Source organism: Hyperolius riggenbachi, chromosome 3, assembly GCF_040937935.1.
Source record: "Hyperolius riggenbachi isolate aHypRig1 chromosome 3, aHypRig1.pri, whole genome shotgun sequence".
Lineage (NCBI taxonomy): Eukaryota > Metazoa > Chordata > Amphibia > Anura > Hyperoliidae > Hyperolius > Hyperolius riggenbachi.
This window is the reverse complement of record NC_090648.1, coordinates 255,915,861-256,204,218: the sequence shown is the minus strand read 5'-3', so window position 1 is coordinate 256,204,218 and position 288,358 is coordinate 255,915,861. Positions and strand designations below refer to the sequence as shown.

Below are 288,358 nucleotides of genomic sequence, written 5' to 3'. Positions count from 1 at the left end.
AAATGTGATCTGCGCTTAGTACCCTTACGTGTTACACACTACAATAAACATAATTAAACTGTTCAATAATGCTGAATAATTTCCCTCCTGTCATTAAATTTGTATTTGATCTCTATGCTACATCTACATACAAAATGTGTTTTGAATGAATTATTTCTAACCTCAGCGCTGAAGGACTGCGTGTTCCATGTCTCCTGGCCCTCTGTGAAGCCATTTCAGGGTGTAACTAACAGATGTGAGAGAGGCCATGCTGCCCACCATATGACAACACTGTTTAGCCATGCATGCTTAATGTTTTCTTCTAGTAAGCTTTGAACAACTGCTTCTCAAAATGTTGTAGAAATCACAGGACATTTTTGGCAGTGACTGTTGTTCCTGGGAGATTAATAATTTAATTATGGGGATGTGATTCGCTAGACAACTGAAAACAGGTGCTCTTGGCTTGCAGAGAGTTATACTTTGATTTTGTTCACATGTTAACTCTTGCTATAAGTACTGTTATCTTATCTTTGTTCCCTGTACAGGCCATGTTTTTGTGATAAGTATTTTATTAATCAGTAGAGAAAATCTGGAAAGGAAAAAGGAATTGATTTTAAGGGAACATTTTGGCAGAAAGAAAATAAAACTACATGAAGTTTGTTAAAGGATTTTTTAGCCAATTGGCACTGCCCAGTCTGACATCACACTTGTCAGGGAAGTGCTCGTTGGCAAATAATTCTGGCTAATTATATAGGAATTCCACAAGTTTCATCATAGCAATTCTGACTGCCTGGAGGACTTTACATCAGTACTACTGACATTGAAGTAATAGAATATTTTGAGAGGATTTCAGTAGGGTCATGAGGAGAAACTGAAAGGAAAAGGTGCTACACTTTGATCCTGGGACAATATTATACATTTGAGAGGGATCTGTTTGCACAACTTTTATTAAGCACTGTAGTCTTCTTTCTTTTCTGGTGGTTTACCTCTCTTAATGAATTTCACAAATGTGACAACTATGACTATACTTTACATTTTATACATATCAGTTCACTCAAAGTAATTTCCAGGCACAGGTCAGCTATGTAGATGCCTATGGTGCAGGGGAGGACTGGGACCTTTTGGCCTGGGGGGAAAACACAAACTAGAGGCCCGTTTTCATGGCAGCCTCAGCCTAAATGACGTCACACATGCTCCCTATTTGCTATTTGCCGGTAGTCACATGTGGTGCCAATGCAGAAATACAGCAAGGATGCTTGTAGGACAGCATGACAGGTAAAGAATAACTGCACAGGCATCAGGTCACATAATACATTTGGAGGGATGACAGCCAGGGGTTTCCGTTATGTCTGTCTTTTGTGATTATCACACGCCGTTAGCACTGCACACCCAATCAACCACATCGGCCTGAGATTTCCCAGCATCTCAGATTCAACCAATTTTCGCCTGAAATCAGTCAAATTGTCAATTGGGCATGCATGTGGCGGCACCGATTTTCATCTAATTCGATAATAATTAATAAAACAGTTTGTTAATCCCCCAGTCGACAAATGTATGCCACCTTAATTCCCCACCAAGGCTCACCCCCCACACACACAATTATGTCCAAAGCGGAACTGTCCCTTCAAAAGAGGGACAGTTGGGAGCTATGATTGTGAGAGGCCAGACAATTTTTTTTACCCACGGACCCTGCAGGTAAGACTCTGCTCTGCATCATGCTGTATATATTTACCACTGCTTGCCGCCGTATAATTGCTCTGTAATTGTGCTTTTTTCCCCCTCAGCCAGCTAGCCTAGTTGTTCACATTCCCTTATAAAAAAAAAAACTGAATGCATCAGGCCCTGCACCAGCCCTAAATCATTAAATGAGAGGCAGCCTGGGGGGAAATCTCCCCCCGTCCCCCCTGGCTAGTCCTCCCCTGCTATGGTGCAAACCGCTGTAGAAAATGCTAGCAAAACAGTCTTATTGCTTATAAGGCATGGGCTTTTTCAGATCCTTGCAGCTCAATCTCTGCTTACACAACCATTAAGGCTGCTTTCACAGTAAGACGTTACAGGCGCACGTTAGTGCAGCCTGTAACGCTCCCCAACGCACAGCAATGTAACTGCAATGGGCTGTTCACAGTGCCCACGTTGCGTTACACTGTAACGCTGCACGGAAATCTAAAGTGCAGCATGCTACAGCGTTAGAGCGGCTTTGCCGCTTTAGCCTGCTTGCACAGGCGCAGTGATTAGCCACATGGCTAATTAATATTCACTGCACTGTGCTGACGTCACTGGCGGGACCACGTGATGCAGAGTGTTCCGCTCACGTGGTCTCCACCAGCGCATGCGTACTATAGTACGCATTATGGACACATCAAAGAGCCGCTTAACGAGGCTCTTTGCTAACGTCCTCTGCCACCACCACCATGCATTGCGTTAGGTGCACGTTATGCGACCTTAACGTAGCACCTAACGCAACATCTTAGTGTGAAAGAAACCTAAAGGCATAGGCCTCGATTCATAAACGATTACCGCATGCGTTATCGCCAAAGCGGTAAATTACCGCATGATATTGCAACAGGATCTGGATAGGATGGCTATATGGGCACATACATGGCAGATGAAATTCAGAATCAGAATCAGAATCTTTATTCTCGCCAAGCACGACTGGGTCGTGCCCGGAATTGGGCTTGGCACGTACAGGGGACTGATACAGATACAATACAGATACAGGATGGAACATGCAGGAACCAAAAAACAAAAACAGATGCAGGGGAACACAATAAAGCATTATTTACAAATTAAAAATCAGAAATCACAAATACACCCAAAGAACAGGCAGAAAGTACGCTGGAGCTAGATCACTGTCCATGTGCAGTGTACCTCAGTTCAGCGTGCTATAGTGTGGCTTGAATTTGTAGGGTGGGAGTGGGGGTGGGCAAATTCATGAGAGAGAGTTCAGAAGGCTGACAGCAGAGGGAGAGAAACTGTTCTTATGTTTCGAGGTCTTGGTGAGGATGGACCGGAACCGGGGTCTTCGGCTCGAGGGAAGCTGACTAAAAAAGCGGTGGCCTGGGTGCGAGGGGTCGTTGGTGATCTTTAATGCTCTGGTGTTCAGCCTGGAGTGGTAGAGGAGGTCCAGAGTAGGAAGGGCTTTCCCGATGATCCTCTCTGCTGATCTGATGATCCTCTGCAGTTTGAGCCTGTCGCTGGCGGAGGAGCCGGCATACCAGACCAGGATGGAAGAGCATAGGACAGATTCAATTGTAGCAGAGTAGAAGTTAGACAGAAGTTTTGGGGCCATACCAAACTTTTTTAGTTGGCAAAGAAAGAAAAGTCTCTGTTGGGCTTTCCTCTGTGTGGAAGCAGTGTTGGCTTTCCACCTCAGGTCATTGGAGATGGTTGTGCCCAGAAGGCGGACGCAGGGAACTCTTTCCACTTCCTTGCCGTCAATGCGCATTGGAGGTAGGGTGGGAGCACGCCTCCTGAAGTCAATGATCATCTCCACAGTTTTCGCTGTGTTAAGGACCAATCCGTTCACTCTGCACCAGTGGCAGATACTGTCGACCTGGTGGCGGTACGCCTCCTCATCGTTATTGGTGATGAGACCGACGATGGTTGTGTCGTCTGCAAATTTGATTACTTTTACAGAGTCTGACGAGGATCTGCAGTTGTTCGTGTACAGAGAGAACAGAAATGGCGACAGGACACAGCCTTGTGGGGCTCCTGTATTGGTGGTTCTAGGTAGTGAGGAGATAGTTCCTACCCTGATGACCTGAGATCTGTTGGTGAGGAAGTCCGTGATCCACCGGCGTAGGGACGGGTGGACACCTAGCGTGACGAGATTGTCTTGTAGTATTTTGGGGCTGATGGTATTGAATGCTGAGCTGAAGTCCAATAGGAGGATCCTGGCGTAGGAGTCTGGTCTATCCAGGTGATCATAGACGAGCTCCAAGCAGAGGTTGATGGCATTATCGGTGGACCTGTTAGCTCTGTACGCGAACTGGTGTGGGTCCAGCAGTCCCTCTGTGGCGTACTTGAGGAGGGGGAGCACCATGCTTTCAAAAGCTTTCATAATCACGGACGTGAGTGCCACCGGTCTGAAGTTGTTGAGGTCGATGATTCCCTGCTTTTTGGGGACAGGGATAATGGTGGACCTCTTGAAGCATGCTAGGACTTTGCCTTCCTGGAGGGACCTCGTGAAGATGGAAGAGAGTGTCGGAGTGAGCTGACGGGCGCAGGTTTTCAGGCAAGCTGATGAAACTCCGTCCGGACCTGAGGCTTTCCTCGCGTTTAGCCTTAGCAAGTGTTTCAGTACATCAGCCTCCCTCACTGATGGTGGGGGTGAGTCTGGGCCCATGGAGTCAGTGGCCGGCGGCTGTACGGGTGGCTGTGGGAGACCTGCAGGAGCTGGCTGGTTCTCGAATCTGCAATAGAAGTCGCTGAGACTCTCGGCGAGCTCAGTGCTGGGTGTAGCATGCTGTGGGGGGGGGCTTATAGTTGGTGGCAGCCTTAAGCCCTTTCCACACAGCTCGTGCGTCATTTGAGGAGAGGTTCTGTTTCAGCTTTTCCGCGTAGCACTTCTTTGCGGACCTCAGTTCCCTGTTTAGGTGCATTCAATGTTGACAAATGTAAAGTCATGCATTTTGGACGTACTAATGGTCTAGCACCATACAAAATAAATGGGATACAGTTGGGGGCATCAAACTTGCAGAAGGACTTAGGAGTACTTATTGACAACAAGTTAAATAATCGTACTCAATGCCAAGCAGCTGCAGCTAAAGCTAACAAAATTTTGGGATGCATTAAAAGGGAAATAAAAACTCGAGATGCTAGCATAATATTGCCCCTGTTTAACTCTCTAGTAAGGCCACATCTGGAATATGGAATTCAGTTCTGGGCACCACATTACAAAAAAGATATTGCAGTTTTAGAGCAGGTGCAGAGACGAGCAACAAAATTGGTACGTGGGATGGAAGGTCTAACTTATCAAGAAAGGTTGGATAAACTGGGTTTATTTAGTCTAGAGAAAAGATGCCTTAGAGGGGATCTAATTAACATGTATAAATACATCAGAGGGCAATATAATAGCTTGGCGGATGAGCTTTTTGTCCCTAGGCCTTCTCAAAGGACTAGAGGACATGATCTGCACATGGAGGAAAAACGTTTTAGCCATTTATTTAGGAAAGGGTTCTTTACAGTAAGAGTGATTAAGATGTGGAATGCATTGCCACAGGAAGTCGTTATGGCAAACTCTATACCTGCATTTAAAGGGGGCTTAGATGCTTTCCTTGCGTTGAAAGACATCCATGGCTACAATTACTAGATAATGCCTAATGATGTTGATCTAGGGATTTTATCTGATTGCCATCTGGAGTCGGGAAGGAATATTTCCCTTTTGGGGCTAATTGGACCATGCCTTGTAAGGGTTTTTTCACCTTCCTCTGTATCAACAGGGATATGTGAGGGAGCAGGCTTGTGTTGTACTTTATACTGGTTGAACTCGATGGACGTATGTCTTTTTTCAACCAAAATAACTATGTAACTATGTAACTATGTTGTTGATAGTGGATTCATAACATTTTATGCCTGTTTTTATCCATTTTTTACTGCATGCGGTAAAAGTGCGGTAATTATGCGGTAATGAAAACGTTGTTTGTGTCGGTAAACTGAATGAAGTGAATTCATGAAAAAAAAAGGGGAGTAAGGAAGCGATAAATAACGTGTTGTTATCACCAACAAAGACCTGGCGAGTGTGTTCTACTCGGTAGCATTTTAGGTGACAAATGGAGCCCTTTCAACTTAATGCTATGGAATTTTTAAGGATATAGAGGAGAAAGGGTGGTTGTAATAACACCCAGATTTTTAGAAATCATACCGAGTTAGATAATTTATAAGAATAATTATATATATATATATATATATATATATATATATATATATATATATATATAGATAGATAGATAGATAGATAGATAGATACAGTGGCTTGCAAAAGTATTCGGCCCCCTTGAAGTGTTCCACATTTTGTCACATTACTGCCACAAACATGAATCAATTTTATTGGAATTCCACATTAAAGAGCAATACAATGTGGTGTACACGTGAGAAGTGGAGCGAAAATCATACATGATTCCAAACATTTTTTACAAATCAATAACTGCAAAGTGGGGTGTGCGTAATTATTCAGCCCCCTTTGGTCTGAGTGCAGTCAGTTGCCCATAGACATTGCCTGATGAGTGCTAATGACTAAATAGAGTGCGCCTGTGTGTAATCTAATGTCAGTACAAATACAGCTGCTCTGTGATGACCTCAGAGGTTGTCTAAGAGAATATTGGGAGCAACAACACCATGAAGTCCAAAGAACACATCAGACAGGTCAGGGATAAAGTTATTGAGACATTTAAAGCAGGCTTAGGCTACAAAAAGATTTCCAAAGCCTTGAACATCCCACGGAGCACTGTTCAAACGATCATTCAGAAATGGAAGGTGTATGGCACAACTGTAAACCTACCAAGACAAGGCCGTCCACCTAAACTCACACGCCTAACAAAGAGATTGCTGATCAGAAATGCAGTCAAAAGGCCCATGGTGACTCTAGACGAACTGCAGAGATCTACAGCTCAGGTGGGGGAATCTGTCCATAGGACAACTATTAGTCGTGCACTGCACAAAATTGGCCTTTATGGAAGAGTGGCAAGAAGAAAGCCATTGTTAACAGAAAAGCATAAGAAGTCCAGTTTGCAGTTTGCCACAAGCCATGTGGGGGACACAGCAAACATGTAGAAGAAGGTGCTCTGGAAAGATGAGACCAAAACTGAACTTTTTGGCCAAAATGCAAAACGCTATGTGTGGCGGAAAACTAACACTGCACATCACTCTGAACACACCATCCCCACTGTCAAATATGGTGGTGGCAGCATCATGCTCTGGGGGTGCTTCTCTTCAGCAGGGACCGAGCTGGTCAGAGTTGACGGGAAGATGGATGGAGCCAAATACTGGGCAATCTTGGAAGAAAACCTGTTGGAGTCTGCAAAAGACTTGAGACTGGGGCGGAGGTTCACCTTCCAGCAGGACAATGACCCTAAACATAAAGCCAGGGCAACAATGGAATGGTTTAAAACGAAACATATCTATGTGTTAGAATGGCCCAGTCAAAGTCCAGATCTAAATCCAATCGAAAATCTGTGGCAAGATCTGAAAACTGCTGTTCACAAACGCTGTCCATCTAATCTGACTGAGCTGGAGCTGTTTTGCAAAGAAGAATGGGCAAGGATTTCAGTCTCTATTATTATTATTATTATTATTTATTGTATTTATAAAGCGCCAACATATTACGCAGCTCTAGATGTGCAAAGCTGGTAGAGACATACCCTAAAAGACTGGCAGCTGTAATTGCAGCAAAAGGTGGTTCTACAAAGTATTGGCTGAATAATTACGCACACCGCACTTTGCAGTTATTTATTTGTAAAAAAATGTTTGGAATCATGTATGATTTTCGTTCCACTTCTCACGTGTACAGTACACCACTTTGTATTGGTCTTTCACATGGAATTCCAATAAAATTGATTCATGTTTGTGACAGTAATGTGACAAAATGTGGAAAACGTCAAGGGGGCCGAATACTTTTGCAAGCCACTGTATATATATATATATATATATATATATATATATATATATATATATATATATATATATACATATAAATTATACATATACATATATATATGTATATATATATATATCTATATATCTATATATATATATGTATATATATATATATAGTGTAAAATATAATAATAATTGATGATTTATAAAAAATAAGTCACGTGTGTCTAAAACTGCCCACTTCTACCCAGCATGCACCTTGTCATTAGGAAGTCAGCGGCAAACTACCGCACTCAGCAAATTATACCGACAGCTTTCTGTACCACACCGCAGACTTACCAACTGCTATCGCAATCACCTCGCACTCTGAATTTTTTTTTATGAATGAACTGCAAAGACCCTCATTTACCGCTAGCGGTAATTTCCCGCCCTTCTCTGAACTACCGCACTCACTTTTATGAATCAAGGCCATAGTGAGCTTGTTTTCTTTTACTTAAAGAGACTCTGAAGCCTCTTTAAAAATCAGTTTTCACCTTTTATTTAGTTTAAAGATCATTGCCAGACCTAAAACGCTGCTATCCCGTGGCCGAACGAGGGTTTTATCACCCTCAAATCCTAGGGCAAAAATCCACGACTTTCAAAGTCGTGGATTGTGCTGCCCAGGGAGGCAGAGCTTAGCGCTGTAGCTCTGCTTCCATTCACATCAATCCACCGCAGATCTCCACCTCTCTCCTGCCCCTCTCAGTGAAAGAATACTGAGAGGGGCGGGGGAAAGGCAGCGATCAGCGGGGATTGATGCGAGGAGAGGCAGAGCTACTGCAGAAAGCTCTGCCTCTACCGGAAAATTCTGCCCGGTTTTTGCCCCGGGTATTTGGGGGTGATAAAACCCTCATTTGGCTGTGGGAATGTGGCGTTTTAGGTCTGGTAATGATCCTTAAACTAAATAAGAGGTAAAAACTGATTTTTAAAATGGCATCAGACTCTCTTTAAGGCCCATGCAGAGCTGGGACAAGGTCCTCCAGCTCCCAAGGCTGAGACACCAAAGTGCGCCCCTCCATCCCTCCCACCCCAGCTGTCACACACTGATTGCTATTAGACTAAGAGGGCCACAGGACCCACAACGTCCCCTACACCTTAATATCTAGTTATCTGGCTTGCAGTCACTGCTATGTATCCTCTTTTTTTATTTATTTCTGCTTCAAACACAATTAGGAATGACAGTTGAATGAATTGTGCGCCCCCCTCCTACACTGCGCCCTGAGGCTGGAGCCTCTCCAGCCTATGCCTCGGCCCGGCCCTGTACCCATGGCATGACTTTTCTCGTTTTTTGCAACAGACATTTTTTCCTCGATATGGCCCAACAGCTTTTAGCGAAAATTTGTTTAACTTATTCTCTTATCACAGAAACATAGTTTAACAATGTTTCATGAATCACGCCACCCGTGGCAACTGTTGGTTTTCGAACGACCGCCATGTATGAATTAAATTGTGGATGATCATTATGATCCTTACTGACTTTTGTTGGTTTTGCCACAATCGTGTAAATGATTATTTACACAATTGTTCATTTACGGTGGCGCGAACAAAGATTGCAGATTCGGCCACATGGATGGGATGATCCATCTGGCCATAATCTGCGCGTGGGTACTTAGCTTAGCCTCCCTGGCGGTCTATCAGAAACCGCCAGGGGGCAGCGCAATACTATTTAAAAAAATTTTTTAAATCATGTAGCGAGCCTAGGGCTCGCTACATGATAGCCGCTGTACAGCGGCATCCCCCCGCCCGCTTCGATCACCTCCGGCGATCTTTGATCAGGAAATCCCGTTCAAAGAACGGGATTTCCTGAAGGCCTTGCCATGGCGACGGGGCGGGATGACGTCACCAATGTCATGGACGTCGTGACGTCTAAGGGAGTCTCGATCCACCCCTCAGCGCTGCCTGGCACTGATTGGCCAGGCAGCGCACGGGGTCTGGGGGGGGGGGGGGGGGCGACACGGCGTGGCGAACAGCGGCGATCGAGCGCGGAGCGGCGGCGATCAGAATGCACACGCAGCTAGCAAAGTGATAGCTGCGTGTTGCAAAAAAAAAGTGAGTAAATCGGCCCAGCAGGGCCTGAGAAATCCTCCTGTGTGACATTGCCCGAGCTTAGCTCGGGCTTACCGCCAGGAAGGTTAAGAGACTTAGCTTCAGCATTGAAGATATATGGCTAGATATTGGGGGGTGTATGCACTAAACTGCATTAATCAGAATTACATGCATAAAAGTCTTACGTGAAATGCATTATGCTTTACTCACAGCGCATAATGTATTGCATTCTGCTCTACTCATTGCATAGTACGACTTTACACACATAATTCTGATTAACGCAGTGTAGTGCACACACCCCTTAGTGCGAAATCTACACTCTACACGTAGTTGTGCGCAGTTGTGTCTGCTTTTCAGAAACACATTAGTGTTACAGATGCTGAAAAGCGGACACAACTGCGTACAACTGCGTTCAACTGCATTAGTGGACTCAGGCCCTAAGAGAAAGGGAGCAGTGCTGTTACTGGGTTGAGGAATAAAGCACCACAAAATCAATTTATGTGACTAGGAACAAGTATTTTCAGCAATCAGAGAAGGAACCTCCCCCCAACCTTTCCAAATGCTGATGTCCACAGTCCCACTTTCTCTAAGATGTAGAATGTGTGGACCTACTTGCTTTACCCAGTTACTTACTGTGAAGTACCCAAATGCACACAAGACCAATGCACACCAATTCTTAAACTTTTGAATGCGGTTGATACAATTTATTAGCAACTACCTAATTTTCATTCTCCGCCCTTTTATGGAAACATACATTTCCACATTGCATCATGGGGCTGAAGCCCTACGTTTTCATATGGCACATATTCATGTTATGTGTCATTTGGCAAGAAGACTTCAAAATAAATTCAAACATAACATATGAGCCTACAGAGGCTGCATCTGGTCCGAAGAAGAATCTCTGTTTGCTATCATTTTGGAACAGTATAATCCCCTTACAGAGAAATCCTAGGTAGCAATATATTCATAGCAGTATTCAGAAACGCGCCATAAGTTGAAGACTCTCCAAAGGGTAAGCAAATGATTTTATGTTTGGAACTAAGATTTTTTTTTCACTTAGGATGTATAATTAGTACATTCCAAATACTACATCATGAAACGGTTATTTTAAACTCTTGTGCGTGCTTTTTAATTGAGTTTTTGACATATTATATCATGAAGCCGTATGCATTTCATTTTCCACAAGTGAGGTGCATTGGAAGTAATGGTGCAGCTGTGTTAAATAAATCGCAGGCCTGCAATCTCCAAAGACAGGGCTGGGTCTGACCTCATAGGTATGTCAGATTATCAATATCCTTCAGTCATTTGCTCAGCTTATATAGAACTGCCATTGTATAAACATGTGTATTTTGAAAGATATATCAAATAGCAGAGCATCACCTGCAAGTCAGCTTACAGTGACTAAGATTACAGAGCTTTTTTTAGGGTTCTTGAGAAACTCCATATGAAGCTATCACTGTAAATTATTACAGTAATATGGTATTCTGTAAATAATTCCAGGAACAGACAATAAGGTAAAAAGTACATAACCAGCTGTGAAAGAATAAAGTAGTAAAGTTAAAAACGGTTATGTAGATATTGAAATATCTTTAATGCAATGTACCAAAGAAAATAAATGATTATATTTTAAAGTTTTGGAAACTATGGCAAAGACTTACAACTGTTGCCAAGCTTTTGTTTGTTCCTTTATTAGGGGCATAACCCTAGTTACTGCTTAACCCCCCCCTATTTCTGGACACTATAACACTTGGCAAAGGGAATTCCAAAGTTTTTGGCTGTTACCTAAATTGCCTAAAGATGTGGATAATCTCGAATGGAATCATTTATGGGATGAAGGGTGGGATTTCCTTTGCTTTGAGAACCTATCCTCTGGTTTCCTACTATGTCACTGGAGTAGAAAATGAAGACAAATCTGCGCACCAATGACAGGATTTTGGCAGAACCTCCTGGCTGAAGGAGAGGGTTTTTGTTGCTACTCACTCTCCCTTCTACTTGAGTTAGAGATGTGGCATGGGCTCAGTGTTCCAACTGCAGCACCTCCTGTATAGGAGATGAAAAGTGTAGACCACTAAGTTCAGGGGAGATCATGTGTTTGCTGATTTTTTTGTGAAAGTAAAGGTAAATTCCCACATTTAAATATCGTTCAGCCTCACTTTTACTTTTTGATGGTAAGGGAGTAGATGAATATGGGTGCAAGTGGGCTTTGCCACAAAAGAAAAGGGCCAATTAATACCTAAATATTGATATAAATGAACCTAGGCTAGGTGCGGTAGCCACTTTCGTAGGCGGAGTTTACAGGGTTTTTGAGTGTGATTAAGTGCAGCATTTTACTTCTATTTAAACATGTCAATGTCTGTTAACCACAGGAGCCATACACACATCCCTCCCCTGCCCAAGTAACTGCACTTTACCTCCTCCTGAAGAATCGTATTGCGTGCTTTCAATTACCCATCCTCCTCTGCTACACTTACCTGCTCTAACTTGCCTCTGTCCTGGTCTTCTGCTTGAAGACTTAAGGGACCCATCAAGAAATTGATTTGGTAAGGTTATATGATTAAGATTCTATGTATTAGAAGGGTAAACTGTATAATTAAAGGGAACCTGAACTGGGTAAAATGATTTTAAATAAACACATGAGGTAACTTCAAATGAACATTACATCATTACCTTGACATCAGTTCCTCTCAGAAGCTCACCATTTTCTTCTTACAGTGATCCCTTCCAGTTCTGACAACATTTTGTCAGAACTGAAATATATCAGTTGCTGTCAGTTATATATCAGTTGCTGTCAATTATAGCTGAGAGGACAACAGATGTGCCAGGTAATGTCCATGTTTCCCTATGGCTCAAGTAGGCGATGTTACAGTATAAAAGTGTACAGTTCCGGAAGCTGTTATAAGGTAATATCCATTTTCAAAATGGAGGATAGAGAATCCCACCGGTCACAGAGGACAAACAGGACGCAGGAGAGGAGAAAGAGATTGAGTAGACTGCGCAGGAGGTAAGTATGACCTGTGTATGGTTATTTTGAATTTTGAATTTTCAGTTCAGGTTCTCTTTAAAGCACACCTGAAACAAGTATGTGGCAATTCCATTCAAATTTCAGTTATAAACATCTGATCTGCATGCTTGTTAAGGGTCTATGGCTAAAAATATTAGAGGCAGAGGGTCAGTAGGACAGTCAAGCAATGTGCATTGTTTAAAAAAGAATAAATATGTCAGCCCCCTTTTCCCTCTAACTCTCTAGATTGTAAACCTTTGGGCAGGGTCCTCCTCCTTTTGTGTCCTACCTGATCATGCACCTCCATTACTTTGCACCCATGCTATGCATTTGAGTGAACCTAACTTGCCTAATCTCCATGCTCCCATCCAAAGACTGACTAAGCATTACCTTGTACTCATACTGTGCTGCGTGATCTGGTTTTTTTGTATTCCTGTATTGTCATATTGCTGTATGTCACCCCTAAATATTGTCTGTAACCTAAACTAATGTTCAGCGCTGCATAATATGTTGGCGCTTTATAAATACAATAAATAAATAAATAAACTTCAGGTGTCCTGTAATGGGCATCTTTAGGAGCAGGGCAGACACAACAATGAAAGTGGGCATCTGTAAAGGAGGATGGATTGGACATAGCACTAGAGGTAACAGATTCATTGCATGAGAGTAAGGAAAGGAGCATATAGAAAAAGGAGAGGGAAGAGAGCACATTTCTTTTGCAATTTACAAACTGAATTAAAGGTATTGCACTATAGAGGCGATCTCTTCTCTCTCTTTTTTCTGATGCAGACATTTGTCAAATACCACCGCTGAGAGAGCTGCACTGGATGCTACCTTTCTTCCTTTCATTGTCTCACGCTGGCATTGGAGAACTGATGCACTTTGGACATCATATCCTTTGGTCCTGGTTGTAACACACAACACGCATATATTTGTCTAAGGAGCATATAGAGTCAGATCTTGTGATGGGGATGGGGGGAGGGATGGATGGCTTCACATACTGTGGGACTAAGGGAGGGTGGAGATGTAGCTGCATTAGTTATAGAGGAGGGGAGGAATGGACGAATAACAACTGATTCACTTCTGAGAGAAGTGGTACTGTAAGTTATTAACCCTTCAAGTTTATACCAGTATCTTCTTCCTAAGTTCCTAGCTGTTCTTATGCTGTGTTTAATCTTTTAGAGCAGAGAATAACTTTTTAATTTAATGCCACTTTAATAAAATTCAGTTCTTTCAGTATAGACAGAAGGCATCCTAATGCCGCCGGGCGGAACGCTCAAACTCACTCTTATCAAGCGAACGATAGTCTGTACACACGCCCGATTTAGCGGGCAAACGACGGGACGTTCAAACGACCCGTCGTTCGCGGAAATCCGACGTGTGTATGGGCCTTAAAGATAGTGTTAAGGAATCTGTTTGACTTCAGGTTTCTTTCTTAAATTTTCAACAGAGGAATAAAAACGGTACATGTACTCGTTCAATATTGCTACTTGGCTGGCTGCCTTGCCCATTCTCTACCCTTAAAGGGCAACTGAAGCAAGAGAGATATGGAGGCTGCCATATTTATTTCCTTTTAAGCAATACCAGTTGCCTGGCTATCCTGCTAATCCTCTACCTCTAACGCTTTTAGCCATAAACCCTGAACAAGCATGCAGCAGATCAGGTGTTTCTGACATTATTATCAGATCTGAAAGATTAGCTTCATGCTTGTTTTTGGCATTATTCACACATTATTGCATCCTAACAGACCAGCAGCACTGCCAGGCAACTGGCATTGTATAAAATGAAATAAATATGTCTGCCTCCATATATTTATCACTTCAGTTGTCCTTTAATGCTTTCTGATTCAGTAACCCAAAATCAGTACACTAAACAGGGAATTTGACTTCAGAAATTACTGAAACAAAATGGCCATTAAACTTTTTTTTTTTTGTAAAGGAAGATGGTTGTCTCCATATGCTGATTACCTAAGGACCAGTGGCATAGCTAAGGAGTTCTGCCCCCCCCCCCCCCCAGCACTCTATACATAACCATTGATACGGCCCACCAAAAGCTGCCAAGGACAATGAAGGCGTGTACACAAGCTGTATTGTTACAAACAACGGGTCCATCAAGAAACAGTCTTATCAGTCTGCCGACAGCATGTACTCATGTACTACTGTCGGCAGAACGACCACCCCGCGGGAGGGTCTGACGGACCTGTCGTTTGTAACAATACAGTGTGTGTATGCGCCTTTACAGTGTCAGAGGTGCAAGAAGGGGATGGGGAAAAGTTTATTAATAATTATTACCATTCAAAGCATCTATAGAAGTGATTCTTACAAGCACAGGATCAATAAAAAGCTAATACGGCTGTTGAGGGAGGGCACTACGGGGCCCCTCTGGCCCAAGGGCCCCGATGCGGTCGCAAACTCTGCAACCCCTATTGCTACACCACTGCTAAGGACCCATTTAATACAGCACAGTATTTCTCTAATCTAATGCATAATTGTAATTTGAATGCAATACAGAACTAGCATATTGGCATACAGGATATTGTGAAAAACTATTTAGCTGGAAACCACCAATAGCACTAAATGTGTTATCAGGGATTCTTGCAGAAAAGGCAGTCATTTTATCCAGGCATTCTCAGTCAGTGCCCATAATCTGCCTGAGAACTCCATTTATCATTCACATCATGGCAGGTCAGTTTCTGTAACATAAACATCCACTTTTTAAAAGTGTTGTTTACAATGCTCTTAAAGCTACTTTCAAATGCCTGAACTGATGTACTCAAGGAGAAATGATTAAAGAAAAAAATACCTTCCCTACAAATTTCAGCTGCAATAAAAATAAAGTTCATTATCCTTGTAGGTGGGCCAAATGGGCAGCTTGTTAGCTTCTCCATGACTAATGAGGTCAACTGCGACCAGCTAATAGTTTTAGGGCTTTAACCGCAATCTACAAGTACTGCCTGTTACAGCCTTGTAAGCTTGATTGTTATGCAGATGTTTGCCAAGTGTGAAATACTTCAAAAATCCCCAGGAATATTGTTTTCCAAGTAAAAAAAAAAATAGAGGTGGCTGCTCTTAACTACAGTACATATCCCAATTTATTAGCGTTTAATATCCAGATAAATTACATTGTTCCATTTTCATAAAGACATTAAAATAAGGCAGTCATCACTCCATTGGATGCTTGACACACCCATCATTGACATCTGGTCAGTCAAGGACTCTTTTCCACAGTATCCAGCCATCAAGACTCTGCACAAAAAAAGTGTTAGGCTGGTGTTTAGGCTGGTGTACTATTGACCCTTCCACTGCAGTGAGAGTCTCCTGAATGCAGAGTCTAAGTGACCACGGGTCTTCACCAGAGCACCCCAGGAGGGGGTGATGGGCCGTAAACCCCTAATGGGCTACGGACTACTTTAGCTGCCTAGTGCCCACCAGGTTGCACTCAGGAAAGACCCTCGCAGTGGTTAGGAGAACAGGGGACACCTCAGTGTGGAGGTAGATCTTGGTTGAAGGCTGGAGGATAAAGGTTCCGGGTATAGAGGAGGTAACTGAGATCAAGGCCGGAGCAGGCCGTGGAATCACACAGTGAATTGTCCGAGGTCAGGGCAGGCAGCAGGGTTCAGCACGGTAGACAATCCGAGGTCAGGGCAGGCAGCAGGGTTCTGCACGGTAGACAATCCGAGGTCAGGGCAGGCAGCAGGGTTCAGCACGGTAGACAATCCGAGGTCAGGGCAGGCAGCAATCAAGCAGTATCCAAGACAATCCGGGTCGGGGCAGGCAGCGAGCAGGGAGGTCCAGAAACAAGCCGAGGTCAAAACGAGGAGAGCAGATCAGGGGAGGTCAGAGGCAAGCCGGGTCAAATACCAGAAGACAAGGTAAGTAGAAGTTAGCAGCACAGGCTACAGTACACACAAGCTGACAAGACAATCAGCGCAGAGTGCTGGAGGCAGGGACCTTAAATACTGGAGCCGGGCCGGCCCCTCGTTCAAATTGCGCGCCACGCATGCGTACCCGCGGTCGCATGAAACCGCGCACGCGCACACCATCTCTGGCGCACGCGTACACCGTCCCACGCGACGCGGAAGCACTTCCGCATACGCCCCCGGCGGCAGACTCCAATCCACCGCCAGTGGCGCACGCGCACGCGTACCTACAACTCCCAGAAGGCCGACCCGGAAGCATGGTCCCGCCATGGAGCACGGAAGCCCGCGCGTCCGTCCACCAGCCACTCTGTCCGCCAACTGGATCCACAGCAAGTGGTAAGCCCGCCAAATGACCCTGACAGTGCCCCCCCCTTAATGGCAGTCTCCGAATGACCTCAGGTTCTGGCTTTTCAGGGAAGTTTCTGTGAAAAATTCTGTTCAACCTGGGAGAATGGACATTCTGAACCGGTTCCCAAGAATTATCCTCCACTCCAAACCCCTTCCATTTGACCAGATACTGCAAGACCCCCGACCGCCTTCTGGAATCCAAGATCCTTTCTACTTCGAATTCTTCTGAACCGTCTACCAGAATGGGTTGTGGAGGCTTGACAGCTATCCTCCCAGACGAATCTGGAACAAATCTTTTTAGACATGACACATGAAAAACTGGATGGATCTTCAAGGAATCAGGTAAGGTAAGTCTGAAGGCCACAGCATTTATCTTTTTCTCAACAGGGAAAGGGCCAATAAATTTAGGACCCAACTTTTAAGATGGACAACGTAATTTGAGGTTAGTTGTTGCCAGCCAAACCATGTCTCCAGGCACAAATTCTGGACTCTTTCTTCTTCTCTTGTCTGCCTGGACTTTCATTGCTTGTTGACTCTGCTGCAGAAGTTCTTGAACTATCTCAAAGTTCTTTTTTATTTTGGACAACCGCTCCTGTACTTCAGGGACTGACGACTCCTCCCCAATTCCCGGAATACAAGTAGGATGAAATCCATAATTAATAAAGAATGGTGTTTGACCAGTGGATGAGTGTACCGTATTGTTGAATGAGAATTCCGCCATGGGTAATAGTGAAGTCCAATCATCCTGAGCCACAGAAGAAAAACATCGAAGATACTGTTCTAAGACTTGGTTCACTCTTTCTGTCTGCCCATTGGATTCCGGATGATAACCGGATGATAATGATACTTGAATTCCTAATAATAAACATAGTTCTTTCCAAAATTTTGAGGTAAACTGTATGCCCCTATCAGAGACGATATCAGAAGGCAATCCTTGCAACTTGACCACTTCTTGCAAAAAGATCTGAGCTGTAAGAGCTGCAGAAGGTATCTTCTTTAGGGGAACAAAGTGTGCCATTTTAGAAAATCTATCCACTATTACCAGGATTGCCGTAAATCCTTGAGAAGGGGGAAGGTCGACAATGAAGTCAAAAGAAATCATATCCCAAGGGCGGGAGGGTATAGGGAGCGGTGATAATAGTCCCCAGGGCCGGACTCTTGGTGTCTTGGATCTGGCACAAATCACACAGGACTCCACAAACTGTTTACAATCCCTGGACATCCCTGGCCACCAGAATCTTCTTTGAAGTAGATGGAGTGTCTTTTTGAAGCCAAAATGTCCGGCTAACTTATAATCATGATTCCATTGCAGAACTGAAGTCCGTATGTCTTTGGGTACAAAGATCTGATCTTCCTTATACAAAATTCCATCCTTGTAGGTAAGTTTATCCTTCATCTCGGAAGATACAGTAGTAGATGCTTGTTGAATCTGACTCATCAGTTCTGGTAAAAGTAGGAGGAAATTATGTGTTGATAAAATGGTATCCGCTATTTCGGGAGTAGTTTCCTCTGAACAGTCAGAAAACATCCTGGATAAGGCGTCAGGTTTAACATTTTTCGAGCCGGGACGGTATGTGACATGAAAATCGAATCGTGAAAAGAACAGAGCCCATCTTGCCTGCCTAGGCCTGAGTCGTCTAGCAGTTCGGATTTACTCCAGATTCTTGTGATCCGTAAAAATCAGGACTGGGTGCTGTGCCCCTTCTAATAAATATCTCCACTCCTCTAATGCCGATTTGATGGATAATAATTCTTTGTCCCCGATATCATAGTTCCTTTCTGCAGTATTAAGTTTCCTAGAGAAAAAAGCTATAGGATGCAATAGTGATTTGAGTCCAAATCTCTGAGAGAGAATAGCTCCAATGGCATTATCAGAGGCATCCACTTCTACCACAAATGGTAATGAAGGATCTGCATGTCGTAGGACCGGGGCAGAAGTAAATAACTGTTTTAAGGTATCAAAGGCGTGTTGGGCCTCTTGGTTCCATTGAAATCGCTGATGCTGTTTGGTTAACATTGTAATGGGCAGAACTACTGAAGAAAATTTTTTAATGAATTTTCGGTAGAAATTAGCAAAACCTAGGAATCTTTGCACACCTTTTTTATCAGTGGGAGCTGGCCAATCAAGTATTGCCGAGACTTTCTTCTGGTCCATTGAGACCCCTTGAGAAGAAATCTGTAACCCCAAGAATTGCATTTCTTCTTTATGAAACTCACATTTCTCCGGTTTTGCATAAAGTCCATGAGTCCTCAATCTGCCCAATATTTTCCTAACATGCCCTTGATGTTCTTCAAGAGAGGATGAGAAGACGAGGATGTCATCCAAATAAACGACCATAAATATGTCAAGGAAGTCCCGGAAAATGTCATTGACAAAATGCTGAAATGTGGCAGGTGCATTGCATATCCCGAATGGCATAACCAGGTATTCAAAATGGCCAAACCGGGAACGGAAAGCCGTCTTCCATTCATCCCCTTCCCGTATACGTACTAGATTATAGGCCCCTCTTAGGTCAAGTTTAGAGAAGATCGTGGCCGATCGGAGTCTCTGGAATAATTCAGTAATCAGAGGTAATGGATACCGGTTTATAATTGTAACTTTATTTAATTCTCGATAATCCACACACGGCCTTAATGATCCATCCTTCTTCTCAACAAAGAAGATACCTGCCCCTGCGGGAGATGTAGATGGTCTGATGAATCCTTTCTTGAGATTTTCGTCAATATAATCTTTAGGGAAAACTAATTCGGCTTCTGACAAGGAATAAAGATGACCAAATGGGATCTCCGCTCCTGGCCGAAGTTCAATGGGACAGTCATAAATCCTGTGAGGAGGTAATCTATCAGCACCCTTCTTATCAAAGACGTCCATGAATTCATGATAAACGGCCGGAATTAATTCTTGCTTTTGGGAATCCAGGCATAAGAGTTGTCCACAGGAGGGAAGACATGATGCTTTACAATAATCCGACTCGAAGGATACTGTTTGGGTATTCCAATCGATGTTAGGGTTGTGAACCTGAAGCCATGGCATGCCCAAGATGATAGGGAAGAGAGGAGAATTGATCAAATTAAAGCTGAGATACTCTTGGTGTTGGTTATTGATTGTGACCAGGAGAGGAACAGTTTCTTGTGTGATGAGCCCTGAATTGATTGGAGACCCATCGGCCAATTGGATAGAGAGAGGTTGTTCTTTAGAGCGAAGAGGAAGGCTTAATTTATTTGCAAGAGTCATGTCCAGGAAGCAAGAACATGCACCAGAATCTAGGATGGCTCTAATCTCGCTGGTTCCTCCTGAGCCCTGAAGAGATAAAAACAATGGTACATGAGAGGAGGTATGAATATCCGGACTTCCATGTTCCATTTCCATCTGTATATTCTTACCGGTTGGTCTTATTGGACAATTCTGACGAAAGTGCCCAGGAGCTCCACAGTACAGACAGAGTCGGGATGAAATCCGTCGTTGCCGTTCCTCAGTAGAAAGAGATGGTCTAGCGAGACCCAACTGCATAGGTTCTACCTCATCTCCAGAAGTAGCACTTGCCCCAGTTGACACTGAAGATGGTTGAGTAGTGGTAGGAAAAGACCATGCGGAAGAAGAAGCTCCTGCCCTTTCCAATCTTCTTTCTCGTAATCTCCTGTCTATTTGAATAACCAGATCAATAAGTTCCTTAAGTGTAGCAGGCACCCTGACTCGAGCTATTTCATCCTTTAGTTGATCAGACAGCCCTTTCCAAAACTGAAAACGAAGGGCGGCATCGTTCCATTGTGTGTCACCTTGCCATCGTCTGAAGTCTGAAACATACTCCTCTACCGGGCGTCTACCCTGACGTAGAGATTGAAGTGCGACTTCAGCGGAAGCGGCTCGCCCTGGGTCATCATATAATTCGGCTAGCGCCTCAAAAAGACCGGTGACTGATTGAACTGCCTCATGACCTTGCTCCCTCATTCTTAAAGCCCATGCCTGCGGTTCTCCTTGCAGAAGGGAAATGATTGCCCCAACTTGTGCGGCTTCGGTAGCATAAGTCCTGGGCTGCAATGAAAAATGTAGCTGGCAGGCACTCTTGAAAAGTCTGAACTTGCTTCTTTCCCCAGAGAAGCGGTCTGGTAGCGGCAACCTGGGTTCGGGGGTTGGGGTAGTGATGGTAACCGGAACTGGTGCTTGTGCTGGAGGTCCGGTAAGGGTCTGGACCTGAGTTTGGAGTTGTTGATAACTCTGTTCGATCTTTTGCACCGAAATCGTTAGATTAGCAATCTGTTGACACAGTTGATCGATGGGGGACATCCCTCCGGAGGCGTCCATTTTTGGCTGATCGTTCTGTTAGGCTGGTGTTTAGGCTGGTGTACTATTGACCCTTCCACTGCAATGAGAGTCTCCTGAATGCAGAGTCTAAGTGACCACGGGTCTTCACCAGAGCACCCCAGGAGGGGGTGATGGGCCGTAAACCCCTAATGGGCTACGGACTACTTTAGCTGCCTAGTGCCCACCAGGTTGCACTCAGGAAAGACCCTCGCAGTGGTTAGGAGAACAGGGGACACCTCAGTGTGGAGGTAGATCTTGGTTGAAGGCTGGAGGATAAAGGTTCCGGGTATAGAGGAGGTAACTGAGATCAAGGCCGGAGCAGGCCGTGGAATCACACAGTGAATTGTCCGAGGTCAGGGCAGGCAGCAGGGTTCAGCACGGTAGACAATCCGAGGTCAGGGCAGGCAGCAGGGTTCTGCACGGTAGACAATCCGAGGTCAGGGCAGGCAGCAGGGTTCAGCACGGTAGACAATCCGAGGTCAGGGCAGGCAGCAATCAAGCAGTATCCAAGACAATCCGGGTCGGGGCAGGCAGCAAGCAGGGAGGTCCAGAAACAAGCCGAGGTCAAAACGGGGAGAGCAGATCAGGGGAGGTCAGAGGCAAGCCGGGTCAAATACCAGAAGACAAGGTAAGTAGAAGTTAGCAGCACAGGCTACAGTACACACAAGCTGACAAGACGATCAGCGCAGAGTGCTGGAGGCAGGGACCTTAAATACTGGAGCCGGGCCGGCCCCTCGTTCAAATTGCGCGCCACGCATGCGTACCCGCGGTCGCATGAAACCGCGCACACCATCTCTGGCGCACGCGTACACCGTCCCACGCGACGCGGAAGCACTTCCGCATACGCCCCCGGCGGCAGACTCCAATCCACCGCCAGTGGCGCACGCGCACGCGTACCTACAACTCCCAGAAGGCCGACCCGGAAGCATGGTCCCGCCATGGAGCACGGAAGCCCGCGCGTCCGTCCACCAGCCACTCTGTCCGCCAACTGGATCCACAGCAAGTGGTAAGCCCGCCAAATGACCCTGACAAAAAGCTTTCACTGACATGCATTTTGTGGTAGGCACAGCAGAACAGGAGGGCGAGTACTGTACATAATTCATAGACCTGCTGGAAGAACTGCTAGGCCAAATGTGACTGTTGATTCAACCAAAGGAAGTTACTCTACAAGGTCTCTACAAACGTGCTGAAGTCCTTGAATTATGTGGTGGTATGCAATGGCATTATTACAGAGTTACCACTGCAACGTGTGTAGTTATAAAAATGTGTTGTTGTACTCTAAATAACAGTATGTCGCTGACTTACAGATGCTAAAGAGTACCTAAAGTGATATGTCACACGATGAGATAAACTGAAAAACGTGTGTATGTTAAATCCCAGTCCTACTAGACTGTGTTTCTTTCTATGTCACTGTAAAGTCTTGTACACATGGGATTAAAAAATTGTTAAAAATTAATGATAAATGACTCATATTTCAGATGTTGTTTGAAAATCCAAAGCACAAATGACGGTTTAAGGGAACAAGAAATGAACGATCCACGATGGTGCTTGGGCATTTTGAATGGCCAACATGACAAATCAGTTCAGCAGATAATTGTTCATAGTCAGGTGTGTGTTTAGAGCTGGGCACTATGTGCCAGCAAAGTCTATGGCCCTCTCCCCTACATCCTGCATCATTTAACAATCTGGTTGGTTAACAATCATTATTGCTTGCAGTCCTCTGATCGTGGAACGCATTCATCAGTCATTTCACACAGTTTTATTTTGTGATGTATGTAGCTTAAGGATTAAGAATCCAGGGCTCTTTATCTACAACTGGAATTGTAGCGGAACTCTCTCTGATAATTAATTAGAGCAGATAAAGTTATGTGATGTTAAGAAACATTTCTGAGTGCAGCAAACAGATAAAAAAAAATGTTTAGTAGTTCGTGATTTGTCTGCTTGGATGCTGGTTAAACATTTAAAAAAAAGTGGTCATTCTCCTAAGACAGTAAAAACCTGTATACTGTACCTAAAGTAAAAAGTAAAATTAGTGTATGGGATTACGAGAAAATCCTGTTTAGGATTTGGACTGTAGACAATTGTTTAATTCATAGGTTTATTTTCTCTTCAGGTTTGCTTTGAATAACGGAATAAATTGAGCTATTATTGATATAATTTGACGGAGAGGAGACTACTAGTAGTAATGTTTAGAATCTTGTCATAGTGTGATAATGCTCCTGTACTAAGCTGCATTGAAGTACTACACAATGTGGATATAAATGTTATTATATCATATTATGTATTTTATTATTACTTTCATAGACTATGTTGCGTACGTTGCACAATTAGCGCAACCTGCATTTCCTAGGTAACATGAGTATTGCTAGGGTAATGCGTGTTATGGTACTTGCATACCGTGTGTTACCCTGGCAATTCAACTTTACCTACGCAGGTTATGCTAATTGCACAACACACTACGTAGCCTATGTAAATAATGCTAAAATTGTTGGCAACTGTAATGATGTGTAGTGAATATATTGCTCCTGGACCTCCCAGATGTGCAGGTCACTGTTAACCACACGACCAGTCGCCCTACCTCTCAAGCCCGCTGTCTGGGTGTCACCCTGGACTCCGCACTCTCCTTCACTCCCCACATTCAAAACCTCACAAAGTCCTGCAACTTCCACCTTCATAACATCTGTAAGATTCACCCTTTCCTGACCTCTGCCACCACCAAACTCCTCATCCATGCCCTCATAATTTCCCACCTCGACTACTGCAATGCCCTTCTGTCTGGTCTCCCTATGACCCGAATAGCCCCACTGCAGTCCATCATGAATGCGGCAGCCAGAATTATCCACTTCTCCCATCGCTCCACCAGGGCGGCTCCCCTCCGTGCATCCCTCCACTGGCTTCCTATCCAGTCCAGAATCAGATTCAATATATTGTGCCTGACCTACAAATCCATCCACAAAACCTGTCAAATCTACATTTCTGATCTTACTCAGAGATACACACCAAGCCGCTCACTCCGCTCCTCCAATGAACTTCGCCTAACCGTCCCCCGCATCACCCAGTCCATTGTACGCCTCCAGGACTTCTCAAGAGCCGCTCCAACACTATGGAACTCCCTACCTCCACCCATTAGGGCAGCCCCCTCCTTCAACACCTTCAAGAAGGCCCTCAAAACTCACCTTTTCACTCTGGCCTACCACCCCTCACAATTGCTCTAAACCCACAGCTGAACTCTGGTCCCCTACCTCTCGTGTCCCTACCTCTCCCTCTAGATTGTAAGCTTTCGGGCAGGGTCCTCCTCCTTTTGTGTCCTATCTGATCATGCACCTCCATTACTGTAAACCCATGCTTTGCATTTGAGTGAACCTAACTTGCCTAATCTCCATGCTCCCATCCAAAGACTGACTAAGCATTACCTTGTACTCATACTGTGCTGCATGATCTGGTCTTTCTTGTATTCCTGTATTGTCATATTGCTGTATGTCACCCCTAAATATTGTCTGTAACCTAAATTAATGTCCAGCGCTGCGTAATATGTTGGCGCTTTATAAATACAATAAATAATAATAATAATAATTATTATTATTATAGAAGTCCCAGAGATGTGTCATGAGAAAGAGATGAGTAAGTTTTCAGAATAAAAACTATAACTATTTCAGGGAATGTAATGTATATATGGCGTCTCAACCCATGTAGCATCCATTATCTTATGTGCATAGGTTAGAATTTTAGCAATTGTTAGAGCACTTGCCAATTCACTATGGAAGATTCCCTGTGCCTGATTTAGCATTGTAGTAAACTGACTTAGTATAAAGACACAGTTGAATCCCTCACATCACAAACATCCTCCTTCCGAGGTGCCCTTATTTATAGCTGTACAGTGCAAACACAGCTGATGAAATATAGCTGTTTGATTCAGAACCTTGGAGCATTAACAACGGAAAGATGTCTGATCCCATCACATGCTGGTACGAAACAATGTTTGTTTGCATTGGGGAACTCTGTCAAGTTCTCACAGCACAAGGTGTAAATACCATCACACAGGTAATTACACCAGGAATGTTGCCATGTCTAATTTAAATGTCTATGTCTTCACTTCTGTGTATAAAATGAGGCATACAACTTGGAGAGTTGTGGCAATATTCATTATATGAGTCTAACATTTCCTCATTATGAAGTGCGTAAGAAGATTGAACATGCAATTGGAAAAATTAATTCCGTAGAATTCTGCTTAGCTATCATGCTGAAGTTCAGTCTCTCCTGCTCATACCAGTCACTGACCCATAATAAGTATATATATATGTGTGTGTGTGTGTGTGTGTGTGTGTGTGTGTGTGTGTGTGTGTGTGTGTGTATATATATATATATATATGTGTGTGTGTGTGTGTGTGTGTGTGTGTGTATATGTATATATATATATATATATATATATATATATATATATATATATATATATATATATATATATATATATATATATATATATATCATGTTTTCTAGACTTCCCTCCCCACTCCATTGAATGTCTGCTCACCACATGAACCAATAAGAATCCTTTCTGGTTTGAAAATGTATTCCTATTGGTCTGTTTCAATCCTGTGGGAGCCTGATGCTTTTTCCAGGGCTCTTTTCTGTACACCACCACTTCTCCACTGCAGTGGATCTGAGCATTGGCAGCAGCTGCAGCGGAACCGAAGGCAGAAGATAAAGAAAAACAAGGTGACAGAAGAGTCCGAAATGTATGCGGAAAACAGCCTAGAGAGAAAGGAAACTGTCCATTCCCATAGGCTTTCTAGGCACAGCCTAGAGAGAAAGGAAACTGTCCATTCCCATAGGCTTTCTAGGCACAGCCTAGAGAGAAAGGAAACTGTCCATTCCCATAGGCTTTCATTGACTCTGTTGGCATCTGCGGCATTTGCAGTGTCTCGAAAAATCTTGCAGTTTGGAACTTTGTCTTTCGATTCACAGAATGGATCTGTTCAAAATATCACGTTTGAATGGATCCTATACCTAACATAGGATCTGTTGAGAAGCCCTGCATTCTGTGAAGTGGATAAACTTTGCCAATTTTCACAGCAAGTGTGAATTGTCCCTTAGTCTGGTTTTAGTCAATGAAGAAACATACCGCCATTCACAAACAAACAAACAAACAAAAAATCAAACAAACACCTCCTAATGGCAAAATGCCAGATTAATGTGTTAGTTTGATTAACTTTTTGCATGTCTACCTGCTTGACAGTGCAGTTTGACATCCATGTGACTGTTTCCTTTACTGTAAACATGGTTTATGGACTTACAAGAATGTTAAAAGTTTAGTTAGCTCCGTATAACAGTAGCAATATTACCTTAGTTTAACTTAAGATAAATTCAGCAAGCAGCAGAATGAATGGAACACTCTTCTTATCAGGCCTACTATTACATACAATAAATACACACCTGTTTATATTTCTCTCACTCTCTGGAGATCCTTCAGTATTGCTAAAACAGAAAGGAAGGATTACAGGATGTGTTTCTGATCCAGCACCTAGCTAGTAAAATGTATTAAATGGCTAGAAGACAGACATTACTCATATTTATTTTTCAGACATATTTAATACTTTAGCCATATATATTTAAGTTAACTTGAACAGATAAAACTCATAAAAAGCCTTCTATCGCAGGCGCATATTAAGTATGGATCAAAAAGACAAAATAGGGTGCATAAAGAAAGTCCATTACTGATATGGGAACACCAAAATACTTAAATTATCATGAAGATCTATAGGAAGGTAATTTGTAACTTTTGTCATTAAACTAAAAAGGCAACTGTCATATATATGCAATAGTATAAAACTGGCTGTGCCATATGTATAAAACAGAAACAGATAGCTTTCAGTACAAATCTTCTACCTAGGCTATACTGGGATACCTTACCACGTAGTCATTTTATTGCCATGCATTGTGCTGCTTTTATGTGACTATTGAGGTTTCCTTTTTAAAACACTTTTTCCAATTCTCTGAACATTAAAGTGAGCACAGTTGGAAAAACAGATATGTAGAGGAATTTGAGAATGATGCTTAACAGCAAATAAGACAACAATACTCAATACCAAGCAGCAGCTGCTAAAGCAAGTAAAGTATTGGATTGCATAAAATGTATATTTGAAGGTGTAATTCAAGAACAGCATTGCTTTAAAAGCAAGCTGCATGATTGACTGTTTTGTGTACTGACAAGTATATTGTGGCCATTAAAGCCAAGCTTATAGAAGAGAGCTAAAAGCTTAGCTATGTTCAGAACTTGTGTAGCCTTCCAAAAGAGAAGTTAAAAAATGACATTGCCAAGCAAAGCTCTGCAACCAGCTTGTGACACTTTTCCAATTCCAGATGGTTAGCTAGCACCACAGAGGACCTATTTTCTGTTCTGTCTGGTCCCCACCCCATTGTTCATTGTCACTCTAACATTTTTCTATCATTTATAGAGGCTTAGTTTAGGAAGAACAAATATGACACTAATGCAATGGGGGAAATTATAATCTCATCCCCGGCTAAATATTGATATGTGCTTACGTACCATAAAATACAAATGTTCATTTATTTTATTTTCACAATATTAATCAAAAAACTGACTGAATACTTAGAAGGAATCAGTTAGCACAGTTTCCTGAGAAAATAAACTGTACTCACTCATGTCCAAGGAGGGGATCGCTATAGAGAGAGTAACTTACCTGGATGACCTGAATTACCTTGCTGTGGTGCTCCACACTGTGCATCATCATCCCAACACTTCCTCCTTCACAGCCGGAACTTCCGTTGTGAAACAGGAAGTGTCAGGAGGATGGAGAATAGTGTGGAGTGCCGTGGCAAAAGGACATCATTCAGGTAAATTAACTCACTCGGTGGTGCACCCCCTCCCTCCTTGGATATGGACACGTAGAGTTTCGCTTCTCACAAAACTGTACTTGCCCATTCTTAATACTTAGAACACTTTTATTACCTTTATATGTAGAAGTAGAGAGGTAGACAAAGCCTTTGACTGACTGCTTCCACATCTCTAAATAATACTGCCAATAAATATACAGATCATTTAAGGACTAGAGTATTACCCTTTTGCAGTGGCGTAGCAATGTGGATAGCCGCCATAGCGTTGCTACGGGGCCCCGCGGCAGCGCTACGTCACAGGGGGCCCGCAGCTGCCCGAGAGGACTTTTTTTTTGGTTTTGTTTATTTTTTTTGTTTCGCCGGGCCCCCCTCCCTCACCTCAGTGCCCCCCCCCCTCACCTCAGTGCCCCCCCCCCTACTTTTATCAGCGGCGGGAGGTGAGTCATATACAGAAGGCTCCGGCGGGGGTAAGCAGCCACTAGAGGTTCAGCTGCTTCCGGGCTACGGTGTCCCCACTGTATTGCTGCTCGCACCACTTCTTGGTCTATTGCGAGCAGCAATACAGTGGGGACACCGTAGCCCGGAGGCAGCTGAACCTCTCGTGGCTGATTACTCCGACGGAGCCTTCTGTATATGACGCACCTCCCGCCGCTGATAAAAGGAGGAAGGACCCCAGGTGAGGCAGCTACCTCCCCTCCCGCACGGCTACCTAACTGCCCACCCTCCCACCCGGCTGCTACCTAACTGCCCACCCTCCCACCCGGCTACCTAACTGCCCACCACCTAACTGCCCACCCGGCTACCTAACTGAGGGCTACCTAACTGCCCACCCACCCACCCGGCTACCTAACTGCCCACCCACCCACCCGGCTACCTAACTGCCCACCCTCCCACCCGGCTACCTAACTGCCCACCCCGCTACCTAACTGCCCACTACCTAACTGCCCACCCGGATACCTAACTGAGGGCTACCTAACTGCCCACCCACCCTGCTACCTAACTGCCCACCCACCCTGCTACCTAACTGCCCACCTGGCTACCTAACTGCCCACCCTCCCACCTGGCTACCTAACTGCCCACCCGGCTACCTAACTGCCCACCCAGCTACCTAGCTGCCCACCCGGCTACCTAACTGCCCACTACCTAACTATCCACCCTCCCACCAGGCTACCTAACTGCTCACCCTCCCACCTGGCTACCTAACTGCCCACCCTGCCACCTAACTGCCTACCCTGCCACCCAGCTACCTAACTGCCCACCCGGCTACCTAACTGCCCACCTGGCTACCTAACTGCCCACCCTCCCACCTGGATATCTAACTGCCCACCCGGCTACCTAACTGCCCACCCAGCTACCTAGCTGCCCACCTGGCTACCTATCTGCCTACCCTGCCACCCAGCTACCTAACTGCCCACCCAGCTGTCTAACTGCCTACCCTGCCACCCAGCTACCTATCTGCCTACCCTGCCACCCAGCTACCTAACTGCCCACCCGGCTACCTAACTGCCCACCCTGCCACCTGGCTACCTAACTTCCCACCGGCTACCTAACTGCCCACCTTTCTACCTAACTTCCCACCCGGCTACCTAACTGCCCACCTTTCTACCTAACTTCCCACCCGGCTACCTAACTGCCCACCCGTCTACCTATCTGCCTACCCTCCCACTCGTCTACCTATCTCCCTACCCTCCCACCCAGCTACCTAACTGCCTACCCAGTGCATTGCCTGCACCGCAAATAGTGTGCCAGCCTGCCCAACCACCCTCCCTCCAGGTAATTAATGTTAGCCCACTATAGACCTAACTACATATACTGCATTTTGTGGGGAAATCTGGCGACAATCTGATTGCATTTTGTGGGGAAATCTGGCGACAATCTGATTGCAATTTGTGGGGAAATCTGCCAACAATCTGGTTGCATTTTGTGGGGAAATCTGCCGCCAATCTGGTTGCATATTGTGTGGAAATCTGCCGACAATCTGGTTGCATATTGTGTGGAAATCTGCCGACAATCTGGTTGCATATTGTGTGGAAATCTGCCGACAATCTGGTTGCATATTGTGTGGAAATCTGCCGACAATCTGGTTGCATATTGTGTGGAAATCTGCCGACAATTTGGTTGCATATTGTAGGGAAATCTGCCGACAATCTAGTTGCATATTGTAGGGAAATCTGCCGACAATCTGGTTGCATATTGTGTGGAAATCTGCCGACAATCTGGTTGCATATTGTGTGGAAATCTGCCGACAATCTGGTTGCATATTGTGTAGAAATCTGCCGACAATCTGGTTGCATATTGTGTGGAAATCTGCCGACAATCTGGTTGCATATTGTAGGGAAATATGCCGACAATCTGGTTGCATATTGTAGGGAAATCTGCCGACAATCTGGTTGCATTTTGTGGGGAAATTAGATTGCCCCACAAAATGTTTGGGTGGGAGGTCCGAGGTCTGTGGGGTTGGAAGGTCGAGGGGGGGGGGGGGCCCATAATTTTTTTTTTGCTATGGGGCCCAGTCATTTCTAGCTACGCCCCTGCCCTTTTGTTACGATTAATCCTACAGCTTAATATAATGTGTAATTGTCCATAGGTCAGTAGCATCAGTGTTTCTGAAGACAATACAGTAAGTTTACATTCTAAAATGTATTGTTCAAACAATGGAATATTTCGTTTTGTTTGCAACTTCCATCTATTCAGGGGATGAGCTATGTTTTGTTTATTGTAAATGTAATTCTCAGTAACTAAAACCTGTATCACGTTCCTGCACAGTGACCATGTATTTATTCTTTATGTATTACCATGTGTGCTGTAGCTGGTTTAATGCAAATAATGTAAACTAATCAGTAACATAATTGCTACTGATTAACTTGACTAAAGTGATTTATTTATCTAGAATTCAGGTACCCATAGCTGGTTCACATGGGACAGAAGTCAGTGGCCCTAACATATTATAAACACAATTGAAACTGTTCACTTACAAGAGAAGAAAAATACCTTCGAGTAACTAAAATAAACTCAATGTAAAGGTGGATCTTGTTGCTAAATGAGTTGAAATCAAGGGCAAGGCTTGACTACATGTTAAGCTTCACAGGAATAGTTGAATATTTTGGCAAATTACAGAGAAGGATATTGATGATGATAACGATTCTCATGTTTAAAGTTCAACTTTTACAGCTACAGTTTACCCCAATAATTCTAAAAGAAAAATGCATGTTTGAATTATTTTAGCAAAAAACATTTTACACTTGTAATTGAATGAAATTATGAACCTAAGTTTAGTCATTTTAGGGAATAATTTGAGGATGTAGGACTTACATTTTCATGTATGCTTTTATGCATTCATTTTGCATTGTATTGTGTGTAGGTAAGAACTTTATGTAGATAAGAACCTACATAGAGCATGGTGGCGTAGTGTTTAGCACACTCACCTTGCAGTGTTGGTTCCACAATTGAAATCCCAGCCAGGGCTCTATCTGCAGAGTTTGTATGTACTCCCCGTCTCTGTGTGGTTTTCCTCCACGCACTTTGGTCTCCTTCCACATCCCAAAAACGTACAGATAAGTTAATTGACTTCCCCTTAAAGATTTGGTCCTAGACTACGATACATACACTACACAATACATACATAGACATTAGATTGTGAGCCCCTCTGAGGGACAGTTAAGAGACAAAATGATATACTCTGAACAGCCAGGGTTGCTTGGATAGCCCTGATCCCAAGTATGAGTGCATCACGAGCATGACTCCACCCACTTCCAAAATGACTCATGATCACGATCATGAGTAGAAAGGGATATCCGACTCGAGTGTGGTTTCGAGTCGAATAACCACATGTAATCACTAATCACGAGCCGGTATTTGTGATTAAAAACCCGTCAACTTTAACAGGTAATAGCAAAGCCCCCTTACATGCTAGAAACACCAAATTTGCAAGATATGTTAAGAAGAACAGTGGGAAGAAGGGGAAACTTTTTCAAAAAGACCTTATAGTTTTTGAGAAAATCGATTTTAAAGTTTCAAAGATAAAGAGTATACATTTAAGTGCGGTAAATGACAGTTGGTGTAGCAAAACACACCGACTTTAGTGGTTAATAGCAAAGCCCCCTTACATGCTAGAAACACCATGAAAATGACAGTTAATGTAGCAAACCTAACGGTAGTGTATATATACATGTGTAAGAAGATAGAGCAATGAGTTTCCTAACGGGGTTTCCGGGGGGAGTTGGGTAATGAGTGTGATTACGAGTGCATTCGTGATCGACATTCGTGATCGAGAGCAGATCATTAGTGATGATTACAAACTCGTGATTGCAAAAAAACGCTTGTGATAACGAGCTACTCAAGATCACAAGCTCGTGATGAGCACCACTGTGTACAGCGCTGTGGAATATGTCAGCGCTATATAAATACTAAATAATAATAACCTTCCTTGTCTTGAGTATGCCACTTTAAAACCAGCAACACCTATTACAGGTAGAGGGTAGGTGGAAGGGTTACATGTATTTAAATGTTTGTATCAATGTCACTTTAGCTATGACTAGGGACAAGGTAGGTTCAAAAACAGTTCAGCCTCTGCTGCTTTGTACCATTGCTGTAATTTTAATGGATGAGCAATAAAGGACTGGATTTTTATCCATAAGGAAGGAGTGCTGAAACTTGCTTGGTGAAATGTTGCATAAAGTGGCGCTCTTTCTCTAGCACCCTTTACCTTCTACAAAGCGCATCCATATGCAGTGAGGAACATCCATGTATGGTGAGGTAGAGCTGTCTCTTTCCTGAACTATAAACCTAGCATTGTGTGCAAAGTTTGATAGCATTAGCAATAGTAAAACGGTACAAGTAAGTGATGAGGCACCCAGAATTTATTTAAAATGGCAAACTACTTGTGCAAACACATACTGTCATGATCGCTGCTGCAGCAGGTATTGCTGGAAATAGTAGTGCTGCAGCTCAGGCAGTTCTGATCTCTTTCCATGCAAGCTGCATAGCTTTGTCTGTCTTTCCCTGCTGTCAGCTTGTGACTGATTATCATTCACCTGTGTGGGAATCTGCATGTCTGCTCCCATTGGATGACCTCAGTATAAAGATCTGCTTCCTGCAGGACTCCTCGGGTTTTCATAGCTTCAGTTTAAGCCTGTCTTGCTGTCGCTTCAGCCCCCGATCGTGTTTCTTGTTCTAAAGATACTTTGCTGGTTTTGCATCATATATTGGTTCATTGCCCATATATATGCATACCAGCACGTTTATTATTTTCCTTGTATTCGTGTTACGTTGATACATCAGTGACGCTGATATATACGTACACGAACTGTTTATATCCTGTGTTCAGTTAGTCAGTTCCAGCACGTTTTGGTGGTTGCGCCTATCGTGATCACCCGTGCTGAGCTAGTTATCCTGTTCCTGGTCCTGTTTGTGGATTGCGTTCATCTCTGCGAGGAGATAACAAATCCTTCTGAATCCTGTCCTGTTACCGTTTGTGGATTGCGTTCATCTCTGCGAAGAGATAGCAAATCCTTCTGAGTCCTGTTCCCTGTATCGTTCCAGTCCTAAGTCAGTGTTCCTGCTTATGTCATATATCTCATATATCGGTTCATTGCCGATATATACATATGTTAGTCAGACGTTACAAATAGTTTCATTGATAGCTGTAATTGTAATACGCTAGGAAATCATACTTATTGTATATTTATCTGTGTTACGTTCATCTATCTTGATCCTGCTAATTCCTGACTATCCTGTCCGGTCTTTGTGAGGCACGCCATCGCTGCAAACGCATTGGCTGCCTCATTCCAGTCTGTCTTGTTGTGGACGCTTGCTGTCACTAAGTAGTGGCTAGTTAAGCAAGCGTTCATTCTGTCTACCTGTCCTGATCTCCTCAGTTCTGGTTTATGCGCTCAGCGCTACTTTGCGCTGAGACGTTATAGCGAAAGTATTGTTTGTGGCTGTCGGATCTGCACTGGCTCTGTGCGCCACAATCTCCTATTGGAGTCAGTCCTCCCCTCCACTATACTAGGGATAGCCTGTTTCCTTGTGCTAGTGTGTGTACCTCCTTCACGTCAGCTCATGCGTTGCATGCTGACTGTGGAGAATACACCACCAAGCCTTACACATACAAGATCTGCTCACTATTCAAAAAGTAATTGAAAGGATGTCTGTTTTAATTGTTTTAAATATCTTTTTTTTTTTTTTAAACAGCTATAATCTCCAATAAAAAGCACATGTTACAATTGCCTGTGGTGTGGAGAGGCATACAGATATTTGTTTTTTTACTAATAAAATATGAGTAAATCAAGTCATCAGATGGCTATTTTCATTACTATGCAGTGGTTCTTTCTTTAAAGAGGTGTCTTTTATTTCTGGATTTTGTCTTCCAGTCATTGCGTCATCATAAATGATAGTTTGTTTAACCAGCAGCTATAATAGACAGCATCTATTACTTCTGACACTTGTTCCTATTTGAAAGGAAACCTCTGTTTGCGCCCACCTACAAATAATAAACGTATGTGTTCATAAAAGAAATGTTTGGCTGCTTGATGCTGATAAAGTATAACTGCTCTAACGCAAGTTCTTTATAGTGTCAGACTTGTGTTTATACCAAAGGAAGCTGACTTACGTGATATCTTTCATCATCTCATATGTATATATACACATACAATAATGTTTGCATTACCTGCTAACTGAACACTGCTACATTTTATTATACATACAAGTTTGTTAAAAAGGGTCCCTTTGCCTGCACTAGTGGATTTGCACCCATTTGTCTGGTGTCTCAATGTAAGTAAACGGAAGGCACTGGGCTACTTAAGTTGATTTCAGTAGAAAACCAAAATCTTTAAAACATATCCAGATGTTACAGCCTCCCCTTTCAAGAATCGGCTTCTCATCCAGCAACTGATGTAGTGCACTGAGTCACCAAGAGTTTCAATGTGAACCTGAACTCTGGACCTAAATGTGTTTATTAAATAAAACCTGCATGGTTTCCTCTGAGTCAGGATTTTATTTACCTATCATTACTTTGAGTCTGTGATGCCTCCCTCATATGGTATCCTCACTTCCTGTCCTGTCCTACACTGCCCTTGCCTTTTAATATAAAAAGTCTTATCCAACACTGAGCACTAGAAAATAACTGTTTAGAGACAGAAAAAACTGTGCCAGATGCAGTTAATGTCATTTTCCTTGTCTGTGTCAATGGGGGCTTACAGCCTGCTGCTACCTGAAGAGACAATGGCCCATATGCAATTCACTTTTTCTCCCGAGTTTTCCCCTAGGAGATCATTTTTCATCTTCTCTTTAAAATAACTTTTCAGCACTCTGCAATTAAAAAAAGTATCAAAAAATGACTATCAAAAATCATTTTGAGTATTTTCTTGCTGGTGGTTGACAAGGTTTGAAAATATCACCTAGGAGAAAACCCAGGAGAAAAAGTGAATTTCGTATGGGCCAATAAGTTTTGTGGCTCTGGTTACATGACAGTGTGCAGTGTACTACTGCGTAGGTAAAAGTAATTTATGGCTCATTTTACTCTGGAAAAAATGTACTTCTTATTTGTATATGTTTGCACATATTTTAAATTTTTACAATTTTTCACCATAGTGCCCCTTTAACTATGGTCCCCAGGGCACCTCTACTGGTTCATGCACTCCTGACTTCATCCTCCCAGGGGTGCCTCTACTCCATGACACAGGGTAGGGGGTGTCTGGCAGGCTAGGTTAATGCTGCCCAGGGGGCCCATTTTTACTAGAGCCAGCCCTAGATGGACTAATAGACTAATACAAACCCAGCAAGAGGTTCACAGCTGTCAGATTATAATACCCACTGTAAGTGACAGCTACACAGGAAGTAATACATTTATGGTGCATTCACTCTGGGACAAGTGTATCAATCTATACACCTCCATTTAAAATTTTCCAGTTTTCATCATAGTGCCCTTTTAACAACAAAATACTCATGCAGTAAATGTATATAATTTCAACCTTTCTTTATCATCAATAATCTGTTTTAAATTAGACAAAAATTGCAATGTTGAATGCATCTAAATTAAACCGTCTGACTTGCTAGAAATTACACAGTGTAAAGGCACTTTGCCTGGTCTAAGAATGTGACCTTTGTGTTTTTACAGAATTTCAAAGGTTAATATGCATATTACAAGTCCATCTTAAGGTTTATTTTTTTCCCCCATACCTTGTTTTTATGACAAGTATATTGCAGTTTCCAGCAATAGTTGTGTTTGTTAACACAGTGGGCGACTCAAATGCTAAACCAAAAATCCAGAAGCTGTGTGGTCTCTGCCAATTTAGTTTGTAATTGAAAGTAGAGTAGGTATTTTTCTAATTTATTTGATAAATGAGAAATAATAGACTGTACTGCTTAACAAAACAAACTAAGGTCAAACCAATAGTAATTGAGGATTATGGATGATGAAACTAAAATGTTTTAAATCCTATGTATTTGTAGAAAGCAACCTGACATGGCATTTTCAAAGGCAAATCAGTGTAACTACTGCAACTATGTGTTTTTTTTCACTATACACTAGAGAAAAGACGCCTTAGAGGGGATCTAATTAACATGTAGAAATACATCAGAGGGCAATATAATAGCTTGGCAGATAAGCTTTTTGTCCCTAGACCTCCTCAAAGGACTAGAGGACATGATCTGCGCATGGAGGAAAAACGTTTTAGCCATTTATTTAGGAAAGGGTTCTTTACAGTAAGAGTGATTAGGATGTGGAATGCATTGCCACAGGAAGTCGATTATGGCAAACTCTATACCTGCATTTAAAGGGGGCTTAGATGCTTTCCTTGCGTTGAAAGACATCCATGGCTACAATTACTAGGTAATGCCTAATGATGTTGATCCAGGGATTTTATCTGATTGCCATCTGGAGTCAGGAAGGAATTTTTTCCCCTTTTGGGGCTAATTGGACCATGCCTTGTAAGGGTTTTTCGCCTTCCTCTGGATCAACAGGGATATGTGAGGGAGCAGGCTGGTGTTGTACATTGTTCTTTGGTTGAACTCGATGGACGTATGTCTTTTTTCAACCCAAATAACTATGTAACTATGTAACAAACATCTACATTTACCAGTAGGCTACAACTAATACATAATGTACAACAGGGGTCCCCAAACTTTTTCAGCCTGGAGACCGGTATCCAGACCAAACTTTCCTCTGGGGCCCAGGGGGGCGGGGGTTACAGGCAGGGCCGGGCCGAGGCAGAGGCTGGGCAGGCTCCAGCCTCGGGGCGGAAAGCTGCAAGGGCGCAGGGAGGGGGGCCGGCATCTGTCCCAATCATCGGACCCCCTCCTGTGACTTTCCTCCAGTTTGTGTGTCACTGTCGCCCCTCCCCTCCCCCCCCCGCACGTCCCCCCTCCTCTCTGCAGCATCACGGAGTAAAGCGGGGAGGAATAAAGGCAGCGCACGTACACTCTCCTCCTACTTATGGTTCCAGGTGATGGGAGTTCTGGTCTATCTTCTCTGCACTACCGCCGCTCTGTAATTCCTGCTTATCAGTTTGGGCTGTAGCGCCCGATCTGATAAGCAGGAATTACAGAGCAGCGGTAGTGCAGAGAAGATAGACCAGAACTCCCATTGCCTGGAACCATAAGTAGGAGGAGAGTGTATGCGCGCTGCTTTATTCCTCCCCGCTTCACTCCGTGATGCTGCTGCGGGGAGGAAGAGGGACGTGCGACAGAGAGGGGCAAGCAGGGCCACCATGTAATCCTGCGGCGGGGGGGGGGGGAATGAAGGGGATAAGAGCAGGGCCGCTCCGTAATGCTGAGGAGGGGAGGATGTGTGGCGGTGGGCGAGCTGAGCTGCACTCTAATGCGGGGGACCTAGGGAAGGGATTTACTATCATACTTGGGATGCTATGTGGCTATTATACTGGGGTGGGTGGGAGGGGGTATGCTAACTGGGGTGGGTGGGAGAGGGGATGCTATGTGGCTATCATACTGGGGTGGGTGGGGGGATGCTATGTGGCTATCATACTGGGGTGTGTGGGGGGATGCTATGTGGCTATCATATTGGGGTGGGTGGGAGGGGGGAAGCAATGTCTGACAACCATTCTAGGGTGGGTGGGATGGATTATGCATCTACTTAGTATAGGTGGATGGGAGGGGGGAGCACATGTGGCTGGTGGGAGGGAGGCTATAGCACAAGTGGCTACCATTATGGGGAGGGAGGGGTTAACACATCTGGATACCGTACTTGGGAGGGTTACTGTAAGATCTTTGGCTGCTATACTAGTGGGTAGAAGGGAGGGGTGGACATCTGGCTACCGTATTGGAGGGGATGGGGCTTCCTAATTAGAGATGAGCGTAATGACCTAATTACGATTTTGCGAAATTTCGCGTAATTAGTGTAATTACGATTATGGCCGTAAGTACATAATCGTAATGAAGAAGGATTTCGCGAAATTTCGCGTAAGCGTAATTTTCGCGTAATTTTCGCATTACAGTCGTATCATGCCGTAATTTCGCATTAAACGCTACCGTAATTTCGCGTTAAACTTAAACCGTAACGCTCCGTATAATATAAAAAAGCCGCCGACTTTAAGGGTTAATAGCAAAGCCCCCTTAAATGCTAAGAGCCTCAAATTTGGAGAATATATTTAGGAGATCAGAAGGAATAAGAGGAAAAAATTTTTTTTCAAAAAGACCTTATAGTTTTTGAGAAAATCGATGTTAAAGTTTCAAAGGAAAAATGTAAACATTTAAAAACCCGCCGACTTTAACGGTTAATAGCAAAGCCTGCTTAAAGTTTAGGAACACCAAATTCCTAGGGTATATTAAGGGGATCAGTGGGAATAAGAGGAAAAAATTTTTTTTCAAAAAGACCTTATAGTTTTTGAGAAAATCGATTTTTAAGTTTCAAGGGCGAAAATGTCTTTTAAATGCGGAAAATGTCCGTTTTTTTTTGCACAGGTAACAATAGTGTATTATTTTCATAGATTCCCCCAAGTGGGAAGAGTTTTACTTACTTCGTTCTGAGTGTGGGAAATATAAAAAAAAAAACGACGTGGGGTCCCCCCTCCCAGACCTCTTTAACCCCTTGTCCCCCATGCAGGCTGGGATAGCCAGAATGTGGAGCACCGGCCGCGTGGGGCTCCGCACCCTGACTATACCAGCCCGCATGGTCCATGGATTTGGGGGTCTCGGAAGGGGAGGGGCAGCCAAGCTTTCCCCTCCCCCTCCGAGCCCTTGTCCAATCCAAGGACAAGGGGCTCTTCTCCACCTCCGATGGGCGGTGGAGGTGGAGGCCGCGATTTCCTGGGGGGGGAGGTTCATGGTGGAATCTGGGAGTCCCCTTTAAAAAGGGGTCCCCCAGATGCCCACCCCCCCTCCCAGGAGAAATGAGTATAGAGGTACTTGTACCCCATACCCATTTCCTTTAAGAGTTAAAGTAAATAAACACACAGACACTTAGAAAAAGTATTTTAATTGAACAAAAAACATAACCACGAAAAAAGTCCTTTAATATTCTTAATTAACCATTAATACTTACCTGTCCCTTTAAATAAATGATCCCTCGCAATATCCTCGGAAATGTTCTATCAGTTACAATGTAACAAAGTTATTACAATGTAACAACTTTGTTACATTGTAACTACGCCGCACCCGACGCCACTCGCCGCTCAGCCGCCGCATACGCGTCCGTGCAGGACGCTAAGTCCCCGCAGCTCCCGCTGTCCACCCCGCCCACATCTGTCACCCACATGTCACCCACATGTGGGTGACATGTGGGTGACATGTGGGAGAGGCGGGGAGGGCAGCGGAGCCAGCGGGGACTTAGCGTCCTGCACGGACCCGACAGAGCTCTGAGCTATATAGCTCAGAGCTCTGAGAAGCATCTTTGTATTTGGGCTCCAAGGAGCCCCATTGGTCCTTAGCAGACCAATGGGGTTCCTTCAAATCAGAAGGAACCCCATTGGTCTGCTAAGGACCAATGGGGCTCCTTGGAGCCCAAATACAAAGATGCTTAGAGAGCTCTGAGCTATATAGCTCAGAGCTCTGTCGGGTCCTGCAGCGCAGACGCGGTGGCGGCGGCGGCGGTGAGTGACGTCGTAGTTACAATGTAACAAAGTTGTTACATTGCAATAACTTTGTTACATTGTAACTGATAGAACATTTCCGAGGATATTGCGTGGGATCATTTATTTAAAGGGACAGGTAAGTATTAATGGTTAATTAAGAATATTAAAGGACTTTTTTCGTGGTTATGTTTTTTGTTCAATTAAAATACTTTTTCTATGTGTTTGTGTGTTTATTTACTTTTAACTCTTAAAGGAAATGGGTAAGGGGTACAAGTACCTCTATACTCATTTCTCCTGGGAGGGGGGGTGGGCATCTGGGGGACCCCTTTTTAAAGGGGACTCCCAGATTCCACCATGAACCCCCCACCCAGGAAATCGCGGCCTCCACCTCCACCGCCCATCGGAGGTGGAGAAGAGCCCCTTGTCCTTGGATTGGACAAGGGCTCGGAGGGGGAGGGGAAAGCTTGGCTGCCCCTCCCCTTCCGAGACCCCCCAATCCATGGACCATGCGGGCTGGTATAGTCAGGGTGCGGAGCCCCACGCGGCCGGTGCTCCGCATTCTGGCTATCCCAGCCTGCATGGGGGACAAGGGGTTAAAGAGGTCTGGGAGGGGGGACCCCACGTCGTTTTTTTTTTATATTTCCCACACTCAGAACGAAGTAAGTAAAACTCTTCCCACTTGGGGGAATCTATGAAAATAATACACTATTGTTACCTGTGCAAAAAAAACTGACATTTTCCGCATTTAAAAGACATTTTTGCCCTTGAAACTTAAAAATCGATTTTCTCAAAAACTATAAGGTCTTTTTGAAAAAAAAATTTTTCCTCTTATTCCCACTGATCCCCTTAATATACCCTAGGAATTTGGTGTTCCTAAACTTTAAGCAGGCTTTGCTATTAACCGTTAAAGTCGGCGGGTTTTTAAATGTATACATTTTTACTTTGAAACTTTAACATCGATTTTCTCAAAAACTATAAGGTCTTTTTGAAAAAAAAAAATTTCCTCTTATTCCTCCTGATCTCCTTAATATATTCTCCAAATTTGAGGCTCTTAGCATTTAAGGGGGCTTTGCTATTAACCCTTAAAGTCGGCGGCTTTTTTATATTATACGGAGCGTTACGGTTTAACGCGAAATTACGGTAGCGTTTAATGCGAAATTACGGCATGAACGAAACGCGAAATTTCGCGTTGAAAATTACGCTTACGGTATTTTCAATTACGATTTTAATGGCAATTTCGCTACGCTAATTTCGCATCGTAATCGCAAATTTCGCATGCGTAATTATAGTAATGCGAAATTACGAAAATTTCAGCTCAACTCTATTCCTAATACTGTAGGGGGAACATCTGGCTATTGTACCGGTGGGGGAGCTAATACTCGGCTAATACCGGTGGGGAGCTAATACGTTTCCTACCTATACTGGGGTGTGTATATTTCTTTGGGGGGGGGGCACACTTTGAAATCTCAGACTCTAGTGCTTGAAAACCTTGTCCCAGCCCTGGTTACAGGGGGTGGGGTTAGTGGCGGAATCCCCCCAATTTTTAGTGGCAGGAGCCCCCCTCAGATTTGGAGTGTATAGGTAAGTAGGTAGGGTATCTAGGTATGGTTGCCCCCAGTATAGGTAGCTAATATAGTTGCCCTAGTGTAGTTACCCCAGTATAGTTACCCGTGTAGCTAGTATAGTTAGCCCAGTATAGATAGTATAGTTAGCCCAGTGTAGCTAGTAGAGTTAGCCCAGTGTAGCTAGTATAGTTAGCCCATAGTTAGCCCAGTGTAGCTAGTATAGTCATCCCAGTGTAGCTAGTATAGTTAGCCTGTGTAGCTGGTATAGTTAGCCCAGAGTAGCTGGTATAGTTAGCCCAGAGTAGCTAGTATAGTTAGCCCAGTTTAGCTAGTATAGTCAGCCCAGTGTAGCTAGTATAGTTAGCCCAGTGTAGCTAATATAGTTAGCCCAGTGTAGCTAGTATAGTTAGCCCAGTGTAGCTAGTATAGTTAGCCCTGTGTAGCTGGTATAGTTAGCGCCCAGAGTAGCTAGTATAGTTAGCCCAGTTTAGCTAGTATAGTCAGCCCAGTGTAGCTAGTATAGTTAGCCCAGTGTAGCTAGTATAGTTAGCCCGTAGTTAGTCCAGTGTAGCTAGTATTGCTAGCCCTGTGTAGCTGGTACATTTATGTGCTTACACTGATGTGCTTATACTGTGGTTTTTGTGATTTTGGTTCACACTTGGTGGAGTGATTTATGTATGCAGAGTCACGCTATGTTTTTTTTTTTTCTTTATTTAAAATTGCACGTGTACAGTTGGAGCTTGAGGGGATTGAACCCTGAAGAAAGGAGGATAGAATTGTGAGCGCAAGACCTCTGGATTGGAAAATTGGGACACTTTATGCTTGGTGATTAGGACTGCGATCCAATTTATTTATATTAATAACTGTCATTTATTTTTTTATGTTTTTTGTGGCTGTTATTTTTTGGTTTACCCATAAGATACCTGTGAGGGTCTTGGGTGTAGTTAGCTTGTACTACACTAAATAGCTTTGTAGAACACTATAGTGTGCATTATTCACTTGGATTTATATAGCTGGTATATTTAGCCCAGTGTAGCTAGTATAGTTAGCCCAGAGTAGCTAGTATAGTTAGCCCAGTTTAGCTAGTATAGTCAGCCCAGTGTAGCTAGTATAGTCAGCTCAGTGTAGCTAGTATAGTCAGCCCAATGTAGCTAGTATAGTTAACCCATAGTTAGCCCAGTGTAGCTAGTATAGTCAGCCCAGTGTAGCTAGTATAGTCAGCTCAGTGTAGCTAGTATAGTCAGCCCAGTGTAGCTAGTATAGTTAGCCCATAGTTAGTCCAGTGTAGCTAGTATAGTCAGCCCAGTGTAGCTAGTATAGTTAGCTCATAGTCAGCCCAGTGTGGCTAGTATAGTTAGCCCAGTGTGGCTAGTATAGTTAGCCCAGTGTAGCCCGGATAGGTGCGCTGAGTGCCCCCTCCCTTCTTCTTCCTTCCTCCTTAGCAGCCGGGACGCGCTGTTGTTATAGAAGATAGAGCATGAAGGATAGGGGTCACCAAGGAATATAAAAGTGCAAGCGGCCGGCAGCTCATATGATAACAGGAGCGGGGGGAAGGGGGGCTAGAGGCCAGAGCCCGGCGGAAAACTGCCCACGGACCGGCAGTGGGCCGAGGCCCGGTGGTTGGGGACCATCCCACAACATTACATATTTATTTGGCGTTATTGTTACTAGTGTGTTTTGTTATAATGTTGTACATCATTATAACAAAGCACACTAGTAACAATAACAGCAAATAAATATGTACTGTTGTGGAATGGGGTATAACCACAAGTACCATTAAATAAATAATCTATAATAAGCGGTGCTGATTGGATGACGGGTACACTTGTTGCAGGGTATTATGTGTATGGTGAAAGGACATGCATGCAGCAGGATGGCACCTGGCATTCAGTGAGATGCTGCACACATTCCTGTCCCACGCAGCATAGCGTGCGCCATCAGCTAATAATTAATAATCCACATCTATGCTGTATATAGGCCTACAATGTATGTGTATTTCTGTATTTCAATTTTACTGTGAAATATAGTTTTTTGTTATCTCAGTGTTTTATGCAAACTACAGTGTTCATAGGTATCTTTCCAAAAACATCATACAAGTTGGAGAAAAGCCATCGGGTTATTCCTGATATACTGGAAGGTGAAGCACACACTGCACAACAATTCAACACCTCACCCCAAATGCATTGCTGCTTTGTAGAGCTATAACTGAACCTTTCACTGCCTTTTCATTTATAACTTGCCAAATAGAAGTAGACTAGTGATGCTCGTAATCTGCTGATTATGATTACATAACATTTTGTGTAAAAGTTTGCAGTTATAGCCATACATAATTACCATTTGGAAATTCAATTTATTTTGCTTAATTCATTCTTAAGTTTGCGTAGTAACACAACATTTTGCATAATTTCTTGGCAACTTTAATGATTAATAGCAAAGCCCCCACACATGCTATCATCACTAAAATTGCTACTATGTTTAGGGGAATAGTGGGAATAAATCTAAAAAAGAATTAAAAAAAAAAAACTTGAGGTTTTTGAGGAAATTTATTTTAAAAATTCAGAGACAAATGTTCTTTTAAACTCAGCAAAATGTCATTTTTACCGAGTTTAAAAAACATTTTTCATTGTAATATTTGAGAAAATCGATTTTAAAAAATTCAAAGGTCTGTTTGAAAACCTTTTTCCCACTATTTCCCTAGTTATACAAATCCCAGTCCTTCCCTGTCTTTAGTCCATCACCATTTCCTGTTGAAGTTATTTAACCTGCTAGTTTGAATACCCCTTCAGCACCACTTGGGCAGCCGCTTAGGCAATCCTTACAACGCAAGTTACCGAACTTCTTCTCCCGAAAGATAAGCGCATCGGTGCTCCACACACGTGAGTCTGGGCTCAGTCATTGCAATTCTTGGAGGATTAATATGTATCTGATAATTGTTTTATGAATCTATGAAGCAATGCGTACTGTAGTTATTTTTCAGTAAACATGCAAATGCAAAAAAAAAAAAAGAGAGAGAGAGAGCGCGATAAGGAAGTATCTTATACCCAACAACATTTATGGCTGGGCTGTTAATGGTTCATTTACTTTAACAGATGTCATTCTGCACTGGATGTTTCCAATTTGTTGAGCTGTAGTTCTATGCATTTCAGGAATTTGGCAGGTTTAGTTAAATTAAATTACCCATTCTTAAACACAGGGTTATGTATACCACAGAATAATGTTCCTTACTCTGTTTTTTTTGTGTGTGTTCCTATTATTTTTTACTTGTCATTTTTTTCTGTCACTCAATCTGCAACTTAAAGCTGGAATGTACCATGAGAGGAATGTAACAAACTGGTTAAGTGGATTGAGTGATTTCCTTAGTGTAGAGAACAGTTAGTGCATGCTGGTGTAATTGCAGTTTGCATTTGACATGCTCTCATGAGAATTATGCATGTCATTGCTTCCAGGCGGTTGAAAGGAGAAATTATATTACTTCTTGTCTTGTTCATGTCTATTTCTTTGGATTTTAATGACTATTTGATTTCAATTTTATTGCCACAAATCCCTAGGCAGCACAGCTGGGTTTCATTAGACTACTGTTTTTCTCTAACCTTAGTTATAATGATTGCTACTTTCTCCATTTTATGTTCATCTTAGCAGGTCACATACAGTGATGAGAAAAACATTTGCCGATTAATGTAATCACCAACAGCCCAGAAAAGTGATTAATTGTGATCCAATCAAGGCATCTGATTGCTTAACCAGCTGTCAGATGCTGCTGACTTTCATTGGGTCAATTTGTTTCTCTTCCTTAGTTGGACACTGGAAATTTTCATGTTTGAAGAATTATACTACCCACGATTTACTGTATATATTTCCAATTATTACAGTGCTGAAATATTATGCAAGAATTACAATGTGTATTATCCAATTGAATCTTCTCATTGTCTTCCAAAGAGATTAAGATCACAGTCCAGCTTTCCCTTATGCTAGGAACACACAATGAGTTTTTTCGGTCAATTTTCCATTCAAATTGATTTTCAATTCGTTTTTCCGTTTGATTTCTCGATCGATTCTCTTATCTTTTCTTATTCATTTCCTTTCACTTCTATGAGAAATCGACCAGAAAAATTATTGTAAATAATATTGGACATAACACAAAATTGTATGGTGTGTTTCTAGCATTAGATTGTCCTTAGTCTGTGGTAGGAAAATAATCAAGTTACCAGAATCATCTAGGTTGAAAGAAAGACAGGTGCCCCATCAAGCTCAATCACAGTTGTAAATACCTTTCAATTTAAGGAAAATATAGAATTTCTCATATTTAATTCTTGTGTCACTGGCAACATCTTAACCACTCTTACCATAAATAAAATCCTTCCACACAGATTATAAATTCTTCTTTCCTCCATGCGTAGCCATTTTCCTCTTGACCTTGTACAGATGTATGAATTTGCCAAGCTTTTTTATTGCTCTCGTAAGTATTCTTGTTAATCATGTCAGCACTAAGTCATCTCTTCACAAACTAAATAATTCCAGTTTGTGAATCTTTTCTTGGTAAGTTAGACTTTCTATCCCTTTGGTTAATGTAGTTGAATGTCTTTGTACTTGGTTTAAAACTTCAATATCCCTCCTGTATTGTGGTGCCCATAATTATACCCCAAATACCAGGTCTAACCTCACAAGTAATTTATACAGAGGGAGTAGTAGACTAGCATCTCATGTTTTTATTTCTCATTCTACGCATCCCAGAAATGTATTTCATTTAACTGCTGACGTTAAATACAGTTGTTTATTAAAGTGGACCCAAATTAAAAATACAAGATTTCAGAAATAAAATCTATTTTCTAAATTATAATAATAAATAGCAGCCTTTTTTTCAGCTGCATGATGACGAATATAAAATATTTTACATTTATTGGAGGAACCCTTCCCTTCCTTTCAAATTGCCGGGATTTTTCCAGGAAACTGGTGGAGTAGATGGTGTCCGGCAATGGAGGAATTGCTAATGGCTGCCCCCAGTATAATCCTAGCTATGAAAAGAGAAGGGTGAAAAGCATGCACTGAAATGATCATAGGTACGAAGGAGTGTTTATTTATCTTTGTATGTGTCAGAGTGGTGCAACTAAATATTTTTAATTAAAAAAATGTTTGGTTTGGGTCCGCTTTAACTTATTTTCAACCAGTCTTCCCAAGTCTTTCTCCAAGTATAATATCCTTAGTTGTATACATTTTCGTTTACATGGTGCTTCGCCATTAGCTTGGATATGGACATTAGATTTAATCTGCCATTTGCTTGCTCATATAGCCATGTTGTCAAGACCCTTATGTAGTGTGTTACTGTGCTGCTGAGTGTTAATAACTGTATATCATTCTATATAATCTATGAAGATGGAGGCATCATTTTCCATTCCATTCACTAGGTTATTGATAAGTAAATTGAAGTCTTTTAGCGATTTCCACACCCAAATACACATATTTTCAAATTTTGTCTGGTACCTGCATCGTCATTGTCAAAAGTATGCTACATCCATTGTTTTCCCAATATCTAGATTTGCATTCACCACTTCATAATGCTAAACATGTTGGTCAGATAAGAGCTATCTTTCATAAACCCTTGCTGATTATGTGAAATGGGATTATGCTTTTGGGTTATGGTAAGAAAGCAGAACACCCAGAGAAAACCCATGAAGACATGGAAACATAGAAACATAGAACATACAAATCTGATTCAGGCCAGAAACCCACTAGGAGCGATTTTCTGAGCACTTTGCGATTTGAAAGCTCTTGCTAATGTAATGCTATGGGTGTGATCCCACTTGAGCGATGTGATTTTATAAAAATCCCTCATAGCATTGCATTAGCAAGAGCTTTTTCAAATCACTAGCAAGTAGAAATCACTCCTAGTGGGTTTCTGGCCTCACAGCTGAGGAAAGCAGAGATGGACTTGTCTATAGGAAAAATAGCTTATCAGTATGCTACTCCATGCTTGCCTAGTTTGCAGTTTGGGAAGGGGATTTACTCTACTTGTGTTCTATTCAGTGGCGGACATACGGCCGTGCAGGCCGTGCCGCCGCACAAGGGCCCCTGAAGTTCCGCTGCTTCAGGGGCCCATTAAGTATTGCAGGTTTTTTTTATTTAATTTTTTTTTTTTTTTTTATGTTTTATTTTTTTAACCTGGGGGGCCCAACTCCTGTCCTCCCCCCTCACCTCGCCCCCCCCCCCTCATGCGGCGGGAGAGCGGAAAATACAGGAAGTCTCCGGCCGGGGCGGCAGCTGCCGCTTGGTCTCCAACTTGGAGACATATCGGAAACTAAGCAGCAGCTGCCTCTAGCGTCTGCTGCAGCCCCGGCCGGAGACTTCCTGTATTTTCTGCTCTCCCGCCGGCCGCCGCGCATACCGGGAGGGGGGCCCCGAGGTGAGTGAGGGAGGATAGGAGTCGGGCCCCCCACCCCGATAGCTACCCACCCGGCTACCTTACCCACCCACCCGGCTACCTACCCCGCTACCTAACCATCCACCCGGCTACCTAACCACCCTGCCGGCTACCTACCCACCCACCCGGCTACCTAGCTACCCACCCGGCTACCTAACCACCCGGCTACCTAACCACCCTGCCGGCTATCTACCTGGCTACCTACCCACCCGGCTACCTAGCTACCCACCCGGCTACCTAACCACCCTGCCGGCTATCTACCTGGCTACCTACCCACCCGGCTACCTAGCTACCCACCCGGCTACCTAACCACCCTGACGGCTACCTACCTACCTGGCTACCTACCCACCCACCCGGCTACCTACACACCCACCCGGCTACCTACCCACCCACCCGGCTACCTTACCCACCCGGCTACCTACCCCGCTACCTAACCACCCACCCGGCTACCTACCGATAACCGCATCGGTGCTCCACACACGTGAGTCTGGGCTCAGTCATTGCAATTCTTGGAGGATTAATATGTATCTGATAATTGTTTTATGAATCTATGAAGCAATGCGTACTGTAGTTATTTTTCAGTAAACATGCAAATGCAAAAAAAAAAAAAGAGAGAGAGAGAGCGCGATAAGGAAGTATCTTATACCCAACAACATTTATGGCTGGGCTGTTAATGGTTCATTTACTTTAACAGATGTCATTCTGCACTGGATGTTTCCAATTTGTTGAGCTGTAGTTCTATGCATTTCAGGAATTTGGCAGGTTTAGTTAAATTAAATTACCCATTCTTAAACACAGGGTTATGTATACCACGGAATAATGTTCCTTACTCTGTTTTTTTTGTGTGTGTTCCTATTATTTTTTACTTGTCATTTTTTTCTGTCACTCAATCTGCAACTTAAAGCTGGAATGTACCATGAGAGGAATGTAACAAACTGGTTAAGTGGATTGAGTGATTTCCTTAGTGTAGAGAACAGTTAGTGCATGCTGGTGTAATTGCAGTTTGCATTTGACATGCTCTCATGAGAATTATGCATGTCATTGCTTCCAGGCGGTTGAAAGGAGAAATTATATTACTTCTTGTCTTGTTCATGTCTATTTCTTTGGATTTTAATGACTATTTGATTTCAATTTTATTGCCACAAATCCCTAGGCAGCACAGCTGGGTTTCATTAGACTACTGTTTTTCTCTAACCTTAGTTATAATGATTGCTACTTTCTCCATTTTATGTTCATCTTAGCAGGTCACATACAGTGATGAGAAAAACATTTGCCGATTAATGTAATCACCAACAGCCCAGAAAAGTGATTAATTGTGATCCAATCAAGGCATCTGATTGCTTAACCAGCTGTCAGATGCTGCTGACTTTCATTGGGTCAATTTGTTTCTCTTCCTTAGTTGGACACTGGAAATTTTCATGTTTGAAGAATTATACTACCCACGATTTACTGTATATATTTCCAATTATTACAGTGCTGAAATATTATGCAAGAATTACAATGTGTATTATCCAATTGAATCTTCTCATTGTCTTCCAAAGAGATTAAGATCACAGTCCAGCTTTCCCTTATGCTAGGAACACACAATGAGTTTTTTCGGTCAATTTTCCATTCAAATTGATTTTCAATTCGTTTTTCCGTTTGATTTCTCGATCGATTCTCTTATCTTTTCTTATTCATTTCCTTTCACTTCTATGAGAAATCGACCAGAAAAATTATTGTAAATAATATTGGACATAACACAAAATTGTATGGTGTGTTTCTAGCATTAGATTGTCCTTAGTCTGTGGTAGGAAAATAATCAAGTTACCAGAATCATCTAGGTTGAAAGAAAGACAGGTGCCCCATCAAGCTCAATCACAGTTGTAAATACCTTTCAATTTAAGGAAAATATAGAATTTCTCATATTTAATTCTTGTGTCACTGGCAACATCTTAACCACTCTTACCATAAATAAAATCCTTCCACACAGATTATAAATTCTTCTTTCCTCCATGCGTAGCCATTTTCCTCTTGACCTTGTACAGATGTATGAATTTGCCAAGCTTTTTTATTGCTCTCGTAAGTATTCTTGTTAATCATGTCAGCACTAAGTCATCTCTTCACAAACTAAATAATTCCAGTTTGTGAATCTTTTCTTGGTAAGTTAGACTTTCTATCCCTTTGGTTAATGTAGTTGAATGTCTTTGTACTTGGTTTAAAACTTCAATATCCCTCCTGTATTGTGGTGCCCATAATTATACCCCAAATACCAGGTCTAACCTCACAAGTAATTTATACAGAGGGAGTAGTAGACTAGCATCTCATGTTTTTATTTCTCATTCTACGCATCCCAGAAATGTATTTCATTTAACTGCTGACGTTAAATACAGTTGTTTATTAAAGTGGACCCAAATTAAAAATACAAGATTTCAGAAATAAAATCTATTTTCTAAATTATAATAATAAATAGCAGCCTTTTTTTCAGCTGCATGATGACGAATATAAAATATTTTACATTTATTGGAGGAACCCTTCCCTTCCTTTCAAATTGCCGGGATTTTTCCAGGAAACTGGTGGAGTAGATGGTGTCCGGCAATGGAGGAATTGCTAATGGCTGCCCCCAGTATAATCCTAGCTATGAAAAGAGAAGGGTGAAAAGCATGCACTGAAATGATCATAGGTACGAAGGAGTGTTTATTTATCTTTGTATGTGTCAGAGTGGTGCAACTAAATATTTTTAATTAAAAAAATGTTTGGTTTGGGTCCGCTTTAACTTATTTTCAACCAGTCTTCCCAAGTCTTTCTCCAAGTATAATATCCTTAGTTGTATACATTTTCGTTTACATGGTGCTTCGCCATTAGCTTGGATATGGACATTAGATTTAATCTGCCATTTGCTTGCTCATATAGCCATGTTGTCAAGACCCTTATGTAGTGTGTTACTGTGCTGCTGAGTGTTAATAACTGTATATCATTCTATATAATCTATGAAGATGGAGGCATCATTTTCCATTCCATTCACTAGGTTATTGATAAGTAAATTGAAGTCTTTTAGCGATTTCCACACCCAAATACACATATTTTCAAATTTTGTCTGGTACCTGCATCGTCATTGTCAAAAGTATGCTACATCCATTGTTTTCCCAATATCTAGATTTGCATTCACCACTTCATAATGCTAAACATGTTGGTCAGATAAGAGCTATCTTTCATAAACCCTTGCTGATTATGTGAAATGGGATTATGCTTTTGGGTTATGGTAAGAAAGCAGAACACCCAGAGAAAACCCATGAAGACATGGAAACATAGAAACATAGAACATACAAATCTGATTCAGGCCAGAAACCCACTAGGAGCGATTTTCTGAGCACTTTGCGATTTGAAAGCTCTTGCTAATGTAATGCTATGGGTGTGATCCCACTTGAGCGATGTGATTTTATAAAAATCCCTCATAGCATTGCATTAGCAAGAGCTTTTTCAAATCACTAGCAAGTAGAAATCACTCCTAGTGGGTTTCTGGCCTCACAGCTGAGGAAAGCAGAGATGGACTTGTCTATAGGAAAAATAGCTTATCAGTATGCTACTCCATGCTTGCCTAGTTTGCAGTTTGGGAAGGGGATTTACTCTACTTGTGTTCTATTCAGTGGCGGACATACGGCCGTGCAGGCCGTGCCGCCGCACAAGGGCCCCTGAAGTTCCGCTGCTTCAGGGGCCCATTAAGTATTGCAGGTTTTTTTTATTTAATTTTTTTTTTTTTTTTTATGTTTTATTTTTTTAACCTGGGGGGCCCAACTCCTGTCCTCCCCCCTCACCTCGCCCCCCCCCCCTCATGCGGCGGGAGAGCGGAAAATACAGGAAGTCTCCGGCCGGGGCGGCAGCTGCCGCTTGGTCTCCAACTTGGAGACATATCGGAAACTAAGCAGCAGCTGCCTCTAGCGTCTGCTGCAGCCCCGGCCGGAGACTTCCTGTATTTTCTGCTCTCCCGCCGGCCGCCGCGCATACCGGGAGGGGGGCCCCGAGGTGAGTGAGGGAGGATAGGAGTCGGGCCCCCCACCCCGATAGCTACCCACCCGGCTACCTTACCCACCCACCCGGCTACCTACCCCGCTACCTAACCATCCACCCGGCTACCTAACCACCCTGCCGGCTACCTACCCACCCACCCGGCTACCTAGCTACCCACCCGGCTACCTAACCACCCGGCTACCTAACCACCCTGCCGGCTATCTACCTGGCTACCTACCCACCCGGCTACCTAGCTACCCACCCGGCTACCTAACCACCCTGCCGGCTATCTACCTGGCTACCTACCCACCCGGCTACCTAGCTACCCACCCGGCTACCTAACCACCCTGACGGCTACCTACCTACCTGGCTACCTACCCACCCACCCGGCTACCTACACACCCACCCGGCTACCTACCCACCCACCCGGCTACCTTACCCACCCGGCTACCTACCCCGCTACCTAACCACCCACCCGGCTACCTACCCCGCTACCTAACCACCCACCCGGCTACCTACCCGGCTACCTACCCACCCACCCGGCTACCTACACACCCACCCGGCTACCTACCCACCCACCCGGCTACCTTACCCACCCACCCGGCTACCTACCCCGCTACCCACCCGGCTACCTACCCCGCTACCTAACCACCCACCCGGCTACCTACCCGGCTACCTAACCACCCTGCCGGCTACCTACCCACCCACCCGACTACCTAGCTACCCACCCGGCTACCTAACCACCATGCCGGCTACCTACCTGGCTACCTACCCACCCGGCTACCTAGCTACCCACCCGGCTACCTACCCGGCTACCTACCCACCCACCCGGCTACCTACCTACCCACCCGGCTACCTAACCACCCACCCGGCTACCTACCCGGCTACCTACCCACCCACCCGGCTACCTACACACCCACCCGGCTACCTACCCACCCACCCGGCTACCTTACCCACCCACCCGGCTACCTACCCCGCTACCCACCCGGCTACCTACCCCGCTACCTAACCACCCACCCGGCTACCTACCCGGCTACCTAACCACCCTGCCGGCTACCTACCCACCCACCCGACTACCTAGCTACCCACCCGGCTACCTAACCACCATGCCGGCTACCTACCTGGCTACCTACCCACCCGGCTACCTAGCTACCCACCCGGCTACCTAACCACCCTGCCGGCTACCTACCTACCCGGCTACCTACCCACCCACCCGGCTACCTACCCACCCACCCGGCTACCTAACCACCCACCCGGCTACCTAACCACCCGGATACCTACCTACCCACCCGGCTGCCTACCCACCCGGCTACCTAGCTACCCACCCGGCTACCTACCCACCCGGATACCTACACACCCACCCGGCTACCTACCCGGCTACCTACCCACCCACCCGGCTACCTACCCACCCGGATACCTAACCACCCACCCGGCTACCTACCCGGCTACCTACACACCCACCCGGCTACCTACCTACCCACCAGGCTACCTACCTACCTACCCACCCGGCTACCTACCAACCCACCAGGCTACCTACCTAAAGACCCACCAGGCTACCTACCCACCCACCCAGCTACCTAACCACCCACCTACCCACCCACCAGGCTACCTACCCACCCGCCTACCCAGCCACCCACCAGGCTACCCACCTGGCTACCCAGCCACCCACCAGGCTACTTACCCACCCGGCTAAGGGCTACCTACCTACCCACCCGGCTGCCTACCTACCCACCAGGCTACCTATCCACCCAACCACCCATGGGAGCTGCGCGCCGGATGGAGGCTGGGACAGGAGGTCTGCTGCTGCAGGTGAGTAAATTTTTTTTTTTATTATTTATTTTAGCAGGTGTATGTTCTGGGCAGGTCTGCCACATGATTGCGTGTATGTTCTGGGCAGGTCTGCCACATGATTGCGTGTATGTTCTGGGCAGGTCTGCCACATGATTGCATGTATGTTCTGGGCAAATTTGCTACATGATTGCATGTGTTTTCTGGGCATATCTGCCGACATGATTGCACGTATTTTCTGGGCATATCTGCCGACATGATTGCAGGTATTTTCTGGGCATATCTGCCGACATGATTGCAGGTATTTTCTGGGCATATCTGCCGACATGATTGCAGGTATTTTCTGGGCATATCTGCCGACATGATTGCAGGTATTTTCTGGGCATATCTGCCGACATGATTGCACGTATTTTCTGGGCATATCTGCCGACATCATTGCACGTATTTTCTGGGCATATCTGCCGACATCATTGCACGTATTTTCTGGGCATATCTGCCGACATCATTGCACGTATTTTCTGGGCATATCTGCCGACATCATTGCACGTATTTTCTGGGCATATCTGCCGACATCATTGCACGTATTTTCTGGGCAAATCTGCCGACATGATTGAATGTATTTTCTGGGCAAATCTGCTCACATTATGTGTATTTTCTTGAGAAAACCTGCACAATTATGTGAATTTTCTGGGGAAAGGGTCACCAAAACTTGGGCCCACTGTCTTTGCGTTGCACTTTTCAAGGGAACCTGAGGTGAGAATAATATTGAGGCTGCCATATTTCTCTCCTTTTAAGCAATACCAGTTGCCTGGTTGCCGTTCTGGTCCTCTGCCTCTTATTCTTTCAACCATAGACCCTGAACAAGCATGCAGCAGGTCAGGGGTTTCTGACAATATTGTCAGAACTGAGAAGATTAAGCTGCATGCTTGTTGCTGGTGTAATTCAGTTTATTACTGCAGCCAAATAGATCAGCAGGGCCGCCAGGCAACTAGTATTGTTTAAAAGGAAATAAATATGGCAGCCTCCATATCACTCTCACCCCGGGATCACTTTAAATTACAGTTAGCTCCGCCCTTATCCGGTCATTGCCACGCCCATTTAGCGCCGCAGGTTCTATCCACGTCCATTTTTTGCCGCGGCGCGCGAAGCGCGCCGCAGGTTATAGCCGCACCCATTTTTGCCGCGGCAGGTCAGGGGGGCCCACAATTGATATTTTGCACAGGGGCCCACTGCTGCCTGTGTCCGCCACTGGTTCTATTGGAAAAGTAGAAAGTTGAGGGCACAGAACTGGTTTTGCTGACTGCAGCATTGGATTCAAAGGCCTGGATATGAAACATTCCTTTTTGTGGCAGGTAAGACCTTTGTTTATGTGCTGTTTTTCAGGTACATATTTAGCTGTTTGTCTTTATGAACTGTTGATAGACATATTTTGAAAATTTTAGGCAATACAAACTGACATGTTTGACAGAATAACCATGTGAAGCAGTGGAATGTAGAAACAAACGGAAAAGAAAAGTATTCCACTATAACAGGTCAAGAGTGCAGGCTACGCAGACAGGCTGGACAACTACATAGTTCAGACTAAGCATTAAGGATCATTTCACAGTGTGCAGGTTGCATTGAAGGACATTGAAGCATACAGTTAGTGGTGCTCACAATGGGTCAATTACGATTACGCTAAATTTTGCGTAATTTTTCGCAATAATGCATTGCGTAAATTGTGATTACATTATGTACAGCATACTACGTTTCTGAATCATAATTATGCCTGTAATTATGCCATGGCGCGTAATTCGCGTTCAATGCAGAAAAGTATTTGCATTTAGTTGCCAGTGTACTACATATGTGCAACTATCAGGCAAATATTAAATTCGAAAAATGCGTTTGTATGTGAAAAAAATAGCGTTCATCAGCCAGTATACTGCACACGTGCGGCTATTATTTAAATATTCAATGCGAAAAAAATCTGTTCATATGCGTAAAAACAGTTGAGTCCGAAATTACATGTAAATTATGCTAATATGCGTAATTAAAGTTAGCTTTTACTTTACATGCATAATTTTTTAAGCTTAATCTGCAAATTTCGCATTACAATGCGTAATTGTGACTTACAATGTGTTATTCCGCATAGGTGTAATTTCTGCCCACCACTACATACAGTACAATGAAGGTATGCGATGGAACCCTCTGCGCTGTGCCACACCATGCTTAATCCAAAATTTTCATCGGAATATCAATGCAATTGTGCGGCAGTTTTACCATTACTAACACTGGGGTAGCACCACAAATTAACCCTTTTAGTGCCAGGGGTGTTACCACGCTAATGTATTTCTATGGTAATGTGGGTTTGGTATAGCAAAGTGCGTGTTCGCCTATGGCACTAAAGAGTTGACATTTGATGCTCCCCTGGTGTTAGCAATGGTAAAATTGCCATGTTTTCCCTGTGCACCGCAACTTCATTGCACTATATTAGGACCATAGTGTAAAAGGGGCTTAAGACCTGGCTGCTGGACTAACACTATGGTCTGGCCCCATTAAACTAGGCTAAGAAAAGGCTCATATTGCTGACTCTTATGCTGGGTACACACATTAAGATTTCCCGCTCGATCGAACGGATCGATTCAATTATTTCAAACATGCTCGATTGGATTTCGATCGTTTTTTTCATGTTAAGTATGCAAAATCAAAATCCAATCGAGCATGTTTGAAATAATCGAATCGAGCCGCGAATCGAGTGGGAAATCTCATCGTGTGTACCCAGCATTAGTCTAAGCAGATACACTAGAGAAGCAGAATCCAAACAGATAAATGCCCTGTTCTCTAATGAAATACCCAAGTTGTTCTCCTAACTGCACTGCAATAACACAATAAAATCATAGCCACCAATGACAAAAAAACAAACAGTACTGGAAAAACACATGATAGAAGGAGATCACACACAACATTAATGGAAAGTGGCTGCAAGAGCTAAATGAAGATCACATCCATCTACCAGAAGAGGAATCAATTACCAGCATGGCAAACCAACCATTATCCAGGCTGGAAAACCCAAGGACAGTGCTGATCATGAAAGGAGACAGCATCATCCAGCTACCAATTATTAACCTGCCTCGGCACGAAATGGGAAACTACCAACTATTATCCTGCCTTAGCACAAAATGGGAAGTTCTATGAGGCAATATAGTAGCCACTAGTGTTGGGCGAACACCTAGATGTTCGGGTTCGCGAACGTTCGCCGAACATCGCCGCAATGTTCGGGTGTTCGCGCCGAACTCCGAACATAATGGAAGTCAATGGGGACCCGAACTTTCGTGGTTTGTAAAGCTTTCTTACATGCTACATACCCCAAATTTGCAGGGTATATGCACCTTGGGAGTGGGTACAAGAGGGAAAAAAATATTTGAAAAAGAGCTTATAGTTTTTGAGAAAATTAATTGTAAAGTTTTAAAGGCAAAACTGTCTTTTAAATGTGGAAAATGTCATGTTTCTTTGCACAGGTAACATGCTTTTTGTCGCCATGCAGTCATAAATGTAATACAGAGAAGAGGTTCCAGGAATAGGGACCGGTAACACTAACCCAGCACCAGCAGCAGCACACGTGATGGAACAGGAGGAGGAGGCGCAGGAGGAGAAGGCCACGCTTTTTGAGACACAACAACCCAGGCCTTGCATGAGGACAAGAAGCGTGCGGATAGCATGCTTTGTACCGCCATGCAGTCATAAATGTAATAAAGATAAGTGGTTCAATAAACAGGGACCACGCGGCAACGCTAACCCAGCAGCAGCAGACGTAATGGAACAGGAGGAGGCGCAGGAGGAGAAGGCCACGCTTTCAGGCGCAACTCAGGCCTTGCATGAGGACAAAAAAATGCGTGCGCAAAGCAATGCAATGAGTAGTTTTCAGGACACAATGGGCTATTCGGAGGAGCTATTCCCACCCCCACAATCTTCTACCTCTGAAAGGTCAATGGAACAGCCACAAATGTTGTGCCCGGATTCACAACCTTTTTCTGTGGAAAATGCACCTCGCACTGAAATGCAAGGCGAGGCCGAGGATGAACATGACGTCAACAACTCAACATGACGCAAAATGGGGGCGGAACAGAAAGCTGCTTTCAATGTTTTGAAGGCCTTAATTGCCTCCGGTGGTAAGTTAGATGCATCATTCATCACACCCAAATCCCAGAGCAATGTGTGCAGGAATTTGAATCGCAGGAGGTGTACCGAGATCATCTGGACAAGTGACCAAGTGACCAAGTGACAAGTGACCAAGTGACAAGTGACAAAGTGAAAAGTGACCAGTGACAAAGTGACAAAGTGACAAGTGACAAAGTGACAAAGTGACAAAGTGACCAGTGACAAAGTGACAAAGTGACAAGTGACAAAGTGACAAAGTGACAAAGTGACCAGTGACAAAGTGACAAAGTGACAAAATGACAAAGTGGCAAGTGACAAAGTGACAAAGTGACAAAGTGACAAGTGACAAAGTGACAAAGTGACCAGTGACAAAGTGACAAGTGAGAGGTTGTTCTGGGGAGCTCTACTCCACTGCACACAGTCACATATGAGGAGAGGTCTCGTCGGGACTGCTGACCCTCCTCAGCTTGCTCAAAGCCTTGAGGGTTCCTGAAGATCCTCTGCTTGGAGTTTGCCGGGGTTCAGCTTGGTGTCGGGGTCGGCGGCGTCCTCCTCACTCCAACGTGGCAGATCTTCTGTTGAAGGAAAAAAAAAAAACATTTTTAAAAGTCCAGTACCGCTTCTGAAGGACTCACCAAGAGATGCAGGAGCGCTTCAATCTAGCGCACCATCGCTCGCTGGGTGATGTCCCTCCCTACGCACTGGAATTCTACGCTGCACATGCTAGCACGCTTTTGCGCAGTGCTGAGGCGCATTCCAGCAGCTAGCTAGTAGCTACCAAGCTTCTGTGGATCTGATTGGGCCACCATGTTGGATCTCTGCCAAGTCCTCCAAAATTTTGAGCAATCCACGTTGCTTGTGACTGAGCAGTGACAACTCTACAGTCAGCATTACAATACCACTGCTGTGTTTACAGAAGAAATCAATGTTGAAGATGGAAACCGCTGGCATGATGCAAGTGGGGGAATCTGAAGATGAAAACGATCAGCGTGATGATACCAACATCAGGCAACCTGCCTCAGGAAACGCTGGTCCCAGCTATGACAAAGAACAGGACGAGGAACAGCTGGAGTTGGAGCAGGAATTGGATGCCCCCACTGCTGAGGGACAGAGCGGTGCACGTTGGACTTCCACAATTTATCGGGAATGGACAGCAGAAGAGGAAGAAAGTGATGCTGGTGACGAATATGGTGCATCACAACAATCACAACGCTCACAAGAACATGAAGACAGAGGAGTCTGGCAGGATTCTCTGGCACACATGGCTCAATTCATGCTAGACTGCATTGAACGCGGCCCGTGCATTATTCACTATTCATTATTATTCATTATTCTGGACAACACCAATTACTGGGTTTATACCCAGTTTATACAAACACAATGTTAAAAAACTGATTGAAGAAAGTGTCAGACAGGTCAAAAATGGAACAATTCCAGCAGGCCCTTGAGGATGGAGACTTTAGAGAGGAGATTGACATCCTTCTCCTTCTCTAGCCAGTTGTACGCCGACAGACTGACTTCAGCAAACCCAGGAGGACCAGGAGGGCAGCAAAGAACACAAGCTGCTGCTAGTGCCCAAAAGGGAATGGTATTGGCAGTGTCCTTGGAGTGGGAACATTTTCTGACACCCATGCAGCAGCCCACAGAACAGCAATCGGGCAGTTCCACGTCCTCCAACACCAATCGCCTGGAGAAGATGGTCAAGGTCTACATGTCAGATGGCGTAGCTGTGTTGAACAATCCATCTGCAGACAGACGGTGAGTGTGACAGCACAGAAGGACCATGGCAACTCACTCATAGTACCACAGTTTGATAGTGCTGCCCAAAAAATTATATTGATCCGTGGACCCGGGCAGTACTGGGAAGTGGGAACGCAGATTTTAGTACCTAAACACACGATACAACATGTTTTCCGGGGTCGGACTCTGAGGCACATACAGATGGTCCCGATCATCATCCTCTTCATACAACTCTTCTTCTGAGTCTGACCCACCCACCACCTCTGCCACCCCAACATCCCCAGACACAGACCCCTCATCGTCCTCAACATTAACTTGGGATGCTGGCCTGAGCCAGACCTTCTCCTCCACATCAGGCCCCATCATCTCCTCAATGGCAGCCCTCATTAATCGCTCTGTCGACGGACCGATGGACACAACGTTCTCCTCCGGGGAGGGCTGCTGCTGACCACTGGCTGCTGGGGTGGATGTTATAGCTTGCGTGGGGCGTTGGCTGTTGCTGTTGTTGGGAGTGCTGCTCACAGCGGAGGTCTCTGAGGAACTCATGGTGAGCTCATATAGTGGTTGGCGGTGAGTGGAGTATTACTGATCCCAGCAATATACACACTGACTGGCAGAGTACGCAATGCTATATAGTGTGGCTGAGCAGTGTACACAGAGTGGCAGTAAACACAATGCTATATAGTATGGCTGAGCGGTGTACACAGAGTGGCAGTACACACAATGCTATATAGTCTGGCTGAGCCGTGTACACAGAGTGGCAGTACACACAATGCTATATAGTCTGGCTGAGCGGTGTACACAGAGTGGCAGTACACACAATGCTATATAGTCTGGCTGAGCGGTGTACACAGAGTGGCAGTAAACAATGCTATATAGTGTGGCTGAGCCGTGTACACAGAGTGGCAGTAAACAATGCTATATAGTCTGGCTGAGCGGTGTACACAGAGTGGCAGTACACACAATGCTATATAGTCTGGCTGAGCGGTGTACACAGAGTGCCAGTAAACAATGCTATATAGTCTGGCTGAGCGAGGTACACAGAGTGGCAGTAAACAATGCTATATAGCGTGGCTGAGCGAGGTACACAGTGGCAGTACACACAATGCTATATAGTCTGGCTGAGCGGTGTACACAGAGTGGCAGTAAACAATGCTATATATAGTGTGGCTGAGCGAGGTACACAGTGGCAGTAAACAATGCTATATATAGTGTGGCTGAGCGAGCGGTGTACTACTGTTCCCAGCAGCGACACACAATGACTGGGGGGGACCCTGGCTAGCGTGGCTGGAGAGCGAACTACCCTGCCTGCCTACCCAAAGCTAAACCCACAGAGAAATGGCGGAGATATGACGTGGTTCGGGTATTTATTTACCCGAACCACGTGACCGTTCGGCCAATCAGAGCGCGTTTGGGTCCGAACCACGTGACCCGTTCGGCCAATCACAGCGCTAGCCGAACTTTCGCAGAACGTTCGGCCATGCGCTCTTAGTTCGGCCATGCGGCCGAACGGTTTGGCCGAGCACCATCAGGTGTTCGGCCGAACTCGAACATCACCCGAACAGGGTGATGTTCTGCAGAACCCGAACAGTGGCGAACACTGTTCGCCCAACACTAGTAGCCACCAAGCTGCAGAACTGTATAGTCCAGAGTCTCAAAACACCAGTTGCTCATAGATACTGCAGTTGTCTAACTCTGGGGGTCTAGAAATGTAAACCTGAACACAGTCTACACCGGAAATGACCTAGTACAACACACATGGACCTCTGAAAGCACAAAAAAGTAAAGAACTGTGGCATGTTGGAAGACAACTTAAAATAGCAAGCACAATTGACCAATAAGTGTGGTATATACCAGGGTAATACAATGTCTCCTTTGTTCATATGCATAGTCTTTAACCCCACCAGACAGAGGGGATATGTATACAAGTTCAGAAGTGGAACTATGATCCACTATCTCCTTTACATGGATTTAATCAAGCTGTATGCTAAGACTTAACACAACCTGATATGGAGTCTAACACTTAGAGACTGTACACCAGGCAGAAAGAGAGTGGATACAGTCCGATAAGCATAAGAGACACTGTACTGGACAAAACCCAGAGCATTTAAAAGTTGATTAGTAAGAAGGCACCCATCATAGATGAGTTTCTGAAAGACTTAAAAAGCAAAAAATGAAGAAGAACCAAGTGAAGAAAGTGCTATGGGAAGAAAAGACCCTGCATGAGATGTAGACTCATCAGCTATATGTTCCTGCTGCAATTGCAAAATCTTACCATTGGTTTTAAGTGATTAACTGAAAGACAGCACTAAGGCACTAATAGTGGCAGCACATGAATAGGTACAAAGTACCAGATTCATAGAAGCAGGGATCTACATTGCTAGAGTTACACAAAAAGAGAATGCTCATGGAAAGGATAATACATTGTTGGAGCTAGTCTACTTTAGGGGACCCACCGCAAATCCCCATAGACACTTTCACCTGGGCTGCAAAACGGAACAAATGTCTTCCGTTTGCTTGTTTAAACCTCCACAAGCCTTATATCCCTGGGTAGCTAAGCATGTCCTCTAACGAATTTTGCGGTTTCGGTCAAAAAAAAGTTTGAACTGACTGTACAGGAGCCGCCGAACGGCCGCAATTTCGGGTCCGTCAGCCATCTTTGTTCTGCTCTGCAGGTCGTTTCTTCCTCCTCATTGGAGGGAATTGTTGGGTGGGGGCGTGCCAGCTTCTGTCGGCAGCTAACGAACCCTCCAATGAGGAGAAAGAAAGGACCTGCACAGCAGAAGGAAGATGGCCGACGGAACCGAGATTAAGGCCGTTCGGCGGCTCCTACACAGCCCATTTCAACTTTTTTTTGACCGAAAACCTCACACTTCGTTACAGGATATGCTTACCTATCCGTGGGTATAAGGCTTGTGGGGGTTTAAACAAGGTGAAAGCGGACATTTGTTCAGTTTCTGCAGACCAGCTGAAAGTGTCTATGGGGATTTGCGGTGGGTCCCCTAAAGTAGACTAGCTCCACATTGTTTTAGGGTTTAGGCTTAGGGAATAGAGTAAACTTATTCCTACCACACATGTGCCTTTTCTGACCATTATGCAGCTACAGTATTTCAGGTCTTGATGCTGACAGTCTGGACTCATGTGTCATGTACTTAAATAATGAGTGTATGTAGCTTAACCCTGTATTTGCCAGTTATTTTGCCAGTTATTATAACTACTTTTTTGACAGGTTCACGTTATATAAAGTCTTCAGAACTGTCATTTGATGATACCCACTTACAAAAACACACTCAGTGGCGTAGCAATAGGGGGTGCAGAGGTAGCAACCGCATCAGGGCCCTTGGGCCAGAGGGGCCCCGTGGGGCCCACCCTCAACCACAATATTAGCTCTTTATTGGTTCTATGCTGATAATAATCACTTCTATCGATACTTTGATTAGTGGTGATTCTTAGCAAACTGTTCTCCACCCTCCTCTTGAACCTCTGACACTGTGGTTGTCCTTGGCAGGTTTTGGTGTGCCGTATCAATTGTTATGTTTACAGTGCTTGGGGGGGCCCCATTGTAAAACTTGCATTGGGGCCCATAGCTCTTTAGCTACGCCACTGAACACACTCACTACATTTCAAACTTATTAGACTATTCCACTACTTTAAACATTTCACAAACGACGTTTGTTTCACTTTCTATCCATGTCAATTTTAACTTTTTCACCAGTCAATGAACACTCAAATATACACTATATAATATTACATTTAGCTGTTTTCAAGACCTCTTTCTGGTACATGGTGGCTACACAGTTACATTTTTTGAAGGATTATAAGCCATTCTGGAATGGAATGTTGATGCAATTATAAGGGTTTGTCCTGGATAGCTGCCTTTTAAAATCTATGGAGTACTAAGCCAAAGAAATATCGGCTGGTTTGTTTTTCTGTGGCTTGAAGGCACAAACTTAAGCTTTCAGCCTAAAGACATTTGTGTGCTTTCTGACAATACTACTTTGTACCTTGTGCCAGTAGAAACACATATCTTGACTTCCACCTGCTTATCTTCTTTTTCTTGTGAGATTCTCTAGCTTGGTTTCAGATACATTGTGCATACACTGTGAATGGCTAAACAATAGGGTGTAAATCTGTTAGCAATAAAGTAGCTCAGGGCTGTCAGTAGGTTCAGAGAGCCTGGGCACACACCCTAATGCTGGATCCACACGGTGCGTTCCCGCGCTCGATTTGCCGCTCGATTCCCGTCGATTCGTTTATTTCCAATATGTCCGATTTGCATTTTGATGGATTGTTAGGTCGATTTGGCATACTTTACATGCGAATCGACCTAACAATCCATCGAAATGCAAATTGGACATGTTGGAAATAAACGAATCGAGTGGGAAATCGAGTGCGGGAACGCACCGTGTGTATCCAGCATAAGTCTCCACTTCAATACTCTTGGTCCAGAGTCAGACCTGCAAATTCTTCCACAAGGCCTTAGTGATGTTTGCCAAAATAGCATCATTATGGCAGATTGCCATTATATCATATTGGTATGCTTTATCACTGGAGCACAACTGGTAGCAGAAAGAGCAACCTTTCAGCAAAAGAATGAAGCCAAACCACAACTCCACACAAATGACTCAGTACCCCCCTTGGCAGGAGCGTAATAAATTATAGTAAATGGCTTTCTACATAATTTACCAAAACAAAAAATCTTCTTGGAGGAAACTCAGGAAAAAAATGTATTGAACCAGGGCCTATTGTTCAATAGGCTGTTATGGTAATTTAGCTAAAAACACATGCTTATTGCTATTGCACCTTATAACAGAATACAATTTTTAAATGACAAATGTAGATTTTAGGACATGTACATAATACATTTTTTGTGTGGCCCACTGACACTTGCATATACAGCCCAGTCAGTCGCAGCTGGCCCTTGGTAATTGCTATACTGTGCCAGGCCCAGCACATTCAGTGCCTACCTTTTCACTGCACCTGTGCGTGACAGCTGCACATTTGTAATACCAGTCAGTGCATACCTGTTCATGTTTATTGCACCTGCGTGACAGCAGCACGCAGTGTTATATACCGGTCACTGCCTACCTGTTCAGTGTACCTGTGTGTGTGACAGCTACACATTGTATTAATACCAGTCACTGCATACCTGTTCATGTTCACTGCACCTGCGTGACAGCAGCACGCAGTGTTATATACCAGTCACTTCATACCTGTTCAGTGTACCTGTGTGTGTGACAGCTGCACATTGTATTGATACCAGTCACTGCATACCTGTTCATGTTCACTGAGCCTCCAGAGAAGCAGCAGGGCTGCGAGCACGTAGGGCTGTCCCCCTCTCCTCCCGACCACCACTGTTAAAGTATTTCCTCCTTCTACACTATTTCATGCTTTTCGCCTGTCATTGCACTTTACATGCATTTATTTGGCTTTTTTGCACATTGTCAGCCCTTATTGTACTTAGGGATTTTTTGCACATTTGAATTTATTTATGGTGTATCTTTGGATACATCTTTTGCACAATTTTGCACATATTTATTATTTGCACACATTATGTATTTTTTGCACTTTTGTATATTTTTACATTTTTGTAACTTTTGTATCTCATCAGTATGTGTGTTCAGTAGAGACTTTTTGCACTATCAGCACCAGCACTTTATAATAGAGGAAGTCCTTTTACCCCACTTATTGCAACGTTGTTACCCAGTGGTCCACAGGTGATTGTTTACTTACAATGATGGGGGATTTTAACTGTATTTGTTTTTATATATTTTTTAAAAGGGATATGTCCCTAATAAATTGATGATAATTTGGAGACGATTTTGGATTCATTATTTATTTGATGTAATTATTTTAGGGTTTGGTTACCCTCCACCATTCAGAGGCAGTCTTTTCTTGTATGTGTATTGTATTGATACCAGTCACTGCATACCTGTTTATGTTCACTGCACCTGCGTGACAGCAGCACGCAGTGTTATATACCAGTCACTGCATAACTGTTCACTGCACCTGTGTGTGTAACAGCTGCACATTTGTAATACCAGTCCATGTTCACTGCACCTGCGTGACAGCAGCACGCAGTGTTATATACCAGTCACTGCATAACTGTTCACTGCACCTGTGTGTGTAACAGCTGCACATTTGTAATACCAGTCCATGTTCACTGCACCTGCGTGACAGCAGCATGCAGTGTTATATACCAGTCACTGCATAACTGTTCACTGCACCTGTGTGTGTAACAGCTGCACATTTGTAATACCAGTCCATGTTCATTGCACCTGCGTGACAGCAGCATGCAGTGTTATGTATCAGTCACTGCATACCTGTTCAGGGTACCTGTGTGTGTGACAGCTGCACATTGTATTGATACCAGTCACTGCATACCTGTTCATGTTCACTGCACCTGCGTGCCAGCACGCAGTGTTATATACCAGGCACTTCTTAACTGTTCACTGCACCTGTGTGTGTGACAGCTGCACATTGTATTGATACCAATCACTGCATACCTGTTCACTGCACCTGCGTGACAGCACACAGTTTTATATATCAGTCACTGCATAACTGTTCACTGCACCTGTGTGTGTTACAGCTGCACATTGTATTGATACCAGTCACTGCATACCTGTTCATGTTCACTGCACCTGTGTGTGTGACAGCTGCACATTTGTAATACTAGTATGTGCATACCTGTTCACTGCACCTGTGTGTGTGACAGCTGCACATTTGTAATACTAGTACGTGCATACCTGTTCACTGCACCTGTGTGTGTGACAGCTGCACATTTGTAATACTAGCACGTGCATACCTGTTCACTGCACCTGTGTGACCGCACCCTGTTTTATATACCAGTCCGTGGATACCTGTTAACAGCACCTGTGTGACAGCTGCACATTGTATTGTAATACCAATCACTGCATACCTTTCACTGCACCTGTGTGACTGCACTTTTTATTAGTCAAGTCAGTGCATACCTTTCACTTCATCCCCCCCAATATGGACAAAAAACAGGCAGAGGCAGAGCAAGAGGCAGACCACCCGACAGGTCTGTTCGAGGTCATGCTGATGTGCTTTCGTGCAGCCCTGGACCAAAGTACAGTGCTCAGAAGAAGGCACGTGCCATCAACTCCCAAGATTGTTAGGACGTAGTTGACTATTTATCACTAGAGATGGCCCGAACCTTTTAAGTTCACAAACAGGGTTCGCGAACCTTCGCCAAACATTCGATTTGCGCAAACTTTTGCGAACCGCAATAGACCTCAATGGGGAGGCATACTTTAAAAACTAGAAACATTTATTTATGCTGGCCACAAAAGTTATGGAAAAGATTTTTCAAGGGGTTTAACACCTGGAGAGGGGACTGGCGGAGTGGGATGGACGCCAAAAGTCCGGGGGAAAAATCTGGATTTGACGCAAAGCAGCGTTTTAAGGGCAGAAAATACATTGAATGCTAAATTGCAGGCCTACTACTGCTGCACACTGACATACCAAACTCACTGTGTAACGCACTGCAAACAGCTGTTTGTGTTGTGACGGCCGTGCTGGACTGGTGCACACCATGGCCAGAGTGCAGGCCATGGCGGTTTTCAAGCCCATATGGTCACCGGGCTGTGGTAGCTCAATGACAGAACAACAGTGACTGTCCAGCTGATCAAATTTGGTTTGTCCACAATGAAGCAACAACCTTATTATCTTGGGTGTGCCTCCCCCCCCCCCCGCCACACACATATAGCCGTCTGTCATTGCTTCATTGTGATACGCAAGCCCCTTCACCACGGCAAGATAATGATCATGAAGGGGAATGGGCACATGTACATGCCTTTTGTTTTGTTGTTGCAGCTGCAGTGCTGCCAGAAAAATTAGGCAGGCATGTACACGCACCAGAAAAATTAGTATAGCGGCCGCTGCTAGCAGTGGCCTTAAAAATTCAGCAATCCTCCTGGAGTCCTGGACCCTGTTGGTGGTGGCAGAGAAGGCAGTCAAGTGGCCTGCGGGCAGAGGTGCTGTGTGGGGAGCGACAGCCTGGGGCAGGCAGTCACACGGCGTGCAGGCAGAGATGCTGTGTGTGGGAACTGACTTAGTCTTCGGGCGGGCAGTAGCCCTCCGGGATCCATGCCTCATTCATTTTGATAAAGGTGAAGTAATGAACACTTTTGTGACTTAGGCGACTTCTCTTCCAACTTCTAAGGGCTCGATTCACAAAGCGGTGCTAACCCAGTTAGAGACTTTAGGCGTGATAACCATTGCACCATGCTGGTGAAAAGCCAGTTTAGGCGTGATAAGTTTAGGTGTGATAAGTTTAGGTGTGATAAGTTTAGGCATGCTAAGTTTAGATAAGTTTAGATCGCTTGCAAAGTCCCGCACGCAAAGCAGCGCCATTAAACTTTATACAAAGTGCACCAGTCTTTGCTAGCGTAAAACTTTTGATCAGCTGTGCACTGCGGTGCTAACGCAGTTGGCGCTTAAACTTAGCATGCCTAAACTTATCACACCTAAACTTATCATGCCTAAACTTATCACACCTAAACTTATCACACCTAAACTTATCATGCCTAAACTGAGTTTAGGCATGATAAAGGGCTTTTCACCAGCGTGCTAACTGTTAGCACCGCTTTGTGAATCAAGCCCAAAGTGACAATGCCTCCAGCTGGGCTGAAGGTCCTTTCTGACAGGACGCTTGAGGCAGGGCAAGACAGAAGTTGGATGGCAAATTGGGACAGGTCTTGCCACAGGTCAAGCCTGCGCACCCAGTAGTCCAAGGGTTAATCGCTACTTACAGTGTCTACATCCACACTTAAGGCCAGGTAGTCAGCTACCTGCCAGTCGAAGCGTTGGTGGAGGGTGGATCTGGAAGGGTTAAGGTGAGGCTTTGGACTAAAGAATGTCTGCATGTCCGACATCACCATGAGATCGCTGGAGCATCCTGTCCTTGCCTACGTGGACATGGGAGGAGGATTACTGGCAGTGGTACCTTTATTTCCTTGTGCTGTGACATCACCCTTAAACGCATTATAAAGCATAGTTGCCAGCTTGTTCTGCATGTGCTGCATCCCTTCTGCCTTCTGGTGAGTTGGTAACATGTCCGCCACTTTGTGCCTATACCGAGGGTCTAGTAGCGTGGCCACCCAGTACAGCTCATTTCTGTTGAGTTTTTTTTATACGGGGGTCCCTCAACAGGCTGGACAGCATGAAAGACGCCATCTGCACAAAGTTGGATCCAGGTGTACTATCCATCTCCTCTTGCTTTTCCTCAGTGATGTCAGGTAAGTCCTCCTCCTCCCCCCAGCCACGAACAATACCACAGGAACGTCAAGCAGCACAAGCCCCCTGTGATGCCTGCTGCGGTTGTTCTCCTGCTGCCGCCTCCTTCTCCTCCTCCAAAGAAACACCTTCCTCATCATCCAAGTCTGACTCCTCTTCCCCACACGACTTTTCCTCCTCCTCCCCCCTCTGTGCTGCCGCAGGTGTTGAGGAAATACCTGGTTCTGAGGAAAATTGCTCCCACAACTGTTCCTCCCGTAACTGTTCCTGTTCACGCTCCTCCACAGCTTGATCCACCACTCTACGCACGGCACACTCCAGTAAGTAAGCGTACGGGATCAAGTTGCTGATGGTGCATTCACTGTGACTCACCAGGTTGATCACCTCCTCAAACGGCCGCATGAGCCTGCATGCATTTCACATCAGTGTCCAGTTGTTGGGCCAGAACATCCCCATCTCCACAGATTGTGTCCTTTTACTGTAATTGTACAGGTATTGGGTGACGGCTTTCTCCTGTTCTAGCAGACGAGAGAACATGACCAGGGTCGAATTCCAGTGAGTCAGGCTATCACATATCAAGCGTCTCACCGTCAAGTTGTTTCTCTGCTGAATGTCCGCAAAGCGTGCCATGGCCGTGTAAGACCGCCTGAAATGCCCACACAACTTCCTGGCCTGCTTCAGGACGTCCTCTAAGCCTGTGTACTTTGACACAAATCTTTGAATGACTAGATTCAGCATATGTGCCATGCAGGGTACATGTGTCAGCTTTCCCAAATTCAAAGCGGAAATAAGATTGCTGCCGTTGTCACACACCACGTTGCCGATCTCCAGCCGGTGCGGGGTCAGCCACTGATCCACCTGTTTGTTAAGAGCAGCCAAAAGAGGTGGCCCAGTGTGATTCTCCGCTTTGAGGCAAGACTTGTCTAAGATGGCGTGACACCGCCGTACCTGGCATGCAGCATAGGCCCTGGGGAGATGGGGCTGTGTAGCTGGAGAGGAGATCACAGCACCAGTAGAGTTGAAGTGCCACTTAGCCAAGGAGGAGATTGATAGGGAAGAGGATGTGGCAGGAGGAGTAGGAGGAGAAGGAGAGGAGGTGGGCAGGAGGCCTGCCAGCAAGCTGTGGAGGTGTCACAACTTGGTCCGCTGCACAAACACGTACTCCCTGCTTGCCATCGGTCACCAGGTTGACCCAATAGGCTTTGTAAGTAATGTACCTGCCCTGACCGTGCGTGGCAGACCAGGCATCCGTGGTCAGGTGGACCCTTGACCCAACGCTGTGTGCCAGAGATGACACCACTTGCCTCTCAACTTCACGGTACAGTTTGGGTATCACCTTTTTAGATAAATAATTGCGGCCTGGTATCTTCCACTGCGGTGTCCCAATGGCCACAAATTTACGGAAGGCCTCAGAGTCCACCAGCTGGTATGGTAACAGCTGGCGAGCTAACAGTTCCGCCAAGCCAGCTGTCAGACGCCGGGCAAGGGGGTGACTGGCAGAAATTGGTTTCTTCCGCTCAAAGATTTCCTTCACTGACACCTGACTGCTGTGGGCAGAGGAGCAGGAACCACTCAAGGGCAGAGATGGAGTGGAGGAGGGTGGCTGTGAAGGTGCAAGGGAGAAAGCGGCTGAAGATGCTGCACCTGAAGGAGGAAGAGGAGAAGGAGGGTGGCTTTGCTTTTGTGTGCTGCTTTTGCTCAGGTGCTCTTCCCATTGAAGTTTGTGCCTTTTCTGCAGGTGCCTTAGTAAAGGCAGTTGTCCCTATGTGGGTGTTGGCCTTTTCATGGCTCAATTTTTGGTGGCAGAGAGTACAGATGGCATTGCTCTCCTCTGAGGCAGACACAAACAAAAATGTCCTCACTGCTGAGCCCTATGGTGGCATCAGCAGCTGACGTTGAAGGGCATGTTGGCTGGCTGTCCACAGGTGGTGATACATGCCGCCGGACACTGCCACAAGCTGTTTCTAACAACGAGCTCCCCCTGCTTCTTTCAGCAACTCGTCTCCTCCTACTCTCTGACTCCCCCTCTGAACTGTCCCCCTGGTCATCATGTCTATTAGGATCCCACGTGACATCCATGTTGCACCTTCACAGCCACCCTCCTCCCCTCACCTCTGACCTTGAGCAGTGCCTGCTCCTCTGCCCACAGCAGCAGCCAGGTGTCCGTGAAGGAAATCTTTGAGTGGAAGAAGCCAATGTCTGCCAGTCACCCCCTTGCACGGCGTCTGACAACTGGCTTGGCAGAACTGTTAGCTCGCCAGTTGTTACCATACCAGCTGGTGGACTCTGAGGCCTTCCGAAAATTTGTGGTGATTGAGACACCGCATTGGAAGATACCAGGCTTCAATTATTTCTCAAAAAAGGCGATACCCAAACTGTACCGTGAAATTTAAAGGCAAGTGGTGTCATCTCTGGCACACAGCGTTGGGTCAAGGGTCCACCTGACCACGGATGTCTGGTCTGCCAAGCACGGTCAGGGCAGGTACATTACTTACACAGCCCATTGGGTCAACCTGGTGACCGCTGGGAAGCAGGGAGTACGTGTCTGTGCAGCGGACCTAGTTTTGACACCTCCACGGCTTGCAGGCAGGCCTGCTGCCACCTCCTCTCCTTATCCTCCTACTCCCCCTGCTACATCCTCTTCACTGTCGTTCTCCTCCTTGGCTGAGTGGCAGTGCTGCTCTACTGGTGCTGCGATATCCTTTCCAGCTACACAGCCCCAGCTCCCCAGGGCCTATGCTACATGCCTGGTACGACGGTGTCAGGCTATCTTAGACATGTCTTGCCTCAAAGTCGAGAGTGACACTGGAGCAGCTCTCCTGGCTGCTCTTAACAAACAGGTGGATCAGTGGCTGACCAACTGGAGATCTGCAACGTGGTGTGTGACAACGGCAGCAATTTCATTTTGGCTTTGAATTTGGGAAAGTTGACACATGTAGCCAGCATGGCACATTTGCTGAATTGAATAATTCAGATATTTGTGTGTAAGTACCCAGGCTTACAGGATGTCCTGAAGCAGTCCAGGAAGCTGTGTGGGCATTTCAGGCGGTCCTACACGGCCATGGCATGCTTGGCCAATTTTCAACGGAGAAACAACTTGCCGGTGAGGCGCTTGATTTGCAATAGCCTGGCTCGCTGGAATTCAACGCTCCTGATGTTTAACCACCTGCTACAACAGGAGAAAGCCGTCAACCAGTATCTGTACAACTACAGTAAAAGGACATGCTCTGGGGAGATGGGGTTGTTCTGGCCGAAGTACTGGACACTCATGCGAAATGTCTGCAGGCTCATGCAGCCGTTTAAGGAGGTGACAAACATGGTTAGTCGCAGGGAAAGCGCCATCAGTGACTTGATCCCATATGCTTTCTTCCTGCAGCGTGCCGTGCGTAGAGTGGTGGATCAAGCTGTGGAGAAGCGTGAACAAGAACAGGAACAGGAGGAAGAGTTGTGGGATCAATTACCAACAGAACCAGATGTTTCCTCAACACCTGCTGCAGCACAGAGGAGGGAGGGAGGAGGAAGAGTCATGTGGGGAAGAGGAGTCAGATGAGGAAGATGTTTTTTTGAGGAGGAGGAGGTGGAAGAACAACCACAGCAGGCGTCGCAGGGGGCTTGTGCTACTCAACTTTCCCGTGGTATTGTTCGTGGCTGGGGGGAGGAGGAGAACTTAACTGACATCACTGAGGAAGTGCAAGAGAAGATGGATAGTACGTCTGCATCCAAATTTGTGCAAATGGCGGCTTTCATGCTGTCCAGCCTGTTGAGGGACCCCCTGTATAAAAAAAACTCAAGGGGAATGTCCTGTACTGGGTGGCAACACTACTAGACCCTTGGTATAAGCACAAAGTGGTGGAGATGTAAACCAACTCACCAGAAGGTAGAAAGGATGCAGCACATGCACCACAAGCTGGCAAGTATGCTTTACAGTGCGTTTAAGGGTGATGTCACAGCACAACGGAATAAAGGTGTCACTGCCAGTAATCCTTCTCCCATGTCCATGCAGGCAAGGACAGGATGCTCTAGCGATCTCATGGTGATGTCGGACATGCGGACATTCTTTAGTCCAACGCCTCGCCCTAGCCCTTCCGGATCCACCCTCCACCAATGCCTCGACTGGCAGGTAGCCGACTACCTGGCCTTAACTGCGGATGTAGACACCATGAGCAGCGATGAACCCTTGGACTACCGGGTGCGCAGGCTTGACCTGTGGCCAGAGCTGTCACAATTTGCCATCCAACTTCTGGCTTGCCCTGTCTCGAGCGTCCTGTCAGAAAGGACCTTCAGTGCAGCTGTAGGCATTGTCACTGAGAAGAGAAGTCGCCTAGATCAGGGGTCCCCAACCTTTTTGAGCCCGGGGCCCACTATCCCGACCAAAATTTTCCCCGGGGCCCCCCTGGGGGGGGGGGGTTGAGTGGGCGTGGCTAGTGTCGGCGGCAGCAGCCCCCCCCCTTTTTTCCCAGATTCTACAGTATAGCAAGTACAGTTTCCACAGTATAGCAAGTCCAGTTACCACAGTATAGCAAGTACAGTTACCCCAGTATAGCAAGTACAGTTACCACAGTATAGCCAGTATAGTTACCCCAGTATAGCAAGTACAGTTACCACAGTATAGCAAGTACAGTTAGCCTAGTATAGCACGTACAGTTAGCCTAGTATAGCAAGTACAGTTACCACAGTATAGCAAGTACAGTTATCCCAGTATAGCAAGTACAGTTACCACACTAAACCAAGTACAGTTAGCCTAGTATAGCAAGTACAGTTACCCCAGTATAGCCAGTAGTTACCCCAGTATAGCAAGTACAGTTAGCCTAGTATAGCAAGTATAGCTACCCCAGTATAGCCAGTAGTTACCCCAGTATAGCAAGTACAGTTAGCCTAGTATAGCACGTATAGCTACCCCAGTATAGCAAGTACAGTTACCACAGTATAGCAAGTACAGTTAGCCTAGTATAGCAAGTATAGTTACCCCAGTATAGCAAGTACAGTTACCACACTATAGCAAGTACAGTTAGCCCAGTATAGCAAGTATAGTTAGCCCAGTATAGCCAGTAGTTACCCCAGTATAGCCAGTAGTTAGCCCAGTATAGCAAGTATAGTTAGCCCAGAATAGCAAGTATAGTTAGCCCAGTATAGCAAGTATAGTTAGCCCAGAATAGCAAGTATAGTTAGCCCAGTATAGCAGGTATAGTTAGCCCAGTATAGCAGGTATAGTTAGCCCAGTATAGCAGGTATAGTTAGCCCAGTATAGCAGGTATAGTTAGCCCAGTATAGCAGGTATAGTTAGCCCAGAATAGCAGGTATAGTTAGCCCAGTATAGCAGGTATAGTTAGCCCAGAATAGCAAGTATAGTTAGCCCAGAATAGCAAGTATAGTTAGCCCAGTATAGCAAGTATAGTTAGCCCAGAATAGCAAGTATAGTTAGCCCAGTATAGCAGGTATAGTTAGCCCAGTATAGCAGGTATAGTTAGCCCAGTATAGCAGGTATAGTTAGCCCAGAATAGCAGGTATAGTTAGCCCAGTATAGCAGGTATAGTTAGCCCAGAATAGCAAGTATAGTTAGCCCAGAATAGCAAGTATAGTTAGCCCAGTATAGCAAGTATAGTTAGCCCAGAATAGCAAGTATAGTTAGCCCAGTATAGCAGGTATAGTTAGCCCAGTATAGCAGGTATAGTTAGCCCAGTATAGCAGGTATAGTTAGCCCAGTATAGCAGGTATAGTTAGCCCAGTATAGCAGGTATAGTTAGCCCAGAATAGCAAGTATAGTTAGCCCAGAATAGCAAGCATAGTTAGCCCAGTATCGCTGCCCCAGTGTCGCCAGTACAGTTAGCCCAGTGTAGCCTCTCCTCTCTTCCCCCCGCGCGGCCGCCGCTCCTGTTACCTTACGAGCGGGCAGTCGCTTCCTTATGTTCCCCATAGCTCCTCTCCTCTTGCGGCACCTCGTATTACAGCAGCGCTTCCCGCGCGGCTGCTGTAGGAAGGGTAGGAAATAGGGCAGCGGCTTCCTGTAGCGGCGATCGCCGTTACCATGGGAACACTGCCCCGCCTCCTTCCCTCCTTACAGCAGTCGCACAGCAAGCGCTGCTGTAATACGAGATGCGAGAGGGGCCATGGGGAATATAAGGAAGAAAGCGGCCGCCGCTCATAAGGTATCAGGAACGGCGGCCGCTGGGGGGAGAGGGAGAAAGGCCAGATCCGCCGCGGCCCCCCAGAAATCTGCCAACGGACCCCCAGGGGGCCGCGGCCCCCAGGTTGGGGACCTCTGGCCTAGATCAAAAAAGTGTTCAGTACCTCACCTTTATCAAAATTAATGAGGCATGGATCCCGGGGGGCTACTGCCTGCCCGAAGACTAAGTCAGTCCCCGCACACAGCATCTCTGCCTGCACGCCGTGTGACTGCCTGCCCCAAGACTAAGTCGGTCCCCAGTCCCCAAACAGCATCTCTGCCTGAAGGCCACTTGACTGCCTTCTCCGCCACCACCAACAGGCCCCTTCACTGCGGCAAGGTAATGATCATGAAGGGGAATTGGCACATGTACATGCCTTTTGTTTTGTTGTTGCAACTGCAGTGCAGTCAGAAAAATTAGGCAGGCATGTACATGCTCCAGAGAAATTATTATAGCGGCTGCAGCGGCCTTAATAATTCAGGAATCTGCCTCGAGTCCTGGACCCTGTTGGTGGTGATGGAGAAGGCAGTCAAGCGGCCTGCGGGCAGAGATGCTGTGTGGGGAGCGACTTAGTCTTGGGGCAGGCAGTCACACGGCGTGCAGGCAGAGATGCTGTGTGTGGGGACTGACTTAGTCTTTGCAGACCAGGCATCCGTGGTCAGATGGACCCTTGACCTAACGCTGTGTGCCAGAGATGTCACCACTTGCCTTTTAACACCACGGTATAGTTTAGGGTTCACCTTTTTTGAGAAAAAATTGCAGCCTGATATCTTCCACTGTGGTGTGTGGCTTTGCTTTTGTGTGCTGCTTTTCCTCAAGAGGTCATCCCATTGCAATTTGTGCTTTTTAATCATGTGCCTTCATAAGATAGTTGTCCCTACGCGGGTCTTGGTCTTTCCACGGCTCAATTTTCGGTGGCAGAGACTACAGATGGCATTGCTCTCATCTGAGGCAGACACACACAAAAATTTCCACACCGCTGAGCCCTGGGGTGATGGCACTTTTAAGGTGGCGGCCGACTAAGTGTTAAGTGGGGTGCCAGAATCAGAGCAGGAGAAGGAAGAAATGTTACGCTTCCGTGCGGCAGCTGAGAAAGATGAGGTGTTCTGTATTAAATAGTCAACTACGTCCTGACAATATTGGGGGTTGATGGCATGGGCATTCTTCTGAACACTGTACTTTGGTCGAGGGCCGCACGAAATCACGACAGCGCGATCTCGAACGGACCTGCCAGGTGGGCTGCCTCTGGCTCTGCCTTTTGTTTTGTTCATATTGGGGGGATGAAGTGAAAGGTATGCACTGACTTGACTAATACAATGTACGGTTACACAGGTGCAGTGAACAGGTATGCAGTGACTGCTGGTACCACAATGTGCGGTTGCACAGGTGCAGTGAACAGGTTGCAGTGACTGGTATTACAAATATGCAGCTGCCTGTCACACACACACACACACACACGTCCCGTGAACAGGTGCAATGACTGGTGGTATTAACAATGAGTGCGCTTACGTAGGTAGGTGGACTAAACAGTGAACAGGTGCAGTAATTGGGATTACAAATGTGCAGCTGCCTGTCACACACACACAGGTAGTCACTGAATGTGCTGGGCCTGGCAGTGGCACAGTAGGAATTACACCAAAGGCCAGCTGCGACTAACTGACAGGGCTGTATATAATGCAAGTGGGCCATACAAAAAAAAATAGATCACAAGAACAAGATTAGCTCTCAAAAGAGCTGTTGAGGGGTGCTTTTTTAGCAATAAGAATCAGCAAGGAGCAAGCTAACAAGCCTACAAGAGCCTAACTAAGCTTTCACTATGAGAGTCTGCAGCAGCTCTTCCTTTTATAATTACTGCAGGCACACGAGTGAGTCCAATGCCTGACGCTGCCTGCCTTTTATAAGGGGGGGAGTGGCTCCAGTAGGGAGTGTAGCCTGATTGGCTACAATGTGCCTGCTGACTGTGATGTAGAGGGCTAATGATGCACTATGGGGGGCGAATCGAACTTCCGGAAAAGTTTGCGGTTCTCTGAGAATGCGAACCACGGAAGTTTGCCAGGAACTGTTCACCGGCGAACAGTTCGGGCCATCTCTACTTACACAAAACTTGAGCCCTCCTTGGAGAAAAGAAGAGAGAGCTTTCTTGACAAATTGACCTATATCTACATCTTTACTTTTTTATTGACCACCTTAACAGAAATATTGCTTAAAAGATTTATGTCTATGTATTCCTGCATTTCTGAAGTCATAGTAAACATGTGTCTTCCTAAATATGGCCTGGACATATGTATGTCATAAAACAGGTTTCAGCTCTGCTAAATCTGGACACTGCATGATCCATTCACACTGAACTAACAGCCAAGAATTAATGGAAATCTGCACAGAATGCCCATTGGTTTCACTGGATTTTCAAGTCTAGTTGTTATCAGACAAAATGCTCTCAACTGCTACATTTTCATTGAAAAAAGTACTCAGGGTCTAATGCACCCAATGATAGGACATTTTAAAGTTTATGGGGACCTTTTGCTTTTGAGTAAGGATGAGCTAACACAGTTTCGTAAGATGCGAATTGCACCTGCTCACATCTGCAAAGGGGGCCGCGGCAGTAAGATTTAGCTTACTCAGATACCTGGCTCTTGCTGTGACACTCCACACTGCTTTCCATCATTCTTATACTTCATGTTTCCCAGTGGAAGTTCTGGCTGTGAAACAGGAAGTATTTGGGAGGATGGAGCATAGTATGGAGGCAAGAGCCAAACATCTGGGTAACTTAACCACTTTACCCCCGCCCATACGGATTTCTCCGTCCCTTTTTCCATCCTTTAACCCCCAGGGACGGAGAAATCTGTACTTTGCGCACTCCCGCCGCTGTCCGCGCTCCCGCTCGTAAACACGCCGCCGCCCGCTCGCCCGGAGATCAATGAACGGGAAAATCCATTCCCGTTCGTTGATCTAAGCCCCACAATAATCCGCTGCTCTCCTATGGGCAGCGCGATCATTGTGAGAAAAAACTCACGTGTCCAGCCTCCTTATACTTCCTCCAAGCTTCCGGAAGGACGCTTGGAGGTCGCATTAAAACAAAAAGTTACTGTGGCCATCTTGTGGCCAAATAGTAAACTACACCCTACACATTTTTCACATACAAATAAATGATTTTTACACAAAAAATTAACTCATTACCTCCCACACTCCCCATTTTTTTTGTAATTAAAAAAAAATTCAAAAATTTACAATTAAAAAAAAATACATAAATAGTTACCTTAGGGACTGAACTTTTTAAATATTTATGTCAAGAGGGTATAACACTGTTACTTTATAAACTATGGGCTTGTAATTAGGGATGGACGCAAAACTGAAAAAAATGCACCTTTACTTCCAAATAAAATATTGGCGCCAAACATTGTGATAGGGACATAATTTAAATGGTTTTATAACTGGGACAAAAGGGCAAATACATTTCATGGGTTTTAATTACAGTAGCATGCATTATTTAAAAACTATAATGGCCGAAAACTGAAAAATAATTATTTTTTTCCCCACATTTTTCCTATTTTCCCATTAAAACACATTTAGAAAAAAATAATTCTTGGCATAATGTCCCACCTAAAGAAAGCCTAATTGGTGGTGGAAAAAACAAGATATAGTTCATTTCATTGCGATAAGTAATGATAACGTTATAGACGAATGAATGGAAGGAGCGCTGAAAGGTGAAAATTGCTCTGGTGCTCAGGGGGTAAAACCCCTCAGTGGTGAAGTGGTTAAAAGACCACTATGGCAAAAAGTAAGCAGTTAAAATCTGACTGAACCAACATGAACCAACAGGTTTTGGACCAGTCCTCTGACACTGTAGATGTATTTTAGGGTCTCAATGTACAAGTTGCTCTGAGGCCCATAGCTACACCACTGATATAAGGCAACCCACATTGCTAAGATGTTGATTATTTTTCCTATGCATATGCGAAGCTACCTACAAAACTTGTTTTGAAGCACAGATTCAGAATGTGAATCCAGATATGGGATTGATTCCACAAGCACCCCACAGCATTCCACAGAGCTGCACCTGACAGAACTAAAGATGTCTCCATCAGAATGTAAATCAGGGAGATTTTACAATGGGATAACACTGGATTAACGAGAACCCGAGGTGGGGTTCTCACAATGCAATCCACATACAGAGGCTGGGTGTGCCTATACAGCCCAGCCTCTGTTGCTATTTCAATTCCCCCTAACTTCCCCCTGCGCTCTGAAATCACCTTTAAATCAAAGCCGCACTGTGCAAGCTGTGTTAACTTTTGTATGTTAGTCTCGCTGCTCCCCCCGCCTCCTGCATAGCTCCGGTCCCCGCCAGCATCCCGTCCCTCCAATCAGCAGCGAGGGAAGGGACATGGGCGGGGACCGGAGCTCTGCAGGAGGCAGGGGGAGAGGCAGACTGACATACAGAAGTAAACACAGCCCGCTGCTGACACGCTGCGTGTCGGCAGCGCGGCTGTAATTTATGGCTGGTTACAGAGAGCAGGGGGAAGTTAGGGGGGATTGAAATAGCAACAGAGGCTGGGCTGTATAGGCAGACCCAGCCTCTGTTTGTGGATTGCATTGTGAGAACCCCGCCTCGGGTTCTCTTTAATAATTTATAAATTAATATTGTAAAAAAAAATATGCAATTTTGTTCACTAGGCTATTTTCATGACAGTTCCTCTTTAAATAAAAGCTGTATTTTACAAATGTTTGTTTCAGTAGGTAATGCTTGTTTCAGTAGGTAATGCCCCCAAGCAACATAGCAGCAATAAGGTATATTTAATGTAAAATAGTAAAACATCTCACATATGTTCATTTCACAAGAGTGTCTTCTAGCAGTGACACTGGGGGATTCTTAGTAATAATTGGCAGCAGATTGAAGCTGCAAGGCTGTTTACAAGAACCACACCCAGCAGTGCTCTGCAAGTATGCGGACAATGTCCAACATTTAAGCATCTGATCATTATCACAATAAATGTCATAAAACCAGGAATAATATATTTTCTTTGTTACATTATCTCCTAATAAACAAATTTGCATTTATTTTGTATTTTATTGTCATCCCTCTGTTGCAGCCAATACACAAATGACTAATCTTTGAAATGCAGGCTCTTGGGGACTGGAATCTGTAGTGTTATGCATATGAGGTAAACCCAAACAACAATATCTACTTGTCCTCCCGCCTAGGAATTTGAAGGTGGAAATAATCAAAAATTCAGAGGTTAACCACTTCAGCCTACAGTCAGAGTCGAAAATCGTATGCATCCGAGCAACGTTCACCTCCCATTCATTCGCCAATAACTTTATTGCTACTTATCACAATTAATTGATCTATATCTTGTTTTTTCCGCCACTAATTAGGCTTTCTTTGGGTAGTACATTTTGCTAAGAATTATTTTTTTCTAAATACATTTTAACAGTAAGATTAAGAAAGAAATGAAAAAAAAATCATTATTTCTCAGTTTTTGGCCATTATAGTTTGAAATTAATATACGCTACCGTAATTAAAACGCATGTATTTTATTTGCCCATCTGTCCTGGTTATTACACCATTTAAATGATGTCCCTATCACAATTTATGGCGCCGATATTTTATTTAGAAATAAAGGTGCTTTTTTTCAATTTGCGTCCATCACTACTTATTAGCTTATAATTTAAAATAATATAATAACATACTCTCTTGACATGCATATTTAAAAAGTTCAGACCCTTGGGTAACTATTTATGTTGTTTTTGTTTTGTTTTTTTATTGTATTTTTTTTTCTTCTTAATAAAAAATGTATGTGGGTAATTTTTGGTGTGGGAGGGAAACAGCTAATTTTAAATGTAAAATAAAATAATTGTTTATTGAAAAATGTATGTGGGTGCAGTTTACTATTTGGCCACAAGATGGCCACAGTCAAAAAAGTCCTGGATGCGAACGATCTCGCATCCAGGAACTAAAAGAAGACGGAGAAGTTTCCTGGGGGCAGAAATACCACGCTCTCTCAATAGAAAGCGTCGTTTTTTCTGCGGGGAAGTTGGATCGGTGAATGGGAATTATATTCCCATTCACTGATCGGGGGGCTAGCGGCGGGCGGCGCGATCGCGCGCACCATGCGGAGGCAGGAGCAGAGCCTATCTGGATGAGTAAGTTCGTCCAGATAGGCCGAGGTGGCTGAACTACTCTATGGTAGGACAGACACATGAGCTAAGGTAAAAGCAGTTAGGCCCAGTGCACACCAAAACTGCTAGCGGTTTTGGTGTGCACTGGGCCTAACTGCTTTCCCCTAGATCGTCAAAACGCTAGCGGTTTTTGGAGCTGATTTCAGAGCAATTCTAGGCATGTTTAGAGACTTTTCTAAACATGCCTAGAGTTTTTGGGAGCTTTTTGTATAGCAGATTAATAATATTGTTACAGTAAAACCTGTTACTGAACAGCTTCTGTAACAAAAACGCCTGGAAAACCGCTCTGATCTAGTGTTTTCCAGAGCGGTTTGCATTTTTCCTATACATTACATTGAGGCAGAAATGCTTCTGCAAACCGCCAACGTGCAGCAGGAGGCACGTTTGCGGTTTGCTAAAAACCTCAAACCGTTGGTGTGCACCATCCCATTGAAATACATTAGCCAAGCGTTTTCACAGGCGGATGCGGCTGGCGGATCGCTCCTAAAACCGCTCGGTGTGCACTGGGCCTAAGACAGATTTCAGGCAAGTGAGTCATGGTCTGACAACCACCAGTTTTGTCTGTACCATAATTGCTGCCAGTAGTGTAGCTAAGGAGCTATGGGCCCCGGTGCGAGTTTCACATGGGGCCTCCCCAAGAACTCTATACATAACAATTGATACGACGCACCAAAACCTGCCAAGGACAACCACAGTGTCAGAGGTGCAAGAAGAGGATGGTGAACAGCTTGTTAATGATTATTATCATTCAAAGAATTTATAGAAGTGATCATTACAAGCACAGGACCAATAAAGAGCTAATACTGCAGTTGAGGGATGGCCCTACGGGGCCCCTCTTGCCTAAGGGCCCGGGAGCAGTCAAGACCTCTGAAATCCTTAATGCTATACCACTGATTTAGGCTGGTTTCACAGTGGGACGATAAAAGTCCCACGTTACAGCAGCCAGTAACGCAGCCTAACTCACAGCAAGGATAAATCAATGTGCTGCTCACAGTGCCCACGTTGTGTTACATAGTAACGCAGCACGTTTAAACAAAGTGCTGCATGCTGTACGTTATCCTGGGCTAAGCAGCGTTACACTGTTTGCACATGCTCAGTAATGTAGGAGGAGGAGGTCTCCCCTCCTCCTCCTCGGCCAGCCACATGGCTAATTAATATTCACTGCACTGTGGAGACTCGTGGTGGGACTGTAGTGTTGTCCGGATCATGAACGAATCGTTCATTTGATCTGGATCTTTTTTGTGAGTCGAATCATCCGGATCATCACAATTAAAGATTCGGTTCACAGTGGAGGTCTGTCTGGATGAAACAGGAACATACAGAATGTACAGTGCAGGGAAAGTCCTGTCCTGCTAATCATTTCACCCAGTCTGCTTCCCTAGTAAAATGATTCAAATGATTCGGTTCAAAGATCCAGATCTTTTCAATGATCCGATTCAAATGATTCGAATCCTTAAAAAGATCCGGACTTCCTATCACTAACCTGGAGCGGCTGCTTTGAGAGCTGCATAACGCAGCTCAATCTAACATCCAACTTCAACACCAACATGCGTTGCGTTAGGGGCACGTTATGCGACCATAACGTCCCCTAAAACGCAACGTCTTAGTGGGAAAGTAGCCTTAAGCTAGTGGATGCACTGCCTATCATATTGGTCTTCTCTTGTATGCACATACTGTATATGCATGTCAGGAGCACCAGATAGACGCGCTTAGTTACGGTGCAATTTGGTTTCATTAAACTGGAACGTGAAGGTGTTTTGGGGGCAAGCATACAGTTCATCTTGTGTTTTTGCAAATGGCATAAAAGTGAATGCAGCAACAATAAAGACAACACAAATTGGACAACTTCAGTTTCAGTAGTTTTGCTTACTGTGATTGTGACTCTGAATTCTATTGTTTCAGTAGTTTTGCTTACTATGATTGTGACTCTGAATTCTATTGTTTCAGTAGTTTTGCTTACTATGATTGTGACTCTGAATTCTATTGTTTCAGTAGTTTTGCTTACTATGATTGTGACTCTGAATTCTATTGTATAAACACTAGAATGTCCCAAAAAGGCTTAGGCCAGTGATGAATCAAGGAGAAATGTACATTTATTGTCAGTCAACACTGTATAACCACTCACAGCAATATCACTTCTTTAGGTAGAACTCAACTCATTGGCCTCAATTCTTAAAGGCCATTCATTAAAAAAAAATGAACGGGAAAATACCACATTTGACATTTTTCATTTTTTTCCCCCCAATTCACAAAACGTTTGCCGATTGCTGCACTCGTTCGTAAAATGTATGAATGAAGTCCATCTTTTCCAAAACTAAAGGGTGGGGTTGCAGTTCTTACACTACTGATGCTGTCCGAATTCTCGTTGTTCATTTATGCAGGAAAAGCTGCCTTATGAACCATATTTTTCAGAACATACGAAGCACCAAACCATAGGACCATAAGAAACACTGGACCTAGATTTCCTTCTCTGTACCTCTGTGTACTCCTTTGCTCCTATGTGTCCTCCTCTGTTCCCCTGTGTCCGCCTCCTGTCTGTTCCTCCTTTGTCCCTTTGTGTCCTCCTCATGTATCCTCCTCTGTCCCTATGTGTCCTCCTCCTGTGTCCCAAAACATGGAGAGCCGGAGGCTGGAAGCTTCCGACATGGCTGCTTCTGCAGCTAAGCAGTTTCTTTTAAGCTTAGCAGGCTGAGGGCGACATCAGACCTTTGTGCAAATAATTAATATCTGGTCAGATTAGTTCAGTAGTCATTTCTAGTGATGCAGAAAATTCTAACGTACAAATATAGGGGGAGTAGACTATGCTCATCATCAATCAATTAGTTGCCAGATTATTAACTAATATTTACTGGGTTTGATTTGCTGGATTTTTTTCTGCAGTTTTGTAGGTTCTCAGATTCTGAGAAATCACTTGCTCAGCAGCACTCAATAATTTCAGTTTTGCATTCTGTGGAGAAAGGGTTATAGCCTGCTGTTTTTATTGCTGTCTGCATTCTTGCTTGGGAGAAACTGCTTCACATTCTTTCCTGACAGGAAGTGTAATAAATCTGTCCAACATGTGAAAAAGATTGTGGTGCATGGGAAGGTTAGAATCCTTGTATGGTTTTCATTGCATTCCCTCATGGCTTGTCTCTGAAGCCAACAAGTGCTGGCGATACCTGGTGCAGGAAGTGAAGGAGACTGTACCCAATGAGGACACAGACAGTAGTAACAACATGATTTTTTTTAAATTAGCCTCATCGTAGCCAAGTCATACAAAATATTTTTGGTTGGGGTTAGGATTTAATTTTGTATGTAACATTATGTATTTTTGATTGGGACATTTAAAATGATTAGCTCTAATAGGCTGAGTTCACACATACACTGTGTACAGTTCTTCTCCAGTCCCGTCCTGTCAGTTTTCATCAGTTTGCATCAGTTTAGTATCAGTTTTCATCAGTTTTAATGGCCAGAAAAAGAACTGATACAAAACTGATGCAAACTGATGAAAACTGACAGCACAGGACTAGAATGGACATGTAGACATTGTATGTGTGAACCCAGCCATATATTAAAATGTTTTATTTCTGAAAAGGATATGGGAGGCCTCTCTCATAAAAGGCCAGATCATTAAAAAATACCTTTAATCCTTAAACTAGTGTTGCTCGGATACCTCATTATCCTATTCGAGTTTGGTCGAATTTGGATAGTAAACTATCCGAATTCACTCGAAGTCGGATATCCGATGTAATCGAATATCCGATTCGACCTCGGATATCCGACGTCACTATCCGAGTCTGTATTCGAGTAAAATATTCGAGCTGGCCTTAAATAGCTTGTAAAACTTGTATAGGAGGTCAATGATGCATGAAACCACCTTTTTTATGAAGAAAAACATCAAGTGATTATGTGGTGATGTAGTAGTTATAAAAAAGGTCTCAAAAAAAGTAAATTAACTTCATGAAAAGTGTTTGCATGAGAAGGTGTGTCCAAAATGGTTGTTGGAAGTCTTCATTTACGTCGTCTTCATCTTCTTCTTCTATATCTTCTTCTTCTTCTATATCTTCTTCTTCTTCATCTTCTTCTATATCTTCTTCTTCTATATCTTCTTCTTCTTCTTCTATATCTTCTTCTATATCTTCTTCTTCTGTATCTTCTTCTTCTTCTATATCTTCTTCTTCTATATCTTCTTCTATATCTTCTGTTTCTATATTTTCTTCTTCTATATCTTCTTCTTCTTCTTCTATATCTTCTTCTTCTTCTATATCTTCTTCTTCTTCTTCTTCTTCTTCTATATCTTCTTCATCTTCTTCTATATCTTCTTCTTCTTCTTCATCTTCTCTTATATCTTCTTCTTCTTCTTCTTCTATATCTTCTTCTTCTATATCTTCTTCTTCTATATCTTCTTCTTCTTCTATATCTTCTTCATCTTCATCTTCTTCTTCTTCTTCTTCTTCCTCTTCTTCTTCTTCCTCTTCTTCTCTATCATTATATTATGTGTCTTGGTTTTCCTTTCTGTTGTAATTTTTTTTTTTTACTTCATTTTTGGAAATATTTTATTGTAATAACACCATAGTTATATTTGTGTTGATGGCATAATAGGTAGGTAGTGGCACATTGCAAGCCACAGCGCCTTTTTCTGTGTACCCTGGTGGTGGTAAAACACAGACATCAGCAGGAGGAGGAAGTAGTAGTTGCAGGCTTGCAGCTATTTGTAGTGTGTGGTAATAGTCGGTCGGTACTCGGTAGGAGAGTGGGTGGGCAGGTGGCAGTAGAAAATAGTTCTTCTTCTGTTCTCCCTGGCTGTGGTAGCAGCACACAGACAGCAGAAGCTCAATGCAGCTACAGGAGGAGGAGTAATGTGTGTCAGGCAGTGTGATGTGACTGACATAATAGGCCCTGGTACCTAGCGGTGGTACCAGGGCCATAAATGAACATCATGAGGTTCCAGACAGCGGTCGTGAAGCCCACATTGTGTCCAATACACAATTGGGACAGCACAGTTTTCAACCCGGACACCTCTAAAATAATTACAATTTTTTTTTTAATTCAAAATAATGCAGCTATTGTTGAGCGTAATAGCTGGTAGCGCTTGGGCAGCAGCACCTTGTAATGTTTTCCCTGGCAGTGGAAAGGAGACACATACATAGTAGGCCCTGGGTCCTAGCGGTGGTCCCAGGGCCGTAAATGAACAGCATGAGGTTCCAGACAGCGGTCGTGAAGCCCACATTGTGTCCAATACACAATTGGGACAGCACAGTTTTCAACCCGGACACCTTTAAAATAATTACAATTTTTTTTTAAATTAATGCAGCTATTTTTGAGCGTAATAGCTGGTGGCGCTTGGGCAGCAGCACCTTGTAATGTGTTCCCTGGCAGTGGAGAGGAGACACAGACAGCAGGAGGAAATATAACAGCAGGCAGCGTGAGGAGGATAAGTGTGTGTGGCAGACTGGCATTTGGCAGCAGGCAGGAGGGCAGGCAGCGAGACATAGTAGGCCCTGGGTCCTAGCGGTGGTCCCAGGGCCGTAAATGAACAGCATGAGGTTCCAGACAGCGGTCGTGAAGACCACATTGTGTCCAATACACAATTGGGACAGCACAGTTTTCAACCCGGACACCTCTAAAATAATTACAATTTTTTCTTTTATTCAAAATAATGCAGCTATTGTTGAGCGTAATAGCTGGTGGCGCTTGGGCAGCAGCACCTTGTAATGTTTTCCCTGGCAGTGGAGAGGAGACACAGACAGCAGGAGGAAATATAACAGCAGGCAGCGTGAGGAGGATAAGTGTGTGTGGCAGACTGGCATTTGGCAGCAGGCAGGAGGGCATGCAGCGCAACATAGTAGGCCCTGGGTCCTAGCGGTGGTCCCAGGGCCGTAAATGAACAGCATGAGGTTCCAGACAGCGGTCGTGAAGCCCACATTGTGTCCAATACACAATTGGGACAGCACAGTTTTCAACCCGGACACCTCTAAAATAATTACAATTTTTTTTTTTTTCAAATTAATGCAGCTATTTTTGAGCGTAATAGCTGGTGGCGCTTGGGCAGCAGCACCTTGTAATGTGTTCCCTGGCAGTGGAAACACACAGACAGCAGGATGAAATATAACAGCAGCAGCAGCAGCAGCAGCAGGTGTATGTGTGTGTGGCAGTCGTCACTTCATGTACCCCTCTCGCCGACAACAGGGGCCATGAATTCACCTTCCACTCAAGCCTGGTTCATTTTGAGAAACGTCAGTCTGTCCACAGACTTGTGAGACAGACGAGATCGCTTCTCAGTGACGACTCCACCGGCTGCACTGAAGCAACGCTCTGACAGTACGCTGGAAGGGGGGCAGGAGAGCACTTCCAGGGCGTACTGCGCAAGCTCGCTCCAGATCGGCAGGTGCTTGACCCAATACTCCATGAGATCAACAGGGGCCACGCTGTCAAGCCCGCTGAAGGACCCCATGTAGTCAGCCACCATGCGGGTCAAGCGCTGCCTGTGACTGGAGAAGGATGCTGCTGCAGGCACCTCCTCTCTAGTCCTTGGCAGCTCTACACTCATGTAGAGCTCTTGGGTCAGAGACAGCAGGTCTGTGGTGCGCGAGCGCTTGCTGCTGGTGGATGTCGGCACCTGCTGCTGCCTCTGTGCTGGCTGGACAGTGGGGGTGGATGGCTCAGGGAAGGCTTCCTGCAAGCGCTCAACAAGGGACAGCTGCAAATCCCTCATTTGTTGCGCACGGTCTCCACCTGCAGGCAGGAACTGGCTGAGCTTCCCCTTCAGACATGGGTCCAGCATCATGCAGATCCAGATGTCCTCCCTCTGCCTTATCTGGATCACCCTTGGGTCCTTGCGCAGGCACCTCAGCATGTGTGCTGCCATTGGGAACAGTCTGGCCATGTCTGTTGGCACATCATCGGCAGCCCCAGAGCCAACATTTCTGTCCTCCTCTGCCTCCTCCACCTCATCCTCTCTCCACCCCCGCACCAGTCCAGCTGCGCTCTGCTGCTCCCCCTCATCAGCAGCAAGGTCAGGGACCTCCACCAACTCCGAGCCCTCCACCTCAGAGGTGGCCTGTGAAGCTGCCTGCAGCTCCTGCTGGTCCAAGGCTGCCGCTCCCTCTTCCACCAGTGCATACAGGGCCCTGTCCAGCACACACACCAAGGGGACCCACTCGCACACCATTGCATGGTCCCTGCTCACCATGTTGGTGGCCTGCAGGAAGGGTGCCAGGACTGAGCACACCTGCTGCATGAGCCCCCAGTCCTCCGTGGAGATGATGGACGGGAGGTTGGTGGCGGCACGCCCAGTTGCAGTGAGGGAGGCAACTGTTGCTCGTGCAACGTACTGGCTGACAGCCTGCCTTTGTTTACCCAGACGCTCCAACATCGCCAGGGTGGAGTTCCAGCGAGTTGGAACATCGAGCATGAGCCGGTGCTGTGGCAGGTGCAGCTCCTTCTGCACCTCTTCCAGGCTCGCCACGGCTGCAGGCGAGTGCCGGAAGTGACGTACAACCTTCCTTGCCGCCTCAAGGAGTCGGTCCATCCCCTGGTAGGTCCGCAGGAACTTTTGGACTACCAGGTTCAGGACGTGCGCCAGGCAGGGGATTTGGGTCAGGTCTCCCCTGCTGATGGCAGCGACCAGGTTTGCCCCATTGTCGGACACCACCTCTCCGACTCTGAGGCCTCTGGGGGTCAGCCAATTCCTCTCCTGCTCTCGGAGTTTGGCCAGGACGTGGTTCGCCGTCAGTTTGGTCTTCCCCAGGCTGACCAATTCCAGCAGCGCTTAGCAGTGGCGGGGCTTCACGCTGCTGCTGAGGCAGGGGGTTTGGGCTGGTGTGGCGGAGGATGGAAGCGGATCAGAGGAACCTGCTGCTGTTCCGCTGACCCTGCATGGTGGCACCACCAACTGCGTTGTTGGTGCTGCTGCTGCTCTGGCAGTGCCGGCCGATGCTGCTCCCCCCTCCTCACCCCCTTCCACCAAGCTGACCCAATGCGCGGTGAAGGACAGATAGCGGCCTGTCCCAAACCGGCTGCTCCACGAGTCCATGGTGATGTGGACCCGTTGACCCACCGCGTGCTCCAGCCCTCTCCCGACATTGGCCATCACAGAGCGGTAAAGTGCAGGGATGGCCGAGCGTGCGAAAAAATGTCAGCTGGGGATTGGCCAATCGGGGGCTGCACACATCAGGAGCGCACGCATGTCGCTCCTCTCCTGCACAAGGGAATAAGGCAGGAGTTGGGAGCACATGGCCCATGCCAGCAAGCCGTTCAGCTGATGCACGCGATGGCTGCTGGGAGGCAGAACCCTGACCACCCCCTGGAAGGTGTTGCTGAGCAGGGTCTGGCGAGGTCTTTTGCTGGCACGGGAAGCAGTGGAGGGAGCAGAGGAGGCCACTGAGGACTGGCTGCCAGAACAGGCCTCAGTGTCGGTGGCAGGAGTTGCAGAGGGAGGAGGAGCAGTGCGTTGCTGACGCACTCCTGCTGCCGACGGCTTCGCAGTGGTGGCGGATCTGCCACTGCCGCTGCCAGCTTCCTTCAACTTCACAAACTCCTCATGCTCGTGAAAGTGTTTCCCTGCAAGGTGGTTGACCAGAGAGGTGGTGCCAAACGCAGAGGGCTCCTTCCCTCTGCTGAGCTGCTTGCGGCACTGGTTGCAGGTAGAGTTGGGCCGAACCTCCGATTTTAGGTTCGCGAACCGGGTTCGCGAACTTTCGCGGAACGTTCGGTTCGCGTTAAAGTTCGCGAACCGCAATAGACTTCAATGGGGATGCGAACTTTGAAAAAAAAAATAATTATGCTGGCCACAAAAGTGATGGAAAAGATGTTTCAAGGGGTCTAACACCTGGAGGGGGGCATGGCGGAGTGGGATACACGCCAAAAGTCCCCGGGAAAAATCTGGATTTGACGCAAAGCAGCGTTTTAAGGGCAGAAATCACATTGAATGCTAAATGACAGGCCTAAAGTGCTTTAAAACATCTTGCATGTGTATACATCAATCAGGTAGTGTAATTAAGGTACTGCTTCACACTGACACACCAAACTCACCGTGTAACGCACCGCAAACAGCTGTTTGTACTAGTGACGGCCGTGCTGGACTGGTGCGCACCATGGCGAGAGTGCAGGTTTTGGTGGCTTTACAGCCCATATGGTCGGCCTGGCTGATGTAGCTGAATGACAGAACAGTGACTGTCCAGCTGATCAAATTTGGTCTGACCACAATGAAGCAACGACCTTATTATCTTTTGTGTGCCCCCCGAGACACTCATCTAGGCGCCGGTCATTGCTTCATTGTGATACGCAAGCCCCTTCACCACGGCAAGGTAATGATCACGAAGGGGAATGGGCGCATGTACATGCCTTTTCTTTTGTTGTTGCAGCTGCCCTCAGTGCAGCCAGAAAAATTAGGCAGTCATGTACACGCACCATAAAAATTATTACAGCGGCCGCTGCTAGCAGCGGCCTAAAAAATTCAGCAATCCGCCTGGAGTCCCGGACCCTGTTGGTGGTGGCGGAGAAGGTAGTGAAGCGGCCTGCAGGCAGACATGCTGTGTGGAGGGACTGGGAGCGACTTAGTCTTTTTGGGGCAGGCCAGGCAGCCAGTCACACGGCGTGCAGGCAGAGATGCTGTGTGTGCGGGGACTGACTTAGTCTTGGGGCGGGCAGCAGCCCTCCGGGATCCATGCCTCATTCATTTTGATAAAGGTGAGGTACTTAACACTTTTGTGACTTAGGCGACTTCTCTTCTCTGTGACAATGCCTCCAGCTGCGCTGAAGGTCCTTTCTGAGAGGACGCTTGCGGCAGGGCAGGAGAGAAGTTGGATGGCAAATTGGGACAGCTCTGGCCACAGGTCAAGCCTGCGCACCCAGTAGTTCAAGGGTTCCTCATCGCTGTTCACAGCAGTGTCTACATCCACACTTAAGGCCAGGTAGTCGGCTACCTGCCGGTCGAGGCGTTGGTGGAGGGTGGATCCGGAAGGGCTACGGCGAGGCGTTGGACTAAAGAACGTCCGCATGTCCGACATCACCATGAGATCGCTGGAGCGTCCTGTCTTTGACTGCGTGGACACGGGAGGAGGATTAGTGGCAGTGGTACCTTGCTGGCGTTGTGCTGTCACATCACCCTTAAAGGCATTGTAAAGCATAGTTGACAGCTGGTTCTGCATGTGCTGCATCCTTTCCACCTTCCGGTGAGTTGGTAACAGGTCCGCCACTTTGTGCCTGTACCGAGGGTCTAGTAGTGTGGCCACCCAGTACAGCTCATTCCCCTTGAGGTTTTTTATACGGGGGTCCCTCAACAGGCAGGACAGCATAAAAGACGACATCTGCACAAAGTCGGATCCAGTACCCTCCATCTCCTCTTGCTCTTCCTCAGTGACGTCAGGTAAGTCAACCTCCTCCCCCCAGCCGCGAACAATACCACGGGAAGGTTGAGCAGCACAAGCCCCCTGCGACGCCTGCTGCGGTTGTTCTCCTGCCGCTGTCCCCTCCTCCTCCTCCTCCCCCAAAGAAACACCTTGCTCATCATCCTCTGAGTCTGACTCGTCTTCTGCACACGACCTCTCTTCTTCCTCCTCCTCCCCCCTCTGTGCTGCCGCAGGTGTTGAGGAAACAGCTGGGTCTGATGAAAATTGGTCCCATGCCTGTTCCTGCCGTAACGGTTCCTGGTCACGCTCATTCACAGCTTCATCCGCCACTCTACGCACAGCACGCTCCAAGAAGTACGCGTAGGGAATTAAGTCGCTGATGGTGCCCTCACTGCGGCTCACCAGGTTGGTCACCTCCTCAAACGGCCGCATGAGCCTGCATGCATTTTTCATCAGTGTCCAGTTGTCGGGCCAGAACATCCCCATCTTCCCAGACTGTTTCGTTCTACTCCAGTTGTAGAGGTACTGGGTGACGGCTTTCTTCTGTTCTAGCAGGCGGGAGAACATGAGCAGGGTCGAGTTCCAGCGAGTGGGGCTATCGCAAATGAGGCGTCTCACCGGCATGTTGTTTTTACGCTGAATTTCTGCAAATCGTGCCATGGCTGTGTAAGAGCGCCTCAAATGCCCACAGAACTTCCTGGCCTGCTTCAGGACATCCGCTAAGCCAGGGTACTTTGCCACAAATCTTTGAACCACTAGATTCATGACATGTGCCATGCAGGGTATGTGTGTCAGCTTCCCCATATGCAAAGCGGCAAGCAGATTGCTGCCATTGTCGCACACCACGTTGCCTATCTCCAGGTGGTGCGGGGTCAGCCACTCATCCACCTGTTTCTTAAGAGCAGCCAGGAGAGCTGCTCCAGTGTGACTCTCCGCTTTGAGACAAGCCATGTCTAAGATGGCGTGACACCGTCGTACCTGGCATGCAGCATAGGCCCTGCGGAGCTGGGGCTGTGTAGCTGGAGAGGAGAACTGCCACTCAGCCAAGGAGGAGGAGGAGGACAGCGAAGAGCATGTAGCAGGAGGAGAGGAGGTGGCAGGAGGCCTGCCTGCAAGCCGTGGAGGTGTCACAATTTGGTCCGCCGCTTTCTGCTTGCCATCGTTCACCACCAGGTTCACCCAATGGGCTGTGTAGGTAATGTAGCAGCCCTGCCCGTGCTTGGCAGACCAGCCATCCGTGGTCAGGTGTACCCTTGACCCAACGCTCTTCGCAAGAGATGACACCACTTGCCTCTCAACTTCACGGTGCAGTTGGGGTATGGCCTTTCTCGAAAAATAAGTGCGGCCTGGCATCTTCCACTGCGGTGTTCCGATGGCCACAAATTTACGGAAGGCCTCAGAGTCCACCAGCCGGTATGGTAACAGCTGGCGAGCAAACAGTTCCGCCACGCCAGCTGTCAGACGCCGGGCAAGGGGGTGACTGGCCAAAAGTGGCTTCTTCCGCTCAAACATTTCCTTCACAGACACCTGACTGCTGCTGTGGGCAGAGGAGCAGGAACCGCTCAAGGGCAGAGGCGGAGTGGAGGAGGGTGCCTGTGAAGGTGCAAGGGAGAAAGCGGCAGAAGCAGATGATGCACCTGAAGGAGGAAGAGGAGAAGGAGGGTGACTTTTCTTTTGTGTGCTGCTGCTGCTTTTGCTCAGGTGGCCATCCCATTGCTGTTTGTGCCTTTTCTCCAGGTGCCTTCGTAAGGCACTTGTCCCTACGTGAGTGTTGGCCTTTCCACAGCTCAATTTTTGTTGGCAGAGCGAACAGATGGCTTTGGTCCGATCTGAGGCACACACATTAAAAAATTTCCACACCGCTGAGCCACCCTGTGATGTGGGCACTATGGGGACCTCAGCAGCTGATGCTGAAGGGCAAGTTGGCTGGCTGTACATAGGTGGCGATACATGGTGCCGGACTCTGCCACCAGCTGTTTCTGACGAAGAGCTGCCCCAGCTTCTTTCAGCAACTTCTCTCCTCCTACTACTCTCTGACTCCCCCTCTGAACTGTCCCCCTCTTCATCTCCTCTATTGGGAACATACAGAGGATCCCTATTACCGTCATCATCGTAGTCATCCTGCCCAGCTTCGCTTGCCTCAGACAAATCCAAACTTGCACCATCAGTAGGTCCTTCATCCTCCTGACACGTTACATCCATAGTGTTGCCGCGTAACTCAGACATATTAGCTGGTGAAAATTCATCTGGCTGTAACAACAATGGCTGTGCATCAGTGATTTCAACACTAAATAATTCTTGCGAAGTGTCAAATGCAGCGGAAGTGGTGCTAGTAGTAGCGCTGGTGGCTGAGCAAGATGAGGTGTTCTGTGTCGCTAAATACTCAACCACGTCCTGACAATCTTGGGAGGTGATGGGACGTGCCTTCTTCCGAGCACTGTACTGTGGGCCAGGTCCACACGAAATTACATTTACACGACCTCGCGCAGACCTGCCGGGTGGCCTTCCTCTGCCTCTGCCACTACCTCTTCCTCTTCCTCTACCTGTTTTGTCCATATCGGGTATGCACGGAGTGGTATATCACACTGCGTGCACTCACGTAGGTAGGTGGGTTCACTTAACTGCACAGGTATGCGCACTGATGCGGTGGGTTCACTGAACAGTACAGGTATACAGTGGCAGGTTCACTGAACACAACAGGTATGCAGTGGCGGGTTCACTGAACAGGTATACAGTGGCGGGTCCACTGAACAGAACAGGTATACAGTGGCGGGTTCACAGAACAGGTATGCAGTGGCAGGATCACTGAACACAATAGGTATGCAGTGGCGTGTTCACTAAACAGGTATACAGTGGCGGGTCCACTGAACAGAACAGGTATACAGTGGCGGGTCCACTGAACAGAACAGGTATACAGTGGCGGGTTCACAGAACAGGTATACAGTGGCGGGTCCACTGAACAGAACAGGTATACAGTGGCGGGTTCACAGAACAGGTATGCAGTGGCAGGATCACTGAACACAATAGGTATGCAGTGGCGTGTTCACTAAACAGGTATACAGTGGCGGGTCCACTGAACAGAACAGGTATACAGTGGCGGGTTCACTGAACAGGTATACAGTGGCGGGTCCACTGAACAGAACAGGTATACAGTGGCGGGTTCACAGAACAGGTATGCAGTGGCAGGTTCACTGAACACAACAGGTATGCAGTGGCGGGTTCACTGAACAGGTATACAGTGGCGGGTCCACTGAACAGAACAGGTATACAGTGGCGGGTCCACTGAACAGAACAGGTATACAGTGGCGGGTCAACTGAACAGAACAGGTATACAGTGGCGGGTTCACAGAACAGGTATGCAGTGGCAGGTTCACTGAACACAACAGGTATGCAGTGGCGGGTTCACTGAACAGGTATGCAGTGGCAGGTTCACTGAACACAACAGGTATGCAGTGGCGGGTTCACTGAACAGGTATACAGTGGCGGGTCCACTGAACAGAACAGGTATACAGTGGCGGGTCCACAGAACAGGTATGCAGTGGCAGGTTCACTGAACACAACAGGTATGCAGTGGCGGGTTCACTGAACAGGTATACAGTGGCGGGTCCACTGAACAGAACAGGTATACAGTGGCGGGTCCACTGAACAGAACAGGTATACAGTGGCGGGTCCACTGAACAGAACAGGTATACAGTGGCGGGTTCACAGAACAGGTATACAGTGGCGGGTCCACTGAACAGAACAGGTATACAGTGGCGGGTTCACAGAACAGGTATGCAGTGGCAGGATCACTGAACACAATAGGTATGCAGTGGCGTGTTCACTAAACAGGTATACAGTGGCGGGTCCACTGAACAGAACAGGTATACAGTGGCGGGTCCACTGAACAGAACAGGTATACAGTGGCGGGTCCACTGAACAGAACAGGTATACAGTGGCGGGTTCACAGAACAGGTATGCAGTGGCAGGATCACTGAACACAATAGGTATGCAGTGGCGTGTTCACTAAACAGGTATACAGTGGCGGGTCCACTGAACAGAACAGGTATACAGTGGCGGGTTCACAGAACAGGTATACAGTGGCGGGTGCACTGAACAGAACAGGTATACAGTGGCGGGTTCACAGAACAGGTATGCAGTGGCAGGATCACTGAACAGGTATGCAGTGGCAGGATCACTGAACAGGTATGGAGTGGCAGGATCACAGTACAGGTATGCAGTGGGCTGAGGGCTCACTGAACAGAACAGGTATGCAGTGGCAGGATCACTGAACAGGTATGGAGTGGCAGGATCACAGTACAGGTATGCAGTGGGCTGAGGGCTCACTGAACAGAACAGGTATGCAGTGGCAGGATCACTGAACAGGTATGCAGTGGCAGGATCACAGTACAGGTATGCAGTGGACTGAGGGCTCACTGAACAGAACAGGTATGCAGCCAGGAAGAAGTTAAGCCTAACTAATCTTTCCCTATATGAGAGACTGCAGCAGCTCGCCCTACTCTCACTAATGCAGGCACACGAGTGGCCGTAATGGCCGCCGCTGCCTGCCTTATATAAGGGGGGGTGGGGCTCCAGGGGCTAGTGTAGCCTAATTGGCTACACTGGGCCTGCTGACTGTGATGTAGAGGGTCAAAGTTGACCCTCAGTGCATTATGGGGCGAACCGAACTTCTTCCGCAAAAGGTACCCGCACGCGAACCACCTACGTTCGCGCGAACCACGTTCGCCGGCGAATCGTTCGGCCCAACTCTAGTTGCAGGTGGCATACTTGCACTCCAAATATGGAAGGGTGAAAAAATTCCATATTGGGGAGGTGAAGTTCCCCCTTCGGCTGGAAGGTGCTGCTGCCGCTGGTCTCCCTGTGGTGGTTGGGGGGGGGGGGGTTCTTGGTGCGGCTGGTGGTGGCACTGGCAGAACTCGTTTCCTGATCAGCACGCTGTGTGGCCTGCATACCACGCCCACTTGTGTTCCTGCCCATGCCTGCGATGCTGATCCTTCTAGCAAGGCCCGCAGACGCATCCTCCTCCTCCTCCTCAGAGCTGATGACATCCCCACTCCCAGGACCTGGTGGCAACCAGTCTTTGTCCTTCACAATGTCATCATCATCCTACCCCTCCACAAACATGTCCTGCTGGGATCCCCCAAACTCCCCTTCTGCATGCATGGGCGGATGGACAGTCACCACTGTCTGACTGTCCAAAGCATCATCCCCCAAAGTGCCCATCAGCATTCCTTCCTCTGCCAATTCTTCCGCAACAGCACTCCATACCTTCTCTGTGCCTGGGGTCCATAAGAAGGTGCTGAGTGACAGGGTGCTGGTGTCGCCCGCTGGGGCTGGAGAACTGCACTCCTCCTCCTGCTCCCCAGGCAGTGCTGGGCGGCTGCTGCTGCTCTTGCGAACAGGAGTGGTGGCGGGGGTGGAGGACTCTGTTCCAGAGCTAATGGTGGCCTGCTCATCCACCATCAGTTCCACCACAGCGTCTGCGTCCTTCTCCTCAATAGGACGGCTACGACCTGGCGATGGGAGGAACATCTGTGCCACACGCTGCTGCTGCTGCTGCTGCTGCTGTGTCTCTGCAGCATGACTCCCAGCTGTTGGGCGGCCAAGGCGTCCACGGCCAGTGGCTAATGGCGGAATAGCCACTGGTGCAGACGCAGAACTGCGCATGGTGGTGGTGGCGCGGCTGCCACGCCCACGACCTCCTCTCTTGGCGATGCCCTTGCTGCCCTTGCTGCCCCTGCCCAGACCGCGGCTGCCAGTGCCAGACATTGTATATTTTTAATATTATACAAATGAAAAAAAAACTTATGTATGTAAAGGCGGGTGGGACAAGTGGGGTACTTTAATGGGGTGGGACTGGTGGTGGTGGGTGTGTGAGGTGACGGACAGGTGTACTCTACAGCAGAGATCGGTGTAGCGCTAACGAGAGAGTGCGCACTGCGCACACAAAGACCCTAGCTGATGCTGACTGACGGTGTCAGACTACAGTACAATTCAGCTAAGACACAATAGAAGTAGTATATATATAAACAATAGGAGGACGGGTGTAGCACTAACTGGAGGGTGCTGACGGCGCAGATGTGCACTGCGCATACAAAGACCCTAGCTGACGCTGACTGACGGTGTCAGACTACAGTACAATTCAGCTAAGACACAATAGAAGTAGTATATATATAAACAATAGGAGGACGGGTGTAGCACTAACTGGAGGGTGCTGACAGCACAGATGTGCACTGCGCACACAAAGACCCTAGCTGACGCTGACTGACGGTGTCAGACTACAGTACAATTCAGCTAAGACACAATAGAAGTAGTATATATATATATATATATAAACAATAGGAGGACGGGTGTAGCACTAACTGGAGGGTGCGTGCGCACGCACACTAAGACGCTAACTGACGGTCCCTAAACACAGACTAGAGTACAGTGAGTGAGTACACACAGTACTACTAGTACTAACTAAACAATAGAAGAATCGAGCTAAATAGTACAACAGTAGGGTTGCCAGGTGTCCGGTTTTAGACCGGACAGTCCGGTTTTTGGCCGCTGTGTCCGGTGCAAAAAGGCATGCTAAACCGGACAATTAAGATGTCCGGTTTAATGCCTTTTCCGGCGGCTGTCAGTATTGACAGCCGCCTGTAGCAGGAGGAGAGCAGCGCAGTGGAGGGAAAGCGGTGGGCAGCGGCGGAGAAGGGGGCCATCTCCCCCCCTTCTCTCACCTTAGATGCTTTCCGTCCCTCGCTGTCTCCTCCGATCTGTGTGTGGCTGACTGGCGGTGGCGCTTGGCAGCGGGCGGGACTTACCTTCCGTGTCGCTCCATGCGCCGGCCGGAAGTTCTGGTGCCGCAGCCGCTGCTCTGGTCTGCATCAGACCAGAGTAGTGGCAACTCATCCCGCGCGGCGCCTGCGACGAGACCAGTCACCAGACGGAGGAGACACGGAAGGTAAGTTCCGCCCCTCTGCCAGCCACCGCACACACTGATCGGAGGAGACAGCGAGGGAGGGAGAGGACCCTAAGGTGAGCGAAGGGGGGGAGATGGCCCCCTTCTTCACCGCTCTCCCTCTTCTCTGCGCTGACTGCTTCCCTCCTGGGGGGGGGGGGGGGGGGGACACACCTGCCTACATATACTGGGCCCATATACACCCTGGCTACATATACTGGGCCCATATACACCCTGGCTACATATACTGGGCCCATATACACCCTGGCTACATATACTGGGCCCATATACACCCTGGCTACATATACTGGGCCCATATACACCCTGGCTACATATACTGGGCCCATATACACCCTGGCTACATATACTGGGCCCATATACACCCTGGCTACATATACTGGGCCCATATACACCCTGGCTACATATACTGGGCCCATATACACCCTGGCTAAATATACTGGGCCCATATACACCCTGGCTACATATACTGGGCCCATATACACCCTGGCTACATATACTGGGCCCATATACACCCTGGCTACATATACTGAGCCCATATACCGCTGGCTATATATACTGGGGACATATTCCCCTGCCTACATATACTGGGGACATATACCTCTGGCTACATATACTGGGCACATATATCCCTGGCTACATATACTGGGGACAACTGGCTGTTTGTCATTATGTGCAGTTACTGGTGAAAAGCTGTCTCTTATTATGTGCATTTACTGGTGAAAAGCTGTCTCTTATGTGCATTTACTGGTGAAAAGCTGTCTCTTATGTGCATTTACTGGTGAAAAGCTGTCTCTTATGTGCATTTACTGGTGAAAAGCTGTCTCTTATGTGCATTTAGTGGTGAAAAGATGTCTCTTATGTGCATTTAGTGGTGAAAAGATGTCTCTTATGTGCATTTAGTGGTGAAAAGATGTCTCTTATGTGCATTTAGTGGTGAAAAGATGTCTCTTATGTGCATTTAGTGGTGAAAAGCTGTCTCTTATGTGCATTTACTGGTGAAAAGCTGTCTCTTATTATGTGCATTTACTGGTGAAAAGCGGTCTCTTATGTGCATTTACTGGTGAAAAGTGGTCTCTTATGTGCATGTACTGGTGAGGACAGTTAGTGACATGGCTATGTACTTTGTAATGTGCTGCAGAAGATGTCAGTGCGATATAAATACTGTAAAAAACATTTTTTAAAAAGCCCATTGCTTAGCCCCACTCTACATAAAAGTGCGCTTCTGACTCCGCCCCTAACTCCACCCCCTGTCCGGTTTTCTCCATCAGCCGACCTGGCAACCCTATACAACAGGTGTGACTAGATTACTGAGAGGCAGATACAGCCGGACAGGTATAGCAGTAAAGTTGGGCCTTGCTAACTACAAAATAGTACAATATTCTATCTAACACAGAAGTAGTAGTACAGGAGTAGAGTAGGACAGGTGAGAGCACAGGTAACTAGAGACTAGAGCACAGAGCAGGGCAGGCACAGGGCCTAGCTGCTGGCTGCAGGCCTGCAGCAGCAGCACCAGTGACAGTCTCCCTCCCTAGTCCCTAATCACACTAACTAAACTGCCTAAAATACAATCTATCTACAGTAGAAAGCAATACAGTTGAAGATCAAGTGTTGGAGTGTAAAAACGCTAGGTTTAGAGCAATGGAAATGCACTTGCACACAGACAAAAAGCACTGGAGCAGTTCTCTCAGTACAATCAGTCAGTAAGTCGCAAGCAGGACGATTGAGGCAAGATGGCGTCCGCTATTTATAGAGGGGGGCTTGGCCAGGCTCCCCCTCTGTGATTGGCTGCAGTCAGAGGGCTGGGAGCCCTCTGATTCGCTTGTGAGGACTCGAGGTGACGTCTGTCGTGACGCTATCCGAGCTGGTGACGCTATCCGAGCTCGGATAGCTAGGATATCTCCGGATAGCTGCTTGCTATCTGAGTGCGCTCGGACAGCACAGCCCGGATAGCTAATACTATTCGAGTTCGGTATTCGAGCTCGAATAGTGAAAAAGAGCTAGGATTATCCGAGTACCTCGGATATCCTAGCTCTGATGAGCACCACTGCCTTAAACATGCATTTGTGGAATACTGTATTTCATTTTATTTATTTTTTTCCACACAAAAATATGAACCTTCATCTCTTCATGTGCTTGTACAAAATATACTTTATTATTGGCATACAAAAATCCCAGCATGATGTCATGCTAAACCCTGGCCTCTAAAACCATTAAAACCAACACTGGTCATAGTATGGAGCAATAATTTCAATTCTATTTCCCACTGTCAAAGTGACGGTTATTATCCAATAATGATCGGTCAGCTCACGCCTATGCAAATCATATTGGTCCACCGATCACTATCTGACATCTGTGGGCCCACCACCGGCGCCCACCACGAGGCCTCCACTCACACACTATTAGATGGCCATAGTACACAGTAAAAAAAAGTGTACCTGCGCTGGAAGTGATTGGGAAATGACTGATTTGATTTTGAGCGGATCTCCTCATCAACTTGCACGGATTTCTGTCAAAAAAAGCTATCTGGCAGATTATGATCCGACTAAATCTTCACCAACTTGATTAATTGCAGCATTGCTTCATGATAGAATGTCCGCTATTATGTTGCCCGCAAAACACTCACAGTCAATTTTTCTAACTGCCAGCAGCGCAGTATTACAATACATAGCCTACCTGTGTGCACCAGAGTGGAGTGGCATTCCCCTCTACACTTACGGTACCGGCATCCACCGCTTGTTTTCACTGGGGAGCTCCGCTCAGGGCGCATGTAGCAGTGTACGCCCAACATTCCTCGTCACCCCGCAGCTTGAATCCGGTGCACCGCAGTATTCTTTCCGGGGGAGTCAGTGGGAGATTGCACATGATTCCGGTTTCGTGAGCGCTTACATACTTCATACCAGGGCCCTCCCGCTGACACGTTTCGCCCCACCCACGGGGCTTTTTCAAAGCATAATGGGTTGGGGCATTCAGATCTTCGCTTCCCTTTATCTGGTTACCACTCCCCACCTTTACTTAACCTCTGCATAGCTGGCAATAGTGTTCATCATGTCATATAGAGTTATACAGGATACTGAAAGTCCTTTCCATAGACCTTCCTCAATCATCATACATCAGATAGATCTTTCCAAATTACACACAGAGCAACTTAGCGGCAAGCCTAAATCTTAATCTAAGAAATAGACCATATTGATATCAGAATTCAATCCTTGGGGGATTTTTGTTCCCAATCGATAAATCCAGCTCGTTTAAATTTTATATAGTTCCTTCTCAATATCGCCACCCCTCTTGGTTATTTTCTGTTTTGTGATGCTTCTCAAAATGCAGACACAGAGGAATGTCTTTTTCCGCTTTTTTGATATTTTTCACGTGTTCCCCAATCTTGTTCCCAATCTTCTTTTTGTTTTACCAATATAGAATAGGTTGCATGGACATGTAATACAGTACACAATTCTCTCAGAATTGCAGTTAATTTTATCTATAATTTAATATATCTTAGTTCCCTTTGCATTGGTAAAAGTTTTGGTTCTTTCAACCAGGTCACCAACACAACAATTACCACAGCCGAACAATCCAAATTTTGGGGGGAATTGACCCAACCATGTCTCCTTCTGTACACTATTAAACTCTGACCTCACTAATATATTCTTTAGTTTTTGTGCTCTTCTTGCTGTCATGTAAGGCCTTTCTCCTATTATCCTGGCAATCCTCTTATCAAGCATCAGCACATTCCAATGTTTTTGTAACACATTTTGTAGGCCATACCAATGTGCTCCATACATGGTTACAAATCTAATTGGATCTGTTTTCCCCTCCCCCAACATCTTTTTCTTTGGTGAACGTCCACTGCGGACCTCATCTCTCCCCTTCTCTCGCATCCTCTGAAATTCCTGTTGCACCAATTCCTCTGGGTAACCCCTTTGTACCAATCGTTCACTCAGTTCCTGACCCTCTCTTTCAAAATCACTATCTAGTGTACAATTTCTCCTATGTCGATGAAACTGCCCTCTCGGTACAGCTCTCTTCTGAGAAATCAAATGGTGGGTACCATAATGTAAAAAAGTGTTACCTGCCGTTGGTCTTCGATATGTCATTGTCACTAACCTTTCATCTTCTTTAAGTATTCTCAAATCTAAAAAAGTGAATTCACTCTCACCTCAAAGGTAAATTTTAAATTTCTCTCATTGTTTCCTAATTCCAATATAAACTGACACAATTGGTCCCTGGTCCCCCGCCAGACCAGGAGCATGTCATCTATGAACCACAGCCATAAGTGCATAAGTCCTGCCGCTCCCACAGCCTGAGATGTAAACAGGCATAGGCTGGAGCACAGGACGTCCCCATCGACATGCCCCTGGTCTGGCGGAAGAACCGACCATCGAACAGATTTTTTTACTTTTAAGAAAGCCGGTTTTGTAAAACAAATTGTATATAGATTTGTGTATACCCATCTATGATATATAGTTATTAACTACTTGCCGACTGCTCCACGCCAATTGGCGTGAGCAGTGCGGCAGCCCCAGGAACGCTCCACGATTGGCGTGAACGGCCGTCTATGGGGCTAGCAGGAGATCGCGTGCACGCTGAGCGGGCATCTCCTGCTAAGGGGCGGAGCTCCACCCCGCCTTTAGTCTCCGAGCAGCAATCGTCGCTCTGGAGACTGTTAGACTTTGTACATCGCTGCGATCTGCAGCAGCGCTGTACTGGGGACAGCCGTGTGACACGGCTGTCCCCCTGGGACACAGGGAAGCAATCTGCTGTGATCGACTGAAGCCTATCACAGCCGATCGCAGTGATTGGTTTGCCAGGGGAGGGAGGGAGGGATAGAAGAGAAATAAAAAAAATAGTAAATTTTATTACAAATTTCATAAAATAAATATTTACAAATAAAAAAACAAAAACCTGGGGGGCGATCAGACCCCACCAACAGAAAGCTCTGTTGGTGGGGAGAAAAGGGGGGGGGATTCACTGGTGTGCTGAGTTGTTCAGCCCTGCAGCTTGGCCTTAAAGCAGCAGTGGCCATTTTAGCAATAAATGTCCAGGGGGGGGTTAACACCGCAGTCCTCAAGTGGTTAAACCTTCAAATTAATTAATAAGTTGTAGAACTTTTTTATGTTTGTTAAATTTTACCTTTAAATGGCAATACCTAATAAAAATATTCATTTTCAATCAGAAGAAGGCATTTATTATAAAAATAAATATAGCTATAACAGCTGCAAAATTAATTGATTGCAGATTTTTCTTGCTCATTATGTTTATTTTTGTTAATTTGTGCCTTTAAAATGTCATCATTAATAGGATATTCAGACCTGCAAAATACTCCTTTTTAGTTGCAGGAAGCTATATTTATGGTTTCTAAACAATACACTTATGAGTGAAGATAAAATAACTACATTTCAGATGACCCTGATTGCAATATGGAAGGACAACTATCTGGAAAAATCATTTTACCTTAAAATAATGAGACTGATTCTTCATGGAAAATTGAAATGGATATTGAAGCTTGTTATTAACATCTGTTTTTCTTAACTTCTTTCATACTGAAGATTGTTAGCCTTACTATCAGTGAACCATCTCGGATTTTTCAATACTACACAAATATTGACTGAAGATGCCAAAATATTCGGAATGCTGCAACCTGTATCTTGGATTTACAGCAACTCTGCATTTGCCGTCACGCCATAATGCACAACAATCACTGGGTGTTATTCAGCATGAGGAATCTGAATAGCAAGTGTTAACAATCTGGAAAACTAGATATTTAACATGGAGCTTGAAAACAGATGTGCTGACTGTGACTGCTTCACTGAATAAAGTTTTGATAATTTGCACGTTATGGATCAGTTTATTTATTTTACTATTCTTGGCTACTTAAACATGATTGCTTCAACTCCCAGTTGATCAAATATGCTCTCTGAGAGGAGGTACTAAAAAGGTGCTATTGTATAACTTATGAACAAAATGCTGGCAGGGCAACTATGGTTCTAAGGGTTTACATGGGAAGATTGTAATGCGCTTAAAGGGAACCTAAACTAAGAAGGATATGGATGTTTGCTTTTAAAATAATACCAGTTGCCTGACTCTCCTGCTGATCCTTTAATACTTTTTAGTCACAGTCCCTCAACAAGCATGCAGATCAGGTTCTCTGACTGAAGTCAGACTGGATCAGCTGCATAAAATATAAAAAAAATTTTTGGAAAAAAACCGAGAGCTCAATATGGTGTAGTATGTTAAAGACAATTGGTAAGTGGTTTAGTGAGAGAATTTATACTCACAAACATGGATCAGCTGCATGCTTGTTTCAGGTGTGTGAATCACCCACTACTGCAGCCAAAGAGATCAGCAGGACTGCAAAGCAACTGGTATTGTTTAAAAGGAAACTTCCATATCCCTCTCAGTTAAGGTTCCCTTTAAGTTCTTTAGGGCCTTAAAAGGGCACTAAGTACCCGTAACTATTTTTTTTCCAACAAACCTCCCAATAGGAGAGGTTCCTAACACAGTATACCATTGGAGGGCTGGGGGTTAGGGGGACTGCCATTAATAACCTACAGAGATTCATCATGTGAGGGTTGCCATCACCAGCTGCAACTGGCCCGCACTTCAAAGAATCTGCCTGTGAGCTCCAGGCTGCAACACATTGCGGAAGAAGCATGCCGCAATCCCAGCATGCATTGTGGCATGCATCTTCCAGAATGCATTGCAGCTAGGAGTAAGCTCATAGGTACATTCTTTGAAGTGTGGCCTGCTGTGTCCGGTGATGGTGACCCTCACAGGGATGAGAGGCTACATGAGCAGCCCCCCGTAGGTAAGCCACAGCACTCCCCCTAATCACTGGCCCCCCAATGGCATACTGTATTCTGGGTCCTGGTGATCAGTGTACTTTAACACCTCTTTAACATCCTGTTTATTTTAGATTTTTTGCTTTTTTCCCTACTCTTCAAATTCAAAAACATTTCGCAACCATGAGAAAAGTCTTGAGATCATTTTGCACATAATCATGAGCATATTTTAATAAACATGACCAAATGCATGCATATATTATCATACTGAAAAGTAAAAAATAATAATAATATAATAATAATCCAAACATTTATATAGCGCTTTTCTCCTGGCGGACTCAAAGCGCTCAAGAGCTGCAGCCACTGGGACGCGCTCAAGAGGCCACCCTGCAGTGTTAGGTAGTGTCTTGCCTTGAACTCCTTACTGAATAGGTACTGACCCTAGCCAGGATTCAAACCCTGGTCTCCCATGTAGAAGGCAGAGCCCTTACACTATCCAGCCACTCAAATTGTGCTTAGTGCCATTTTAAGGCCCTAAAGAACTTAAAGGGAACCTTAACTGAGAGGGATATGGAAGTTTCCTTTTAAACAATACCAGTCGCCTGCCAGTCCTGCTGATCTCTTTGGCTGCAGTAGTGGCTGAATCACACACCTGAAACAAGCATGCAGCTAATCCAGTCTGACTTCAGTCAGAGCACCTGATCTGCATGCTTGTTGAGGGACTGTGACGAAAAGTATTAAAGACACAGGATCAGCAGGAGAGTCAGGCAACTGGTATTATTTTAAAAGGAAAAATCCATATCCTTCTCAGTTTAGGTTCCCTTTAAGTGCATTACAATCTTCCCATGTAAACCCTTAGAACCATAGTTGCCCTGCCAGCATTTTGTTCATCAGTTATACAATAGCACCTTTTTTGGGGATTAATAAGAGGTATAGGAATTTTATTGCATTGGACACACAGATTAAATGTAATATGCATGTAGCAGTCAGATGAGATGAGGCAAACTTGTTGAGAAAGATGAGGAGAATGAAGGGAAAAGAATAGCATACGAAGCATGTAAACTCAGCAGCCATTTGGTCAATGTTGGAATCTGGTTAATTCCAAGTTGCACTTATAATTGACACTCAGTCACATGTAGCCTTGGTTACAAGCCAGTTTCTATGTCCATATGCTCAGCATTGAAACGGTTGCTTGTGCTTCCCTGGCCTACTCTCAGTAATACTGGCCAATCTGTCCTCAGTAATACTTAGGAAAATACGTTTAATTCTGAAAAGTTAAAGCTAGACATGCAGGCCAGAGCATATGGCGTTTTTTTACCTGCTTTTGCGTTTAAGTAATTCAGACACAGTAGTGGAAATAAAATATTTTAAACATGTCTGGAAGCCCTTGAAATTAATTGGCTAAGAAACAGATGGAATAGGGTTTCCTCCCAAGTATGCTTCTTCCCACAGCATTCACTGCTCTTTCAACTGATATATTAATTCCTTCCTCTTTATTCTGCCAGTGTCGAGTCAGCTGCACTGTGCAGACAGTATGATAAAAGACCCATCCTAATGATACTCAGATTTTTTTACACAGATGCTTAGAATTAAATAAGTTGCACAGACGTTGAATTGATCCTAAATACAGCATCAGCACAATGTGCTTTCTATATATTCAGTTATTTAAGGATAAGATGATTATGCGCATATAGAGATCTACAGGAAGGCTTTTTACTCACTTTCCAGAATAAGATATGGGTTAGAAAAAACGACAAAGTCCCTTCTTCTTTCTCCATTGTTTCTTGAATGGTGCAAAATAATTTCCCCATCAGGGCCGGATTTGTACTTTCCAGTGCCCTAGGCCTGCTGTCACCAAGCCCCCACCCATTCTCCCCACCACCACCACCACCACCACAACCACCCAAAAACATTCTGTCCAACACTGACCAGCGATCACTGGTTTGAATGGTCTCATTTCAGTTGTGCTGCTCTGCCCCCCATTCAACAAATAATTCCTGTAAATTGCGCTTCTGCCCGAATGTGCACAGCAGCCGATAGTGGTCTGGGGATGCATACTTGAGAAATGACACTGATGTATGACGGGTACTTGTCAAGAATGCATAACACTGTACCGGCTTTGGTTGCTGTGCACATCTGGGCAGGACAGGAAATTACAGGGAGCGAGAGTGACCAGAGCATGCGCTGCATCTTTGTCCTCTGTGCGACTGGCTGCAGTCAGAGCCACAAACAGGTGGCAGGGCAGTGCAATGGAGAGAAGCCCATACAAAACAAAGAACAGGTAAGTAGCAAACATCCTGTCAGGACCCACTTTGGATGTTCTGATGTAATTACAGTGGACCTGAACTCAAAACTTACTCTCTGTTCTAAAAGATATGCAACAACATAACCTTTAAAGAAAAACATTTCGTAGTTACAGCTGATATAAATCCTGCAATAAATCTGCAGTGTGTCTACTTCCTGCTTTCATGGAAGCAGACATATCGTTAACATCCTGTGCTTTCAAATGAGCTTAGATGTTGTGGCAGTCAGGTGACACAGTGTAGAGATCAAATTACAACTTGTGATTAGACACAGATGAGGGGGAATTAGACAGGCTCTCTAAATACATGCAGGGTACATTTCTCTGTTTTCTTTCTGTCCTGTGCAAGAGTTCAGCTCCACTTTAAAGCATCTGAATGACATTTATATGACAAAATATATTTATATTTGCTGAAAAATCTATGTATCTCTTTTTAATGCTGAATGTACATATGGTGGTGTGCTCTAACATATTGACAGTATACAGGAACAAAGTCTGAAGAAGGCTTATTAGCAAAAAGATTACACTTTTTCTTTTAAGCCAATAAATGGTATCATCCTGATTCAAAACGTTCTGCTTTCGCTGATGGCTTAGATGGTACAATGCTCTACTGCTGCAGGAAAGCAGAAGGATGCAAAACCATACACTCTAGCCTAGAGCTAGTAACAGCTCAGGTGACAGTGAAAGTGTAGCAATGAAAGGAAAGCAAACAGCATTTTTATTTCTGTAGTTCTCATAGATGGCAGGAGCTGAAGGACAGAAAGTGAGTCGGGAAAGAGTTAACTGAGACCACTGCTGGCTAGGAAGAAAAAAACAAAAGAGAAACAGGCATAAATTAGGGTTAGATAAGAGTGTCATTATCTGCTTCTGGGGTCAGTGTCACAGCTGTGAAAGAGAAAGTGAAGAAACTAGCAGAGCTCACTGATGTTTGTGAATTCCTGCATTAAAACTCAGCAGAACTTAGTTCTATCTGCTTTGTAATGTAAATCCCGTCAGGTGGCAGTTATGATTGATCCTGATTGTTATAACACATCAAGAAGTGCGAGAGAGAGAAGCAAGGATTGGAGAACTCTGGAATTCAGCTATTAGTGCAGAGCAGAGCGCTGGCTGGCTGCACTGCGGGACCAGAAGAGATGATTTACTTTGACATATAACCTCTTCTCTCTCCAAGTCCTGCCGCCCTTCTGATCTTATCTGATTTAACGCCCTAGGCCATGGCCTCTACGGCCTTCCCAGAAATCCAGCCCTGTTCCCTATAAAGTCTATTAATGCTAAAGTAACTCTTCAGGGTGGTTTGTGGAAAGCCTGACAACCTACAAGGTCACAGCTGTAGATTGATTGGGAAACCACAAGTCTCAGCTGAAGTCTCAGCCTGTTAATGCTTCAATGCCACAGCCTGGTGCAAATCTGATGTAAGAGCTATAAAAATCCCTGATCTGCTACTTCTATGTTCAGCTTGCTGCTGATGAGTGGAAAACAAAACCTTTTCTGGTGATACATTTGTTGAAGACAAAATCTGCTCCCATATAACGTGTACAGGGATTTAGCCAGTAGAAACAACAGCAGAATAATAGTGAATTATATAAAAAATATGTTTAATATTGCTTAAAAAAGTCAGGTCAGGTTGTTGGTTGGGATGTCTGGCTTGGAGATCAAATATCCCTGAATCATAGGACTGAATTACAAATTTGGGTACTTATGCGATAGCCGGGTGCATCCGGCAGATGGCGCTGTTGTTGCTAATTCCAATCATAATTACTTCACATAACAAAACTGTGAATGTAAACGGCGCAGGTGGCGCTAATTGCATTCCTAGTTAAGGTAACAATGTGTATATTAAAAAAGTGAGATAATTAAATGACAAATAAGCCGGTGGCAATGTAACAGCTCAAGCCGCCGGCTTCGTGTCTCGCTCTCCTCCCCCCTTGCCCTCTCTCGTATAGAACACTGGCAGCCCTGGGGGGGGGTAAGGGGACTCGAGTCCCCCCAGAGTCGTACGTCGCAATAAAACAAGCAGGATTCCCTGCCGTGACGAACGACTCGTGTCCCCCCAGGGCTCTATACGAGAGAGGGCAAGGGGGGAGTAGAGCGAGACACGAAGCCGGCGGCTTGATCTGTTATATTCCCGCCGGCTTGTCATTTAATTATCTCACTTTTTTAATACACATATTGTTACCTTAACTAGGAATGCAATTAGCGCCACCTGCGCCGTTTACATTCAATGTTTTGTTACGTGAAGTAATTATGATTGGAATTAGCAACAACAGCGCCACCTGCCGGATGCGCCCGGCTAACGGATAAGTACCCAAATTTGTGTATTTAGTCGTCTGCTTAGCATGCAACATTAACATAAAAATGTTATTTCGTTTTTATTTTGTGTGCGGTAGACAATACACAGTACAATGAGGGTGCACAAGATACGCAGTCTAACACCAGCTCAGCTTGTAAATTGTGCATTGAAGTGAAAGATACACATAAAACACTTGAGTACTGTAACACGCTGGTTAGAATCAGGCAATATGCGCATATAGGGCTTGATTTACTAAGAGGTGCTAACCTACTTAGCACGTCTAAAGTCTTAAGGCGCGCTAACCAGGGTGCTAAGTAGGTTAGCACCGGATTTCTCAATCAGATCGCGCGCAAAGTTTTGCGCGCAAAGTTTTACGTGCGCAAAGTTCTATGCGCGCACTAAGTCCCATAGGCTTTAATGGGCACTTCGCGCGGAGCGCCCTGCGCTCTGTGCAGTGCGCGCGCAAAACCTTGCGCGCGGTACTTTGCGCACGATCACTACTTCTCACATTTCAACTGAGTTTAGACGTGCTAAGGGCCAGTGCTAAAGTTAGCACCGTTTTGTAAATCAAGCCCATAGTATGCCTGGAAACTTGGATGCCGACATGTAAACCGAGGTTATGGTGGTGCAAACTGGACAATTTGGTCACTGAACTCCAGGTATTAATGATTAATAGACAATGGACTACATGTATGACGGAGGCCATCAGGCTGTGGCATTTAGCACAATGAAAGATGAAAGGCTGGTTTGCATGTTGAGTCTAAGCTTTGTGGGGGCTATTTTCACATCACATAATCTAATATGATCCGTATCAGAGTTACTGAAGCATATTATTACATTTATTAAACCTGCTCCTTTCATTTTTTTTTTTGTTAAATAAAAAACATTGCTCCTTGAGTTATTATTTTCTTTACCTTTCCTAAAAAGTAGAAGCTGTGGTTATATAAAATATATTGTTTAGGGATATTGTGGCTGGGTGATGTGTAGTAGAGTAGCCCTGTAGCTAGGCAGTGTGTAGGTTAATTGTAACTTAGCCAGAGAGCTGCTCTCCTATACACTGCTCAGGTGGTGAGTGACTGGGCATGCTGGGTAGGAGAAGGAGAGTCTCAGACAGCACAAGAGATAGGGGGACACTTGCAGTGCAGTTCAGTGGGTGAACCTGTTTACGCATAGCAATTTGCAAACAATAGCAAAGGTTTAGCACATGCAGTTGGGGAGTGTGAATTGCCTCCTGCATGTACATCTGAGAGGGCACCGGCAACCCACTAGCCATTAAATGTGCATGTTCAGTTACCCCACTGTGTGTCTACCACTAACATATGGCTACAAATAGTGTCTTTGTTACATTATATAGTAATGGTATTGCATTTTGGCACTTGTTCCCCAGAAGATTGGCATCTAGACTTTAAAGCAAGTACCTAGTTTAGCCAACCATGTGGAAGACACCTAAAGATGAAAAGTTGTTATTTGTTACTGTGCACTGGGGATTGCCATGCTTATTAAGCCAGCTACTGTACACATATAATGCCATTTAGCTGAAATCCTTTTTTGTCTTTTACTCAAACAACTTTTGAAATAAATAAGCCTCCATAATGTAATCAGACTTGGTTACTCAGTGTTGGTTTTGGATTTGGGCATTGATTGGCACACCACATCCTTTTATACTTCAGTTTCTTGTATGAGGTCATGCCATATCTGTACTATCTTCCATGTAATTGGACACCTTCCTCCCTGAAAACGGTGAGAGAATTAACTTATCATCTGCTAGTATTGGCAGACTTCTGAATTCTTTTACAATCCCTATAATGTGTTCCAGTAGCATCCTGTGGTTTATATAATTAATGTGACTTTTTGTGATAAAAGAACAATGACAACTGGAATGCATGCATGTATTCATCTCAAAGGAACCAGCTTTACAGACTTGTCTAGAGAGACCACACACTATTTGCAACATACAAATATTTACTGTTTATTGTGTAGCCCTCTGGCTCCATAGGTGATATAATATTTAACTATAGTCATAGTAAATGACTACAGTTCATAGTATTAGAATATGTTACATGGCCACGAGGTAGTGTTATATAGCAAGTGTAGTACAGGTACTTGCAGCTAGGTCTAGAAGCCTATTGGTGTTACTTGGAACACCTATCGGTTGGAGTTACTTGAGATTTAACAGGAACGTTTTACTTGGAAAGTTTAACTGGAGCTATAGGCTTCAATTCATCAAGCATTACCGCATTCGGTAATGCTAAAAACAGCTGACTTAAGGGAGCACTTTAGAAAATGTTAATTCATCAAAGCTGTTACCGAATGAGAAGCTGAAATGACACAGCAATGAGATAAATTACCGACATGTGCTCAACAAATGTTAATTCATCAAGGTTCCCACATTCGATAACACATTCGGTGTTTATCTCAAGCTCTCCCCTGTCGTTACAGGCTTCGAAAGCCTTCTGTGTGAATGTTTTCATGATTAGCAGGAGCAGGCAGCCAATAGAAACAGCCCCTGTTCTCCTGCAAGTGCCGCTGATAGGTCACACAGGCTTCTCCACACAAGCTTTCAGACCCCCCAAGCAGTGAGCAGAGAGAACGGGTCAAAATATATCCCCAGATTCCCTTCGGTGGTGTAACCCTTTCAGGCCCTGTTTGATAATGCAAAGATGCTGGTGGTGAAATCACCAAGCATGGCATTTGTAATGTCTCCAGGAAGTTCATCTACGTTGTGGCAAATAAATAAAATGTTAAGAAAGACTGATGGACAGATTCAGAGCTGCAAAGGCAGTATAAATAACAGTAACTATAACACCTTTACATCTAAAGGGATGTCTAGATGCCTTCTATTGTTATCAGCTTGTAACAACACAGAGACATTCCAAGCTGCTGTGAACCACTCTGCTGTTATCGAACAGCCTTTGATGAATTGAAGCCTAGTAGTTCGGTAACTTAACGAACCTCTACCGCACATGGGAAAATATTGATGAATTAGCACAGTGAAGTGTAAAATACCGAATGCGGTATTTTAAGGACTGGGGTTTTGTTATCGAACACCCTTTGATGAATTGAAGCCTAAGTATCCTAACAAACTAGCACTGCACGTGATGCACTTCCATTAAGTGTGAAAATGCAAATATAATATTTTTTAATTGCAGCGTATGATCTTCTTTACGAGTACTTATTGTTAGAAAACAAGATGGCAGGTCCAGCTGTACTATCAGACAGGCAGTAACGAACAAGACTAAACTGTTATCTAAACAGAGCACTGTTCATAGAAAAAAAAAAACAAAAAAAAAAAACATGCAAATCTCAAATCTGCCATTGATCTCTAGTAAATTCAATATGAAATGAAATTCAGATGATAACTTGGGAGATTTATTATTGATTTGCACTGGCTCCACTGGGACAGCAAAGTAAAGAACAGCTTTGGATTTGTGTGAAAATAATATCTGACCTAAACATCTAATGTTGATTGAACATCAGTGATGTACATGGGAAAAACATAGTGGGTCTATCAAGACTTGCATTTGCAGCAATCCAAAATCCCTCAAATCTGGCTGCCTTAATGGTGTTTTTGGTGTTCTTGTACAAATTATCTAATCGTAGATATGGGCCTTCAGAAAAAAAAGCCTATGATTGTCCATTTTTTTCCAGCTGTACAAATGGTTAACCAGGGAAGTCCACAACTTAGAGTGCAGGCAGAAGGCCATTGGAGTGGTCTTCCTAAAAAATAGGCACCCTGGACTGTGATTACCGACAGAACATCCATGGAGAGGTCTTAAAAATATTTTGGCTTTAGGCCTGCTGAGCAATATTTACATTGTTTTTGGGCGTATTGGAAGTTACCACCCTCTCATCCTTCGTAAGAAAAAGAAGAACTAGAATTTGTTTTATCTGGCAATGAAATTGCAGGGCAGCTAAGCACCATCAATTCATCCCTCAGAATTATTACAGAGAAGTTGTAGTAAGAGGAATTAAGAAGCATTAGTGATAGCAGCCAGAGCATAACTACCCCAAGAGCAGAGTGAGCAGTCTTAACTAGGTAAATAAATGCTTTGTATTTTTATTTACTTTGTATTTTTATTTACAAAGGTGCACAAGAATATTACAGCTAATTGCTGGATGTTAGACATTACTTTTATATGCATATTATTTCACACAGTTTAAAGTGTACCCCAGGCGACATGTGACATGATGAGATAAATATGTGTATGTACAGTACAAAACATATCAATAACCAGGCTGCTTTACTTGTTTTATTTTGCTGCTTGAAAGAGTTAATTTGTAGGCATGGAAGTGGCAGCTTCTGTCTTGTGGATACTTTGTTAGGAATATAGTAAACATCCTTTGTAAGCAAATTACAGCCATATAAGTTTTCCTGGCAGAATACAACTTCTGAGGGCAGGAGAGAGAGAAAATGTATGAACTATTTACTAGGGATGGGACGAATCCACAATTTCACATTTGCACATAAGAATTGTGCGATCCGTGGTATAGTTGCCCGCAGTATAGGTACCCAGGTATAGGTGCCCGCAGTATAGGTAGCTAGGTAAAGGTGCCTTCAGTATAGCTAGCAAGGTATAGAGGCCTTCACTATAGGTTGCAAGGTATAGGGGCCTTCAGTATAGGTAGCAGGGTATAGTGGCCTTCAACCACAAAACACGAAGGGAAATCTTGCGCTTCTGGGCACCGCGAGTGTAGGGGCAAACAGATAGATGGTGATGGTTTCACACAGAGGGCAGCTCCTTCATGCCCGGCTGGAAGGCATTCTTGGATAAAAACAGAAAAACGGAAAAAAGGAGGAGCGCTCCATAGTGTAAAAGAGATTTATTAAGTTAAAATGCGCATAAAACAATTGCACTTACTAGAAAGTAGATGCATAAAAGCATATCAAGTGAGGGCGAAGCCCTATTCCTGGAACCCTGGGAGGCCACCTTCTACGTACTCCGTGGCCTGCGGAGATCGTGGTCTGGATGGTAAAGACAGGAGGTGGCTGACCCTGGGGAGTGATGCGTGCTGGTGGCCTCCCAGGGTTCCAGGAATAGGGCTTCGCCCTCACTTGATATGCTTTTATGCATCTACTTTCTAGTAAGTGCAATTGTTTTATGCGCATTTTAACTTAATAAATCTGTTTTACACTATGGAGCGCTCCTCCTTTTTTCCGTTTTTCTATAGTGGCCTTCAGTATAGGCAGCAGGGTATAGGGGCTTCAGTATAGGTAGCAGGGTATAGGGGGCTTCAGTATAGGTAGCAGGGTATAGGGGCCTTAAGTATAGGTAGCAGGGCATAGGGGGCTTCAGTATAGGCATCAGGGTATAGGGGGCTTCAGTATAGGCATCAGGGTATAGGGGGCTTCAGTATAGGTAGCAGGGTATAGGGGCCTTCAGTATAGGCAGCAGGGTATAGGGGCCTTCAGTATAGGCAGCAGGGTATAGGGGCCTTCAGTATAGGCAGCAGGGTATAGGGGCCTTCAGTATAGGCAGCAGGGTATAGGGGCCTTCAGTATAGGCAGCAGAGTATAGGGGGCTTCAGTATAGGTAGCAGGGTATAGGGGCCTTAAGTATAGGTAGCAGGGTATAGGGGGCTTCAGTATAGGTAGCAGGTTATGGGGGGCTTTCGTATAGGTAGCTGGGTAAGGGGGCTTCAGTATAGGTAGCAGGCTATGGGGGTGCTTCAGTATAGGTAGAAGGCTATGGCGGTGCTTCAGTATAGGTAGCAGGCTATGGGGGGGCTTCAGTATAGGTAGCTGGGTAAATGGGCTTCAGTATAGGTAGCAGGTTATGGGGGTGCTTCAGTATAGGTAGCAGGCTATGGGGGTGCTTCAGTATAGGTAGCAGGCTAAGGGGGGCTTCAGTATAGGTAACTGGGTAAGGGGGCTTCAGTATAGATAGCAGGCTATGGGGGTGCTTCAGTATTGGTAGCAGGCTATGGGGGTGCTTCAGTGTAGGTAGCGAGCTATGGGGGCTTCAGTATAGGTAGCTGGGTAAGGGGGCTTCAGTATAGGTAGCAGGCTATGAGGGGCTGCTGTATAGGTAGCTGGGTAAGGGGGCTTCAATAAAGGTAGCTAGCTATGGGGTGCTTCAGTATAGGTAGCAGGCTATGGGGGGCTTCAGTATAGGTAGCAGGCTATGGGGGTGCTTCAGTATAGGTAGCAGGCTATGGGGGTGCTTTAGTATAGGTAGCAGGCTATGAGGGGCTGCAGTATAGGTAGCTGAGAAAGGGGGCTTAAGTAAAGGTAGCACATAACCTCCTCCCTCCTCCCTCCCCCCGCAGCCTCCTCCACTCGCCCCCCTGCATAAATAAGGAGAAGCAGCCTCTCACCTCCAGCGTGGAGTGCAGTGCGGCAGACTTCTCCTTCACTTCCTTGTTCCCCTAGTGGCCACCGGACCAGCTCTTACTGATGACGCATAGTAAGAGCTGGTCACTAGGGGGAATAAGGAAGACTGCAGGAGGTCTGCCGCTCCGGGTTCCACGCTGGAGGTGAGAGGCTGTTTCTCCTTATTTATGCAGGGGGCGAGCGGAGGAGGCTGCGGGGAGCAGGGGAGGACAATTGCGAGAAGGTGAAGCGGCAGTTGTGTGGCGATGCAGCGTCGGGATTCGGCGGATTCGGCGGGCGGTAAATGGTGTCGGGATTTGAATCCACGAATCTTGAATATTTCCTAATATTCCAGGGGACTTGAGGATTCGTCGGATTCGTCGTCCCATCCCTGCTATTTACCTTTTTCTAACTCTGGGACACTTAATTGGCTGCCGCTGATTAGAGACAGTAAAACATTCAACCTACTTTGTAAATGTTTAAATATAAAGGAATACCCTGGGATACTTAAAAAAAAAAGTAATTTTAGGAGTAAGAGGATAAATATAATTTTTTTTATCTAATCAGTTTACTTTCACCTTGGGTTCACTTTACAGCCTTAGGTCAGTGTTCCCCAACCCTGTCCTCAAGGCCCACCAACAGTGCATGTTTTGTGGAAATCCACACAGGTAGATAATCAGCTCTGCGGAGACACTAATTACCCCACCTGTGACTGTTTGTGGTTTTCTGCAAAACATGTACTGTTGGTGGGCCTTGAGAATAGGTTTGGGGAACTCTGCCTTAGGCAGATGGTACTGGGTTGAGGTTTCTCCACCGTAATTTGGCCCAAGTTTTCTGTCAAGGCAGATCTGTAGGATATGGATGTCTCCTCTCATAACACAGAATCTATCAACCACCAGGATACAAAGGCCTCAATTCACTAAGATCATGCTGGGGATAATAAGGCAAGAGAAAACTTACCTCCACACAGTGAGAGAGTTATCTTATCTCTTCATTCCTTAAGTTACCTCCTCTGTAGTTAATTTACCTCCTCTGTAGTTAAGTTACCTCCTCTGCAGTTATTTTCACGCGCAGTTAATTAACAGCCTGTCTTTAACTCTGGAGTTATTTTAAGGATTGGAGAGTTAACTTAAAGACAGAAGAGTTAACTTTAGGCTTGCCTGAGGTAAAATGTTTCCTGAATACTACATGCCTTATCACCATGGTAACAACTCTAGAAGAGTTATTACAGACAGGAGATAAGCTTAGTGAATTGAGGCCAAAGTGCTGACGCTGTTATGAAAAAATTTTCAACTTGTTTTTGTTAAACTGCTATAGCAATCATTTAATATATCAATGTATATAGCAATGTATATAGCAACATCTAGGGTCACTTTAACATGTTGACATTTTTGATGTTCTGGTTAATTTAAGTGTTTTGTGATTTTTTTTTACATACTGTAGGTGGAGGTAATCATAGAAATTAGGGTGTGTACTTGGTCAACCACACAAAGATGGAGCTTGTAAGTGGTTGGAAGTGGTGTAGTGTTTATGCTTTTGAGGACCTGCCAACTATCAGACTGTCAGGAAAGAGCTAAGTAAATTGTTAACCCTTACCGCTTCGCTTTAAAAATAGCATAACCAATCAATTCCCACCTGCAGTGTAAATCATTAATCCTTTCAACCCTACACTGAAAGTCACCTAATGCTTCAATCTCCAGAAGCGTAATCTATGTCTGTTATGGTCATACAGGTTGGAAACAGTATGAGTACTTCTCCCATAGCACTGTCATTTCAATACATACATGTACATGCTAAAAAGTACATAAATCCACAGCGCTTGGTGCTCAGAGCAGCATCTGTAGTCTCACCACGGTGCTCAAGAAATAATAGTTCACAGTGACGATCACCAAAACAAGTCAACAGGTCACTTTTCCATCCAGTAAAATAAGCATATTTATTTGCATTTAAAACATCACATATACAAGGACTTACTTTCAGGGTCCTTTTCACAGGGACCCTAAGTAGATAAAAGCCTGTACTGTACCACAATACACATATATCCAAAACGATCTCAGATAGATGTCAGATAGATTGCCCAGTCTTGCGACGTCATCTAGTAACAAGCGCTCAAGGGAGCTCAGTCTGGGGAGGAGGAGTTTTTCCCGAAGGAGGAGGCATTACCAGCTAGAGATTTTGGAGGCAAGGGAGCGGAGAGCGGAGTGAAGTTTTCACAGGCTGAGGGGTGGAGATGCAGAGCAGCTTACCTGTGTGTAATGATGACAAGCAGAATATGGCTGCTCTCATTATCACAGCAAGAAGAAATAATCATTTACTGTTGAAGCTGTTAGCAGCTAGATTTACTGTGTAAAACATCTACACTTTACATAAGATATATAGACAGTTACTTGTTATAGTTAGTTTTTCATCTCGGATCTGCTTTAAACCCTTACTAAATAAGGTCTGATGCTGGGAATACACGGCTTCTGAGCCATTTAGATAGCTTGATAGATAATTTCCGACATGTCCGATCTCCTGCCATATCGGTTCGCCGCTCGATTTTGCATTGAGGACAATGCAAAAAGATAAGAAAAATGAGCTAGATAAGAGAAGATAAGAGAATTGCCTGCGGAATCGAGCGGGGAATTGATCGAGAGGGAGAATTGAGCGTTGTATGCCCAGCATGATGTCACTCACTAGCTCATGATGTTGTACACTTCCACCAGAGAATAGTAGTGATAACATTATAGTGAGATTGTAGAGTATGCTGCATCTGTGCATCTAGAAACCAGCCAACAATAAACTTCACAACACCTTGCAAAGTTAATATCATTAATATGCCACTACAATAAAAATTAACGTGGAACGCATTATTTTAATACTTTAACTGTAGCGAAAAATGTTTGACACACTTTACCTCCCACCAGCTATCCCACCACACACACTTTCATTTGATCTTTAATGCTGTCCACAAGACCAGAAAGGAGACCACTCCTAACAAGCCTTCCGTGATGGCCAGATGTTCTGCTGTGAGAAGGACCTGCTTCATCATTTGCAGGCAGCACATATTTCACATTCTCCATATATTCCTATAGACAATATCCATAAAGTCAATAAGCATGCATTCCACAGTGAGAAGCCAGGAAGGTCAGCTCACAGCGGTCTGCTATCAGCTAGAATGTGGGCTGGGATGTGTTTGGGCAACATACTGCACCTTCCTAAAACATAAAATGAGTAAAGAAGCCATGTTTGCATCACTTTTTTGGTTAATGTTTTTTTCTAGTGCCAGAGTGAATTTATCCAGCATGTGCCAATATAAAAAGTGATCATGTGGCCACAAAACTCCACACAACTCCACCTTGCAGTTTTCACAGTTACAACCTTAGTATGATACAGGGCTGAGGCATTTTTTAAACAGAGTTCCTGGCTGCAGTGGGTTGTAGTGCTTTGTATCTGTGTTCACCTCCCATTCATTTGCCTATAACTTTATCACTACTTATCACAATAAACTGATCTATATCTTGTTTTTTCTGCCACCAATTAGGCTTTCTTTGGGTGGTACATTTTGCTAAGAGCTACTTTACTGTAAATGCATTTTAACAGGAAGAATAAGAAAAAAACCAGAAAAAACTCATTATTTCTCAGTTTTCGGCCATTATAGTTTTAAAATAATACATGCCTCCATAATTAAAACCCACATATTGTATTTGCCTAATAGTCCTGGTTATTACACCATTTAAATTATGTCTCTAGCACAATGTATGGCGACAATAGTTTATTTGGAAATAAAAGTGCATGTTTTTCCGTTTTGCATCCATCACTATTTGAATGCTTATAATTAAAAAAAATATATATATATATAGAAATATTTCATCTTTACATGGATATTTAAAAAGTTCAGACCCTTAGGTAAATATTTATGTTTTTATTGTAATGTCTTTTTGATTTTTTTTATTAAACATTTTATTTGGGTATTTTTGGGAGGGTGGGATGTAAATAGTAATTTTTTTATGTAAATATGTGTTTATTTTTATTTTTTTTTACATGTAGATCTAGTTTTACTTTTTGCCAACAAGATGGCAACCTTGAGTTTGTTTACATGACGTCACTCTAAGTGTAACATGTACACTTAGAGGGACGTAGGAGACTGAAAGAGCGAGGCTTCTGAGAGAAGTCGTCGCTTTTTCTGCCAGGGAAAGGGATCAATGATCGGGCATCATGTCCCGATTCACTGATTCCCTGGATAATGAACCACGGGCCGGGAGCGCGCGTGCATGCACGCGATCAGCCTTGGGAGCGCACAGGAGTGGACATGCGGCCTTTTGGACGTATATTATACGTGCAAAAGGCCAAAGTAGTTAAGGATTTTGCTGTAGCCTAAGTAGTCTTTTAATGGTAAAAAATTATGAACTCAGAAAGAGGGTGCTGAAAGAGGGAAAAAAGGAGGGAGCGCACTGTGCATGCTCAGACTGGCCGTGACTGGCGAAGTTACGGGACCCAGTACCAAGGAGGGAGAAAACTGAGGATGGGGAGTGATCCATGCAGATGGAGCTGGAGGAAGCCCCAGGTATGTATGAATCTTTTATGTTAGTTCATCTCTGGTACACTTTAAGCAGCACTGGCCCCTATCCATTTATAGTCTCATTTTCATTCACAGCCATTGCTTCTGTATGCAGCAACCCTTCTGCTATGACTGGTCACCACCTTGGATGGCAGCTTGCCCAAGATTCAGGCCTTTGTGGCCTTTTCAGAAATCTGCCCTGATTAGCCCAGAGAACATGCCCCGTCTTTCTACTCTACTCTTCCACTAATCATCAATATGATCCTCCAATCACAGCGGTCCTTTTATATAAATTTACAGTGGCCCATCTGTAAATATGTACAATGGCATTTCTATAAAAACATGCAGTGGCTCTTCTATAAAGATAAAGAAAAACATACCCTACCTTGTCATTATTGATACACTTATGCTAGATACACACCATACAATGTTCGGGCAAATTTACCTGCCAGATCGATTATTTTCAACATGTCTGATCTGAATTTTTATAGATTTTTAGATTTTCTGATCGTTTTCCGATCAATTTTCTGATTAATTTCCGTTCACTACTATAGAAATCGATCGGAAAATCGAAAAATCGATCGAAATTCAGATTCGGATAGATTCGGATATGTTGGAAATAATCGATCTGGCAGGTAAATCTGCTGGGAAATTGTATGGTGTGTACCTAGCATAACAGTGTATACACTTAAGGTAGCCATACACTGGTCGATTTGCCATTAGATCGACCAGCTGACCGATCCCTATCTGATCGAATCTGATCAGAGAGGGATCGTATGGCTGCCTTTACTGCAAACAGATTGTGAATCGATTTGAGCCTGAAACCGATCACAATCTGTTGAGCTGCTCCTGCCGCCTGTGCCCCCCCCCCCCCCCCGTATACATTACCTGAAGCTGGCTCCCGGGCGTCTTCTCCACGCTGCACCGCACCGCTCTGTTCCGGCTCCATCCCGGCGCTTCCTGTGTCACTCCGTGACCAGGAAGTTCAAATAGAGTGCCCTCTATTTGAACTTCCTGGTCACTGCAGTGACACAGGAAGCGCCGGGATGGAGCCGGAACAGAGCGGTGCAGCACGGAGAAGACGCCCGGGAGCCAGCGTCAGGTAATGTATACCTGATCGGATCGGCCGCCGCTAGAGACGTGCACCCTACCCGCGGGCGATCGAGGGTAATTTCCCGCACGGCGCGATCGACGGACCGATCCGATTTCGGGAGGAAATCGGATCGGCGGGTGCGTTTAGCGCGAACGATTGGCAGCAGATTCGATCCCAGGATCGAATCTGCTGTCGAAACAGCCGCGAATTGGGCCAGTGTATGGCCACCTTTACTTTCTAGGTTATGCTTGCAACACTATATAAGTCTCACGATTTGTGTAGTGTAAAATACAATAACTGTCATATACTGCCAGTGTATAAAAATATGGTAAGAGGCGCTCCATACAAGATGATCACAATAACTTTGCTGCTCAGCAACCACCTCTGCTGCTGTGACTAGGGTAGATCCTCTTCACCTTCACATAAACTGTCATGCAATGACACAGCACAAGGGATTATGTTGTCATAAGCATAAATGGAATCCCATCCACCTCCAGAGATTGCACCTTCAGTCTGCAATCTCAGGGGATACCTGATGACGGCGAAAGGTCGAAACTAGTTGGGACGAGAGCGGGCTGGACACCACTGATCGCTTTCTGTTTAAAAGTACCACAAGGGTGGGAAGCAAAGTTTCCGGAGCGGGTCCTATAGAGGCATAGAACCCTCCTTATGTGAGTGATCTGTTTCTGTACCTGATGTGCCTTGCTTGAATAAAAGTTGACTTTATATCCACTGAGAGAAACCCCTCTCTGCTTCTCTGTTTGGGTGCATTAAGCTGCACTATAGGAACGCAGACTGAAGGTGCAATCTCTGGAGGTGGATGGGATTCCATTTATGCTTATGGCAACATAATCCCTGGCGCTGTGTCGTTGCATGACATATACTGCCAGTTTGCTAGATGACCATTGACTAGATGACAATGGTCATTGCAGGAGTGGAATACTCAGTCACACACAACAACACATTCTCTCTCTCTCTCGCTCTCTCATTCTCTCTCTCTCTCTCTCTATCTGTGAAATAGACGCTATCTTTTCTAATTCTGAAATTTTTCTTCAAATGTTCTGGAAAATCCTTCGAAGTAACTACATGGGCAGAGAGTTGAGAATTAATTGAGAATTCATTTCTGTCACCCCAGTGCACAAAAAAAGTGTTTTTGTTTTTTTTTGCCATGCCTGTAAGGAAGTGGTATTTTAATGCAGGTTTTAAAAATCACTGTCACCAAATACCTCAAAATGTAAAAAGTAATTATTAACCACTTTACCCCCGCGCGTACGTATTTCTCCGCCCCTTTTTCCATCCTTTAAAAACCAGGGACGGAGAAACACGTACTTTCCGCGTTCCCGACGCTGCCCGCGCTCCCGCTCGTAAACACGCCGCCCGCCGCTAGTAAACACGCCGCCGCCCGCTCGCCCAGAGATCAATGAATGGGAAAATCCATTCCCGTTCGTTGATCTAAGCCCCGCAATGATCAGCTGCTCTCCTATGGGCAGCGCGATCATTGTGAGAAAAAACTCACGTGTCTAGCCTCCTTATTCTTCCTCCAAGCTTCCGGAAGGAAGCTTGGAGGTCGCATTAAAACAAAAAGTTACTGTGGCCATCTTGTGGCCAAATAGTAAACTACACCCTACACATTTTTCACATACAAATAAATGACTTTTACACATAAAATTAACTCATTACCTCCCACACTCCCCATTATTTTTTTTTTTGTAATTAAAAAAAAATTAAAAAATTTACAATTAAAAAAAATACATAAATAGTTACCTTAGGGACTGAACTTTTAAAATATTTATGTCAAGAGGGTATAACACTGTTACTTTATAAACTATGGGCTTGTAATTAGGGATGGACGCAAAACTGAAAAAAATGCACCTTTATTTCCAAATAAAATATTGGCGCCAAACATTGTGATAGGGACATAATTTAAATGGATTTATAACCGGGACAAAAGGGCAAATACGTTTCATGGGTTTTAATTACAGTAGCATGCATTATTTAAAAACTATAATGGCCGAAAACTGAAAAATAATTATTTTTTTCCCCACATTTTTCCTATTTTCCCATTAAAACACATTTAGAAAAAAATAATTCTTGGCATAATGTCCCACCTAAAGAAAGCCTAATTGGTGGCGAAAAAAACAAGATATAGTTCATTTCATTGCGATAAGTAATAATAAAGTTATAGACGAATGAATGGAAGGAGCGCTGAAAGGTGAAAATTGCTCTGGTGCTCAGGGGGTAAAACCCCTCAGTGGTGAAGTGGTTAATAAAGTAAAATTAGGTGCATGTGTGTAGTAAGCAGAAATGTCAATATCATTTATGTTTTTATGTGGTCAGTATTATGAGACATAAACAAATTATATACAACATTTTTTTAAATGTTTTGTCTTTTTGTTATTTTATTTTTTATTGTATACAACTATTATACATACAATAATCTTCAAAGTACAAAACACAATACACACAAATCACTTTGTTAAATATGCTGTCATTGCATGATAGGGTTTTTTTGGAGATATTTTTGTGATGCTATGCTGCACTCTAGTGTTATATTCTGTAACTGCAAAGTTTGCTTTGTTTATACTTATGTACAAACAAATACGAATGTAAGTCAAATTTTTTTAACTATCCAGCGTGCATCCTAGGGAGCCCCATTTTTACTTAACCACTTGAGGACCCACCCTTTACCCCCCCTTAAGGACCAGCGCTAGTTTGATTGATCTGTGCTGGGTGGGCTCTGCAGCCCCCAGCACAGATCAGGGTGCAGGCAGGGAGATCAGATTGCCCCCCTTTTTTCCCCCCTATGGGGATGATGTGCTGGGGGGGTCTGATCTCTGCTGCCTGCGAGTGGCTGGCGGGGGGGGCACCTCAAAGCCCCCCTCCGCGGCGAAATGCTCCCCCTCCCTCTCCTACCTGGCCCCCTTTGGTAAGCCGGGCTGCACAGGACGCTATCCGTCCTGTGCAGCCAGTGACAGGCTGTCTCCTGTCACATGGCGGCGATCCCCGGCCGCTGATTGGCCGGGGATCGCCGATCTGCCTTACGGCGCTGCTGCGCAGCAGCGCCGTACAAATGTAAACAAAGCGGATTATTTCCGCTTGTGTTTACATCTAGCCTGCGAGCCGCCATCGGCGGCCCGCAGGCTATTCACGGAGCCCCCCGCCGTGATTTGACAGGAAGCAGCCGCTCGTACGAGCGGCTGCTTCCTGATTAATTAGGCTGCAGCTGGCGACGCAGTACTGCGTCGCTGGTCCTGCAGCTGCCACTTTGCCGACGCACGTTATGAGTGTGCGGTCGGCAAGTGGTTAAAGGTCAAAATTTGATTCATTTTTTTTCTCATACAATTATATAAATATTATAGCAGGATTACATTAAAGGAATACTATCGATGTATGCATTTATTTTTAAATGCTGTATGTTGTAGCACACATTAGGGCAAGTACTAGGAGCAATTTGATTCCTCACACAGCTGTTCCTCTCAGCTGTAAAATCCTCCGTCAGTTTTGGCGTCAGTGTTGGATACAAAATGTATCTAATACTGAGCTCCCAGAGGGCTAGACCATATCTCTGCACAGGGGAGTTGCTATCAACTCCTCAGTTTATAGTTTAATTATCACCTTGCTGAAATAATCTTATTGATATGGTGGTAAGGGGTTAAAGATTCTAGCAATGTGTGTTTATTATCTTTGCTTCTCTTGACTGATAAAGATACTAATAATGCTAATTGTAGACAGTGGTCTGCCCCTCTCAGCAGCTTGTAAAGTGGATGCAGCCTGGAGTGAATCACCTCAAGCAGGCAGCCAGTCTGAGTGTAAACACAGACTCATGGTATAGCTAGTTATATTCCAGGAATATTCCAGCTCATTTAGTTACCTGTTACCACCTCAGATCAGCATATTTCTCCTCATGTCTGCTGCATGCTGTGAGTGACACAGTGAAATATATTTGTGAGCTGTGTGACAGAGTAACCAAGCGGCTCAGGTTGACCCAAACTACTATGAGCTGTGTGAGAAATGAATTTTTAAGCAGGGATAGAGGGAGAGAGACCTGGGTGAATAAATAAAGTGCCCCTAGCACTAGTGGTAATGTGTACACTAATATAGAGTATTAAAAAAAAAAGTCGTTTCAATCGATAGTATTCCTTTAAGCAAAGTTAATAGTATAACTTTGTCATGCATTTAAAAATAGATAGTATTAAAAAGCATTGGGGAATATTGTTTTCAAGTTTAATAATGGGATGTAATGTTTCTTACTGATTGTTTTCATTTTGATTAAAATCAAATTATGGCGGCAGTTTGTTAATGCTTTCCCCTTCAAGGTGTACAGACATATTTCAGGGAAAAGGGAAAACTTGGTCAGAGGTAAAAGTACAGAGTGTCCCCCTGAATTGTTCCATTTAAGATAATTAATCCTGGGTTTGACAGGGAGGGTTGCAGTAATTAATCGGTTTACAATATAAACAGGCAACTGAAATTCTGCCTCTGCTCCTTGCCAGTTATTATTTAAAGGATAACTGAACTCAAACATATAAACATTAACTATGATTTTCTGGGGCCGTGCTTAGCTAAAAACAGGTTAATTTCTGTTCATATTGGGAGCACATTGCCTGTGTGTCTGTTGAGTCCCCTTTCCTGACCAGAGGCCTCCTATTGTCGCAGATTGTATTGTTCAGAGGGTTTCTCCCATGCAGCTTTGTTCATGTTTTAGTATAAAAGTGAGGGGTAGGGATCATGATGTTTCCTACAACATAGGTGAGGATAGTAAATGTTTGCCATCTAATAGTAGACAGGTTATGATAGTTCCTAGGCTAGGTTTGAAATGTTCTAAATCCCTCTAAAACAATAGAGCAAGATTATGAAACTGATTTTGTTGAGCAGGGAGGGAACCAGAAATAAATTGCCAACAAATCATTTTAACGGTCCGATTTGATTACCAATAGTTTTTCTGACCGATTTTCCAATCACTTCTATACAAAAATCTGAAAAATAATTGGAAATCGGATCGGATCTGTCAGAAATAATCGATTTGAGCCATCTATCTGATGGTGTGTATCAGGAATAAGTCATCAGCTGTTAATTATTTCATATTCAGTTATTACTAAAAAGGGGATTAAACCATAATTAGTCCTGCAATCAGTTGAGGAAGTCAAGGGAAAATATCTTGGCAGGCGCTGCTATATACAGGGTCAGTTGCTTCACTCTCAGGGCCTGGGTCTCCCCTTTCCCAAACTCAAGGTCAGGAAATAAATATAAAAAAGAGAGAAGGGGAGAGAGTGGCACTCAGACTCAGACGTATAAAGTTTCTAAACTTTCTTTTATTATATAGTAACCTTATATTATCAATTATGTTATCAATCATAAAATTGTTTCAAGGTATGTGTTTACTGTTCCAATGATATCTACATGAGCTATATAAAACATGTAGACCATCTCCATCCATTCATACAAATAGAAGCACTCTGATTTGCCCCTAAAGAATTCAAATAAAAAAATTGTGAATAAAAAGCTGTATCCACATGTGCATGTAAGGAACCCTGTAACTTGTATAAAAAGATTCCAAGGTATGGACAAGTACTTTTAACCTCTCCTATCCAGTCTTCTCTATAACCATGCTCCTATGTTATATACATCTTATGTCCTAAATTGCCTTAACTACTTAACCTCTTGACGACCAGCTAATGCCGATTGGCGTAAACTGGTCGTCTTTCCATGTCAGTTCACGGAGGGTGTCTCCGTGAACAGCCGGAGAGCCGCCGATCGCGGCTCACCGGCAAAATGTAAACACGCGAGGAAGAAATCCCCGCTGTTTACATCATACGGCGCTGCTGCGCTGCAGCGCCGTAGGGCAGATCGGCGATCCCCGGCCTCTGATTGGCCGGGGATCGCCGGCATATGATAGGCTGAAGCCTATCCTACAATGCGCAGGACGGATATCTGTCCTGCGCAGCTCAGAGGGGAAGGGAGAGGGAGGGAGAGGGACGGAGTGCTGAGAACGCTGCGGAGGGGGGCTTTGAAGAGCCCCCCCCGCAAAGCGCAGCAAGCCGGCGGCGATCAGACCCCCCCAGGAGGACATCCCCCTAGTGGGGAAAAAAGGGGGTAAGTCTGATCGCCCTGTCTCTATCCCGATCTGTGCTGCGGGCTGGAGAGCCCACGCAACACAGATCATAGGAAAAGCCACTGGTCGTCAAGTGGTTAAAGACCGCCCCACGCCCCATGCCAACGGGCATGGTCGCGGTGGCAGCCCGAGGACTGCCTAACGCCAATTGGCGTCAAGTCCTGGGGCTGCATTTTGCAGTAGATCGCGCGCAGGCTGTGTGCGCATCTCCTGCTTGGGGGTGGAGCTCCGCCCCCTCTTCAGTCTCCGAGTGGAAATTGCCGCTCGGGAGACTTAGATGGCATGATCGCCGTCAGAGGCGGCCTTAGAGTATGCAGGGCCTGGGGCGAGAGTCATATGCGGGGCCTAGAGACATATGCTGTGGATACGCACACAGACACGCTGTGGAAACACACGCACACACTGTGGAAACACACACTCTGTATAGGTTAAATAGGTAGGTGCCCTGCAGTATAGTTTAGAAAGGTAGGTGCCTGCAGTATAGGTTAGATAGGTAAGTGCCCCGCAATAAAGATTAGATAGGTGCCTGCAGTACAGATTAGATAGGTAGGTGCTCTGCAGTATAGATTAGATAGGTGCCTGCAGTATAGATTAGATAGGTACCTGCAGTACAGATTAGATAGGTAGGTGCTCTGCAGTATAGATTAGATAGGTGCCTGCAGTATAGATTAGATAGTGCCTGCAGTATTGATTAGATAGGTGCCTGCAGTATAGATTAGATAGGTAGGTAGGTGCTCTGCAGTATAGATTAGATAGGTGCCTGAAGTATAGATGATAGGTGTCCCGCAGTATAGATGATAGGTGCCTGCAGTATAGATGATAGGTGCCCCGCAGTATAGATGATAGGTGCCCCGCAGTATAGATGATCGGTGCCCCGCAGTATAGATGATAGGTGCCCCACAGTATAGATGATGGGTGCCCCGCGGTATAGATGATGGGTGGCCTGCAGTATAGATGATGGGTGCCTCGCAGTATAGATTAGATGGGTGCCCCGCAGTATAGATTAGATTGGCAAGTGGCTGCAGGGGTGGGGAGAGCAGGCATTGAAGTTAAAACTCACATTTCTTCTGCCGATCATCGCATCTTCCATCTCCTTCCTGTCCCGGCATCTGTGTATTGGTAACAGCGCCCCCCTGTGGTGACATGCGTTCACGTCATCACAGGGGGCACTGTTACCAATACGTCAGATGCTGGGAGAGGAGGAGATGGAAGCTGCGATGATCAGCAGAAGAAATGTGGGTTTTAACTATGCCTGCTCTCCCCACCGCCGCTGAGAGTGTGGGGCCTCTTCAGGCGCGAGGCCTGGGGTGATTGCCCCACTTGCCACCCCCAAAGGCCGGCTCTGATCGCCATCTATTTACATGTACAGCGCTGCGATCGGCAACAGCGCTGTACTGTGGACAGCTGTGTGACACGGCTGTCCCCTCCTGAGACTGGGGAGTGTAATGATCTGCTCTGCTGTCTGCACAGGCAGGCAGCTTTTTGACCATTTTTCAGGTCTGTATGCTGCAGGTCCCTGGAAAGGAGACCTGTTTTCACTCTGCAAGTTTCAGACTTGCTGTTCTGGTGAGGGATTTGCATTCACTTATCTGGTTATTGATAGCTCTGCCTCTCTTGAAGGCTTGCAGTTTAAATGCCATTTCCTCCCAGAATTCCCTGCTGGTCATAAAGGTTTGGTTCTGCTGGACATACCTTCAGTTTCAGCCCCTCTGCTAATTGTTTGCTAAATATTGTCTTAGAGTAGTTTATCCTTGGGAGTGCACTTAGCATTCCTTCTGGTGCAGTCAGGTTGTTTATTATCTGTATTGCCTAGTTCTGTCTTGTCTTATCTGTTGCGATTGCACTTTCTCCAACGGCGGCTGATAGTGAATCGCTCTGTCTGTTTGGATTGCATTCGCCCTATCGGTGGATCCTTCTGTACTCTGTCTTGGAGGGTAAGCCAGAGCAGCGGTTGCTACTGGTTGCTCCATCTATCTTTCTGTTTGGATCGCATTCGCCCTAGCGGTAGAGGCGGAGGATCCTTCTGTACTCTGTCTTGGAGTGTAAGCCAGAGCAGCGGTTGCTACTGGTTGCTCCATCTGTCTGTCTGTCTGGATCGCATTTGCCCTAGCGGTAGAAGCAGTGGATCCTTCTGACCTATGTTCCTGCAGTGCGGGCCAGAGCTTTTGTCTGGTGTGAACGCTTGCTGTTGTCTGGTGTTAGGCAACCGATTAGCAAAGCGTTCTCGCCATCTGTTTGTCTTTTTGTTCTGTGTTCAATAGTTAGTTAGGGTTAGTACGCTTTGTCGCTGTTGCGCTTAACGCGCGGTGACCGTGCCTTGATCGCGCTTTGTCGCTATTGCGCTTAACGTTTGGTGACCGCGTTTAGCTAGTCTTGTCAGTTCCTTCATGTTGGATTGCAGTTTGCTAATTGGTTCTGTCTTTATTCATTCTATGATCTGTCTTTACTCAGTCTTGTATCTCTGTTAGCAATCGCCATTCTTGCGATTGCTTTCTCACTTTGGTCTTCGCTTGCTGTATGTCAACCGTCGCCGGGTGGCGACTAGATTGGTGGGCATACATACATTCTGTCTCTGTGCTCACTCTCTCTCGAGTGGCTATCTTGCCCTGTATTGCTTCACTTCGTGCAATCTCCATCTGCCATCTGTGGTGGTACAGAGACCGTGTTCCTCTGTACTCCACAGCTCCATCTGCCGGTTGGAATTCCTCTCTACAGGTGCATTTGCACCAAAGCTGGGTTCCCTTCCAAGCGCTTGTGGAGGGTTTCCGCAGTGTCAGCGTACATGTTTTGCGCTGACCACGGAGATAATTCCACAACTATTACAGGGAGTGATCGGCTGTCATAGGCTGAAGCCTATGACAGCTGATCACCCTGATTGGCTGGTGGGAGGAGGGAGGTAGCAGGGGAATATAAATTAAAAAAAGCAAAATTTATTAAAAAAGTAAATACAATAAATATTTATAATAAAATAAAATAAACAACTGTGGAGCGATCAGACCCCACCAACAGAGAGCTCTGTTGGTGGGGAGAAAGGGGGGGGGGAAAACACTTGTGTGCTGTGTTGCGCGGCCCTGCAGCTTGGCCTTAAAGCTGCAGTGGCCAATTAACAATAAAAAGGCCTGGTCTTTTGGGGGGTTTAACACTGCGATCCTCAAGTGGTTAAAGTGGAGTTAGATAAAATATCTATGTAAATATGATACAAGGACTTTTCTGCTTGTATACCTTGCTGCAATCAGACCTTATACTAAAGTGCACTTCGTTATAGGTTAGCCACACTCACGTGTACCATAATTTTTCTCCAAGTTCTTGTGTCATCCACTGTACTTCGCATGTGAGCACCGGCCAGCTGCTCTAACATACTGGAGCTGGCGACTTACAGGTCACGCCAGGCCAGGTTGTGATGTCACTTGCTTCTGGAGTCCCGATACTCTTCCTGCGTTCCACCGTTTGCTGTCCAACATCAGACTCTGTATATTGCCAGTTCCTATTTGGCACTCCAGGTGGTTAGCAAGCACATTAAACCTTGTATGCACAAGCAGGATTCATTTGGGTAGCCCTCCAGATTAAAATGTTTTGCATGGTTACGACCCTGCTTCCTGCTCTCCACTGCATAGACATTTTATGCTGATGCATGAAAACTTTTGAATAAAGCTGCATTTGAGGACCTTGCCTGGACTGTGTTTGCCTTTTAGATCAGATCAGTATATAGTTGTGATTTGAGATGTGTTACAAGGGAAAGGTTTATGTGATCATAAAAGCCTTTTCAGTTTTGATTTAAACGTCTCCAGGGTTGGAGCTGTCTTGAGTTGGTGTGACAAGGCATTCCAAAAGGAATGGTAAGGATTACAGAAGGCTCTGGCTCCAAAGGTTTTGAGTTGGACACTGGTGGTAGTCAAGTTATTAGATCCTGTTGATCTGAGATTGTGGGAGGTGTGATGCAGTTGCAACAAGACCTTTATGTATCCGAGGTGAAGATCGTGTAGAGATTTGAATTTTAGAATTAATCTGAGTTTATTAAAACTGATCTGCTATAAGAGGAAAAGCTTTGCAGTGCTCAGTGCTCACATATTGTGACATATCCAACCTTGGTGAGGATTGCTAAAAAGGAGTGAATTTACAGTTGTGCCATTGCAGTTATTTGCATACAGTTCAATCAACATTTTTGTTTTAACATCTGGAACATTGTACAGTATATTTAAATATCACTGCAAGCACCTATACATGAAAATGACTGCATAGAAAAACAGCTAATTCATGAGCTCTGGTCTGGATAACTTCGGGCTACAGTTGCAGACGCTTGCTGCCTCATAACAGAAGATTTTAGTAAATCCATGTCAGGTCTTCAGGACCATTTATGCTCTCCAGTGTTCATAGACTCGTTAGTAAATATAATCACAAAAGTGGTCCAAGAGAAGAAAAAACAATGTCATGAACGTTGACTGCTAAATCCACTTGGTTTCTCCTGTATAGCTATTAAACAGGAAGTGTTTTCCAGAAACTAGGCAAAACAGAAATCATAGTTAAGTTCCATACATATAAAGTTTTCATTTAATAAGCTATGCTACACATATAATGCTACATTAATAAAACTGATAACCAAAAGGAAATAATAGTTTTATTAAACCAGAAATAAGTGTGTGCTTCGATACATTTTTTTTGGAGCACACATAGTTCGCAGTTGTTCGCAAGGACGCTTGCTTTATCAGGCAAATTGTGGTGCTCTCTTTCCATTGCTTGTGTTGCATTGTGATGCTGCAGCATTTGTGGTGTGATTGCCATTCAGTGCAATTGAACGGGACTTTTTAATTGCACCAAAATTGGATATAAAAAAAACAGAGCAAGTGCAGAGGGAAACGATTGAGTTCTCCCCTCTGCATTTCTGATTGGCAGTGTAATAGTCGCCTTAAGCAGCTCACAATGCCCCTATTGCTATGTGTATCTGGAAGCCTGCGCTCTCCCTGATGATTTTCAGGGCAACATCTAATGCCAGCACTGTTACTTTACTACCGCAATAAGGCCATTAACAGAAGAAGCCATAATAAAAACTAACATAGATTCACTTTTTTGGTGGCATTAGCCAAATTTATGCCATAACAGACTATCCAGAAATACTGGCAAGGCCCATGTGGTGTTGCTCTGGGCATTGCTGACTGGCCAATAGCTCTGAATAATAAGACATGGATTTTTCAGGCCATACCAAAGTATGTATATAGAGCTACAATAACTACTGTGAAGTTTCATGAGATGACACCAGCAAGGGGAGAGACTGTACTCCATATATCTTCATCTCTGCATGGGCAGTATTGTGTACTGGTAAACATCCTATAGCATTACATAATACATGTCAGAAAGGTAAGTGCCAGGCAGCTTCTGGTTCTAAAAAAAAACCAGGGTGCATTCATGCATTTCTAGTCCTTATTGTCAACATGTAATGCTTAAAGTTAATTCAAAGCCAAAAGTACTGGTATTAACGCAAAAACAAAAATATGAAGACTGCTTTATTGTTCACTTATAAACATCTTCTTCATAAAGGTGGCTTTAAAGGAAGTCTGAAGGGATATGTAAAAAAAAAGATATCTAGCTAAGGAGAGGGGAGGTTCTGGGTCCTTTAAAGCCTTCCTGGTCCTCTCCTGGTCCCTGTGTTTTCCTTACAGGCTCCCCTGTTAGCAGTCTCTGACCCATGGGTCGGAGACTGCTCTCTTCCACTTCAAGTGGGCTTCGGAAGTCTTCAGGAGCACTCGGGCACCTGAAGACGGGCCACTCCGTACTGTGCACCTGAGAACGCCCACTCTCGAGCACTTGTGCGTGTGTAGTACAAAGTCGCCTGTCTTCGGGAGCACTTAGGCTCCTGAAGACTTCCAAATTCTCCCGCAATAGGAGATTTGAACGGTGGAGCCTGCGGGGAACGAGCAGATGAGGAGAGGAACGACTAGACTCTATAGGTCCCAGATCCTTCCCTCTCCTTAAGGGAGTATCTTTTTTTTTTTTTTTTTTAAATATTGCTTTAGATTCACTTTAACACTTTTAATAACATGGGACAAAAATGTAAGCAGATATTTTTTCCTAGAAGCAACAGGAACATGTAATTATATTATCAATAAATGCCCTAGTGCGTTACCATAGCTCTGACCTTGTCACCACTCAGTTGTCAAACTAATTCCAGAAACATGTACATGATGCATATTCTTTATATTCCTGCCTGCATACCAGTGCTGGGCCGAAATTACGCATGAGCGTAATTACGCATCGTAATTCAATGTAAATTTACGCGTAAGCGTTACGCGTAACTTACGGTCTTATGCGTAATTATTTACGCGTAAGACCGTAAGTGGTATCGTAATTACACTGTCTACCGTAATTGCTAGGCATGCGTAATTTTACGAACACTTACGCGTAATTTTACGCGTAATTACTAACGTAAAATCTCCCATTTTCTATGAGTAGCCAATCAGTCAACATCCTAAGCAACCAATAGTATCTTCTCCCGCCCTTCAGTATAAGCGTACGTTTTGACGCATACGAATGATATGTACGCAATAACTGTCACATTGACGGCTATTGCGTACATATCGTCCGCATGCGTAAAAAAATACGCATTAATGGGTATTACGGCACTACGCGTAACATTGTAGTGTAAGCGCCTTCATTACGGTATCCTTACGCGTAATTGCGTAAGTTTACGCGTAATTACAGTGATGTACCGTAGATAATTTCCTACGCTGTAACCGTAATTGCGTAATGCGTAATAGCGTAAAATTACGCGTAATGATCCGTAAGCGTAGATTTTTCCATTACGACCAGCACTGCTGCATACAACATATAAGAGCCAGGAGATTCTGACTGTGGTTTACCTACATTGAAGGTCAGCTTACTGCACAACATGTGGACATTTCTTATCAGAAAACCTTTGACAAAGAGTGGGTTGTTATGCTCTGAATCTCAATTATGAAATTCCTTGTGTAGTTGTTCTTGCATGGCATAGCTGGTTTTCCTGTAAATTAATCATATTTGCTTTTTTTGCCAGCTTTAGTGAATTTCTGTCATCACATTTCATATTTGGCATTTTTTGTGTATTTCATTCCAAGCAAGGAGAAAGGGCACAATAGCAACACAACACAGGTTACACACTCTGCAATTATGAAAAACATGCGCATAAAACGCTGGCTGATTTTTTTCAGTGATGACATTTTATCATTGCCAGATCAAGAGTGGGGCTTCCAATTATTACAAATACCCATTCAATGGCAATTCTTGTAATTGAAAGAAAAACCTACAACCTTTTGCTTTTTGTAGCTAATGTTAGCAGTATAAATTTGGATTTAAAGAAAAAAACAAAAACATGATCTATTAATCAATTTCAAACATGGATACAGATTTATACTACACGTTTAGTATTTATATTTATATATTCACATACATAATAATTATAATACTAAGTATAAATATGTTATTTAAATCATATTATTTGTTTCTGGTAGCAGGAAAAAAGGGCGCCGGCTGAGAGTGGACAAAAAGGGTGCCGTCATAGACTTTAATGCAATTATCGTTAATACGGCTAAAAAAGCAGAAAAAAAGGCGCCTCGATAATTATTGTTAACAGCACTAGAACATTACAGTCTTTAAAGTAGTTATCGTTTTAGAAGCTTGCAACATTATAATTTTTGACATATTATTTTGTTTATATGTACAGATTTTACGTTATCAAAGATATCATCGTTTCTATGTGTAAAAGGGTGTTTCTGCAGAGTGGTTAGGGTTAGGCAACACCAGGGGGAATGGTTGGGGTTAGGCACCACCCGATCGGCTGTTAATTTTAGGCAACACCAGGGGGGTGGTTAGGCACCACCAGGGGGTGGTTAGGCACCACCGGGGGGATTAGGGTTAGGCACCACCGGGGGGGGGGGGGTAATTAGGGTAATTAGGGTTAGGAGCCACAAGGGGAGTGGTTAGTTTTAGACATCACCAGGGGAAGGTTCTGTGTGAGAGTAGAGTTGTGTTAAGCTGTGTTGTTAAATTACATAATGATTTTTAACGTTAATATATTTTCGTTATTATTTCCCATCTGTTTTAACAACGGTATTTATCATTAACAAAGTATGACAACGATGTTTATCGTTATCAGATTTCGTTATCCACCCTCGCCATTTTGTTATTAAGCCAAGCCCTTTTTTCACGGCGCCCTTTTTTCATGCACACTTTTTTCTGGTTAAACTTGATGGATGTATGTCTTTTTTCAACCTAAATAACTTGGAACCTGTGTATATTTGTTTACTGTATTCTCATACTGTATTTTTGGCTTAGGAAGTCAAATCATAAAACCAGTACATTCTTCTTTTTTTTTTCTTATCGCAAACAATCAGCAGCGACATTGCGCCATGTCCCAACAAAAAACTTAGCTTCATCAGCACGCTCTCAATGCTAGGACATATTTGCATCATAGTTTGCTTATTCAATAACTTTATTTCTTTCCTCTAATTGCTTATACTATGCTTAAAAGAGAAAAAAAAAGAAAAAGAAAGCCACATCAGTCAACAACACATATCATGCATACCTCATACATACATTCATACCCTCTCACCTAATCCCATTCAACCTCCCGACCCACTACCCCTCTCATAAGCTCCACCCCCCCATCTTTCACTCATTCAAAGACGCTAACTGGAAATCTCTTCCCATAACTGTTTCAGATCGATCCACTTAGCAGATGCATACATCATATTTTATTTTTCCTTCCAACATCCTATCATTTAGAAAGATCATAATCTCCGCTCGCCAGTCACTAAAATAGCACGGCTCGGGATCCTTCCACTTCAGAGTAATACGTTTTCTAGCCAAACTTACACCAATATCCAGTCCACTAATGACCATAATCGAGGACATCCTCCCGTCCTATCTGAGGTTTGAATACCAAAGATTGTAGTGAGAGAACCCAAGCCAACCCCTAGATTTAATCGTCATTTCTCATAAAACCAGTACATTCAATTACAGATATTAGGACATTCTCAGCTGGGGTTTTCCTTTTATTTTGCCTAAACTACAGTTATACCATCACAGGCATGCAATTATTGTTTGCACAGAAGAATACCTCAGTTGTATGGATCTCAAAATATCAGTCTCAAGTGTATTTCTTTATAGTTTTCTTACCTGGGTCAACTGCTCGGCCATCAAACACAGCTGGAGCCTTTGCAAAGTATAAAAAAAAGGTTTTCAAATTTTTACACTCACTTCCAGTTGAAATCACAGCCTTTATATACAAAAAGCCTGACTACCTCCTCCGCAACATCAAGCGTCCTCTTGTTTATCAGCAGAACAAGTGCCCTATTTTGTTTAACACAATTGCCTGGGGCAGTTGTTTATTTTGCCTTATATGGACTTGCCTGCTATATTTATACCTACAATGTTACCTATCTATTTTGTGTACCATTGTTGAATGCTGTAATGTGCATGATCTGTGACATTGTTTAATGCTGTGCAATATGTTAATGCCTTATAAAGTTTAAAGGGATACTGTAGGGGGTCGGGGGAAAATGAGTTGAAGTTACCCAGGGCTTCTAATGGTCCCCCGCAGACATCCTGTGCCTGCACAGCCACTCACCGATGCTCTGGCCCCGCCTCCAGTTGACTTCTGGAATTTCAGACTTTAAAGTCTGAAAACCACTGCGACTGCGATGCAGTGTCCTTGCTTCCCGTGATGTCACCAGGAGCGCACGGTGCAGGCACAGACCATACTGCAATGCAGGCGCAGTGGTTTTCATACTTTAAAGTCTGAAATTCCAGAAGTTTTCCTTCGACCCCCCTACAATATCCCTTTAATAATAATTGTTAATATGGCCCTTCCTGTAGCCTGCACAATAGGGTTGATCGAATCTGTCCAAAATATGCTCTCAGGCCTAGTTCACAGTGGTCAGTTGTGTTGCAGAATAATTCTGCATGTCAACTCACTGTCCATACAATTCTGTGTGGCTGGATGGAAAAAGGGGCGGAGAAATCCGTACGCGCGGGGGTAAAGTGGTTGAATTCAATTTTCTCAAAAACTACAGTGTCTCTTTTGAAGATAAAAAAATAAATAAATATATATCGACATCTACTTTTGCCCTGGTGTACATAGCAAATTTGGTGATGAACGATGGGGGGGCTTTGCAATTAACCATAAATCCAGCTTCACTGCAAATCTGACTTTGTGACTTTCACCTACTTATCCCTACTTGCACACCTCATACTGCCAGCTAAAGCTCAGCACAAGAGATGGCGTATGCATGTAATTCATACATGCTTTACCTGCTACACAAATGTTCCTCAGCAATCTAGAGCAGCTTGCTTTCACCCAGTCAGTCTGAAACACTCCTCATTAGTCACATAGGTCTAGAGGGGGGGGGGGCTCTATTTGTGAATGTCATGCCTGTCGGCTGGCAGACTAATATCCTATCATGGCTATGAGCATCTAGTAAGGAATTGCAACTTCAGACTGAATGAGGAGTGAACTGGCACCTGTGCATCATTGAGAATATGATATGAGGAGCTATGAAATGGTACAGCAGATATTTTCTTTTTTCTGTTTAGCAAAAACTGCAGATATTTTGCAAAACATTTCTATGTACATTCAAAATAAATGTCTGTTTAACTACTTCACTACCAGCGGTCTCTAGCCCCTTAATGACTAGATACCACTGGTACCAAAAAACAGGGCTCGCATTGTCATGCTGCACAGAATCGCTGCTACCGCTGATCACCCGTCACTTCAGGCCACCCACTCTACCATCTCTATGATAGCAGAGCTCTGTAAGCCAGTCAGGTGCTGATTTCCTTGGCTCCTGAGCTTGTGATCAATGTGAGCCATTGAAATCGACTCCAGACTGGCTAACAGAGCCCTGCCATAATAGAGACTGCATGGCGAGTGAACAGAAATAAGCGCCACAAACAGGACGTAGAATTCAACTAGCACGGTCTGGTTAATGCATATATAAAATATGCATGACTGCTGTGAATCATTTTTTAATTCAGGTTGCTATACATAGACTTTAAACTTACAGAAGGGTATCCTGGCAAAAGGCTTGGATTTTCATTGCCCTTTTTGTCGTTGGTTACTGGATTTTGTTTTCTGAAAGCAGTAAAAGAACATGTACAGTATGGCATGTATTAAGACATTTATACTTGGGATATCTAGACATTAAAAATACATGTTTCCCTGTAATGCACTTTTAAAAGCATCCATGTAAAATATTTCAATAAATTAGTTTCAGAGGAGAAAAGTGAGTGTGAAATGCCCTCTTGTGGCTGCCTCTGGTAAAGGTACTGCTAATTTGCAAGAAGTAGTTTTTTTTCATTTTCAAGAATCAGTTCATACAGAAAGTGTGAGATTATATTTTCCCTGTGCACTTAAGATCTTATTTAACCTGTTATCATTTTCACAGGATTCATATATATTTGTAAAAGACAGAGTTAATTAATCTATTTTAGTCCAGGCTGAAATCTGGACCATATGGTCTTAGGGACCAAATTGGTATGTTCTCCAATTATGCCATAACTCAGTGGATATCTGACATATGATATAAAAAACAGCATTTTACATTCCTCCTCCTTATGTCTCCTACCTGTTCACTCACCTCCATTACCGCACGCCCATCCCATGTATCTGAGTGAACTCTTGAGTAAACTCGACTTGCCTAATCTCCATGCTTCCATCCAGTGACTGACTAAGCATTACCTTGTACTCATACTGTGCTGCCTGATCAGGTTTTAATCACTACAGAGAGAATTGAATGTGTGCATTAAACACCAAGTGAACACCTGACAAAACTGATCTGGTTTTAAAGCAGTATAAAACCCTAACATGATATTCAATAAAAACATGTTTTCCTACTTTTTAGATGCCATACGGTTATCATATTTGCTTTTGTGCATAAGTATTATTATTCATTTAGAAATTATATGTTCCCAAAGTACACTTTTTTTGCTCTGAAAGCTGACTTTGCATTTTATTTATAACTGCTTTATTCATCAGCACAAATGCTTTCTGATGCTTTCTGATTGTCTCACTGTCTTCAGGAGAGTTTGCAGTGTCAGCGAAGCCTTTGTTTACATTTCTCACTTGATATAATTAAACACAAGATAACATTATCTCTAGTTCAGATTCATCCAGAGTTCCATGCAGGGGAGCTTCTAAGGCCTATGTTTAACCCGTTGAATGCTGTTCTAGTAAAATAAAATGCTGGTTGTATGTAATATGCTGTAAATAATCTATTAGAGCAAAGAAGAAATGCTGGGTTTCATTCCGCTTTAATATATTCATGTATTGTCTTATTGCTGTATGTCACCCCTAAATATTGTCTGTAACCTTAACTAATGTCCAGCGCTAGAGTTCCATGTGAACTTTAGTGGTTCGCGTTCGCGTCCCGCAGGCGAACTTTTGCGGAAGTTCGGTTCGCCCCATAATGCACCATGAAGGTCAACTTTGACCCTCTACATCACAGTCAGCAGGCCCAGTGTAGCCAATTAGGCTACACTAGCCCCTGGAGCCACTCCCCCCCTAATAAAAGGCAGGCAGTGGCGGCCATTACGCTCACTCGTGTGCCTGCGTTAGTGAGAGTAGGGCGAGCTGCTGCAGACTGTCTCTCATAGGGAAAGATTAGTTAGGCTTAGCTTGTTCCTGGCTGCATACCTGTTCTGTTCAGTGAGCCCACCATACCTGTTCTGTTCAGTGAGCCCACTGGATACCTGCATACCTGTTCAGTGAACCTGCCACTGCATACCTGTTCTGTGAACCCACCACTGCACACCTGTACTGTGAACCCACCACTGCATACCTGTTCAGTGAACCCACCAGTGCATACCTGTTCAGTGAACCCACCACTGCATACCTGTTCAGGGAACCTGCCACTGCATACCTGTTCTGTGAACCCACCACTGCATACCTGTTGTGTTCAGTGAACCCGCCACTGTATACCTGTTCAGTGAACCTGCCACTGCATACCTGTTCAGTGAACCTGCCACTGCATACCTGTTCTGTGAACCCGCCACTGCATACCTGTTCTGTGAACCCGCCACTGCATACCTGTTCAGTGAACCCACCACTGCATACCTGTTCAGTGAACCCACCACTGCATACCTGTTCAGTGAACCTGCCACTGCATACCTGTTCTGGGAACCCACCACTGCATACCTGTTGTGTTCAGTGAACCCGCCACTGTATACCTGTTCAGTGAACCTGCCACTGCATACCTGTTCAGTGAACCCGCCACTGCATACCTGTTGTGTTCAGTGAACCCGCCACTGTATACCTGTTCAGTGAACCTGCCACTGCATACCTGTTCTGTGAACCCGCCACTGTATACCTGTTCTGTTCAGTGGACCCACCACTGTATACCTGTTCTGTTCAGTGAACCTGCCACTGCATACATGTTCTCGCCATGGTGCGCACCAGTCCAGCACGGCCGTCACTACACAAACAGCTGTTTGCGGTGCGTTACACGGTGAGTTTGGTGTGTCAGTGTGAAGCAGTACCTTAATTACACTACCTGATTGATGTATACACATGCAAGATGTTTTAAAGCACTTTAGGCCTGTCATTTAGCATTCAATGTGATTTCTGCCCTTAAAACGCTGCTTTGCGTCAAATCCAGATTTTTCCCGGGGACTTTAGGCATGTATCCTCCACCTGGGGGTCCAGGTGTTAGACCCCTTGAAACATCTTTTCCATCACTTTTGTGGCCAGCATAATTTTTTTTTTCAAAGTTCGCATCCCCATTGAAGTCTATTGCGGTTCGCGAACTTTTACGCGAACCAAAACTTACGTGGAAGTTCGCGAACCCGGTTCGCGAACCTAAAATCGGAGGTTCGGCCCCACTCTATCCAGCGCTGCGTGATATGTTGGCGCTTTATAAATACAATAAATAAATACATAATAATTGTCCATCCTCCCTTATTGAATTCATATTTGTACACTTTTAGACATGTTTAGCAGTACGTAGCGATTTTACTATTGCATGCCTATACTTGTCATCATTTTTCTTTTTTTAGTACTTAGCTTGCTAGCTCCTGAAATTCTTCTGCACAATATAGCAGATCCTTATATTTCATATACCTCCTCTCTTTGGTCAAAAAGGGGAACTTCAATACATTTACAAAAAGGATGATGGACTGGAAGTTATTTTCTGAACTCATCTGTAGGCATATCAAAAACCACCTATTCTAAAACAGCTGATAGTCCGAAGAACCTTGAATATGCCAGCACAGAGTGGAACATCTCCCTACCTAAAGAAGAAGGCAGGAGAACTATGCACACATCTACTCCTACTAGATATCAATACCAGACAGGTTCAGCAGGGAGTACGTTACTAAATGAGGGCGGGCTTATGGATATGACTCTGCTGCCGCACTCTGCGGCAAACTTGTGAGGATTTACCCCCCACCCCCACCCAATTTGGAATGATCGCACAGCACCGACAATTTGCTTTGCTTTATTTATTGTTCTCACATGACATGCTGCAGCTCAACACAATAGCACACTGGTTGGCTGTGAGTATGTGAGTTTCATTCTTTTCCTACTCTGTCTACATGCTGTTAGTGTAAACACAGTACAAAAATGCTGTCTCTGTAATCTCTGCCGCCTGATGCAAATGTTTCACCTTGTCTCATGAGAGAACCGGCCCTGCCCATGGCGGGCTCTCCTGCCATAAGATCAGTCAGTCAGTAAGCTGTCCCCTGTACAGCGCTGCACTAGATCACACCATTGTACAACCGAAACAAACATTTGAGTGCGCTGCTGCTTTAAATGAGCGCAGCATGCATGCTAGTATGTGCCTGTACTCATTACCCCCCTCCCCCTAGCTACACTAATTATGACCCCCCTCCACGGGGTCTGTCCACCCCCCCCACTCCCTGCCCGATCCGCCCGCATTTACCCTTCCCCCTAATGCAACAATTGGGTATCAGGGACTATATTCTGTGAGTTTCTATTTGCTGTCCTCATTCAAGCAGCGCAGTCTGCCTCACTATGCCTAATAGATGATGTGTTCAAGCCAGGAACCAATCCATCTGGCACATACAGACTGACAGCTGTACTGTGTAGAGGGGAATGGAATTCCCCTCTGCACAGGGGGAATTCTTACTCACCAATACTTCCCTGTGCCTGCGATTGGCATGGGAAGGATGGCACCGAATACAGGGAACACCTGGTTATCTGTTGGGGAGTGGCCAATAAAGCGGCACATCTGGTTATATACAGAGTGGAAATGGGTTAATAAAAGGGCACATCTGGCTATATATGGATTGGGGCTAATTAAGTGGCACATCTGGCTATGTATACTGGTGGGGGGGGGGGAGCTAATAGAGGGACACATCTGGCTATCCATATTATGAACCTATAAGGAGGTACATATGGCTAGCTATACGGGGGGGGGGGGATAAAGGGGCACATTTAGCTTTCCCTACTGGTGGGGTTAATACTGGGGCACATCTGGCTGTCTATACTGGGTGGGGCTAATACTATGGCACATCTGGCCATCTATACCTGGCTGGGGGGGGGGGGTGCACCTTTTTTATGGGACCCATTGGATGGGGAGACATTTATTTTAGAATACAATATTATCACCATATCTTCTGGACAGGAAATGTATTGAAGCTTTGTGATAAACAGGAGAATTGGAGTTTTTATCTACAGTAACACCCTCCGTTTAGACTTCAATGGTTAAAAAAGTATTTTTTCTATTTTTTTTCTCCCAATGCATTAAAAAAATAGTACTCATGGAAAAATACTGCCCAATGAAAGGACTGAAATAAAAATGTAATTTTCAAAATTGACTTTTGATTATTGATTATTAATACAGTATAGAAGAAAAAGTACATGTTAAAGAAAAAAATACCTGTATTTCAAAATGAAACATCTTTGTCATACAGTGTACCAGCAACATAATTTAGGTGTCAAAATAAAGAGGATAAATAGATCAATAAAATATAAAGTCTTTTTCTACAGTGGCACTGTTTATATTTTCCCTTTAAAATGCATAAGAAATAAAATCATTCCTGAGGAAAAATATCACCCAGAGAAAGTCTAGTTTTTACTGAAAAAAATGTATTTATTACTAAGGTTTCATAAGTAGGTAAAAAGTTATTGCTGGTTAAGTAGGGGCATAGCTAGAAAAATAAAACTGCTCTAGTTCTCAAGGGGAAAACAGGCCTAGGTGCAAAGTGGTTAAATAACATAGTAGAAATCTATTAGTAATGTATCCTAACTTCAATCAGATGTATGGCTGAGTTCACCACAAACACACCAAAGTCATAATTTCATTGAAATTGAAACTCAGCAATTCTGTCCTTCTCTAGTCAAAGGTTCTACCAGTGCTGTAAAGTGAAAGTCTAAGATGGGAGTTGAACTCATTGGGGCATTGCAAATCTAAGGTAATATCTGGGCATATTTTACAAAAGGCAATGGAAAACAGGAAACCCACTACTTTGAGGCCTTGCAATGCTATGGATGAACTGAAAAATGAAGGTATAATCCAGGAACACTGCACATTTTGGAGATACCTTGATGAATGATGATAGCAGAAAGTTGAGATACTTAGTAAAGGCAAGTGTAATGGGGTAGATCCAGAAATTTACCTAGTATGGGGCCCAGAAAATCTTAATGGCAGACCTGAGGTGACTACATAATAATTGAAATGAACCCATGAATTACCTTTCTCCGTTAGGAATGTTGTCAGTCACGCCTGGAGGGTTGCTTTTCTTATAACCTTGGCACAAAGGGAAGAACTTTGCGTATTTTGGAATGCTATGAAAAGAAATTCCAGTGAGAAATAACTTCCTTAAATAAGGCAATTATTGTTCACAATGATATTAAGTAATCCTTACTCTTTCAGGAGTCCCCATGCCAATGCATACAGACACAAGAGGAACAAGGCTGCAGTGATTGTCATAGCAACAGTAAACCAAGTATCAGGATGCCAGAAATAGGAAGCTTGGACGAGCACAGCAGTTGTTACCTGCAAATAAAGGTTTAAAGGATTCCTTCTAACAGCAGTATATTACCTTAATACATTGATGGTTATAGATGGCAAAGATACACGAGATGTAGTTATGTGATAAACAGCTCTTGGTATCTTTTTACTGAGTAAGAAGTTTTGAATCTGGATGATAGAATGTATGCTTGCAGTTTGGCAATATGACCACAAGAAGGTGCTACTGCAGCATACATTTACAACTAGAAGGTAGAAAAGTACTAAAGATGTAAAAGAAAAAGTTGTTTTAGTCTGCCGATATCTCATAGCTGACATTTTCCACAGCACTTTACAGAGTACATTTCATAAGTCATGCCACTATCTGACATAGTATGTGGCCCCTTAAAGGGACACTTAAGCCAGAAAAAAAAGAGTTTTACTCACCTGGGGCTTCTACCAGTGATGCTCGGATACCCCTTTTCAAAATCCGGATCCGATTCGGATCCGGATACCCCGATATCCGATCCAGGTCAAAATGTTCAGATCCGAATGCAAATCGGATATCTGACCACAGTATCCGGGCTATCCGGGCAAATTCGGATATCCGGATAGAAAAGCCGGAAGTGGCCTTTAAATTGCTTTAAAACGTTTTTAGGGTATATGAGGCATGTAGCAAAAAAAAAAAATAGCTGTAAATTAACATCAGGCCTAGGTTCCAGACAGCAGTCGTGCAGCCCACATTGTGTCCAAAGTCCAACCGCACAACTGGGACATGACAGTTTTCACCCCAGACACCTCTAAAAAATTACGCAGCAATTGTGTTTTGGGTTAAATATAGGTGGTATCAGTGGCCTGTGGCACCCTGGCGGTGGGAGCTGCACAGGCAGCAGGAGCAGGGCAATGCAGCAGCAGCAGTAGGTGTAATGTGTGCCAGGAGCATGCCGGATGTGGCACGTGCCAACTTCCAAGTGCCAGTCAGACAGCAGAGGAGAAGACACTAGTGCACACTAACTGTCACACTGGCACTGCTCACAGCACAGCAGTTCTGTAGAAAGCTAACACAGTAGTACTTCTACTCTAACAACTACTAGCACTGACTGCAGTACTACAGTACTAACTAAACAATAGAAGAATCTAGCTAAACAATAGAACAGGTGTGACTAGATTACAGAGAGCAGATACAGGACAGGTACAGCAGTAAAGCTGGGCCTGCTAACTACAAAATAGTACAATAATCTATCTAACACAGAAGTAGTACAGTGAGAGCACAGGTAACTAGAGACTAGAGCACAGAGCAGGGCAGGCTGCCTTGCCTAGGCACAGGGCCTAGCTGCTGCAGCTGCAGCAGCACCAGTGACAGTCTCCCTCCCTAGTCCCTAATCACACAAACTAAACTGCCTAAAATACAATCTATCTACAATACAAAGCAATACAGGTGAATATCAAATGTTGGAGTGTAAAAACGCTAGGTGTATTGAACAATACATGCACTTGCACAGACAAAAAGCACTGGAGCAATCTCTCAGTACAGTCAGTCAGTAAGTCGCAAGCAGGACGAGTGAGGCAACATGGCGCCCGCTATTTATAGAGGGGGGCTTGGCCAGGCTCCCCCTCTGTGATTGGCTGCAGTCAGAGGGCTGGGAGCCCTCTGATTCACTTCTGAGGACTCAAGGTGACGTCTGACGTGACGCTATCCGAGCGGATGAAGCTATCCGAGCTCGGATAGCTAGGATATCTCCGGATAGCACAGCCCAGATAGCTAATACTAATAGTGAAAAAAGAGCTAGGATATCCGAGTATTTCGGATATCCGAGCTCGGATGAGCATCACTACTACCAGCCAGCCAGAGGATTAGTGAGTGGCTGCGAGGGCACAGGACTGCTGCAGGGGGCTGGTAGAAGCCCCAGGTGAGTAAAACTCATTTTTTTTCTGGCTTAATAGGGTCAGTTTATTTTGGCAGAATAAGTACAGTGAAGTCAAGATACAACAGGGGAAGGCTGTGCCCTTATGAGCTTACAATCTTACTCTGTGTTTCGCAACACTAGTATAGCATGTACCTCTTGATAAATGCAGTTATTAATAAAGTAGCCCCTTCTGTGCATAACATATTCTTAACTACACCTTGATGCACACATATTTGTTAGGAGCACTCCATAATTATACATAAAAGCTTTTTAAACATTCCTTGACACTTTTATTGAACTCAAAATACTTGTTCAGGTTAGTTAGTACATGTTTTGTCATTTTTTTTAACCCCAAAACTTTAATGAATTAACTACGACAAGTTCAAGTACCCCCTGATGTCTGCTAAAGAACCCCCTGGAGTGTGCGTTTCATTTGTGAAGAACCTAGGATATAGGTGATAGGTATCAAAAGGCTACTTATCCTGCCTAGAAGACTGCAATGTATAGGATAGTTTGTAGCCTAGATTATAGCTAGTGAGCCGTAATCAAACCTTTATTATTAATATATTACTTTATTCATGTAGATTATACAATTTTTTAGCTCCTTCTTTGCTTTATGTTATATCTGTAAAAATACATTTTCTAAAAAGAAAAAAAGTCTTCAAAAAGTACAGAGATGCCTACCTGTGCAGTTGTAGCTTTCTGAGTGGTGGTCGGGACTGTAGTAGTCCATGGCACCACATATATTATAACAGTTGCTGTGGTAGATAGCTGTAGCGCTCTGTTTCCACCCAGCTCATCAGTGACTTCAATCAGCAACTGAAACACTGTGGGATCCTGAATGCCTTCAAAAACATTATACTGAAAGTTCTGCGTAGTTATTATAGAAGGAGGACCTGTGTCACTTCTCTGAAGAATGAATCTGTTGGCTTTATTTTCTGAAGATTGAAACAGTATTAATTTAAAACAATCCAGATAGCAAACAGTGTTTAATAAAAATTATATCACAAATACAAATGGTCCCCCTACACATATATGTGCTTACATCGGTTTTCACATTCACTGTGCCCTAATCCAATGCACTACAACATTCTAATGATGCTAAAACAGCCATTCTCAGTCTTTTTACCCCGGAGGAACTCATTCAAATCATTTTCAGATCTCAAGGAACCTGTGGACTAACAGAGGAAGAGGGGATTTGTTATTATTGTAAAAATCCCCAATTCATGTTTCTCCTTTACAGGATATCCATTTTGCCCCTTCCATTATTGCACTGCCCATTATAGTTGCTTAGTGTTTGGGTTTCCTCTTCTTCCGCTGTACACACATCCCTAGTTCTGGCATCCCACATGGGACATTTTATTAATCGCCGATGTAGGGTGTCATAACAGTCACAAGGTGAAGAACAAGTAGGGCAGATAGAATTTAGAAGGACAGAAAATTAGTGAAGAGGACATTGAGAAGTTAAGGACGTCATTTTTAAACTTTCTCAACCTGCCAGATAAGGCAACACAATTCGAAGAGGAGAAAAGTCCTCCAGGAACCCTGGGATTCCAGGGAACCCTGGTTTAGAAAGTCTGTGCTAAAATGATCATGCTGCGAGTAAAGTAGGGTCTGAGATAAGCCTAGACGTAAGGGACCTCAAGACAGGGTCTTCTTGAGCCAAAGACCAGTAGGACTAAAATTAGGCAGATAAGGGTACATAAAGCCACACTGATCAATAACCCTTCAAAAGAAGCTGCTCCACTCACTCACCTAACTCACCTCAGATGAATTATAGAGACTTACTGAGTTTTATCATTAGTAAAATAACTCACAGCAATAGTCAGAAAACCTTTCTTCTGTAGCAGTGGAGAAACTGTGTAACAAGTGAATTTTGCAGAATATGCATGAAAGCTGCAAATTACAATGCAGTGTACAATAATTGTACAATACCAAAATATTTGTAAAGAGTGTTTCTCCCGTAGGACTCAAAGCGCATAGATAAATCTCAGATCAATACATAGCTGCAGGGTGGATGACTGTGTTACAGAGGTGTTCATAGATGCCAGACTAAACAGTTGGCTTATCAGTTTGGACTTAAATGCTTCCAGGGATGAAGATGTCCTGACTGGGTGTGGCAAATAGTTCCAAAGTGTAGGGGCAGCATGACAGAAGTCTCTGGCTCCAAAGCTTTTGAAATTGCAGATATTAACCTAAATCTCCCCACTGTCAGTATCAGCACACCTGTTGCAGATAGATAAAACAATAGTTCCAGGGGTAGCAGGAAAAAAGGGCGCCGGCGGCTAGTGGACAAAAAGGGCGCCGCCATAGACTCTAATACAATTATTGTTAATACGGTGAAAAAAGAAACAAAAAGGGCGCCCGATAAATATTGTTAAAAACATTAGAGCATTACTGTAAGTATGTTATTATTTTAGAAGCTTGCAACGTTATAGTTTTTGTCATATTATTTAGTTTTTACGTTATCAAAGATATTATCGTTTCTATGTGTAAAAGGGTGTTTCTGCAGAGGGAGTGGTCTGGGTTAGGCACCACCAGGGGGAATAGTTAGGCATCACCCGGGGGGCTGTTAGTTTTAGACAACACCGGGGGTGGCTACAGTTAAGCACCACCAGGGGGGTGGTTAGAGTTAGGCACCACTGGGGGGGTTCAGGTTAGGCACCCCTGGAGGGTGGTTAGGGTTAGGCACCACCAGGGGAGTGGTGGTTAGGGTAAGGTGCCACAAGAGGAGTGGTTAGTTTTAGGCACCACCAGTGGAGGGTTCTGTGTGAGAGTAGGGTTGGGTTAAGCTGTATTGTTGAATTACGTAATGATTTTTAACGTTAATATCTTTTCGTTATTAACTCCCGTCTGTTTTTAAAACAGTTTTTAGCGGTAACTGAGTTTGACAACGATATTTATTGTTATTAAGATTTTGTTATCCATGGCGCCATTTCATTATCCAGCCTGGCCCTTCTTTCCTGGTGCCCTTTTTTCATGCACAAGTTCCAGTTCATCAGTTTGCTACAATTCACTATAAAGACTGACTGTCAGCAATTGTGCTGCATATGATGTTTTATCTTATACAGTAAATGCAATACAAAAGGCAATATAGTAATCTACTATTACACCTGTTACCTTTAACACATTAAACTTTTTATATAACAAGGTTCTGTTGCAAAGTCTATTAAGTTCTGATCCTGTTTTTGTCAGCTTCACATAACCCACAACTTGCTTGTAGCAGGTGTGTGACTTAGATGCGTTTTAAAACTAAAAGGTCAGCATTACAGCTGGGTAACCAATAACTTTGAACAAAATAATGGTGGATGCCACATATTCCTGTTATCTCTTTATAGTAATAATTAATGCTAGGCAGGGGCATAGCTAGAAATCATGTGGCCCCATAGCAAATTTTGGCTGGGTCCCCCTCCCCAAAAAATCATAAGTCACCCTTGGGCCCCTCCCCACACAAGTTCTAGGTAGCCAGAGGTGAGGTCTCCCCCTTAGTTTTAGGTAGTCCCCAGTATTGGTAGCCATAGGTACCCGCCAGTTTTAGGTAGGGTAGCCCCCCCCCCCCCCCCCGTATAGGTAGCTGGAGGTACCCCCATTGTTCAGTCTCACACATGTGCTCATCAAACGGCATTTGAAACATCCAACAAACAACAGATTTTGTCATATCAGACAACAATGGGGGGAAAAAGTTTAACCAAACGATGTAGAACGACCGATATTGGGCATTTTGCTGTATCCATCCAGTGATCAACTCAGATGACTATTGGACAGATATCTGTAACATCTGCAAACTTGGCAGCTGCGGATACGTATGCTATACCAGCAGCCGCCTTTGTTCCCTGTTCACAGGCCTCATCCATTCCAGCAGCGTCTAGAACAACGGGAACGGCATTGTCTCTAGCTCATAGGGTTTCTGTATTGCGCGGGCGCGCGCGGAGACAGGACCTTTATGCAGGAAGAAGGCGCGTCAGCTGACCTGCCTGTCGGCTGACGTCAGGAATGACTCGCGCCGCTTGGATTGGCTGATTGCTAAGGGGCGTGGCGCTGGGCTCTCCTCGGCTTCTTAAGCCTTCACAGATCATTGGCAACTCGTCTGCTGTTGCGAATACACTCGTGTTAGTGCTCAGACCTAGTGAGGTTCCTGTTGATTATAGATGTATATGCAGTGTTTGCGATATACATCTATCTATAGTTAGTTATTGTTACATTGTATTCTGATAACCTGTGTATGATTCTGGCTACGCTCTGACCTTGCTATTGCTAAACGATTCTGTACCTCTGCCTTTCTGACTTAGTTGCTGAACCTCTGCCTGATATTCACTACTGTCTTGCCTGCCGATTTTGTATTATCTCTGCCTGTCTGTTACCGAACCTTGCCTGTCTGACCTCTCTACTCACCAGTGGGCCCTAGCCACTGGTGAGGTGCTTTTTCTGATGGTGCCCACCAGCTCCTCTGGTGAGGTTTAGTTAAATCTATTCAGTTACTGTTTCTGTTAGTACCCACCAGCTTCTCTGGTGAGGTCCCATTAAACTAATCAGTTACTGTTGCACCAAGCACTACACACCTTGTATTCTGCTTGCTATACTGGTATTATTGGTGATACTGCAGATCACCACATAATCAGGTATAGAGTCTACATTATTGGTGATTCTGCAGATCACTTATAATCAGATGTTTGAGTTGCAGCACCCAATCGTTACAATATCATGCAGTTGGCTGTCGCGTTTGTACAATGTTGTTTAAACAAAATTTAAATGAGTTGGTAATTTACCGAAAACATTGTTGGAAAGACTTTGGTTGCCGGTAAAGTCGTTATCGCATTGTTAGTTGTTTGATTTGGTTGACTTTTGTAGAGCATGTGTACAGCTTTAGGTAGCCCCTCAGTTTGGGAAGTCAGAGCAGCCCCAGTAATATTTACCTGTATTTACAAAAAATACTATGCTGTGTATGCAGACATTGAGGAATCTATATACAGAAAAGATATATAGCTGTACAGGCAGCTATTATGGCTTATTTCCATTTGCTGACAGGTCCGTTTCCAAATTGGCCATGGCACCCATGCTTCTGCGAAGCTATGCTATTGTCGTGCCATGTCCAGCTATAGGGAATCGGATGAATGAAATGGAAAACTCCTGCATGCAGTCCAGAATCACATGCCAGTGCATACTATTGCTGGAATAGGTAGTGTTTCTCCGCTATGCAGGGAAATGCTGCATATTCTGCTCAAGCGAAAAGAAGCCCTTAGGGCCTCTTTCCATTTGTGCAGAATCTGTATTTTTTTCCTTCATATGATTAGAGTAGGAAAACACTGCATATATCATGAATTGCTGTTCAAATCGCATGCTGATGCGATTCAGACAGCATGCTGAAATTTGCAGCAGCACACACCCCAATCCCTATAGCCATGAATGGCATGGTTAGAGGGATTTGGGTGTGTAGATGTATCAGTGCAATACTTGCGTGCGTCTCGCAAGACACACACCAGCATAGTGGAAACCAACACGAAAGCTGCTTCAGATGAAAGTTAAGTATGAAAATAAGCAGCAGGCTGGTGAGAATAGTCCCAACACACCTACCTCCTGCTTCAAGAGGTAGCAAGGGATGCTGGGGCAATGCTATATATGATATTAAATATAATACCCTAGAGATGCTCCTGATATACAGCCCAGTAAGTTTGCGACAGTAGTGCTACACACACACACACACACACACACACACACGCACGCACGCACGCACGCACGCACGCACGCACGCACGCACGCACACACACACACACACACACACACACATGTAATCTGATCTGGTCACTGGTCAGGTCTAACTTCAGGAATGCAAATAGATGTAAGAAGAGTAAAGGGGAATGTGACAGAGACAGTTATTGCTGATTACCACATGGGAAGGGAGACCAACACGATCACTCCAGATCAGGGATCTAAAGCAGATTTTCCTTGGCTAACACAATCAGATGTAAGCCCACGTTTCCTTTCCTCCATTATGCACAACTTGCAGCTGGCTGCTAAATTCCCATAGAAATGTATAGCTTGTCCTCACCATCTGCTGTCATGTTCCTCTCACTCCTCCGTTCACCATGTGCAGCACAACAACAGTAGCAGCTACTGCTCCTCCCCTCCTCACTGGCTGGAACTACAACTATTAATTGTCGGGCCAGCCAAGGAGGTATTCATGTGCCAGAAAATTGTCCCCTTCTCACCTGCCTGCTGCTGCTTCAGTGACTAATGAGGGGGACAGGGGGCGATGGAGGATGGAATACTTGCCCCAAAGCAGGGGTGCAGGGGTTATAAGGCCTTCAGGATGGGCCCTCCAGTGGGGCTGAGCCCCATATCAACGGCTCTAGCTGCTATGGTGATTCCTATGCCACTGATACTAGGCACTAGTAGTTTTAGTATTTCATATCTAACTTTGTCAGAGACAGTCAAAAGTTTAAGTTTAAAAGGTAGAATACAAGATAAGATTATAGGATTCCAAGACAGGCCTATTTAGGAATAGAGATGGCCCAAACAGTTTGCCGGTGAGCAGTATTCTGCGAACATTGGCTGTTCGCATTCGCGGCAAACAGTGAACATTTGCAGTGGCGTAGCTAAGGAGCTGTGGGCCCCGATGCAAGTTTTACAATGGGGCCCCCCAAGCACTCTATACATAACAATTTATACGGCGCACCAAAATCTGCCAATGGCAACTACAGTGTCAGAGGTGCAAGAAGGGGATGGGGAACAGTTTGTTAATGATTACCACTATTCATAGTATCTACAGAAGTCATTATTATGAGCATAGGACCAACAGAGAGCTAATTCTGTAGTTAAGGGAGGGCCCTTAGGGGCCCCTCTGGCCCAAGGGCCCCGATGCGGTCGCTACCTCTGCACCCCCTATTGCTACGCCCCTGAACATTTGGCGTGTTCGATTCACCCCCACATCATCATTGAGCTAAACTTTGACCCCTTACCTCACAGTCATCAGACACAAGGCAGCCAATCAGCTAGCACTCCTTCCTGGACCCCCCACCTCCCTATAAAAAAGCAGTTGCTGTATCCATGTTGGATTCATTCTCTGCTGGCTGCTGACTGCTAGTGAGAGCAGGGTCAGACTTAGGCCTCGTTCAGACTTTACGCGCTGGTGTGCGCATTTTGGCAGCGCGTATAGTGTGCGACACGCAAGAACGGTAGAAGGGCATAGATAGCCCTTCTACCGCTACCATCATATGCGCTGCGTGGCAGCGCGATTGCACTATCGCGTACTGCACGCATTTTTGTGAATCGCAGCGCAGATCCCATTCATTGTAATGAATGGGATCTGCAGCACAGCGCATAGGAGCGCAGATGGCGTGCGATTGGACGCGTTGCGTTCCGATCGCACAGCCATCTGCGCTAAATGATGTGAATGAGGCCTTACTGCAGATAGGTAGGGAAAGCATTAGCTAGACCTGTGTTCTTGTTCCTTACTTGCTGTGAAAGCACCCCAAACAGGCCTTTTGAGGGCGAGCACATCAGTCTCCTGTGTTTTTTTTTGTGTGTGGGACACTCCACAGCCCACTGACGCCCAGAGCTGTATGCACACTACTGCTGCTGCCTCATTAAGTTGCAGGCACAGAACCACTCCAGTGCATTATTATTTCACTGTATTCTGATAGTACTATTGTATCTCTCTGTGTGAGACACTCCAGAGCCCATTGACACCCAGAGCTGTGCATAATGTGATTTCTGCCCTTTAGGGATTAAAACCCGACTTTGCGTCAACTCCGTAATTTTTGGTAAGACTTTTTGGCATGGATCCCCCTCCAGCATGCCCCTGTCCAGGCGTTATACCCTTTCAAACAACTTTTCTATAACTTTTGGGGCCAGAAACAGTCTTTGTGGGTTTTAAAATTTGCCTGCCCATTGAAGTCTATGGCGGTTCGCCAGATTTGCCTGTTCGCGAACATTTGCGGAAGTTTGCGTTCGCCGTTTGAGAAAGTAAAATTCTATGTTCGCAACATCTCTATTTAGGGACAAGGGATATATATATATTATATCACTAGTTTATTTTCACTTCAGGTTTACTTTAAGCAGAGCTAAAACTAAAATGGTTTACAATATTCAAAGATATGCCAAAGAAAACAGAAACATTGTTCCTGTGTTATTGAAAGGCAATACCTGACACTATTGCATAGTTTAATTGTTCATCTGGTGAGTCCTTATCTGAACATTGGAGCTTTAGTATAGCTGTTTTCCTTGTAGAATAAATAATTCTCTCATAATATGCAGGTGAGCAAACTGGAGCCTCATCATTCACATTCTGAAAAAAAACAAAAACAAATAGATCAGTTTTCAGAATAAACATTTCAGAATAAAACTAAATTGCATTCGTTTTTCTAGCTTATCCCAGAAGAAACTGTCATGTAAACATAAAAACCACTCTACGGACAACTGATACAACATAAGCTATGTAAATATCACTAATTGCAATGAACACTGTAGATGTCACTAAGGATGGGCATGTTTGCAATGGTAATAATCATTTTCTGCAATACAGTCTGTCTGCATGGCTTGCATAATTCATGCTCGGCATATTAACACTATTAAGTAAATACTTATTTTTCTGCCTAACCTCTCCCTGACCACAAGACTCTTTTCCCTTTTTTATTTTTAGTCTGTGATTGCCTGACATTGAACACAGGGTCAGGATCCAATGAAATTAGCTCCTGGTCAGTGCACAAAACTCAGCTGTCATTAGACAGCTGAATTTTGTGGTAGTTTCTGCAAGCAATTAAATGGGAGCCGGTGTTGTTAAATCTATACTGTCACGCAGTGTACAGATGAATAAAAGTGATTTGCTAAAAAAAAAAATCAAATTATTATTATTTTCGTTGTTTTTACTTCATCTGGCACAATTCACTGCTGTGGGGTACCACAAGGTTCAGTGCTAGGTCCAATCCTTTTCAATTATTTTTAAATAATAATTTAATGGATGGAATAAAGAGAAATGTAGCCATCTTTTCAAAGTCATGCTGAATTATCAACATTAAGCAGGATAGTAACATATTATAAGATGATCTCAAAAGCTTCACCATATGGGCAGACATATGACAGATAAAATTTAATGGGGAAAAAGAAGCACCAAACACCGCTCACTCAGACTGGAACAGTGCTGGAACCAGGAAGGCCAAATCCAGAAGTCTGTAGCAAAAGGAAGGGGGTCCGCACATGTCCTAAGATAAATCCTTTATTATAAACGTATCCAAAATCAAAACACCAAATCACGTATCAGCAGCTGACATGTTTCAGACCTACTGGTCCTTAATCATAGCTTAATGATTAAGGACCAGTAGGTCTGAAACATGTCAGCTGCTGATGCGTGATTTGGTGTTTTGATTTTGGATACGTTTATAATAAAGGATTTATCTTAGGACATGTGCGGACCCCCTTCCTTTTGCTACAGATTCAATTTAATGTTGATAAATGTAAGATCATGCACCTTTGGACGTGAAAATGGTAGAGCACCATGTAGCAAACGTGGCAAATAGATGGAGACATCAGACTTATGGTGCCTGTACATGGTACAATTTTATCTTGATTACATAATTTGTTTAATTATTCTATTAGATCGAATATGAAGATTTTTCCAACATGTCCAATCAGATTTTTATTGAAAAAACAGGATAATCAATTATTTTTCTTAATCGAAAAACAATTATTTTAAACTTTAATTCGATTCAATCATTTTGGTGTAATAAAAGGGAAAATTTAACGTTTTTATTGTACCGTGTATGGGTGCCATTAGAGAAAGACTTGGGCTACTGATTGCTAACAAGTTAAGCAAACTATATTTCATTGATGCTAAGCAACAGCAGCTAAAAGCAAATACAATTCTAGAATGCATAAAATGGGAAATAAAATCAGGAGATGCTAGTAAACTATTCCCTCTGTATAAATCATTTGTGAAGCCAAATCTAGGGAGTGTGGGATACAGTTTATACAATACAATAATAATTCAATACAATAACATTTCTAAAGCCTTTTTTCCCCATAGGACTCAAAGCACATATATATTTCTCAGATCCAAGCTGTGCACAAAGTCTCACAACAGATGAGATTTGATTCCTGAAGCGTAAATCTCTATCAAAGTCTGATATATATCGTAAGTATCCTTCAAGTTCTGGATCAGACGATGATGTGCTGAGTCGTAACAAGGTGGGAAGGCACATGTCATGCAGCCACATGAACACCCACTCATCACGGTCATGAACCAGAAGGCACCACACTATAGAAAGAACGTTGATATTCTTGAACAGGTACAAAGACGGGCAACTAAATTAATCAGAGTCTCACCAAGAAATATTGAAGAAACTGTGCTTATTTAGCTTGAAAAAAATATGGCTGAGAAGTGACCTATTTATTATGCATAAATACATTAGAGGGGAATACAAAAGCTACCCTAGGTCCCCACGAAAAGGGGACATGATCTGCATATGAAGGAAACATTTGTTTACCATGTATTTATAATGAAGTTCTTTACAGTAAGTGTGGTTAAGATCTGGAATATCTAACCACAGGGAGTACTTATGGCAAATTCCATATCTGCATTTATAAAGAGGTTTGCTTTCCTTGCAGTGAAGGACATGCATTGCTAAAATTACCAGGCAATTACCAGCAGTGTTGATACAGGGATTTGTTACACCTTTCTCAACTAGGATATGTGATGGTGCAGGACAGAGTGCGTCCATCTTCATGGATGGATGCCTTTTTATCAACCAAACTATGTAACTAAGGAAAGACTGGCTTGTGCCCATGCATCCCCCATGTGGGTGATGATGGGGTTAAAAGATAGGGTGCACAGCGCGTTACTTCTCCGGGGCACTGTAAATTTAAATACTGCGGTGTCCCGCCAGTGAACTTTCCCAGGAGCATACAAACTACACGAGCGCTCTATTATTTAAGTGTAATGACGTCAAAGTGCACTGGCTCGCCCTACGCCGTTTCGTCCAATAGGACTCATCAAGGGCCCCTTTCACCCTTACTAGCTGGATGACAGCCTAAGCGCTAGATTCACCTGGTGTATGAGATGGCAACTATCCGGTGAGCCCCTGTCTGATTGATTGAGGATTCTGATGTTATGGTCACTGTGTGCTGCTGACTTTTTATCAATTACAGTTACAGTATTACGCTATGGTAGCTTTGTGCTTTCTTTTCAGATATTGATCACTATGGAGTGCACACTGGTATCTGTATAGACTGTATTTTACCCTGGAACCTTATCTACGTGCGAACCCACTATCAGTTGCGGATACCGGACTCTTTATGCGGTTGGCGCAGTATACCTGAATGTCTGAAACACACACACTACTTTTAACAAACGCATGCAAAATACATGCAGTTTGAATTGACAAAAAGTAGCTAAAAATGCAATTGCAAGTGGAAAAGGGCCCTAATGCACAAATTATTATGAATAGCCATACAACATGTCAGGCTTCAAAATTACCTGTCTTCTCATATGCCTCCTCCCTCAGAGCTATATAGTTGTCAGTATAATTACCATTCCACTGTCATTATCTAGCACAGCTGAATCCATGATATGTAAGAGTTGGAGAGCAGCTGGTTGTTCTTCTGACAGGGAGATAGAAAGCAAGATGGGCCAGCCTCCTCCCACAACCCCTTACACTGGAGCCATGCCCCTCAGTGAAAATTAAGAGTGTGTCGTTTGTGCACTGCTGCAGGAGAGGATAGCACTTTATAGAGTAAGTCATTTATAATTGTAACTCTCTCATGTGACAGAACAGCTGAAACTTTCCGAAAGTGGTACTTAAACCAAAGTTTGAACATCATTCCAATCAGTAGCGGATAACCCTCTCCCACGAGAAACCCTTCCACAGTGTGATACAATAGCCATGATAGCCATGACCAGTGGCATAACTAAGGAGCTTGGGGCCCCAGTTTGAATTTTACATGGGGTCCCAAACACTCTATTGAGACGGAGTCCCAAATTCTACCAAGGACAGCTGCAGTGTCAGATAGATGTAAGCCAAGTAAGGAAATGCTAATGAACACCTCTATATGTGCATTGCACTAACATAGCACCAATGATAAGCTAATGAGATAGATTAAGGAAGGCCCTAAGGGTGGTTGCATCCTCTGCATCCCCTATTGCTACGCCACTGGTCATGACAGTGATCCTTGTTGCATTGTGGGAAATAACGGCTGTTTCCAACTGCCAAGCATTCTTCCGTATCTCTCTGTGCATATACAGTATGTATCTATAAAAAAACAGCCTTTTAGCCTACCACATTGATAGTGGGTGTGGTTATAAATAATGACAGTTGGTGCTGTATTGTTTTTTATTTCCTTTCAGTAGTAAAGATGAGGACTGACCCACAATGAGCCCGCTAAAAAAACATGACCAAATTTGTGAGTACTTACAGTAATATTAATTTTAACCACTGCAGTTGTCTTTCGCTGCTTCAGAGGATCTGGCTGCACATCATTGTTTAGGTCAGCTGCTTGCACAGCTACGGTGTAACTTGACTTTTCTTCATAGTCCAGTTCACCACACACTTTGATGATTCCTATGAAATGTTATTTATTTTTGTATTAGCCAGTACATTTAAGAAGCATTAAAGTGAAACATCTTAATGGCCTATGGCTTACGTTAGACGTATGATCCCCCCACCCCCACAGGTGTCCTGTTAGCACTGCTCTTATACTGGCAGGTGCTGTTGACACTCAGAGATTTAACTGCTTTATTTCCTATTTAGCTTTCTCTTTACTGATAAACACATTGGCACATAAAGTGTACATTTGCCCCGATATCACTGTGTTTGACGTCCTGCTTCTGTTATTGTGCACATCTCTACATAATTATGGGGCATATTAGATTCCTATGACTATGCTTTTTAAAATCTATTGATTCTATTTTTGCTGCTGCCACTTTCTGTAGTAGGCTTGAATTGGTGTCATCTAATTGGACTAAAGGAAAGATGATGTTTAAGGTATTTGTGTCCGCTTGATGAAAAGTCATTAGAAGCATCCTGTAAAAGATTCCATGCAAAGTTTAAATCGATTCTCAGCACCAGCAGCCAACTGAGAAAAAAAGGACCATGAGGCATGTATGCTCCATCAGCAGGTGCAGTACGGTGGCATAAAGGTTAGCACTCTCACCTTGCAGCGCTGGTCCCCCCTTTCAAATACCAGCCAGGGCAATAACTGCATGGAGTTTGTATGTTTCCCTGTGTGTGCGTTGGGTTTCCTCTGGGCACTCGGGTTACCTCCCATATCCCAAATAAATACAGATAAGTTAATTGGCTTCCAACTAAAATTGGCCCTCGACTACAATACATACACTACATGATGCATACATGGACATATGACTATGGTAGGGACTAGATTGTGAGCCCCTCTGAGAGACAATTAAGTGGCAAGACACAACCCACAATGACCTATGTAATGATGCTTTATAGAGTTTTGTGCAATAGTTACTGTATGTTTCCCTAAATATAAGAAAACTAACACTTAAGCTGTAGCTCAATATTGTTTAACACAAAGTGATCCTTTATGTATTTTACCTGTATTTGGCTCTATGTAGAATTTTGGTGGGTTACCATAATCACCGCCAGCAAAACTGAACTTAATGTTGTTAAATGGCCAGTCCACGTCTGTAACTCTGGCTGTCCCAACTATTGTATCTTGTGGACTGTTTTCAGGCACTCGGAACACATTTTCTGATGGATCAGATGGATTAAATTCATTAACACGTGTGACTCTTACAATAGCAGTGACGGTGCCTAGGATTGAGAAAATGTAAAAAAAAACATTGCTTTACCCATACTGGTAATGACAAAAATTAATTGACATTAGAAATAATAAAACCCCATTGCAGCATTATTCAGACTTAAGCCACTATTCATCTTTTCCTTAGTGAATCATGACTTCATACTGTAGCAAAGGGCATTTTTAGAATTCCTTTGAAAGATGTTTAAAGGTCAGTTCACACTAGACATGTACCTTGCATTGCATCTTAACACAATGCACATGTCTTTTTCATTGCCCAGCAGACACATGTCATTCATTTGATGAATGGCAACGAACACACTGACCAGGAAAAGATGTGCAGCAGTAACACAATGGACTGAAATGCAAAGGAGATATCAGGGGCGTAGGAATAGACCCTGCAGCCCCTGCAGTTGCAGGGGGGCCCCTAGCAAGTCAGGGGCCCGGAGGAGGAAAGGCTGTCACCACCGGCGTACCTACCGGGGATGCGACTCTCTCAGCCGCAGGGGGGCCCGGCCGCCCGGGGCTGCTCTGGGGCCCGCTCACTGTCCGTGGGGGGAGCGCTGCTCTGGACCCCCCAGCAAGGTGCTCAACTGGCCGCAGCGTCTAATAGACGCTGCGCCAGTTCATTCCCCGCAGCCCCGCTTCAGCAGCCTGCATAGTCTCCGGCAGGCAGAGCAGGGCTACGGCAAGATGGCCGCCGAAGAAGCCCTACACTGGAGACTATTTGTGTCTCTAGTACAGGGCTTCGGCAGCCATCTTGCCGTAGCCCTGCACTCTGCCTGTCAGCGCGGGAGATGTGCTGCAGGAGGACTCGGGGAGCTGCGAGCCAGATGCTGGGAGAGGAGAAGACTTCTGTCAGGTAAGTGAATTGTTTTTTTTTCACAGGTGCATTTTTTTTTCTAGTGTCTGCTGCCTACATTGTGATTTTCTGGTCACTGCTGCCCACATTGTGATTTTCAGGTGTCTGCTGCCCACATTGCAATTTTCTGGTCACTGCTGCCCACATTGTGATTTTCAGGTGTCTGCTGCCCACATTACGATTTTCTGGTCACTGCTGCCCACATTGCGATTTTCTGGTGTCTGCTGCCCACATTATGATTTTCTGGTCACTGCTGCCCACATTGCGATTTTCTGGTGTCTGCTGCCCACATTATGATTTTCTGGTGTCTGCTGCCCACATTACGATTTTCAGGTGTCTGCTGCCCACATTACGATTTTCAGGTGTCTGCTGCCCACATTACGATTTTCAGGTGTCTGCTGCCCACATTATGATTTTCTGGTGTCTGCTGCCCACATTGCGATTTTCTGGTGTCTGCTGCCCACATTACGATTTTCAGGTGTCTGCTGCCCACATTGCGATTTTCAGGTGTCTGCTGCCCACATTGCGATTTTCAGGTGTCTGCTGCCCACATTACGATTTTCTGGTCACTGCTGCCCACATTGCGATTTTCTGGTCACTGCTGCCCACATTGCGATTTTCAGGTGTCTGCTGCCCTCATTACGATTTTCAGGTGTCTGCTGCCCACATTACGATTTTCAGGTGTCTGCTGCCCACATTACGATTTTCTGGTGTATGCTGCCCACATTAGGATTTTTTGGTGACTGCTGCCCACATTGCGATTTTCTGGTGACTGCTGCCCACATTGCGATTTTCTGGTGACTGCTGCCCACATTGCGATTTTCTGGTGACTGCTGCCCACATTAGGATTTTCTGGTGTCTGCTGCCCACATTACGACTTTCTGGTGTCTGCTGCCCACATTACGACATTCTGGTGACTGACTGCTGCCCACATTAGGATTTTCTGGTGACTGCTGCCCACATTAGGATTTTCTGGTGACTGCTGCCCACATTAGGATTTTCTGGTGTCTGCTGCCCACATTGCGATTTTCTGGTGTCTGCTGCCCACATTACGATTTTCAGGTGTCTGCTGCCCACATTGCGATTTTCAGGTGTCTGCTGCCCACATTGCGATTTTCAGGTGTCTGCTGCCCACATTACGATTTTCTGGTCACTGCTGCCCACATTGCGATTTTCTGGTCACTGCTGCCCACATTGCGATTTTCAGGTGTCTGCTGCCCTCATTACGATTTTCAGGTGTCTGCTGCCCACATTACGATTTTCAGGTGTCTGCTGCCCACATTACGATTTTCTGGTGTATGCTGCCCACATTAGGATTTTTTGGTGACTGCTGCCCACATTGCGATTTTCTGGTGACTGCTGCCCACATTGCGATTTTCTGGTGACTGCTGCCCACATTGCGATTTTCTGGTGACTGCTGCCCACATTAGGATTTTCTGGTGTCTGCTGCCCACATTACGACTTTCTGGTGTCTGCTGCCCACATTACGACATTCTGGTGACTGACTGCTGCCCACATTAGGATTTTCTGGTGACTGCTGCCCACATTAGGATTTTCTGGTGACTGCTGCCCACATTACGATATTCTGGTGACTGCTGCCCACATTAGGATTTTCTGGTGACTGATGCCCACATTGCAATTTTCTGGTGACTGCTGCCCACATGGCGATTTTCTGGTGACTGCTGCCCACATTGCGATTTTCTGGCCCACATTACGATTTTCTGGTGAACACTGCCCACGTTACGATTGTCTGGTGAATGCTGTCCACGTTACGATTTTCTGGTGAACGCTGCCCACATTACGATTTTCTGGCCCACATTACGATTTTCTGGTGAACACTGCCCAAGTTACGATTGTCTGGTGAATGCTGTCCATGTTACAATTTTCTGGTGAACTCTGCCCACATTACGATTTTCTGTCCCACATTACGATATTCTGGTGAACGCTGCCCACATTACGATTGTCTGGTGAATGCTGCCCACGTTACAATTTTCTGGTGACTGCTGCTCACGTTACTATTTTCTGGTGACTGGTGCCCACATTACGATTTTCTGGTGAACTCTGCCCACATTACGATTTTCTGGCCCACATTACGATTGTCTGGTAAAATGCTGCCCACTTTACAATTAATTTACAGTGAAACGCTGCCCCATTACGATTATTTGGCACCTATGGGGGGGCCCCATCCAAATATTCGCAGGGGGGCCCAGTGATTTCTAGTTACGCCCCTGGGAGATATGTAAAAGGACTTGTGTATCATGTAAAGTACTATAGTTAAGAGATACCACTCATGGATTCTGCTTTGATGTACTCACTGTATGTTTCATATGAAGAGAAATGGTATCAATATTAAATACTAAAACTATTAATAAATACTAGTTTGTTCAGAGTTGTTCCAAAAATTGTTTTACTCAATGCAGAATCAATTGCTACAGAGCTATTTCCTAATCTTCAAAAAAGTTTTGAATTAAGCCCAAGAGCCTTTGGTACAACTACACTTTACCTAAATGACATCTTGGAGTCAATATTTTAGCTTAGTGCTTAGCAAGCATTGTATAAAGGGGTGTGGTGACACTGATCTAATAACTCACTAGTTAAAGAAGGTTTTCCTCCATCAGAAACTTCAACATGGAGGGTGTGGGTGAATTGCATGCCAGCAAACTCATCGTCATCATAGTCTAATCCATCAGGTCCAGTCTGCATACAGAAAAATGAGTTCATATATAAAAGGGAAGTTCATTTATAAAAATATATAAATATACAACCTTGCATACATAAACATTCCAACTGAGGTTTTCATAGAGCTTTAAAACAATACTTTGGGCCAATTTGAAAATTTTATTCTTTCTCTAGCTGCTTCCTCTTCCCACTACACTGTACATATCTCAAGGTAGACCTTTCTTTTCTCAGTTTGATGTATCTGTTTTTTATTGGTTGTCTGGGTTCCATCCATATCCCAAAACATAATGGTAAGTTAGCATCCAATTGCGAGAAGAAAAGCAGGTCGGGCACCAGTTAATGCTTCAGTGCAATTTTAATCCAAGAAGGTACAATAAATCACATCAAAAGGAGTTAACAGGACGGCCTCTGACGAAGCAGGGAGACCTGCGAGACGGCTGTCAGGCTGTCCTATTCACCTCTTTTGACAGGACCGGATTTAAAACACAGGAGCCTATAGGCACAAATGTACTGGCACCCTAAACTTTGCCCTCCATGAACCCACAAACCCTCTCCAAAACCTCAATGTACTTATGCTGGCTGGCCCAGCTGTCACCTCTGCCTAATGTAGTTAGCCTCAGATGCCTCTAGGCATTTAGGGTACTTCTGACAACTTAATACTAAGTAGCTAGAGGTGCCCCCAACTGTTAGTTAGATAAAGATGCCCCAGGCTGAAAGGAGATCTGGTCAGTGGAATTTCACTCTGCTGGGGACTCTGCATAGGCATGTGCCTACAGTGCCCTATGGTAAATCCAGCCCTGTCTATTGATGTGCCTTATTGAACCTTCTTGGATTAAAATTGCACTGAAGCATTAACTGGTGCTCGACCTGCTTTTTTTCTCGCAATTGGATGTTGAATCTTCTTGGGTGGTGAGCACAGTGGCAACTTCAGAATCCAAGGTTCTGGCCATCCAGTGTGCATGCGAGTGCTGGACTTTACTGCTCTTCACAATATAGTGGTAAGTTAATTGGCTTCACTATGAAGCTGGCTCTACACTATTTTATTGTGTGAAGTACTGTGGAAAATGTATCAACAGTATAAAATGATAGTCTTTGCTTCTACCATTGGCTTCTTTTGTTTCAGATACCTTAAAACTTCACCAGGTATCGGTCACGTTTCAGTGATTAGTACTCAATCAATTTAACTGCTAGCAACTGTTTTGATCTTTACAATATCCATCTGATTTTGATACAGTTTTTTCCTACTTTTTATCAGTAGTATAATTAAATATACCTGTTTCCTTTCATAGGTTTAAGAAAAAATGAGATAACATTGGATGACGTGCACATTTTTTGTAGAAATCATACTAAATTTGTTTGAAAAGACAAATGCAACCAAAATACAATGTTAAAATATTTTAAAGGTATGAAACACAGCAACCAAATATGATTTAATGCAAACAGACATACACTTTAAGATAATTTAGGGAGTTTCTTAACCAGCTGAGCGGTCTGGACGAGCTCAGCTCGTCCAACACCGCCAGCGGCTGCCGCTCAGGCCCTGCTGGGCCGATTTTAATGAAATAAAAAGCAGCACACGCAGCCGGCACTTTGCCAGCCGCGTGTGCTGCCTGATCGGCGCCGCTCTGCGGCGATTCGCCGCGAGCAGCGGCGAAAGAGGGTCCCCCCAGCCGCCTGAGCCCAGCGTAGCCGGAACAAAAAGTTCCGGCCAGCGCTAAGGGCTGGATCGGAGGCGGCTGACGTCAGGACGTCGGCTGACGTCGATGACGTCACTCCGCTCGTCGCTATGGCGACGATATAAGCAAAACAAGGAAGGCCGCTCATTGCGGCCTTCCTTGTTTATTCTGGGCGCCGGAGGCGATCGGAAGATCGCCTCCGGAGCGCCCTCTAGTGGGCTTTCATGCAGCCAACTTTCAGTTGGCTGCATGAAATAGTTTTTTTTTTATTTAAAAAAAACCCTCCCGCAGCCACCCTGGCGATTTAATCAGAACGCCAGGGTGGTTAAAGCCTTTCTAATAAGAGATGAGCAAGCACAGTTTCATGAGAAGTGTTTCCCAGAGTGTGTGGGGGACAGTGGGAGAGCAGGTTCCTGTATCACCACCTATTGTCACTGCACTGCACTCCATCTTCAGTGGAAGTTCCTGCTATGGAGGAGAAAGTGGGGGAAAGATGCAGTGGAGTGTGCAGTGGGGGCAATACAGGTAACTTAACCCTCTCTCTGCCACGGGCTCCACTTCGCACACACAGAGGTACAGTTAGGTTTAATTTCTTGCAAAACAAAATCTACTTACTTAAATCTCCCCATTTTAATTAAACACTCCAGCTCATCCTAATCCCCCCTGAGTATTGTGTCACTGTTTATCAAAAACATTATACCTATTGATTTTTTTCTTGTCTTTTTAATACAGAATTTTGTTTCTGTGTATGTGGCTGTTTTTAGAGGAGCTAAGTGATGAGCTAAATGTATTTTATTTAGTGCATTTTTGATGAACTTACTGCTCTCTGTACCCACAGACACTTGTGTTTGTGGAAAAATAAATTATTTCACAACTTTCTGCTAGTCATAGTTTATTTTGGTTGAAAAAATACATTCGTCCTTTGAGTCCAACCAGAATAGAAAAATAAATAAGTAAGAAAATAATAGGTCACGTTCTCTTCGGCACCCTCTCATATCCCAGTTGATCCAGGGGAAGGCAAAAAAACAAACATACAGGAAACCTTACAAGGCTTGTGCCTATAACCGGTTCAGCGCCACAGTGTCGAAAACCGCATGCATCCGAGCAACGTTCACCTCCCATTCATTCGCCAATAACTTTATTATTACTTATCACAATTAATTGATCTATATCTTGTTTTTTTCACCACTAATTAGGCTTTCTTTGGGTAGTACATTTTGCTAAGAATAATTTTTTTCTGAATCCATTTTAACCAGAAAATTAAGAAAGAAATGAAAAAAAATCAATATTTCTCAGTTTTTGGCCATTATAGTTGAAATTAATACATGCTACCATAATTAAAACTCATGTATTTTATTTTCCTATCTGTCCCGGTTATTTATTACACCATTTAAATGATGTCCCTATCACAATTTATGGCGCCAATATTTTATTTAGAAATAAAGGTGCATTTTTTCAATTTGCGTCAATCACTATTTATAAGCTTATAATTTAATAACATACTCTCTTGACGTGCATATTTAAAACATTCAGACCCTTGGGTAACTATTTATGTTGTTTTTGTTTTTTTTTATTGTATTTTTTTTATTTATTTTTTTTAAATAAAAAATGTATTTGGGTAATTTTTGGTGTGGGAGGGAAACAGCTATTTTTACATGTAAAATAATAGAATTGTTTAATAAAAATGTATGTGGGTGCAGTTTACTATTTGGCCACAAGATCGCCACAGTCAAAAAAGTCCTGGATGCGAACGATCTCGCATCCAGGAACTACAAAGAGGCTGGGAAACGTTTTTTCCGGGCAGAAACACTGCGCTCTCTGAATAGAAAGCGTCGGTATTTCTTCGGGGGACTTAGATCGGTGAATGAGAATTATATTCCCATTCACTGATCAGGAGGCTAGCGGCATGCGGCGGCAGCAGCAGAGCCTATCTGGACGAGTAAGTTCGTCCAGAAAAGCTGAACTGGTTAAAGTGGATCCGAGATGAAAAACTATAACAAGTAACTTGTCTATATATATAATCTAAAGTTTAGATAGTTTACACAGCAAATCTAGCTGCAAACAGCTTCAACAGAATATGATTATTTCTTCCTGTGATCCAATGACAGCGGCCATGTTCTGTTTGTAAACATTACACACAGGCAAGCTGATCTGCATCTCCAGCCCTCAGCCTGTGAAAACCTAATTCCACCTCCTCCCTCCTCCCCTCTGCCTCTGAAATTTCTGGCTAGTAACACCTCCCCCTCCTCCTGCCCAGACTAAGCTCTCATAAGCCCTTGCTACTGTCTGAAAATGCCAAGGCACTCCAAAAAGCTGTGGGCGAGGCTTGTTTAGTTTATAGGGAATTAGAGTATTAAAACAAAAACAAAAAAGTATTTGGCTTGAGGAATGTCCTGTAAACTATATGAAAGGAACACAATTATGTACTGAGTAAAAGTTTATCTCGGATCCACTTTAAGGGAGAAAAAATCCTTCCCGACTCCAGGTGGCGGTCAAAGAAAATGCCTATTAATCTATATAAATATATATATATATTTATATATATACTGTACATTTAAAAAAAAAGTCATACTTACAGTGAGTATGTTGTCAGTAAGAGTGAATTTGTCAATTGAAAAATAGTCCAGAGAACTTAGCTTATATGTTAGCACATTATTTGGCTCTTCAATGTCTTTATCTGAACACCTGAACTGCATCAAAGGGGTATTAATAGCAATAGTTTCAGCGACTTGAATCCTACAAAGAAAAGTACAGTTTGAATAAATTAAAACCGAAGGCAGGGTATGAAACAACAAAGCAATGTAGATTGTTGAAATTAAATTAGCCAACATCCTGCAGGAGGAGGCACAGGGGGCAGGAAGGTGCACAGAAGTACAGGAAAGGGAATAGGGACAGAGGGAGGGAAATAAAAGTCAAGAGCACAGGGTGCCAAGAGTGGGCAGAGGAGGACATGAGGAGGCACAGAAGAGGCAAATGAGGAGGAACAGAAGCAGCCACACAGGGGACACTGGTGGCAGAGAGGGAGACACAGTGGAGTCACAGAACCTACAGTCCCTATATAGTTCGTTAATCAGGGACTACCAGTACAATATGCATAACGTACGTACCTAGGGGCAATAAGCAAGCATCTTATTTAAGTTTAGTAGTTCACCCCCTGGCAATTTCAAGAACGGTGATATGGCCCTTGGTTGAAAAAGTTTGGACTTTGGACTAAGCGGAGCTCACAATCAAATGCGTGCCACATTCATAGTTTAATGACCCCACTTGATCCTAAGGATATTGTTTTGGGGGTGGACAATTAACTTATCGTAATGTCTTTGGAATGTGAGAGGACACTGTGGTGCCCATTCAAAACTGATGGAAGCATAGGGAGAATAAACAATGCAGTTAGTGCCCAGATTGAGAACTGAACCTGGAATATTGCTAGCCAGCCACTATCACTTCACAATGCAAAATCTGATTGATTAAAAAATACTGCTGTTTGTACTGACCAATCTGTTATATACTACTATGGGTAATTGAGTCATAGGGCTGGTGCACACCAAAACCCGCTAGCAGATCCGCAAAACGCTAGCAGATTTTTAAACGCTTTTTTTTATTTTTATGAGGCGTTTTGCTAGCGTTTTGCGGATTGCTGCTGCGGTTTTCAGTATAGTAGATTTCATATATTGTTACAGTAAAGCTGTTACTGAACAGCTTCTGTAACAAAAACGCCGGCAAAACCGCTCTGAAGTGCCGTTTTTCAGAGCGGTTTGCGTTTTTCCTATACTTAACATTGAGGCAGAAACGCATCCGCAATCCAAAAAATGCCTCACCCAGGCATTTTTCGTTTCTGCAAAACGCCTGCCGCTCTGGTGTGCACCACCTCATTGAGATACATTGACCAAGCAGATCCGCAGCCGCAAGCGGATCTGAAAACGCCCAAAAAGCCGCTCGGTGTGCACCAGCCCTTATTGAATAATACCTCTGTCTGACTGTTAACAGACCACATCATTTTCCCCTGTGACAATATATCTTATGTGACAGAAAGTTAACAATAAGTGGGTGGAGGATGCCATGTCTTGGCATTACAAATTACAGGTGCAATGAATGTCTGTGATATGACTCTAAGCAGTCATAGCTAGTTAATCTAAATCCAGAAACTTCTAAAAGTTTAAAAATAATTTCTTGCATCCTTTACAACAGTAAACCGTGTAAAACTCTGCTAAGAGTTCTCATGTTGCTAGTTATATCATTATGTCACAAATGTAGGTTAGTGAACCTGTTTGCAGTGGCGATACACCATTCCTCGATGATTGGTTAACTCATTGCTTCATCAGAGAAGCTTACCTGAGGTTTTTTTTCATTTGTTTTGTTTTTTTAATTTTCATGTCCTATCACTGGAATACAATTTCAGAGCCACTGGTATTTTGCACTAGGGCAACTTGGGTTGTAAGCTTTCTTCTTTTTCAGTACAGAAATGTAGAATATCAGTACCTCTAGAAGGCTATCTGCACACATCTTTATTGCTAAGAGTTTTTTCCCTCAGCAAAGGTGTAATGGCGGCACCAACACTACAAACACTACAGAGATTAACTTTTTCCCCCCATTTTTAGGGCTGTTTAATTAGGTCTGTTTACTTACACATTAGGAAACCCTTCACACTGGGGATAGTTATCATTGACATCAGTTAGTTGCATTATTATTTCTGCCACTCCAGTGTGCACTCTGTCATTGTCAAGGGCATACACGATTATTCGCTGATTACGTACAATGTCAGGATCTTCATAGTCCAATGAATAGGCAATTTTTATTTCACCAGAATCTGCAGTAAAGAGGAGAGAAATATCCACATATAGCACAATATACAAGTTATATAACCCTGCTCTTATTCATGACACAATACAGTATTCTGCCAGTTTACATAGTAAATGGAGTGTGAAAAAGTGCAAATATCTGCCTTGTGTGATATGTTAAATGGGTATTGCTGAAATGATCCAGAATGATAGATTTACCATTATTACAAAGGACTACAGGCTTAGGTTTTCTGCCTGAAAAAGTTAAACATCAAGAATGCAAGTGACAGTGTCTCTCCAATCCTGACCTAGGTCTATAGTGTAATCCTCAGTGATAAGGAATTACAGCCGTAAAACTCTTTTATGTAACTTTGGAGTGCAGGGAATGGATAAAAAAGGGTCTAGAGTTCATGTATTTTACCTACTGGAACACTGAAGGACTGTGTCAGTCATATGAGACAATACAACATTAACCACTTTATCCACCACTAAAGTATATCTACGTCCTCTGTGACTTCATCTAAGCCACAAGTCAGTAGATGTACGTCTTGTAGCAGAAGCAGTGCTGTGCAGGATTGGGCTTGCTCCTGTGCACATTTCTGGCACTATCTGATGCAACACTAATTGGTGAATAGGAATATATGTTTTCTGAGCTAATGAGATTTTTACCATTAAAAATACTTTTATTTTCTCAGTTCATAGTGAAAAATACACTCTGTAGCATTATTTCATAATCAAATATCTTCACCATAAATTGTGACCGAAACATAACCTAAGTGTTGTGATAAGCGGTAAGACTAGCCAAACAAAAGTTGTGTTTTATCTACAGTAGCACTTTTATTTTTTAAACTGGAATTGCTAAAACTGAGAAATAATGTGTTTTTTTCTATTTTTTTCCTTGTTTTCCCATTAAAATTCATAGAAAACAAATTTTTTTGAGGGAAAAAATGGCATACAATAAAAGCCTAGTTTGTCTGGAAAAAAAAATATATATATTTCATTTTTGTATCATAGGGATAAAGTTAATTCTGATTAAATAAGGACATCGCAAAACTGTCAAAACCGCTTTGGTAGATAAGTGGGAAACAAGGTTAAACCTATTTTTTTTGTAGCTGATACACAGAATATAAAGCTGTGGGATTTTTAGGAGTAGGGGGATCAGTTTATTTTCACCATGGGTGTCTTTTAAGAACAGATTGAAGTAACTGTTTTGGTGGTTCAAATAATATGTGTGGAATGAGATTTGTCTGAACACTTTAATATCTATATGTGTACTATTTATAAACTTACAGGGCAGTGAAATATACCAGTAAGTGATTTGAATTGTGTCGAGATAAGTGGAAAAGAGCTGGAACTTTGTAGCCAGCCTCCAGTGATGTTCGAAGATTTGCAGAAACCAAGACTCAACAGCCATGACAGATAAGGTTTTCAGAAGCCATGGTGAACCAATGAGTTGTCTACCATAGGTAACATTTAAGATTTTCTTTTTATTCAAGGAAATAAAATAAGGATCAATAAAAAGCTACTGGCGTCCTAAAGGGCATCTAACCCATTTCACGAGGCATTCCCTCGCTTCGTCAGAGTGAGAAATAAAAAAGGCACTAAAAGTTGGTTAAACAGAACTTAAAAAATATCCGCAGGTAGGTAATTAGCCAATCACATGTGGAACACTCATGACAGAACAAGGAAAAATATGCAAATGGACAGCAGTGCAGAGATAATTATAATTTTAATTTAAAAATATACATTTGATTCAAATACATTACAATAACATTTTGGGGCTTGTATTGGTTATATAACACACTCACAAATCTAAAGGCATAACAACAAAAGCTGTTTGGGTGATACCTTTAATGACTAGCTAAACAAGATTTCTTTGCAAGCTTTCAAAACTTTAAGTTTCTCTTTCAGTCATGATACAGAACTGGGTCAGATCCTTACAAAATTTATGTAACATACAGAGGCTTATATATGATTTTGTAGGGTATCCAGCAATCTGACCTCATCATGTTACTGACTCACAAATCTACGATAATAAAAAATAATGTAAAGGACCAAATCACAATGACATTTACCCTGGTGATTCGATCAGCTGCTTAAAGTACTCCTGAGTTATAGAAATGAACCTGTGTAAAAAAAAAAAAACATTACACCATTACTTACCCACTTCTGTCATCCATCGCTGTGCTATTGGTCCTCTCCATTTTCCCGTTCCGCCGCAATTAACTTTTGGAAATGCCGGCTCGTGCGCTGACCCCGTAAGTACTTCCGGGTCAGCGGCAATGCCAGAAACAGACTGTGCGTCTCTGTATCCACAGATACAATGAAGACGTGCATTAGGGGGCGGTAACTATGTCGCATGGGGCCAGGACGCGCTGGGGAGAGAGTGGACAGAGTGGACTGATTGGAGGAAGAAAACTGCCACTTCCTCCATGGCCATAATTGACATTCCGTCCCCGTCGCAAAATTCAGACCAGCAGAGCGGCGACCCCTGGGGGCACAAAACGGTAAGATTTGTGCTGTGACATGTCTCAGCACTGCACGTTTGTGTACAACCTTTAATATCCCCCTCTCAGTTCAGGGGTACTTTAACCTGGCAGGCTTGCACATGGATGTGCTGATTTCTGGTACTGTATAACTACAGATTCAGCCTGCTCCAGAGGTAAGAGAGACCTAGTATAGTGTGTGCCTCTAAGTCCTATAGCACAGGGAGAGCCCCTTCTCTCCCTGTTTCTTTCCCCTTCTTTTGAACTTTTTTTCCCCTCGTGTGCAGACATGGGCCCATTTTTCATGAAAATCAATTTTCACAAAGAAGTAGAGATGGCCCAAACGGTTCGCCGGCGAATGGTTCCCGGCGAACTTCTGGGGTTCGCGATCGTGGAGAAACACAAACTTTTCCGGAAGTTCGATTCGCCCCCATAGGACATCATTGGGGTCAGCTTTGACCCTCTACATCACAGTCAGCAGGCACATTGTAGCCAATCAGGCTACATTCCCTCCTGGAGGCCCTCCCCCCCCCCCTTATAAAATGCAGGCAGTGTCAGGCATTGGACTCACTCCTGTGCCTGCAGTAATTAGAGAAGGGAGAGCTGCTGCAGACTCTCCTAGGGAAAGCTTAGTTAGGATCTTGTAGGCTTGTTAGCTTGCTCCTTGATGATTCTTATTGCTAAAAAAGCACCCCTCAACATCTCTTTTGAGAGCTAATCTTGTTCTTGTGATCTATTTTTTTTTTTGTGTGTGTGGCCCACTTGCATTATATTTATATACAGCCCTGTCAGTCAGTCGCAGCTGGCCTTTGGCCCCTTAATTCCTACTGTGCCACTGCCAGGCCCAGCACATTCAGTGACTACCTGTGTGTGTGACAGGCAGCTGCACATTTGTAATCCCAATCATTGCACCTGTTCACTGTTTAGTCCACCCACCTACCTACCTACCTACGTGAGCGCACTCATTGTTAATACCACCAGCCATTGCACCTGTTCATGGTACGTGTGTGTGTGTGTGTGACAGGTGCATATTTGTAATGCCCAGCAGCACTGCATATACCTACCTACCTGTTGTTCAGTGCACCCACCTACCCACATGAGCGCAAGCAGAGTGCTATTTAATACCACCAGTCACTGTACATGTTAACGGTATGTGTGTGTGACAGGTGCACATTTGTAATACCCACCAGTGCAGTGCATATACCTGGAGTTCAGGTATGAAGTGCACCCACCTACCTACGTGAGCGCACGCAGTGTGATGTACCACTCCGTGCATACCTATTAACTGCACCTGTGTGACTGCACATTGTATTAGTCAAGTCAGTGCATATCTTTCACGTCATCCCCCCGATATGGACAAAACAGGTAGAGGCAGAGGCAGAGGAAGACCCAGAGGAAGGCCACCCAGCAGATCTGTTCGAGGTCATGCTGATGTGATTTAGTGCGGCCCTGGACCAAAGTCCAGTGCTCAGAAGAAGGCACGTCCCATCAACTCCCAAGATTGTCAGGACGTGGTTGACTATTTAACACAGAACACCTCATCTTCCGCAGCCACCAGTGCTACTACTAGCACCACATCCGTTCCATTTGACACTTCTCAGGAGTTATTTAGTGGGGAATTAACTGATTCACAGCAACTACTGTTACAACAAGATGAAGGCGCTAAGCAAGTTACACCACCTCATATGTCTGAGTTAGGCAACACTATGAACGTAAGGTGTGAGGAGGAGGATGATGAAGTACCTGCTGTTGGTGCAGTTTATGAGGTGTCTGAGGCAAGCGAAGCTGGGCAGGATGATTATGATGATGACGATGATACGGATGTCACGTGGGTTCCTAAGAGACAAGATGACTAAGGGGACAGTTCAGAGGGGGAATCAGAGAGAAGTAGGAGGAGATGAATTCCTGAAAGAAGTAGGGGGAGCTCGTCATCGGAAACAGCTGGTGGCAGTGTCCAGCACCATGTATCGCCACCTATGGAGAGCCAGCCAACATGCCTTTCAACGTCAGCTGCTGATGCCACCATAGTGCCATCACCCCAGGGGGGCTCAGCGGTTTGGACATTTTTTAGTGTGTCTGCCTTAGATCAGAGCAATGCCATCTGTTCTCTCTGCCTCCAGAAATTGAGCCATGGAAAGGACAACACCCACGTAGGGACAACTGCCTTACGAAGGCACATGCAGAAAAGGCACAAACTGCAATGGGAAGAGCACCAGAGGACAAGCAGCACACAAAATAAAAGCCACCCTCCTTCTCCTCTTCCTCCTTCAGGTGAAGCATCTTCAGCCACTTTCTCCCTTGCACCTTCACAATCACAGCCACCCTCCTCCACTCCGCCTCTCACCTTGAGCGGTTCCTGCTCCTCTGCCCACAGCAGCAGCCAGGTGTCCGTGAGGGAAATCTTTGCACGGAAGAAGCCAATTTCTGCCAATCACCCCCTTGCCCGGCGTCTGACAGCTAGCTTGGTGGAACTGTTAGCTCGCCAGCTGTTACCATAATAGCTGGTGGACTCTGAGGCCTTCCGTAAATTTGTGGCCATTGGGACACCGCAGTGAAAGATACCAGGCCGCAATTATTTCTCTAAAAAGGCAATAACCAAATTGTACCATGAAGCTGAGAGGAAAGTGGTGTCATCTCTGGCACACAGCGTTGGGTCAAGGGTCCATCTGACCACAGATGCCTTGTCTGCCAAGCACGGTCAGGGCAGGTACATTACTTACACAGCCCATTGGGTCAACCTGCTGACCACTGACAAGCAGAGAGTACGTGGCTGCGCAGCGGACCTACTTGTGACACCTCCTCGGCTTGCAGGCAGGCCTGCTGCCACCTGCTCTCCTCCTGCTACATCCTCTTCACTGTCCTCCTCCTCCTTGGCTGAGTGGCAGCGCAACTCTACTGGTGCTGCAATCTCATCTCCAGCTACACAGCCCCAGCTCCCCAGGGCCTATGCTGCATGCCAGGTACGACGGTGTCACGCCATCTTAGACATGTCTTGCCTCAAAGTGAAGAGTCACACTGGAGCAGCTCTCCTGGCTGCTCTGAACAAACAGGTGGATCAGTGGCTGACCCTGCACCAACTGGAGATCGGCAACGTGGTGTGTGACAACGGCAGCAATCTCATTTCGGCTTTGAATTTGGGAAAGTTGACACATGTACCCTGCATGGCACATGTGCTCAATCTAGTAATTCAGAGATTTGTGTCTAAGTACCCTGGCTTACAGGATGTCCTTAAGCAGTCCAGGAAGGTGTGTGGGCATTTCAGGTGGTCTTACACGGCCATGGCATGCTTTTCCAATATTCAGCGGAGAAACAACTTGCCGGTGAGACGCTTGATTTGCGATAGCCCGACTCGCTGGAATTTGACCCTCCTGATGTTCAACCGCCTGCTACAACAGGAGAAAGCCGTCAAACAGTATCTCTACAACTACAGTCAAAGCACACAGTCTGGGGAGATGGGGATGTTCTTGCCGAAGTACTGGACACTGATGCAAAATGCCTGCAGGCTCATGTGACCGTTTGAGGAGGTGACAAACCTGGTGAGTCGCAGTGAAGGCACCACCAGCGACTTGATCCCATATGCCTTCTTCCTGGAATGTGCCGTACATAGAGTGGTGGATCAAGCTGTGGAGGAGCATGAACAGGAATGGGAGGAAGAGTTGTGGGATCAATTCTCAGCAGAAGCAGATGATTCCTCAACACCTGCGGTAGCACAGAGGGGGGAGGAGGAAGAGGAGGAATAGTCATTTGGGGAAGAGGAGTCAGATGATGAGGAAGGTGTTGTTTTGAAGGAGGAAAATGAGGCGGAAGAACAACCGCAGCAGGTGTCGCAGGGGGCTTGTGCTGCTCAACTTTGCCGTGGTATTGTTCATGGCTGGGGGGAGGAGGAGAACTTAGCTGAAATCACTGAGGAAGAGCAAGAGGAGATGGATAGTACATCTGCTTCCAACTTTGTGCAGATGACGTCTTTCAGCTGTCCAGCCTGTTGAGGGACCTCCATATATAAAAACTCAAGGGGAATGAGCTGTACTGGGTGGCCACGCTACTAGACCCTCGGTATAGGCACAAAGTGGCGGAGATGTTTCCAAATCACCAGAAGGCAGAAAGGATGCAGCACTTGCAGAACAAGCTGGCAACTATGCTTTACAAGGCATTTAAGGGTGAAGTCACAGCACAACGCAATAAAGGTACCACTGCCAGTAATCCTTCTCCCATGTCCACGCAGGCAAGGACAGGATGCTCCAGCGATCTCATGGTGATATCGGACATGCGGACATTCTTTAGTCCAACGCCTCGCCTTAGCGCTTCCAGATCCACCCTCCACCAACGCCTCGTCATTGAGCTACCTCAGCCTGGCGACCATATGGGCTTGAAAACCGCTATCGCCTGCACTCTCGCCATGGTGCGCACCAGTCCAGCACGGCCGTCACAACACAAACAGCTGTTTGCGGTGCGTTACACAGTGAGTTTGGTGTGTCAGTGTGAAGCAGAACTCTAATTACACTCCCTGATTGATGTATACACATGTAAGATGTTTTAAAGCACTTTAGGCCTCCAATTTATCATGTAATGTGATTTCTGCCCTTAAAACGCTGCTTTGCATCAAATCCAGATTTTTCCCCGGGACTTTTGGCATCTATCCCACTCATCCATGCAAAAACTCAATGTTAGACCTCTTGAAACATATTTTCCATCACTTTTGTGGCCAGCATAAATGTTTCTAGTTTTCAAAGTTCGCCTCCCCATTGAAGTCTATTGCGGTTCGCAAAAGTTTGCAAGTCTGCAAACGTTTGCGGAGGTTCGCGAACCTAAAATCGGAGGTTCGAGCCATCTCTACAAAGAAGTCATTGAAAGGATTTTTTTTTTATTTCTTTTTTCTTATCGTGCTTTCCCATTTCCACATAAACTGTAATACATCATTGCCAAGTATTCAGTTTACGGTAAGTTAAAAGTAAAGTTTGTTTCTTTGGTTAGGTGGCCTTAGTCAGTCTGGATTATGATTTATTTGTATGGGAAACATTCACCTTACCTTCATCTATGAAAAACCCAGGATACCTTGTGAAAAATTCATAGTGCACACTGTCTCCGATATCCCGATCGGTTGCCTGTAATCTCATAATTGCTGTCCCCGATGGGAGATTTTCAGGAACTTCAATAGTCGTATCTGGTAGGTTTCTAATGCAGTAAAATACAAAAAGTAATAAGCTAAGCTTTATTGAAACATACACAACAGTTATATGGCAAAGTGTTTCCAAGATGCTGTGTTGTCACTTTTAGTTCTTGTCTGATTTTGAACAATATTTTCAATCTGTATAGGCTTAGATATACTGTAAAATGGTTTACAGCACTGAATAAATTCACAGCAAAATATTTCAGCAAACAACAAAACAAGCAGTGGGTAGTCATATGAGTTGTCTTTCTTTTATTGCTTTACCAAACCTACTTCAGAAGCGTAGCTATGGGTGGGCAAGGGGGGGGGGACACATGGCCCCGGGCGCAGCACTGTAAGGAGGCGCATAGCATGGCCACCGCACCCCCAAGTGAGTGAGAGGCAGCTCGGTGGCTGCCCGAAGTGTCCCTGCTTCTCTCCCTCCCTCTGCAGAGGAGTGCAGAAGTGTTAACAGCAGCAGAACAAGGGGGGCACACCTGGCTAACTATAGGGAGTACATCTGGCTATCTAAACGAGGGGAAGGGCGGCACATCTGGCTATGTACACAGCATTTGTACATTTGGCTCCACCCATGACCACACCCATTTTCTGATGCATGGCCATGCCCAATTTGTCCAGATGGGGGAGGTGCAAAAACTGTCTTTGCCCCGGGTTCTGAAAAGCCTAGCTTCACCTCTGACCTACTTTCCTGTATAGGCGGTCCCCTACTTACAAACAGGTTACGTTCTGGGTGATTGTAAGTTGAATTTGTGGTAAGTTGATGCCTGTGTTAAACACGGATAAATTATTTACTTTTGAACAACTCTGAATTTGGACATATAGTATAAACTATGTTTTTATAGTTCTTTTCAATGTGCTTTTAACGTGTACTAACTCACTTCAGCCTACAGCCCATTTTGCCTTAAAAGAAGCATCAGGGGGAAAAAAAGCTTTACTTACCCAGGGCTTCCTCCAGCCCCTGGCAGAAGTACTGCGCCTGCGCAGAATGCTCCACACCATGTGAGTGAGATTGACAGCGGGCTCGTGCAGGTGCAGTAGATGCCAACTTGTCAAGATAAGCATCTGCACTGGAGGGGACAGGGAGCCACCAGAGCTGTGGCAAGGGCACAGGACGGCTGCCAGGGGCTGGAGGAAGCGCTCCTTTCATTCATTTGGCCATAACTTTATCACTGCTTCTCACACGTGAATGTTCTATATCTTGGTTTTTTTTCCACAACAAATTAGGCTTTTTGTGGGTGATACTTGTTTTCAGTAATTACTTTATTTTCTATGCAGTTTATAAGCAAAAACAAGAAAAAAAAAGAAAAAATACACTATTTATCAAATTCCATCCTCTATAGTCTTAAAAAAAGCATTGTTACTATAAACAACCCACCCATTTTATCTGCCTATTAGTTCCAGCTATCACAACTAGAGATGGCCCGAACCTCCGATTTTTGGTTTGCGAACCGCGAACGCGAACTTCCGCAAAAGTTTGGTTTGTGCGAACATCAGCGAACCACAATAGACTTCAATGGGGAGGCGAACTATGAAAACTAGAAACACTTAGGCCTCATTCACACCTGTGCGCCTCTGTCCGCTTTTTTTCAGCAACTTGTATCCGCATTGATGTGCTGAAAAAAAGCGGACAGAAGTGCACGAAGTGTGAATGAGGCCTTATGCTGGCCACAAAAGTGATGGAAAAGATGTTTCAAGAGGTCTAATAACTGATTTTTTGCATGGGGGAGTGGGATAGATGCCAAAAGTCCCGGGGAAAAATCTGGATTTGAGGCAAAGCAACGTTTTAAGGGCAGAAATCACATTGAATGCTAAATTGCAGGACTAAAGTGCTTTCCAAACATCTTGCATGTGTATACATCAATCAGGGAGTGTAATTAGAGTACTGCTACACACTGACACATGAAACTCACTGTGTAACGCACCACAAACAGCTGTTTGTGTAGTGACGGCCGTGCTAGACGGGTGCGCACCATGGCGAGAGTGCAGGCCATGGCGGTTTTCAAGCCCATATGGTCGCCAGGCTGTGGTAGCTCAATGATAGAACAGTGACTGTCCAGCTGATCAAATTTGGTCTGTCCACAATGAAGCAACAACCTTATTATCTTTGGGGAGCCCCCCCCCCCCCCTCGAGACACTCATATAGCCGTTGGTCATTGCTTCGTTGTAATACGCAAACCCCTTCACTGCGGCAAGGTAATGATCACGAAGGGGAATTGGCACATGTACATGCCTTCTGTTTTGTTGTTGCAGCTGCAGTGCAGCCAGAAAAATTAGGCAGGCATGTACACGCACCAGAAAAATTATTATAGCGGCCGCTGCTAGCAGTCTTGGGGCAGGCAGTCACACGGCGTGCAGGCAGAGATGCTGTGTGTGGGGACTAACTTAGTCTTCGGGCAGGCAGTAGCCCTCTGGGATCCATGCCTCATTCATTTTGATAAAGGTGAGGTACTGAACACTTTTTTGACTTAGGCGACTTCTCTTCTCAGTGACAATGCCCCCAGCTGCGCTGAAGGTCCTTTCTGACAGGACGCTTGATGTAGGGCAAGACAGAAGTTGGATGGCAAATTGGGACAGCTCTGGCCACAGGTCAAGCCTGCACACCCAGTAGTCCAAGGGTTAATCACTGCTCACAGTGTCTACATCCACACTTAAGGCCAGGTAGTCGGCTACCTGCCAGTCCAGGCGTTGGTGGAGGAGGGATCTGGAAGTGCTAAGGCGAGGCATTGGACTAAAGAATGTCCGGATGTCTGACATCACCTTGAGATCGCTGTCACCTGTCACACACACGTACCGAGAACAGGTACAGTGACTGGTGGTATTAAATAGCACACTGCGTGCGCTCACGTAGGTAGGTGGGTGCACTGAACAACAGGTAGGTATATTCAGTGATGGGTATTAGAAATGTGCACCGGTCACACACACGTACCGTGAACAGGTACAGTGACTGGTGGTATTAAATATCACACTGCGTGCGCTCATGTAGGTAGGTAGGTGCACTGTGAACAACAGGTATGTATATGCAGTGATGGGTATTATAATGTGCACCTGTCACACACAGACAGGTACTGGACAGGCGCAGTGACACTGCGTGTGCTCACATAGGTAGGTGGGTGCACTGAAGTAAACAACAGGTAGGTATATGCAGTGATGGGTATTACAATGTGCACCTGTCACACACAGACAGGTACCGGACAGGCACAGTGACACTGCGTGTGCTAATGTAGGTAGGTGGGTGCACTGAAGTGAACAACAGGTAGTAGGTATATGCAGTGATGGGTATTATATGTGCACCTGTCACACACACAGGTAGTCACTGAATGTGCTGGGCCTGGCAGTGGCACACACAGTAGGAATTTCCAAGGCTGTCTATGTAACACAAGTGTCTGTGGGACACACAAACACACACACACACACAAAAATATCACAAGAACAAGATTAGCTCTCAAAAGAGCTGTTGATGGGTGCTTTTTTAGCAATAAGAATCAGCAAGTAGCAAGCTAAGAAGCCTACAAGAGCCTAACTAAGCTTTCCATATAGGTCTCTGCACAGCAGCTCTCCCGTCTCTAATTACTACAGGCACATGAGTGAGTCCAATGCCTGACGCTACCTGCCTTTTATAAGGGGGGGCTTCAGGGGGGAGTGTAGCCTGATTGGCTACAATGTGCCTGCTGACTGTGATGTAAAGGGTCAAAGTTGACCCTAATGATGCACTATGAGGGCGAATCGAATTGCCAGAAAAGTTCGCGGTTCTCCACGAATGCGAACCACGGAAGCTCGCCGGGAACCGTTCTCCGGCGAACCATTCGGGCCATCTCTAATCACAACATTTAAATTAAATTCCTAGTACAATGTATGGTGGCAATATAATATTTGGAAGTAAATGTGTATTTTTCTGTTTTTTTTGTTTTGTTTTATTTTGCGTCCAGTCAATTGCAAGTCCTTAAAAGGGCACTATGGCAAAAAAAAAATTAAATATGTGCAAACATAGACAAATAAGAAGTATATTTTTTCCAAAGTAAAATGAGCCATAAATTATTTTTGTCCTATGTTGCTGTCACTTACAGGAATTAGTAGAAATCTGATAGAAGTGACAGGTGACGGGTTTTGGACTAGTCCATCTCTTCATAGGGGATTCTCAGCTTTTATTCTTTATAAAGATATTACCTAAAAAGGATTTAAACAATGATGCTGGCCACACAGTTTTTTTGGCAATTGGAGAGAGCAACTGCCATTCACTAAGTGCTTTTAAAAATAAATAAGTCCCTGAGAATCCCCTATGAAGAGATGGACTAGTCCAAAACCTGTCGCTTCTGTCAGATTTCTACTACCTACTGTAAGTGACAGCAACATAGGAGAAAAGTAATTTATTTCTCATTTTACTCTGGAAGAAACATACTTCTTATTTGTATATGCTTGCACATATTTACATTTTTACAATTTTTCACCACAGCGCCCCTTTAAGTACTGAAATAACAGTAATATACCCTCATGCCATACATATTAAAAAAAAGTTGAGTCCCTAAGGCAACTATTAATATTTTTTTTTTAACTTTTTTTTATGTGATTGATGATAACTTGGTAACTGGGTGGGGGGCTTTGGAAGGGATTCGTTGTATTTTTTTTTATTACAAATTTGTGGGGTGTGCAATTTAAGCTTTTGCAATTAGATGGCACTAGAAATACTACCCTGCTTTAACAGGAAGTGTTTATTTTTTTTCAACTTTATGTTAGTTCCGACTTTATGAATGGACATGGCCCCTGATCGGGGTCATGTCCATTCACTCCTGACACTGAGATTGTTTCGGGGAACCCTCAGTTCCCTTCCCCAATTGCTGCTATTAAAAAAAACGCTGGGTAATAGCTGGGGTCGTGCAGACATGCGTGCGCACCCGCCACTATAAAACTGAACACGTCCAGTTAGACTTCAGAGGTGTCTATAAGTGGTTAAACTACTTATTAACTTATTAACAATTTATGCAATACTGTCACATAACAACAAAATTTGTAATACAAAATCAGTGTTGTATATTTTGTACATGAAGACAACTTTGTTTATATCTCTGAAACACTGTTACTCCAGTCATTTGTAAGTAGGGTGCCATCTGCATTGTAAATGATCAGTAATGATGAGCTGAAATGGCAATATTCTTTTTGCTTTAACCACTTAAGCCTAACTGGACGAAAATTTTTGTCCAGTTAGGCTGCGCGCACTCCCGCGGGTCGCGCGCGCTCCCGTGGGCCCCCCGTGCGCGCCCCCGCTGCTGGCCGCTAGCCCACCGATCAGTGAAAGGGATTATAAATCCCTTTCGCTGATTGGACACCCCCCCCCGGAGAAAAGCCGACAGCGTCTCTTCAGATGCTGCGGCTTTTCTGAGCTCTGGTCTCCTTTCTTCTGCCTGGGAGTGAGATCGATCGCTCCCAGGACTTTTTGATTGTGGCCATCTTGTGGCCAAATAGCAAATTGCACCAAAACACACAGTATTAAATAAATACATTTAAATACATTAAAAAAAAACCTGTTTACCTCCCACACCAAAAAATACCCACATACAAGTTTAAATTTAAAAAAAAAAATGACAATAATAATAAAAAAAAAAAAAAACATAAATAGTTACCTAAGGGTCTGAACTTTTTAACCACTTTACCCCCGCCCGTACGGATTTCTCCGTCCCTTTTTCCATCCTTTAACCCCCAGGGATGGAGAAATTCGTACTTTGCGCACTCCCGCCGCTGCCCGCGCTCCCACTCGTAAACACGCCGCCGGCCGCTCGTAAACACGCCGCCCACCGCTCGCCCGGAGATCAATGAACGGGAAAATCCATTCCCGTTCGTTGATCTAAGCCCCGCAATGATCCGCTGCTCTCCGATGAGCAGCGCGATCATTGTGAAAAAAAAACACTTACCCAGCCTCCTAGTACTTCCTCTAAGAGTCCGGAAGGACTCTTGGAGGTCGCATTAAACAAAAAGTTACTGTGGCCATCTTGTGGCCAAATAGTAAAACTACACCCTAAACATTGTTCACATACAAATACATTACTTTTACACAAAAATTTAACTCATTACCTCCCACACTCCCAATTTTTTTTTTTTTGTAATTAAAAAAAAAATTAAAAAATGTACAATAAAAAAATACATAAATAGTTACCTTAGGGACTGAACTTTTTAAATATTTATGTCAGGAGGGTACAACACTGTTACTTTATAAACTAAGGGCTTGTAATTAGGGATGGACACAAAACTGAAAAAAATGCACCTTTATTTCCAAATAAAATATTGGCGCCAAACATTGTGATAGGGACATAATTTAAACGGTTTTATAACCGGGACAAAAGGGCAAATACATTTCATGGGTTTTAATTACAGTAGCATGCATTATTTAAAAACTATAATGGCCGAAAACTGAAAAATAATAATTTTTTTCCCAATTTTTTTTCTATTTTCCCATTAAAACACATTTAGAATAAAATAATTCTTGGCATAATGTCCCACCTAAAGAAAGCCTAATTGGTGGCGGAAAAAACAAGATATAGTTCATGTCATTGCGATAAGTAATGATAAAGTTATAGACGAATGAATGGAAGGAGCGCTGAAAGGTGAAAATTGCTCTGGTGGTCAGGGGGTAAAGCCCCTCAGTGGTGAAGTGGTTAAATATGCATGTCAAAGGAGTATATCAATATGAATTAATAAATTATGGGCTTCTAAATAGTGATGGACGCAAATTGAAAAAATGCACCTTTATTTCCAAATAAAATATTGTCGCCATACATTGTGATAGGGACATAATTTTAACGGTGTAATACCCGCGGCATATGGGCAAATACAATACGTGAGTTTTAATTATGGAGGCATGTATTATTTTAAAACTATAATGGCTGAAAACTGAGAAATAATGAATTTTTTCCGTTTTTTTTCTTATTCTTTCTGTTAAAATGCATTTACAGTAAAGTGGCTCTTAGCAAAATGTACCACCCACAGAAAGCCTAATTGGTGGCGGAAAAAACAAGATATAGATCAATTCATTGTGATGAGTAGTGATAAAGTTACTGGCAAATGAATGGGAGGTGAAAGTTGCTCGGATGTAAAAAAATTTCAACCCTGTGGGCTTAAGTGGTTAATTTTCATGAAAATAATGTGAAATTAGATTTTCAAGCAAAAATTCCATAGAAATTTTGTTTTATTTTCGGCTTTTCGCGTTTTTCTCCAATTTTTGCGGTAAAAAATTGTTGCATTGAAAATATCAGTGTTCTTCATTGTCGCGCTTATCGCAATTTTTTGCTGTAAAAATATTGTTTTTTCACATTTTCACACGAAAAATATAGATTCTTTGTGTTTTTACGAAAAATGCAAAAATTCGAAAACACAAGCTATTTTTTCATGAAAATTTCTCAAATTTTGAAATAGCATTTTCAATGTGAAAATGACTTTGGTGAAAATTTCAAGGCCCACCAATAGTGCATGTTTTGTGGAAATCCACAGAGGTAGTTAATCAGCTCTGCTGAGACACTAATTACCTCACCTGTGCATGTTTGTGGCTTTCTGCAAAACATGTACTGTTGGTGGGCAGGGTTAAGGAACACTCAATCAATGATCTGTTTATTGTATATCTACATACTACCTACACAAAGAGGCATTTAATGTCCAAATAGAACATCAGTATTTGGAGAAGATGTCTTGCGCTCCCTAATGGTAAGGCCACAGTTCATGAGCAGGAGTGCTCAGCAAAACCAGGTGGGTGATGTCTTCAACCAATAAATTAGAAGCTGGCACTCCTTATATGCTTGGTTTATTGTCTTGAAGGTTAGGAAGCCAAAGTTTCAGAGCATGCCTGGTCCCTTTATCAAGGCAAATTGCTTAAATTACAAACTCTGTCTGCTACTTAGTAATGCACCAAACAGAGACGTCTTGGGGTGAAACAACCTCTATGCACCCAGTATCTAGTGATGTGCAGCATGCAAGCAGCTGCTGATAGTAAGTGCACAGAGGTGGTGTGATGATTTGCTCAGCTGCCTGTGCAGGCAGGCAGCTTTCTGGCCATTGTGTAGGTTTGCATGCTGCAGGACTCTGGAAAGAAGAGCTTTTGACAGTTTTGCAACTTGTGCTTGCAGAGGAATTTGCATACGTTGTCATGCAACTTGCCTGGCCACATTCATTGGAGGCATGTACTATAAGTACTATGTCTTTCCCACAATGCTTCGCTGGTCATAAGGAGTATTCCTGTGAAACACTCGGGAGAGTGTCAGCTATGCTCTTGGTTTGAAGATCAGCTTAGAGTAATTCCTGGAAACTGTGCTAGGCAGATTCCCTAAGTGCAGTTAGGATTGTTTATCTGTTTGTTTGTTCTGTTGCTGTTGTCCTGTCCCAGCGGTGATGGACAGGAAATGGTTCTGATCTCTGTTCTTGGAGTATAGCTGGTGCAGCGGTTGCTACCAGCTATCTCTTCTGTTCTGTCTCCTGGGATCGCGCTAGTCACTTTTCGCTAGCGCAGTGGATCCTTCTGTTCTGTCTCCTGGGATCGCGCTAGCCACTTTTCGTCTAGCGCTGTGGATCCTTCTGTTCTGTCTTCCTGGATCACGCTAGCCACTTTTCGCTAGTGCTGTGGATCCTATCTCTCGCTTGTCCCTGTTTTCGTGTGTCTGTCTTGTCTGCTACGACCGCTTGCTGGAGGCTCGGTGAGGTAACCGTTAAGCAATCGTTCGCGTCCTCTGTTTCATGTTTGTCTGTCGATGGTTAGTTAGGCGTGCTTGTCTCTATTGTGCTTATCACGTGGAGACCGCGCATAACCGCGTGCACTGTTGCGAATGAGTGCGGTGTTCGTGGTTAGCTAGAGTTTGTTATTTTCCATATCTCCTCATTGTATGATTTGCTGTGCCTTTGCTATTCTCGTGCTCCGCCTTGCTGTAGCCTTGTGTCACGTCTGGCGATCGCACCTCTCGCGATCGCGTTCCTGCTTCGTATCTGCTGTGGTGTGTGCACAGTCGTGGGTTGGCGACTAGTTTTATGCACACACACACAATCTCAATCGCTTCTCTTGCGATTACGGTTCTTCCCTTCGTACAATTCCTGTCTGGCGTGTGTGGTAGAGCAGAGGAGCTGTTCCTCTGCACTCCACAGCTCCACCTGCCGTCAGGAATTTCCCTCTGCAGGTGCATTGCACCTACTGCTGGGTTCCTGCAAATTTATACGCTTGTGGAGGAAATCCGCCGTGTCAGCGCACGTCTGGTGCGCTGACCACGGAGACGATTCCACAATCGTTACAGGTGGTTTCCCCCAAGACTTGTTTGGTGCTTTATTGAGCAACAGATGAATTTTGCCATTTGAGCAATTTTGCCTTTAGAAAGGGACCCAGCATGGTTCCAAAATGTTGACTTGATTTCTTGTCTTCAAAATTAATACAGCATATGAGGAAGTTCCAGATTCTGTTTGATTGGCAAATAGACAATCATTCTATTTTTTTTCAATACCAATTAACAACTTAATACTTAGATAGATGTCATGCTGTTTGCCAATTATTTTACTCCAACACTTTTCTGATATTTAAAAATACAGAATTACAGATGTTCATCTTGTTTGTTTTTAATGTGACCTGTTGATCTGCACTGTAACGTAAGACTTTAATGATGGACGTTTTTCATGGTGTCTTTTGGACTGTCTAATTGAGAGCTTCATAATAATTATTATTATTAAGTATTTACATGGTGCCGGTATCTTCTTAAGTGACAAGACAATATACTTTACAGCACTGAACCGTCCCTCAGAGGGGCTCACAATCTAATCCCTACCATTGTCATATGTCTATGTATGTATCGTAGTCTAGGGCCAATGCATGTATACTGTAGTGCATGTATCATAGTTTAAGGCCAATTTTTAGGGGAAGCCAATTACCTTATCTGTATGTTTTTGGGATGTGGGAGGAAACCGGGGTGCCTGGAGGAAACAAAAAAAACTCTGAGCAGATAGTGCCCTGGGTGGGATTTGAACCTGGGACTAGGTGCTCCCGCAATGGGAGTGACCACAGGGGGGCCCATGGGGGGAGAATCCAAGGGGGGGGAGGCAGCTCTGGGGCTAACCAGGGCCATTTTTAAGGCCAGAAGGGGGCACAGCGCAGAAGAAGGGCACACACAGGCGCAGAGAGGGGGTCCAACTACCTTTCCCTCACCTTGGGCCCCCTTCAGTGCTCTCCCCTCCATAAATACAGCAGCACACTACATTTTTGGTACACGTGGCCTCAGCTGGTCACTTTGGCCAAGAATTGTCTAGTGTATGTGAGGCTTTATTCCTGGCTTGTATTTGTATGATTGTATTCATTACATTACTGCCTCACAATGGACTAATAATTGATTGAATAAATAAGCATGTACACTGGTATTGCAAGGTGGGTTTAGGATTTAATTGTTCAGTGAAACAATGGTTCTGATTGACTAGTTGTTCTTGGTCACATTTGCTATTGATGTCATGCCTTTTACTCTCCTCTTATGGTCAATAGACCACTCACTTTTTTTCTAGATGCAAACTACTCCTATCTGAATCAGAAATATGGTGAAATCAAACATCATACATGTACTAGGAAATATGGTAAGGGTCAACAGATAGTATGGTTGTAAATGAGCAATCATTAAAAGCACAAATAAGTGTGAGAAGGTCCATAGCAGAATCATTATGGACTCTCCTAGCTCTTTAATTCCACCTCAACGAAATCCCCAAAGGCATTTTTCTAATGAGGGGAAACAAAATAATAGCAAGCATTGCAGTATAGTATCCATTCAATGTTATGGGGAAAGGAATACACAGTTTACACAGTTCCTTTTTAGGGTTGGTCTGAAATGCTGACTTCCGATTCCCTGGAAATTCTGATTAACAAGGCTTCTGAGCTCTGTGATTGGGCAAAAATTTCAGAGTTGCCACCATGCAGTTTTTTCACAGAATACCCATTTCCGAGACCAGTTTCTGATTACTGCTGTGGTAATCCCATTTATGATTGGAAACTCAGAAATCGATATTGCGCAGAAATTTTCCGACCATCCCTATTCCTAATGATTATATGATTACTTTTTCATTACTTTACTTCACAGTTTAACTGATCCTGCCCTACAGGTAAGCTTTATCAAAGAAAATATTTAGCTTACTGAAAAATGGGCACTTCATCATTTTCATTTTGAAGGCTAATTGTGATCAAACCAGTGCAGAACATCGGACTTTCCTTTACGTTTTCCACCTTAATTACAATTGCAAATTTCTGAAAGTAAATAAATCAATCAAAAATTTAAATTTATCGTAATTTGTTATTTGATGCATGACAAACTACTATAAATGCATTCTCCGCCAACAAAACAATTGTTAAAGAATTGCTGAGTACGATATTGCATGTTGGAGGCACCATAAATCCATAAATCATAAAGCTATCACAAACAACAATTAGAAGAGAAAGGTGGCACAACTTACCTCTAAGGAGTATGCAACGTAAATAGGCAACATGTTTATTCAGGCCACACAATGCATTTCTTGGGGTTACAAGCCTACTTCATCAGGTTAAAATCAGTCAGTTTGAGTCAGTACACACTTCAAGTCAGACAGTCAATGTCTACATTATGCTATCAATTAAACTGGCTGACATAAGCTGATTATTTGCATGTATATACCTCTCAGAAGTGCAAAAGAAGTTACTCTGCAGGAGTGATTCCTCTAGAATAGAATAAAAATGTGTCTTGTTGAAGTTATTTTAATGTGTCTCTGGGGATACTGAAATATGAAGAATGCAAATTCTTTCTTTTGTAAAAATATATCGCTTTCATATACAATGTAAGTATTTTCGTATGTTAAAAATGAATGAATAAAAGTTAAAGTAAGTGAGTAGGCAAGTGACAGCAGTTGGAGTTTTCAGTCTTGGTCAGTGTACTATACGTATGTAGTACAAGGATGAACAGACTGAATGTACTTTTCAATGGATTGCTTAGGTAGATAGATATTCATATTACAAAGATATGGTAAAACTTAATAAGGCTCAATTTTGATCATTGCTAAGAGAAATTTAGTGACATAAGCTGTGATATCCTCTGTGAAGTTCTGCAGAAAAATGTATCAGCACTATATAAATGTATAAAAAAAAGGTAAAGTATCCCAAATATTTTTGTCTCATACCTTTGGGTCTGACTCATAGTCCAACTGTTTATCAGTTGTAGAAATAATACCATTGTCTTCATTTAGGGTAAAGAATTTGTCAGCATCCAAGGAAGACTGTGAAATTTTAAACTAAGGAATAAAAGGAGATAAGAACAGGAACAGTAAATTACTGAATTAAAACACACTTTGGGAAGTATGCATTAAACTGCATTATGTAGAATAACAGTAACAACCGACATACTTTCACTTCATCCCCTTCATCTGGATCCTTGGCAAGAACAGTATAAAGGGTTGTGAATATTGGAAATGTTTCAGGAACTGATAAAGCGAGGCCTAAAATGGGTACAAATAAAATAACTTAGTGATATATTAGATGCACAAAGATATATTTTGTATATAATTTTTAAAGTAGTGGTTGGCTAGTGTACTGGTTAAAGAAAGCCTGTAACAAAAAAAACCTCCCCTTGGTGGTACTCACCGCGGGTGGGGGAAGCCTCTGGATCCTATTAAGGCTTCCTCCATCCTCCTCGGTCCCACGGCGGTGGCAATAAAGCTCCCCAAACAGCAGTGACGGTGATGTAAATATTTACCTTCCGGGATCCAGTGCATGAGCAGTATTGGCTCTCTGGAGATAGGCGGTAATAGCCGATCGCTGTCGGTACGCTGTACTGCGCAAGTGCAACAGCGCCCCTGCTGGAGCCAGGAAACATAAATAAGTAAGCGCTTATCAACGCTTGTCAGGCTTGTCAAGTAAGGATTGCCGGACACTTCGGGGGAGCCAGCGCTGGATTACCTGCAGCTAAAGGGGAGGGGGAAGTCATGCAACCCTGAAGCTTCCCCCTCCCGTGGTGAGTGCCCTCCAGGGGAACTTTTTTTGTTACAGGTTCTCTTTAAGGGCTCTGCCTCTGACACAGGAAACCTAGGTTCAAATCTCAGCTCTTCCTGTTCAGTAAGCCAGTACCTATTCAGTAGAAGATCTTGGGCAAAACTCTCTAACTCTGCTACTGCCCATAGATTGTGCCCTAGTGGCTGCAGCTCTGGCGCTTTGAGTCCGCCAGGAGAAAGGTTCAATATAAATGTTATTTGTCTTGTCTAAAGCTAGTGAGAGGCAGAACTACATGTTTTCCAAATCAACCATAGGCTGATTTTTAGACCGTTATTTCTAAGAAACTTTTTGTAAACCGAAACAGAAAACAATTTACTAAAGGACGAGAAATGAGCTTGTGTTTTGAAAAGTAGAAATCTTTATTGCGTAAGCATAGATATTAGATACAAGTTTATAGCGGGTGCTGGCTGGGAGCGCCAGCGACGTGTGTGAAAGTAGAGTGGTAGGTGGTGAAGGTGCATTTTGGAACTTCAATGAACATTTTATAGAGGATATTGTTAAAGGACATTTTATAGAGGATATTGGCTTGGGAGCATTAATTTAAGGTAAGTAGTCATTGGTAAGGTAGAATAATAAAAAAAACTTTCAATGTGTGGTGTCTTTTTTAACTTTAACTCTTGGGTACATAAGTACTCCCAACAAATGTCACCTCTTACTCATTTCCACAGAGGTGAACATGGACATTTGGGCACGCCCGGCGGATCGTTCAGAAACAGCCTTATCAGTCCGCCGACAGACTGACTGTACACACGCTGTACTGTCTGCTGAAAACCCGCCCAGCATGAGGTGACGACGGACCCGTCGTTGTCTTTAGTACGGTGTGTGTAAGAATGATTAAGATGTGGAATGCATTGCAACAGGAAGTAGTTATGGCAAATTGTATATATGTATTTAAAGGGGGCTTAGATGCTTTCCTTGCATTGAAATACATCTATGGCTATAATTACTAGGTAATGCCCAGTGATGTTAATCCAGGGATTTTATCTGATTGCCATCTGGAGTCGGGAAGGAATTTTTTCCCTTTTGGGGCTAATTGGACCATGCCTAGTAAGGGTTTCGCCTTCCTCTGGATCAACATGGATGTGTGAGGGAGCAGGCTGGTGTTGTACTTTGTTTTCTGTGTGTCTTTTTTTCATCCCAAATAACTATGTAACTATGTAACTACAAGATCTTTTGGAATTTCTTGTTTACTTCCCACTATTCTCCCTAACATACCTAGCAACTGATGATAGCATGTAAGGGGCCTTTGTTATTAACCACAGAAGTTGGCTCGATTGACTTAGATGTAAAATGCAAAATTCATCAATTTCAATTGTTAATTTTGCTGACAATTTTGTCAAAAGAAATTGACTGGGTTCTCTGCAAGACTAAACTTGTAGCTCTCCCTTGGTCATCCCTATCCATGATATTGGTCAAGATTTTGTTTTTTGGTGACAGTTAGTGTTAGGTGCAGAACGGAGTGGAGGTTAGTTTGAAGCTCACTAAGGAGTTAGGAAAGGAGCAGGGGAGGCAATCATTAGGGGATCATCTCCCAGCTAATGTCCTCTTCCCAAATAATATGATCCCTAGATAATGGGTGCCAAAGTCATATACCATGGTGATAGAACTAGATGTGAATATTTGTAAGAACTTCCTCAAAAACCCAACATTTTAATGTGTTTACCAGTCATAAATCTTCCTTTTTCATAAGGAAATTAAAAAAAAATGATTTTACCTGTTCCAGTAGAAATAGCAGGGTCACATTCTGGTGGTTCATCTACATTAGTTATGTATACAAAGAATGGGTAAGGGGTTCTATTTTGTCCATCAGAGGCAATGACAACTAATGAATAGGCTTTGTGGTTGTCAGGGTTGTCATAATCCAGTGGCTGAAGGAGAACTAGGGCACCAGAAGCTGAAAAAAGACACAAAATTTACACTAAGTACATTCTGACATCAGCATGCTTTAATATTTGTTTTATTTCATTTAGAAGGTTCATGTGCATTTAGCTTACACAGTTTTGCCAGTAATTCAGACACTAAACACAATTATGATCATTATAGATCTGTTTTCTAATAAAAAAAAATAATATTCTATTGCAGGAATCTAATGGGTTTCCTCTGAAGAGCTGTTGTGGGGTTTAAATAATTATAGTAAACAATGGTAGTCACCATCAGAAAGAGTTGCTGTTACAAGGCCACCATTTTGCTGTAGAGTAGCACTTCAGTAGTGGACCCAAGCAGAGCAGGGACAAGGTCCTCCAGCGCCCAAGGCTGAGACACCAAAGTGCGCCCCTCCATCCCTGCCACCCCAGCCATCACACACTGATTGCTATTAGACTAAGAGGCGCCCCAGGGCCCACAACCTCCCCAACACCTTAATATCTAGTTATCTGGCTTGCAGTCACTGCTATGTATCCCCTTTTCTTATTTCTTTCTGCTTCAAACACAATTAGGAATGACAGCTGAATGAATTCTGCGCCCCCTCCTACACTGCGCCCTGAGGCTGGAGCCTCTCTAGCCTATGCCTCGGCCCGGCCCTGGACCCAAGGGTGGAGGGGCATAATTTTACCTTTCAGGGGGATTCTTCTTTTGGAATACACAGAAGGCATCATTGCTTTGTTTCAGTAATCAATCAACCAGCTCACAGCCCCTATCATTTATTGTTCTAAACTTAACAATAAATACTTACTTTTAATCAACATCCAGAGGACATTGGCATGGGAGAATTAAATAGATTCTCACTGGCTAATGTAGAGCAAGCACAGGCAAAAGCATCTTTAAAGAGACTCGGAAGTCTCTTTTTTTCACTGATTTTTTCATATCAGCCTGTTAAGCGTAAATGCCTAAGTGAAATCGACGCATCCCCACGGCAGAGGAGTGATTTATTAAACAGAAAGCGACCTGCAAAGTTCTACGACTTTGCAGGTCGCAATTCATGCTGCCCTGGAGAGGCAGAGCTTTGAGTTGTAGCTCAGCCTCTCCGCAATCAATCTCCACGGGTCTCCGCCTCCTCTCTGCCCCTCTCAGTGAAAGAAGAATGAGAAGGGCGGGGAGAGGCGGCGATCCGCATAGACTGATGGCAGAGGAGGCAGAGCTACAGCCTAAAGCTCTGCCTCATTGAGGAAGTAAAGCCCTGCGAGCCCGGGAGCTTTGCACGGCTAATCCTCAGTAATAAATCTGTCATCTGCCCCAGGGATGCAGCGATTTCACTTAGGCATTAACTCTTAACAAGCTGATATGAGAAAATAAGGGAAAAAAAGAGACTTCAGAGTGTCTTTAAAAGTGTTGCCAGGGCTCTCCTTTGGTCCCTGAGCAGACTAATGTGAATCCACCTTTAAGGAGAATTTATATTGGTCTGTTAAGGAACCAATGGGGTGCCGCAGCGGGCTTTTTAAATATGCTTTTGCCGGAGCTTGATGTACATTTGTATAGTGAGTGTTCACGGCAGGGAGCATGGATATGCAGCGGGAATCCCTTTAATTAACATCCAGAGGATACTGGCATGGGATCATTTATTCTTATTGTTAATTAAGAAGAATAAATGATAGAGGCTTAGGACCGGCATAGCTTAGAATGGGAAGCACATATGATCCTGGGTCTAAATTCTGCATATATAATAGCCTGCATGGGTGGCAAGGGGTTGAAGAGGCATGCGAGGAGGGAACCCTTGTCACTCTATTTTTTTATGAAAATAATATGTATATTTACCAGTGGTCCTTATACTGGACAGCAACATTACTGCTGTACAGTAATCCCTGGGAAAAGCATTGCAACTTGCCCCGGGGTTTCTTGTTGGTTAGTACACTGTCAGTTTTCTGACCAACAGACAAACCTGGCAGGAAATTTACTGCTGTTTCTTGGAATATATCTACATTTTCAGTACTGATTTGTATATTATCTGTCATTTAACCACTTTAAAAAAAAACATATTTCCAGTAGTTTCAAAACCAAATCAATTTTCTGAAAATCTACAATCAGAATTAGAATCAGAATCAGAATCATTTATTTTGCCAAGTACAACGGGGGTTGTACCCGGAATTATTTTTGGCACATACAGGGTCGGTGATGGTACAGCAAAAACGCAAGCAGTAATGTACATTACATTTAGTAGTGAGTACACAGTGCATGGAACGTAATACTTAGTTACATAGTTACATAGTGGAAGGTCCCGAGGAGACATCCGGTGCTATTTGAGTGGAGCGCTACCTTCTCTGCAGCGTTCAACAGCTCTGCAGCTATTTGGATGCCCCCCAGAATTCCAGGAAAGAAGCGTAGAGAGAGATATAGAGAATAGAACTTACAGGTGGACCCAGGAGAAGGACTGGAGGGGGTAATCCGCTGCCGTATATGGCACTCAAACTCTTCTGCAGCAATACTTAAATCAGATGCCCCCCCCCCCAGTCCAACCCTGGGGAAGAGAGAGAGAGATGCGAGAGAAGATGCAAGAGAAAAGGAAGGAAGGAAGGAAGGAAGGTAAGGAGAGAGCCGAGAAAGAGGAGAGAGAGATAGTCCCTGGGCATTGTCGCAGCCGGCTAGTGGCCTGGTCAAAATGTCCCAATGGCTGTCGGTGCAGCTGATGTACAGCAATGGAGCTGCAGGCACAGTGGTGGTGGAGTGCAGGACATCGGGTACCCTGTCGACCCTGTGGTGGGGAGGCTCTGGCAGCGGTCGAAGAGAGCATGGGTCCAATGGCTGCTGGGGCAAGGTTTAAAAAAAAAAAAGAATGACTTGTTTCCAAATTTTTTTAACATACATAGCAACTTTGGTGATTATTTGCCCACATGGCAGCCAATCAGGCTGCACTCACCCATGGACATCCGCCCCCCCCCCTATAAAAACGCAGCAGCGCTGGACATGTTCTCAGTCGGGTGCTGCTGCTGTAGTGAGTGGAAGGGAGAGACATTGCTGCAGAGACAGGGACAGTTAGCTAGGCGCTTCTGTTTATTGCTGATTGCTGAAAGCACCCAAAATCAAAAGCCATTTTGAGGGCTCATATTATTCTATTTGTTTTATTGGGTTTTTTTGTGTGTGTGAGACACTGGTCACACTGCATACAAGCCGGCCACAGTCATTGCTGGGCTGTGTAGTTCTACTATACAGTGCAAGCAAGCTAGCACACTGTCTAACATAAGGTGTGCTTAGCTTCCAAATGTATCTGTAATTGATATCTGTCTGTGTGGTTACACACTGCATATAGGCCACAGGCATTGCTGGGCTGTGTAGTTTTACTATACGCTTCTATCTATATTGTAAGCAAGCCAGCACACTGTCTATCATAAGCTGTGCTTAGCTTGCTACTGTATCTGTAATAGATATCTGTTTGTGTGGGTTACACTTACACTGCATTCAGGCCACAGTGAGTTGCTGGGCTTTGTAGTTTTACTATACGCTTGTATCTATATTGCATTGTTGCTTCATTGTGGGCAGACCAAATTTGATCAGCTGGACAGTCACTGTTGTTGAGCCTACCTCAGCCCGACCATATTGGCTGGAAAACTGCCATCTCCTGCACTCTCACCAACGTGCACACCAGCACGGCCATCACTACACAACCAGCTGTTTGTGGCAGTGCGTTACACAGTGAGTTTGGTCTGTCAGTGTGAAGCAGTACACACTACCAGTGGTGCTCAGCAGAGCTCGAATATTCGAGTAGCTCGAATATTCGAGCTCTTTTCCAGCTATTCGAGCTCGGTATTCGAGCTCCGAATAGCTGGAGCTATTCGAATGGGCTATCCGAGTACACTCGAATAGCCCATTCACTATTCGAGCTATTCGAGCAACCCGGCGCTATTCGAGCTCGGTACCGAGCTCGAATAGCGTCATAGCCCAGATTGATGTCCTTAGAGCCAATCAGAGGGCTCCCAGGCCCTCTGACGGCAGCCAATCACAGAGGGGGACCCTGGCCAGCCCCTACCCTATAAATAGCGGCCGCCATGTTCCGTTTCTCCATGCTTGCCTGAGACTTGTACAGAGAGAGAGTTGCTCCTTTGTGCTTTGGCTTAGCAAGTGCTCTATTGTGATCATTTACCTAGCGTTTTTGCTCACCTACACCTGCCATATACACCTATATTGTTGTTAGTTAGATAGACATTGTATTTTAGTTAGTAGCTTGTGTGTTACATTAGAGACAGGCAGCTGCTGCAAGCTTACAGGTTTAGGCCTCAGGGGGGCCTTGCCTCTGTGGGCAGCTGTCCTCTGTTTATTTCTCTCATCTATACCAGTATTTCTGCTGTCCTTTACTAATAGTATTGTAGTTATACTGTACTAGGAGTAGGACACTCACTGACTGTCACTGTTTATAGGCTACTAGCTAGCTCCTGCGTGTGTGCACTCACTCACTGTCTGTGTGTACACACACTCTATTTCCTTCTGATTACTGATAGATTATTGTTATTTAGTTGTACTTACTTACTACTTACTCTTACTGTACCCGTAGGGACACTCACTGTCACTGTTCATATAGGCTACTAGCTCCTGCGTGTGCGCACTGCACTCACTGTCTGAGTGTACACACACAACACACACTCTATTTCCTTCTGATCGCTGATTGATTATCGTAATTAGTTAGTTGTACTTACTGTTACTACTTACTCTTACTGTACTAGGAGTCTAGGACACTCAGTCACTGTCCATAGGCTACTAGCTCCTGCGTGCGTGCACTCACTGTCTGAGTGTACACACACCCACACTCCATTTCCTTCTGATCGCTGATTGATTATCGTAATTAGTTAGTTGTACTTACTGTTAATACTTACTCTTACTGTACTAGGAGTCTAGGACACTCAGTCACTGTCCATAGGCTACTAGCTCCTGCGTGCGGTCACTCACTGTCTGAGTGTACACACACCACCCACACTCTATTTCCTTCTGATCGCTGATTGATTATTGTAATTAGTTAGTTCTACTTACTGTTACTACTTACTCTTACTGTACTAGGAGTCTAGGACACTCAGTCACTGTGTTCATAGGCTTCTAGCTCCTGCGTGCGTGCACTCACTGTCTGAGTGTACACACACCCACACTCCATTTCCTTCTGATCGCTGATTGATTATTGTAATTAGTTAGTTCTACTTACTGTTACTACTTACTCTTACTGTACTAGGAGTCTAGGACACTCAGTCACTGTGTTCATAGGCTACTAGCTCCTGCGTGCGTGCACTCACTGTCTGAGTGTACACACACCCACACTCCATTTCCTTCTGTTCGCTGATTGATTATTGTAATTAGTTAGTTCTACTTACTGTTACTACTTACTCTTACTGTACTAGGAGTCTAGGACACTCAGTCACTGTGTTCATAGGCTACTAGCTCCTGCGTGCGGTCACTCACTGTCTGAGTGTACACACACCACCCACACTCTATTTCCTTCTGATCGCTGATTGATTATTGTAATTAGTTAGTTCTACTTACTGTTACTAGTTACTCTTACTGTACTAGGAGTCTAGGACACTCAGTCACTGTGTTCATAGGCTACTAGCTCCTGCGTGCGTGCACTCACTGTCTGAGTGTACACACACCCACACTCCATTTCCTTCTGATCGCTGATTGATTATTGTAATTAGTTAGTTCTACTTACTGTTACTACTTACTCTTACTGTACTAGGAGTCTAGGACACTCAGTCACTGTGTTCATAGGCTACTAGCTCCTGCGTGCGTGCACTCACTGTCTGAGTGTACACACACCCACACTCCATTTCCTTCTGATCGCTGATTGATTATTGTAATTAGTTAGTTCTACTTACTGTTACTACTTACTCTTACTGTACTAGGAGTCTAGGACACTCAGTCACTGTGTTCATAGGCTACTAGCTCCTGCGTGCGTGCACTCACTGTCTGAGTGTACACACACCCACACTCCATTTCCTTCTGATCGCTGATTGATTATTGTAATTAGTTAGTTCTACTTACTGTTACTACTTACTCTTACTGTACTAGGAGTCTAGGACACTCAGTCACTGTGTTGATAGGCTACTAGCTCCTGCGTGCGTGCACTCACTGTCTGAGTGTACACACACCCACACTCCATTTCCTTCTGATCGCTGATTGATTATTGTAATTAGTTAGTTCTTCTTACTGTTACTACTTACTCTTACTGTACTAGGAGTCTAGGACACTCAGTCACTGTGTTCATAGGCTACTAGCTCCTGCGTGCGTGCACTCACTGTCTGAGTGTACACACACAACACACACTCTATTTCCTTCTGATCGCTGATTGATTATCGTAATTAGTTAGTTCTACTTACTGTTACTACTTACTCTTACTGTACTAGGAGTAGAGTTGGGCCGAACCTCCGATTTTCGGTTCGCGAACCGGGTTCGCGAACTTTCGCGAAAGGTTCGGTTCGCGTTAAAGTTCGCGAACCGCAATAGACTTCAATGGGGATGCGAACTTTGAAAAAAAAAATTAATTATGCTGGCCACAAAAGTGATGGAAAAGATGTTTCAAGGGGTCTAACACCTGGAGGGGGGGATGGCGGAGTGGGATACATGCCAAAAGTCCCCGGGAAAAATCTGGATTTGACGCAAAGCAGCGTTTTAAGGGCAGAAATCACATTGAATGTTAAATGACAGGCCTAAAGTGCTTTCAAACATCTTGCATGTGTATACATCAATCAGGTAGTGTAATTAAGGTACTGCTTCACACTGACGCACCAAACTCATCGTGTAACGCACCGCAAACAGCTGTTTGTGTAGTGACGGCCGTGCTGGACTGGTGCGCACCATGGCGAGAGTGCAGGTTTTGGTGGCTTTACAGCCCATATGGTCAGTCACCTGGCTGATGTAGCTGAATGACAGAACAGTGACTGTCCAGCTGATCAAATTTGGTCTGACCACAATGAGGCAACGACCTTATTATCGTGGGTGTGCCCCCCGAGACACTCATCTAGGCGCCGGTCATTGCTCCATTGTGATACGCAAGCCCCTTCACCACGGCAAGGTAATGATCACGAAGGGGAATGGGCGCATGTTCATGCCTTTTTTTTTGTTGTTGCAGCTGCCCGCAGTGCAGCCAGAAAAATTAGGCAGTCATGTACACGCACCCGAAAAATTATTACAGCGGCCGCTGCTAGCAGCGGCCTAAAAAATTCAGCAATCCGCCTGGAGTCCCGGACCCTGTTGGTGGTGGCGGAGAAGGTAGTGAAGCGGCCTGCAGGCAGACATGCTGTGTGGAGGGACTGGGAGCGACTTAGTCTTCTTGGGGCAGGCCAGGCAGCCAGTCACACGGCGTGCAGGCAGAGATGCTGTATGTGCGGGGACTGACTTAGTCTTGGGGCGGGCAGCAGCCCTCCGGGATCCATGCCTCATTCATTTTTATAAAGGTGAGGTACTTAACACTTTTGTGACTTAGGCGACTTCTCTTCTCTGTGACAATGCCTCCAGCTGCGCTGAAGGTCCTTTCTGAGAGGACGCTTGCGGCAGGGCAGGAGAGAAGTTGGATGGCAAATTGGGACAGCTCTGGCCACAGGTCAAGCCTGCGCACCCAGTAGTTCAAGGGTTCCTCATCGCTGTTCACAGCAGTGTCTACATCCACACTTAAGGCCAGGTAGTCGGCTACCTGCCGTTCCAGGCGTTGGTGGAGGGTGGATCCGGAAGGGCTACGGCGAGGCGTTGGACTAAAGAACGTCCGCATGTCCGACATCACCATGAGATCGCTGGAGCGTCCTGTCTTTGACTGCGTGGACACGGGAGGAGGATTAGTGGCAGTGGTACCTTGCTGGCGTTGTGCCGTCACATCACCCTTAAAGGCATTGTAAAGCATAGTTGACAGCTGGTTCTGCATGTGCTGCATCCTTTCCACCTTCCGGTGAGTTGGTAACAGGTCCGCCACTTTGTGCCTGTACCGAGGGTCTAGTAGTGTGGCCACCCAGTACAGCTCATTCCCCTTGAGGTTTTTTATACGGGGGTCCCTCAACAGGCAGGACAGCATAAAAGACGACATCTGCACAAAGTCGGATCCAGTACCCTCCATCTCCTCTTGCTCTTCCTCAGTGACGTCAGGTAAGTCAACCTCCTCCCCCCAGCCGCGAACAATACCACGGGAAGGTTGCGCAGCACAAGCCCCCTGCGACGCCTGCTGCGGTTGTTCTCCTGCCGCTGTCCCCTCCTCCTCCTCCTCCTCCCCCAAAGAAACACCTTGCTCATCATCCTCTGAGTCTGACTCATCTTCTGCACATGACCTCTCTTCTTCCTCCTCCTCCCCCCTCTGTGCTGCCGCAGGTGTTGAGGAAACAGCTGGGTCTGATGAAAATTGGTCCCATGCCTGTTCCTGCCGTAACGGTTCCTGGTCACGCTCATTCGCAGCTTCATCCGCCACTCTACGCACAGCACGCTCCAAGAAGTACGCGTAGGGAATTAAGTCGCTGATGGTGCCCTCACTGCGGCTCACCAGGTTGGTCACCTCCTCAAACGGCCGCATGAGCCTGCATGCATTTTTCATCATTGTCCAGTTGTCGGGCCAGAACATCCCCATCTTCCCAGACTGTTTCGTTCTACTCCAGTTGTAGAGGTACTGGGTGACGGCTTTCTTCTGTTCTAGCAGGCGGGAGAACATGAGGAGGGTCGAGTTCCAGCGAGTGGGGCTATCGCAAATGAGGCGTCTCACCGGCATGTTGTTTTTACGCTGAATTTCTGCAAATCGTGCCATGGCTGTGTAAGAGCGCCTCAAATGCCCACAGAACTTCCTGGCCTGCTTCAGGACATCCGCTAAGCCAGGGTACTTTGCCACAAATCTTTGAACCACCAGATTCATGACATGTGCCATGCAGGGTATGTGTGTCAGCTTCCCCATATGCAAAGCGGCAAGCAGATTGCTGCCGTTGTCGCACACCACGTTGCCTATCTCCAGGTGGTGCGGGGTCAGCCACTCATCCACCTGTTTCTTAAGAGCAGCCAGGAGAGCTGCTCCAGTGTGACTCTCCGCTTTGAGACAAGCCATGTCTAAGATGGCGTGACACCGTCGTACCTGGCATGCAGCATAGGCCCTGCGGAGCTGGGGCTGTGTAGCTGGAGAGGAGAACTGCCACTCAGCCAAGGAGGAGGAGGAGGACAGCGAAGAGCATGTAGCAGGAGGAGAGGAGGTGGCAGGAGGCCTGCCTGCAAGCCGTGGAGGTGTCACAATTTGGTCCGCCGCTTTCTGCTTGCCATCGTTCACCACCAGGTTCACCCAATGGGCTGTGTAGGTAATGTAGCGGCCCTGCCCGTGCTTGGCAGACCAGGCATCCGTGGTCAGGTGTACCCTTGACCCAACGCTCTTCGCAAGAGATGACACCACTTGCCTCTCAACTTCACGGTGCAGTTGGGGTATGGCCTTTCTGGAAAAATAAGTGCGGCCTGGCATCTTCCACTGCGGTGTTCCGATGGCCACAAATTTACGGAAGGCCTCAGAGTCCACCAGCCGGTATGGTAACAGCTGGCGAGCTAACAGTTCCGCCACGCCAGCTGTCAGACGCCGGGCAAGGGGGTGACTGGCCAAAAGTGGCTTCTTCCGCTCAAACATTTCCTTCACGGACACCTGACTGCTGCTGTGGGCAGAGGAGCAGGAACCGCTCAAGGGCAGAGGCGGAGTGGAGGAGGGTGCCTGTGAAGGTGCAAGGGAGAGAGCGGCATAAGCAGATGATGCACCTGAAGGAGGAAGAGGAGAAGGAGGGTGACTTTGCTTTTGTGTGCTGCTGCTGCTTTTGCTCAGGTGGCCATCCCATTGCTGTTTGTGCCTTTTCTGCAGGTGCCTTCGTAAGGCACTTGTCCCTACGTGAGTGTTGGCCTTTCCACGGCTCAATTTTTGTTGGCAGAGCGAACAGATGGCTTTGGTCCGATCTGAGGCACACACATTAAAAAATTTCCACACCGCTGAGCCACCCTGGGATGTGGGCACCTCAGCAGCTGATGCTGAAGGGCAAGTTGGCTGGCTGTACATAGGTGGCGAATCTGGCGATACATGGTGCCGGACTCTGCCACCAGCTGTTTCTGACGAAGAGCTGCCCCAGCTTCTTTCAGCAACTTCTATCCTCCTACTACTCTCTGACTCCCCCTCTGAACTGTCCCCCTCTTCATCTCCTCTATTGGGAACATACAGAGGATCCCTATCATCGTCATCATCGTAATCATCCTGCCCAGCTTCGCTTGCCTCAGAAAAATCCAAATGTGTAGGTCCTTCATCCTCCTTACACGTTACATCCATAGTGTTGTCGCGTAACGCAGACATATGAGCTGGTGAAAATTCATCTGGCTGTAACAATGGCTGTGCATCAGTGATTTCACCACCACTAAATAATTCTTGCGAAGTGTCAAATGCAGCGGAAGTGGTGCTAGTAGTAGCGCTGGTGGCTGAGCAAGATGAGGTGTTCTGTGTCGCTAAATACTCAACCACGTCCTGACAATCTTGGGAGGTGATGGGACGTGCCTTCTTCCGAGCACTGTACTGTGGGCCAGGTCCACACGAAATTACATTTACACGACCTCGCGCAGACCTGCCGGGTGGCCTTCCTCTGCCTCTGCCACTACCTCTTCCTCTTCCTCTACCTGTTTTGTCCATATCGGGTATGCACGGAGTGGTATATCACACTGCGTGCACTCACGTAGGTAGGTGGGTTCACTTAACTGCACAGGTATGCGCACTGATGCGGTGGGTTCACTGAACAGTACAGGTATACAGTGGCGGGTTCACTGAACACAACAGGTATGCAGTGGCGTGTTCACTAAACAGGTATACAGTGGCAGGTCCACTGAACAGAACAGGTATACAGTGGCAGGTCCACTGAACAGAACAGGTATACAGTGGCGGGTCCACTGAACAGAACAGGTATACAGTGGCGGGTTCACAGAACAGGTATGCAGTGGCAGGTTCACTGAACACAACAGGTATGCAGTGGCGTGTTCACTAAACAGGTATACAGTGGCAGGTCCACTGAACAGAACAGGTATACAGTGGCGGGTTCACAGAACAGGTATACAGTGGCGGGTCCACTGAACAGAACAGGTATACAGTGGCGGGTTCACAGAACAGGTATACAGTGGCGGGTCCACTGAACAGAACAGGTATACAGTGGCGGGTTCACAGAACAGGTATACAGTGGCGGGTCCACTGAACAGAACAGGTATACAGTGGCGGGTTCACAGAACAGGTATACAGTGGCAGGATCACTGAACAGGTATGCAGTGGCAGGATCACAGTACAGGTATGCAGTGGGCTGAGGGCTCACTGAACAGAACAGGTATGCTGTGGCAGGATCACTGAACAGCTATGCAGTGGCAGGATCACAGTACAGGTATGCAGTGGGCTGAGGGCTCACTGAACAGAACAGGTATGCTGTGGCAGGATCACTGAACAGGTATGCAGTGGCAGGATCACAGTACAGGTATGCAGTGGGCTGAGGGCTCACTGAACAGAACAGGTATGCTGTGGCAGGATCACTAAACAGCTATGCAGTGGCAGGATCACAGTACAGGTATGCAGTGGGCTGAGGGCTCACTGAACAGAACAGGTTTGCTGTGGCAGGATCACTGAACAGGTATGCAGTGGCAGGATCACAGTACAGGTATGCAGTGGGCTGAGGGCTCACTGAACAGAACAGGTATGCTGTGGCAGGATCACTGAACAGGTATGCAGTGGCAGGATCACAGTACAGGTATGCAGTGGGCTGAGGGCTCACTGAACAGAACAGGTATGCTGTGGCAGGATCACTGAACAGCTATGCAGTGGCAGGATCACAGTACAGGTATGCAGTGGGCTGAGGGCTCACTGAACAGAACAGGTATGCTGTGGCAGGATCACTGAACAGGTATGCAGTGGCAGGATCACAGTACAGGTATGCAGTGGGCTGAGGGCTCACTGAACAGAACAGGTATGCTGTGGCAGGATCACTGAACAGGTATGCAGTGGCAGTATCACAGTACAGGTATGCAGTGGGCTGAGGGCTCACTGAACAGAACAGGTATGCTGTGGCAGGATCACTGAACAGGTATGCAGTGGCAGGATCACAGTACAGGTATGCAGTGGGCTGAGGGCTCACTGAACAGAACAGGTATGCTGTGGCAGGATCACTGAACAGCTATGCAGTGGCAGGATCACAGTACAGGTATGCAGTGGGCTGAGGGCTCACTGAACAGAACAGGTATGCTGTGGCAGGATCACTGAACAGGTATGCAGTGGCAGGATCACAGTACAGGTATGCAGTGGGCTGGGGGCTCACTGAACAGAACAGGTATGCTGTGGCAGGATCACTGAACAGCTATGCAGTGGCAGGATCACAGTACAGGTATGCAGTGGGCTGAGGGCTCACTGAACAGAACAGGTATGCTGTGGCAGGATCACTGAACAGGTATGCAGTGGCAGGATCACAGTACAGGTATGCAGTGGGCTGAGGGCTCACTGAACAGAACAGGTATGCTGTGGCAGGATCACTGAACAGCTATGCAGTGGCAGGATCACAGTACAGGTATGCAGTGGGCTGAGGGCTCACTGAACAGAACAGGTATGCTGTGGCAGGATCACTGAACAGGTATGCAGTGGCAGTATCACAGTACAGGTATGCAGTGGGCTGAGGGCTCACTGAACAGAACAGGTATGCTGTGGCAGGATCACTGAACAGGTATGCAGTGGCAGGATCACAGTACAGGTATGCAGTGGGCTGAGGGCTCACTGAACAGAACAGGTATGCTGTGGCAGGATCACTGAACAGCTATGCAGTGGCAGGATCACAGTACAGGTATGCAGTGGGCTGAGGGCTCACTGAACAGAACAGGTATGCTGTGGCAGGATCACTGAACAGGTATGCAGTGGCAGGATCACAGTACAGGTATGCAGTGGGCTGAGGGCTCACTGAACAGAACAGGTATGCTGTGGCAGGATCACTGAACAGGTATGCAGTGGCAGGATCACAGTACAGGTATGCAGTGGGCTGGGGGCTCACTGAACAGAACAGGTATGCTGTGGCAGGATCACTGAACAGCTATGCAGTGGCAGGATCACAGTACAGGTATGCAGTGGGCTGAGGGCTCACTGAACAGAACAGGTATGCTGTGGCAGGATCACTGAACAGGTATGCAGTGGCAGGATCACAGTACAGGTATGCAGTGGGCTGAGGGCTCACTGAACAGAACAGGTATGCTGTGGCAGGATCACTGAACAGCTATGCAGTGGCAGGATCACAGTACAGGTATGCAGTGGGCTGAGGGCTCACTGAACAGAACAGGTATGCTGTGGCAGGATCACTGAACAGCTATGCAGTGGCAGGATCACAGTACAGGTATGCAGTGGGCTGAGGGCTCACTGAACAGAACAGGTATGCAGCCAGGAAGAAGTTAAGCCTAACTAATCTTTCCCTGAGAGACAGTCTGCAGCAGCTCGCCCTACTCTGACTAATGCAGGCACACGAGTGGCCGTAATGGCCGCCGCTGCCTGCCTTATATAAGGGGGGGTGGGGCTCCAGGGGCTAGTGTAGCCTAATTGGCTACACTGGGCCTGCTGACTGTGATGTAGAGGGTCAAAGTTGACCCTCAGGTGCATTATGGGGCGAACCGAACTTCTTCCGCAAAAGGTTCGCGTGCGGTACCCGCACGCGAACCACCTAAGTTCGCGCGAACCCCGTTCGCCGGCGAACCGTTCGGCCCAACTCTAACTAGGAGTCTAGGACACTCAGTCACTGTCCATAGGCTACTAGCTCCTGCGTGCGTGCACTCACTGTCTGAGTGTACACACACTAAATTTACTTGTGATTACTACTGATTATTGTAACTGCTAGTTGTACTTCCTGACTGTTACTACTTACTTACTGTACTAGGGGACACTCACTCAGTCACCTCACCAACCAACCCACTCCATTAAAGTACCCCACTTTTCAGCCGCCCTTTTAAAAAACTTTTCTTTATACGCCCAAAACATTGAAGATGTCTGGAAGTGGCAGCCAGCGCGGTTTGGGCAAGGGGAAGGGCAGCAAGGGAATCAGGAGGAGAGGGAGCAGCATTGTGGCAAGCCGCAGCCGCGGGCGCGCCACCATGCACAGTTCCGCAGCAGCAGCAGCAGCGTCAGTGGCTAACATTCCTCCCATAGCCACTGGCCGTGGACGCCTTGGGCGCCGCCCAGCAGGAGCATCTGCAACTCACGCTGCAGAGACACAGCAGCAGCAGCGTGTAGCACCTGCTCCCATTTTCCTCCAGCCGGGTCGGAAACGTCCCATTGAGGAAAAGGATGCAGACACTGTGGTGCAACTCATGACGGAGGATGAGCAGCCCGCCATCAGCTCTGCATCCGAGGCCTCCACCCTCACCACCACCACCACCACCACCCCTGTTCGCAGCAGCCGCCCAGCAGGGTCTGGGGAGGAGGCCAGTTCACCGTCACTCGCCGACCTGTCATTCAGCAGTCTTTTGACCCCAGCCATCATGAGTAAATTGTCTGCTGTTGTTGGCGATCTTGAGGAGGAGATGCTGATGGGCACTTTGGGGGATGAGGGATTGGACAGCAAGACTGTGGCGACAGTCAAGCAGCCCATCCATGCATCAGGAGAGGAGTTTGGGGGGTCCTCATCCCAGCAGGACATGTTTCAGGAGGGGGAGGATGATGATGACCCGGTGACAGACAGAGACTGGGTGCCACCACCTCCAGGGGATGTCGTCCTCAGCAGCTCTGAGGAGGAGGAGGAGGATGCTCTTGTGGGCCTTGCAAGGAGGCGCATCATTGCAAGCATTGGCAGCAGCAGTAGGCAGGTCCCACAGCCTGCTGGTGTCTCAGGCTCAGCAGCAGCAGCAGCAGCATCTGCCAGTACCACCACCAGCCGCACCCAAGCCCCCCAAGCCCCCCCCCCAACCACCACAGGGAGACAGGCAGCAGCGCTTCCATGCCGTAGGGGGATGTTTAAGTCACCAATCTGGCGATATTTCACCATGCCCACTGTGTACAGCAAGTACGCCACTTGCAACCACTGTCAGCGGAAGTTGAGCAGAGGTGCAGACCCCTTAAAGTTCTGCACCAGCTCGCTCATCAACCACCTTGCGGCTAAACATTTCCACCAGCATGAGGAGTTCCAGAGGCTGAAGGCATCTGGTGCTGGCAGTGGCACCACACCCATCACTGCACAGCCTTCAGCAGCAGCAGCAGCAACAGCAGCCACCCGCCCTCCTGCTCCTCCAGCAGCACCAGCAGGAGTGCGGAAACGCACTGCTCCTCCCCCCTCTGCAACTCCTGCCGTCGACACTGAGGCCTGTTCTGGCAGCCAGTCCTCAGTGGCCTCCTCCGCTGTGTCTGCTGATTCCCGTGCCAGCAAAAGGCCACGCCAGAGCCTTTTGAGCGAGTCCTTCCAGGGGGTGGTTAGGGCTCTGCCTCCCAGCAGCCGTCGCGTGCGGCAGCTGAACGGCTTGCTGGCACGGGCCATGTGCTCCCAACTCCTGCCGTACACGCTCGTGCAGGAGGGGAGCGACATTCGTGCGCTGCTTGCTTGCGCAGCCCCAGACTGGCAGCTCCCCAGCAGACACTTCTTTGCCCGCAAGGCCATTCCTGCACTGCACCGCTTTGTGATGGCCAATGTGGAGCGAGGGCTGGAGCACGCGGTTGGTGAAAGGGTCCACGTCACCATGGACTCCTGGAGCAGCCGCTTCGGGACAGGCCGCTACCTGTCCTTCACTGTCCACTGGGTCAGCTTGGTGGAAGGGGGTGAGGATGGGAGAGCAGCAGCGGGCACAGCAGCAGCAGCAACACAGTGGGTGGTGCCACCCCGCAGGGTCAGGGGAACTGCAGCAGGTTCCTCCGATCCTCTGCCATCCTCCGGCACACCTGGCCAAACCCCCCGCCTCAGCAGCAGCGTGAAGGCCCGCCACTGCCAAGCGCTGCTGCACTTGGTCAGCCTTGGGAAGACCAAGCTGACGGCAACCCATGTGTTGGCCAAACTCCAGGAGCAGGAGAGGATTTGGCTGACCCCCAGAGGCCTCAGAGTCGGAGAGGTGGTGGCCGACAATGGGGCCAATCTGGTTGCCGCAATAGACAGGGGAAACCTGACCCACATCCCCTGTCTTGCCCACGTGCTGAACCTGGTGGTGCAGAAGTTCCTGCGCACCTACCAGGGGATGGGCGAACTGCTGGAAACGGCAAGGAATGTTGTGCGTCACTTCCGGCGCTCGGCTGCAGCCTGTGCGAGCCTGGAAGACGTGCAAAAGGAGCTGGATCTGCCACGCCATCGGCTGATCCTTGACGTTCCGACTCGCTGGAACTCCACCCTGGCGATGTTGGAGCGTCTGGTTGAACAGAGGCACGCTGTCAAACAGTACCTTGCCCTGGCCACTGTTTCCGCAGCTCAGAGAAGGGACAAGACCAGCAAAATCCCGTCCATCGTCCCCGATGATGACTGGAGGCACATGCAGCAGGTGTGCTTTGTGCTGGCTCCCTTCCTGCAGGCCACAAACATGGTGAGCAGGGACCATGCTATGGTCTGCGAGTGGGTGCCCCTGGTTTCTCTGCTGAACAGGGCCCTCGATGCTTTGCTGGAACAGGGAGCGGCAGCCTTGGACCAGCAGGAGCGGCAACCAGCTGCGCAGTCCACCTCTGAGGGGGAGGAGGAGGAGGACTTGGTGGAGGTCCCTGACCTGGCTGCTGATGAGGGGGATCAGCACAGCGCAGCTGAGTTGGTGCGGGGGTGGAGAGAGGATGAGGCGGCAGAGGAGGAGGATGAGGACAGCACTGACGTCGATGTGCCAGCAGACGTGGCCCGCCTCTTCCCAATGGCAGCGCACATGCTGACGTGCCTGCGCAGGGACCCCAGGGTGATCCAGATGAAGCAGAGGGAGGACATCTGGATCAGCATGATGTTGGACCCACGCCTCAAGGGGAAGTTGAGCCAGTTCCTGCCGCCTGCAGGAGGAGACCCAGCGCAACAAATAAGGAGCTTGCAGCAGGCCCTTGTTGAGCGCTTGGAGGAAGCCTTCCCCCAGCCTTCCACCCCCACTGTCCAGCAGCCAGCACAGAGGCAGCAGCAGGTGCCTGCATCCAGCAGCAGCAAGCGCCCCACAGACCTGCTGTCTCTCAGCCACGAGCTCTACAGGACTGTAGAGGCTCCGGCAGCAGTGACTAGAGAGGAGATGCATGCAGCAGCATCCTCCTCCGGTCACAGCCAGCGCCTGACCCGCATGGTGGCTGACTACATGGGGTCGTACAGCGGGCTTGACAGCGATGCCCCTGTTGATCCCATGGAGTATTGGGTCAAGCGCATGGAGATCTGGAGCGAGCTGGCGCAGTACGCCCTGGAAGTGCTGTCCTGCCCCCCTTCCAGCGTGCTGTCCGAGCGCTGCTTCAGTGCAGCTGGTGGCGTGGTCACCGAGAAACGCTCACGTCTGTCTCACAAGTCTGTGGACAGACTGACGTTTCTCAAGATGAACCAGGCGTGGGTGGAAGGCGAGTTCCTGGCCCCTGTTGTCGGCGAGAGGGGGACATGAACTGGCTGCCGGAACCATCGTTAATGTGCCTTACCACCCTTTACCACCTCCTGGCTCCTGCTCACTAAGCCAGCCTGGTTCACTTTGACTATTACGTCGCCTGCAGCCACACATTTTACACCTACAGTGGGCTGCTGTGTACTGCCCTTCTGCTGTCTGTCTGTGTTTCCCACTGCCAGGGTACACAGAATTACCTTCTTCTGCTGCCACTCTGCCACCAGCTATTACGTCAAACAATAGCTATATTGGTTGTAAAACCAAAAACCAAAAAACCATTAAAAAAAAAAAAGGTTTAATTTTTCTGAGGTGCCCGGGTTGAAAACTGTGTTGTCCCAGTTGTGTATTGGACACAATGTGGGCTGCACGACCGCTGTCTGGGACCTCCTGTTGTGTTTATTTACAGCCCTGGTATCACCGCTAGGTACCAGGGCTATTATGTCACGCTGCCTACCTGCTGCCACACTCACACTGCTCCTCCACACCTCCTCCTGCTGCTGCTGCTGCTGTCTGTCTGTGTTTCCCACTGCCAGGGTACACAGATGATTTACCTTCTGCTGCCACTCTGCCACCAGCTATTACGTCAAACAATAGCTGCTCGCCTACTCCTCCATTCCTCCTCCTGCTGCTGCTGTCTGTCTGTGTTTCCCACTGCCAGGGTACACAGAATTACCTTCTTCTGCTGCCACTCTGCCACCAGCTATTACGTCAAACAATAGCTATATTGGTTGTAAAACCAAAAACCAAAAAACCATTAAAAAAAAAAAAAGGTTTAATTTTTCTGAGGTGCCCGGGTTGAAAACTGTGTTGTCCCAGTTGTGTATTGGACACAATGTGGGCTGCACGACCGCTGTCTGGGACCTCCTGTTGTGTTTATTTACAGCCCTGGTATCACCGCTAGGTACCAGGGCTATTATGTCACGCTGCCTACCTGCTGCCACACTCACACTGCTCCTCCACACCTCCTCCTGCTGCTGCTGCTGCTGTCTGTCTGTGTTTCCCACTGCCAGGGTACACAGATGATTTACCTTCTGCTGCCACTCTGCCACCAGCTATTACGTCAAACAATAGCTGCTCGCCTACTCCTCCATTCCTCCTCCTGCTGCTGCTGTCTGTCTGTGTTTCCCACTGCCAGGGTACACAGAATTACCTTCTTCTGCTGCCACTCTGCCACCAGCTATTACGTCAAACAATAGCTATATTGGTTGCAAAACCAAAACCAAACAAACCATTAAAAAAAAAAAAAAGGTTTAATTTTTCTGAGGTGCCCGGGTTGAAAACTGTGTTGTCCCAGTTGTGTATTGGACACAATGTGGGCTGCACGACCGCTGTCTGGGACCTCCTGTTGTGTTTATTTACAGCCCTGGTATCACCGCTAGGTACCAGGGCTATTATGTCACGCTGCCTACCTGCTGCCACACTCACACTGCTCCTCCACACCTCCTCCTGCTGCTGCTGCTGCTGTCTGTCTGTGTTTCCCACTGCCAGGGTACACAGATGATTTACCTTCTGCTGCCACTCTGCCACCAGCTATTACGTCAAACAATAGCTGCTCGCCTACTCCTCCATTCCTCCTCCTGCTGCTGCTGTCTGTCTGTGTTTCCCACTGCCAGGGTACACAGAATTACCTTCTTCTGCTGCCACTCTGCCACCAGCTATTACGTCAAACAATAGCTATATTGGTTGCAAAACCAAAACCAAACAAACCATTAAAAAAAAAAAAAAGGTTTAATTTTTCTGAGGTGCCCGGGTTGAAAACTGTGTTGTCCCAGTTGTGTATTGGACACAATGTGGGCTGCACGACCGCTGTCTGGGACCTCCTGTTGTGTTTATTTACAGCCCTGGTATCACCGCTAGGTACCAGGGCTATTATGTCACGCTGCCTACCTGCTGCCACACTCACACTGCTCCTCCACACCTCCTCCTGCTGCTGCTGCTGCTGTCTGTCTGTGTTTCCCACTGCCAGGGTACACAGATGATTTACCTTCTGCTGCCACTCTGCCACCAGCTATTACGTCAAACAATAGCTGCTCGCCTACTCCTCCATTCCTCCTCCTGCTGCTGCTGTCTGTCTGTGTTTCCCACTGCCAGGGTACACAGAATTACCTTCTTCTGCTGCCACTCTGCCACCAGCTATTACGTCAAACAATAGCTATATTGGTTGTAAAACCAAAAACCAAAAAACCATTAAAAAAAAAAAAGGTTTAATTTTTCTGAGGTGCCCGGGTTGAAAACTGTGTTGTCCCAGTTGTGTATTGGACACAATGTGGGCTGCACGACCGCTGTCTGGGACCTCCTGTTGTGTTTATTTACAGCCCTGGTATCACCGCTAGGTACCAGGGCTATTATGTCACGGCGAGCTGCCTGCCTCATTGACTGCCTGCTGCCACACACTCATCCTCCTCCTCCTGCTGCTGAATTTACCTCCTGCTGTCTTTGTGTTTCCACTGCCAGGGAGCACATACAATGGCGCTTCCAACATGCGTGCGCCCACCAGCTATTTGTTACGCTCAAAAATAGATGCATTTCTTTAAAAAAAAATTGAAAAGAGAAATACGTGAAGATGATGAAGAAGAAGATGAAAAAGAAGAAGAAGATGAAGAAGATGAAGAAGAAGAAGATGAAGAAGAAGATGAAGAAGAAGATGAAGAAGAAGATGAAGAAGAAGATGAAAAAGAAGATGAAAAAGAAGAAGAAGATGAAGAAGATGAAGAAGAAGAAGATGAAGAAAAAGAAGAAGAAGATGAAGAAGATGAAGAAGAAGAAGATGAAGAAGATGAAGAAGAAGAAGATGAAGAAGAAGAAGATGAAGAAGAAGAAGATGAAGAAGAAGAAGAAGAAGAAGATGAAGAAGAAGAAGATGAAGAAGATGAAGATGAAGAAGAAGAAGAAGATGAAGATGAAGATGAAGAAGAAGATGAAGAAGATGAAGAAGAAGATGATGAAGAAGAAGAAGAAGAAGAAGAAGATGATGAAGAAGAAGAAGAAGATGAAGAAGAAGAAGAAGAAGAAGAAGATATAGAAGAAGAAGATCTAGAAGAAGAAGAAAGATAAAGAAGAAGAAGAACAAGTATATACAGTAACACTACTGAACAAAATTTAGGACACAACTTCTCTTTCCACATTTTTTTTTAAAGGAACATCCCCACATAATCACTTGCTGTTGTTACTTGGAAAAAAAGATGTTTCTTGCATCATTCACCCTCAAAACAAGTGTTGGAAGCTATTTAAGGCCAATTCGAATAGTCAGCTCGAATAGTGAGCTCGAATACCGACTCGAATAGTGAGCTCGAAGTCCGAGGTCGAATCGAATAGTAAAAATTATTCGACTCGAATATTCGACTGACCTCGAATAATTTACTATTCGAATTCGACCAAACTCGAATTTTAAAAAGGGGTATTTGAGCATCACTACACACTACTTACACTACCTGATTGATGTATACACACGCAAGATTTTTTAAAGCACTTTATGCCTCCAACTTAGCAATGCAATGTGATTTCTGCCCTTTAGGGATTGTAAGTGTAACTCTACTCTGCGTCAAATACGTAATTTTCCGAGGGACTTTTGGCATGTATCCCACTCCGCCATGTCCCCCTCCAGGTGTTAGACCCCTTGAAAGAACTTTTCCATCACTTTTGTGGCCAGAAATAGTCCATGTATGTTTTAAAATTCGCCTGCCCATTGAATTCTATGGCGGTTCGCCTAGTTTGCGTGAACTCGATCTTTTGCGGAAGTTCGAGTTTGCAGTTTGTGAACCCAAAATCTGAAGTTTGAGCCATCTCTACTGAGTCCACCTTCTGCTGAAAAGTTAAATTTCATGCTTCTGTGAAGTACTTGTTGGCATACATTAGCATATGTTTCAACTTACACAGCTGTTCCAATTCAATTAAAAAAATAATGTGCACATACCTTCATGTATGCGAAACATGGATGATATTCCTGGAAAACTATAGGTCATTTGAGTATCAGCATCTCGGTCTGTTGCTGTAAATATGTGAAGGATGGATCCAGGGAGAGTGTTTTCAGGCACATAAATAGTGTCATTTTCAAGTTTCCTGTTGGAAAACAGCATACTTTTGCTTGCTTGAATATGTATATATCAGAAATCATTTACGATCATGCAGGTATGAACATGATTGGTGACAGTATTGACAACTAATAATTGTGTCACTTGCTAATAATTGTGTCACTTGTGTCACCCATAATGTAGTTTGTGATAATAATATTTAAAGGGATACTGTAGGGGGTATCTGTATGGTCTGTGCCTGCGCCGTGCGCTCCTGGTGACACCAGCAGGATCGAGGACATGGCAATGCAGGCGCAGTGGTTTTCAGACTTTAAAGTCTGAAATTCCAGGAGTGAACCGGAGGCAGGGCCAGAGCATTGGTGAGTGGCTGCGCGGGCACAGGATGTCTGGGGGGGACCATTAGAAGCCCTGGGTAAGTTCAACTCATTTTCCCCCGACTCCCTACAGTATCCTTTTAAAGATATTCTTACAATAAAAAGCATACCATTCTATTCAGTATGTTCTCCTGGGCCCCTCTGTGCTGTTTCTGCCACTCCCTGCTGCAATCCTGGCTTGTAATTGCCTGTTTTAGTCAGTATTTAAAAACAAAAGACATGGCTGCTAACCAGAGTGTGATAGGCTGAGAGGAGAGCTTGGAGAGGGTGTGTAAAGCTTCTGCCTATCACAAGCAGTGCTGCACATTCCACACATTCCAGCCTGAGCCCAACAGAGCCGACAGAGGAAAGAAGATAAGATTTATTACAGAGACAGGGCAACTAGCAAAGGCTGCAGTATGCCAGAGCAGATTAGAACAGGTATAGGAACTTATAGCAGTACTCCCAACTGTCCCTCTTTTGGAGGGACAGTCCCTCTTTGAGAACCCTTTCCCTCTGTCCCTCTTTCTTCCTCATTTGTCCCTCTTTCAGGACTCATGTAAAAAAATATGTAAATATATGTATTTTTCTACTGAAAAACTGTCTTTAATATACTCTAAAGCTGGCCATACACTAGGACGATTACCCGCCGATCGACAGCAGATTCGATCACTGGGATCGAATTTGCTGTCACATCGTTCACGCTAAACGCTAAATTTCGATCTATTTTGTCCCAAAATAGATCGGTCCCGTCGATCGCTCCGTGCGGAAAAATTACCGTCGATCGCCCGGGGTAGGGAGCGCATCGCTAGCGGCGTAGGATCGACGCAGGTATACATTACCTGAAGCTGGTTCCCGGCATCTTCTCCGCATCGGCTCCCGGCTGGCATCTTCTCCGCATCGGCTCCCGGCTGGCATCTTCTCCGCATCACCTTACGCATCACGGCATCTGTGTAAAACTTCCGGTGTCACTGCAGTGACAGCGGAAGTACAAATAGAGGGCGCTCTATTTGAACTTCCGCTGTCACTGTAGTGACAGAAAGTTATACGCGGATGCCGTGATGCGGAGAAGATGCATGGGACCAGGCTTCAGGCAATGTATGCGGGGGGAGGGGGGAGGAAAGGCGACAGCGGCAGCTCAGTAGATGGTGAATCGGTTTCAGGCTGAAATCGATTCACAATCTGTTTGCAGTAAAGGCAGCCATACGAACCCTCTCTGATCATATTCAATCAGAGAGGAATCTATCTGTTGGTCGAATCTGATGGCAAATCGACCAGTGTATGGCTACCTTAAACGTTATTTATATCCTTTAAATTGATATATTTCTTATTTTCAAATGTTAATATGAAGGAAAATGAACCAGGATAGAAAGGACAAGTGTGGTTTGAATTATAAAACAACATATTTTTCCTATGAAATCTTTATGGTATGCATGGCTAGGGGTGTGTCAGGGGCGTGATTACGGGTGTGCCAGGAGTGTGGCCTAAGTGTCCCTCTACCTTATCTTAAAATGTTGGGAGATATGTTATAGGATAGAAGAAATAAGGCTCAAAATTTTGTTACAGAGTCTCTTTAATACGAAGCACATATTTGTGATGCAGAGGTTTGTGTCTAACCTTGGCAACACCATAGCCTGCAAAATTAATTGTGGCTAAAGTGTGCCGAGGGTGTTTAGTTTTGGCACCTATCAACAAGAAAGGGTGCTACGGCTGTGTGCCTTGATAAGCAATGTCACTACAGCTGTGTTGGATGAATCAGCAAGTGTGTGAAATGTTAAAGGAATACTATCGATGTATGCATTTATTTTTAAATGCTGTATGTTGTAGCACACATTAGGACAAGTACTAGGAGCAATTCGATTCCTCACACAGCTGTTCCTCTCAGCTGTAAAATCCTCCGTCAGTTTTGGCCGTCAGTGTTTGATACAAATGTATCTATATGCTGAGGGCTCCCAGAGGGCTAAGCCCATGTCTGCACAGGGGAGTTGCTATCAACTCCTCAGTTTATAGTTTAATTATCACCTTGCTGAAAGAATCTTATTGATATGGTGGTAAGGGGTTAAAGATTCTAGCAATGTGTGTTTATTATCTTTGCTTCTCTTGACTGATAAAGATACTAATAATGCTAATTGTAAACAGTGGTCTGCCCCTCTCAGCAGCTTGTAAAGTGGATGCAGCCTGGAGTGAATCACCACAAGCAGGCAGCCAGACTGAGTGTAAACACAGACTATTGTTTATAGCTAGTTATATTCCAGCAATATTCCAGCTCATTTAGTTACCTGTTACCACCTCAGATCAGCCTATTTCTCCTCATGTCTCCTGCATGCTGTGAGTGACACAGTGAAATATATTTGTGAGCTGTGTGACAGAGTAACCAAGCAGCTCAGGGTGACCCAAACTACTATGAGCTGTGTGAGAAATGAATTTTTAAGCAGGGATAGCAAGAGAGAGACCTGGGTGAATAAATAAAGTGCCCCTAGCACTAGTGGTAATGTGTACACTAATATACAGTATTAAAAAAAAAAGTCGTTTCAATCGATAGTACTCCTTTAAGGGACAAACTATCTGTAGTTAGTGTTAGGTGTAGTTGAAGGGTAGTTTTAGCCATAGAGACAGTGAAGTTAGTGTGGTGTAGTGACAGTGAGGTTAGTGATAGGCAGAGCAGTAGTGAGGTTAGTGCTTGGTGTAGCGGTGGCAGGAGGGTGAGTGTTAGGTGTAATGGTAATAGAAGGGCTAGTGTTGTCGCAGAAGAGTTGAGATGGCCACACACCATACAATCGGTTTAATTTTGATTCAATTTGAGAATTTTAATCCAATTTTCTGATTGATCGGACGTTTTGATCAGAATCTTAGAGGTACCACACACATGTATTTTCAAGATTGCTACAATTTCGGGATCAATATCGTAAACTCACAAAAATTGGTTGGTTAGAAAAATCAAGAGAAAAAAGTGAATAAATAACGTTTGGTATTATTGAATAGTTACATACGATTTTTCTGGTTGAATACAATTTCACAATCCATCACACACCATACAATTCTTGATAAAATTGGTCTGAATTTTCCAACATATCCAATCTCAAAAAATGAAAAAAAAACAACAACAAAAAAAAACATGGGAAATTTGATCAGATTTTTCAATCGAAAACAAATAAAAGCTTTTTCAGGACAACCGATCATATTTATCGAATAGGGGTAAAATTGGATGATTTAATTGTTTGGCATGTGACCTCCTTTAGTTTGAGAGGAGAGATTAGGACAGGAGTTTGACTCAAGCATAAGGTTTTAAACAGTTATATCAGTAAAATAAAATGACTGATATTAATGTTATCATTACCACTTATGCTAAACTCCCTAGCATATAAACTAAACGTATGCCTTTACTAGCATACAGTATATGTAAGCCTTGTTGGCTTTTCTCATTATCTCTTTTTTTTTGGCTCCTGGATTACATTTTTTAAACTCTCATTGTAATCTTTATATTGTATTTTAAACAGTGATACAGTATATCTACTGTCACCTTACAGAAGAACACATCATGATTTTGTTATTTGGGGCAAAAGATTTGCTTAAAGATTACATAGTTATCTACGTTGGAAAAAGATGTGTGCATCATTTTCAACCTCTTACTGCACTGCTTCCAAGAGGAAAGAATACCCAAGGGGCAGAAATGTCTATCAGTGAATCAAGGTATGATCTTAAAACACTTAGAAGTCATAACTGTGAATGTTCTTCAGAATAAGGAAAGCATCCAAGCCCCATTTGAATAAAAGACTATAGCATTTGCCATAACTTACTATTGGAAAGAGGCAGCAGTACACTCAGTCATGTTATCTGAATTTCCCTATGAAGATTCCTGCTGGGTTCCCTAAAGTAGACTTCCACCTCTCAGACAGCACCCAGACACTCCAGCCAGCACTCAGCCAGCACCTAGCCCTTCCATCCATCCCAGCCAGCACCCAGACACCACAGCCAGCACCTAGCCCTTCCACCCATCCCAGCCAGCACCCAGACACCCCAGCCAGCACCTAGCCCTTCCACCCATCCCAGCCAGCACCCAGACACCCCAGCCAGCATTCAGACAGCACCTAGCCCTTCCACCCATCCCAGCCAGCACCCAGACACCCCAGCCAGCACCTAGTCCTTCCACCCATCCCAGCCAGCACCCAGACACCCCAGCCAGCACCTAGTCCTTCCACCCATCCCAGCCAGCACACACACACTCCAGCCAGCACTCAGACAGCACCTAGCCCTTCCACCCATCCCAGCCAGCACCAATACACCCCAGCCAGCACCTAGCCCTTCCACCCATCCCAGCCAGCACCCAGACACCCCAGCCAGCACCTAGCCCTTCCACCCATCCCAGCCAGCACCCAGACACCCCAGCCAGCACCTAGTCCTTCCACCCATCACAGCCAGCACCCAGACACCCCAGCCAGCACTCAGACAGCACCTAGCCCTTCCACCCACCCCAGCCAGCACCCAGACACTCCAGCCAGCACCTAGCCCTTCCACCCACCCCAGCCAGCACCCAGACACCCCAGCCAGCACCTAGCCCTTCCACCCATCCCAGCCAGCACCCAGACACCCCAGCCAGCACCTAGTCCTTCCACCCATCACAGCCAGCACCCAGACACCCCAGCCAGCACTCAGACAGCACCTAGCCCTTCCACCCACCCCAGCCAGCACCCAGACACTCCAGCCAGCACCTAGCCCTTCCACCCACCCCAGCCAGCACCCAGACACCCCAGCCAGCACCTAGCCCTTCCACCCATCCCAGCCAGCACCCAGACGCCCCAGCTAGCACCTAGCCCTTCCACCCATCCCAGCCAGAAGAAAACTTACTGAAATATTGGCACCTCATCATTTAGATCTTCAATAGTGATTACTACTCCTCCTTCACAGGAAAGCCCACTAGGATCTGTAGCACGTATTATAAGTCTGAACTCCTAATGAAAACATACAATAATATTAACAATAATAACAACCACTGTTAGTCAGTGCTAGTACAGAGGGAAAAAAGAACCACTTGATCTGTTAAGTTTTAAGAGTTATGTTTTTTTCCCCTCAAATCCAGAGGATTAGTTCAGGTAACACCATGCAAGTCTGATTGATGAAGAGTAATGCTGCAGGAAAAAAAATATTTTCCTCCAACTTTTCTATTGAAATAAACTGGGTTTGTTAACTGTCCACTGTGTGCAACATCAGTTAACATCTCCAACAGCTGTTTCAGGGCCACACTGGTCTCCTTTGTCAACAAATAATTAACCAGATCACCAGTGGCGTAGCTAGAGATCATGAGGCCTCATAGAAAAAACTTTCATGGGGCCCTCAGATGGAGGCACTCTTAGGGCCCGTTCAGATCACAAATGCGGATGGCCATGCGTGCGGAACGCGTGCAGACCGCAACGCGTACGAACGCATGGCCATCCACGTTTGTGTGCGTTGCGTGGCTGATCCCATCACTGAAAAGTGAATGGGACAGCCAGGCGTTTTAGCAAAATCTGCGTGCAGCATGCGTTCCCGGACCGCACAGGTACGGAACGCATGCAGTGTGAACATCAGACATTGCACTCTATGCAATGTCTGATGTCGTGCGTATCGGCCACCTGCACGCGTTTCCAAAACGCGGCTGGAAACGCGTGCAGTGTGAACGGGCCCTTAAGCAATACCATCTGCCACTACTCTATGGATATGAGTTCATTGGGCAATTTACATTATCATGCAATCAAAACTGCACATAGTTCATGGGCACTGAGACAAAGTCAGAGGGTGGAGAAACGCAAAAAAGTTATTGGAAATAAATTAGGTACCCACTGAGCCACCTATGCTCCAGGGCCCCATAGCAACTGCTATGGCTATTGCTGCGCCCCTGCAGATCACTAATTCTATCATAAATAATCTAACATAAATATGTACATAATTAACCTTTACAGTACAGTAACAGTAGTAATCCAAAATTAGGTGCAAATGTGCACAATATTAACCTTCATGGTAGCTGTAGTGATGCATATTACAATGCAACACGCAATACAATTCCGTGTAGCTTGGCACAGCATAGCCACATCCTTACTTCCTATTAATCAGTCATGGCCACTGTGATGTGCTAAGCTGTCGTTTTGCAATTTGCAATCCTTTGGGTTGCCAAATCAGGCCCAGTGTTTTCTAGACCACAAAAAGTTTTAAAACGGGATACCCAAGCAGCTCAGGGTGACCCAGAACCACTAGTAAAGTATAGGGAACTAAAATTAATCAAAAAGCCCTCCTACTAAAAAAACAACGCTCAGTGTCGTTTGCCTTCTTGAAACAGAGAGTATTTGCAATAATTCAGCTTTAAGTGAGCAACTGTAGCTTCTTCCCCCAATGCATCACTACTAAATCACTGCCATGCACTGATGAGGACCAACAGTCTGAAACAGGCTGTCTGCATGTTGTGTTGATGTGACTGTGTAAAATGTAAAAGCTATAGGCTAGCAATACAGCAGTGGTTCTAGATGCAAATCTGGCTTCAGGGAATCAGGGGCATAAAGAGATAATTTACATATTCAGTAGTTATGCATTGTGGGAAGCCACAGTTGCACACGTAAAGCTAAATTGTTGCAAATACCTTCTGTTTTAAGAAAGCAAACTACACAAAAAGTTTTAGATGTAACTACTAGTAAATGCAGGGGCAGAAGGGAAGTTTGAAATAATAGGAACATTGTCACAGTTTGATATATCAATCAACCATAAAAATTACTGCATAAAAGACTATTGAGCCTACCTCATATCCTGCATCAAAATCTATAGATACAGGAGAACTTATGTAAACAATTCCTAGTCTGGAATCCACATCAAAGAACATTCCAATTTCTGGTCGAGATGTTTGGGACAGAAGTCTATACTGTAATTGGAAACAAAAATCATTGAAAGGACGGACATCTTATGAACAACTTCCAGGCCCGTTTCACACCAGCAACCAGCGTTATAGTTGCGGTGCGATCGGATGATCGCATTGCACTGCAGTCTTAAAAACAGGCTTTGGAGATCCAAGCAGTAATGCGCAGTAATGTAATGTTTGGCAGCAATCCAAACGATAAGTGAGGCTCTCTGCCGCTCACTTCCTGTGGCCAACATACAAATTGCATGGAAGTGTATTGAAAAAATACGCTTTGTGCCCTGCAATATGGATTTTGACCGATAACGCGCTGATGCTTTAAGGTCAGATGCAACGCTTCTCGCGTATTGCACCGCATCAGGTATGAAATGTCCCATAGACTTTCATTTCTTTAGCGTTACCCTGTGGTAAAAAAGGATAACACAACACAATGAAACTGTCCTAGTGTGAAAGGGGCCTCAGATAAAAAGCATTGATTTTGATTCGTAAGCAATGCATAATAGATCAAGAATGTCCTAACTATGAATATTTTTCAGTATATTGGCTTTTAGTTTACAGTCAGAACCATGTCTTGTTATAAATAGGAACGGTATATTTTCAAACAGTTTTTGAAACTGTTCTGCAGCACACCCTTGATACTATGCCTACTCAATTACACCTTCAGATATTTTTGCTCTAGCAACACTAGGGGTACAGAGCTGAAATGATATCAGTGCATTACTGTGCCTTTCTTGCAGATGGATACATCACAAAGGAAGACTTTTACACTTTTAAGGCCCATACACACGCCATACTAAAGGCAACGATTGGTCCGTCGTCACCTCCCACTGGGCGGGTTTTCAGCAGACAGTCCGGCGTGTGTACAGTCTGTCGGCGGACTGATAAGGCTGTTTCTGAGCGATCTGCCGGGCTATTACTGTAGATAAGGCAGAGAAGAGTGAGTGTCTAAGGCCCATACAGACGTTGGATTTTTCCGAACGACGGGTCGTTTGAATGTCCCGTCGTTCAGTCGTCCGCACGCCAAATCAGGCGTGTGTACAGACTGTCGTTCGCATGATAAGACTGAGTTTGAGCGATCCGCCCAGCGGATCGCTCAAACTCAGTTGTATCACACGAACGACAGTCTGTACACACGCCTGATTTGGCATGCGGACGACTGAACGACGGGACATTCAAACGACCCGTCGTTCGGAAAAATCCAACGTCTGTATGGGCCTTAGAGCTGAATACATTTTCTGTGATTAATTAATTATTTCCAGTATGCTAGGGAGAAGACGGAATCATGAAAATGGTGCAGTGGGATCCAGAAGGTCTTTACCTCCTCACACTAGAGTGAGGTCAGAGGGAGGGCCAATGCCAGATTGAGTGCTGTAGCTCTTCCCCTTGCATGTTTGACAGCAAATTCCATTATTACACGGTTTAGTGTGGTGCTGGAGGAGATAAAAGTGTCAGCCTTTATCCAACACTTTGATCCACATAGGGTGATGCAAGGCTAGAACAGATTCAGAAGTGGCGCCTCTACAATAATCCCTAATGCAGCCATGTAATATTTACATTACATGACATGGAGGCAGGGGATGGGGTCGGCAGCAATCAAAGTGTCAGAGTTAGTCCTCCACTGATCTAAAGTAGCTGACGCTGTGCCGTATTAAATAAGCCATTTATAGGAATCCCTGCAACTGTCTTCAAGGCTGTGAAGATAAAAGCTTGGGCCTTCATGGTTTCTTACTGTTGAAGCATGCAATAAAAACATGAAGTGGTGTTTGTGGTGCTCATTATCGATAACTGGATTGCTGGTGTGCTTTTACCTTTGATAAACTAATATAAGTTTAGCACCTTCTTTGCTTAGCCTCTGTTAGAACCCAAATGTAGAAAATCTGAGTGTAGACTTAATTATCAAGCTTGTCAATTTACTAATAGGGCAGGTTCATGGCAGATTGCATGACTGAGGCAGGGAACACACTTGACTTTCAGTTTTCCGCGCGCGTTTTTCTGCATACTTTTTATGAACACTAAGTGTGTTTTCATGCAGGAAAACGCGCGCGTTTTTTCACAGCAGCTGATGTAATTGATAGAGAAAACTGCCAAAATGTGCAGAGTCATGATGCAAAATGTCAGGTTTTTTTTCTGCGTGCGAACAACACAGTAAGTGTGTACTAGCACATTGATTAACATGAGTTCTCAGTTTTTCTGTGCAGAAAACGCGTACGAAAACTGTCAAGTGTGTTCCCTGCCTGATGGTGTTGTGGGGTAACAAAAGAGGACAGGGCTGGACTTGCAAAGCAGGAAGGCTAGCTATATTTGCTGAATTGCTGGGCACAATAGAGAGCACAGATATTATTTACAGCAACTCAAGACAGCTGAAATGGTAAGGCTATTGTTTCAGTCTTTCTACTACTTAGCTATGATGAGATCCTCTACAGCAGGTATGTCAAACCGGTCCTACGAGGGCCGAGATCCTCACACATTTTTAATACAGCTCAAATGAATTGATGGGTTTGAATCAGGAAAGGTGTGGTCCATCAGGTAGAACACATTCCTTTCTTTCTCAGTCCATCCTAAACACTGGCATGGATCTGGCCCTCCAGCCGTGGAGTTTGACACATGTGCTCTACAAGATCACTTAAAGATAATGGGATACATTAAGCCACACAACAAAGTTGCTTATTATAGACACTACAAGATGGCCATATAATTTTATAACCATAGAGTATTGTCTGTATTATAAATACTCTGGACTTACAGGAGTCTTGGGGTGCAGCATTGTTTTATACCACATTGATGCTTTGATAATTTATACATCCCTTGCTTTATTTATTTAATTTATTTTTTACCGTTAGTGAGTCACCATCTGGATCTTTCACAGGTACTTGAAATACGGACTGGTACACTGGAAAATTCTCAGGAATTGTCCTATTAGCTGAAAGAAAGGAATAATAATCATCAATAATCTCCTTGGCAATAATCCCTGAGCAGGCCTCAGGTTGGAAAAAAGAAGCCTGGAGCTTGAGGTAGCCGGTGAGAGATATGAGGGTTCAGACAGTTAGAACTCACCTCTCCTGGAATCCAGAAGGCTTGTAGCTCATCTTTTTCCGGTCCTCGGAGGCTCTCGATCTCTCGGGTGAGAGCGCCATTTGATTGTCACATGACGGGAGACGGCGATCTCATCACAGGGGTAAAGCACCACCCAGAGGACAGGAGGGAGAATTGCAGCACTGGATCCTGGGAAGGTGAGTAATGTACAGGGGGCTACTGCAGAATCTCTGCAGTATGGTTGTTTCCTGCTTTCAGGGTCTATAAGCACATGAAAAAAATGTATCGCTTTTAGACCCTAAAATCAGGAAAGAATCATACCACCAGGGAGGTTCATAGCAGTTATTCTCTACTTTTTTTTTAAACAAAATTAAGCACAGAGAGAAATATGCACACATATGTACATACAGCTGCAGATTATAGTTTCCTCTTGAAATTGCTAATCATTTGTGCAGAGAGACATAAGCAGATCTCTACAAGAAATGTAAAGCCTGGTACCCTCTTTGAATTTTTACTAATCACTGAAGACTTTTATACTACATGAAGGTGGTAAAATTGAACAGATATTGGGTATTATAAGAAGATTGTGTAGGTAAACTCTCCTACTATATAGAAAAGTTCTCTTCTCAAGCTTGCGCCATGTGAGCATCACAAAACAGCCAGATAGATGTTTATGTTTTATGGTTTTAAGGATTATAAGCCTAAAGCCTGGTAAACGCCTTCAACCTTCGACCAGTTTTTCCACCTCCATGAAGTATGAGAATTTACCTACTTAACCTGGCCAATTTTACCACTTCCATGTAGTATGAGGGTCAACAGATTTTGAACACTATGCCCAATCACCAGCCAAACAAAACTGAGGGTGTGTACTTGGCTTTAGACAGTTCCCAAAGGCAGATTTTTTTTGTATTTTATAACTAAAGTATGAGCAGGAGGCCAGAGAGCTTATTGGCTTATTTATAACACCTGGGCCCATATGCAATTCACTTTTTCTCATATCACAATATTCATATAATCGAGGTACAGGATCAGGTAACAGGAGCAATGTCAAAGAGCAAGCTAAAGTCATACACGGGCAGATCAGGATTAACAAGTACAGAGCAGACAGGATCAGCTAACAGGATCAAAGTCAGAGAACAAACTAAGGTCATACATGGACAGATCAGGATAAAAGATTACCGAGCAGGGTATCAGAAAGTGTACCAGGCAACAGAAGCCAAGCTAACTCGAGATCTGGAAATCCTGCAAGGGGTGTTATTGTCTTAAATAGGAAATGGTAAACTGCTAGGAGAACACCTGTTGATCAGAGACATGCCCAGAAGGTGATACTCCATCTTGTGGTGAAACTGGAAACTGCAGGTAACATAGCAGGGATAGCAGAGCCACCTGCTGGTGACTCGTGATAACACCAGCCGGTGAAGCAGGGTGCAACAGTGTTCCTGACACATATCTTGCATCTAACCTTTTCTCACTCAAGACACAACTAAAATGTTAATACATGCTCTTATAATATCTTGTATGGACTATTGTAACATACTACTTTGTGGACTACCAACTAACTGACTGGCACTGTTCCAATCTGTACTGAACTCAGCTGTCCGTTTCATTTATCTTTTTTCTCAATCTTCCTCTGCTGCCCCTCTCTGTCAAGCTCTTCACTGGCTACCAATTAACCAGAGGATCCAGTTCAAACTCTTAACCCTAAACTACAAAGCTCTCCTCACTTTCTCTCCCGTGTACTTCTCACTAGCTTCCAGATAACAACCCAATCACAATCTCAGATCTGCACATGGCCTTCTGTTATCCTCCTCTAGAATTACCTCCTCACATTCACGTTTACAAGATTTTGCATGTGCTTCACCCTTCCTCTGGAATGCCCTCCCACAACACTTTGTCAATCTTCAACCTTTGTTAGCTTTAAAGGGACTCCGAGCAGTGCAGTAACTATGAAAAGATGCATACCATTTTGATGCTCTCTTTCTCCTCTTTCCAACGATTTATACATCTTTCCATAGTTACATGTATTACACAGGACGACTTTTCCCCAAAGTCGGCAGCTCCATTCAGCACAATGCAATGAAATACAAAGAACCCAGGGGGATATAATTACAAACATCATGCTGGTGGGTGTGAGGATATAGTGAATTAGTTGTGGGTATGCTTAAAGGCATACCCACAGGCACTGCTCGGAGTCCCTTTAAATGCTCTCTAAAACTCATTTGTTCTGACAAGCATATGCTCTACCTTAGGCCACTTCTCCTTTGTACTAAGACCAAATTGCACTCCTACTAAATATCCTAAAACACACTGCCTCTATATGTTTATTGCATACTACCCTACCTCTTGTTTATCCCCTACTTGTTTAGATTGTAAGTTCGCAAGGGCTTTTGCCCAAGTCAGTCTCCTTATTATACTTTTTCACTTTTGGGCACAATTCCAGGACCTACCTAGGCATACATGCTCATTTTTTTGGAAAATAAAGTACTGATAAGGTGCATGCTAGGAAAGGGTCAAGGCTAAAACACCATACTGAAAACAAGCATGACTGATTTTGTCATTCACACAAAAAGTTTGCATTACAGATGGTTTGAACTAGCACTCACCACTATGGAACAATTGTAGCCTCCAATTTCTGGTTGAGCTTTACTAAGCAGGATTCTGGAAGGAGCGCAGGACCTGGCCACTTAGCCAACTTGTGTATGAAATTGTGAATTAGAATGCAGAAAGAGAGAGATACAATTTTCAATAAGCAACTTCCTTGTGAGTTAAAGAATACTGAAGGATTGTCAACTACAAAACAGCCTGTGTAGACACCTGATTAATGTTGTATTCAACTTTGCTGCAGCACATGTCGGTCTTCAGAATGGAGAGGATACGCCTGAAGTGGCTTTAAATTCTATTTCTAAAGATCAGGATGAGTAGGAAGAATCAATAATGTCACTCAAGCTGGTTTTGCTATGTGCCAGGGAGAGGATGACTCAGCTCTATATTTCCACCAAGCCTGTCTCACCCCTAAGCACCTTTTTAAGTTCTAAAATGCCAGAACCTCCCATAGATCTTCAACTTAGACACCCTCCTTCTTTCATTTAATTTTTGCTTGCTCACACATTGGAAACAAGTTTTTGACTTCCTACATGATGGGATTGTCAAAGTCACATCAAAATAATGATACTTGCAGGATGGTACTGTGCTAGAAAATTCACAGCAATGAGATGTATGTCCTCCAACACTCTTAGGTATGATTTCTGTGCATTAGGCATTAGGGAGAAGTAGATCTGTATTACACTTACCTATTTTTGCTTCAAATCGAGGTTCACATACTGGTGGTTCATTAACATTTTCAATATTCACAGTTAATGCTTTTGAGAATCTGTTTGAGAGTAATCCCCCTGATACGCAATCAACTCTCATAGAGTAGCTAACAGGTCTTCTGTCTTCATAATCAAAATCTGTTGTGGCAGTTATAACTCCAGTAACTGAAAAATACAAACCACAGTGACTTTTACAAACTGACTTTTACAGACTGACATACAGTACATTTATTGTAGTATAGTATGGGACACTATGGCAAAAATTAGGCTAGTGGGATAACCCTGGTAGCATGTACCTAAATTAGGATGATCAGATATTAAGCAGTTTTTTTGAATGCCTATTTGAAAGGTTATAGGCAGCATATGCAGAGATCCTGCCTGTCCTCCCCCTCTGCTGACTCAGGCTGCATTGTAACAGCTCCCCTTTCCTCTCTCCCTGCTGAATCTGTACAGGTCATTGGAATTCAGGCTGAGGCTGCTTAGCTAGTGCCGAAGAAGATCATAAATAAAGAAATAAGCAACATAAATTACTTGTTACACTGGGCTCGACTATCTGCTCCCATTGCTATGATCTTCCCCAGTAGTCACTGAGCACTCGCTAAAAAGTCTGCATCTCCCATACAGTGTCAGCAGGGAGAGAATAGAGGAGAAATAGCTGTTACAGCAGATCCTGAGTCAGCAGAGGGAGAGGATATGTTGCATAGTTTGAAAAGCGACAAGCAGGATCTCTGCATATGCTCTCTAACCATTCAAGCAGACATTTAAAAAAACTGCTTCGTATCTGATGCTCAATATAAGGTACATGCTACCAGGGTTATCCCAATAGCCTAGTTTTTGCCATAGTGCCCCTTTAAGGGATAACATAAAATATTTTAAGGGTATATATATTTATTGTTAATTGTATGGAATTCCCATGATACTTTTTCCAACATTGGCCTCAATTCACTAAGTTTATCTCCTGTCTTTAATAACGTTTCTAGAGTTATCACCATGGTGATAAGGCATGTAGTATTCATGAAACATGTTACCTCAGGCAAACCTAAAGTTAACTTTTCTGTCTTTAAATTAAAGTCAGAAGTTAACTCTTCTCACCAAAGGAGAACACACACACACAACACACACAACACACACAACACACACACAACTCACACACAACACACACACACACACACGCGCACACGCACACACGCACACGCACACACACACACTTTCCAATAATAACAGCAATATGCCTTCATATAACCAAGTTAAGTAGTCAGGTGCCCCAGACAGAAACATTAAGTTGCTATGTGCCTCTCTGATAAGTAGGTGATCACCATTAGGAATGGTCAGAAATGCCGATTTCTGATTCTGCAAAAATTCCAATTTCCAAAAATGAAAGTTACTGATTCTGCTGATTTCTGCGGAATTCTGAATTTCCAAAACCATTTACAGATTTCCACAGAAGGTTTTTTTCTGTCATTTTTGTTAATGAAAGTAAGTTATATCATTTATTAAAAAAAATAGTTTTTCTGAATCTGTTATATTTTGCCGATGTCAATAATGTAAAATCTAAAATGTCTATGGTATTCTGATTTTCACAGCCTGCAGCCTGAGATTGGCTGCAGACTGTTAATATGCTGCAGAAATACTGCATTACTGCAACGCAGAAATATTAATTTCGGCATTGCAGTAATGCAGTATTTCTGCAGAATATTAATTTACAAGACCAATTACTGCTGCGGTAAACCCATTTCACCACCAGATAAAAGAATTACGGTGCCAAGTTGCCACCAGATATACAAGAACCCATGCCTCAGATAGCCACATATGCCTTCTTCCTCCAGATATCAATATGAGGTAGCCATTGCTCCGCCTAAATATTGCTGTTATGTAGCCATGTGTGTAACTCCCAGATCGCAGTATTTGAAAGCCACGTATGACACTTAGATAGCTGGAGAAACCGCCGCGTCTGATGCGGCGGTTAGCACGCATGGCCCTGAGATACCGCAGAGTGGTGCTGGTGTGGCTGGGACTCATAGTCCCTCTAGATTCAGAGTGATGCGCGTGCGCATCGGAGAGGCAGAGCATATATGGCAGCCAGAAAAAGGTCAGCTGACCTGCTCGGTGAGCTGACGACTAGGCCTCTTCTCATTGGTCCAGCACTTAGGGAGGTGCTGGAGAGATGCCTGTGTATATATACTGCTGGCTGTTCAGTTGCTGGTTGTCTGGCGTTGCGAACACAACGTGGTAGCACTCAGACCTTAGTCAGATCCTAAAGTGTGCCGGGACCAGCTGGAGCTGTAATCCTACACTTAGCTAGATTCTGTTGATAGCTTAAAGTACTAGTTTGATTGTGATTATCTGTTATGACCTTTTGGCTTGCCTGACTAATCTCCTGAACTCTGATTCTGTACGTCAATATTTCTGATACCCTGTTGCCAAACCCTGCCTGTTTATTAAGACTCCGCATCTGCCTTCTGAATCTGTACTTTATCTGTCTGTGTGTTTACTACCTGGCTTGTCCGACCTCGAGAACCAACCTTACTGTTAGAGGTGGTTCCCAGTCCTGTTAGTGACACCTCCTCCTGAGTGTCACTATCAGAGAGTCCTTCCTATCTTAGCCTGACTCCTCCCTCCTAGGAGAGTTCAGGCCTTCGGAAGGAATCCGTGCAGTACTCCTTACTGCCTTGAGGCCTAGGCCTCTTAGTGTTACAGTTACACCAAACACTACACTCTACTCAGGTGTCCAGAGGTTAGCTAGTATATCGGATTATCGGTGATACTGCAGATCATCTATAATCTGGTATATATCTGTATTCCCAGTGATACTGCAGATCACAGGTAATCAGATCCTCTCTGTGTTACACCGATCGTTACAGAACGCCAGACCAAAAAACAAAATGGACTCACGCTCAGGTCCTCTGGGTGAACTTGCCACTTCGGTGGATAATGTCAATCGAGTGCTGGGTGAACAGAAAGCATTGATTGAAGCTTTGTCAGGGTCTGTACTAACCCTCCAGACGTCAGTGGATGAGGTGCGATCCCCTCCTAGCGTTGACATACGTATGCCCGTACCCGAGAGGTTCTCAGGCCACAGATCTGACTTCCGCAATTTTAGGAGTAGAGTATTATCTTATTTTGAATTGAGACCCCGATCCTCTGGTACTGAGGCTCAGAGAGTCACATTTATTAAAACTTTATTGTCCGTCGACTCCCAGACCTGGGCATATAGCCTACCTCCCGGAGACACAGCTCTTACCTCTGTAGAGGAATTCTTTAAAGCCATGGCAGTAATTTACGACGACTCGGACCTTACCGCGACCTCTGAGCGGAAGCTCAAGCTTTTGCGTCAAGGCAAAGGTCCAGTCGAAGATTATGCGGCTGAATTCAGAAGGTGGTCAGTTACGGTCAAGTGGGACACCTATGCCCTCTTGGACTGTTTTTTGTCTGGGTTGTCAGATGAGGTCTCCGACTTAATATTGAGTCAGCCCGAGCCCAAAACGGTCGATGAGGCCATCTCGTCGGCCATTCGTATCGACCGCAGGCTACGTCATCAGAGACAGACCAGGGGTAGTCATCGTGTCAGGTTGACATCTTACGCAGCACCTCCCGCTGCACCTGTGGTAACGCCATCTCCCTCTGTCTCATCTTCTCCGGTCTTGCCTCCTCCCGAGCCGATGCAGATCGGTCGGTCAAAATTGACCCAGGTGGAGCGAAGCCGGAGAATGACTGAGCAACTATGTCTGTATTGCGCTGAAGGAGGGCATAGGGTACGAAACTGTCCTAATAAGGCTACCGCCTAGGAGTTGTAGGGGGTAACACCCTAGGCGCCCAACTTATAACCCTAAAAGAAAAACGTTTACTCCTTCCCTGTACGATTACGTGGGGGGACAAATCTGAGGCCACGGAGTCCTTTATTGATTCAGGCTCCGCGGCTAATTTTATGAGTTCCGAGTTTGCAGAGAAGTTGGGCATTCCACTCACCCCAGTAAAACCACCTATCCAGGTTACTGCCGTGGACGACTCCCCGCTACAAAGGGACCGTCCGCTGTCACAGACACCAGAGGTGGAAGTCACTATTGGGGTACTGCATAAGGAAAGTTTAAGTTTTTTTGTATTACATATGACTACCTCCACAATTGTCTTAGGTATGCCCTGGCTGCCTGCAGCTCCATTCGCCACAGATTAGTTGGGCTACAGGACAATTAACCAGTTGGTCAGACTTCTGTTCCCAGCAGTGTCTAGGGAAAGTGACTTTAGGTCAGACCAAGATTCATGTGGAGGGGGTTCCCGAGCAATACTCTGAATTCTCGGATGTATTCTGTCCCAAGGCTGCTGATAAATTACCTCCTCATCGCCCTTTCGATTGCCCCATCGATCTCCGTGCCGGTTGTATGCCCCCTAGGGGTCACCTGTATAATTTGTCTGGATCAGAGAAAGTGGCTATGCAGGAGTACATCCGTGACAATCTAGCCAAAGGGTTCATTCGCCCGTCCCAGGCGCCTGCGGGGGCCGGTTTCTTTTTTGTTAAGAAAAAAGACGGAGGTCTTCGACCTTGCATCGATTACCGTGGCCTGAATAAAATCACGGTGAAGAATCGTTATCCGTTACCATTGATAGACGATTTATTCACGCAGGTCACAAACGCCAAGATCTTCTCAAAAGTTAGATCTGAGGGGTGCATACAACCTGATCCGCATTAGAAAGGGCGATGAATGGAAGACGGCCTTCAACACACCCGACGGGCATTACGAGTACTTAGTGATGCCCTTCGGGTTGTGCAATGCGCCAGACGTCTTCCAAGAATTAATCAACGAGGTATTCAGGGAGGTGTTGGGTAGATTTGTGCTGGTATACCTCGACGATATACTAATCTATTCCAACAACCTCCCCGAGCACAGGATCCACGTTAAATTTGTGTTGGACAAATTGCGGCAAAATATGCTTTATGCCAAGGTGGAGAAGTGTATTTTTGAGGTGACCACTGTCACGTTTTTAGGGTATGTGATTTCCACCTCAGGCCTGTCAATGGATCCTGCCAAGGTCACAGCTGTTTTGGAATGGCCACAGCCAGTGTGGTTGAAGCCCCTGCAGAGATTTTTGGGTTTTGCGAACTACTATAGGAGGTTCATAAAGGGGTACTCCACGATAATTGCCCCCCTTACCAGTCTCACAAAAAAGGAGGCAGATACCAACCACTGGTCCCCTGAGGCTGTGGCAGCCTTTTCTCACCTGAAAAAATTGTTTTGCTCAGCGCCTATTTTGAGACATGTAGACACGTCCTTTCCCTTTATTGTGGAGGTTGATGCCTCGGAGGTTGGGGTGGGGGCGGTGCTGTCTCAACGGTCAGGGTTGCAGGGCCATTAAATTGGCGTTTGAAGAATGGCGCCATTGGTTAGAAGGGGCAGAACATACGATCACGGTTTACACTGATCACAAGAATTTGGAATACATCGAGGGGGCTAAGAGACTAAGTCCCCGTCAGGCCCGTTGGTCTTTATTTTTTACGAGGTTCAGATTTATAATCATGTACACTCCAGGCAGCAAAAACATCAAGGCAGATACTCTGTCCAGATGTTTCGAACCAGAGACAGCACAGCCCCCCGCTCCATCATCCCGCAGAGGTTAGTGTTAGCAGCCACGGAGACCTGGGAAGATTGGGCAGAGGTTCTGGGTCCCTTTCAGCAGGATGTCCCTGAGGGAAAACCTGAGGGGGTTATGTTTATCCCACTACCATTTCGTCTACAGGTTCTACAAATGTTTCACGCCCATAAGAATGCTGGTCACCCTGGAGCTGCCAGAACGCAGGATCTGATTGCCAGGTGTGCTTGGTGGCCTTCTATGGCAACAGACTGCAAGGAATATGTCAGGGAATGTGCGGTATGTGCTAAAAGTAAACCCTCCCGGCTGGCACCTGTGAGAAGGTTACAGCCTTTGCCCACCCCGAGTGAGCCATGGACCCACCTGTCCATGGATTTTGTGAGGGAATTGCCCAGGTCTGAAGGCATGTCGGTCATTTGGGTGGTAGTGCCCATTTTGTGCCCCTGAAAGGACTCCCCTCGGCTCAGGAACTGGTCGAATTGTTCATCATTCACGTTTTCCGGCTGCATAGCATTCCGGAAAACATCGTGTCAGATAGGGGAGTCCAATTTGTGTCTGGATTTTGGAGGGCATTTTGTCATCAAATGGGCATGGAGCTGTCATTCTCGTCAGGCTACCACCCACAGACCAATGGGCAAACAGAGAGGGTCAATCAGTCAATGGAACAATTTTTGAGATGTTATGTGGCTGAAGCGCAGAACGATTGGGTCAAGTTTTTACCATTCGCTGAATTTGCGCACAATAATTTGAGAAGCTCCTCCTCGGGATTCTCTCCGTTTCAGGTAGTGACTGGGAGATTGCCTAAATTTTCCCCATTGCCAGTGGCCTCCACTCCGTTCCCAGCACTGGAGGCTTGGCAGAAGTCACTCAGAGACAATTGGGGGATTGTTAAGAGTAATTTGGAGAAGGCGTTTCTAAGTCAAAAGGGTCAAGCTGACAAGAAACGTTCTCTGAAATGGAAGTTTCAACCAGGGGACTTAGTCTGGGTTTCCACACGTCATTTGACCCTGAAACAGCCATCAGCCAAATTGGGTCCCAGGTTTGTGGGTCTGTGTTCTGTGACCAAGAAAATCAACAATGTCACTTATGCTGTAGATCTTCCGGCCAGTATGCGGGGCGTAAGATCTTTTCACGTGTCCCTCCTTAAACCTGCGGTCCATGTGGGTCCCACTCCTCCTCCTCCTGTGATGGTAGATGACCAACCTGAATACGAGGTGGAGAAAATATTAGACTCACGCATTGTACAGAACCCGGTACAATATTTAGTGCATTGGAGAGGGTATGGCATTGAGGATAGAGAATGGGTACCGAGGAGTTGTATGCATGCGGACGAATTAAGGAAGGAGTTTCATGCCTTACATCCCAAGAAACCTGGTAGGAGCTGTCCGGAGTCCACTCCTCGGGGGAGGGGGGGGGGTACTGTGAGGCATCGCGGGAAAGCAGCCGCCTCTACTCAGCGTGAGACGTCTGCTTCCCTCAAGGGCATGGCGGAGCGCAGAGAAACCGCCGTGTCTGACACGGCGGTTAGCATGCATGGCCCTGAGACACCGCAGAGCGGTGCTGGTGTGGCTGGGACTCATAGTCCCTCTAGATTCAGAGTGACGCGCATGTGAGCGGAGAGGCAGAGCATATATGGCAGCCAGAAAAAGGTCAGCTGACCTGCTCGGTCAGCTGATGACTAGACCTCTTCTCATTGGTCCAGCACTTAGGGAGGTGCTGGAGAGATGCCTGTGTATATATACTGCTGGCTGTTCAGTTGCTGGTTGTCTGGCGTTTCGAACACAACGTGGTAGCACTCAGACCTTAGTCAGATCCTAAAGTGTGCCGGGACCAGCTGGAGCTGTAATCCTACACTTAGCTAGATTCTGTTGATAGCTTAAAGTACTAGTTTGATTGTGATTATCTGTTATGACCTTTTGGCTTGCCTGACTAATCTCCTGAACTCTGATTCTGTACGTCGATATTTCTGATACCCTGTTGCCAAACCCTGCCTGTTTATTAAGACTCCGCATCTGCCTTCTGAATCTGTACTTTATCTGTCTGTGTGTTTACTACCTGGCTTGTCCGACCTCGAGAACTGACCTTACTGTTAGAGGTGGTTCCCAGTCCTGTTAGTGACACCTCCTCCTGAGTTTCAATATCAGAGAGTCCTTCCTATCTTATCCTGACTCCTCCCTCCTAGGAGAGTTCAGGCCTTCGGAAGGAATCCGTGCGGTACTCCTTACTGCCTTGAGGCCTAGGCCTCTTAGTGTTAAAGTTACACCAAACACTACACTCTACTCAGGTGTCCAGAGGTTAGCTAGTATATCGGATTATCGGTGATACTGCAGATCATCTATAATCTAGTATAAATCTGTATTCCCAGTGATACTGCAGATCACCGGTAATCAGATCCTCTCTGTGTTACACCGATCGTTACACATAGACAGGGGCATCTCTAGCCATTTTGTCACTCCAGGCGAGAAATCCTGTGGCACCCCCCCCCCGTGATTGCCCCCAGTCCCATACCCCGCACCCCTCATGGTGAACACCACTCCTGTGGTGAACCCCACCCCCAAGACCCCCGAAAATCATAATGCAGCAGCGTTTCACCAGAAAATGTACTTATTGCGGCATGGGTTCACACACACCACACACAGTACACACACACACACTATACACACACACACACACACACACACACACACACACACACACTACACACTACACACACTGCACACAACATACACACTATACACAGTACACACACACACACACACACACTAGACATGCACAGCACAGTACACACACTATACACACACACACACACACACACAGTACACACACTGCACACAACATACACACACACACACAGTACACACACTGCACACAACATACACACTATACACAGTACACACACACACACACACACACACACTTTAGACACGCACAGCACAGTACACACACACACACACACACACACTTTAGACACGCACAGCACAGTACACACACACACACACACACACACACACACACACACAGTACACACACTGCACACAACATACACACACACACACAGTACACACACACTGCACACAACACACACACACACACACGCACACACACACACACACACACACACACACACACACACACACACACTCAGAGAGAGCACACTATACACAGCACACAGTAGACATACACTATACACATACAGAGATAGGAGGAGTGGAGTGAGACTGAGAATAGCCTGAGATGGAGCAGTTTATCTGTATTGCAGTCCCACATTACACAGAGACTAGTTGCTGGTAATAGGACTGCTGTCCCTGCCAATCTCTTACACAAGTCAGCAAGCAGCCCTCCTGGAGTCTAGGGACTGTCAAAACTTTTCAACCTGTTTAAGACCTTATCTGCACATGCAGTCATTATAACAATGGAGAGAGACCAGACAGATTTTTTCCCACTGACCCTCCAGACGAGTTCTACATCATGCTGTGTATATTTACCAGCTAGCCTGCCCTCTAATTGCACTTTTATCAGCTAGCCTAGTATTTTACATTGCCTTACATCAACAAACCTGAATACAGCAGACACAGGACCAACCCTAAATCATTGAATGAAAGGCGGCCTGGGGGGAAGTCAATGCCTGGCTGCTACACAGTCTCTACATCCACGCAGTTAGCAGTAGCAGAGAGAGAGGGACTGAATTCTCAGGAGTTGGACTCAGGAGCTGATGATGCTGTACTCCTCGGATCCCTGACTAGGATGAGTGCCTTCTCTCACTGACTCATTCATTACTGTGGTTCTTTGAATCATTGAGCTGAAGTCCAGTCAGCCCCTCTGCTGCTGTGTAAACTGACACCTGAGTCAGCTGAGAGGCATTTCTTCTCTCACTACTCAGTGCAGAAGCGCCCTTGCCTCTTCCTGTCGCCTTAGGCGAAAATTTATAGCTGCCTAATGGCTCGGACGCCTCTGCACATAGATACTGGATGCCAAATAGGAAGGAGGAGGATGGGACCAGTAGACAAGTGAGTAAGCATGTTGAGCTGTCACCTCTGCATTTCAGGGCTCAGCATAGGCCCCTCCAGAAGCATAGGCCCAGTTGTAGCTTTAACCAGAGGCGTAGCCAGGGGGGCATATATCCTCAGGTGCAGCACTGTGAGGGCTGCTCCCTGGCCACTGCATTGACTCTGCTTCTCTCCCTCCCTCTGCAGATTACCAGTGAAAGTTTTAATAATAGTTCTAGACTCACTGGCTCCAACATTCCAGCACTCCTTGGTAATAGTGACATCATGTGGGGGCACATCTAGCTATCTACATGGGGAAGGGGGGTACATCGGGCTACCAAAACAAGGAAAGGGGGACACATCTTGCTCACATTCTGATGCATGGCCACACCCCTCTTTGCACAGCGTGCTTTGCGTGCCACAGGACTAACCAGAGGGGGCTCAGAAACTTTCTTTGTCATCGGGTGCTGAAAACCCTAGCTGCACCTCTGGCTGCAATTGCCTATGTCTACAGGTTAATCTGCAAAATAATAACTATAATATTATCAATAAATAAACATTAGTAAATAAAAAAAATGAGAAATAGGCATACATACCATCGTCAATAACAAATGGGAGATCACCAGAAACAGAACTAAAAAGCCTGTAGCTGTTACACGATCCGGATGCTGTGGTTATTACTTTATTTGTAGTTTTCCCTTCTTTTATATCAATTGGGCTATCTGGAGTTAAGTCAAATGCAGATGTCACCTGATATATTCCTGAAAATCAAAATTTCACATTAGCTGTAAGTAAAACATAATAGTCAATGGGGAATTTCCTAAATGCACCTTATGAGTTATCTAGTTTTATATATTTTTTACCTGAGCTATGAGTACAGATGATTCACAAGATAAACAGGTAAGGAGGCATAATTCAGGTAAATAAACAGGTAAGGAGAGGTAAATCAAAGTGGATTCACTAAACAACGGTAAAATTGGTGTGCACAGATAGTGCATGGCAATATAACTGGTATTTACTCACGTAACATAGCATAGTACACACATAGTACAACGTGCATTATGTAGCAAGTAGCTATGTGACTAACACATATTAAACTAGCAATGCGTGTGCTGTTCACATAATGTGAGTTGCACATGGCTGGTTAGAGACCTGTCCTTGACTTCTGACTTGGACTTCTGCCCTAACCTTTCCTGCTATTCATTACCTAATGAAATCGGCATCAGGTGAGTTGGTCTGTTTGGTTTGTAGATGTCAATTATTTATTTTTCAGTAAATATGTTAACACCAAAATTAAAAATTGTTTCAGGGCCACGCAGGGTCCCCTTCATCAGAAAGGGTAGACGTAAAATGTCTGCCCTTTCTGATGAAGGGGGCCCTGCCTGGCCCTGAGACAATTGTCAACTTTGGTGTTGACATATGCACTGAGAAATAAATAATTGTACTGCAAAAAATGGTGTGCTAACCAGCTCTTGGACTATTGCTTATGACAGTGAGTATTGATTCAGCACACTGGTTATTCACCCAAAGACCACATGTTCATGGTAAGGTGTGCCTCTCCACAAAACTCTTTACCCAGTTTGTGTCAGGAAGGCATGGGGCAAACCTTCAAGTATGAATGGAAGCCTGGACTTCTTTTTAGTTCTAAGATACATACTGAAAATGTTCCCTGGGTGCACAGAAGAGATTTTGGAATAAAACAAAAAAGTACAATAAAAGAAATACTTTTAGGAACTTCCCTTCCCTGTTTTACATGATTAATTATGTTATTTGTCTGCTTCTTATTTTTCTTTATTGGCTCACTCAAATTCATTTCCACACATTAAACTTGGATTTCATCAAGATACTTCCACATTTTAGCTGATTTGATGGATCTTCAGTTGACTTCTGCTGACAAATTGCTATCTCACTTTTTCTTGTCCCTACAGTTCTACTCCTTAATCTAACTCTTAGCTTTCCAATACTTCTACCTACACAGATGGTTCAGAATTTTGTTTTGAATTCTTTCGAACAGCTCAAACACATCAACACTACTGCCTAGTGATGTTATCTGGGGACATTCTGCCTAACAATGTTATCTGGGAACATGCTACCTATTTGTTATTTGGGGAACATTCTGCCTAATTATGTTATGTAAGGGACATGTATATAGTGGCCTTTTTATAGAATTTCCACTTTATGATTGACTTATGGCCATACCTCATTATTACTTAGCATGCCTCACTTGAACTTGGCCACAAATTAACCCTACAGTGCATGTAGCAACCTTCATCCAGAAAATACATTTTAGCCCCAGCTCCATGCAATGATAGGGCAGCTAGCATTTATAATAATTGGTAGCCTGGCAGGAAATTCTTACATGACATTATTACTGAAACTTTTGTGAATATGTGGGGAGGGGTATCTTTGGGATTAAGGGATAGAGATCTCTGAGGAAATAGGCAGGCAGGTAATAAAAATACTGAAAACAATAGGTCTAAGTTTAATATATTATGCCCACATGCATATGAAGACTTTTGCTACCCAAGACAAGTTAGGTCAGTGGATTCTCTGAATGTAATTTTGTTTAACTTGTAAAAATTCAGCAAAATCAAGATTACTAAAAACATTTTATTGTGATCAAAATTGTGACTGCGCAGAAGACGTGAAAATTCACAAAAGTGAAATTGCCCATTATACTCAACGCTGTCTACAAGACTACACATATGGTCCTGATTTGGTAAACTTTTCTCATAGTAGTTGTTTTCATATGTTATCTACCAAAGCACTGGTTTAGCTTTGAACATGCAAAAGAGAGAGTACAGACCAAATCAAGTTTTATGTTTCTCACTTTTCTTACCTACTTTTATTTTTTCATTCTTTTTCACTTGCTGTTAGATGCTGGTGCTGAGAAGTATTTTACTGATAAGCTGTGATAAACATTTCTCCTGTGTGTTCATCACAAGAGATGGGGTGCATATTGTTCCGGCGTTGCTCAGTTTGACGCGGTGAGAGCCGAATGAAGGCTCTCACCGCTGCCGCTAAACTCTGAGGCGGCGTTAAAAACTATTCCCCCTCTGAGTTGTCACAACTCGGAGGGAGATGTAATTCGGGGTCTGGCAGCCGCCAGAGCCCTGAATTACTGCTACGCGCCCCGCGCAGCATAGCATTGCTGCTGCTGTGGGGCGCCTAGTTTCGGCACTCGGCTCTGAGAGCCACACACCGAAATAAGCTGATCTGCAAGATATGTTATTGAATCAGGGCCATATTGTAAACTAGATCTTTAAGTTAACATGTCCCCTAAGCAGAAGTCTTTCCAAAGAGAAGGTAAATCATCATTTTTTGATTGCTGCAACTAGAAAAGGTGTCACGAAGATTTATCTCAAATTCTTATCCAAGTGACAACCATAACATTTTAAAACTTACTTAAGCTTCTGTTCTCTTCCAATTTTCAAAGGGATTGAAGGTAGCATATCAGCACAGACAGAAGTAAAAAACCCATAATCCATTTCAAACATTCATGATTTTGGTAAAACCCATAATCCATTTCAACCATTCATGATGCCAGTAAAACTAAGTAAAAAACAAGTTTTGTTTGAAGTGCAGGAAACCTTGTTAACATTAAGCTGTCATTTGTGTGCATAACACACAGAACTACTGTACATGCATGTATAAAATACTGTACATGAGGGAGAATATATGATCTGGAAGCTGGCAGAAACAAATGTGATGTACTGTCCAAGTGTACTGTACCAACCACAGCTATGATAATTGTCAGTAGGACTGACAGTGATAATGCAAAACCCATTACATTACCTGTCAGTGTCCAAAGATATCTGAAAGCAATCAGGTGTACTATTTCTTGATAAGTTAGTAAACAGACTGCAACTCACCTGCTAAAATGAAAAGAATGGCAATCCTTTTCTCTGCATGCATCATTTTAGCACTAGTCATGTAGTTCCTCTAGAGCATTTGATTTTCTTGATAAGGATTGTTTTCTGCCCTTTATGTGTGGCACACTGCTGCTCTTTTCACACTGATCTAATGCAAACATATAAGTGTACTAGGTACATAATTGTTGGCAGTGCCCAATAAGAAACTGTGTGCCCTTGGCTCATTCATGTTTACTCTACAGTTGCTATGTTGCTCTAAGTGCAGTGTTCTCTGGATCATCAGACAAAGCAGGCTAGCTTTAATGAAAACCCATCATAGATGCTAGTGCTACTTTAAAATTCCTCTTGCAATGTGTCTAATGTTGCAGCCTGTTGGAGAAGATTACATTGTGCTAACAAAATCAGACTCAACTGTTCCTTGTTTGGAAGGACAGTCCCTATTGTTGATCTAAGTCCCTCTTTGGTCCTCAGATGCCCCTTTAGGTCTGGTGTATATATCTGTACACGTAAATGTATTATTTAACTGCTATGGGATTTATACTTTACATGAAACCTTTAAATTATTGCACCTCCTGTTGTGAAGTGTGGTTTGTTTTTCTAATATTGTTTTGTTGCCATTGCAGCATTTGTATAGACATGTAAAATTGGCATTTGCATTTGATTTTTAATGGTCCACATAACAGGAGGTGCTGTGGTAGGCACAGCATTTGCAATACTTTTTTTTGTTACTGTAAAAGGTATCTTTCTTTTGCAGTGTAGTCAGTTATACAGTAATTAAAAAACAAATGATCCAAAGCTGATCACAGGACCTATGCCAGTGTCTAAGGCTGTTTCTTTGCTCTCTCTTTTTCTCTGCTCACCACCTCCTCTCCTCTGTCCACCCTATCTTTAATGTTCTCTGTCCATCCTCTCTCTCCATCCTCAGAGGAGCTCACAGTCCCTGTAATCCACAGTAATCCCTGCCAAAGTCTTAGGGATGGTTCACCCGGGCAATTGCCCAGCGTCCCGTTGTGTCTCGGTCAAATACATTTCTGCAAGTGTGCAGAAAAGCATTTGATGGCTTAGTGCTGCGTTCTATGTTTTCACCCCTGGAGGGGGACACGGAGATGCGGCGGTAAGTGACTTTGGAAGCTGCGTGTAGCTTCCAGGGTGGGTTAAAATGATGTGAAAAATTAGGATGTGTAAACGACAGTAAAAGTATGGAACAAGTGGTAACATTCACTTGAATGTCAATGCTTAACTGACAAGCACCGCGGCTGGTGGAAAACAATCCACAATCACTTGTGTGAACCAGCCCTAATAGCTTACTATACAGTGTGGGCCATTTATATGGATATACCTCAATAAAATGGGAATGGTTGGTGATATTAAAGTGAACCTTAAGTCACCAAAAAAAAAGGAAGGCCGCAATAGCAGTATAGGGGGGCAATATTGTGGCTGGGAACGCGAAGAATCACTCACGTTCCCAGCCTGTTGGGTCCTGACGGCGAAACCGGAAGTAGTCGCCGGCGGGGATGGATGGATTGGAGAGACACATCGAGGGCACCGATCAGCTACAGGGGGCTGAGGGAAGCCCCAGGTGAGTAAAACTCATTTTTTTTGGGTGACTTAAGTGCCTCTTTAACTTCCTGTTTGTGGCACTTGCTGAATGAAGCTAGGACAGCCACTGATGTTTCTTCATTAGTGACAGATTTCATCCGTCCACATTTTGGCAAATCCAACACTGAACCAGTTTCACAAAACTTAGCAAGCAGTTTGCTAACTGTAGCATGGGAGATGGGTGGTCTTGTAGGGTGTCTTGCATTGAAATCTGCTGCAATGACCTGATTACTGCATTCACCAGACATCAACGCAATTTCTATCCGCTCCTCAGGTGTTAATCTCGGTGACATTTCAATGGTTGTAAACAAAGAGAAACTTGTAAATAACTCATGAAAGAATAAAGTTACGTTAAAACCAAGCACACCATTGTTTTTCTTGTGAAATTCCCAATAAGTTTGATTTGTCGCATGACCCTCTTCCTACTGAAAAAACTAAAGTTGGATTCAAAATGGCCGACTTCAAAATGGCTGGCATGGTCACCACCCATCTTGAAAAGTTTTCCCCCTCACACATACTAATGTGCCACAAACAGGAAGTAAATATCAACAACCATTCCCATTTTATTAAGGTGTATCCATATAAATGGCCCACCGTGTATTATTATGTATTATACAGCTCTGACATCTTCTGCTGCACTTTAAGGAGTACATAGTCATGTTCATTGACTGTCCTCAGAGGCAGGGGCTTCTCTACCGATTTTATCACTCCACTCCAGATGAGAAAACCTGTGCTAATAGTCTCCAGTGCAGGGCTTCGGACGCCAATTTCCCGTAGCCCTTCTCTGCCTGCCGGAACCCATAGGCTGGAGGTGAGATGTGGGCTGCGGCCAGTGAACTGGCACTATGTCTATTAGATGCCGCAAGCCAGTTCATCATCTGGGGGGACATACCATCTGACCCTGCATCGGCGGGCCAGACGTGGTCATAGTTTGCCTACCCTTGGGCTAGATAGAGTAGAGAGAAGAAGGTGTGGGTGGGAACTGGGAAGAGGAAGAACAGTTAGAGCACTGCTTACTTCGTTCTATTAGTTGGGCCTGACCTGGAGGTGTGTAAAGAGGCCGCGGAGGCTGGAGAGCACATGGACAGAAGGGACAGTAAAAAACAAAACAAAATCGTCACTGTCACACACTGTAGTAGCAGCGGATGGCTGCAGTTCCCCTCCCCTGCAGCTGCGCCTCCCCCCCCCCCCCGCACAGCACTCCAGGCAACTGCATGTATGGTCTGGTGCTTTAGGCGCCCATCAGGAGCTCACAATCTAATCCTACCATAGTCATATTGTAATGTCCTACCATCCTACCATAGTATTATAATGTACTCATATAGCACTGACATCTTCTGCAGCACTTTACAGAGTGCATAGTAATTTCACTGGCTGTCCTCAGTGGAGCTCAAAATCTAATTCTTACCATAATCATTGTCTAAGACCAATTGCTTGGAAATCTAATTCATATGAGTATGTTTTGGGGACATAGGAGGAAAATATAATTATCACAGCCTGCTACATCACTAACTCATGTTGTGTCATGCAGTCAACTCAAATGCTACACATGTGCAAGCTTCATTAAAGGTGGCCTTTAACTTTACAATCCCATGGCAGACCAACTGTTTCTGATCGCCGTGGTAATTGATCGGAAATGATCGGTCGTGCCCATTAATGGACAAATTCCTGCTAGTCAATCAGGTCGATGGGAACGATCCAAAAAAAAAAAAAGATTGATTCCATTAATGTGATTGGATTGGTTGGGGGGAATTCAGCCATTAATGGGCACGATCAATCATTTCCAATCGATTGCCACAGTGATCGGGATTGTCTTATTAACTTTTTAACGACCGCCTCCTGCCAATTCGCATGAGCGTGGCAGCAGCCCCAGGACCTCCTAACGCCAATTGGCGTGCAGTCCTGGGAGTGTGTTTCGCAGGCAATCGCGCGTGCCGATGTGTGCGCATATCCACTTGAATGACGTAGCTCAGCGGTGGAGCTTATTCATCAGTCTCCCATCAGCGATCGCTGCTAGGAGACTGTTATTTACAGTGTACAGCTCTGCGATCTACGGCAGCACCGTACTGGGGACACAGCTGTCCCCTCTAAACCCACAGGAGTGATCGGCTGTCATAGGCTGATGCCTATGACAGCTGATCACGGTGATTGGCTGGCGGGGGGTGGAAGGGCGGGCTTTTTATTAAAAAATGGTAACATTTATTTAAAAAAATAAAGATATAAAAATAAAATAAACTTCTCTGCAGTGATCAGACCCCACCAACAGAAATCTCTGTTGGTGGGCAGAAAAGGGGGGATCACTTGTGTGCTGAGTTATACGGCCCTGCAGGCGAGACCTTAAAGCTGCAGTGGCCTAAATAACAAAAAAATAGCCTGGTCACTAGGGAGGTGTAAGCCTACAGTCCTAAACTGGTTAATGGCCACTATTAGAGTCAGGAGGGCCGGTTGGTAAAAGCAGGCCTTGGGGGGTGAAAAGTATGAATGCAGCCCTGCCTTTCAGTATATCCTGGATGAAAGATAGTCCATGATCCAGAAGACGCATTACAAAGTAATTGCTGTAATGGTTTCATAATGTAAATACTGAAAGTTAACAAATGATGTATTAGATTACTGTTTTCTTTGTTTCAGAAAGAGAGGTTTCCAGAATTCCGACCAAATGGTAAACATTAAATGACTGATTATGATATGAAGTGAGCATCCATTTACTAAGCCAGTCAACACAGCTGAGCATATTTTATAAACAAATGTATTTGCTGAGATTAGATAATGCTGTTTGGCAATGTGCAGCTGGGACAACACTCAGATTTTGAGGCTACCTTTTGGCTTTGATACATAAATTTGTTGCTAAGATGCTTAGTGCATAACACCTCTGAACATTGCTCAAGAATCTTAGCAATTGGTACAAGAGTATTATTGACTTCAAAGCCACACATTTGAATAGTTACATTACCAGTTTGTTTGACCTTAATTACAGCTGTTTTATTTCATCCAATTTCTTAAAAAAATAACATGGAATCATTCATCTTCATTTACCCCCACATAAAAAAACCTCTAAAAATATAAGTAGCCTTCTGTAGTTTGTCATTTTTAGAGAACATACATCCCTTTTTTAAAAATGGTTTTGTTGGAGAACCATTGGCAAAGGAATTTCCAAATGAGCAATAGCAACTGCTATAAGGTCAGGAGGAGCTAAGAGTAACCAAAAAGGGTCACTTCGAATGGTGTAGAGCTACCTGGAACTTTACTTCTCCTTCCTTCCATACTATGCTTCCCACACCAGGTCTGCCTCCCTCCTCCTTATGTTATAACAGTTCACCTGCCTTGTCTAACCTAGGTCCCAATATCCTGACAAGTGCAGCTACAGAGCCACATCACTATCGCTTTGGACACTACACATTTAATCTGATGTTGTTCGGTAAGTAGATGGACAAAGCACACAGGATAGGAGGGAAGGTAAGCAATTACACATACTCTAAAAGTCACCCTGACTTGTGCCTTCTGGATAAGAGGGATGTACAAATTACAATGTGAGTAAAGCACTGTGGGGAAGGGAGGTGTATGAGATATGTATTTTGAATGGGCCCTTAGGGGTAGTATAAGCCTGTCCGTGAAAACTTAGGAGATGCATAGTGTGAGTAGGGCCCTGCAGAAGGGATAGGGGTAGTGTTATGCATAATCTCGGTGGTGTGTAAAATGATTCAAAGCACAATGGGAATAGGAAGAGTAGGGGGCTGCATAATGTGAGGGGGAACTGATTTGGAGAGGGCTGGGGATAAGATTATGTGAAGGGTGTCTGAAAAGGTTTTTTTTTCATGTATAGGTTATGGCTACTAGACGGTTTTAGATCCCAGTTACATAGCCATCTAATCCATATGAATCCATATTAAGCCTTGTTTTCAGTTTAATTGACTAATCTCTTTTAGTATATTTTAGGGTTTTTTTAGGTCACTATGTAAACTGAATATATTGAGAGAGACATCGTTACACTTCTGTGCAATTTATAACAAAAAACTTTGTGTTACTCCATTTTCAATGTTGGATTGCTAATTTGCTCATAATTTATACTGCCTCTCATTGCTGTTTTACGAGCTTTAGCCTACAATTAACTCTTTTGTGAGGAACTATATCACATTATTTAGAAAAATCCAATTTTTTTTTATTTAAGAAAGTAAAATGTATGTTATTTTTTTTTTCATGACCAAGCTGCAGTCAAATGGGCAGAATATTTTTGACAGTGGAAACATCCATTTTCTGAGTAAAAACAAACAAAATGCAAATCAAAACCATTGCAGAAGGCCCTTCAAGTGTTCTCTATACAGAAAATGTGCTTGGTCTCAAAGGAGCAGAAGCAAGGGCGTAACTAGAGGGGAGCAGGCCTGCGACTGCGGGGGACCCAAAGGTGTGTGTGTGTGTGGGGGGGTCCCAACTGCTAACCTTCCCTTTCTTTGATACTCAGATCAGGTGTTTCGTGGCTACACAAGTTATGGATGTAAAGATCCTGATGGCCACACTTGTTTTAAGAGCAGTGTAAGATGGACCCCCAGGCTGTGAGGGCCACCAAGAAGAGGCCAAGGAAGGGTTGTGCCCATTCAGGGGCCCCATCAAAGTTTTGTTGTGGGGGGGGGGGTGATTTGTAGTTAAGCCACTGAACAGAAGGTACTGACCTTTTTTAATGAAAATGAAGGAAGAAGATCTGTGAATAGTTTTGTTGAAAATATATAAAAATACCTCGGCGTAGAGACAATCCCTCTCAGTTCATGTGTTCTTTAACAGAACAAATATGTGGATCTATTTTAAAATTACATTTACAAAAAAATATATACCGTATTTTTCGGACTATAAGACACTCCGGACTATAAGACGCACCTAGTTTCAGAGCACAAAAACCATGGAAAAAAAATGTGACCTGGTGCATCTTTAGTGCTGGGGCGTCCTATGGTCCTATCCCCACCAAGCTGTCTCTATCTAATATATACTGCCCAGCTATAAAAAAAAAACTCCGCTGCCCCACTAGCTACACTTTATTAACCCCTGCTGCCCACAACCTACACTAAACTACACTGTCCCCTCAACCTACACTAAGCTACACTGTCACCACAACCTACACTAAGCTACACTGTCACCACAACCTACACTAAGCTGCACTGTCACCACAACCTACACTAAGCTGCACTGTCACCACAACCTACTCTAAGCTACACTGTCACCATAACCTACACTAAGCTACATTGTCCCCACAAACTACTCTAAGCTACACTGTCCCCACAAACTACTCTAAGCTACACAGTCCCTACAAACTACACTACAGTACATTACCGGCAGTGGCAGGGCTGCAGTGTGCTGCTGGTCTGGGGGAGAAAAAGTGCGTCTTATAGTCCGAAAAATACGGTATATTTTTAAAACTGATCAGAAGGCAAAGGGCAAAAATTCCAACTTTTGTCCGCTATATATAATCCTAACAAATGTGTCTTCAAAAATAATGTGGGCTTTGATTTTGCAATACATCTTTATTCATATTCATTAAAGCCTGGTTTGCTTTGTTTAGTCTGTTCACAGATTGATGTTGGAACTTGAAACCTTGTGTATTACTTTTTCCTACATTACAAATATTTATTAACAAAACATTCTGGAAAGACAAATACACACACACCAAGTGGATGTACTAACTGGTACTAAAATTTCTCTGTAATTAAGGTCTGGTTACAATTACATAATCCCAGCCTTTTATGATGAATGGCTTGGAGTATACCCAAGTTCCCTGTAAATTAAACACTCAGTATCTGAATAGCAATAGGTGTAGATCTGACCCGAGGTAGAAACCAGTTATTATTATCAGAATTCAGTAATCTGTTGTATTCAAGTGCATTCAGTCATATACAGTACAATAGTGGTGAGTAAAAAGAACATACAATCCATTACGCGCACTGTAACGCTCATCTTTCATGGCTGACTGCACTGGTAAGAATGCACATAACTACAAACAGTTAGCAACATACTCCTGGCAACTAGGTAGGGTCTCTAATTGACATACTGCTTGCTTATAAACAGGGAGTTCACTCTGTCATCTGTTCCTCTAATTCATCTGAACTTTTGTGATATGACCCAGTAGGGATTGCAAGCTCCATTACAAGGTCTACGACTAAATAAATGTTTATTTATCCCCTAACCTAACATGCATTCTGTCTCCTTTTCACCCAATTTAAAACTAAAATAAAGAGTGTATTTTTTAAAGTGACCCTTTGATAAAATAGATATACTGTATTATTGTATTTTAAAGTTGCTAGGGTGCATAAAAAGATACTTCCCGTATTTTTCAAAAAATAAGATGCTCCTGACAATAATGCACCTAGGTTTAGAGGACAAAAAAACAGAAGAAAACATTTACTAAATCTGGTGCATACATGGTGCAGGGGCGCCTTGTGTTTATGCTCTCCCTTCCAACCATTGTTTCCCCCTTGTACCTCTTGTGTCCCCATGACCTCCTTTGTCTCCCATGTGTCCCCATTTGTCCTTTGTCCCCTTGCATCTTCCTCTGCACCCCATTTGACTGTCTTTGTCTCCCTTGCATCCTATTCTGCCCCTCCTCTGTCCCCCTTGTGTCCTCCTCAGTGCCCCTTTGTGTCCCTCATGTCCTCTATTGTCCACCTTTGTCTCCCTGTTTCATCCTTCCTACCCCTTTATGCCCCACTCTTCATCCGCTGTGCCCCTTTGTTTCCCCCTTGTCCTGGTCTGTCCCCCTTTGTGTACTTCATCCACCTTTGTGTCCTCCTTCATCCTTTCACCCCCCCCCCCCCCCGCCCTTGTAGAGCATCTGCGGGCATGTCTCACCTAATCTATATCAAAGCACATAGCGATTAGAGACCTCACCCCTGCTCCTCTCCCTCACTGTTCTCCTAGTGCCAGTTGTGTGTGATAACACAATCAGCAGAGGTCTTTAAAAAGACTTTGGCATCAACAATGCTTTGCAAGGTTTAAAACCACAAGCCATGTGGGGGACACAGCAAACATGTGGAAGAAGGTGCTCTGGTCGGATGAGACCGAAATTGAACTTTTTGGCCAAAATGCAAAACGCTATGGGCTTGATTCACAAAGCGGTGCTAACCTACTTAGCACGTCTAAAGTGTTTAGACGCGCTAACCAGGGTGCTAAGTAGGTTAGCACCGGATTTCTCAATCAGATCGCGCACTAACTTTGCGCGCGCAAAGTTTTACGCGCGCAAAGTTTTACGCGCGCTAAGTCCCATAGGCTTTAATGGGCACTTCGCGCGGAGCGCCCTGCGCTCTGTGCAGTACGCGCGTAAAGTTTTATGCGCATAAAGTTTTGCGCGCGTAAAGTTTTATGCGCGAAAAGCTGGTTTAGACGTGCTAAGGGGGTTTTCACAGGCGTGCTAACAGTTAGCACCGCTTTGTGAATCAAGCCCTATGTGTGGCAGAAAACTAACACTGCACATCACTAAGAACACACCATCCCCACTGTCAAATATGGTAGTGGCAGCATCATGCTCTGGAGATACTTCTCTTCAGCAGGGACAAGGGAGCTGGTCAAAGTTGATGGGAAGATGGATGGAGCCAAATACAGGGCAATCTTGGAAGAAAACCTCTTGGAGTCTGCAAAAGACTTGAGACTGGGGCGGAGGTTCACCTTCCAGCAGGACAACAACCCTAAACATAAAGCCAGGGCAACAATGGAATGGTTTAAAGCAAAACATATCCATGTTTTAGAATGGCCCAGTCAAAGTCCAGATCTAAATCCAATCGAGAATCTGTGGCAAGATCTGAAAACTGCTGTTCACAAACGCTGTCCATCTAATCTGACTGAGCTGGAGCTGTTTTGCAAAGAAGAATGGGCAAGCATTTCAGTCTCTAGGTGTGCAAAGCTGGTAGAGACATACCCTAAAAGACTGGCAGCTGTAAATGCAGCAAAAGGTGGTTCTACAAAGTATTGACTCAGGGGGGCGAATAATTACGCACACCCCACTTTGCAGTTATTGATTTGTAAAAAATGTTTGGAATAATGTATGATTTTCGTTCCACTTCTTACGTGTACACCACTTTGTATTGGTCTTTCGCAAGGAATTCCAATAAAATGGATTCATGTTTGTGGCAGTAGTGTGACAAAATGTGGAAAACTTCAAGGGGGCCGAATACTTTTGCAAGCCACTGTATCTATTTATCTTCTCCTGTTTGAACTAGATGAACGGATGTTTTTTTTTTTTTTACCAAACTAACTATGTGACTAGTGTCTATACTTGTTGAAATACACATACTTCCGAGAGCTCCCCTTTTTTGGGGAGAAAGGGAAATCCCTGACCAGCACACAGCAGATCACCTGACCCAGCCCACCTCCTCTCACTGCAGCACTACAGCGCCATAATTCCTTCTTTTTCAGTGTGTAATTAAATGTTTAATGCATTTTCAAAACCTTCCAAATATTTGTAAAAGACACAGGCACTACTCATTATCTGGTTCTGTCTGCAATAGGATAGGAATCCATTTCTCTTTGATTTATGTAAAACATGTTTTTCATTAGCACACTAAGGATAGATAGAGCGATAGATAGCAGAAACTGAATGTTTCAAAAGCTTGCAATAAACCACGTAAAGTCATTAAAGGTATTACCTGAATCAACGTTTGTTGGTTTGATGTCAGCGTACAATATCTGTTCCACGATTAACAACAGACCATATCCTCACTTGCTTAAATTATTTGTTGTACAGCCACTTGGAGCTGAAGCTCTGTGTCATATTTGCCTTTGAATTTCTGCTGGTGGCAGCTAGATGTCCGTCGGGCTCCAATGCGGATCACTCCACTTACACTCGACCTATGGGACGCGTTTCATGACTCACGACTGCACTTCCTCCTTCTGGCTTGAAGGAGGAAGTGCATCCCATAGGTTGCGTGCGAGTGGAGTGATACGCATAGGAGCCTGATGGACTTCTGGGTAAGTAACTCCTTGTCTCCCATGCTCACAACTGCCTTAATCAACCTTCATTAAAATTTCAAATTCAAGTGAATTTCTACTTGAAAGCCTACCTCTGGTGGCAGCATTGTGGACTTTGTATGGACTTCTGCTGTCCATCAGCAGGAGTCGCTCCTTGTATTAGAATCTCTGCAGTTCCTCTGATCACCTAAAGTTGTAGCTCTGGAGGCTTTTCTGGCCTGTGACCTGACCATTGTGCAGTATTTAAAGGACAACTGAAGCAAAAGGGATACTGAAGCTGCCATATTTATTTCCTTTTAAGCAATACCAGTTGCCTGGCTGTCCTGCTGATCCTCCACCTCTAATACTATTAGACATAGACTTTGAAAAAGCAGGCAGCAGATCAGGTGTTTCTGACATTATTGTCAGATCTCACAAGATTCGATGCCTGCTTGTTTCTGGTGAAAATCAGGCACTTCTACGGCCAAATAGATCAGCAGGGCAGTCTTTTTGTGAATTGGATTACTGAATTATGCCTACACCTTGTATCCGCAATCCAGAAGATTTGTGACTTGAAGAATAAAGAGTGAAATCGTTCCTTAAAACCCCATTTCTCTTTACGTGGACGTTTGCATATAGTGTATAATTCTGGGGTGAAACTGTACTACTTGCATTTTATCTAGGCTATTTTGTAGATCAGCAGGGCTGCCAGGCAACTAATACTGTTTAAAAGGTAATAAATATGGCAGTATCCATATTCTTCTCACTTCAGTTATCCTTTAAGGCTGCTTCTGTCATAGGAAGGACATTGCTAGATCATTTTGCTAGTTGCTTGTGATTCTGGTCATCGGTCCCTCTTTCCATTACTTAGTTCCCTGTTCTTGTAATCTGTCTCCTTGGTAACTGACCTCCTGCCTGTTTAACTATCATTATTGCCTACTGTCTGTATCTTGATATTCTGATTATTGATCTCAGCCTCTCTGACGATTTTCTGTTTGCTGATTTTGCTCATACTTTCCTGCACATATATTGCATGATCATTGCTCCTGTATATTTGCCAGTGTGTACATACTGTGTGACCCGTGCTCTTGCATGTTCATTGTTGTATGTATTAGTGTATATAGTTAGTCAGGGTGGTTAAGTTGGTGCACCGTCTGTGTTTCTGATTGTACGATTACATGCTTATTGTTGTGTGTGTACACAGTATATATATATATATATATATATATATATATATATATATATATATATATATATATATATATATATAAATATATATACAGTGGCTTGCAAAAGTATGCAGCGCCCTTGAAGTTTTCCACATTTTGTCACATTACCGCCACAAACATGAATCAATGCTATTGGAATTTCACATGAAAGACCAATACAAAGTGGTGTACACGTGAGAAGTGGAGTGAAAATCATACATGATTCCAAACATTTTTTACAAATAAATAACTGCAAAGTGGGGTGTGCGTAATTCTTCAGCCCCTTTTGGTCTGAGTGCAGTCAGTTGCCCATAGACATTGCCTGATGAGTGCTAATGACTAAATAGAGTGCACCTGTGTGTAATCTAATGTCAGTACAAATACAGCTGCTCTGTGACAGCCTCAGAGGTTGTCTAAGAGAATATTGGGAGCAACAACACCATGAAGTCCAATAAAATGGATTTATGTTTGTGGCAGTAATGTGACAAAATGTGGAAAACTTCAAGGGGGCCGAATACTTTTGCAAGCCACTATATATATATATATATATATATATATATATATATATATATAAATTGCTCTCTTGTAAATAAGCACATTTTCCTTTTAAATCATCATGCAGGCCTCTAGGTTTCTTTTTAGTGATCTGTCCAGATCCTTACATTCTGACTGCACACAGTTTTTAAAAATAATAGAAATAGACAAACATTCTACTACCAAAATGTGTGTCTCCGTTTGCAGCTGCAATTTATGCCAAAATCTTTAGTTTAAATGTATTTTCGACCAAAACATTTGTTGGGCAAATTCTATTTTGATTTCTGGTTGCTGCTGTCAAACATACCAAAATCTGTTGCTGTTGTCAAATTAAAACCAAACTATATATATTTCTTGAGAACTAGACTCTCTATATAATTCTGGTTGCTGCTCTACAGCTTCTAAGACTCCTGACTGTTGATAGATTTATTTGACAATGTTATATACAGTGTACTTGGGGTAGCCAAGTCTTTCTGAATTTCTCGGTTGATATATGCTGAATTTTCCAGGAATTCAATGATGTAATGATACATTTATATTATCTATTTATATCTACTGTACATACGGGTGCCAAAAGATTTTGTTCTGTTAAAGAAAAACCTGTTGCTGTGAATCCTTTTAAAGTGCATTTTTCCATTTATAAACTGATGCAAATGGGGCTACCTAGCCGCATCGCATCACTTCCGCTGCTGGCCGCGTCACTTCCGCATCTCCGGATGCGGAAGTGAATTGAGGAGATGGGACGCGGGTGCAGGCAGATACGGCCGTGCGAACATCTGCAGCATGCTGCAGATTCTCGGATTGTGTCGCAATGCTCCATACAACACGCAGGCAATGGAAACTATTCCATCACCGTGCATGTGTTTCAGGACACCCGCGGTGTGATGCGGCTATGTAGCTATGTAGACTTAGTTTCTAATGGAAACGGGCCCAAAGGACAACTTTCTGTTAGTGCAAGCCAAATGAATTTTTTTCCCTCCCTGCTCTTAAATGGAACCTAAAGTGAGAGGGATATAGAGGAGAGTGAAGGCGCCCACGGCCTAAAGGGGGCTGGAGGAAGCCCCAGGTAAGTATAAATGCTGTTACATTATTGGTCTCAGGTTTACTTTAAATGAAAACAAAATGTTAAGGTTATTTATGTGGATTCTATTACTGTTAGAAGTCATGCCTCAGTGCACTGGAAACTCTACACTTTGTGCTCTGCGCACAACAATTATTAAAGATGCTATATGTGTGTTCTTTATTATTAAGTTTTGCTGGAATTTTAACTAGGAGCATTTCCCATCTTGATGTTCTTCCAGAAATGTATCCAACATATCAGAATTGTTTCTAGAGTACTACAACTTCTAACTAGCTAGATGTTGGCCTGAGCCATCCATAAATTCTGCTGCTGCCTCTATGAAGAGACAATTTTCCAAGAAATATGTCTCCTATGAGTAGGTCATGTTCATGTGGCCATGTCTCATGTTTGTCTTGGCGCTGAATAAGCTACACAAAAAGCAATCAGAGGAGTAGAAAATCGATGACCTAATAAATTGTTCTATGCTTCTTCATGAATTGTTACAGGAAACATTCTCTTAGGAGAATTAATCAGTTCTACCTATTAGCGATATCTCTGCTTGCTATAATCTTTCTAGAAGTTAGGGAGAAAAAGTTAAGAAAAGAAAGCCACGTAGCTTTCACATCTTTAAACCTTCATGTTGCCAGTATCAGCAACTCATACATACTTTTCTCAAGATTTTTTTTTCGATAAAGCTTACTGTGTATTTATGTTTGAGTTTCTTCCAATACCTGTAGAATTTTCACTACTGTTTTTTTTTTCTTTTTAGAAATAATAGCATAATAGCAAGAAGTCACAATTTAGTGCCACCTTTAGAGCTTACTTATTGCATTGCCAAATACCTGATGCCGTGTTTAGCCAATATATTTCTATACAATTACTGAGCACTGGCAGCCAAACAGAAGGTGAGTATTTGTTAGAGTTAGTAGGTAGGTTTAGGCATAGTTTTAGGAGTGTTAGTGTTAAGGAACAAGGAAAAAGTGAACATTTATGGTTAGAAGGTTAGGGTTAGGTGTCAGGAAGCAGTGTATGTTAGGGCAAGGTTAAGATTAGGCATTATGAAAAGGTTTATGTTAGGGGTGAAGGCTAAAGCAAGGTATAAGGAAGGATTTTATATTAGGAAGGGATGTGTCACGATTGTGGAATTATCTCCAAGGTCAGCACAACATGTGCGCTGACACTGCGGAAACCCTCCACAAACGCTTGGAAAGGGAACCCAGCTTTGGTGCAAATGCACCTGTAGAGAGGAATTCCAACCGGCAGATGGAGCTGTGGAGTGCAGAGGAATAAACCCTCTGCACAACCACAGATGCCAGATAGAAATTGTACGAAATGAAGCAATACAGGGCAAGATAGCCTCTCGAGAGAGAGTGAGCACAGAGACAGAATGTATGTATGTCCACCAATCTAGTCGCCACCCGGCGACGGTTGACATACAACAGCGAAGTCCAAAGTGAGAAAGCAATCGCAAGAATAGCGATTGCTAATAGAGACACAAGACTGAGTAAAGAAAGATCATAGGAGGAATAAAAAAAGAACCAATAAACAAACTATAATCCAACACGAAAGAACAGACAGGACTAGCTACACGCGGTCACCACACGTTAAGCGCAATAGCGACAAAGCGCGTGCAAGGCACGGGCACCGCAAGTTAAGCGCAACAGCGACAAAGCGTACCAACTCTGACTAACAAATGAAACACGAAAAAGAAAACAAACAAAGAACGCAAACGCTTGCTAATCGGTTGCCTCACCCAGACAACAGCAAGTGTTTGTTCCGGACAAGAAAGACAGAAGGAGTAACCAGTAGCAACGGCTGCTCTGGCTACACTCCAAGACAGAGTACCGAGAGATCCACCACCTCTAGCGCTAGGGCAAATGCGATCCCAACAGACAGACAGATGGAGCAACCAGTAACAACTGCTGCTCTGGCTTATACTCCAAGACAGAATACAGAAAGATCCACCGCCTCTACCGCTAGGGCGAATGCGATCCAAACAGACAGAGCGATTCACTGTCAGCCGCCGTTGGAGAAAGTGCAATCGCAACAGATAAGACAGAACTAGGCAATACAGATAATAAACAACCTCACTGCACTAGAAGGAATGCTAATGCACTCCCAAGGATAACTACTCTAAGACAATATTTAGCAAATAATTTGCAGAGGGGCTGTAACTCAAGGTAAGTCCAGCAGAACCAAACCTTTATGACCAGCAGTGAATTCTGGGAGGAAATGGCATTTATACTGCAAGCCTTCAAAAGAGGAAGAGCTATCAATAACCAGATAAGTGAATGCAAATCCCTCACCAGAACAGCAAGTCTGAAACTTGCAGAGTGAAAACAGGTCTCCTTTCCAGGGACCTGCAGCATACAGACCTGAAAAATGGTCAAAAAGCTGCCAGCCTGTGCAGACAGCAGAGCAGATCATTACAGGATGTTAGGGTACAGCATTAAAGAGAGCCCGAGGTGGGCTCATAAAATAAAAATAAAAATATTATGCTACCTGATCCAGGGGGCTGGGCGGATCAGGTAGCCGCCAAAATTGCGTCTCTCTGCTGCTCCTGTGGGCCGCACTTTACTTTCGTGACCTCTGTGTCATGACGCTGGAAGGAGAGAGCTCTCTCTCACATCAGCGTGCAGGGTGGCAGGAGAGCTGCAGAGGGCAATGGCAGCTCTGGAAAGCCTGCAGGAACACCCCTAGTGGGCGTTTTGAACAGGGAATGCCTCTCCTCTATTTACCCTCTGAGATAGCATCAAATATTGTCTCTAATTTCGGGGGGCTACAGCGTGGCGGTGGGGGAAGGCGGAGGGACACTGAGGCATGTCATGAGGCAGAGAACATGCATCTGTGTCCCATCTACCCCACAAGGAACCGTCTCGGGTTCTCTTTAAGAAGGCCCATCATTTAACTTACTTTGTGGAAACCAAATGAAAGTTTTTTTCTTTACAGAGGTGCCAAGCGTATTTTGGACTCCGTGCTGTGTATTACTCCAGTTGTTTATTGCCTGAGGAAGCGGGATTTTGCCCGTGACGTTTTAAACGTTTTAGTGACTTTTATCCTACTGGCGCCTCTGTACAGCTCTACACAAAGTTTTTTTTCTCGCACATATAACCCTGCCATCTGTCTATGACTTCTTCATGTTGCCCAGAGCTTCTGGGGGCTAAATCTTGTTGCTAATATTGCTTTTATAGCTGTACCTACTGATGTCAGATGTCCACAACACCTTTGTATTATCCAGGGCTTGTCAGGGCCAATACAGATTTATATATTTTTGTCTCCCTAATACAAATCTCTTATTTACTCTCACCCCATGGGGGTAGGTCCCCACAGGGACTTCCCACTATGTGTAACAGCCTCTTCATGGGCAATAGCACTCAGCTTCCAGATGCAGTTCCCAAGCGTAGCAGTCTCATATATGAACAAAAGTAATTATGGTGCTGGATTAAACAAACAAGTATTGCCAATAATTAGAATATCGTTAAGATAAGCTTCCCTAAACTTTTTCTCATACTAACCCTCCTTTACTTCACCCTAACTATGGCTAATACTAACCCACTAACCTACCCCCACCTACGTCTAAAACTACCCCTTCTATTTATGCCTTACCCTAAGCCCCCCAACATATGCCTAGTACTAAACCCCCACCTACATATAAACTATCTCTCACACTACCTCTCCCCTTCCTACACCTAACACTAACCCCCCACCTATGTCTAAACCTAGCCACCCCCTACCGGCACCTAACACTAGCTCACCTACACCCCCCCACCACCTTTGCCTTACACTAATTAACTCCTACCTGCACCTAACACTAACTCACCCAACCTATGGCTAACACTAACCTCTCTCAATCTATGCCTAATACTAATGCCTAATACTCCTACCTACACCTAATATTTACCCTCTTACCTATGACTAACACTAACACCTCCTACCTATTCCAAACACTTACCCACCCACCTATGGCTAACACTAAACTCCACATCTACAGCCAATCTGAACCCAGATGTTCAAAGAACCCTGAACACCACTAGCTCACCCCTGCAACCTTTGCCACTACAGTTTTTATTAACCACTTTACCCCCACGCGTACAGATTTCTCCATCCCTTTTTCCATCCTTTCACCACCAGGGACGGAGAAATCCGTACTTTCTGCGCTCCCGCCGCTGCCCGCACTCCCGCTCGCTCTAGTGCGCACTTCCGCTCGTAAACACGCCGGCCGCTCACCTGGAGATCAATGAACAGGAAAATCCATTCCCGTTCGTTGATCTAAGACCTGCAATGATCCGCTGCTTCTCCGGTAAGCAGCGCGATCATTGTGAAAAAAAAAAAAAAACTTTCACAGCCTTCTAGTACTTCCTGGTGGACGCTAGCAGGTCGCATTAAACAAAAAGTTACTGTTGCCATCTTGTGGCCAAATAGTAAAACTACACCCTAAAGCATTTTTCACATACAATTACATTAGTTTTACACAAAAAATTAACTCCTTACCTCCCACACTCCCCAATTTTTTTTTGTAACAAAAAAAAAATTACAATAAAAAAAAATACATAAATAGTTACCCTAGGGACTGAACTTTTTAAATATTTATGTCAAGAGGGTATAACACTGTTACTTTATAAACTATGGGCTTGTAATTAGGGATGGACGCAAAACTGAAAAAAATGCACCTTTATTTTCAAATAAAATATTGGCGCCAAACATTGTGATAGGGACATAATTTAAACGGTTTTATAACCGAGACAAATGGGCAAATACATTTCATGGGTTTTAACTACAGTAGCATGCATTATTTGAAAACTATAAAGGCCGAAAACTGAAAATAATAAATTTTTTCCCACATTTTTTCCTATTTTCCCATTAAAACACATTTAGAATAAAATAATTCTTGGCATAATGTCCGACCTAAAGAAAGCCTAATTGGTGGCAAAAAAAAAACAAGATATAGTTAATTTCATTGTGATAAGTAATGATAAAGTTATAGACGAATGAATGGAAGGAGCGCTGAAAGGTGAAAATTGCTCTGGTGGTCAAGGGGTAAAATCCCTCAGTTGTGAAGTGGTTAAATCCGCATCTGGTTTACAGGATTATTAGCAGTATTTTCTCCATTGTTCTACAACTCTGGAGAACTTTTAACCACTTGAAGACCGTAGGCTTTACCCCCCCTTAAGGACCAGACCCTTTTTTTCCATTCAGACCACTGCAGCTTTCACAGTTTATTGCTCGGTCATACAACCTACCACCTAAATGAATTTTACCTTCTTTTCTTGTCACTAATACAGCTTTCTTTTGGTGCTATTTGATTGCTGCTGTGAGTTTTACTTTTTATTATATTCATCAAAAAAGACATGAATTTTGTCAAAAAAATGATTTTTTTAACTTCCTGTGCTGACATTTTTCAAAGAAAGTAAAATTTCTGTATACATGCAGCACGAAAAATGTGGACAAACATGTTTTTAATTAAAAAAAAAACATTCAGCCTATATTGATTGGTTTGAGTAAAAGTTATAGCGTTTACAAACTATGGTGCAAAAAGTGAATTTTCCCATTTTGATGCATCTATGACTTTTCTGACCACCTGTCATGTTTCATTAGGGGCTAGAATTCCAGGATAGTATAAATACCCCCCAAATGACCCCATTTTGGAAAGAAGACATCCCAAAGTATTCACTGAGAGGCATGGTGAGTTCACCCCAAGGTATTCCGTTAGGAGTATGGTGAGTTCATAGAAGATTTTATTTCTTGTCACAAGTTAGCGGAAATTGATTTTAATTGTTTTTTTTTTCACAAAGCGTCATTTTCCGCTAACTTGTGACAAAAAATAAAATCTTCTATGAACTCACCATACTCCTAACGGAATACCTTTGGGTGTCTTCTTTCTAGAATGGGGTCATTTGTGGGGTTCCTATACTGCCCTGGCATTTTAGGGGCCCTAAACCGCGAGGAGTATTCTTGAAACCAAATGTCGCAAAATGACCTGTGAAATCCTAAAGGCACTCATTGGACTTTGGGCCCCTTAGCGCACTTAGGGTGTAAAAAAGTGCCACACATGTGGTACTGCCGCACTCAGGAGAAGTAGTATAATGTGTTTTGGGGTGTATTTTTACACATACCCATGCTGGTGGGAGAAATATCTCTGTAAATGACAATTGTTTGATTTTTTTTACACACAATTGTCCATTTACAGAGAGATTTCTCCCACCCAGCATGGGTATGTGTAAAAATACACTCCAAAACACATTATACTACTTCTCCTGAGTACGGCGATACCACATGTGTGACACTTTTTTGCAGCCTAGGTGCGCTAAGGGGCCCAACGTCCTATTCACAGGTCATTTTGAGGCATTTGTTTTCTAGACTACTCCTCACGGTTTAGGGCCCCTAAAATGCCAGGGCAGTATAGGAACCCCACAAGTGACCCCATTTTAGAAAGAAGGCACCCCAAGGTATTCCGTTAGGTGTATGGCGAGTACATAGAAGATTTTATTTTTTGGCATAAGTTAGTGAAAAATGACACTTTGTGAAAAAAAAACAATAAAAATCAATTTCCGCTAACTTTTCACAAAAAATAAAATCTTCTATGAACTCGTCATACACCTAACAGAATACCTTGGGGTGTCTCTTTTCTAAAATGGGGTCACTTGTGGGGTTCCTATACCGCCCTGGCATTTTACGGGCCCAAAACCGTGAGAAGTCTGGAAACCAAATGTCTCAAAATGACTGTTCAGGGGTATAAGCATCTGCAAATTTTGATGACAGGTGGTCTATGAGGGGGCAAATTTTGTGGAACCAGTCATAAACAGGGTGGCCTTTTAGATGACAGTTTGTATTGGGCCTGATCTGATGGATAGGAGTGCTAGGGGGGTGACAGGAGGTGATTGATGGGTGTCTCAAGGTGTGATTAGAGGGGGGAATAGATGCAAGCAATGCACTGGTGAGGTGATCAGGGCTGGGGTCTGAGGGCGTTCTGAGGGCATTCTGAGGGTGTGGGCGGGTGATTGAGGGCCCTAGGGGCAGACAGGGGTCTAATCTGATGGGTAGCAGTGACAGGCGTGATTGATGGGTAATTAGTGGGTGTTTAGGGTAGAGAACAGATGTAAACAATGCACTTGGGAGGTGATCTGACGTCGGATCTGCGGGCGATCTATTGGTGTGGGTGGGTGATCAGATTGCCCGCAAGGGGCAGGTTAGGGGCTGATTGATGGGTGGCAGTGACAGGGGGTGATTGATGGGTGGCAGTGACAGGGGGTGATTGATGGGTGATTGACAGCCAGGTGATTGACAGGTGATCAGTGGGTTATTACAGGGAAGAACAGATGTAAATAATGCACTGGCGAATTGATAAGGGGGGGGTCTGAGGGCAATCTGAGCATGTAGGCGGGTGATTGGGTGCCCGCAAGGGGCAGATTACGGTCTGATCTGATGGGTAACAGTGACAGGTGGTGATAGGGGGTGATTGATGGGTAATTAGTGGGTGTTTAGGGTAGAGAACAGATGTAAACAATGCACTTGGGAGGTGATCTGACATCGGATCTGCGGGCGATCTATTGGTGTGGGTGGGTGATCAGATTGCCAGCAAGGGGCAGGTTAGGGGCTGACTGATGGGTGGCAGTGACAGGGGGTGATTGATGGGTGGCAGTGACAGGGGGTGATTGATGGGTGATTGACAGCCAGGTGATTGACAGGTGATCAGTGGGTTATTACAGGGAAGAACAGATGTAAATAATGCACTGGCGAATTGATAAGGGGGGGTCTGAGGGCAATCTGAGCGTGTAGGCGGGTGATTGGGTGCCCGCAAGGGGCAGATTAGGGTCTGATCTGATGGGTAACAGTGAAAGGTGGTGATGGGGCTGATTGATGGGTGATTGATGGGTAATTAGTGGGTGTTTAGGGTAGAGAACAGATGTAAACAATGCACTTGGGAGGTGATCTGACGTCGGATCTGCGGGCGATCTATTGGTGTGGGTGGGTGATCAGATTGCCCGCAAGGGGCAGGTTAGGGGCTGATTAATGGGTGGCAGTGACAGGGGGTGATTGATGGGTTATTGACAGGTGATTGATGGGTGATTGACAGGTGATCAGTGGGTTATTACGGGGGGATAGAGGCATACAGTACACAAGGGGGGGGGTCTGGGGGGGGGTCTGGGGAGAATCTGAGGGGTGGGGGGTGATCAGGAGGGAGCAGGGGGCAGTTTAGGGCATAAAAAAATAGCGTTTACAGATAGTGATAGGGAGTGATTGATGGGTGATTAGGGGGGTAATTGGGTGCAAACAGTGTTCTGGTGGGTGGGCACGGGGGGGGGGGGGTCTGAAGGCTGGGGTGGGAGATCAGGGGGGCTGTGGGCAAAACAAAAATGTGTGGTGCATACTTACTACTGCTTCCTCCTCGCTGGTGGTCTCTGGAACAATGAGACCACGAGGTGAGGAGGAAGCGTGTATAAAGCACTTTGTTTACCTAGCAAAGTGCTTTATACACTTAATTTAGCTCGATTGCGGATTTCCTCCGCCCGCCGGCGCTGCTAATTGGCCGGGGACTGGAGTCTAAGTCCCCGGCCATCTATCCCCGGCGGAGGATCGCGTCACGGACGCGATCGCTCTGCCCATGCCCGTACAAGGACCGCCGCCTCTGTGCATGTGGCGGTCCTTGCGGGATCCACTTTTCGGCCGCCCCTGTGCAGTGGGCGGTCGTTAAGTGGTTAATAATTCAGTACCTCAGCATTTCCCCTCTGGTTTTGGTTTGATCTGTATGTTCCACAGAGATCCACAAACTGATGTAACCCCAACATTTTTTAACCTATTTTGGTTCCTGGACGTAGGAACTACGTCCAGGAACCATGCGCGCTACCGCACGCTCCCATGGCCGATCGCGCGCATGCACGCGCGCTCCCGGCCCGCGGTTCATTAGCCAGGCAATCAGTGTATCGGGCTATGGTGCCCGATCACTGATTGCTCTCCCCCGTGAAAAAACGACAGCTTCTCTCGGAAGCTGTGCTTTTCTGGCTGTTCCCTCCACGATGCGTCACTCTAAGCGCGTGTTACGCTTAGAGTGACGTCATGTAAACAAACTCATGGCCGCCATCTTGTGGCCAAAAAGTAATACTACAACTGAAAGTAAAAAAAAATAAAAATGAACACACATTTACATTATAAATCTATTATTTACCTCCCACCCTCCCAAAACTACCCAAATAAAATGTTTACTATAAAAAAAAAAAAAACATTACAATAAAAAAAACATGTAAATATTTACCTAAGGGTCTAAACTTTTTAAATATCAATGTAAAGATGAAATATTTCTATATGTTTTTTATTTTAAACTTGTAAATAGTGATAGATGCAAAATGAAAAAAATGCACCTTTATTTCCAAATAAAATATTGTCGCCATACATTGTGATGGGGACATAATTTTAATGGTGTAATAACCGGGACATATGGACAAATACAATACATGAGTTTTAATTATGGAGGCATGTATTATTTTAAAACTATAATGGCTGAAAACTGAGAAATAATGAATTTTTCCATTTTTTTCTTATTCTTCCTGTTAAAATGCATTTACAGTAAAGTGGCTCTTAGCAAAATGTACCCCCCAAAGAAAGCCTAATTGGTGGCGGAAAAAACAAGATATAGATCAGTTCATTGTGATAAGTAGTGATAAAGTTATAGGCTAATGAATGGGAGGTGAACATTTCTCACGTGAAAACAACGGAACGCGAATGGGTTAAGCAGAGTTAACATATTCCTACATTTATGAACCATCTGTGCATTTATTTAGTGTCTCACATAAGTGAGCACACTTCTCACATCGTTGCAAATATTTTATTCTATCTATTCATGGGACAACACTGAAGATATGGCATGTTGATACAGTGTAAAGTAGTCAATGTACAGCTTATATAATGGTGTAAATTTGCTGTTTCATCAAAATAACTCAGTACACAGCCATTAATATCTAAACTGAAGAAGAATGTCAAAATTCTGCCTGATTAGACATTTTCCCTCTCCAGGGTCATGTTACTCATTGTATATATAAAATTATGGACGGCTCAAAAAAAGGGGTTGTATTTCATTGCCTTTATTACGTATAAAAAAATATACAAATCACCCTTGTGAAGCTTGCAGGGCAAGGCATAAGGTGCACCCATTAAAAATGCATAATTCCCAGGGCCACTATATTCAAAGATGTGGGGCGCCCCCATACATATACAAACAAGCAAGCATATCTCTTATTCACATCCCAGAACACGGTATGTACCCCTTTAATGAGTCTATGTCGGGCCCGACATATAGAGTAAAGTGAAACAGGAGATTGCAGTTTGTACGGCTGAATTGAGCGGACCAAAGAAGGGGATACACAATGATGTTATGCTGTGTCTCACCCTTGCCGCTTAAGAGAGGTTCAATGGTCACTTGCAGTGGAAGATTTTACAGATATATGAGGGCTGCAATGTATAAATGCTTAGATCTCACCCTCTCCCGGGGTATAATCCACTCAAGCAGGTGCCGATCTCTCCCAGTCCAGATGTATGTTCCGGTGGAAAACGCTGTAGGTGCTAGCCCTGCTATAGCGTATACCTCAAACACGCTATCGGTGTAACATACACAGAGGCGTGGAGTACGCTGCGGGCAAAGTAAGAATGTCTCTCTGTCTCAGAAACGACAGCCATGTCGGAAACCGTCAAGGGAGCCTTCACATCCAATGGAGGGGGCCACTGAGAGCATGCATGACGGCCACGCCTACATGTTTCGACTAGCCACACCTAGTCTTTCTTAAGGCAAAGTATCCACCCAATAGGCTATGGAAGCCCTTTTGTAACCAATCACGTATCCCCCATTGCATACTGGGAGTTGTAAGCAAATTCTCTAATGTCCTTTCAAGGTAGATCTATTCCACTGATCTAGAGCAGCATATGAAGGCATCACTCAGTGTATATTAAAGAGAACTGGAGGTAAACAGATATAGGCAAATTACATATATTATTCCAAAAATGAGGCAAATTCTAGCTCTTGATTTAAGCCATGAAGGGTCAGTGTTTTTAGTTTAAAGATCCATCAACTTTCAGCCTGTAATAATTTTTTTTTACATCGCCACCTCTCTGCGGGCGATATTGTTTATAAATGGCCTTCACTGTTAGCGATTTTGGATTTGCATTGTGGTATTGCTCAAAATTAACAGCCACAGGATTGCCTTTGTCCTCATCTTCAATATTGCGGACGTCTTCTTGTATCCTGTCCTTTAACCTACGTTCAGTTTTCCCAATATAGCTCAATCTGTCATAAAATTTTGAATATTTTATCTCTTAAAGTGAACCTCCGGACTAAAAATCGACTCAGCAGCACTGAAAAGGCTTGGTGTTTCTTCAACAGTTTCACAGCATTAGAACTTTCTTTCTCTTATACAAGCCACATTTTTAGCTGCACAGAAGAAAACTGCCCGGGCTTTTTTCCCCTGATGCTGTGCAAACAGGGTTGCCACCTCATCCCTTTAAATACCGGCACATCTAAGTTATACAGGTTCTGGAGCTACTCACACATAATCAGTGCCTAAACTGCATCTAACTAGCCACAAGGCATGTATAATTCATATGTGCAGGTATTTAAAGGGATGAGGTGGCAACCCTGTGTGCAAAGCATGATGGGATTTCTGATTTTGTTGTTCTCGTTCTGCTGTTTTGGTGCAATTTTTTTTTTTTTTACATTTTGAATTTGACATTTGAAGCCTAGCGAGTGCAGCTGGGAGGGGTTATCAGGACACAGGACAGTTGGAACTGTGTCTCCTGCTCCTTGTCACCTCCTTTCAACCAAAAAGATGGCTGCCCCCATGACAAAGATGGCAGCCCCCATGAATCACAAACATTTGCCTGTTCTTTTAAAACAGGGTGGGTAAGAGATTATATTGCCTATCTATTCTAATTAACATAACTAATGTAACTTGATGACAGTATGTTTGTTTAGGCTGAAGTTCCCCTTTAACATGTCTGCTGTCTGAAAATTCATCCGTCCGTTCCACATGCACACAAATAGAGCATTTTCCACATCTATGCATTCCCAATGGTAAGGGTCTCATAGACAACCAATTAAGATTGGAAGGAGGGGGTTTCCTTTCTGCCCCATAGTCGGCCTTTACTAAAAAATCCTCCAAATTTCTTGCTCTACGTGCAGTTAATAAGGGGCGAGGGCCTACAATTTGTGCTACTTTTGGATCTGCAAGAGGACATTCCAATGTTTTTCAAGAATTCCACATAATTGTGACCAATGAGTGCCGTATCTCGTTATTAAGTGAGAGTAACCCCCAGTATCAGCATTTCTACTCCTTCGCGCCAACCAAGTGTGGCGTTCAGAAGACTCGACTCGCTCCAAGGGCTCACTTAAATGATGATCACGATATCTCCTCTGCCTAAACCGCTTTGTCAAATCTTGTACTTCCATTTTATAATCTTCCACCCTGGAACAATTACGACAAAGTCGAATATATTGTCCAGTAGGAATGCCTCTAATGAAAGAGACCGGATGGAAGCTAGAGGCATGCAATAAAGTGTTGCCAGCCGTTTCCTTATAAGTAGAGGTGGAGAGAGTCCCTCCCTCCTTTCGAATTCTTAAATTTAAGAAAGTAATTTTGTTCAGATAAAATGTATAGGTGAGTCAAATGTTTCCATTGTTGTCATTCAGCTCATCTAAAAAGGTTAGGAGGGAGTCCCGTTCACCCCTCCAGACCAAGAGGATTTCATCCATATAACGGAGTCAGAGGGCCAAGTGTGCCTGAAAGTCACCACGTCCAAAGACCTCCTGCCTCTCCCAGTGACCAAGATGCAGGCAGGCATAAGCGGGGGCACACGTAGCCCCCATCAACGTCCCCCTGGTCTGGAGGTAAAAACTACGATCAAAACAAAAACAATTAGATCGCAACACGAATTCCAAGGCCTGAAGGATAAACTGGTCTGTGTGGCCCTTTGTCCCACTTGTTAGCAGTTATGGCTCCCATGTGCCCTTATTAACAAGTGTGGCCCCCATTTGTGTGGCTGCTTTGTCCCCCCAGTTTGTTTAGCTGCAATGTCCTCTTTGTTTGTGGGGCTGCTTTGTCCCCCGTTTCTGTGGCTACTATGTCCCCCTGTTTGTGTGGCTTCTTTGTCTGTTTGTGTGCTGCTTTGTCCCGCCGTTCTATGGCTGCTTTGTACCTCCTTTCTGTGGCTGCTTTGTCCGTTTCCATGCTGCTGTCCCCCCTTTCTGTGGCTGCTTTGTACCCCCCTTTCTGTGGCTGCTTTGTCCGTTTGTGTGCTGCTGTCCCCCCTTTCTGTGGCTGCTTTGTCCGTTTGTGTGCTGCTGTCACCCCTTTCTGTGGCTGCTTTGTGTGTTTGTGTGCTGCTGTCCCCCCTTTCTGTGGCTGCTTTGTCAGTTTGTGTGCTGCTTTCCCCCCTCTCTGTGGCTGCTTTGTGCGTTTGTGTGCTGCTGTCACCCCTTTCTGTGGCTGCTTTGTGCGTTTGTGTGCTGCTGTCCCCTCTTTCTGTGGCTGCTTTGTGCATTTGTGTGCTGCTGTCCCCCCTTTCTGTGGCTGCTTTGTCCGTTTGTGTGCTGCTGTCCCCCCTCTCTGTGGCTGCTTTATCCCCCCTTTCTGTGGCTGCTTTGTGCATTTGTGTGCTGCTTTCCCCCCTTTCTGTGGCTGCTTTGTGCATTTGTGTGCTGCTGTCCCCCCTTTCTGTGCCTGCATTGTGCGTTTGTGTGCTGCTGTCCCCCCTTTCTGTGGCTGCTTTGTGCATTTGTGTGCTGCTGTCACCCCTTTCTGTGGCTGCTTTGTCCGTTTGTGTGCTGCTGTCTCGCCTCTCTGTGGCTGCTTTGTCCCCCCTTTCTGTGGCTGCTTTGTGCGTTTGTGTGCTGCTGTTCACCCTTTCTGTTGCTGCTTTGTCCGTTTGTGTGCTGCTGCCCCCCCCTCTCTGTGGCTGCTTTGTCTGTTTGTGTGCTGCTGTCCCCCCTCTCTGTGGCCGCTTTTTCTCCCCTTTCTATGGTTGCCTGCTTTGTGCATTTGTGTGCTGCTGTCCCCCCTTTCTGTGGCTGCTTTGTCCGTTTGTGTGCTGCTGTCTCCCCTCTCTGTGGCTGCTTTGTCTCCTGTTTCTGTTACTTCTTTGGCCGTTTGTGTGCTGCTTTCTTCCCCTTTTCTGTGGCTGTTTTAGTCATTGGTGTCTGTGCAAGAAAAAAAAAAAAACAACCATACTTACCATCTGACGTCCTTTCCTCCTTGAAGCTGAGATCCTGTTAGAAGAACTCCCGCGCATGCCGGAACTATAGAGCTGGCTTCGGGTGATGCGGCTGTTTGTAGATCCATCTGCCGCATCACTCACAGCAGCATGAATGAATCCTGCTGCTGCCGCTGCAATGCTATGGAGAGGCTATGGAGAAGCGGGACTATATTGTCCCACGGAAGTGTCAAATTGACACGGAACCCCAGGGTTCCGCAGAACCCCGGTTGAGAATAGCTGGTCTAGGGAGATAGCATTCTCCTCTAATGCAGTGTCTAGCATGCAATTCAACCTGGAGACCAATATGGGGAAGGCATTCTCGGTCAGTTTTCGATAGGTATCCCTATCTTCAAGATGACGACGCACCTCTGTCAAATATGCTTCACGGCCCCATAGGACCACATTGCCCCCCTTGTCACTTGGTTTAATAACAAAATCTGTCGCATCCATCAATTCACGCAGAGCAACTCTCTCATCTCTAATTAATACGCGCGATATCAGAGGAGACAAGATTCAAAAATACTGAAATACTGCGATTCTGTGACGAGGGGGGCATGTACCGCGATTTATTCTAAAGATCAGTGAAACAATGTGTTCCTTCTGAAACTGAATCAGACAAATCGTTTTCATCTAGGCTCAACACACACCATACAATCTTGGTTGTTCAATCTTAACACTTTCATGTAGTATAAGAGCTTATCCAATCAATCATTCAAGGAATTTTCAATCTGTTGGCCCTTATACTGCATAGATTAGGTGAATCTGTACAACCAAGATTGTATGGTGTGTGTTGAGCTTAAGAGGGATTCTAGATCCCTCAATCCCGCTCGATCCTGCGGGGTCCATCCGTCCCCACAATTGGCCTCAGGTATAGAATCTCCAGGTTGCCCACTGTGCATGGAACATAACATTACTCATCTCAGGAACAAATTTAAATCTTTAATCACCTCAAAATCATCACCTGTTTGGACAGGGGAAAAAGTGAGTCCTCATGTTACTCATTATTATTACCAGGTCTCACTGGGACTCACTATTAGTCTTGAGTTTTAACACGCGAAAATACTCCTCGAGGAGGATTTTCACTGGTTCGCTAAATTGACCAATACAAATCCTCTTCAGGTAGAATTCTCATCAGCAGGAGGCTCAAAGATGCTTTGCGGCGGCTCTCTGAACAGTGTAGCTGGGAAGTGGCGTGCTGCGGTTTCTCCAGATGGGCAGCAGCTAAGTGACCAGTGGTCGCAGCAGCAGTCAGCAGTAGGCAACAGGTGTCTCGGCAAAGCAACGGATGTCCCGGCAGATAAAAATAACTTCCTTTACCTATTTAAAATACTGGCATCTGGGGTCTCCTAGCTAGAGCAACTCTTTTAAACAAAATTCCTACTGAATAAAAAAAGTGACTGCTCTGGGATAATTATTGGATAATTGCAATGTTAGATATATATTTGCATGTGTTTGTTAAACATTATATTAAATTATAATAAAAATGTAAAATGTGCTCCTGGTGTTTGATATTCAGAATGTTAATTGCTGCTGGAGGATGACTGGCTAATTGACTAGTTTATTATTATTATTATTTATTTATAAAGCGCCAACATATTTTGTGGCACTGTACAAAGTGACAAACATTAGGTACATTATAATACAGACAATGGTATAAACTAGTATACAAAACACAGAAATGGTATAAATTACAGAGATGGAAATTACAGTGACAAAAGTATCATCAAATGTATAAGAAATACCAAGACACAAAAGGTTGAGCGAGCTCTGCCCTTGTGAGCTTACAATCTAAAGGAATAGGCGAGAAACAGGAGGAGGGGTAGTATATAATAATCATACCTAGAGGCAGTGTAATTTTAGTTTATCTAGTAAGGAGTACAATTTGTCCTTAGGTCAAAGGTGGAATGGCCTAAGGTACAGCATATGCTGTGAGTTTTGAGAGTGTTTCAAGATGTTAGGTTGGAGAGTGACACATGTGTTGTGGAAGGGCATTCCAGAAAAGGGGTGAAGCATGTGCAAAATCTTGTAAATGTGAATGCAAGGAAGTGATTTTAGAGGAGGACAAAAGAAGGTCATGTGCAGATCTGAGATTGTGATTGGGTTGGTATCTGGAAACTAGTGAGGAGGTGTAGAGGCTAGAGAGCAGGGGTCGAGTGGGGCGTGGATGCGGGTGGACGGCGTCCACTTACTATTTCCCGCGGGTGGACGCCATCCACCCTGGCAAGGCTGGCATGTGTGTGTGGAGGGGAGCAGCACAGTGGAAGGAGAGCTGTGAGCAGCGGTGGAGAAGGGGGGCCATCTCCCCCCCCCCCCCTCCCTCACCTTAAGGTTCTCCATCCCTCGCTGTCCCCTCCAGAAGTAATGTGTGGGCAGCCGGCAGTGGGCGGGACTTACCTCTCCTCGTTCCGGCGCCGGATCTGCGTGCTGCTGCTCTGGTCTGGACCAGACCAGTCTAGTGGCAGTGGAGTGCTCGCGCCGGAACGAGGAGAGGTAAGTCCCGCCCGCTGCCGGCTGCCCACACATTACTTCTGGAGTGGAGAGCGAGGGATGGAGAGCCCTAAGGTGAGGGAAGAGGGGGTGGCCCCCCTTCTCCACCGCTGCTCACAGCTCTCCTTCCACTGCGCTGCTCCCCTCATGCTGGGGGGGGGGGGGGGGGGACCTGACTACCTATTCTGGGGACATATACCCCTGGCTACATATACTGGGCACATATACCCCCTGACTACATATACTGGGCACATATACCCCCTGACTACATATACTGGGCACATATACACCTGCCTACATATACTGGGGCACATATACCTCTGGCTACATATACTAGGGACATATACCCCTGGCTACATATACTGGGCACATATACCCCTGGCTACATATACTGGGGACATATACCCCTGGCTACATATACTGGGCACATATACCCCCTGACTACATATACAAGGCACATATACCCCCTGACTACATATACTGGGCACATATACACCTGCCTACATATACTGGGGCACATATACCTCTGGCTACATATACTAGGGACATATACCCCTGGCTACATATACTGGGCACATATACCCCTGCCTACATATACTGGGGACATATACCCCTGGCTACATATACTGGGCACATATACCCCTGCCTACATATAATGGGCACATATACTGTACCCCCTGACTACATATACTGGGCATATACACCTGCCTACATATACTGGGGCACATATACCTCTGGCTACATATACTAGGGGCATATATCACTTGCTACATATACTGGGCACATATACCCCTGCCTACATATACTGGGCACATATACCCCTGCCTACATATACTGGGCACATATACCCCTGCCTACATATACTGGGCACATATACCCCTGCCTACATATACTGGGACATATACCCCTGTCTACATATACTGGTCACATATACCCCTGGCTACATTTACTGGGCACATATACCCCTGCCTGCATATACTATACCCCTGGCTACATATACTGGGCACGGTACCCCTGCCTACATATACTGGGCACATATACCCCTGGCTACATATACTGGGGACAACTACCCCCTGGCTACATATACTGGGCACATATACCCCTGGCTACATACACTGGGACATATACCCCTGACTACATATACTGGAACATATACCCCTGGCTACATATTCTGGGCACGTATACCCCTGGCTACATATACTGGGAACTTGTACCCCTGGCTACATATACTAGGCACATATACCTCTGGCTACATATACTGGGGACTACTATACTCATGGCTACTTATACTGGGGACACCTATAGACCTGGCTACCTATGCTGGGGGTACCTATTTTGGGGGAACTGCGGTCAGATTATCTGCATTTTTGTGGAACCGCTGTGATGTATTTTGGGGAACAGCTGCCAGATTATGTGTATGTTAGGGGAACGGCTGCTGCCAGATTACGCGTATTTTGGGGAACTGCTGCCAGATTGTGTATGTTTGGGGGACCACTGCTGCCAGATTACATGTATTTTGGGTGTTACGTGTATTTTGGGTGATCCGCTGCCAGGTTTCGCGTATTTTGGAGAACTGCTTCCAAATTATGTGTATGTTGGGGGAACTGCTGCTGCCACATTGTCTATTTTGGGGGAACCACTTCCATATTATCTGTATTTTGGAGGAACTTCTACCAGATTATGTGTCTTTTTGGTGAAATGCTGTCAAATTACATCTATTTTGAGGGGATACACTACGGCAGAGCTCAAACTTCCCCGGCAGACCTTTTACATCACTGCTAAGGTCATGTATATTTGGCCCCACCCGTGACCATGCCCACATTATGCTTGACCACAACTATTTTTGGGCGCGCCGCGCTAAGCGCGGCGCATGGGTTTTCCAGGTAAGTCCACTCACCTTTTTTCCCAGGACTAGACCCCTGGTAGATAGAGATTGGTTAGGGTTAAGAGTTTGAACTGGATCCTCTAGTTAATTTGTAGCCAGTAAAGAGCTTGACAGAGAGGAGCAGCAGAGGAAGAGCGAGAAGAAAGTTGAAAGAGACGAGCAGTGGAGTTTAGTACAGACTGGAGCGGTGCCAGTCTGTTGTTAGTTGGTAGTCCGCAAAGTAGTATGTTAGAATAGTCCAGACGAGATATTATAAGAGCATGTATTAAAGCTTTAGATGTGTCCTGAGTGACAAAAGATCTGATGCGAGATGTTTTGAGTTGGCAATGACAGGAGCTGGTTAGGGAGTGAATGTAAGGAATACAAGAGAGAGGAGTCAAATATTACCCCTAAGCACCATGCTTTGGGAACTGAAGTTATTGGAGCTGTTCAAGAGGCAGAGTGGACAGAGTTGGTGGAAAAATGATTAGTTGTTTTACTCACTTTTACTGTTTATGTTCAAGTCTGTTTATTATTTTTTACATTAAAATACATACCTGTAAAAAAGCCAAACATTCTGAAAATAAAACATAACAATTTTATCAATTGTATTCCATATTAATAGATAACATTGACTTTTTAATGGACATGTTCTAGCATTGCTACTGTTTAAATGTAATTTCGCATTTGGTCATCAGGTGGCAGGCAAACACACAAAATCAGCTATTTCTGTAAACTACAGCTAAAAGAATTGAAGAATTAATCCAAGCACATGATGGCAAATATATGCATTACCCCCAAAGTATTATCCAGATGTAAGAATACAGAATCAAAACAATTCATATCTTGCACAATGATCAAAGAAAATCTCCATCGCTGTATAACGTATGAAATAGCAAATCAGTGCTCATAGGTGCACTGTGAAATGTGATGTTTTGTAAATATTTTGTGATACGTCCCATGCCTTGTTCTCACATTAACATTGTGTGCAACACAGGTTGTCATTGCAATGCGTTGTACTTGCAATGCTATGCAATTATAATGAGTGGAATTGCACTGCATTGCACACAAAATGCATGGAACCATATATTGCAATTGGGCAGCCAGTGAATCACATTATATGGATGGAAACATCAGACAGAGCAGTCTATGCACTTCTCATTTCCTTGCAGTTCCCAGCACTGTGGGTTTCTGAAAATGAGATCAGCCAGCCATGCACAGAAGGGATGGGGACGAGGCTTTAGTGTTTTTGTAAATTATACAGTGGGTTGCAAAAGTATACGACCCCCTTGAAGTTTTCCACATTTTGTCACATTACTGCTACAAACAGGAATCAATGTTATTGGAATTCCACGTGACAGACCAATACAAAGTGGTGTACATATGAGAAGTGGAATGAAAATCATTCATGGCTCCAAACATTTTTTACAAATAAATAACTGCAAAGTGGTGAGTGCATAATTATTCGGCCCCCTTTAATCTGAGTGCAGTCAGTTGCCCATAGATATTGCCTGATGAGTGCTAATGACTAAATAGAGTACACCTGTGTGTAATCTAATGTCAGTACAAATACAGCTGCTCTGTGAGGGCTTCAGAGGTTGTCTAATAGAATCTTGGGAGCAACAACACCATGAAGTCCAAAGAACACACCAGACAGGTCAGGGATCCAGTTATTGAGAAATTTAAAGCAGGCTTAGGCTACAAAAAGATTTCCAAAGCCTTGAACATCCCACGGAGCACTGTTCAAGCGATCATTCAGAAATGGAAGGAGTATGGCACAACTAAGACAAGGCCATCCACCTAAACTCACAGGCCGAACAAGGAGAGCGCTGATCAGAAATGCAGTCAAGAGGTCCATGGTGACTCTGGACGAGCTGCAGAGATATACAGCTCAGGTGGGAGACTCTGTCCATAGAACAACTATTAGTCATGCACTGTACAAAGTTGGCCTTTATGGAAGAGTGGCAAAAAGAAAGGCATTGTTAACATAAAGCATAAGAAGTCCCTTTTGCAGTTTGCCACAAGCCATGTGGGGGACACAGCAACCATGTGGAAGAAGGTGCTCTGGTCAGATGAGACCAAAATGGAACTTTTTGGCCAAAATGCAAAACGCTATGTGTGGCGGAAAACTAACACTGCACATCACTCTGAACACACCATCCCCACTGTCAAATATGGTGGTGGCAGCATCATGCTCGGGGGGTGCATCTCTTCAGCAGGGACAGGGTTAGCTAGTCAGAGTTGATGGGAAGATGGATGGAGCCAAATACAGGGCAAACTTGGAAGAAAACCTCTTGGAGACTGCAAAACACTTGAGACTGGGGCGGAGGTTCACCTTCCAGCAGGACAATAACCCTAAACATAAAGCCAGGGCAACAATGGAATGGTTTAAAACAAAGCATATCTATGTGTTAGAATGGCCCAGTCCAGATCTAAATCCAATTCGAGAATCTGTGGCAAGATCTGAAAACTGCTGTTCACAAACGCTGTCCATCTAATCTGACTGAGCTGGAGCTGTTTTGCAAAGAAGAATGGGCAAGGATTTCAGTCTCTAGATGTGCAAAGCTGGTAGAGACATTCCCTAAAAGACTGGCAGCTGTAATTGCAGCAAAAGGTGGTTCTACAAAGTATTGACTCAGGGGGCTGAATAATTACGCACACCCCACTTTGCAGTTATTGATTTGTAAAAAATGTTTGGAATGATGTCTGATTTTCGATCCACTTCTTCTCACATGTACACCACTTTGTATTGGTCTTTCACGTGGAATTCCAATAAAATTGATGCATGTTTGTGGCAGTAATGTGACAAAATGTGGAAAAATTCAAGGGGGCCAAATACTTTTGTAACCCACTGTATATTTCCCCACCGTCACCCCCATGTTTACCCAGTGGGCAGTGAAGGTTATGTACTTTACATGCCCATGTTTTGAAGACCAGGGCTCATATGCAATTAACTTTTTCTCCTGATGTTTCTCCTAGGTGATATTTTTAAACTTGTGAATAAATTGCCACCAGAAAGCAAGAAAATACTCAAACATAACTTTGTCGGTACTCCTTCACCTGCTTTTAAGTACTTTTTCAGTTTAAAAGCGCTGGAAAGTTATTTTAAATAGAAAATGAAAGTGTATCTCCTAGGAGAGAACTCAGGATAAAAAGTCAATTGCATATGGGCCCAGGGCCTATATGTAATTACATTTTTCTCCTAAGTTTTCTCCTAGGTGATATTTTGAAACTTGTCAATAAAGTGCCTTTTAAGCCACCAGTAAGCAAGAAAATACTCACAATAATTTTGATAGTACTTTTACATCTACTTTTTTGTACTTTTTCAGTTGAAAAGTGCCGAAAAGTTATTTAAAATAGAAGATGAAAAATTATCTCCTAGGAGAAAACTCAGGAGAAAAAGTTAATTGCGTATGGGCCCACGTGTCTGTGGTCAGATGGACCTAAGCCCCAACACTGTGTGTCAGAGATTGGTTGACCCTCCACTGCACAGGCTGGTACAGGTCTGGGATGCCCATCTCAGAAAAATATATTTGCCCCGGTATATTCTACTGTGGTTCTACAGTTCTGACAAGCCAGCTATCAACAAGGAGGTTATTTGGCAACATCATTTTTTCTCCTCAAACATCTTAGGGATGGAATGCTGACTCTGCGAATGTACCATGAAGTGGGCAGGCTGGAAGGCTGAGTGGAAGACAACTGGGAACTAGGGAGATGGCAGAAGGTTCGACACAAGAAGGCTGGCTTGCACTTTGACAGCTTCTTTTTTAATGGCTTCCTGCCACAGGGCTCTGTGACGGGACTCCAGGTGCCTTCTCAGTGAAGTTTTTCCTACCTGGGTGCTGGTCTTCCTATGACTAATTTCACTGTTGACACGGGATGCATATGGTTTTTGAACTGCCAGCAGCACACACACAGAAGTATTTCCATACTAATGAGTCTTGTTGAGCCGATCCAGTACCTACCGCTAGATGTGACCAGGCGCTGTGTCACCAGGTGATGTCACACTCTGCTGCCTCCTGTTCCCTGTGACCTCTCACTGCTTTTTACCCTTTTCCTCACTCTCTGACTCTGTTTCTCTCTTGTGGACACCCATTAGGCATCCATCACCACATCATCGTCACCCATTGCTTAAAGATTCAAGCTCACAGTAGGCTGCAGCAACAGGGACATTCACCTGTGTAATCAACTTGTGTGGTGACCTGGGGAGTCTTATCTGAGTATCTGCCTTGCTCCTCTCCTTCGTTTGATGCCAACAACACTAGGAAGTCAGTTTTGTCCATAAATGCCTGGAGAAATAGCTCCTAGTAGCAGTCCAATTCCTATGGATGAGCTGTGGTGGTGGAAGGTGTGCGAACATTGGCAGCAGAAGAGGTAGAATAGTTCAAGAATGCTCCATGAGTCAGTTCCCAGAATGCAGAATACATGGTTGACTGCAGAAGATCACATATGCCAGTCACAGATGATGCACCAACATGACCCCCTACTACCTCTGCACTTTGGCCTGCCTTTTCTTGTCATGTTTGTTATAGTGAGTGATCAGCCAAGGTGTATTGTCACAAGTTTAGTTTTTTTTTTTTACACACTGAGATCACCAATAACACACAGTATGGTCACTACCTGCTGTGTGATCAACGTGTGTTGTTACAGTGTCACACCAACATCTGTGTGACCAGCAAAGGGGTATTTTCACAAATTTTATGACACTTTTCTTTTTTACATACTGAGATCACTAATAACACACAGCTTGGTCACACAAATGTTGGTGTGACACTTTAACACTACACATTGATCACACAGCAGGCAATGATCATTCAGGGGGTATTGTCACAAATTTTGGTGACACTTTATTTTTTGTGGGGACACATTGCTTTCACCAATAACACACAGTATGGTTTTTCACATGGGTATTGGTGTGACATTGTGTGAGGGTAGCACAGCACACATCATGTCACAAATGTCATACACTCAATCATCTTTGCGCAGTGATGGTGGGATATAACGGTGAGGCAGCCACACACTTCACTGGATGTGGATATCAGCAGGGTCAATGTCATTCCTCAAAAGGACTTTTGTGGCCAGGATTAGTTCTCAAAAGGACTATTGGGGTGTCCCTATCTTGTGAACTGCAAAGAGCAGAACACCTGTCATGCAGCTAGACAGCACTAATAGCACAATTCACTAGCAATAACATGCTCAAGCAGCCCAGGTTAATACATGCAAGCGCACGCTATGTGTGGTCCATTCAGTGCAGCGTGCGTTCTTAACTTACGCGTGATAATTCCTACTTCCTCGTGATGTGATGTTAGTGTGACTGCGATACTTCACTAGCGTGGCCACTACTAAGTTAATTAATGTAATAGCTGCCATGCTAGTGAAGTATCGTGGTTGCTCTACCATTACAGTGCACGGATGTAGGAATGATAATGCGTAAGTTAAGAACGCATACTACACACACAGAACTATGTGCTAGTATGTATTAACCCACGCTGCTTGAGCACATTATCATTAGTGATTCAACCCCACAGTCAGCAACTCTCCCTACATTGACTAATGTAGAATGAATTGGCCACCGGGATCGGGACTTTAATGGGGCGGGGAGTGACCCAGGCGGTGATCATGTCTGATTGGCACAGCTGGCTTCAGTGTGAAGGGTCAAAAAATGGCACCATGGAAAAGTTTAAGGCAAGAACTATAATGTCTGAAGCTTACTAAAGAAAATATGTCTTTTTTTTTTCCTCTAAAGAAATGTAAATGTGATATCTATACTTTTAAGGTAACTTTAGAATTTCTCCAAAGAGTAAATCTCTCAAACAGCTATTGTTAGTAATTTACATGCTATGACAAGGCCATGCTTCTCTGGCAAAGGGTTAGATCTGGTGAACAATTTTGCTTATGGAAAATATATTTAAATTGTAAGACAGTAAATGAATAAGTTGCAGAAGTTTTTTTTTTTCCTTTGAGACGTGGTAAAAGTTTAATATGGATGACAGTTTAGTGTCAAATATACATATAATATAAATGTTTAATCCTGTATTTCTTTGTATAGTTTCTCATGGTTTAACCATCTACTGCAATAAGATAATATGGTATTTGAGCAAAGAATAACTTTCCAATATTCCTATACAATATATCAAGATGAACTCAGGAAAGCTCAGCTAAGCTTATGTCTGGAAGGCTCATCTGGTGCCCCAGAGTCCCCATTCAACTGATAATTGATGGTTTACATGGCTTCCTTCTGAAAAAGGCAATCCATCAAACTCACAGACGATACAAACAGGCAAAGTAGACAGGCTAGGGTACATCTGTGAGGCAACATGGATCTGCACTCATAGGCAGCCATTTTTTGGACAAGTAGAAGATGTGGCAATTTATAGGAACAGTGCAATAATGGGATACGACATCATTAGTGTATAAACACAAGTATATGAGAATAACCAACATGCTTTCAACAGTATAACCAGTAAGTGTGTGTACCTAAATGATTTTTGGCTTGTTTAGGCAGAGCAACTGGGAAGCCTCTTCGGCCAATATACTTGTTTAGGAGAGTGATCTCCTGGGTGAACCTAGTGTATCTGTAGAACAGTTGCCTCTGGCTCACAAATACTGACCAACTTTGATGCCTGCTTTAAGTGATTATGGGTGGTGACTGGTCAAGTGGAGTAAAGAGTTTGTCTAAGATGGTTTATGGTGGATACTGGCATCAAGGTCCCACACCTTTATTTTTAGAAATACAGCAGAATCTCAACCATTCAGCACCTATGGGGATTGGCATATGGTGGCATATGGTGGATAATTGTAGTTTCTGGTTGCTTGAGAGTCACTGTTAAAAATAGCCCTAACACTGTTCTCTACCTCATACCATACCCAAACCATAAACGTTATTAAGTTTTGAAGGAAAGTAATTGAAAACAAATTAAGACAAATTAGTATTATTGATTTATAAAGTGCCAACATATTTCATGGCACTGCATGAAGGCAAACCTAGCTTAGTGTAGGCCATGCTTTTTTTTGGCTGCTTCCTTAAGTGGTCTGGTTAATTGAGTTCCACATAACTGAGACTCTAATATAGTGAGATCCAGGGAATTGATTGAACATTCATGGATTATATTGGATTATATATGGATTATATATGTCAACATCTTCCCTCGCAAGAGGGTATTAATTCAAAAGTGTTGAATCAGGATGATACCATTTATTGGCTAACTCAAAAGATTTATATCATCCTTATTAAACAATACCTGATTGTACTGATGGTTAGCCCTTTTTAAAAGTAGCAGTAGAGTATTGTATCATTTTAAAATGCCACTCAAACCTTCTTTCTAATTAGTGTTGAATACGAAAGAGTAGAACCATTGTTATGTTGCTGTTAGTGTCAAGGTTCCTTTGATGAGATTTGGGGGAATTTCCCTCACTTTCAGTTATAAGGAAAGGATCATAAAAATTAGAAAAGAAAGAGGCTGTTTCAATGGGGAAAGAGACAGTAAAAACCTAATTTTTTGGTTTACTGCTCATCGTTTCTGCTAGCGATCTTTTTCTATATCGTCAATTGAAAGGTTCAAGACAAAACCTAAACAGAGTGTATGATAGCTCCTAAATGTTATTCTTCTTCTCCCTTTTTAGAGAGAGTCAACAGTTGCTGTGAACAGAACTTTGTAAGCAAGGACCAGGGGCAACTAATTCCAATTGCTGGTGATTGGCAAAGCGCTGCATAAGTGGAACCCTACTAGAGTGGATCCAATTGCAGCGTTGTGTTGCAAGACCAATTGCAAAGCGCCACATGCAGCATTTTTGGAGCGAACAGGTAGTGATCACATTCAATGGCTGCAGAGCCAAATCACTCCCGAAGGAATCACAGATCGGAAATGAAATCGGGTAATAGGCCCATGTTGTTTTGCTATACGAGCATTGCTTGGAGATTCAATGTCAATCACATGCATAAACATACTAAAGAATGAGGCCTATTATAATCATTGGACTTGCTGAATAAAATTGTGGGGATGTACAAATGGTCAGGGCTGTTAATCTTATTTTTTAGCATTCATATTTTTACATGGGACTAGAAAATGACAGTAACTGTGGGCAATGCTTTCAGTTAGCATTTCATTGCAGCCACATTTAAGCTTAAAGAACACAATTTGGGGGCAGCATACCAACAAACTACTTTTATTACATTTACTATTGAAAGTGTTTTGGATTGTTTTGGAAATGGCTGGTTTTGTTGTCACCATAGTGCTGAAACAAATACAGCAAAGTCTTATGAATATTTATGAGCCTTTCCCTTTACAATTTCATAATTTAATAGACAGGAATGATATTTAGCATTGAAGACACTAATTACCCTTTGAAAGAATGCATGTAAAAAAGCACAAAACTGAGCTCACATGTTAATTTAAAACACTGTTCCAAAATACAAACATGGTACTATTCACAAAGGACTGATAGAAAAAATGGTTCTAAAAGTTGGTGTGCATAGTAGTAATCAGGGGCATAACTAGAAATCACTGGGCCACCATGCAAGACTTTGGATGCCCCCCCCCCCCCCAAAGGCCAGGATATAATAAACCCAGATTATAAAAAAAAAAAAAAAAAAAACTTACAGTGTAGGCAGCCAGGTATAGGTGCACTCATTATAAATAGCCAGTTATAGGTGCCCCCACAGTATAGTTAGCCAGTTATTGGTGCTCCCAATATAGCTGGCCAGTTATAGATGGCCCCAGTATAGTTAGCAAGCTATAGGTGTCCCCTGTATAGGTAGTAGCAAGTTATAGGTGCCCCCAGTATATATAGTCAGCTATAGGTGACCCCCTGTCAGGGGCGGATTTAGAGCTGAAGAGCCTATAGGCAAAGAAGTTCCGGCACCCTAAGCCCCGCCGCTCAGCACAGGCCACACACACATGCAGATCACACATGTGTGCAGATCACACAAGCACGCACGCACGCACATACACACACACACACACACACACGCACACACACGCACACACGCGCACACACGCGCACACACACACACGCGCACACACACACACGCACACACACACACACGCGCACACACACACGCACACGCACACAATCGCAGATCACACAGATACAGATCACACAGATACAGATCACACACACCCAAGCCACACACACATGCAGATCACACGTGTGTGCAGATCACACACACACACACACAAATCACACACAGACACAGTTCACACACACATCGCACACAGACACAGATCACACACACACACACACACACAGATTGCACACAGACACAGATCGCACAAACAAACAACCAAGAGGCAGGCGCTCACAGTTATGCACAATGATAGCTAATACCGATAACTCATAAGCCATAAACAATGTTAAGCACATCCCCCATCAGTCCCCCAGTGTCCATATAATTTCTGCAGACGGTTGTTATCACATCCAATTACAATCCTTCTTTCGGAGAACCATCAATAAATACAGAGACAGGACAGCCGTCACCACACCCGAGTGAGTAGCACTCACCGTGTGTTAAGACCTATTGCCAGGTCAAGATTCGCCTTTGGGACCGTTACAGGTCGTCCCCCACCACTCCAGGCAGTCTCCCCTTCACTTCCAGTAGGTCCACCTTCCTCCACACTTGCACCTCAATAAAAACGCCTCAACATAGCGTAATACTGTAGCTTTAATAAAAGCTTTTTAAAAACAATTGCACTTACAATATTTCTGATGCATCAAAAGCGTAGAGTTTTATTCCACACGGGCTCTCCCCCGTATTGTTGGCCGGTTGGCATGCACAATCCCTGCAGCTGAAGGAACCTGACCGCCGCGCACACGGTCCCGCTCTCCTTCTAGCCCGGATCACGCCGCTCAACACGTGGGTTGCTGTGTAGTGTCTTCCGCGTCTAAGCCCCGCCTGACATGTTTCGTCACAAATTGACTCATCAGAAGCTCAATTTGTGACGAAACATGTCAGGCGGGGCTTAGACGCGGAAGACACTACACAGCAACCCACGTGTTGAGCGGCGTGATCCGGGCTAGGAGGAGAGCGGGACCGAGCGCGCGGCGGTCAAGTTCCTTCAGCTGCAGGGATTGCGCATGCCAACCGGCCAACAATACGGGGGAGAGCCCGTGTGGAATAAAACTCTACGCTTTTGATGCATCAGAAATATTGTAAGTGCAATTGTTTTTAAAAAGTTTTTATTAAAGCTACAGTATTACGCTATGTTGAGGCGTTTTTATTGAGGTGCAAGTGTAGAGGAAGGTGGACCTACTGGAAGTGAAGGGGAGACTGCCTGGAGTGGTGGGGGACGACCTGTAACGGTCCCAAAGGCGAATCTTGACCTGGCAATAGGTCTTAACACACGGTGAGTGCTACTCACTCGGGTGTGGTGACGGCTGTCCTGTCTCTGTATTTATTGATGGTTCTCCGAAAGAAGGTGTGAGGAAACGCGGAAAAGCCGCCGTCTCTCGAGGTGAGGCGGCTGTTTCCGCGTCCAGCATGGCGTCACAACGCGGAAAAAACGTTGCATGCCGCATGGGCAGTGCGGCAGAATCCGCATTGGTAACGGCGGAATCCGCATCAGAGGCGGCCCCCGCACTAGATACATTGCATGACAGTACTGGTGTGGCTGGGACTGATAGTCCACCAGGATTCAGACTTACACGCGCGCGAGCACAGAGGCAGAGTTTAAATAGCAGTTAGAAGGGTGTCGGCTGACCAGCTGGGTCAGCTGACAAATTCCACTGCTCTCATTGGACCAGCAATTAGGGAGGTCCTGGAAAGGTCCTAGAGTATATATACTGCTGGTTGTTCACTTGCTCTTTGTCTGGCGTGCGATCACATATGTGGGAGCACTCAGACCTGTAGTCAGATCCTTAAGTGTGCCGGGACCAGCTGGAGCTGTAATCCTACACTTAGCTAGATTCTGTTGATAGCTAAAGTACTAGTTTGATTGTGATTATATGTTATGACTTTTGCCTGCTTTGACTATCCTCCTGAACTCTGATCTTGTACCTCGATATTTCTGATACTCTGTTGCCGAACCCCGGCTCGTTCCTTGACTCTGTTTCTGCCTCCTGATTTTGTACCCCGATATATCTGATACCTCGTTGCTGAACCCTGCCTGTACTTTGACTCCGCCTTTGCCTCCTGATCTTGTACTTTATCTGTCCGTGTGTGTACGACCTGGCTTGTCCGACCTCGAGAACCGACCTTACCGTTAGAGGCGGTTCCTCGCTCTGTTAGCGATCCTTCCTCCTGAGGGTCACTTTCAGATATACCTTCCTACTGTCAGTCTGACTCCTCCCGTCTTGGAGAGCTCAGGTCTGCGGAAGGAATCTGTGCAGTACTCCTTGCTGCATTGAGGCCTTGTCCTCTAAGTGTTACTGTTACACCAAACACTACACTCTACTCAGGTGAACAGAGGTTAGTTTGTATATCGGATTATCGGTGAGACTGCAGATCACTTATAATCTGGTATATATCTGTATTTCCGGTGATACTGCAGATCACCGGTAATCAGATACTCTCTGCGCCCACCGATCGTTACAGAACGCCAGACCAAAATACAAAATGGACGCAAACACTGATTGTCTGGGTGTACTTGCCGCTTCGGTGGACAACATCAATCAAGTACTGGGCACTCACATAACTCTTATTGATGCCCTATCAGGGTCTGTACAAACCCTCCAGACATCAGTGGATCATGTGCGATCCTCTCCTAGCTCTGACATACGTATGCCTGTACCTGAAAGCTTTTCCGGCCACAGATCTGACTTCCGGAATTTTAGGAGTAGGGTGTTGTCCTATTTTGAGTTGAGACCCCAATCTTCGGGTACTGAGACCCAGAGGGTCACGTTTATTAAAACTTTGTTGTCCGGCGACTCCCAGTCTTGGGCGTATAGCCTGCCCGCCGGAGACAAAGCTCTTACCTCTGTAGAGGAATTTTTTAAAGCTATGGCGGTAATTTACGACGATCCGGACCTTGCCTCGACTTCTGAGCGGAAGCTCAAGCTTTTGCGTCAAGGCGAAGGTCCGGTCGAAGATTACGCGGCCGAGTTTAGGAGGTGGTCAGTTACGGCCAGGTGGGACACCTATGCCCTATTAGATCATTTCTTGTCAGGGCTGTCCGATGAGGTCTCTGATTTGATGTTAAGCCAGCCCGAGCCCAGAACAGTCGATGAGGCCATCTCAGCGGCCATCCAAATCGACCGCAGGCTGCGCTACCAAAAACAGACCAGGGGTAGTTCCCGTCTCAGAGGGGTATCTTACACCACGGTCCCAGTGACTCCACCTACTACTATTTCACCTTCTCCTGTCGTGCCTCCTTCCGAGCCGATGCAGATTGCTCGGTCAAAATTAACCCAGGTAGAGCGAAGACGGAGAATGACCGAACAGCTGTGTTTGTACTGCGGTGAAGGGGGGCATATAGTACAGAACTGCCCCAATAAGCCGGGAAAACGCTGCCGCTTAGGAGTGGTGGGGGGTAACACCCTGGGCGTCCGACTTTTACCCCTAGAAGAAAAACGATTGCTTCTTCCCTGTACCGTTACATGGGAAGATAAGACTGAGGTCACGGAAGCCTTTATCGATTCAGGCTCCGCGGCAAATTTTATGGATTCGGAGTTTGCTAAGAGATTGTGTATTCCGCTCACACCAGTACAACCACCCATCCAGGTTACGGCAGTGGATGACTCTCCTCTGCAAGGGAATCACCCACTGTCTCAGACACCAGAGGTGGGGGTCACCATAGGGGTACTGCACTGGGAAAAGTTACAGTTCTTTGTGTTGCATATGACAACCTCCACCATTATACTCGGCATGCCATGGTTGCACCTTCATTCTCCACACATTGATTGGGCCACCGGCCAACTAATTTCTTGGTCAGCACACTGCTTTCAGCGATGTTTAGGGAAGGTGACATTGGGCCAAACCAGGGTTCATGTTCAGGGGGTACCTGAGCAATATGTGGAATATTCTGATGTATTCTGTCCCAAGGCTGCAGACAAGTTACCCCCACATCGCTCTTTCGATTGCCCCATTGATATACGTTCAGGTTGTATGCCCCCTCGGGGTCATTTGTACAATTTATCTGGGCCAGAGAAATTGGCTATGAAGGAATATATCCGTGACAATTTAGCCAAAGGCTTCATCCGGCCGTCCCGATCGCCTGCTGGAGCAGGTTTCTTTTTCGTTAAAAAGAAAGACGGGGGCCTGCGGCCCTGTATTGATTACCGGGGACTAAATAAGATCACGGTAAAGAATCGCTATCCGTTACCCCTGATAGACGATTTATTTACGCAGGTCACCGATGCTAAGATCTTCTCAAAGCTGGATTTACGGGGCGCGTACAACCTGGTGCGCATTAGAAAGGGCGATGAGTGGAAAACGGCCTTTAACACGCCAGACGGGCATTACGAGTATCTGGTGATGCCCTTTGGGTTATGTAATGCCCCGGCCGTTTTCCAGGAACTCATCAACGAGGTCTTCAGAGAGGTGTTGGGGAGATTTGTGCTGGTCTATCTAGACGATATACTTGTTTTCTCCAACAACCTCTCTGAGCACAGAATACATGTGAAATTTGTACTCAACAAATTAAGACAAAACTCACTTTATGCTAAGATTGAGAAGTGTATTTTTGAAGTCACATCTGTCGCCTTTCTGGGGTACATAATTTCCACCACGGGCCTGTCTATGGACCCCGCCAAAGTCTCCGCTGTTTTGGAATGGCCTCAGCCGGTTGGGTTGAAGTCTTTACAGCGGTTTTTAGGCTTTGCGAATTATTATAGAAGGTTCATAAAGGGGTATTCCACGGTTATCGCACCCCTCACCTGTCTTACGAAAAAAGGGGCAGATACCACCCACTGGTCTCCTGATGCATTAAGTGCTTTCTCCACTTTAAAAGATTTGTTTTGTTCCGCACCCATCCTGAGACATGTAGACACCTCTTATCCTTTTATTGTTGAGGTAGACGCCTCGGAGGTTGGGGTAGGGGCTGTGCTGTCTCAGCGGTCAGGCTTGCAGGGAAGGCTACACCCTTGTGCGTATTTCTCTCGTAGGTTCTCTCCGGCAGAGAGAAACTACGATATAGGCAACAGAGAGCTCTTAGCCATTAAACTTGCCTTTGAGGAGTGGCGTCACTCAGTGGTGCTCAGCAGAGCTCGAATATTCGAGTAGCTCGAATATTCGAGCTCTTTTTCAGCTATCCGAGCTCGGTATTCGAGCTCCGAATAGCTGTAGCTATTCGAATGGGCTATCCGAGTACACTCGAATAGCCCATTCACTATTCGAGCTATTCGAGCAAACGGCGCTATTCGAGCTCGGTACCGAGCTCGAATAGCGTCATAGCCCAGATTGATGTCCTTAGAGCCAATCAGAGGGCTCCCAGGCCCTCTGACGGCAGCCAATCACAGAGGGGGACCCTGGCCAGCCCCTACCCTATAAATAGCGGCCGCCATGTTCCGTTTCTCCATGCTTGCCTGAGACTTGTACAGAGAGAGAGTTGCTCCTTTGTGCTTTGGCTTAGCAAGTGCTCTATTGTGATCATTTACCTAGCGTTTTTGCTCACCTACACCTGCCATATACACCTATATTGTTGTTAGTTAGATAGACATTGTATTTTAGTTAGTAGCTTGTGTGTTACATTAGAGACAGGCAGCTGCTGCAAGCTTACAGGTTTAGGCCTCAGGGGGGCCTTGCCTCTGTGGGCAGCTGTCCTCTGTTTATTTCTCTCATCTATA

The 288,358-nt window shown here is 44.6% G+C and overlaps 1 protein-coding gene and 1 non-coding gene across 5 annotated transcripts; both read right to left on the bottom strand.

Moving 5' to 3' along the window:
- Positions 1-131,042: 131,042 nt before the first annotated feature.
- Positions 131,043-252,423, bottom strand: LOC137561378 (cadherin-related family member 4-like). 4 transcript variants are annotated; one of them, XM_068272673.1, is made up of 24 exons: positions 252,369-252,423; positions 238,462-238,626; positions 228,276-228,461; positions 224,787-224,872; positions 221,839-221,958; positions 219,921-220,024; positions 214,605-214,750; positions 193,008-193,187; positions 190,649-190,740; positions 190,426-190,536; positions 189,414-189,523; positions 178,150-178,295; positions 170,486-170,666; positions 168,439-168,598; positions 164,099-164,204; positions 160,441-160,659; positions 159,299-159,444; positions 155,039-155,180; positions 147,581-147,834; positions 144,907-145,037; positions 144,734-144,826; positions 139,087-139,156; positions 137,203-137,239; positions 131,043-132,556 (listed from the first exon to the last, which is right to left on the bottom strand). In XM_068272673.1, exons 1-24 carry the CDS (start codon positions 252,412-252,414, stop codon positions 132,501-132,503), a joined length of 3,087 nt encoding a protein of 1,028 aa, XP_068128774.1. In that variant the 5' UTR covers positions 252,415-252,423; the 3' UTR covers positions 131,043-132,500. The 4 variants fall into 4 exon arrangements, with proteins under 4 accessions (XP_068128774.1, XP_068128773.1, XP_068128776.1 ...); XM_068272672.1 differs by lacking the exon at positions 252,369-252,423 and adding an exon at positions 241,738-241,868; XM_068272674.1 differs by lacking the exons at positions 131,043-132,556; positions 137,203-137,239; positions 139,087-139,156; positions 252,369-252,423 and adding exons at positions 139,667-139,801; positions 241,738-241,868.
- Positions 157,044-157,140, bottom strand: LOC137564881 (small nucleolar RNA U13). Its single transcript, XR_011030943.1, has one exon. It is a non-coding gene; the product is annotated as a small nucleolar RNA U13 (small nucleolar RNA).
- Positions 252,424-288,358: the final 35,935 nt, after the last annotated feature.

Coding starts and splice junctions, on each gene's coding strand:
- LOC137561378 (XM_068272672.1), bottom strand. CDS start 241,798: ATGACTAGTGCTAAAATGATGCATGCAGAGAAAAGGATTGCCATTCTT. Junction 190,741..193,007: donor TGCTATTTCTACTGGAACAG/GTAAAATCATTT, acceptor TACCCATTTTAG/GCCTCGCTTTATCAGTTCCT. Junction 190,537..190,648: donor ATGAAGGGGATGAAGTGAAA/GTATGTCGGTTG, acceptor TTTATTCCTTAG/TTTAAAATTTCACAGTCTTC.